The sequence below is a fragment of the Orcinus orca genome, chromosome X, assembly GCF_937001465.1.
Source record: "Orcinus orca chromosome X, mOrcOrc1.1, whole genome shotgun sequence".
In the NCBI taxonomy this organism is placed as follows: domain Eukaryota; kingdom Metazoa; phylum Chordata; class Mammalia; order Artiodactyla; family Delphinidae; genus Orcinus; species Orcinus orca.
In genome coordinates, this window is record NC_064580.1 from 109482177 (window position 1) to 109770534 (window position 288358).

Below are 288358 nucleotides of genomic sequence, written 5' to 3' on the forward strand. Positions count from 1 at the left end.
GGAGAGTTATAATTTTGTCTAAAGTCAATGAAGTAGTAAGTGATGGATGCAGGATTTGAACCCAAATAGTCTGAATCCATATTCCATGCTCTTATCCACCTGTCAGAGATTAGGGATATGTCAGGGATTGAGTGAAAGGTTCTGCTAGTGATAGAGATCTAAGCCTTATTTCTTTGCATCACCAAAAATGGTGGGACACGGCTGTGGACATCTGTGAAGTTGGACGCCATGGGTAAAGATGCTAAGAGCAGCTGTGAAAGATTCTAGAATTCAGCCTATGATCAGTGGCAAGGCTTGCTGAAAGGGGCAGGTCTATAGCTTTTCTGGCACAACAGCCAGACAGATTAACAAGGACCAGTGTAGGTCATCCTGATGTCATCCTGTCATAGAATGAACAATGGGGGTATCCACAGCAAAGAAAAGCTAGAGACTACATCCATCTCTTTTTTCCTGGGACCAAGTATGCATTGAAATCTAATACTATCTCATGGAAAGGGGAAAGAATCCTTGAAATTACTGATGTTGGGCTTTCTACCAGCCAGGTGTATGCAGTTTGGATTCAAATGCAATTTGCTTTAGAAAAACAAGGACATGTGCTATATCTTCCTCCTACGTTTCATGTGAGAAGATAATACTCATTACCCATACCTCACAAGAACAAGGAGAGGGCTTTGTATGCTCTGGGGAAAGTGGTACCACAGACAGTAGAGTGGTAATCCCTACTTACTATCACCCCCAAGTCATAACGCAATGCCCTTATGTCTGCAGTAGTGGAGGATGAGTATTGTAACTGCAAAACATCATGGAGATACAGGAAGGAAGACTTTCAGTTCTGGCAAAGAGAGAACACCCCTATTCCTTGCAGGCCCTCAACTCTTAGAACTAAAAAGCCCTCGAACATAGCACAGGAAACAAGTAAAGGAAGTCTCTGAAAGATGGAGAGAAGTTGGAAGGACTAAGGTTCTCAGAATTTGAGGAAAGACAGGGTGGTGAGTTCCCTGAGTTTCCTTATTGTGTCCCATATATTCCAGACAAGGAACTGCAGAAGCTCTAACAAGGAACCTTCAATAAGCTCAGAAAATAAGAGTTCCAAGAAAAGCCTGTCCCCTCTAGGCAAAGGATCTGGAGAAGGGAGGCCAAACAACAGAAAACCTTTCTCTCAATACTCACCCTGTTTCAGCCAAACGCCAAGAGAAAAACCACCCCACCTCTCCCCACCCTCACTGTTTCAGTGCGGCCAAGTGGGAAGCTGATCTTCCGTTCTCAGTATGGCAGAAGCAGGTGCTATACCTTGATTTCCCTGCAGCGGTAGTGTCAGTGTGGTCCTGGGATGAGCTGTGCCTCCACCCGCATCCACAAACTCGGAGACCTAATGAGATGATTCGATGAGAAGCTAATCACCACTCTGCTTCACCCACCCCCCTCCACTTCACCAGTTCTCAGCAGGGCTCAGTGAGGAGCTGAGCTTCCATCTCCCAACATCAGTAAGACTGAGCACTCCCCGCACCCCTGGAATCAGCAGGGAGTGGAACCTCCACACCCACCCAACAGCAAAGAGCAAGGGACTGGGAAACAGGGTAGTTCTGTTCCCCAAGAAACAGTGAAATAAGTACACCTATAGATTCAAGAAACTGTGAACCCAAACAGCATAAGTCCAAATAAGTCCACACCAAGGCACATGATAGTTAAACTTATGAAAACGGAAAACAAAGAAAAAATTTTCAAAGCAAGCAGAGAGGAGTGACACATGACTTGGAGGGGAAAACCAAATTGAACGACAGCAGACTTCTTATCTGAAATGAGGCCAGAGGAAGTGATGAAAGAAAAAATATGTTGACTGAAAATTCTATATCCAGTAACAAAACAAAACAAAACAAAACAAAACAAAAACAACTCAGGACTGAAGGGGAAATAAAGATATTCTCAGGTGAAGGAAAACTAAGAGAATTTGTTGGTAGAGAAAACCTACCCTGGAAGGATAGCTAAAGAAAATTTTCTAGGCAGATTGGTAATCATAAAAGAAGACCCGGAAGTTTAGAAAGAATATCAAAATGACTACAAATATGATAATATATAATAGGCTACCCCAATTCCAAGGAGTTTCTTAAATAAAATTTGATGTTTGAAGCAAAAATTACACTATCTGATGTGGAATTCAATGTATGTAGGGGGAATACTTAATGATATTTAAAAATAGGTAAGGTAGGATCCTAGAGGGGAAGATGGCAGAAGAGTAAGACGCGGAGATTACCTTCCTCCCCACAGATACACGAGAAATACATCCACACGTGGAACAACTCCTACAGAACACGCTGGCAGAAGACCTCAGACCTCCCAAAAGGCAAGAAGCTCCCCACTACCCGGGTAGGGCAAAAGACAAAAGAATAAACAGAGACAAAAGGATAGGGACGGCACCTGCACCAGTGGGAGGGAGCTGTGAAGGAGGAAAAGTTTCCACACACTAGGAAGCCCCTTCGCAGGCGGAGACTATGGGTGGCAGAGGGGGGAAGCTTCGGAGCCATGGAGGAGAACGCAGCAACAGGGGTGCGGAGGGCAAAGCGGAGAGATTCCCGCACAGGGGATCGGTGCCGACCGGCACTCACCAGCCCGAGAGGCTTGTCTGCTCACCCACCGGGGCAGGAGGAGCTGGGAGTTGAGGCTCGGGCTTCGGTTGGATCCCAGGGAGAGGACTGGGGTTGGCAGCATGAACACAGCCTGCAGGGGGTTAGTGCGCCACAGCTAGCCGGGAGGGAGTCCGCGCAAAAGTCTGGAGCTGCCGAAGAGGCAAGAGACTTTTTCTTCCCTCTTTGTTTCCTGGTGCGCGAGGAGAGGGGATTAAGAGCGCTGCTTAAAGGAGCTCCAGAGACGGGTGTGAGCCGTGGCTAACAAAGCATAGGAGCACTCAATACATAAGACAAATACTAAGAGCCATAAAATGGGAAATCGACAGTAACACAATCATAGTACGGGACTTTAACACCCCACTTTCACCAATGGACAGATCATCCAAAATGAAAATAAATAAGGAAACACAAGCTTTAAATGATGCATTAAACAAGATGGACTTAATTGATATTTATAGGACATTCCATCCACAAACAACAGAATACACATTTTTCTCAAGTGCTCATGGAACATTCTCCAGGACAGATCATATCTTGGGTCACAAATCAAGCCTTGGTAAATTTAAGAAAATTGAAATCATATCAAGCATCTGTTCTGACCACAAGGCTATGAGGCTAGATATCAATTACAGGAAAAGATCTGTTAAAAATACAAACACATGGAGGCTAAACAATACACTACTTAATAATGAAGTGATCACTGAAGAAATCAAAGAGGAAATAAAAAAATACCTAGAAACAAATGACAATGGAGACACGATGACCCAAAACCTATGGGATGCAGCAAAAGCAGTTCTAAGAGGGAAGTTTACAGCAATATAAGCCTACCTGAAGAAACAAGAAACATCTGAAATAAACAATCTAAACTTACCCCTAAAGCAATTGGAGAAAGAAGAACAGAAACTTCCCAAAGTTAGCAGAAAGAAAGAAATCATAAAAATCAGATCAGAAATAAATGAAAAAGAAATGAAGGAAACGATAGCAAAGATCAATGAAACTAAAAGCTGGTTCTTTGAGAAGATAAACAAAATTGATAAACCATTAGTCAGACGCATCAAGAAAAAAAGGGAGAACACTCAAATCAATAGAATTAGAAATGAAAAAGGAGAAGTAACAACTGACACTGCAGAAATACAAAAGATCATGAGCGATTACTACAAGCTACTCTATGCCAATAAAATGGACAACCTGGAAGAAATGGACAAGTTCTTAGAAATGCACAACCTGCCAAGACTGAATCAGGAAGAAATAGAAAATATGAACAGACCAATCACAAGCACTGCAATTGAAACTGTGATTAAAAATCTTCCAACAAAGAAAAGCCCAGGACCAGATGGCTTCACAGGCGAATTCTATCAAACATTTAGAGAAGAGCTAACACCTATCCTTCTCAAACTCTTCCAAAACATAGCAGAGGGAGGAACACTCCCAAACTCCTTCTACGAGGCCACCATCACCTTGATACCAAAACCAGACAAGGATGTCACAAAGAAAGAAAACTACAGGCCAATATCACTGATGAACATAGATGCAAAAATCCTCAACAAAATACTAGCAAACAGATTCCAACAGCACATTAAAAGGATCATACACCATGATCAAGTGGGGTTTATCCCAGGAATGCAAGGATTCTTCAATATATGCAAATCAATCAACGTGATACACCATATTAACAAATTGAAGGAGAAAAACCATATGATCATCTCAATAGAGGCAGAGAAAGCTTTCAACAAAATTCCACACCCGTTTATGATAAAAACCCTGCAGAAAGTAGGCATAGAGGGAACTTTTCTCAACATAATAAAGGCCATATATGACAAACCCATGGCCAACATCGTCCTCAATGGTGAAAAACTGAAAGCATTTCCACTAAAATCAGGAACAAGACAAGGTTGCCCACGCTCACCACTCTTATTCAACATAGTTTTGGTAGTTTTAGCCACAGCAATCAAAGAAAAGGAAATAAAAGGAATCCAAATCGGAAAAGAAGAAGTAAAGCTGTCACTGTTTGCAGATGACATGATACTATACGTAGAGAATCCTAAAGCTGCTACCAGAAAACTACTAGAGCTAATCAATGAATTTGGTAAAGTAGCAGGATACAAAATTAACGCACAGAAATCTCTGGCATTCCTATACACTAATGATGAAAAATCTGAAAGTGAAATCAAGAAAACACTCCCATTTACCACTGCAACAAAAAGAATAAAATATCTAGGAATAAACCTACCTAAGGAGAAAAAAGACCTGTATGCAGAAAATTATAAGACACTGATGAAAGAAATTAAAGATGATACAAATAGATGGAGAGATATACCATGTTCTTGGATTGGAAGAATCAACATTGTGAAAATGACTCTATTACCCGAAGCAATAAACAGATTCAGTGCAATCCCTATCAATCTACCACTGGTATTTTTCACAGAACCAGAACAAAAAATTTCACAATTTGTATGGAAACACAAAAGACCCCGAATAGCCAAAGCAATCCTGAGAATGAAAAACGGAGCTGGAGGAATCAGGCTCCCTAACTTCAGACTATAGTAGAAAGCTACAGTAATCAAGACAGTATGGTACTGGCACAAAAACAGAAATATAGATCAATGGAACAGGATAGAAAGCCCAGAGATAAACCCACGCACATATGGTCACCTTATCTTTGATAAAGGAGGCAGGAATGTACAGTGGAGAAAGGACAGACTCTTCAATAAGTTGTGCTGGGAAAACTGGACAGGTACATGTAAAAGTATGAGATTAGATCACTCCCTAACACCATACACAAAAATAAACTCAAAATGGATTAAAGACCTAAATGTAAGGCCAGAAACTCTCAAACTCGTAGAGGAAAACATAGGCAGAACACTCTATGACATAAATCACAGCAAGATCCTTTTTGACCCACCTCCTAGAGAAATGGAAATAAAAACAAAATGAACAAATGGGACCTAATGAAACTTCAAAGCTTTTGCACAGCAAAGGAAACCATAAACAAGAAGAAAAGACAACCCTCAGAATGGGAGAAAATATTTACAAATGAAGTAACTGACAAAGGATTAATCTCCAAAATTTATAAGCAGCTCATGCAGCTCAATAACAGAAAAACAAACAACCCAATCCAAAAATGGGCAGAAGACCTATATAGACATTTCTCCAAAGAAGATATACAGACTGCCAGCAAACACATGAAAGAATGCTCAACATCATTAATCATTAGAGAAATGCAAATCAAAACTACAATGAGATATCATCTCACACCAGTCAGAATGGCCATCATCAAAAAATCTAGAAACAAAAAATGCTGGAGAGGGTGTGGAGAAAAGGGAACACTCTTGCACTGCTGGTGGGAATGTGAATTGGTACAGCCACTATGGAGAACAATATGGAGGTTCCTTAAAAAACTACAAATAGAACTACCATATGACCCAGCAATCCCCCTACTGGGCATATACCCTGAGAAAACCATAATTCAAAAAGAGTCATGTAGCAAAATGTTCATTGCAGCTCTATTTACAATAGCCCGGAGATGGAAACAACCTAAGTGTCCATCATCGGATGAATGGATAAAGAAGAGGTGGCCCATATATACAATGGAATATTACTCAGCCATAAAAAGAAACGAAATTGAGCTATTTGTAATGAGGTGGATGGACCTAGAGTCTGTTATATAGAGTGAAGTAAGTCAGAAAGAGAAAGACAAATACCGTATGCTAACACATATATATGGAATTTAAGAAAAAAGAAAAAAAAGATGTCATGAAGAACCTAGGGGTAAGACAGGAATAAAGACACAGACCTACTAGAGAATGGACTTAAGGAAATGGGCAGGGGGAAGGGTAAGCTGTGACAAAGCGAGAGAGAGGCATGGACATATATACACTACCAAACGTAAGGTAGAAAGCTAGTGGGAAGCAGCCGCATAGCACAGGGAGATCAGCTCAGTGCTTTGTGACCGCCTGGAGGGGTGGGATAGGGAGGGTAGGAGGGAGGGAGATGCAAGAGGGAAGAGATATAGGAACATATGTATATGTATAAGTGATTCACTTTGTTATAAAGCAGAAACTAACACACCATTGTAAAGCAATTATACTCCAATAAAGACGTAAAAAAATAAAATAAAATAAAAGTAGGTAAGGTAAAGGGAACTTAAAGGAAGTGAGGTGTTTTATACTTCACTTAAGGTAGTAAAACATTGATAACAGTATACTATGATAAATGACATATGCATATTGTAATACCTAGAGTTAACTTCTAAGAAACTTTACAAACTGATATATTCAAAAATAGTATAAATAAATGAAGACGGAATCCTACAAAAAGAAAAACATTCAAATAACCCAAGGGAAGGTGGGAAAGAAGAAACAGGGGAACAAGAAAAAGAGGAAACAACAGAAAACAGGTAAGTGGCAGACTTAAGCCCAAACATATCAATAATTACCTTAAATATAAATGTTGTAAATACGTTAATCGAAAGACAAAGATTTGCAGAGTGGATTAAAAAGCAAACATGATCCGAAAACATATTTTCTACAAGTAACTCCCTTTAAATATGACATCGACAAATTGAAAGTAAAAGGATAGAAAAATAGTGCAAACATTAATCATAAAAAAATAGGAGAAGCCATATTAATATCAGAAAAAGTGAACTTCAGAGTGAAGAAAATTACTAAAGACAAAGAGAGTCATTACATAAAACTAGAAGGATCAATCCACAAAGAAGGCATTACAATCCTAAATTTGTAAGTGCCAAAGAAGAGAGACTGCATGATCAAGTTGGATTTATTCCAGGTGTGCAAGGCTGGTTCAACATTTGAAAATTAGTGTAAACCAACGTGTCAAAAGTATAATGAAAGAAATCATATAATCATATGAACTGACAGAAAAAGCAGTTGACAAAATCCAACCCCCATTCATCATAAAAACTCTCAGAAAACTCAGAATAGAGAACTTCCTCAACTTGGTAAAGAACATTTATAAAAGCCTACAGCAAACATCCTATTTAAAGGTGAGAAACTAGATGCTTTACCTCTAAGAAAAGGAACAAGGCAAGGGTTTCTGGTTTCACCACGTTAATCCAGTGTAGTATTAGAATTCCTACCCAGTTTAATAAGGATAGATAAAGAAATAAAAGGCCTAAAAATTGGAAATAAGTAAATAAGTGTGTTCCTATTTGCAGATGAAATGATTGTCTATGTAGAAAATCCCAAGGAATCTACAAGAAGAAATTCCTGGAACTAATAGTTTAATTAAGCAAGGTCATAGGATGCTCAGCAATCAGTTACATTTCTATATACCACAAACTAACATTACAGAAACCAAAATCAAGAACACAATACCATTTAAAATCATACAACTAAAATGAAATATTTACATATAAACTTACCAAAATTTTTACAGGATCTGTATGGTGAAAAGGACAAAATACTAATGCATGAAATCAGTTAAGATCTAGGTACATGATACATTCATATATTTGAAGACACAGCATAGTAAAGATGTCAATACTCTGGAAGTTGATCTGTAGTTTCAATGCAATTTCTATCAAAATATCAGCAAGGTATTTTTGGAGACATAAGCTTTTTCTAAAATTTGTATAGAAAGGCACAGTCCCTAGAATAGCTAAAACAATCTTGAATAAAGAGCAAAGAGGGAGGAATCAATCTATATATCTACAGCAATCAAGATAGTGTGGTATTAGCAGAGTGATACATACATTAGCAAACAGAACAGAATAAAGAACCCAGAAATAGACCCACCAAATATGCCTACCTGAGTTTTGAGACAGGTACAAAGACAATTTAATAGAGGAAAGATGACTTTTTCAACAAACGATGCTGGAGAAATTGGACATCTATAGGTAAGAAATGAACCTTGACCTAAATCTCACTCCTTATACAACAATTATCTTAAAATGGATCATGGACTTAAATTTAAAACGTAAAATTATAAAACTTTTAGAAAAAAATAGAAGAAAATCTTTGAGATCTAGGGCTAAGCAAAGAATCCTTAGAATTAACATCAAAAGCACAATTCATAAAAGGAAAAATCGATAAATTCAACTTCATCAAAATTACAGGGTTTTACTCTGTGAAAGCCTCTGTTAAGAGGAATAAAAGAAAAACTGCAGACTGGGAGAAAACATTTGAAAACTGTATACCCAACAAAGAACTAGAATCTTGAATGCATAAAGAACACTCAAAACTCAACAGTTAAATAAGAATCCAATTAGAAAATGGGCAAAAGACATGACTAGACATTTAATTGAAGAGGATACACATATGGCAAATGAATACTTAAAAAGATGTTCAATAATACTGCTGGGCTTCCCTGGTGGCGCAGTGGTTGAGAGTCCGCCTGCCGATGCAGGGGACACGGGTTCCTGCCCCGGTCCGGGAAATCCCACATGCCAAGGAGTGGCTGGACCCGTGAGCTATGGCCACTGAGCCCACGCATCCGGAGCCTGTGCTCCGCAACGGGAGAGGCCACAACAGTGAGAGGCCTGCGTACCACCAAAAAAAAAAAATTAAATAGGGGAGTGGGAGTTGGGAGGGAAGTGGCTGTGGCCGTAAAAGGGCAACAGTAGGTATCACTGTAGTGATGGAAAGGTTCTAAATCGTCACTGAATCAATGCCAATATCCTGGTCCCGATACTTTACTATAGTTTTTCATTGGAGGAAACTGGGTAAAGTGCACACTGAATCTCTCTGCAGTATTTCGTACCATTGCATGTGAATCTCCAATTGTCTCAAAATAAAAATTTAAAAAATCATGGAACATATAAAGACATTGAAAATCTGTCAAGATAGAAAATTTTAAAATGAGAGAAACCATAAGCACCCTTTTGTCAATAGGTCTAACACTAACACATTGGACTCCTTGCCTCTAATTGTGCAGCCTTGCCTCTTGACTTGACAGAAGCCACTGGAACACTTGAGGGTTAGGGCAGGGAAAAACATAGTGAGGTGCCAATTTCTCTCCTTGCCATCCCTCACTCCACTGTACACAACTGTCAGGCACCTAACTGAATCGAGCAGAAAAAGTACATTAGTATTGCAGCCACCCCATAAGTGTACCCAAGGAGGCTGCAACCTAATAACCTCAGTGAGGTCCTGGAATGAGGATTCATTAGGCAGAGAGTGGTCATACTTCTTTCTAACTGTGCAGGTTAGAGGATTGAGGTTAATATACAGTAAGTCCCCTACATATGAACAAGTTCCATTCTGAGAGTGCATTCATAAGTCCAATTTGTTCATAAGTCCCACAAAGTTAGCCTAGGTACCCAACTAACACTATCAGCTATATAGTACTGTACTGTAATAGGTTTATAATACTTTTCACACAAATAATACATAAAAAACAAACAAACATAAAAAAACAAAGAAAACATTTTAAATCTTTTTCAAGGTACAGTACCTTGAAAAGTACGGTAGTGCAATACAACAGCTGGCATCGAGTGAACAGGCAAGAAGAGTTACTGACTGGAGGAGGGAGAGGAGGTGGGAGATGGTAGAGCTGAAGGATCGTCAGCAGTAGGAGACGGAGGGCAAGCTGCAATGTCACTCATGCCTGACGCTGACGGAACGCACGTTCACATCTTTGAAAGTTCTCAACTTGAAGATTCGTATGTAGGGGACTTACTGTACTGGCCAGCTGCCTCTTTAGTAGGTCCAAATGAAGTGTTTAAAAGAGTGCCTTCACATTGTCACAGAACTCCCGAGAGTAGGCAGAAGACTCCACAGAGTTAAAACAAAAAATCCAAGAAGGCATTCTTGATTTTTGTCTGTTTACTTAAATATGATATACACAAAATACTATACCCATATATTTTATAGTTTCTTGAGAAGACACAAAAGAGATTTAATGAATTAATGCAATGCAATGCAGATGCATACTAGGATTCTAACATGAGGTAGAGGTGGGGTATGTTTGCTTGTGGTGGGGAGGGGGAGATGATCTGGGGGAAAGAGAGAGAAAGAGATAGGGATGAGGCAAGCAAAAAGGAAAGACGTATAAATGCCCCCCACACTCAGCGTATATGACATGATTACATGTTTACATTTATTTAAAATTTTGTATATGTATAAACATAATTTTTAAATTATGGACAAATTCAGTGTTTAATATTTTCTTCGGTACCTCAGTGGGTAGACTTGTACTCACTGCTTTGGAGATGTCGTCTAGTGGACTGTTATTTATTGAGCGCTTATTAATAAGACAGGTACTATGCTAAGTGCTTTACATCAATTATTTCATTTAATACCTACCACAACGACTGGAGCCCTGGATTATTTCTCCCATTGAACATATCAGGAGTGAAGGTATAGCAAATTTAAGACAACTCAGCAAATTCATACAGCTAGTAAGTGAAAGAGCCTGGATTGAAATGTATCTTGGCTTGCTTCGCAAGACCACGCATAGACTATAGTATGTATTCTGTATTGAACTTTTGTTTATAAAAACAAGTGATACAGTGAGGTTTTGTTTCATGTCTTTGAAGATTAAGAAATACCGCTTTTATTTTTAAGGTAGAACATAAGACTAAAATGTTAAATGTACAACTCAGCCAAAAAACTTGAATCAACTATTGAGAACTATTAGGATAAAGTTAAAACATATTGAATTCTTACCCACGTGTCTGGTTCCCCTTGCTGAGAGTTTTTTCGGACATGTCAAATCAGTCTCGGTCATTTCAAAAATCTAAAAGAGAATAATGCACAGTTTCAAATATGTAAGAAGCAAAAGGAAATATGTAATATTTCAGCATTATTTTCCTTATACAGCAGTCTCCCCTTATGCACAGGAGATACATTCCAAGAGTCCCCAGTGGATGCCTGAAACTACCGATAGTACCGAACTCTATATTACTATGTTTTCCTATACGTACATACCTATGATAAAGTTTAATTTATAAATTAGGCACAATAAGAGAATATCCGAATTGCCAGCATCACTACTCTTGCACTTTGGGGCCATTATTAAGTAAAATAAGGGTTACTTGAACACAAGCACTGGCAGTACTGTGACAGTTGATCTGATAACCTAGATGGCTACTAAGCAACAGATGGGATAACAGAAAAAGGGCAGGATATGGCTAGATAGCACAAGATTTCATTACACTACTCAGAATGGCATGCGATTTAAAATTTATGAATTATTTCTGGAATTTTCCATTTAATGTTTTTGGACCACAGTTGACCATGGGTAACTGAACCTGTGGAAAGCAAAACAGTGGATAAGTGGGGGACTACTGACTACTGTACTTTCCTTAATTCCTACCTCATAGAATTATACGACCATACACATCAGCAGAGGGACCATTCCTTTCATTCTTGGTTAATGTTCTATTAATTATCCTGAAGAGAGGAGTACGAAATGGTGTATGGGCCCTGCCTTCCCACAGCAACTTTAATGGCAACCTGCCTCACCCATAGCTCTTGTTCTAGAAGAAGCCTTTTGCTGAGCATGCTTTATATCACATGACCCTGTACTCCTGGTCTCAGCTGATTGGACCAATAGATGGTACAATGATGAGGATAAGTCGATCCATAGAAAGACGGGTATTACAGATCAGAGAATGAGCTGGGACAATGAGAGTCTCAGTTTCAATAATTTTATGTAATAAATACCAACTACCATGAACTTAATAAACATTTACTACAGTTAGTCTAGAATGGAATTTTGAAAACCCTTATTTGTGGGAAAAAGAGGCAGATGGAGTTGAATTAAGTAACACTGCAGTGTACTGCAATAAATGTACCCAAAGGAACTCAGACTATTGCTGATTGGGAAATGAACAATGAAACTCCTGGTCACTATACTTTTTCTAAAAGCTTGATACATTTATATCCAAATTCTTTATTATATTTTGGAGGAGCAGACTGGCATTTAGTGTATGTTTCAATTTAGTCACTTTTATTTTCTTGTGAATACATGTACATTTTCCCATCATCACTTGTCTAAATGTCCTCTAAGCATTGTTATTCCACTGAAAAATGAAAGGAGACCCAATCAGTAGTATTTTCTCACATTAACTTTGCAGTTAAGAGAATCTAATTACCTTCATAGCAAAAGGCTGTCCTGTGGAGAAATGAATTGAAAATAATAAACAGGAATCTATCTGGCTATGAATCTATCTATCTATCATCTATCTCTCTCTCTCCACGCATGCGCGTGCGCACACACACACGCACACACACACACACACACACACACACACACACACACACAAATTTCATATATATATAAATAGTGATCCAAAAAGGCGTTAGGAGAGAATGAATGCAAATCTGGAAAACATAATAAAGATATCAGGCACAATATACTCTGTGTCTTTCAATAGCAATGTTGCCTACATATGGAAACATGGAAAGTAGTAAGTTACAGGTTCTCCAAAGACAGAATCCTTACCCAATTTATTCATTAAAATTTTTTTCTCACCATGCCTAGCACAAATGCTTTTAACTTGTAAGACTAGGTTTTCAAAAAATGATATTTTAGAAGGAAAGTATGTTGTAGAATAAATGCTTAAATCATGGTTTTATCACTCTATTTAATGTCCAAAAAAGTTAACATTGATATATTTATTTCTTAGAGTTAAGGTACTAGGCTAAATTGTCAGGTAGACCTACCAAAGCAATTAGACAAAGAGGCATAGTTATCCAGATCTGAAAACATTTTCCATAATTCTTATGAAACAAAATGACTAACCAGACATGAATACAGTTTTCCAGCAAAAAAAAAAAAAAAAAAAAAAGGTTAGTTGGATTACGAGCATTATTTTCAACAATGACCAGAAGTAGGATACTGTGAGGCCCATCTGGAGGTATTATGAGTATAAAAATTATATTCATCGCTCAGAAATGGTCCTTGGGGTCCAGTGCAAGAAACTTTCTTGGAGTGTTAGAGCTCAATGGAGTGCTTTCTTAATGCATCTAACACATCACATGATCTAGTTGGGCCTGCTAAGCAGCAAATGTTAATTGAAAATCAGTAAGCTCAGAAGAGCAAGCTCTAATCTAGGCTTATCACTAGGTGTTGATCATACTTAAACAGCTGATCTATTACCACACTGGATGCTCCAACTATGCTGGACCCATCTTTAACAGCAACAGATTTTGAGTAATTGCCCTCTCCAAAAGGATCCACAGGGATATGGTCTTTTGACCAGAATTTTCCAGTTTGAGTAGCCTAATTCATAAATTTCAAGATTTTCAATCCTCTTTAAACTTTGAGTAAGAGAAACCCATAATAATAGGGAAGAATAACAATCATAATTATGGCTGCCATTTATTTATAGCGTGATATAAGCTATGTATATACAATCCTCACAACAATCCTGCAGGGTGAATATTTTTGTCCCTACTCTACAGATGAGGTGACAGACTTAGAAATAGTGTAAGACTACCAGTAAGGGTCAGAGATGAGCTGAAAATTCAGTTTTGTCTCAATCCCCTCAAATGCACTATCTCAGTCAGTTCAGGCTGTCATAACAAAATAGCAAAATACCATAGCCTGGGTGGCTTGAACAACAGAAATTTATTTCTCACATTCTGGAGTCTGCAAGTATGAGATTAGGGTACCAGCACTGTCAGGTTCTGGTGTAGGCTCTCTTTCTGACTCACAGGCAGTGGCTTTCTCTCTATGTTATCATGTGGTAGGAAGAGGAACCTCTCCTATCTCTTCCTCTCCTTATAAGGGCACTAATTCCATCATGGGGGCTCCACCCTCAGGATTTCATCTATACCTAATTACCTCCCAAAGGCTCCACCTCCCCACCTCCTAATACCATTATATTAGGAGATAGGTCTTCAAAATATAAATTTGGGGAGAACACAAACATTCAGTCCACTAAAAAAAGCATTCAATTTTTCTGTGCAAGAATTTCTAAAGTGTATTATGAACAATCATTTGTGAGATGCTTTGTAAACAAACTGTATACATGTGTCCTATAGTGAAACACATTGCTGTAGTGTATATCTACAGCAAGTAGATATACACTATATTCAATTTGGAGAAATTCACAATGCATGCTGTCTGAGTGAAGTCCCTGACAAGTCTTGCACAATAGAAATCTATTTTACTTTAATCAGTGTTTTCCAAACTTGTTTATTAAACACTTTTCCACAGAACACAGTTTGAGAAATATTAGTTTCTGTCCGTCATGGTCTGGCCGTCCAACATTCTTCCTGGGTAAGATTATGAACATAGATTTTGGGAATTTAAGTAAAACACATCATGTTACAAGGCTAGCAGGAGTGAACACAAAGAAGCAGAAAGCTTAATTGCATGACATTTGTGGTCCTGCCAGTAGATGAAAAAAAAGCAAAGACAAATGTCAGGGACAGTATGAAACTGTATTATGTATCATACCTAAATTTTATATGTTTAATATTCAATATCTTGCATAGATGAATAATAAAGGTGCTGGTGATAAGAAGTTATTATTATTATTATTATATGAGGCAAAGGCTAATTAATTGAAATACTGCTACCTCATTGTATTATTCAGGGTTCTCCCAAGAAACAGCCAATAGTGTGTGTGTGTGTGTGTGTGTGTGTGTGTGTGTAGAGAGAGAGGGACTTATTACCAAGGAATTGGCTCACATGATTTTGAAAGCTGAGAAGTCCCATGATCTACCATCTGCCATCTGTAAGCTGGAACCCCAGGAAAGCCAGTGGTGTAATTACAATCTGAGCCCAAAGGCCTGAGAATCTGGAGAACTGATGGTGTAAATCCCAGTCCAAGGGCAGGAAGAAGACTAATGTTCTAGCTCAAGTACACAGGCAGGAAAAGAGGTAATCTCCCATTCTTCCCCTATTTGTTCTATTTAGACACTCAAGAGATTGCACAACCCCACCCACACAGGGAAGAGCAATGCAAAACAGCCTACAAATTCAAATACTCATCTCTTCAGGAAACACCCTCACAAATACACCCAGACATAATGCCTAACCAAACTTCTGAGCTTACTATGATCCAGTTAAGTTGACACATAATATTAACCATCACACTCATCATAGGTGCCTTTTAAAAATCTAGAAAACTGATCACTGTACACAGTTGACATGACTCTATTCTTGTACTACAGCACATGAAAGTTTTTATGTTGGTGGCTAAAGAAATTTGTTGAGGGCACTCACTCTTTAAAACAAACTTGCATGTAAAAATCAATTGCAAGAGACTCATTTGACTAAAGCTTCTACACAAAGTTTCAGAGTAGAAGTGATGAATTTTAAAAAAAGACATACTAAAGCCTTCAAAGTGTGAAATAAATTTCCACAGCCCCGTTTTAAACTGTCATGACAGACCTAGAAACAATTAGGTGAATATAACTAATTAAAACCAAATTACTAAATCGATACTGTAATTTAGCCCAAACTAAAACTCACTCTAGCAGACCTGAAATACTTAGATTGGACAAGCTGAGTACTGGATCTCAATTAGATAATATTATGCTATTGGCCAGGAAACTTGCAGAAAAATCTTTATTTTTAGATGTGAGATTAATAATAAGGTACAACATAATGCTCTCAGAACATATCAAGTATACCAAAATTCAGAATTAATCCAGAACATTAGCTCTATTACTATGATTGTACAAAGGCTAGCTAGCCATATTCCATAGGTTGAGAAAGGAACACTATTAAGGTGGCACCTGTATTTAAGATATAGCTCCAAATTAATTTTAAATGACTTAATTCGTATGTTTATTTTTATTGTACTGTTTGATTTCTAGGGAAAATTACCCCTGGTGAAAGACTGCTGATAGAACTGGAGAGCTGGGCATATGAGATCCTCTATGGAATTTAGGAGATAGCATAAGATTGTGAGGTCCTTGGAGGCCTGCCAAAGGAAGGAACATAGCATATGGAGAAGTCATTTCTAGAATAAAGTTGGGTGAAATATGGAGAGAGGCTATATGCACATCATTCTTATTTCTGGGCCCAGTTGGTAAACTTCCAACACAGGCATGTTAATAAATGGTACAGTTCATGTGGCAAATTGACTTAGTCTATTTGGTTATATGAATATAGATACTGGAAAATATGGAAGAATTTGGTAGAATGATGTGGACTGTAGCAGTAATTCACCTGACCTTGATCAAGAGAGAAATATCAATTTTCAAAGAGCCATAATTTCATCAATAATTTTCTTTTCTTCTGTACATGGATAAAACATATAATTCATGAACCAGCTCATGTGCTGGTAAGTTGTGAGTGTTTGTAACTATACCTTGTATTTAGGAAAGAGGACAATCACCTAAATGGTGTGATTTCATCTGCCTGTCTCACCGACTCACCAATATTTGATGTTCTTTTAACAGGGAATAAAAACCTTGCATTCAACAATTAGAAAACGATCTTAAATTAACACAGAGATACAAATGACTTATAGTAGATCCTTTCTTAAAGTTTTTATTGTAGTTACTTTAAAAGCATGAAAGTGGTAGGGAAGACATATTAGGCTAAAATGAGTCTGACCTATCAAGGAGCCTGTTGATGTTGATAATGGGCTGATGTTGACAGTGATGCCTTTCAGGTTCAGCAAGATTCAGAAGCATCTTTTGAATAATTAAAGAATAATCAAATCATCATCAATGTAGTGAAACTTCAAATTTAGATGGAATCTGTCTAAAAATTAATGATTCAGAGGTGACATCAGCCAAATGGTGGACAAGGAAGCTCCAGGTCCTCCACTCCCCTTGGAAACATTAAAAACAAAATAAAAGAAAACAAAACAGAAACAAGCAAACAAAACTAGAGACTGGCTAAAGTAACTTTACAGGAACTCTGTAAAACAATTAAAGATCTATAGCAACCAGGTAAATGCCCAATCAAGAAAAAGTAGAAATCGAATGGTACGAAATGTCCTGACATTTTTACTCACCGTTACCCCACTCCTTCCCTGGTGCTGCAAGGTATTGATTTGGAAGCAGCAGCAGCCCAGTTTTCAATTCCCTCTTGAACCAAAGGGAACAGAGGGAGTTCCAACTTATCAGGGGTTTGCCTGACACATAAACAGAAAGTAACAAGTGTTGGCCAGGACGTGGAGAAACTGAAACGCTTGTTCATTGTTGGTGGGAATATAAAATGGTTCAGCCACTGTGGAAAAGATTATCACGGCTCCCCAAAAAGTGAAAAGTAGGATTATCACATGACACATCAATTCTACTCCTGGGTATATATCCAGAAGAATTGAAATCAGGGATTTGAACAGGTATTTGTATATCCATGTTCATTGCAGCCTTGTTCAAATAGATAAAAGGCGGAAACAACCCAAAAGTCCATCAATGGATAAAATATGGCATAAATATGCAATGCTACAACATAGGATGAACCTTGAGGACATTATGCTAAATGAAATAAGTCAGTCACAAAGGAACAAATACTGTATGATTCTATTTATATGAGGTATCTAAAGCAGTCAAATTCATAGAGACAGAAAGTAGAGTAATGGTTGCCAGGGGCTGGGAGGAAAGAAGAGAGTGGAGAGTTCTTATTTATTAAGTACAGAGTTCCAGTTTGAGAAGATTAAAAAAGTTCTGGAGGTGGATGATAACAATGGTTGCATAACAATGTGAATGTACTTAATGTCACTGAATTGTACACTGACAAATGGTTAAAATGCTAAATTTTACATGCATTTTACCACAATAAAAATACAAATTAAAAAATTAATGATTCACATATTAAACACATGGCAACTTTCTTTTAACCAAAATACTTGGTTAACTACAATTATCATAGAGAATAGCTTCTATGAACGTACCAGATAAAATAAAGTGTACTATGTTTTGTGTACGAAAATGAGGGTGATGATATTTCTTTTAGAAAGACTAGACAGGAATTTTTCCAGTGGTATTATATAGGATGTCTATTAACATTGGCTGAATGTTTATATGACCTTCTGAAAAGTACTAAAAAGCAGAACCTAGGAGCAAATATCCACAAAGGAAAATTTTTTTATTAAAGTGCAAATAAAATCAAAAGACCAATACTAAAGAAAATGTATAAACTACAACTTTGCGCAGCAGCATGGATGAATCTCACAAGTAATTATGTTTAGCAAAGTAAACCAGAAACAAAAGAATATGCATGAAACTATTTACATTAAGTTAGAAACCTGATGATTTGAGTAATTTTTCTTCATATAAATGCCATACTGCAATTAAAAGAAATATTTAGATTATCTATTTCAAAATCTCAGGGAAACATCCCAAATGTCCATCACTAGGAGGATGGATAAGCAAATTTTGACTTGTTCACACAATGGCATACTATCCCACAATGAAAAGGAAAAGCTACTGATGTACACAGCAATAAGCATGACTCTCATTGACATTATGCTGAAAGAAAGAAGCGGGGAACAAAAAGAACATATAATATGATTTGTTTATATAAAATTCTAGAAGAGGCAAAAGTAATCTCTAGTAAAAAAAAGAAAAGCTATTGCCTGCATTGTGTGTGGTAAGATTGACTTGGAAGAGACATGTGGGAACTTTCTGGGGTGAGGAAATGTTCTATGTCTTTGTAAGGATATGAGCTGTGTGGGTATATGTATTTGTCAAAACTCTGCATTGTACACTTTGGATTTGTACGTTTCACTGTAGGTAATTTTTACATAAAATACCAGATCTATAAACAAAATAAGTGAATGAATGAATGAATGAATGGATGAATGCAAGCTGCTCTAGTTAAAAAAAATGTATATCCTTTGACCCTAAAATTCCACACATAACAAAGTGTTCTGAGGAGATGAGTGAATAGATGTTCAGACATGTATCTGTCTAGATATTTATATATCTATCAGTCTATCATCTATATAGTTATCATATTGTACTTTTATGAAGTTTCTTATACATTATAAAAATTACAATAATCTTCAAGTCTTTTATTTGGGGATCATTTGAATAAAATATGATATGGCCATATAATAGAAAAGTAGGCAGTCATTCCAAATTAGATTGTAGATCTATGTTTACTGACAGGAAAAGATGTCCATGATTTTTTTTTTGAGTACAAAAAGTATTTAAAATAGTAATGTAGTATTACTAATTACATCTAAATATTATTTGTGTATAGGTAAGTAGGCAGATAGATACATAAATAGAACATATTCATGAGAGGATAGACACAAAACAGTTAACACTGTTTATTTCTAGGAGTTAGAATTCAAAGTAAATCTTACTTTAATATTTATACATTTTCTATATCAAAACATTTCATAATAAGACTATGTTATTTATATAAGCAAAGAAAATATAAAACTATTTTCATTCTGGAAAATAGAAAGCAAGTTACTTTAAAAAGTAATTTCTTTTGAAATTAATGTGAAGAAATACATAATTTCTTCTCCCAGGTAATTAAATACCATTAAGAAATGATTAATTATGTAAAAAACAGATTAACAACAATTTCTGTATTCTCTACCATTTATTTTCTGTCAGTAACAAGATTTTTTTTCCATTTCTGGCATTAATTAAAAATTCTTAAAATATACAAAGTAAGTGTATTCTAATTAACTTGTCTTTTCATGGTGTGTATATATGTCTGTGTATAATTTTAGTTTTAAATAGTATTCTCTTATATTCAGTGTTCATATACAGAACAAAAATGGTTGTCAAAGAGACAAGATAAGACATGTTTGTCTACCTTCCAGAAGTGAAGATTTCTAATTAATTTTGCTTTCACTTTACAGATGTCACTTGAGGTAAGCTATCAACTTTCGAATTGGCCGACTAGCTGATGAAATTCAACCAACATCTCCTATTCTTTTTGGCATTCTCACAGGTTGCTTGATGTTATAATAAGCAGGGAAAAAAAAAGTTTAAGCGTTGATTAAATCCTTATTAGTGGAAATGTGCAATGTGCATCCTCAAGAGCCTTTTGTTATAGTACAAGGAAGTTTATTCCAAAATTCCTTTACTCCATGTGCTTAAGGGTAATGAATAATAGGCATGAAGAATTGTGAATAGAGGTAGAGACATTGTATGGTATCATGGATAATGATTATTTTTAATAAATCTTATGCCTAACAGTTGTGAATTACCATAGACAATATGTAATAAATGAAAATGATGATCTTTAGCCTATTTGGAGAAATCTAACCTTACTCTTACATACATGCAAATTTACCCATAGATCTTAGTAGGCATTTAGACACATACGGCAGTACAAAACCCCACTTCATTTACAAACAATTTTAAGCATATTCTGTCACTTATAGAGTGTCTCTACAAATTGTCCACCATTTTTAAGGGATACTTATAAGAAGTAGCTATTATTTATAGTGACTGAGAAAATCAGTTTCTTTCATCCAGTGTTAAGCATCTTCATTGTCTAAAATAACAATGGATTCATTGTTTTTTAATTGTTTTTCAGATTAGAAAGTCATGGTTTGCTGTACTCTGGGAAACTGACTCAGATAGATATTTACATGCAGATCATTATTAGGAAGAACACCTGTGAGTGAATGAAGGAAAGAGGTTGGACAGAGGGAGTAGTTGAACTGTCATGCAATTGCACCAGAGGCAATAACCGACCTCACAGGGAGCTCTGGAGCTGGGATGATCCTAACATTATCCCAAAAGGAGGCAAGGCGGCCCAGCCTTGGTAACCCCTTCATCAACTAGTCATTGGATGCAGGTTACTTCCAGAAAAAAAAGAGTGTAACCTTGGGAAAAGCAGCTCCTTTAAGCTGACTACAATGCAGCTGGGTGAATAATGCTGCAGGCCTAAAGAGGGGGAGACTCTGGATGTTTTACCACAGAATCCACTACAACTAGTAACAATTGCACACAGTATTAGAAGATGTAAAGAAGAAAGTCAGAAGAACAAAAAAACCCCAAAGTTAGCAGAAGGAAAGAAATCATAAAGACCAGAGCAGAAATAAATGAAATAGAAACAAAGAAAACAATACCAAAGATCAATACAACTAAAAGCTGGTTCTTTGAGAAGATAAACAAAATTGATAAACCATTAGCCAGACTCATCAAGAAAAAGAGGGAGAGGACTCAACTCAATAAAATTAGAAATGAGAAAGGAGAAGTTACAACAGGCACCGCAGAAATACAACACATCCTAAGAGACTACTACAAGCAACTCTATGCCAAGAAAATGGACAACCTGGAAGAAATGGACAAATTCTTAGAAATGCACAACCTTCCCAGACTGAACCAGGAAGAAATAGAAAATATGAACAGACCAATCACAAGCACTGAAATTGAAACTGTGATTAAAAATCTTCCAACAAACAAAAGCCCAGGACCAGATGGCTTCACAGGCGAATTCTATCAAACATTTAGAGAAGAGCTAACACCTATCCTTCTCAAACTCTTCCAAAATATAGCAGAGGGAGGAACACTCCCAAACTCATTCTACGAGGACACAATCACACTGATACCCAAACCAGACAAAGATGTCAAAAAGACAGAAAAGTACAGGCCAATATCACTGATGAACACAGATGCAAAAATCCTCAACAAAATACTAGCAAACAGAATCCAACAGCACATTAAAAGGATCATTCACCATGATCAAGTGGAGTTTATCCGAGGAATGCAAGGATTCTTCAATATACGCAAATCAATCAATGTGATACACCACATTAGCAAATTGAAGGAGAAAAACCATATGGTGATCTCAATAGAGGCAGAGAAAGCTTTCGAAAAAATTCAACACCCATTTATAATAAAAACCCTCCAGAAAGTAGGCATAGAGGGAACTTTCCTCAACATAATAAAGGCCATATATGACAAACCCACAGCCGACATCGTTCTCAATGGTGAAAAACTGAAACCATTTCCACTAAGATCAGGAACAAGACAAGGTTGCCCACACTCACCACTCTTATTCAACATAGTTTTGGAAGTTTTAGACACAGCAATCAGAGAAGAAAAAGAAATTAAGGGAATACAAATCAGAAAAGAAGAAGTACAGCTGTCACTGTTTGCAGATGCCATGATACCATACATAGAGAATCCTAAAGATGCTACCAGAAAACTACTAGAGCTAATCAAGGAATGTGGTAAAGTAGCAGGATACAAAATTAATGCACAGAAATCTCTTGCATTCCTATACACTAATGATGAAAAATCTGAAAGTGAAATTAAGAAAACACTCCCATTTACCATTGCAACAAAAAGAATAAAATATCTAGGAATAAACGTACCTAAGGAGACAAAAGACCTGTATGCAGAAAATTATAAGACACTGATGAAAGAAATTAAAGATGATACAAATAGATGGAGAGATATACCATGTTCTTGGATTGGAAGAATCAACGTTGTGAAAATGACTATACTACCCAAAGCAATCTACAGACTCAATGCAATCCCTATCAAACTACCACTGGCATTTTTCACAGAACTAGAACAAAAAATTTCACAATTTGCATGGAAACACAAAAGATCCCAAATCGCCAAAGCAATCTTGAGAAAGAAATACGGAGCTGGAGGAATCAGGCTCCTGGACTTCAGACTATACTACAAAGCTACAGTAATCAAGACAGTATGATACTGGCACAGAAACAGAAATATAGATCAATGGAACAGGATAGAAAGCCCAGAGAATAACCCACACACATATGGTCACCTTATCTTTGATAAAGAAGGCAAGAATATACAGTGGAGAAAAGACAGCCTCTTCAATAAGTGGTGCTGGGAAAACTGGACAGCTACATGTAAAAGAATGAAATCAGAACACTCCCTAACACCCTATACAAAAATAAACTCAAAATGGATTAAAAACCTAAATGTAAGGCCAGACACTATCAAACTCGTAGAGGAAAACATAGGCAGAACACTCTATGACATAAATCACAGCAAGATCCTTTTTGACCCACCTCCTAGAGAAATGGAGATAAAAATAAAAATAAACAAATGGGACCTAATGAAAGTTAAAAGCTTTTGCACAGCAAAGGAAACCATAAAGAAGACAAAGACAGCCCTCAGAATGGGAGAAAATATTTGCAAATGAAGCAACTGACAAAGGATTAATCTCCAAAAGTTACAAGCAGCTCATGCAGCTCAATATCAAAAAAACAAACAACCCAATCCACAAATGGGCAGAAGACCTAAATAGACATCTCTCCACAGAAGATATACAGATTGCCAACAAACACATGAAAGAATGCTCAACATCATTAATCATTAGAGAAATGCAAATCAAAACTATAATGCGATATCATCTCACAGTGGTCAGAATGGCCATCATCAAAAAATCTAGAAACAATAAATGCTGGAGAGGGTGTGGAGAAAAGGGAACCCTCTTGCACTGTTGGTGGGAATGTAAATTGATACAGCCACTGTGGAGAACAGTATGGAGGTTCCTTAAAAAACTACAGATAGATCTACCATATGACCCAGCAATCCCACTCCTGGGCATATACCCTGAGAAAACCATAATTCAAAAAGCGTCATGTACCAAAATGTTCATTGCAGCTCTATTTACAATAGCCCAGAGATGGAAACAACCTAAGTGTCCATCAACAACTGAATGGATAAAGAAGACGTGGCACATATATACACTGGAATATTACTCAGCCATAAAAAGAAACGAAATTGAGCTATTTGTGATGAGGTGGATGGACCTAGATTCTGTTATACAGAGTGAAGTAAGTCAGAAAGAGAGAGACAAATACCGTATGCCAACACATATATATGGAATTTAAGGGAAAAAAATGTCATGAAGAACCTAGGGGTAAGACAGGAATAAAGCCACAGACCTACTAGAGAACAGACTTGAGGATATGGTGAGGGGGAAGGGTAAGGTGTGACAAAGCAAGAGAGAGGCATGGACATATATACACTACCAAATGTAAGGTAGATAGCTAGTGGGAAGCAGCCGCATAGCACAGGGAGATCAGCTCGGTGCTTTGTGACAGCCTGGAGGGGTGGGATAGGGAGGGTGGGAGGGAGGGAGATGCAAGATGGAAGAGATATGGGAACACATGTATATATATAACTGATTCATTTTGTTGTAAAGCAAAAAGTAACACACCATTGTAAAGCAATAAAAAAAAATGAAAAAGAAAAAAAATTAAGTGTTAGTGAGGATGTGGAGAAATTGGAATTCTCGTGCATTTCTGATGAGAATGTAAAATGGTGCAGCTGTTGTGGAAAACAGTTTGGCAGTTCTTTGAAAAGCTAAACATACAATTACCATATGATTCAGCAATTCCATTCTTTAGTATATACCAAAAGAATCTTAAGCAAGGAATCTGATACTTGTACACCAATGTTTATTGCAACATTATTCACAATAGCCACAAGTTGGAAACAACCCAGGAGTCCATCAACAGATGAAGAACAAAACTGAGTAGATGCATACAATGGATATTATTCAGCCATCAAAAGGAATGAAGTTCTGATACATGCAACAACATGGATGAACCTTGAAAACATGCTAAGCGAAATAAACCAGACACAAAAAGGCCAAATATTTTATGATTTCACTTATATGAAATATCTAGAATGGGCAAATTTATAGAGACAAGAAGTAGATTAGTGGTTATCAGCGGCTACAGAGGAGGATGAATGGAAAGTTATTGCTTAATAGTTACAGAGTTTCTGTTTGTGGTGATTGAATATTTGGAAATAGACAGTGTTGATGGTGAACCAACATTAATATAATTAATGACACTGAACTGTACACTAAAAGTGGCTAAAATGGCAAATTTGATGATATATAGATTTTTATGGATTATATTTATTTATATATATAATCCATAAAAATTTAATTAGAGTTATGGGGGAGAAGCACATTAGGTAAAAAATCTAAAGAAAATATGGACCCCAGTTAATTTTAATTACTTGTGACAAATGAACAATGCTAATGTTAGATGATAATAATAAGGGAAACTGGATGAAGTGTATATAGGACCTGTCTGAACTATCTTTGCAATTTTTCTGTAAATCTAAAATTGTTGAAAAATAATAAATTTATTTTTTAAAGAAAGATTAGTACAATGGGAGAGGCTGTGGAAAATCTAAATCAAAATAATTTTTTACTAGTATAGACACAAAAACACAGATACGTAAAACATAAAGTCCAGAAATAGACCCAATTCCAAATAATAGTGATGCATCTCATAATAAAAATGACCATTGATTAGGTGTCCTTCATATGTCAGACATTTTATTTATATAATTCTCAGTCCTCAACATGACCCTGTAAGTCAAGTATTACAAGGCCACAATTTACAGACAAGGAGGTTGTGGTTCACTGAGGTTAAATAACCTGGACAACATGGCAAAGCTTATAAGTAACAAAACATGAATTTGAAACCAAGTCTATACAATTGTAAAACTTGTGATCTTTAAGGATTTTTAAAATTACTAGTAGGTAACTAGATATTGTAAATATGCTTTGTAAATGCAACAAACAACATATACCCTATATGGATTAGACACAACCCAGCAAATTATAGAAAATCAAACAGAAATTAGATTAGAATATTAATCCTTTTTGTGGAAAACTATTTTATCTTTGAAGTGATAGACATTACAGAGGATAAAACTGCCATGTTTGAATATAAAAATTTTAAATTATAAAATAAAAAGTAAATAATATATAAATCAGCTAGAAATTTTGGAAAATATTTGCACTGCTTCCAACACGGTGTTTGCATTTATGATGTATCAAGAATGTATTCGGATTTATAGGAACAACATCAAGTTCTCAATAGAAAAAGAGACCAAAATATTGAATAGATATTTCCCATAATGGAAAATTAATGATTGAACGTGCTTGAAAATGTGAATTCTTACTAAGTGTAATCAAACTGGAGTCATCTTGGTATTTTATGAAAGCACAAACACATTCATAATAATAATAAACAGTATTGGTAAGGTGTTACTGTATTTCAACTGGAGTGGCATTACAAATTGGAATAAGCCTTTTAGAAAGAAATATAGCAATGTGAGCTGTGCACCACAAAATATACACATCCTTTGACTCAGTAATTCCACTGCTATGTATTCTTTTCAGAAAAACAGTAGAAAAAATGTTTGCATTAATACCTCCATTGAAATGTTTACCTAGAAAAGAAAACACAGGTCATAATTAATTATTTATCTTTAGTGAAATGACTTAATAAATTTTGGTAGATCAGCATGTCAAAAGACAAAGTACATTAAAATACTAATCATCAAGACTGTGAAAGTATGAAAATAATTATCATATAACACAGAAACTGATATGTAGACTACGAGTTAATTGACGTAAAATTGTGTCAGCATGGAAGACAATCTGCATGAGTGAAAACAGTGTGTTAGGATTTTGTGTTCTTCATTATTATTTTTCTATTTATCTTGAATGCCAAGTTTTATAGGACTAAAACGTTATGTTCCTTTAATTACTCCTACATCAGGTCAGAGGTTAAATTTACAGTTACAGTTGGAGGGTACCCAACTAAGGGTACCATTAGGGGCCAGGATACAATGGACTGAGAAAAGTTGAGACTTGGGACAAGGAATTGCTGAAAGAAGGTTAGAAGAAGAGCTTAACTACCAATGAAATGGAGAACCCCTGAAGTCAAACTTTGACTCCTGTGTCGTTTTTTTCAAAAATGGCCCTTGGCTTGTTCTCAGAAAAGAACTCTGAATGAGTAGAGAAACTATTAAGAATATAACTTGTTTATTGGTCCTGGAAAATCAAGTTGGAAAAATAAGAGCCATGAGGTTAGTTACAGCTTCTTGTCCTAGATCTAGATGTATATGGATTAATCATTTAAAATGTCAGGATCTGAGTGAAAAAGACTACCAAATCGCCGGTGGCTAATGTTTATGGTTTAATGTGATTTCTTGTTTTCTTTTGTTTGGTTCGACTGGGGTTTCACTTTTAAGTTCTCTTTGGTAGCCAGTCTACATTTTAAATGAAGTTCAAATGTATTGGTGCATGAACATTTCTCTGTAGCCTAATGAAAACATGTTACCAGAGTGCCTTGTTGTAGCACTGAAATTTATCTCAGGTAATAAGGAGCACAGAAATGCACCGCTCTTTCAGCCCCTGAGGCAAAGCAGGGAACCTGAGCGTCAGAAAAGCCCATTAGGAAATGCATGCTGTAGTATCATAACTTCAGCAATGCTTTGAAATTGTCAAGTTGTATCATGAGGGCGTGTGCTGATCAGAGGTAGCACTGGCAGGCCCAAAATATTAGCTGTGACAATCACGTACTAGTTCATATATCCTAATCAATCAGGCAGAGTTTTAATTAATCCTAATTGTTGAATTATGGTTCCTAGCAAGCAACAACACAGCAGCCAGGAATCCCCAAACAGTTTTACTTAATCAGTTCCTTGACGATCTTTCTTGAGATCTTTAGAGTAAACTAACATTCAACTCAAATAAGTATAAGAAGTTATACCCTGCAAAAAGTTAACACTTTGATGTCAGAAGTAAAAATTCTCAAATACCACTTGGTAAATAAATAGGTTATTTCTTTAAATGCCAAGGTCTTTCTTTGCATTTAAGTGTTCAACAGTATTTATCAATAGTGTGTCAAAGTTTTGGGGTGAAGAAAAGGAAGAGAAGGGTAATCTAAAAACCTAAAACTTAGGAGCTCTGTCTATCCCTGGATTATAAAAGTTGAGGGAAATCTTTGTTTTCAACCATAATAAAAATTATTTCAAGAATAGTAAATTTTCGGAGGACTTCCGGGAAGATGGCGGAAGAGTAAGACGCGGAGATCACTTTCCTCCCCACAGATACACCAGAAATACATCTACGCGTGGAACAACTCCTACGGAGCACCTACTGAACGCTGGCAGAAGACCTCAGACCTCCCAAAAGGCAAGGAACCCCCCACGTACCTGGTTAGGGCAAAAGAAAAAACTAAACAGAGACAAAAGGATAGGGACGGGTCCTGCACCAGCGGGAGAGAGCTGTGAAGGAGGAAAAGTGTCCACACACTAGGAAGCCCCTTCGCGGGTGGAGACTTCGGGAGGCGGAGTGGGGGAGCTTGGGAGCCGCGGAGGAGAGCACAGCAACAGGGGTGCGGAGGGCAAAGCGGACCGATTCCAGCGCAGAGGATCGGGCCGACCGGAACTCACCAGCCGAGAGGCTTTTCTGCTCGCCCGCCGGGGCGGGCGGGACTGGGAGCTGAGGCTCCGGCTTTTGTCGGAGCGGAGCGCCGGGAGAGGACTGAGGTTGGCGGCGTGAACACAGCCTGCAGGGCGTTAGTGCACCGCGGCTAGCCGGGAGAGAGTCCGGGGAAAAGTCTGGACCTGCCGAAGAGGCAAGAGACTTTTACGTCCCTCTTTGTTTCCTGGTACACGAGGAGAGGGGATTAAGAACGCTGCTTGAGAGAGCTCCAGGGACGGGCGCGAGCCGCGGCTAAAAGTGTGGAGCCCAGAGACAGACATGAGATGCTAAGGCCGCTGCTGCCGCCACCAGGAGGCCTGTGTGCGAACACAGGTCACTAGCCACACGCCCTTCCGGGGAGCCTGTGCAGCCCGCCACTGCCAGGGTCCCGGGATCCAGGGACAACTCGCCCGGGAGATCGCACGGCGCGCCTCAGGCTGCAACGTCACGCCGGCCTCTGCCGCTGCAGGCCCGCCCCACACTCCGTGACCCTCCCTACCCCCCGGCCTGAGTGAGCCAGAGCCTCCGAATCAGCGGCTCCTTTAACCCCGTCCTGTCTGAGCAAAGAACAGACGCCCTCCGGCGACCTACACGCACAGGCGGGGCCAAATCCAAAGCTGAGCCCCTGGGAGCTGTGAGAACAAAGAAGAGAAAGGGAAATCTCTCCCAGCAGCCTCAGGAGCAGCGGATTAAAGCTCCACAATCAACTTGATATACCCTGCATCTGTGGAATACCTGAATAGTCAACGAATCATCCCAAATTAAGGAGCCCTGTGGATGAAAGGCTCTTGGTGCTGCAGCCAGGAGTCAGTGCTGTGCCTCTGAGGTGGGAGAGCCAACTTCAGGACACTGGTCCACAAGAGGCCTCCCAGCTGCACATAATATCAAACAGCAAAAATCTCCGAGAGATCTCCATCTCAACGCCAGCACCCAGCTTCACTCAACGACCAGCAAGCTACAGTGCTGGACATCCTATGCCAAACAACTAGCAAGACAGGAACACAACCCCACCCATTAGCAGAGAGGCTGCCCAAAATCATAATAAGTCTACAGACACCCCAAAACACACCACCAGACGTGGACCTGCCCACCAGAAAGACAAGATCCAGCCTCATCCACCAGAACACAGGCACTAGTACCCTCCACCAGGAAGCCGACACAACCCACTGAACCAACCTTAGCCACTGGGGACAGACACAAAAAACAACAGGAACTACGAACCTTCAGCCTGCAAAAAAGGAGACCACAAACACAGTAAGATAAGCAAAATGAAAAGACAGAAAAACACACAGCAGATGAAGGAGCAAGATAAAAACCCACCAGACCTAACAAATGAAGAGGAAATAGGCAGTCTACCGGAAAAAGAATTCAGAATAATGATAGTAAGGTTGATCCGAAATCTTGGAGATAGAATGGACAATAGAATGGACAAAATGCAAGAATCAGTTAACAAGGACCTAGAAGAACTAAAGATGAAACAAGCAACGATGAACAACACAATAAATGAAATTAAAAGTACTCTAGATGGGATCAATAGCAGAATAACTGAGGCAGAAGAACGGATAAGTGACCTGGAAGATAAAATAGTGGAAATAACTACTGCAGAGCAGAATAAAGAAAAAAGAATGAAAAGAACTGAGGACAGTCTCAGAGACCTCTGGGACAACATTAAACGCACCAACATTCGAATTATAGGGGTTCCAGAAGAAGAAGAGAAAAAGAAAGGGACTGAGAAAATATTTGAAGAGATTATAGTTGAAAACTTCCCTAATATGGGAAAGGAAATAGTTAATCAAGTCCAGGAAGCACAGAGAGTCCCATACAGGATAAATCCAAGGAGAAATACGCCAAGACACATATTAATCAAACTGTCAAAAATTAAATACAAAGAAAACATATTAAAAGCAGCAAGGGAAAAACAACAAATAACACACAAGGGAATCCCCATAAGGTTAACAGCTGATCTTTCAGCAGAAACTCTGCAAGCCAGAAGGGAGTGGCAGGACATATTGAAAGTGTTGAAGGAGAAAAACCTGCAACCAAGATTACTCTACCCAGCAAGGATCTCATTCAGATTTGATGGAGAAATTAAAACCTTTACAGACAAGCAAAAGCTGAGAGAGTTCAGCACCACCAAACCAGCTCTACAACAACTGCTAAAGGAACTTCTCTAGGCAAGAAACACAAAAGAAGGAAAAGACCTACAATAACAAACCCCAAACAATTAAGAAAATGGGAATGGGAACACACATATCGAAAATTACCTTAAATGTAAATGGACTAAATGCTCCCACCAAAAGACACAGATTGGCTGAATGGATACAAAAACAAGACCCATATATTTGCTGTCTACAAGAGACCCACTTCAGACCTAGAGACACATACAGACTGAAAGTAAGGGGATGGAAAAAGGTATTTCATGCAAATGGAAACCAAAAGAAAGCTGGAGTAGCAATTCTCATATAAGTTTTATATATATATATATATATATATATATATATATATATATATATGTAGTTTGCTTGAGTGCAGTGTTTTTTGTTTTCTGTACTGAATTCATTAGCATGGGTCGGTATAAAATTTAGCATAGGTCAATATGTAATTTGTAAACTAATAAGGTCTTAAAAGTGAGGAATTAAGTCTTTTAAATTTAATTATTTATTGTAAAGAGCAGAATAGCATACATAAACAGGTGCCTAAGGAAAACTTGTATTCTAATATGGAACTCTCATGAACACCTTTTTTTTTTCTTCTAACGGTATGATAGTAGGCCATTTGATTATTTTTATGGCTTTAACTTTACAACAATGAAATATTCGTAAATTTAAAAAAAAAAAAAAGAATAGTAAATTTTCAAAAATGGACTTTCTCTCAATTATTTTGGAAAATTTCTTTTGATCAGAAGGAAACATTACATAGCCATTAGATTGTTAATTGTTTTAGCACCTTCATCAATACATTTAGAAAATGTATTGTGATTAGACAGATATTACTTTGAGTGTAATATTCTAGAGGAGAAGCCAACTCGTGAATTTTTCTGAGCTTAATTTTACAAACTTAAAATTCTGTATATTGTATAAACCAATCACTGACAAAATTATAACAAACGTGAACACTAAGGTGGACAATGAATCTGCCAAATTCTTTTCTTAGACAAATTATATTGAGAAGATCATTTCCCTAGGGGCCACTTTTGTGGAGTGGCTGTCTGAATCCAAGAGAAGTATGGGCCAAATTATTTACAAGTATCTTCAAATTATCTCAGAGCTTTGAGGAAAGATACAAGGTAAAATAAATAAAATAGTACATACAAATAAGAATATACAATGTTTGTAACACTTGGAAATATAGTAAAAAATTCAGTATTTGACAAGCATTTTGACTAAGTATCCTATTAGAACCTTTCCCCTTCAGCATTCATTATATAGTTCTTTCATTGACTGTTATCATTTCATAAATTACTATGTTAATTTAGAGCAATAAATCCTACCTTAAATAATATGGCTTCCCCAAACTGTTAAATATTTCTCCAGTGTATATTAGCATACATAATGTGCTACAAACTAAATGATGTATATATAGATAAGGGAAAAAAGAAACTCTTTCTCAGTCTCTATAAAACCAAGTATACACTCAGCCATGAAAAAGATGAAATCTTGCCATTTGCTTCAACATGGATGGAACGTGAGGGTATTATGCTGAGTGAAATAAGTCAAAGAAAGAAAGATAAATACCATATGATTTCACTCATATGGAAAAACAAACCAACAAACCAAACCAAACAAAATCAAACACATAGATACAGAGAACAGTAGTAGTTACCAGAGGGGAAGGGGGTGGGGAGGGCAAAATGGGTCAAGAGGGTCAACACTATGGTGACAGATGGAAACTGAAATTTTGGTGGTGAGCACACTGTAGTGTATACAGAAGTCAAAATATAGTACTGTATATATGAAACATATAATGTTATAAAAACCAATAAAAAAATTAAAAACCCAAGTATAATTTTAGTTGCTTCAAATCTTTTTCTAGTTTTTCAAATTAGGAATTATGGTATGTTTCCAAATATTGGGTTGGCCAAATATTGAGTTGGCTTCTCCTTCTCTAGAATATTACACTCAAAGTAATAATCTGTATTTTAAGTAAAAATAAAAGACATATTTTTCATTTTCACCAAGAACTTTATTGAACAACATATTCACCCTTTTGTTTCACTACCTTCTGCCATTTTTCAGGCAACTTCATAATTCCATCTTCCCAAAACTGTTTATCTTTTTGAGCAAAGAACTATTCCAGGTGCCTTTTACAGACTTCCAAGGAATTAAAATTTTTTCCATTAAGAGAATTTTGTAAAGACCGAAATAAATGGAAATCTGAAGGTGCAATGTCTGATGAATATGGCGGATGAATCAGAACTTCCCAGACAAGCTGTAACTGTTTTTGCCTGGTCATCAAATAAATATGCGGTCTTGCGTTATCCTGATGGAAGATTATGCGTTCTCTGTTGACTAATTCCAGACGCTTTTCATCGAGTGCTGCTTTCAGTTGGTCTAATTGGGAGCAGTACTTGTTGGAATTAATCGTTTGGTTTTCTGGAAGGAGCTCATAATAGAGGACTCCCCTCCAATCCCACCATATACACAACATCACCTTCTTTGGATGAAGACCGGCCTTTGGTGTGGTTGGTGGTGATTCATTTCACTTGCCCCACGATCTCTTCCATTCCACATTATTGTACAGTGTCCACTTCTTATCGCCTGTCACAATTTGTTTTAAAAACAAAACTTTTTCATTATGTTTAAGTAGAGAATCGCATGCGGAAATACAGTCAAGGTTTTTTTCTCTTAACTTATGTGGAACCCAAACATCAAAGCGATTCACATAATCAAGCTGGTGCAAATGATTTTCAACACTTGATTTGGATATTTTGAGTATGTCGGCTATCTCCCGCGTGGTATCACATTGATTGTTCTCAATGTCTCGATTTGATCGCTATCAACTTCAACTGGTCTACCCGACCATGGAGCATCGTCCAGCGAGAAATCTCCAGCACGAACCTTCACAAACTACTTTTGACATGTTCGATCAGTCACAGCACCTTCTCCATACACTGCACAAATCTTTTTTTTTGCATTTCAGTTGCGTTTTTACCTTTCTTGAAATAATAAAGCATAATATGCCGAAAATGTTGCTTTTTTTCTTTCATCCTCAATATTAAAATGGCCACACAAAAATTCACCAATTTTGATGTCTTTTTTTAAATGCATGCTGATATGACAGCTGTCACACACAATTTAACAAAATCGTTTTGAATGAAGTTAAAGACAACTAAGTGCTACTAGAGCCATCTTACAGAAAAAACCGAACGGACCTTTTGACCAACCCTGTATAATGCAAAATTATTTATTGAATTTAAGTCTAGGGAAGAGGAAAATTAGGAAGAAATTTGCCCATTTAACAAAATAGCAGTAACAAGGACAGCTATTATTTCCAAATGTTCGCTCTGGCTTTGCAAGCATTATATTGAGTATTTTACATACATAATCTAATCTAATTTTCAAAATAATTCCTTGAGATAAGTCTATTGCCCACATTTACAGAGGACCAAACTCATTTAGCAAATCCTCCTTGTTACATTTTAGATTATCCCCGTGTTCCACCCCCAGTCATTTCCAAAGACTACTTATACAGTCAGATCAGAAAGTTGAGGCACATCTATATTTTAAATAACGACTTAATGAAGTTATTTATGGGTTATAAAAGATAAGAAAGTATCCTTTAGAAATGAAAGTTTTACTTTTTACAATTCAGAGAAGTTAAGTTTGATTTATAACTTTTAAAAGCTATTAAGACACAGAGTACTATGAAGTCCTTCTTTTGGAGTTAGAAACACACCTTCTCCCTGTACTCTTCCGAAATTCTCATCTCCCAAATTAAGGGAAACATTTCAGTTCTGCCTGTTCACAAAAGAAAAGTTCTGTAATAATTCTGCTATGATCATACCTTTGAAGCAGGGCAAATGTTTGAGTACAACCACTAGGTATGGCGTTTTGATAATACAAAGATTATAAAGACAGAATTTTACAAAGCTGGCTTTCAAGTTTTGTTTTGTAATATTTGTACTTTTTTCATCATTATTTCTAATCATCCTATTTTAGTTTTGCATATCAGCATTCAAGACTTTTAGTGCTAGAGCTTATCATTATCCCAGCATGCAAAGTAAAATTCAGAAAAGAAAATCTTAACAAAACGGTGATCATTCAGATTCTAAAATGTATGACGTTATCCATTTATCCAACCTCAAAAAAATATGGCTTTCATTATTAGGTTACAATGGATCAAGATTTGTGTTCACACTAATGTTGCCCTCATTTCCATTTATATTAAACTGGTATTTGTTTTTTAAAGGAGGCACATGAATGAACAGAGCCTTCCCCAATCTCTGTTTGTTCAGCTTGTAACATGCACAATAGCAAATTCAATCTTGTTAAGAGGCTTATTCCTCCATTGTAGAACTTACTCGAATTGCAAGAAAGTTTGAATTTGCATGGGTCATGTATTTGTGTGGAGAATGAATTGAAGCACTTTAAGGACCTTATTTTTCTTTCTCAATAATAAATTGCTTATTACCGCTTAATTTCAAACATCTTTTGTCCATTGCATTGCTCAGCTGGGGGAAAAAAAATCTTCATTTCAATAATAGAAAAGTCAAGTTCATTTGAAAAAATAACACCTGAAATGTCAATGAAATCACACCTCTTAAATCTCATAGGGACAATTTCTCACTCAGGAGAGTTCCTTAAAGCAAATAATTTTTCTTCGATGAAGCCTAATTATTTTAAGTCAGGGAACAAGGCATTGGACACACAACCATAATGTTCCCTTTGTTAACAAACTGTTTTGATACACATATGAAGTTATTTTACCAAGGACCTTTTCTGTTAAAAGTTCATTACACTCAAAGTAAAGGAAGCTAACTCTCATCAGCCACATGAGAAGAATTCTAATTAAAATCTGGTCATATTGCAAGCATGTAGGTCACATTGTTAACCTATAATCAAATGTGGACAAGTGAGTGACTACTGTTTTTACTGCACTGCATTAGGTGATGGGGTTGGTAAGATACGGTAGCTGACATTGGGCACATAGGTGAGAAACCTGTGGAACACAATCACACACACACACACACACACACACACACACACACACACCAATATATCTCAGCAGAAAAATAGTACTAGAAAGGAGTCAAAAGATAATTCAATCCTGGCCATAGCACTTATCAACTGTGACCTTGGCAAATCACTTAAACATTCTGCTGAGCTTTCAGTTTCTGCCTTCACAAAAAAATGAGAAAATAATCAGAAATAATCTTTTCCATATTAAAGGAAACTAAAGACATATGCAACTAAATGTAATGTATAATCTTTGTGTGGTTCCTGGACATCAGGAGGACAATGGCAACAACGGAACAAGGTGAATGGTAATTTCCAGATTTTCATAATTGTACTATGGTTATAGAAGACAATCCTCTCTCTCTCTCTCCCTCTCTCTCTCTCTGTTTCTCTCTCTCTCTCTCTCTCTCTCTCTCTGAGAGGAGTAGGGAGTTATCACTGAAATATTTAAAGGTAAAGGGGCATAATATATTCAATTTACTCCAAAATGTTGCAGAGAGAAGGAGAGAAGAAAGAACCAATGGCTAAGCAAGTATGGTAAAGAATCAGCATTTGAGGAATTTGGGTGAAGGGCATAATGCAGTATTTTGTACTATTTAATTATTTTGTTCTTTTCTAATTTTTTAAGGTGGACTCTGAGGTTGTTGATTTGAAACTTTCTTTCTTTCTAATGTAAATATTTAGTGCTACACATTTCCCTTTAAGTACTCCTTTAATTGCAGCCTACAAAACTAGATATATTCTGTTTTCATTGTCATCCAGATAAAAATGATTTCTAATTATTTTATTATTTCTTCTTTGGCCCATGGGTATTTAAAAATGTTATTTAATTTCCAAACAACTGAAAACCTCCTGGAGAAAATAGCACTATTAGTAACTCTGCCAAACTTTTAAGGAAGAAATAATGCTAATTTTACACATACTCTTCTAGAAGAATGAAGAGGAAACATTTCCCAGCTCATGAAGTCACTATTACCTTGACACCAAAGAAGAAAGAAGAGCTTGGCTATTTGGATATCAAGTTACCTGTGTTTTATTCTAAAACGTTTTATCTGTTGATGGTGAGAAATGTGGGCTGTCATGAAATTTCATGAACTGAATATCAAAATCTTACATATAATTTAGAAACAAAAGCAAGAAAAATAAAACAGTATACTTTAATACAAAATCATCCTAATAAAAGAATAAAAAAGAGCAAAATAAGTAGAGGAAGGAAGTGAGGATGGACAGATGAAAAGAAGGAAGGGAGAAAATAAAAGAGAGAGAAATCTCATTAGGCTTAGTTGCTAGGCAATTAGGGATCTGTTATACTTAATGAATATAACAAAGTAATACTGAAAAATAAAAAGTGGAAAATTTTACCTTCTCCTCAACTTGATTTTTTAGAAGCAATGAGGAAAACATCCCTAGAAAGCCACTTGCATAACAAACTTAGAAAATGAAATTCTGTCATTCTGAAATGCCACCCTATAAATGCATGTGCTTGAGACTTAATTTAAGCATGAATTGCCTAACTTACTTCCTGTACTAACAACTTATCCAAATGGCAGGATAGGTTGAGCATAAAGTAACAGTAATATAAGTAAACTAGTTAATACAAGCTAGAAATCTTGCTTCCCCTTTTTTCTATATATTTTTAATAAGTCATGATTGTCTTTCCCTTCCTGAAGAGGGTACATATTTCTTTAGTGTGAAATCAGAAAAGTGAGAGTAAAAGGTCATATTTTAGAGGGAAAGTGATATTTCTTTGGAAAAAATAATGACTAGATGTATTTATTCTAAAGAAACTGGAGGTGGCTAATGTCTAAATTTCAGTAATGATGTAGGGGCTTAAGCAAAGACAGTTATTGTAGTCAAAATTGAAATTCTAGCTTGTTAATTCATTAGGACCTGTGAGAACATTTAAAATTTTTGAGCTCAAACAGATTTACAGAATCTCCAGGGTCACTGAGAAAGAAATTGTCTTTCTTTTTAAACTTAGGATGTTTATATACACTCATACAGAAATATCTAACTAACCTTCCATTTGAGTAGTTACAGTAAGATATAATATTTTCCAACCACCACACATAAGTCACGAAAGTTGGCAGAGCAGCAAAACTTTTAGATATGACTAAATGAAGACTCCTTAATACAGAAAGTATTTATGTTCTCAATGCATACAATTTATGAACATATACACTAAGTAAGGGTTCTTATTTTCTTACTTTAATACATATTCATATCATAAAGCAGCTGCCTTATGTTGGGCAGATTAAACAAAAAAAATACTGTTAGTAGATATATGTAAGCTCAATATATTTCAAAGTGTAAGCTCCTTGAGGACAGAATTTATATATTTCAATAGTATTAATTACCCCTTAGTCTCAAAGTCTAGGATGGCAGAGGCAGTCTGGAACAATCCAGAAAATATGTATTGAATAAATCATTTCATTTGCCTTTAGTCTGAAAGTATGTCTTATAGAAGTGTAGAAAATAAGACTTAATGACATCAAGTATACAGAAGACTATTTGTAAAGACTACATATAAAAAGCTAAGCATAAAAGTAGAAAATATTATTTTTGGAAATTTTCAAACTCAAAGCAGAAGAAATATTAATATTAGATGAAGATGAATTTAAAACAACAAATCACTCAATGGGAAAAACAGATTCATTTTATACAGGTTAAGCATACATAGAACAATGAAGATATGAGACGGGACTGGATAACATGAACACACTTTTTATTATGTGCCAGGTGTTGTGGTATGTCCTTAGCTCATTTAATCTTCACAAGCATTCTATAAAATAGGCAACATTTTAGATGTTAGGCAACGGAAGCAAAGCTAGGATAAGTACCTTCCCTAAAGTAAAAAAAACAAAAACAAAAGAAAACAAAGCTCCACAAAATACAAGCATCTGACTCCAGAGTTATACTTTCACCTTAGGCCACAAATTTGACAATTTCATTTAAGGAATGTTTATTTCTGGAAAATATAATTTATCAAAATGCTTCCCCTAACAAATCTAAGGATGACTTAATGTAAAGAAATCTCTCAGTGTGTCATGTTAGTAGGTCAAATTTGGTATGGTAGTATTAGAGACAATTAACAAGTAGTTGATAAATTCCATTCCATATCCAATACTGAAGAAAGAATACTTATAATATTCTATAACAGGTAATAGCTCTTAAGTCAATGGACAGCACCACACTTTCTATGAAACAATAAAGATAATTGTATTACATTAGGAACAAGAAAAGTTAGTTAATATTGGCTAGGAAATTCTGTCCAATATGATAAGATGCAAACTAAATAAATAAAAGGTAGAACTACTGGAAAGATAAAGTTAAAATACTTACAGGTAGATTATGTACATAGAAACTCTCTGAGAATAGAAGTAACAATCACTAAAGCGTGCAAGACATTCTAAAAACTTTACATAAATTATTTAACCTCATAATAAAACTATGAAATAGATACTATTATTATCATTCCCATTTTACAAATAAGGAAACTGGGGCACCACAAAGTTAGGTGACTCTCTTAGTGTCACACTAAAGTGGGGTTCTAGAATCTGTATTGTAAGCCCCTACACTGTACAACCTCTATTAACATAATGAAAGAGTTCAGTAATGGAGCAATAGTTTCTTGATATTGTAGCAAATACCAATTAGAAGATGGACTGGAAAACGATATTCTACATTAGAAGAAAAATTACAAAATATCAAGGAATGTAAGTTTAACAAGAAATGAAGAGGACCTATGTGAAGACAAATGTAAATAAACACATCTACCAAGTTTTATATGGGAAAACCCATACATACATGTGCAAAAATGACTATTTTTCCACAATTAAAGTTTAATTAAATTCTAATCAGAGGGCTTCCCTGGTGGCGCAGCGGTTGAGAGTCCGCCTGCCGATGCAGGGGACACGGGTTCATACCCCGGTCCAGGAAGATCCCACATGCCGCGGAGCAGCTAGGCCCGTGAGCCATGGCCGCTGAGCCTGCGCGTCCGGAGCCTGTGCTCCGCAACGAGAGAGGCCATAACAGTGAGAGGCCCGCGTACCGCAAAAAAAAAAAAATTCTAATCAGAATCCCTAGCCATTATGCACTTTTAAAAAATTATTTTAAACCATCAAGTTCAACTGAAGGAATAAAAACATAAGATTAACCAATTTATAAATGAAGGGTATCGGTGAAGGATTATTCATCAGATATCTTTTAAAATAATATAATTTCTATAAATAATTTTTAATAATTTATAGATTATTTCTATAAATAGAAATATTATATTTATATATATAGCTTAGAATAAAATATAAACCTTTAGTGTATAATAAAATTTCTAGGGCTTCCCTGGTGGCGCAGTGGTTGAGAGTCTGCCTGCTGATGCAGGGGACACGGGTTCGTGTCCCAGTCTGGGAAGATCCCACATGTTGCGGAGCAGCTGGGCCTGTGAGCCATGGCCGCTGAGCCTGCACGTCCGGAGCCTGTGCTCCGCAACGGGAGAGGCCACAACAGTGAGAGGCCCACATACCGCAAAAAAAAAAAAAAAATTTCTATCACAAAACAGCAGTAAAAGAAAGAATTACTCAGTATAAAATATTGGGACATCTAATTGGTTATTTGAAAAAGAGCGTAAAAAAAATTTTTATAGTCATTTACTTAGGGCTTTGTTATCTTTCACAACATTTACAAAATAGAAGCTGCATAATATCAAAAACACAGGAAGTTGACAACATAGACCACAATTAGCTTCCCAGTCTTACTTTAATGAGTGTAATCTTTAAACATCACAATTTATACTGTCAAGCACCAAATTAATCATCAAAGTTTATTTTTCACCTCACACCTTCCTAAGCTATAGAAATAACTGAAAAAATTATTACTACTAAATGTAAAAAGAAGAGAATGAATTAAGTTTATGAATGAGTCCAGCTATGAATAAGTGTTCACAAGACACTGAAAGGCTTTTAGGGGAAAGATGTATACCATAGGACTTTGATGGCTCTTTCCCTGTGTCTATTTTAAATATTGGTTTTATTGTAGGGTATTGAATGTAGAGTTACATAAAAATGAATATCTATAGAAAGTGGTAATATGACTGTAAGAAATTTGATTCTGAATCCTCCTCATTCATTATTTTTTGCATACCCTCTTGTTGACACATAAGTTAACTACAAATGATTATGCAGTAAGCTGGTATTAGGTAATAGGTACTTGAAAATTATTTTCGGAGCTTTTCTAATTCTGAGGAAAAGCTTATTAGAGGAATGTGTCTACCATTGTCTAATCAAAAGTTGACCCTTTATATTGAGACCTATAGGTCCCAGGATGAACTTCCAGAGATTGGCTAAAATAGTCTTATTCTCTAGAGATAGTAATGACAGCTAACTAGAGTATGGTGTTTACTCTATGCTAGGTTACCTAGTGTTGTAGGTTCTATGCACATGTTAACTCATCCTGTCAACAACCCTAAGAATAATTTAATATATTATTTTCTCATTTTATTGGTAACGAAATTGAGGTGCAGAGAAATTCAGTGACTTATCCAAGGTCTTATCACTAGTAAATGTGAGAGACAGTGTTATGAATTCAACAGACTGGCTCCAGAGTCCACATACTTGGCCACCATAATTTGCTACCTCTTGTTAAAATGAAAAGCTTCTAAGTACTTGACTGAAACATACTGGTCTCTTCCTCTCTCCCTCCCTTCCTTCCTCTTCTCTCTGAGCTGCTTCACTGTGAGTGACCTTGCTTTTTCCTCCCCTATCTAACATTGTGTGGATCCCCTTATGGCAAGGTAGAGAAGGTCATGAAAACTAGAAACACATTTAAGTATAGCTAGGTGAATAAACTAGGTTTACATAAAGCAATGACTTAGTAAGGGTCTAACAACATACCCTCTGACTTCCTATTTCAATGCCTTGAATAGTCATTGCTGCTTAATAATATATTCGGCTTGCATTTCAAACTGTTAGTCCTTATACATAATCCTTATCCACTTTTCAACAGCTTTATTTAGGTATAATTTATATATCATGAAATTTACCTATAATAAGGATATGATTCAATTATTTTTAATAAATTTATAAATTTTCAGAGTTGTGCAACCATCACCACAATCCAGTTTTGAATATTTCATCAAGTTCCCTTATTACCACTTAGAGTTAAAATCTGTGTTCATCTCCACCTTTAGGTAACTACTGATCTGCTTTTTATATCTATAAAATTTCCCTGTCTTGACATTTTTTCCTTCTAGTTTTGTTGAGATATAATTAACATACAGCACTGTGAAAGTTTAAGGTGTACAGCATAATGATTTGACTTACATACATCATGAAATGATTACCACAATAAGTTCAGTGAACATCCAAGACCTCATATAAATATGAAATTAAAGAAAAAGAAGAAACAAGTTTTTCCTTTTGATGAGAACTCAGACATCAGTGCGTTGACATTTAAAACAAATGGAGTCATTGAATGTGCTCTTTTGCATTGTGCTTCTTTTACTGTTACATGATGTTGTACAGGTCCATCCATGTTATAGCATGTGTCAGCATTTTACCTATTCACCAGATTAAGACTGTGTCCACTTGGGGGCTATTATAAATAATAATGCTATGAAAATGTGCATACATATTTTTTGCATATACACAGGTTTTAATTTACCTTGGGTAGATACCTAGGTATGGAATTAGGAGGTTATCAGTAAATTTATGTATAACTTTTTAAGGAACTATCAAACTATTTCCAAAAGTGGCTGCACCATTTTACCTTCCCACCAACAATACATGAGAGATCCAGTTTTTCCATATCCTTGCCAACTCTTGAGAGTGTCTATCTTTTTATTATAGCCATTCTAGGGAGTCTGAAATGGTATCTCACTCTGGTTGTATTTTGCTTTTTCTGATAGCTAGTGATGTCAAGCATTTTAAAATATGCTTATTAGCCATTAGTTTATCTTCATAGTAAAATGTCTATTCAAATCATTTGTCAATTTTTGAATTGTATTGTTTGTATTATTATTGAGTGTTAAGGGTTCTTTACGTATTCTGAATATTATCAGAATATATTATCAGATATATTATTTGAAAATTTTTATTATCAGACATATTATTTGAAAATTTTTTAACCCGTTTTTGACTATTATAGGTAAATGGTTTCTTTTGAAGGACAAACATTTTTCATTTTTGTGAAGTCTAATTTATAATTAAAAAAAATTTTTATGGACCATGATTTTGGTGTTGCATCTAAAACATTTTTGGCCAGACCAAAATTATGAATATTTTGCTTTATGTTACATAGTTTCAGCATTCACATTTAGATGTATTACTCATGTTGAGTTAACTTTTGTGTATAGTGTGAGGTAAGGGTCTAAGTTCACATTTTTATATGTGGTTTTTGTCCTGGCATTATTTGTTAAAAAGCTTATCCTTTTCCCATTTTATTGCTTCAGCACCTTAGTCCAGTATCCATTGTTCATAAATATAAGGATTTGCTTCTGGACTTTCAATTCTGTTGCATGTATGTAATTTCCACAGTACCATATTGTATGTATTATTATAGTTATGGAGGAAGTTTTGAAATAAAAAAGTGTAAATCTTCAAACTTTGCTCTTCTTCAAGGTTGTACCTGCTATTCTGGTTTCTTGCATTTCCACCTGAATTTTAAGATCAGCTTGTCAATTTCTATAAAAAAGCCTGCTAAGATTTTGAATTTTTGTTGCGTTTCTAGATCAACCTGGACAGAATTGCCCTTCAGATGACCTTGAATCTCTCAATCCATGAAACTGAAATGTTCATGTTAAATTTATTCCTAAGTATTTTATTCTCTTGAGGCTATTGCAAATGGAATTGTTTTCTTAACTAGATTTTATGACTGTTTGTTGCAGGTATATAGAAATGCAATTGATTTTGTAAAGGGATGTTGTATTCTCTGATTTTGTTGAAATTGTCTCTTAGTCCTAGTTTTGGGGGGTTTCCTTGGGACTTCCTACATACAGGATCATGTTATCATGTTATCTATGAATAAAGACAGTTTTATTGCTTATTTTCTAATCTGGATGCTTTTAATTTTTTTTCTTACATTATTTTACTGGCAGGATCTTCAATATAATGTAGAATAGAACTGGCAAAAGCATATATCCTGGTTTCTTTCTCAATTATAGTGGGAAAGCACTCTGTCTTTCACTATGAGGTATGATGCTAGCTGTGGGTTTTTCATAGATGTCATTTATCAGGTTGAGGAAGTATTCTCCTATTTCTAGTTGTTTGAGTGTTTTTATAATGAAAGTATTTTGGACTTTATTAAATGATTTTCTGTGTCTATTGAGATGGTAGTGTATTTTTCGTCCTTTATTCTATTAATATTGTATATTACATTCATTGATTTTGAGATGTTAAATCAACTTTGCCTTCTTCACCTGTTTTTTTTTTTTTTTTTTTTGGCTGCGTTGGGTCTTCATTGCTGCGCATGGGCTTTCTCTAGTTGCAGCGAGTGGTGGCTACTCTTCACTGCAGTGCACAGGCTTCTCATTGCGGTGGCTTCTCTTGTTGAGGAGTGCGGGCTCTAGGCGTGTGGGCTCAGTAGTCGTGGCTCACGGGCTTAGTTGCTCTGCAGCAAGTGGGATCTTCCCTGACCTGGGATCTAACCTGTGTCTCCTGCATTGGCAAGTGGATTCTTAACCACTGCGCCACTGGGGAAGTCCTTTTTTTTTCTTTTTTTTTTTTTTTGGCTAAACTTTACCTTCTCGGGATAAATTCCACCTGGTCACAGTGTGCAAACCTGTTTTTTATACGTTGCTGACTTTGGTTTGCTAAATTTTCTTAAGGATTTTTGTGTCTATAGAATGAGTTATAGAGTGTTTCTTTCTCTGTTTTCTGAAAGAGATTATAGAAAATTGGTTATTTTCCTTCTTTATTTGATAGAATTCACCAGTGAAGCCATCTTGTCCTGGACATTTTTTTCGGGGAAGATTTTTAATCACATATTTAATTTTTTTACTTGTTATTAGTCTGATCATATTCTCTATTTCTTCCTGAGTCAGTATTGGTAATTGATGTATTTCTAGGACTTTTTCCTTGTCATCTAATTGATATGATTTGTGTGCATAAAGTTGTTTTTTTAAATTTTTAAAAAATATTTCTCTCTCTCCTATCCTTCTGGGACTCACATTTTGCTACAATTGATGCTGTCCCCCAGGTCTTGGAGGCTCTATTTTTTTTGAATAATCTTTATCTCCATTCTTCATATTGGATAATATCTATTGATCTATCCTCAATTTCACTAAATTCTCCTTGAGAATTTCTATTTGTAGATTCATTGTTGCCATATTTTCCTTTAATTATTTAAATATGTTTTTAAAGATGTTTTAACATAGTTAACATATTGATAATTGCTGTCTTAAGATACTTGTCTGCTAAATCCAACATCCTGGTACACTCAGAGACAATTTTCTATTGATTGATTTTTTTTTCCTGAATCTGGGGTACATTTTTTTGTTTCTTTGAATGTCTCAAATTTTTTGCTGAGAAGTAGACATTTTAGATAGCATAAGAAATCTGGATCTTGATTTTCCCTCTAAAGATTTTTGTTGTTACCATTTACTTGTTTAATAACTTGCCTATGTTAAATCTATGAAATCTGTATTCCCTGCCATTTATTGATACTGTTGTTCAGCTCAATTTTTAAAATAAACATGTTTATTTATTTACTTATATTCTTGTCTTTATTTTAAATTCTGACTTCCTAGGAGACTTCCTGTATCTGAATAGCTTAGTGGTTAGATAATGATTCTACAGAGGTTATAATGACTACCTTGAAACAGCAAAATTCCATCTTCTGCCAATGACTCTGTGTATGGGCAGGTGAGCACATTCAAAGTTCAGACCATTTCTAAGCCCGCCTGGTCACTTAGATTCCACTGGCTCTTTTGGGTCTCCTATGGGCAGGCTCAAAGTTGACCAGGATTATGTGGGATTATCAAAGAAGTCTGATCTCTACTTCTCATGCATGCATCCTCAGCCAGGAATACACCTGCTCCACATACTACAGTAACCCCAGCATAGTAGAGCCAGTGATCCTGCTCTGTTCATCTGTCTCTGAAAATATCATTCCTACCCCTACTATCAGAGAAAAGAAAATGCTGGTCCTTATGGCTTGCCCTGTCCTGGCAGAACCCCTGCCTTAACTGAATACAGGTGTGGGCCAGAACACCACAGATTCCCACTGTTCTTACTCAATTTTCATCAGTTTTTCAACCATACATGCTTCTAAAATTGTAAACGACTGGTAGATTTACAAAGCATTGAAATGGTTATTCTGTCAATTTTCTCCAGCTCTGTAGTTGCTTTTTGTAGAGAAGATTTGCAATCTCTCATTAGATGGTAGCTATAAGTACCACCTTGAAATGCTTTTAAAAATTTCAATTAGTAGAGCAAGAGGAAAAAAAAAACACATTTGGCTTATTTTGTGATTAAATCTGTCTTATTGTTCTCCAGGAACTCTTGCTTTATTTTCAGATTTCCTGAAGACGCTAATTTTATTTTACTAGGTTTTTAAAGTAAAATTTAGTGCACTAAATTAGTGCTATGGTACTGTTCCCTGCAGAGGTTTCCAATCTGGGCCCCTGTCCTGTGAGCTGTGATTCTCTGTGTCTTCCTCTGTTTCTCCAGTTTGGGGGGCAACAGTTTGCCCTGTGACCTCAATTCTCAATTCTCTGATGGATCTAAGAAAATTTGTTGATGTTCAGTTTGTTCAGCTTCTTCTTTGTTGTGAAGACAGGAATGTCTTCTAAAATCGTTATCCACTGGACCAGAGGTTGGAAGTCCATCTATACATTTTTTATTTTCCTAACACAAGGATATAAAATCTATAATATGAAAAATAAATATTAAAATAATTTACTTATTTCTAAACTCTTTTTTTTTGAATTTTACTATGATACTGTTCACAGAGATCTACCAGTCAACATCTCCAAAGTTTCTTTAAGTACTAGAGAGAGAACATGTGCCTTGACGTGTGATAAGATTTTCTAAAAGGGGATATTGTTTTGTTGCTACCTCATGCCTACCACTTGCCATGTCATAATGTAAAATGTTACTACACCTCATCTATGATGTTCAGCCTATTTTCAAGAATAACATAATTCCTAGTTTTCTTTACTTCCACAGTATGTAATTTGGGGGAATATGTTATCTTTACTTTAGTTAAGACTATTTCTTCCTTTCTTTCATCATATACCAGTAACTGTGCTCTGTTACTGTTTATCCTAATACTAGTTTTTAATTTAGCATCTGCATAAACTTCCTTGTTATCATTTTTCTGTACTTTTTATAAGGACTAGTTTCTTTTCCTTCTCCTACTTTTAAAACCAAATGTATTCATTATAAGTACACGCAAGTAACTTACTCCTTTATTAGACCTTCTAGGTAGTCATGCCTCAGCATTTATATATTAAAATGCATATTATATTTTCAGAAATTAGTTTACTTTTATTTCTCCTTTGTATTACAATTGGGGCACTGCATTTTAAAAGTTATGTGTGAAAGTATGTTACATCATAAGTTCCATTTCAGGATAGTATAAGGGTCATTGTAAAATGTTAGTTCTAGGAGTTGTTGAGTCTGATAGGGTGGAGAATCAGTGTCATGGTGAATTAAATGACATCTTCCTTATTGTAGCCTAATTATCTTAATTTCCTTTACATGCAGTAAAAATGTTAGAAGTCTAATTCAACTGTAGTGCTACTAGGTAGGTAGTGCTACTAAATAAGAAAATTCTGTTCTTTTTAAAATTTACTTAATTTTATTTTTTCTTTTGTTATGTCTAACAAGATATTTAAACCAAATTCTATTATTTACCCAGGTGAATAACAGATGCTATTGGTTAGCTACCTTATAACCATTCCTCACTTTCTTCCTTGATAATAATAACCCAAATTTTAGTTCTAGTGACCACTGGCTTCAGCAAGGCTAACCCCTTCCCTCTCATCAAGACCCATAGGGGATGAAACAATTTCAATATAAATTTATATTTATATCAAATTTATATTTATATCAATACAGCAGAATGCAAAATCATAAGTGTTCAGCTCTGTGAATTTTCACAAACTTACTGCATTTGTGTAACTAACTGTTGACTACTCCCTCCCTGCACCTTTCTCTTCCTATAATGTCATGCACTCTTCTCTAACACCTTGGGCTATTTTCTACACTCCTTCTATTATTTCTTATCATCTCTACCCATTTCTTTAAATAAGGATATTTTATAGGGATTTCTCTTAACCCATTTGTCATTTTTACAAAATCTCACTATCTGATCTCACCCACGTATATGATTTTAGCTGTCACTTAAAAGGTGATGACACCTACGTTCTTTATCTCTATACCTAACCTCTTCCATGATCTTCAGACTCTTATAGTCCAATTATGTATTAACTATATCCAATTAAATTTTAAACTCACTATATATCTGAAATGGCATTGATTATTTTCACCTTAAGGCTACCCTTCCTTATGTATTCCGTACCTTGGTCACTGGCCCTTCTAGCTTCCCTGTGTTTCAAGAGAAAGAATCTGGAGTCATCCTTAGTACCAATCTGTCTTTACTCCTCAATGCATTCAATCAATTACAACTTTTTGTTGATTTTCCCTCTAAATATTTCTCAAATCTGCCCTCTCCTTCCCACCTTCACTACTGTATCATTAATTCACAATTTAATCATCTTTGTTATACTGCAAAAGCCTCCTAAGCAATCTTCCCTCTAATCTCAATTTCTTGGATTTATCTTCTACACTACTGCCAGAGTGTTCTTTTGTTTTTCAATTAATTTTTATTAGTGTGTATTTGCTTTACAATGTTGTGTTAATTTCTACTGTACAGCAAAGTGAATCAGCTATACATATACTTATATCCCCTCTTTTTTGGATTTCCTTCCCATTTAGGTCACCACAAAGCACTGAGTAGAGTTCCCTGAGCTATACAGTAGGTTCTCATTAGTTATCTATTTTATACATAGTATTGGGTTGGCCAAAAAGTTCGTTTGGGTTTTTCCATAAGATGTTAAGGAAAAATCCAAATGAACTTTTTGGCCAATCTAATATCAATGGTGTATATATGTCAATCCCACTCTCCCAATTCATCTCACCCCCCCCTCCCCTTTGGTGTCCATACATTTATTCTCTATGTCTTTGTCTCTATTTCTGTTTTGCAAATAAAATCATCTATACCATTTTTCTAGAGTCCACATATATGCGTTAATATACGATATTTGTTTTCCTCTTTCTGACTTACTTCACTCTGTATGACAGTCTTGTTCTTTATAACTTGAAAATCTGACAAAATAATTTCCTTCATTTAACAGTTTTAGTGGACTTCCATGTTCACATTCTCCAAGCTTCCCATTGAATAAGTAATAAAGGTATGGTAAGTGATGCAAAATATCAACAGATCTGAAATGCTGGTCAAAGTTCTGTCACACAATAGGAGTAGTTTCTAATTAAGGAAAGTTTAAATGAGGCGCTGAGGCAGAGAATGATGGAAATTTAACTGCCCTTAAAAAGGGAAAACATCCTCTATTTCACAGTAGCTTCTTTCTAGGGAGGTCATAGATAATGTATCCAACAGCAACCATACTCCATTCTCTAATTCTTATCTATCCTGAGCTCTAATGTATGTAATGTGACTTTAGTAAAGGAGCTAGGAGGTGGTACTTTGTATCTGAGAATGTTAAATAAACACAGGAGAAGGCTAAGCATGGAAGAGCTATAAGAGTAGTGCACCCTGGGCATTATAGTTTTTAGATTAATTATTTCCAACAATTTGACACCTATAGACTGATTTAGAGTATTTAAGTGTGCCAAGGCACTTTATTTGAATTTTTTTTCCTGGTATTTCATCCATTTTTTTTCCGCTACCACACTTACTCTATTCAAACCTTTATTTACGGGCTTGCCGCTTCAGGTGACAAGTGAAAATTAATTTGTTCAACACATATTTTTGAGTACTTTGTATGCACCAGTCATTGTTCTAGATTTTGCAAATATAGCCATCAAAAAAGAAAGGTGAAATGGGGGAAGATGGACAATTAATAAATTAATAGATAATTAATAGAAATTCAGGCAATGATAAGAGCTATGGAATAATGAGGTTAACGGGTAGAGAATGATAAAGGCATAGAGAAGATCTTGCTGAGGAGGTGACATTTAAGTGGACATATGAATAAAGTGAGGGAGTGAACATGCAAGTATCTGGGGAATGAGCATTGTAGAGGAAGGAAGAGCAAGTTTAAAGGCCCTGATTACTATTATATTACCACACTTGTTTTAAGAGCTCAGCTGATATTCACCCAGGGGTGTGTCTTTCCTAGTTCAACATCGGCCAAGATTTCACCCAATAACCTTTAGAAGGAGTTTAGCAGACAAAGGCTTGAACCCCCCTGTGAGTTGGGACAGTGAAATGAATTATTCGGTACTTAAGAATAACAGGCAATGGATTTAAGAGATTCCTCCTCTGTAAATCTACTTCTGGTTTGTATTTCTGGGTTGTTGTTTCTGGTTTGTAAAATTCTGTAAGAAATGCACCATATGTATGATGGGATGAAATTGGGTTAGTTTGACATGAAGCTGGAGCTGCCTAAGAGGTAGAAAAAAATTTTTAAATACCGGATGAGATAAGTAAATAATCAGGAAAATAGAGAAGAAAGATGATATTCCAGAAGGGAGAAGAAAAGATACATATGAAAGTAATTAACAAGTAGGTGACCTCAAAAAATAATATATCATTTATGGCATTGATAATTAAATACTGATAGGTTCAAGTAAGTTTTAAAATGATCAATGTTTACCATGAATATAAATAAAAACAGAATGCATACTTTTCAGATGATAAAGGAATAGAATACAAAGCAAATATTTTCTAGTAAAAAATAGATATGAGAGAAAGCATAAAATGGTAAAATAAGAACAAGCTTTTCAGTTCCAAGAATAAGTTTTAAATGAATCACCTTATTAAAAAGACTCTCAGATTGAATTGAGATAAATTCATCTATATGGTATTTATAAGATACATTTCTAAAGTAAACAGTATGAGAAAGTTAAAATTAGATGTTAGGCACAGATATATCAGCCATATATAATAATAAGAGATTCACAATATTATTATTTAAAAAATAGAATTCAAGGTAAAAAGATGAACCCAGACAATGAATATATTTTAAACTCTTAGACAAAGGATACAATCCACAATGAAGCTATAATAGTCATAAATTTTCATTCTCTAAATAACATACCATCAAAATATAAAAATACAACGCTCTTTGAAATACAACTCATCTGGGACCGCTTCAAAGGCGAAGTGAAATAAGAGAGAAGCATTCAACTTTCAAGGCAGATACTAATGCTTCAGGCAAAGCAGTAGTAAAAAGGATGCTTTCTTCCATTCTGTTTCACAAGTTACACAAAACCTAGAAAATCCTCAAGCAAAGGAAAAGCAAAGTTTCAAGGAACAAATGGCAGAGGACATATTCATTATTTCTTAGCCCATGAGAATACAGGTTTGGAAGCATCAACAGGAACACCTATTTAGAAAATTCCTGAGGGGGATTGCCCAGCTGAGAGAAATATCTTGAAGTAGGGGAAGACTCATCAAGGAGATAGAATACATAAACCAAGGTGGCACAGGACTAAAAATGCCCTGATAGGATTCTGGAGATGGAAAAATATAAAGAAAGGAAGAGATCTTTTATGGAGAAAGGAAGGCAAGAAATTTTGAGTATTAAAATATCCTTTATTTTACAAAATGGTAATATGCCCATTAGGATTATATTTCATCATTAGTAACAGAAACCCAGAAAATAATGGTTTAAAAAGTAGGAAGTATTTTTCTCTCATGAGAAGACCTGCGGTGGGAAATCCAAATCTGATAAGGTGGCTCCACAATGCCATAAGGAACCCAGGCTCCTTTTCATCTTCTCCTCATCCTCTGACTTCCTTAGCATATAACGTTTATTCTTATGTCTATTGCATGGTTACAAGATGGCTGGCTGCCCCACCCCCAGACTCATGTCCAAGTAAGGAAAAAAAAAAAAAGGCAGAAGAAAAACAAGGAAGAATCAGTGGCCCCTATAACAGGAATGCAGAAGTCTTCCAGAAATCCCAGGAGACTCCCCTTTATGTCTCATCGCTCAGAATTGTGTCTTATGACTCTTCCTAGGTACAAAGGAGACTGTTAAATGTAGTATTTTAGCTGAGTGTGTTGCTTCCCTGAGCAAAATTGAGATTCTATAGATGAGGAAGAAAAGGAAATGGGTATTGGGTAGGCATCTGCCATAGATGGTGATGATAACTGATAATTCTTCATGTGTTTATTTGTGGGGTTTTATTGTAACTTTACATAGTGAAGTAAAAAGTTGGGACCACATGTTAGTCAGTCACACTATTTTTTTATGTTACTATTTCTTGAAACCTGAAAGTTTTAGAATCACTGGGTTAATTAATTTTCTTAAACTCATTCACTCTGTAAATGACAGGGTCAAGATTTGAATCCGTATCTTTCGAACCCCAAAGCCCATTCTCTTTCCAAGAAATCAGTTGCCTCTCACAGATTACTGAAAACTCACTCAGTTACTCCTCTGGCTTGAAAACCTTAATGCCTCTCCAAGCAAGGTGCATACTCAGTTGCCAATATATGGCCCAAGTTTGTTTGGTGTGTTGGTTTCCCCCTGCAACTGCCCAAATGAAATTACATAGCACATCACACATTCCACATTCAGGAAAGCAAATTAGTACAAAGCCTCAATAAGATAAACAGTCTCTCCTCTGGCTGTTCAAATAAAATGACATCTGATAATAAGTTACTGTTTTGACTTTTATTATATGTGTAAATACAGAGCTGCACCATGTGTTTCATCAATCAAAAGGTTTCACTTTGATGACATTAGCATAGGCAGACACAGAATTCCTCTTCATGTGAGACACAAAGATAGATTTTCATTCTTTGATTCTCTTTAAAAACACATTTATTCTTTCTTTCTTGGAACTTGGTAATAAGTGAAATTTAGTTCAGGGAATCATGTCACTTTCTCTCTTGGTCACCATCTGACTGCCAGCACCTTTTCAATCTTTGTGGAAGTCAATTCCTCCCATTAGTAAAACAGGGAGAATCAGAGTTGGTAAAGAGAAGAAGAATAGAGCATAGCACCCAGAGTTCTCAAAAAGAAAAAAAAAAAAAAGACACGAATAACATATGTCTTTCTGAGGCAATTAAATCATTTTAAATTAATTGTTTCTTAAGCACACATTATTTACTTCAGAATTATTTCTTATATCCTACCTTAGAATATAAGCAGTTTTATATAGAGAGAGATACAGAGATATAGATGATATAGATGTAGATATGCCACAGAAAATGTGACTGCTAAACTGATTTGCATTTGAAGTGATTATTTAGTTCAGAAAAGGAAGAGAGGAAAGGGATGGATTAGTTTTGTCTGGATATATGCCCAGTAGTGGGATTGTGGGGTCATATGGTAGTTCTATTTTTCGTTTTTTAAAGAACACCCATACTGATCTCCATAGTGGCTGTATCAATTTACATTCCCACCAACAGTGCAAGAGGGTTCCCTTTTCTCCACACCCTCTCCAGCATTTATTATTTGTAGATTTTCTGATGATGCCCATTCTCACTGGTGTGAGGTGATACCTCATTGTGGTTTTGATTTGCATTTCTCTAATGATTAGTGATGTTGAGCAGCTTTTCATGTGCCTCTTGGCCATCTGTATGTCTTCTTTGGAGAAATGTCTATTTAGGTCTTCTGCCCATTTTTTGATTGGGTTGTTTGGTTTTTTTGATATTGAACTGCATGAGCTGTTTGTATATTTTGGAGATTAAGCCTTTGTCAGTTGCTTTGTTTGCAAATATTTTCTCCCATTCTGAGGGTTGTCTTTTCGTCTTGTTTATGGTTTCCTTTGCTGTGCAAAAGCTTTTAAGTTTAATTAGGTCCCTACAGAACTGCAGTAATCAAGACAGTATGGTACTGGCACCAAAACAGAAATATAGATCAATGGAATAGGATAGAAAGCCCAGAGATTACCCCATGCACCTATGGTCACCAAATCTATGACAAAGGAGGCCAGAATATACAATGGAGCAAAGACAGCCTCTTCAGTAAGTGGTGCTGGGAAAACTGGACAGCTACATGTAAACGAATGAAATTAGAACACTCCCTAACACTATATACAAAAATAAACTCAAAATGGATTAAAGACCTAAATGTAAGGCCAGACACTATAAAACTCTTAGAGGAAGACATAAGAACACTCATTGACATAAACTGCAGCAACATCTTTTTTGACCCACCTTAACCACAACTTATTATGTTAAAACAAAATGAAAGAAAAGAACAACACAACAAGGGCCTGCTGCTTGAAGGGTTATCAGGCAAATGAACCCATTAGCCATATTAGAGAGCAAAACCGTACACTCAAAATCTTCCCAGTATTCAATAATGAATACATCAAAATCCAATTCATATTAGGGGGTAATCTTCCAGGAGCACACAGCTTACCATTAAATACCCATTTGCTGGTGCGAAAACAAAAATAAACAAAAAAGACAAGCTCACCATGGCATTCTCTGGAATTGAAGATAGAGATGCCTCACCTTTGCATTCACCGCCAACACCCCAATCAGTCTTTTCATGGCTCTTCTCTCTCAGCCACCAAGATTGATCTCAGTCTAAGATACCCTATTGGCCAACTTATTTGGCCTGCAAGTACCTTTGGACTTAAATTTATCTTAATCTTTTTTCTCTTCTACCTGAATCAGTTGAATATACTTGAATTAGTAGTAAAATTCCTGAAAGGAGTCTCAGGATGTTCATAAAACCTGAGGCTACAGTGCTCTTTTCTACATTCTTCCATAATAATGTCCACCATCTTATTGCATATTAAGAGGTCTTTTCCCATAACTCCTGCTGGGTTGTCAAAAAAGTAATAAGCACTTCCTTGGAGTTCTCTACATTGTCAAAGATTTATTCTAAGACAATAAAACAATTTACCAAAAAAGAGTATACACGTTTACACTAATACCACCAGAGGGTATGTTGTTTCAAACATTCTGTGACCCTTCTTCATTTCTCAAATTGTGAAGAATTCCATTCCTGGCACACCCCCTTAATGTCATCAAGTTATAGTTTAAACTTCTCTGGAAACACTCCTCATCCTCTATATCTAATAGTTGTGTCAACCACAGGTCATACTGTCTTCCCCTGCTGTCTATCATAGACCATCAATCTAAGATACAGAAATAGCTACCAGCCTGTCTGTGCTTGCCTGGGTCTCTAAATCAATCTCAACATCTTGGAAAAAGATTTGACTTTTCTATCAAGGACTGATCTGAATTTCTTAAAACAAACAGACAAAAAAAAACCAAAATTATTTGTCAGAATATGAGTGATCACAAATGCTTATGGTCTGCCTTCTTCTGAAGAAAGGAATTGGCCTGAGAAATGTAGGTGATACTATAAAATCCCAGACTTCTACATGGAATATCTACTCTCAAATGGTACAGCTCAGAGCTCCAGTTCTACTGCCAATGTGAGGGTTCTTTTTTACCATATCCCCCTTACTATGAGAGGTAATACAAGCACCTTTATTGTTTTGGGTGGGTCCATTTTGTCTTCTGGCAGCATGCTGATAAGAGTTTGGTGGCCAGGGTGGGAGGTACTCCTGGCTCACTTCTAGGGTATCACTTGGTTCAGAATTAGCCAGGAAGTGTGCCAAAGTTCACAGATAGTACAAGAGCTACCACAAATTTAACCAATGTGATAAGTTCTTCTGTTTTGTCACATAAGGTGTCTAAGCTATCTTTATCTAACCTTGAAGCCAGGATTGGGAGGAGCTGTTGTCTAACAGGGATGTTGTTTGAAGATAGATACACTTATCACCCTCCAGTACACAATGATGCTGTTTCTGCTACCTGCCAGTGACTGCGGCAGAGAGGGAAGCAGGCCCCTTTGCTTCCTCTTCCAAATACACAGACCCTTGGTAAAAAGAAAGATTATATTCAAACTATACAGAGAAAAGGGGATGGAAATGTGGGTATTATAAATCTAGTGTAGCCACCTCTTCCCTTTGTATCAGGCGAAAATGCTTGAGACCTTACTGCCTGGATATTAGGGGTATCCCACATGGCCACCGTCTCCTTCCTCATGTTAGCCCTTTGTCTTTTTTCCTGTAGTCCCTGTCTTTTTAAAACATTTTTATTGGAGTATAGTTGATTTACAATGTTGTGTTAGTTTCTGCTGTACAGCGAAGTGAATCAGTTATACATATACCTATATCCACCTTTTAGACCCTTTTCCCATATAGGCCATTACAGAGTATGGAGTAGAGTTCCCTGTGCTATACAGTAGGTCCTTACTAGTTATCTATTTTATATATCCAGAGAAAACCATAATTCGAAAACGTGCATGCACCCCAATGCTCATTGCAGCACTATTTACAATAGCCAGGACAAGAAAGCAACCTAAATGCCCATCAACAGATGAATGGATAAAGATGTGGTACATATATACAATGGAATACTACTCAGCCATAAAAAAGAACTAAATAATGCCATTTGCAGCAACATGGATGGACCTAGAGATTGTCATACAGTACTCCCCATCTTGATGAATGTCTTCTTTGAAAAAGTCCCTTCTCCTGCCTTTTTTCCCCAGGATATGCTACTTCTTCCTCAAGAAACAAGTCCCAAGTTTCTTTATATGTCTTCTAGAATGCACACTTTCAGATATCTACTGTGAGTCAAAAGTATATTCTCCTCAACAAGGTTTCTGCTGCTAGCTAGATGAAAGGAGTAAACCATGGGAGTAAGAGAAGTTCTCACATTTCAGATTGCAATTTGCATCTCCCCAAGTACCTAAAAATTTAGACACATTTCACATTATGAGGATTAATTTCTTGCCAAAATCCCTCAACAGCTCTATATCAGAGGCACATAATCTGGTCAATATAACATTAAGCCTATAATGCTGGAGGAATACCTTCCTTCCTCACGACGCAGAGTTACATTACAAAGCCATATTCCATTAGCTTCACCCTGAAGGATGCTGAGTCCAAAATTCTCTTCCCTAATTTCTGGATCTCTTCTTTCCTCCTTAGAAGTTATTAAAAGTGTCCTGCCATCAATAGAAAGTTATAAACCCCTTGCCAAGTGTAACTTTATTTAACATTTCATCCAAAGCCTTCTATGATCTTCCATCACTCTGGTTTATATTCCCTGTGTTCCAGAAACTGGGATGGCTTTTATTTTCCCCAATACCATCTTTGCTTTCCTGTTTCTGCTACTTTGATCATGCCATTTTTGCTACGCAAACGACACTTTCTATCCCATTCTGTGTCCAAAAAATTTTACTTACTTTTCTGGTTCCACTTCTCACATTATTTTTCCATGAAGCATTCCTTGATCTGCCCGTAAGTACCAACTACCTCTAACTACTTAGCTTCAATAGCACTATGTACTTCCTTTATTCATCTTACATGATCTTTATTGTAGCAATTTCTTGATAAAAAATTTAAATTGTATTTATTTCAGTATTTAGCAGAGTAGGTACTTGGGGACATAACCAGTTCTCTATAAACATTTTCTGATTGAACAAATAAATACACCAATACTTTATAACAGAAAGGTAAATGGAACGACTCTTGAGAGTGTCCAGAGGTTGTTTGAAGTCCTAATGTTTACTTATTTGAAGGCACGTGAAGTGCGGTCAATATACGTACACACAGGCTCAAATGTGTGCATGCTTGTGCGTGCACACACACACACACACACACACACACACACACAGAGGAACCACCACTTTACCAACCTATGTCTAGCCTCTTTTCAAAAAGATGTTCTACCAGTATACTCCCAGATAGGCCTCACTCCACTGGGTTTATATCTTTTGCTATGACAATGCTGTATAGTATAACAGACCTGGGTTTTAGATTAAGAATGAACTGAGAGTGAATTCTGACTCAATTTCTAGCTGCATGAAATTGAGCAAGACATTTAACTTCTCTGAGCCTTATCTTCCACAATCGTAAAAATGGAGAAAGCGGTATTATTATGAAGCTTACATGAGATAGTATACATAAGACATCTGGCATGGTGGCTGTCAAATTATAAACATTCAATAAATGTAATTTCCCTTCCCACTTTGGAATCATGTTTTGGGTATTTTCATATATAAATACTTGAGATTGTTCCCTACCGATTTCCTATATGTTCATTTTCTCCTTCCCAACTAGACTGTGATCTCAATGTAAAAACATTGTTTATTTTCTTTTTTCTCTTTCTCTACATTAGATTTCATATTGTTACATACACAGTAGACACTTAAGAAATGTTTATTAAAGTTACACATTCAAGAACTCATCGGGTAAATATACTAAAAATAATCAAATGTATACTTTAAACGGGTGAACTTTATGATGTGTAGATTCTAACTCAAAAAAGTTCTTTAAGAATAAAAATAACTTGTCCTACACTGATATATGACCCTCTGATGAGAAAGGAGGCTGAGACAGATATCAAAATTTTGTGGTAGACATTTCTACTGTTTACTAATATCTGATTATTATCTACTTCCAGGTGTGTGGGGCGATTCCATTTCCCTTCTCTCTTGAAGTTAGGCAGAGCCATTTGACTCTCACTGGCTGATAAAATGTGAGAGGAAGTGACATATATCACTTCAGTCTGGAAATAGTTAATTGCTGGTTCTTATCTCTCCAGTGCTTCTTCCCCTTCTAAGGCAGTTGAGGAAGAAATGTCATGTAGATGTAGCAGTGCCAAAAGATTGAAGCAGTCAGGATTGTTAACTATGAAGGATGGCTGCCCCGGAGAGTCACACATAACTGCAACAGACTTGGAGGAAGCAAAAAAATCACCATTTGTCATGATAAAGTGTTTAGCAGAATTCTAAACTGGCTCTCAATAATCTTGCTCCCTAGTGTACATGCCCTGTTTAATCCTGTCCCTGGAGTGTGAGAGGACCTATGACTATGATGGGATAGTCACTACTTTGATTAGTTGCCTTATATGGCAAAGGTGATGGGATAGTTACATTTATTACATTACACAGACACCCCAATAGCAGTCTGGAGTGAAATTTTCCTACTGGCATTGAGGAAACAAGATACTATGTTGTTAGAGGGCCACATGCTAGGACCTGAAGGTAACCTCTAGGAGTTCAGAGTACTAACTGGCAGCCAGCAAGAAAATTGAGACCTCAGATTAACAATGCTAGGAACTGAATTCAGCCAACGATTTGAATGAGCCTGGAAAATGATTTCAAGTCTCAGATGGGATCACAGACACAGCTGACACCTTGATTTCAACCTGGTGAGACCCTGGTGAAACCAGCTACATTATACCAGAACTTCGGATCCATAGAAACAGTGAGATAATAAATGGGAATTGTTTAAATCTCCAAGTTTGGGGTAATTTGTTTGCAGGGATAGAAAACTAATATATAAGCCATTTAGATTTTGGTGCTGCTTGTTTCTTTTGCATCACCTACCCTATCTTGACTGACATAACATTCCAAGCAGATATTTTAAAGACTCTGCCCTTAAGAAGAACATGAAAGAAGAGCCTTTCTTATTGGCTAGACGTCCATTTGTAAATAAGGGTGGTCTGCTGAATTTTAAAGTCTAATGTTTAAGAATTTCCATGCTACTTGTTCACTTTGCATTTTACTGCATCATGACAATGGAACAATCATAAAAATAATCTAAATGGAATATTCTAAGTGGAATGATTTTCATCAGTAAAGCAAATGAGCATTCTTGAAATACTATGGTATATTGAATATTTTTGCATTTACATATTGAACCAAGTATCATTATGCTTTCTCTTTAAGCTAACAGGACTAGTACTATTATATTTTGACTCCTGGAGGAGTTGATCATAATTTTATGCAAAAGAAATTCTATAATAAAACTCTTCCTAGTAAGTAAACATATAATCTTGCATTCAATGACTCTGAAGTACAAATCATTGAATGCAAATGTTATTAAGATGAAAAATGTACTGACTTTATAATCTCTACAAAGAATGTACACTATAACATCATTAGGGCATGGCTTAATTATTATAAAAATTTAGATAAATTCGGGCTTCCCTGGTGGCTCAGTGGTTGAGAGTCCGCCTGCCAATGCAGGGGACACGGGTTCGTGTCCCAGTCCAGGAAGATCCCACATGCCGTGGAGCAGCTAGGCCCGTGAGCCATGGCCGCTGAGCCTGCGCGTCCGGAGCCTGTGCTCCGCAACAGGAGAGGCCACAACAGTGAGAGGCCCACGTACCACAAAAAAAAAAAAAAAAAAAAATTTAGATAAATTAGAGGAATAACTGCTCAGAATAACTGAAAAACCATCACAGCACTACATATGAAGTAAAACCTGCATTATAAAGTACTATTCTACCTCATAGCCAGGTTTTCATATTAAAGAATGGTCAACTGCATTCACTGTAAGATTAATGGGCTCCCTGAAATCTCCCCACTCCAATGATGTTCCTCACCCACCTGCACCCAGATGCCCATATCTACTATCAGAGAAGAATTTACTCACACCATACTCCTCGTCTTCTGCTACGGGGCAAAAATCTTTGGGAGGGATGTCACTTTAATTCTCATTATACATTTATATTTTTAGTACAAATGCTTTAGCATGTCCTTTCTAGGAAACATATTTTAATAAGAAAATAAATAAATATTCTTGAGTCCTACAGGAAAGTACCAATATGTTGAGAAGGTGAGGTGAGAGAAACACTGGACGGAAAGGAAGGATCAGAAAAGGGAAGTCGTGGTTTCCAGAAAAAAAAAAAAACTTCAATAATTTAAAATTTTTCCTATGTTTGGCACAATTCCACTGCATTTCAAAATGTACTTTTTAAGGTTAGGTTAGCAATGAAACAAAGAAATGAGTACTGGAAATATGTTTCAGGATTGTACAGAGCAAGGGTAGTTAACTGGTGTCCTTGGATGAATTTTCAGAGTAGGTAAACCTCCGGAAATTGTATGCAAATTTTTGCAGGTATGTGCATTTTGGGGGGAGAGAATCCATAGCTTTGAACAGATTCTTAAATAGGTTCATGACCCAAATGATGATAAGAACCACTGGCATACAGAATTAAAATGTTTCTTATATAAGCAGCTAAAGGTTGCAAGAGTAAAAAGTATCCCACAGCCCATGTGTGATGTTACCCACATCACTGAGGGCCCACTGCTTGTCTGTCACAAGCCAGCATCTTAACCTATTACTGGGTGCTATTTTCGACTTGCCATATTAACTGAAAACAAAGGCAAAGAGAAAAGGTAGCTGAGAAAGAGCTTCTTTTCCATTCTACAAAGAGTCTCAAACGGCAAAATAAATGTTTCTCTAATAAGGGGTCAACGACATGGATAAGTGCTGTCTTTCATGAGATGAATATAAGAAATCACCAAAAGAAAAAAGGGGAAATATTTACATATCAGTTACATAAGGAAGACAAAATAAAAACTTTCCTGAAAATTTGATTTTTTTAAAAACTGTTTGCATAAAAAGTCTTGATATGAAGCCATGGCATATCTCACCCAAAACTAATAAATGTCAGTTGAATTTTTTTAATCATGTTTTTAATACACCAGGAGAGCTCACTAAATGAAGGAAAATATACTTTTAATTAAATTAAATGCATGTGGAAAAATAATTCAAAACGTAATGAGGGGTTTAAAATTTGCACTTGGATTTGTTCATTTGCATGTAAAAGAAAATTTAAAGTAACAGTCACTGAAACAAGATAGAAATTTATTTCTTTCTCTTGTAAACCAAATCTGGAGGTTAGTAGTTCAGGGATGGTTAGGCTGTCTCTACATTTTCAAGTACCTAGGCCCTTTTCTATCTGGTTGCTCTGCCATGTGTGACTTCCATTACCACCTCATCTAGAGCTGTAGACACCATGTTTGCATTCTGTCGTAGAGGAGGAAGGAAATGCTGAAGAAAAGCACTTACCTCCACGTCCCATTTAAAGACTTGTGAAAAATCACATTATTGGTTAATGTATATACTAAATTCATATGTTGAAGTCCTAACCCCAGGACCTCAGAATGTGACCTTATTTGGAAATAGGGTATTTGCAGATGTATTAGTTAAGATGAGGTCCTTAACGTACCCCTAATTCAAAATGGCCAGTGTCCTCATATAAAGGGGAAATTTGGACAAGAGACTTACATGCACACAGGGAGAACGTGGTCCTCTATAAGCCAAGGAGAGAGATTTGGAACAGATACTTCTCCTGCTTTCCTCAAAAGGAACGAACCTAAAAAAAATAAATAAAAATAAATAAAATAAAATTTAAAAAAAGGAACGAACCCTGCTAACACTTTGACTTTGGGCTTCTAGCCTCTAGAACTGTGAGACAGAAAATTTCTATTGTTTGAGCTACTCAGTTTGTGGCACTTTGTAATGGCAGCCCTAACAAACTAGCAAATTACACAAAACCCTTCTGCTTACATCATATAGGTAAATGAAACCCAGTCCCATGGCCAAATCTAGCTTCAAGGAGGCTGAGAAATGGAGTCTTTAGTCCGGACTGCTATGTGTCCAGCTAAAATTGTGGGACAGTGTTACTGAAGAGAAGAATGGCTTTTGGGGAGACAAGAAAGCAGTGTTTGACACAAAGTGAAAAGGGAAAGTCTCAAGTCCCTGCCCTAGATCCTCTAGAGAGAATGCAAACACAGTGTAATTTTTTGTGTGTACACCTCCAGATATATATATATTTTTGCACAGTTGTTTGAAAGTGTCCCAAGTGATTCTAACATGTGCCCCCCACTCCTTATTTGAACACTATTGATCAAAATCATGTTTTACAGTGGAGTTAATAAAACCTATCTATGTACCTTCTAGGGTTAGTAAAACTCATTGATCATTTAGCACATAAGATATTTAGCACAGCCTCTGACATATGTCTTAAATTCATGTTATTGGCTGCTATAAAACAGGCAGGCTTATACACCTATATTTTCTTTATCATCTGACTTAAATGGTATTTCCTCTATAAAGTGTTCCTTTCCTCTTCCAGGCAGAATTAATCACTCTTTTCTGTTCCCATTGAACTTGTATACTACTTGTACATCTTCATAAGTCATGTGAAGTTGCTATTTTCTCAATCTCTCAGTATAGATTAGGGAAACTAACAGATCACTAGTAAGCATGAGGGAAATGGGATGTTAATCCAATCCATTCAACAAAAAATTATATGCCATTTAGACTAAATATTATGTATGGTAATTACTCACTGAGGTAGACAGAATTTGGGCCCCCATGATCTCCACTGCCTGGTGCTACTCCCCTGAATATGGTAAGTTACATGGGAAAAGGGACTTTGCAGACGTAATTATTACTAATCATCTGACTTTAACATAGGTAGATTATCCTGAGTCCATTATTATCAGTATGGGTCCAATATAATCACATTAGGTCTTAAAAACAGAAAAGAAAAGTAGAAGGGGAACTCAGAGAGATTCCAGGAATGAGAAAGACTCAACACATCATTGCTGGTTTGCAGATGGAACTTGAAAGCAAGATTCTTTTTCAGAGCTTGCAGATAAAAGCCCAGTCTGGTTGACTACCTTGACTTTGGCCTTGTAAGACCCTAAGGAGGCAACCCAGCTTAGCCACACTGTGCCTGTACTTCTGAACCACAGAAATTATGAGGAAGAAAAGGATGTTGTTTAAAGCTTTTAAATTTGTGGCAATTTGCCATGGCAGCAAAAGATAACTAGTACATCTATTTACTTGTATCCTGCACTAAATTAGGAGTTACTAAAATGTTGCTATTCATTTTTACCACCCCACCCCAAACCAAACCACAGCATATGGCATACATTACTAGCAGTCACTAGTAGTAGTCAATATATTAGTGGCTAGCATTTATTCAGCATTTTCTGTGCCAGATATTACACTTCTTACACATAAGAACACATTTTTAATCCTCACATTATGAAGTAGGTAAATTTCTATCCCCATTTTACAGAGAAGGAAACTGAGGTTTAAGTAACGAAGGCGAAGTCAAACAGCTAGTAAGTGGCAGTGCCAGAATTTTGAATCCAGGAAGTTTAGTTCCAGAATCTGTGCAACACTGAGAACCACTATGCTGCATGGTCTATTGAATAAACACTCAATAAAAGTATATTAAATCATTTGTTGAATTAGCTTCAAGGAAACTACTTCCGCCTTTAGGACGAAGGTCAGGTATTCAAAATAAAGGTCTGTTTAGGCAATTGTTTTGAGCAGTGTCTCAAATTTGCTCCAGGCTCCTTACCTAGATATTTGGATTGAGTAGGCTTGGGATGGGACTGGGAAGTCTGCATCTTTAAAGCCCCAGGTGCTTTTTATGATAAGGCCAGGCTGGGAAATACTTGGTTTATATCATCCAAGTACTGATTTGGTTTTAATATTCATCTAAACAAATTAACAAAGTAAAGAAGGCCGATGGTGAAGTTGAAGACTTTATTGCTCCTTGTAGGTTCCCCCTAAATAAGAGAAAAAGTCATGGAAGCTATGATTTTTGAAGTACTGCTGTTTATCAATAAAGACCATCATAACCAAAGTAATATTAAGTATCAATTCAGAAATACGTTGGTGACTTCCAAACATTCATATGATCTTAAAATGTAAGGCTTTCTAGTCTTTTGAGTTAAAAAAAGGTCATGATAATGGGATAAGTATCAGACTCAGGTTTCCTTACAGTTATTTAAATCGCTGTTGACAATTTACGTGACTTGTTATTAAAGTAAAGGGGCCTTTTAAACAGTGCTAAGGTATATTTATGTATATTGTACACTGAATATTTTATCACAAGCTTTCAATGAATTGTTTTATTGTACTGAATTTATCATAACAAGTTATTTATTACATGTTCTCTTATTCTTGTTGTTACCCTGCTCAGTGAAAAATAATTTATATTTTCATGACATTTACTTGTTGATAGTAGTTTTTATAACCTTGCATTTTGGTTCTACTATTCATTCTTATCCATGATGATTTGTGATTTAAAGATTTTACAACAGCCTTCTGAGTTTTATGCATAGTGAATTATAATACTGGCAAACTGTCTCCTTGTGTATGAGGTCAATAGTAGAATGAAAATATGTTATTATTACAATATTTTAGAATTAAATTATAAATGATGAAAAGTACAGACAAATCTTAATTCAGTAAGGAATACATGTATACCTATTCATTTGACGTAAATTATCTTTTCATTGTTTCATAGCCATGAGGACAGAAACCCAGTATTCAGATGACAAATTATGATGGATTATGCTCAGTATATTTTGTTCCTATTCATTTGGCTGTGTCTCATAAACCAAATAAAACTGTCTAAATTGAGAAAATCCAACTGGAATGCTCTATTTTGGGAGAACTTATATTAATAATTATAGCCTGAAAGATATACACTATACTGAAGTGTTCCCTCAGCCAACAAGGGAAGATTACATTATGCCCAGCCCATAGTCTGTACTAAATCTATTTTATTTGTATTCTAATTCTATGAATAATATATGTATGGTTTATAATAAATATATACTAGGCAGACGTTCGATTCCTCAAAACACTTCATTCCCTCACATTGTTGGATAACAATTTATCAAACTACACTCTTAGACATTCTCCCACTTTCTTCCTAAATTAAATCTTAATGTTAGCTGCAACTGCCAGATGTCCTTCACTCTGAAAAATGTAGCAGAGGAGTTGGAGATTTTTTGAAGTGCCTAGCCAAGCCCCAATGAACCTACTTCTTACTGCAAGGTGAGTGGGGAGGATTGGGGGAGAAGGCCAATTCAGTAGATAAAGGACTCTGGTTCCCCCTTCAGGCTTTCCCTGTATGCACTAAAATGTGCCATCAATTAGTGCTCTGTTTAAGGATCTACTCCTGTAGAGGAAGATCAACTGTATGGGCTTCAATTTTTGTGCTTTTTTTGTTGTTGTTTCTTGAGGCCTATCTGGAGTTACTTAGCTGCTGAGGGTGTTTGCTATCATCACATACTCCAATATAAAAGTTTAAAAATAAACAAATTAATTTTAAAAAGTTGTTGATTCTGCTATCTCTCTCTTCTCCCTTCTCATTGCTCAGTCTATCAACCTCTTCTAATACACCTCCTCATTAGCTGCAGCTTCATATATACTACAGTATCAGCTGTCATAAAGCAGCTAACAAAAATAATTATCAGCAAACATACTTTTAAGAATAATGCTAAGTCAATTGGCTGTTCCATGACGGCTTGAAAGAGGTGTTTTGGATCAAGTTCATGACGTTTTTCAGTGCTCAGTGGATTGTTTTGTTTATTCTGATTCCTGGGAAACACATAGCTGAAATGTGAAAACTCATAAATGGAAGTGTTAACTCATTAGATTTGGGCCATTAATATAATAAGTCAACAACAGAATCTTAATATTATAGGTTTCTTGCCATTCCAATGTCCCAGGTATAAAAAAGTTAATAATCACTGCTTCCACTGCTAATACCACAAAGCAAACTGCAATAATAAGCTATTGTTGCTTCCAGAGCATAAAATTAAACAATGCTGAGGAAGTAATCCACACATATATAAAACAGTATACTTATATTTTACACAATAATAGCAATTACCTAAGGCATGAATCAGCACCAAGGTATAGGTTTTTACTCTCTCTTCCTTGATATGGGTTCTTTGAGGATGAAAATGCACTTATTCAACTTTCCATCCTTTCATTTCCAGCCTCACACAGTGCATTTTCTCTAATATACTAGACATCAGTGAATATTTGTTAAATGACTATCTAGATTATCCATACCTTGTAATTTAGCTATGTAATCAGTTACTGAACTGTTCAGAAGATGATATTTTCTTTGAAGACAGGCCTTGTCTAATTCATCTTTATTTTTCTTAAGACCTCACACAGTTTGTTGAACATGCCTGCATCCAATAAAACATTCTTGAATTGAACTGAATGGCACTGAGAAAGGTATTAATGTGACCAAGGCAATTTGTCCCATCTTTGAGCCATGCAGTTTGGATTCACACACACTGTATTCATAGGCTGGTTCTCTAAACATTATTTATGTCAACGTCCTGGAAAAAGTGTGCTATTGATTTTAAAAGGAATGGGTGAGAAAATGTTCATGGTTTAAAGCAGTGTTTGTCAAACCGTGCTCAGGAAAACCTAGGGTTATGCAGAGTGTCCTTGAGAAGGAAAATTAAACCAGAAAGTAACCCTTCCTGGAAAGATCTGCTTTTATCTCTTGAACATAATACACTTATAAGATTTTATTTCTATAAAGTGTTCCTGAGAGTTAAAAAAAGTTGGAAACCACTGGTCTAGACCGACTTATCCCTATGATTGTTAAAATAACAAAATAACTGGAAATAAAACCCTCCGAAGAATAAACAGAATAGACTAGAGTTTGTCATTTAACACTAAGGTGCATAGCAACACAAAGGGGAAGACTTTTACTTGATTTTTTGGGGTTCCCTCACTATGAGAAGTATTTCATTCAGCTTTTACCAGACAGATGAGGAAAATGAAAGTGTAGATTTCTTTTTTCCTTCAGTTTATTGAGATATAATTGACACATAGCACTGTTTAAGTTTAAGGTGTACAGCATAATGATTTGACTCTATATATTGTAAAAAGATCATCACAGTAAGTCTAGTTAACATGCATCATTTCATATAGACACACAAAAAAAGCAAAAAATGTTTTTTTCCTTGTCAAGAGAGCTATTAGGATTTACTCTTTTAATTTTCAAATATACCATACAGCAGTGTTAACTATAGTCATCTTGTTGTACATTACATCCCTAGTACTTATTTATCTTATAACTGGAATTTTGACCCCCTTCATCCAAGTCCCTCTCCCCCACCTGTGAAAATATGAATTTCTTATGGATTTTTAGAACAGTCATAGAAAGTACATCCTATTATGTATTGATGCTTTAAGAGTTAGAACTATCATATCAAAAAGGATTTAACTCAATCAGATTGAGGTCATAATCAGTGCTCTTTCATTTTATTAAATGGTATTAAAATTAAAGACTATTTGACTCCATTAAACAAATATGTCTTTCTTTTCCCCTGAGAATCTCATTGGTTAAGGAGGTCAAAATGGTCAATTCTTCCCAAATATGAAAACTGACTTAGTGAAAAAATTAACCTTTTTCTCTCCTATATCTTTTCTCACTATCCATTTGGAACTAATAAGCAACACTTGAAAACTTTCTTTTCATGGATAGTCGTACACTGGGAAGAAATGAGCTGTCCTTGGTAAAACATCCCTTTATTGCAAAAGGTTTCAAACTGTGCTCTCATGAGCACTTGTGCTGCTATCTTACTGGCCAAGGTCACCATTGGCCACATGTGGCTACTGAGCACTTGAAATGTAGCAAGTCCAAAATGTATTTGAAGATTTAGTTCAAAATGTAAATATTAATCATTTTTATATATTGAAGCTAACATTTTTTATATAGTGGGTTAATTAAATATATCACTGCACCTCTTTCTTCTGACGTTTTTAACGTCGCTACTAGAAAATTTAAAATCGTTTATGTTTCTCACACTTGTGGCTCACGTTACATTTCCACAGGACAGCACTGCTCTAAAGGTTTCTCCAAAATAGAGGATAGATTGTTGAGAGGCAACAAAAAGGCAGATCTTTGAGTCCTACTTTCCTACGTCAACAAGAACAGCTCTGATTTAATTTGTTCCACATAGTTGCCTTCTGCTTAAGACTGTGTGTGGGGGAAAAGTTTGATAAAGAAAACAAAGAAAGCTTTCTTATTCACTACGTAAAGTTTTTCATATTAATGAATGAGAGAAACTGTCTCAAATGTTGTGAATCACCTATGGTCATCTCTCTCTCTCTCTTTTTTTTGTCTTTTCCCTCACCTCTGCCTGGGATCTGATTAAATGACCATATCTCATCTTGGTTTCACTGGGAGAGTTTGAAAACCTGTTGTCTCATTTAATTATTATCATTGCCCCCTTTTCACTCTCACAAGTGTTCCAATGTGGACTCTAAGTTATATGGTCACCTTGGCTCTGACCAACTTTTGACAGATGCAGCCTCAGAGTCTCTGGCATCCTGCCCTCACAGCATGCCTCTTGCCTCCTGCCCCAGGGTTTCCTGTTAACACTGCCATAAACACTGCCATGGGATCAGTGCCCTTGCCCATGTATGACCAACTTAGAAATACTGAGGAATTAAAGCCCCATGAGTAAACCTTTGACCAATGGGAGGAGCAAGGAAACAAATTATCCCTTCTGCTTTCTCCCCACTCCCTTCCCCTGCAGAGATAGTCTATACACAGTCTGTGTAACTTAGAGTGGCCCAGGTAATCAGTTCTAAGAATCCGACAATCACATTTAGCAGTGGTCAGCTCAATACCTTCTCATATTAGCTCTTCCTCTTTCCCTGATTTTCTCTCCTTGTCCCTCACTCCTCCTTCCTGACTTTGGACTCTCTAATAAAACGACAGCATGGAAGCTTTCTGCATCAGATCTGTTTTCTGTTGAACACGGCCCAAAATAGAGCCTCACCCTAGAAAGCTTAAATCTGTCAGGCTCTGCCAGGTTCCCTGTATCAACAGCCATCATGTATATCTCTTGGTCCTTGGTCAAAAACTCACAGATATGAACTAACCCTGAATTTAGGTCAAAAACTCACAGAAATGAACTAACCCTGAATTTAAGCAAAAAAGATTTAGGGAGCTCTATTTCAGTATGAATCAGTATCAAATGATCCTATGCTAATTCAAGCCTGGTTTTGATAACTGGGCTTCTGCCTTCCTTTATTTTCAACTTCATTTCTAGAAACCAGATTTGTTGCCATGCCCCTTTCATCTACACCTCAGATTCTCCATGTGGACAAATACTAATACCACATATAGTCTATCATCATTCTCTCTAGACACTATGTTCTGTATGTAGATCAGCTTTTAGGTCTTGCCCTTTTTCTTCTGCAATTTCAACAATTCCCATTCCTATCAATGCCATAAGAGGTAGAAAACAAACTGGGTCAAGACCATAATTGAGAAAACTCAAGAGATATTCAGGATCAAATGCCATTCTCTTGGATCCTAGCCCATTGTTTATTGTACTTGAACAGTGGGAAATAAAACCTGCTTAAAGGTGCAGGTACACATATACAGACACACAGAGAGAACTAATCTTTCCATAAATCACTGTAACATGAACCTATTGAAGATATCAAAACACAAAAAGTATACATCATAAGAAACTTAAAATAAATAAACCTCTAATAATATGTCATTTGACTTCCAGGCATACAGTGAAAAGGAAAAATAAAACTAAAATAGCCTCCATTATTAACAAGCATGTTCTTTCAGCCAGGAAGCACGAGAATTCCCAAGTTCTGTCTATGAAATACTTCTAGGCCAAGAGTTTATGCAACTTTAGTGTACATAAGGCATATTTGTGGATCATGGTAAAATGTAGCTCCCCAAATTCGATTCAACAAAGACCCAGATGCTGTAGGTCTTGGATAAGGCCTAGGAATATGCACAAACACTGAATATAGAAATACCAACTCTGAAACAAAATACCTATAAAAGTACAAGTAAGTTTTTGAGGAAACTAAGTTAACACCAAAAGTAAGACTGAAAGTTAACCTAATTTTATAGTCTAGAAGTACGTTTCACAAAAATGTAATCTGGAACTGAATTAAAAACACTGTCGATGGCCCATGTATGCTTTGACACTTAAATGAGAACAAAATTAAGAACAAATTTATTAAGCCAGTAATAAAGTAGGGAACACCTTAGGACTTCTCCTAGAGTCAATAAGAAGGAGAAAACTGGGCAGCATGTTTTTAACTACCAATATTAAGGAGATACTCATTCCTTGAAGAAGCACAAGAACTGTACTCCCCATACCTTCATCAATACATCTCCCAACTATACCTTTTTGGAGACTATGATTCCCAGAAAACAACTGGGAAAGACGTGTGATAGGATGGTCGCTGGTGAGTTCCGTATGTATAGGGTTGGCAATAGTGTGATAGGAAATTGCTCTTCTTATAAGAAAAACCTGTAGCTCAGGGCAGAGATGGAAAGAGCACAGATAGTATAGCAAGGTGGATAATAGGTGTATGTAGTAGGTTTAAGGTAGAATCTGATCATTTGCCTTTCTAACGAGTCCACAGGTGATGCTGATGCTGTTGGTCCAGAGTTCATACTTTGAATACTGGTAGTTTGGATTGCCAAAGTGTCAAGCCATTAGGGGTAGGAAATAATCACAAGTGAGTAGAATAGAACTGAACTAAGGGAAAGCTTGCTAGTCGCCAGAAATTAGAGGAGGCTATATACCATTCATTTACTTTCCAGCAACACAAGTGAGAAGTGATTTCACTCATCCTTATATGGGAAGCTTGCAGGACAAAGGGCAATCCATGTGTGTTGTCTGTTGGTAAACAATGAATTTGGGCAAACTTTCCTTACTTAAGAAAGGAAAAAGAGTAATTTAATTTGGAAACGATTAAACAATAGTTTAGCTCATGCAAAATAACATTTGGGAGTTGCAGAAGAGCAGACTTTTAAAGTAATTTCTTAAAGAAACCAGAAAAATATATTAGAATAATGTTTGGTATCATTAATGGGTTAATATGGTATATAATGATGAGATATAAGTCATTAGGGAGTATAAGAATGTGATATTTTTTAAAAAGGGTTGCAGAGACAGGTATATATAAAAAGAATGCCAGCCAAAGTAAGGAAGTTTTTCAAGAATATTAAAATTGCAACAGCAGAATTAAAAACTGCCATAGCAGGCAATAAATAACAGAGGTTCATTGTATTCTGTAGCTCATAAAATATTTTACTAGCAAAAGAACAGATATGAAGATCAGTGGAATACATTAGAAATAAACACACATAGTTAAGTACCTACAACTCATAAAGGCACCATTTCAAATAAGAAGGTAAAAGATTTATTAGTCAACAAATGGTCTTCATGAAATTGGTTCACAATTGGAAAAGTTAACTCATTTTCTCACACGGTACCCCAAAATAAATTCCCGAATGGAAAAAATATGTAAAAAATTAAACTACTGAAAGAGAAAGAAATATAGGTGAAAGATTTGATCTTGGTGTAATGAAGTTTTCCATGGATGGCAGGAAAGGAATGTTTCTTTAAAAAAGACAGGAAAAGAGCCATAGTTTTGAATATACTTAGATACTAAAATTAGAATTTCTGGGACTTCCCTGGTGGTCCAGTGGTTAAGACTCTGTGCTTCCAATGCAGGAGGCATGGGTTTGATCCCTGGTCAGGGAACTAAGATCCCACATGCTGTGCAGCCAAAAATATTAAAAGAAAAAAGAAAGAAACAATTGTAAGAACTATATACAATTAGAGAAAAAATTAAAAATAAATTAAAAATAAAATAAAATTTAAATTTCTATATGTCAATATACACAATAAAAATGAACAAGGATATAAATCAGGAGGTTAGATAAATGTTTTCAATATACTTTAATATCCATTATGTATAAAGTGTCCTTAAAAATCAATATAGGAAATGGATGAAGTCCCCGGTACTTGTTGGCCCCTGTGGAACCAGGATCCAGGTCTGCCCATACAGACTCAGGTCCCAGGCCCATCACCATAGACCAAAATGCCAGGCCCACCCCAGTGAACCTAGGCTGCCATCATGAATCTAGGCACCAGGTTGATTCCTGTGTACACAAACACCAGGCCTGCCCACCTGTTTACCCAGGGACCAGACCTGCGCACCCATGGACTCCAACCGCAAGCCTGCCCACTGACACCACCAGATGGCCCAGCCAGAATCTCTGGACAGGCTGACTGATGAAGACTTTGCCTGCCAAAGCTAGTCTTCAAAGACTGGAAGAGGTGCCTACTTCCTCAAATGCACAGGCATTAACACAAAGCCACAAGGATTATAAATAATCAAGGAAACATGACTCCACCTAAAGGAACTAATAAAACTCTAATGACTGACCATAAAAAAAAAAAAAAATGGAGCTCTGTGAACACTCTGACAAAGAATTCAGAATTATCCTCTTAAGGAAATTCAGCGATTTATAAGAAAAGACAAATAGATAACAAATGAAATTAGGAAAACAATGCATGAACAAAATAAGTTCAACAAAGAAATAGAAAACATTTTTTAAAAAATCAGAAATCCTGGAGTTAAAGAATATATTGATTGAACTGAAAATTTAATAAAGAGTTTCAACTGTAGATTTGACCAATCAGCAGAAAGAATTAGTGAACTTCAGGATAGGTCATTTATAATCATTCATTCAGAGAAGCATGAAGAAAAAAGAATTTAAAAAAAGAGTGAAGAAAGCCTAAGTGAATTATGAAACAATATTAAAAGAAACAATATATGCACTTTTGGAGTCCTGGAAGGGAAAAGGGGATAATGAGCTGAAAGCTTATTTAAAGAAATAATGGCTAAGAATTCCCCAAATCTGGGGTGAGATTTAGACATCCAGGTTAATGAAGCTAATAGATTACTACAAAATGTCAACCCCAAATAATATTTTTCAAAGGCACATTATAATAAAACTGTATAAAATCAAAGACAAAAAGAGAATTTTAAAAGAAACAGAGAAAAATAAAAAGGGAATCCTTATAAGGCTATTAGTGGATATTTCAGTGGACACCTTGCAAGCCTGGAAAGAGTGGGATGATATATTCAAAGTGCTAAAAAAAAAATGCCAATTAAGAATACTTTACCCAGAAAAGTTATCTTTCAGAAATGGAGAGATAAAGAATTTTGCAAACAAGCATAGCACAGGAAGATAGGCTCAGTGCTTTGTGATGACCTAGAGGAGTGGGATAGGGAGGATGAGAGGGAAGCTCAAGGGGAGTGGATATGGGGACAAGTGTATGCATGTGGCTGATTCACTTTGTTGTGCAACAGAAATTAACATGGTATTCTGAAGCAGTTATACTCCAATAAAGATCTATTAAAAAATAAGTTATACAAAAAAAAAGAATTTTGCAAACAAACAAAAGCTGAAGGAGATTGTAACCGCTACACCTGACTTACAAGGAATGCTGAAAAGAATTCCTGAAGCTGAAATAAAAGGGCACTAATTAGTAACATGAAAATGTATGAAAACATAAAATATACTGGTAAAGTTAAGTACATAGTCAAATTCAGAATACTCTAATACTGTAATATGGTAGAGTGTTAATCACCTAACTCTAGGATAAAGGGTGAAAGAAAAAATATTAAAAATACTATAGCTACAATAATTTGTTAAAGGATACACAATTTAAAAAGCTACAAATTGGGATACCAAAAACATAAAAGAGGGGAAAAGTAAAAAGATAAATTATCAATGTAAAATAGTTAGCTATATCATGTGATGTTTTGTGCAAGCCTCATGGTAACCACAAAGCAAAAACCTACGGTGGATACACAAAAGATGAAGAGAAGAGAATCAGGGACTTCCCTGGTAGCACAGTGGTTAAGAATCCGCCTGCCAATGCAGGGGAAATGGGTTCATGCCCTGGTCCAGGAAGATCCCACATGTCACGGAGCAACTAAGCCCATGTGCCACAACTACTGAGCCTGCACTCTAGAGCTCGTGAGCCACAACTACTGAGCCCATGTGCCACAACTACTGAAGCCTGCATGTCTAGAGCCCATGCTCTGAAACAAGTGAAGCCATTTCAATGAGAAGTTCACACACCACAATGAAGAGTAGCCCCCACTCACCACACGAGAGAGCCCGTGCACAGCAACAAAGACCCAACACAGCCAAAAATAAGTAAATAAATTTTAAAAAAATAAAGAGAAAAGAATCAAAACACACCACTATGTTAAATCAATTCAATGAGAAAGACAGCAAAAGTGAAAGAAAGAAACAAGGGAACTACAAACAAGCAGAAAACAATAAGTTGGTGTTCTTACCTATCAACAATCACTTTAAATGTAAATAGATTAAATTTTCCAATCCAAAGGCATAGAGTGGCTGAATGGATTAAAAAAAACAGGACCTAACTATGTGCTAGCTTCAAGAAACTCACTTCAGCTTTAAGGACACACATAGAGCCAAAGTGAAGGGATGTAACAAGATATTTCATGCAAAAGGAAAACAAAAGAGAGTGTGGGCACCTATACTTATATTAGATGAAATAGACTTTAAGTAAAAAACTATCGCAAGAGACAAAGAAGGCCATTATATAATGATAAAGGGGTCAATCCAGCCAGAGAATATAACAATTGTAAATGTATAAACACCCCACATATGAGCACCTCTAAACACTCTAAGCAGATACTAACAGGTATGAAGGGAGAAATAGACAACAGTATGATAGTAGTAGGGGATTTCAATATCCCACTTTCAACAATGGATAGATCATCCAGACAGAAAATCATTAAGGAAACACTGGATGTGGACCTAACAGACATATACAGAACATTTCACCCAACAGCAGCAAAATACATTCTTCTCAAGCATACATGCAACATTCTCTAAGATAGGTCATATATTAGATCACAAAACAGCCTTAGGAAATGTAAGAAGATAAAAATCACACCAAGTATCTTTTCAGACCACAATAGTATGAAACTAGAAATCAATAACAGAAGGAAAACTGAAAAATTCACAAATGAGTGGAAATTAAACAACACACTCCTGAGCAACCAATGGGACAAAGAAGAAATCAAAATTGAAATTTAAAAACATCTTAAAACAAATGAAAATGGAAAAACAATGTACTAAAACTTAAAAGGATGCAGCAAAAGCAGTTCTAAGAGGGAAGTGTATAGCAGTAAAAATCTACATTAAAAAAAAGAAAGATAACAAATAAACTACCTTTACACCTCAAGGAACCAGAAAATAAAGAATAAACAAAGCCCAAAGTTAGCAGAAGGAAGGAAAAAATAAATTTATAAATGAAAAAGGAAATATTGCAACTGAAACTACACATATGCAAAGTATCATAAGAGACTACTATGAACAATTACAAGCCAACAAATTGGATAGCCTAGAAGAAACACATTTCAGACCAAGACTGAATCATGAAGAAATATAAAATTTAAATAGACCAGTAATAAGTCAGGATATTGAAACAGTAATCAAAAACCTCCCAACAATGAAAAGCCCAGGATCAGATGATTTCACTGGTGAATTCTACCAAATATTTAAAGAAGAATTAATGCCACTCCTTCTCAAATATTTCCAGAAAATTGAAAAGGAGACAGCACTTCCAAACTCATTTTACAAGGCCAACATTACCATGATACCACAGCCAGATAAGGACACTACAAGAAAATAAAACTGCCGGTCAGTATCCCTGATGAATATAGATGCAAAATTCTCAACAAAATACTGGCAAACAGAATTCAAAATTATGTTAAAAGAGTAATACACCAAGATCATGTGGGATTTATCCCTGGGATACAAGGATGGCTCAACATACACAAATCAATAAATGTGATACACCACATTAAATAGAACAAAAAATAAAAATCATACGACCATCTCAATAGATGCAGAAAAAAAGCATTTGAAAAATTCAACATCCCTTCATAATAGAAACTCTTAACAAACTGGTCAGGCGGAGTGTTCCTCAACATAATAAAGGCCATATATATGAAAATCCCACAGCTAACCTCATACCAGATGGTGAAAAGCTGAAAGCTTTCATGTTAAAATCAGGAACAAGACAAGGGTGCCCACTCTTTCTTATTCAACATAGAACTGGAAATCCTTGCCAGAGCACCTAGGCAAGAAATGAAAATAAAAGCATCCAAATTGGAAAGGAAGGTGTAAACTTTCTGTTTGCCAATTTTGTGATTGTATGTATAGAAAACCCTAAAACCTCCACCAAAACTCTCTTAGAATTAATATATCTGTCTATCTCTGTCTATCTATCTATCTATCTATCTATCTATAGTATTTATTTCTGACTCCAAATCTAGTGCTCTTCCCACTGGCTATCATTATTTATAGATTAAAACTATTACAATACCAAAAAGAAGTAGAAGGGTGTTACCTAGAAAAAATGATATATAATGAAAATATAATATATTTTCATGACCAGTGTGGTTGATTCCCCAATATCTATTCCAACTCTAAAATATTACTCTAAGCCTGGTAGGGTAATCCCACTCTTCTTGCTAATTACTGATTTAAAAATCAACATTCAACCCAATTCTATCCAATAATATATGAGGAAGATTCTTTTGGAGGACTTCGATGAAAAGTCTTTACTCCTAAGAAACAGGCTCAAGAATCTACAGTCTTTTTCCTTTTGGATATTTCACTGTCTGGATGTGGCAACCCGAACTGCTATAGCCATCTTATTTCAAGCCAAGTTCAAGGACAATGCCAGAAAAATTGGTCCTTAAGGATATTATTATACCATGACTGGATTTTGTCTGCCCTACCTCTAATTTTTCATTTATGTGAAAAATGAAAATATTTTAAAAATAGCCTTATTTTTAAATCTCAATTTGAGCTGAGTTTTCTATTACTTGCTTCCTAAGTGAAACATCTATAATAAACTAACTGCCGATGTTATACTTAACATAGAAACAGGAAACACGAAGTGAGAGAGTGGCATGGACATATATACGCTACCAAATGTAAAATAGATAGCTAGTGGGAAGCAGCCACATAGCACATGGAGATCAGCTCGGTGCTTTGTGACCACCGAGAGGGGTGGTATAGGGAAGGTGGGAGGGAGACACAAGAGGGAGGAGATATGGGGATATATGTATATGTATAGCTGATTCACTTTGTTATAAAGCAGAAACTAACACACCATTGTAAAGCAACTATACTCCAATAAAGATGTTAAAAAAAGAAACAGGAAACAAATTCCCATTAAAACCAGCTTTCTTATGTATCAGCAATAGAGGTGCTTTGTATCACTCATTATTTGATATGATTCCAGACACTCTAGCTAAGAATTAATAGATATAACTTTTGGAAATGAAGTAACAAACATATCATTTTTTTACAGATAAAATAATTTTATGCCTTGAAAACCGAATAAGATAACTAAAAATATCCTGGAATTATGAATATTCTAAAACATGGCCAGAAAAAAATGATATATTTACCAAAAAATCATTATAATTCATGCATGCCAACAATAAGCATTTGGAAGCCATAATGGGGGTAAAGTTTCATTAATAATAGCAGCAATATTAAATTTATTGAAAAAAACCTTAACACGAAATGTGTGCAAATATATAAAAACAAACATCTATACAATGTTAAAGAAGGTTTTTAGTAGCCCATTTAAACTTCCAGTGTGATTATTTGCTCTCTCCTTTCCCCACACTTCCGTGGAGAAATAATGTACTATGTCAGGTGATGGATATGTTAATTAACTTGATTGTCACAATGTAGACGTATATCAAATCATCATGTTGTACACTTAAATATATATAATTTTATTTGTCAATTATACCTCAGTAAAGCTGTGTAAAAATAATTAATCAAGTGCAAGGACATTACTGGAGCACAATGCTGGCAATTAGAGCTTTTGGTATAATGAGTGAACAGTTTAAAAGCTCAGGCTTCTTTGTAGCCTACTCTATATTGCTTTCGTTACTTACCTTTTTGGTTCCTATTTTAGAATCATGCTCTATGAGCTGCCACAATGAATCAGGCCTGATTACTTCCATGTTTGGTGCCATTCACTTTCCCTGTACAGGCCAAACTGAAACCAGGGTGAATTCAAGGTGTTAAGAGGCATCTTCTAGGCCTCTTAGCACTGCTCTGTCTAGGAAAAGGAGTCTTCAACAGCTATCATGTGTTGCAACTCACTGCAGCCCTGGGATATATGTAGGGGGAAAGGTCCAAAGCATTAGAGCAATTTTAGTCAATATACTATACTAATATTGACATTTCTTCCTTCCTGAGCCTTGGGCCAATTTCTCTAGTTTGGCTGCAGCCATTATAGACAGCTAATAAAGGATTCATGTATAACAGTGACCTTGAACAAAACAGAAAATCTCAAATCTTGGCTATATACCAATGTAATATTTTGTGTTTGTGTATTTTTGATCACAGGAGCAAAACCACACCCTGAGGAGTGAGCAGCTCTTTTCCTTTAAAAAGGATAGGCTAATCCTGGAGGATGAAATGAAATAGGCCTTTCAACTTATTGACTGGACCTCCTCACCTCTCAGAACCTAGACCTCAAGGTAGCTGCCTCTGATCATGTGCAGTCATGGAAGATATAGATGTCATTCCCAAGCCCAGACTTTCTGATATGAGTGTCAATGGAAGCAGCAAAATCAGTGGCAGCACCAGCAGTATAAGGACATGGACAGTTTCTGGGGTAGCCAATATCTTGGGAAGCAGTTGTGGAGAAATCTAGCTTCAAGGAGTTACATCTGAGTTCTGACCATACTTGCAAGCTGTAAGAGATACCAGAGCTTATCTTAGACATGAAGATAAATATGCCCTCTCGATAAGGCTGATGTTAGCATCAGTAGTGGTCACTTGTAATGATATCTGTGTCCAGTAAAATAAAGATATTTGGGGTTCAGACAAGTAGAAGCTTCAGGGAAGAGCAAGATAAGAAGACAGGGCAGAAATACCTGAAAAACATATTCTGGAATACTCAGGCATAAACTCTTATTAGTAAATGGTTTGAGATGGTGGGATTGAGGGGGATGCTGTGGACTGAACTGTGTCCACCCCCCCGCCCCCAATTCATATGCTGAAACTCAGCTCCTAATGTGATTTTATTTGGAGACAGGGACTCTAAGGAAGTAATTAAGGTTAAATGAAGTAATAAGGGTGGGGTCCTGATATGGAAAGACCACTGGAAAGCGCTCTCCCTGCCACCTCCGCTCTCTCTCGCTCTCTCCCATGTAAGGACACAAAAAGAAGGCAGCATCAACAAGCCAAGAAGAGAACTTTCACCAGAAACCAAGTTAGCCAGCACCTTGTTCTTGGACTTCCCAGCCTCCAGAACTGTGAGAAACAAATTTCTGTTGTTTAAGCCACCCAGTCTGTGGTACTTTGTTATGTCACCCCAAGCAGACTAATATAGATTTTGGTACTGAGAAGTGGAGTGCTGGAGTGCTGTTGTAACAAATACTTAAAAATGTGGAAATGGTGTAGAAATTGAATAATGAGTGGAGAGTGGAGGAATTTTAAGGTGTGTGCTAGAAAAAGCCTAGATTGCCATGAAGGGACTGTTGATAGAAATATGGATATTAAAGGCAATTCTGGTGAGAGCTCAGAAAGAAAAGAGGAGAGATGTAGAGAAAGTCTTTCTCTTCTTAGAAAACATATAATCATGAAAATATTGTTGGGAGAAATATGGACATTAAATGTCATTCTGATGAAATCTCAGATGGAAATGAAGAATAAGTTATTAGAAACTGGAGGAAAGGCAATCCTTGTTATAAGCGACAAAGAACTTGGCCGAATTGTGTTCTAGTGTTTGGTGGAAGATAGAGATTTTGAGTGATGAAATTAGATATTTAACTGAGGAGATTCCTAAGCAAAGTGTTAAAGATGTGGCCTTGCTGCTTTTTTTACTACTTATAATAAAATGCAGGAGGAGATAAATAAATTGAAAGAGTTGTTAAGCAAAAAGGCACAGAACTTGAAGATTTGGAAAATTCTCAGCCTATCCGTATGGCAAAAATGAGAAAGCTTGTTCTGAGAAGAACAGTAAGGATGTGACTGAACAACCATTTGATAAGGATATTAGTATGGGTATGCACCAATTTAATCAGTCACCACAACAGAAGCCAGCAACAGAATGGGATTATACCAGCAGAAATACTGCCAGGTGGGTCTAAAAGAAAAAAGAGAAAATGAGACCAAATGAAGGAAGTCTGCTAACATGAGCTATCCTTCAAGAAAAGGGAGGAATCACCCCAAAGGCGATTCACAGATCAGCAGGGCTGCCACTCAGGCTGCCACTCACACCATAGGCCTACAGTCCAAGGCTTCAATTTCAGAGGGTGGGACCTTTGAAGAGAGACCCAAAGCAGCAAGGATGCCCTCTAAGCTGAATAGGCGGGGCCACCCTGAAAAGCCCCGTGGGTGGCATTGCCACTCCTGTGGGCTTGAAGGGCAGAGCAAAAAGACAAACAGGATTATTCTCAAACTTTAAAATTTAATAGAATTTGCCTTGCTAGGTTTTGAGCTTACTTGGGATCCATTGCCCCTTCCTTCTTTCCTCTTTCTCCCTTTTGGAATGGGAATGTCTATTTTATGCCTGTCTCACAATTGTATTTTGGAAGCACATAACTTGTTTGGTTTCTCAGGTTCACAGATGGAGAGGAATTTTGCCTTAATATGAATCATATCTTGAATCTTACCCATATTTGATTTAGATGATATTTAGGTGGGACTTTGTACTTCAGACTTTAGAGTTGATGCTGGAATGAGTTAAGACCTTTGGGGCTATTGGGGTGGAATGAATGTATTTTGCATATGAGAAGGACATGCACTTTGGAGGGTCAGGAGCGGGATGCTACAAACTGAATTACAGCTCCCTCAAAATTCTCATGTTGAAGTCTTAACCCCCTAATGTAACTGTATTTGGAGATAGCACCTATAAAAGGTTATTAAGGTTAAATGAGGTCATAAAGGTGGAGCCCTGATCCTGTAGGATTCGTGTCTTTATAAGTCTTATAAGACATGAGCTCTCTCTCTCTCTCTCCTTCTCTCTCTCATATGTGTGTGTATATATCTATATCTATATATAGATATAGATATATCCCCACCATGTGAGGACATAGTGAGAAGGAATTTCTCTACAAGCAATCAAACCAGCTAGTTCCATGATCTTGGACTTCCCAGCCTACAGAGCTGTGAGAAATAAATTTCTGTTGTTTAAGCCACCCAGCACATAGTATTTTGTTATGGCAGCCCAAGCTGACTAATACAGGGGGATGACAAGCACATAGAAGGGTTAGGGCTATCGCTTCCTTAGATTCGAGATACACAAAAATTCAAATTTCCACCACAATTAGTATTCAATGGATAAACACTAGGATTTGGAGTATCATGTTCTGCCTGGAAAAAACAAAACAAAACATACACTTCTACACTGGAGAATAATTCAATTTAGATTAAAGAGTTACTATTTAAAACCGAAAACACATCTTATAGGTGCTGTAACTTCTCACATGGAACCAGAAAATCTGATATCAGTGAACATAGGCCAGGGTGAATTCATTTGTGACTTCAAACTGTTAGTGAAGTTGCATTTTTGTAGACAAAGTCCCATATGGGGATCGAGGCTCCTGCGATGAGAAAACATTTTTGATCAGTGATTCTTGTTAGTTATATTCTGATTTCTGGCAGAATGTATATCATTTTGAATGGCTCCCTAAAGGCAAAAGCTTGTGAAGCATAAGCAGAGGGGCAGCACGGGGCTCATGAAAGCCTTGGGAGCTCTACAGGATAACAAAAATACAGAGAGGAGAGCAGAGGATTGGAAACTTGGGAAATTCAGGGCCATGAACTTTTGCCTTTTACAAATGTCAGGCACCCTGATCATAATATAGAAATGTAGGATATATGATGACTTTTAAAATTTTACTTTTGTTTTTCTAAATTCTATAGATGAGTATCTGGTGATATGATATCCTTATGTATATTGGGGTATACATTTGACCTTAGGAAAAAATGAGATTTGAGAGAGATTTATGCTTTTTAATACAGCGTTGGGAGTAGGAAATTAGAAGCCAATTCTGGCAACTACCTTTAAAGCATAAGCACTTAGAAGGGAATGAGTCAAAATATTGTCAGTAGTTTTCTATGGCTATTGGATAAAATTAGTAGTAGTGTAGTGGTGAAGAGTGTGGACTCAAGCTAGACTGCTTGGGTTTGAATCTTGACTTACACTTACAAGTGTGGCACCTTAGGAAAAAGATTTAAGTTCTCTGTACCTTTGCTGCTTCATTTGTAAAAAGGAAATAACGGTAATATCTTCTGCTTCTGGTTGTCACGAACATTAAACAAAATAATCCATGGAAAATATTATCAGAGTATCTGATCCATAATAAGTGCCCAGCCCCTGTTACACTGTTAGCTATTATTTTCTTTAAAAATTTCAGAATTTTCTACAATAAACCTATATTCCTTTATTTTTAGGAAAATATATTAAAAACATATAACACTATTAAATTATATATATGTATATATATATACTTTATTTTGTATATCTTGCAATTTTGGATTTGGATAAGTTTGAGATGAGAACATACTATTAGCCATTTACTTTGTAATCCAGTGAAATCAATCTGGATTCTAGACAAAGAATGTATATACAATCTACATTTTAATGTCCATAGCCCTTTCATTATATTTCTGACAGTGACCAACTGTGGGAGTCTATACATGTTATTTAATCTCTCTGTGTAAAATGAGGATAATAATACTGAACTTGTATGGTTATGGCGATGATTGGATTAGATAAACATGGAAGGTTCCTCCCTGCCTAGTGGATGGCATACAATAGGCAATCAATTAATATTAGTTACCATCACCCTAACTCACCTTTAACAAGTTAGACCAAGTAGTCTGACATGTACTACCTTCCAGTACAGTTGTGATTTAATATAGGAATCAGGTCCAGGCCACTAAATACATCTTCTTGCCAATGTTTTCATATAGACAATTCCCAGATATACTTAGGTTGTGTGGCCAAAACACAATTGTATCAAATTTTTTTTGCAATAACCATGGGACAATCTGTAAGATATACCTTCAATGTCAATTTTCTATATGGTGCACAAATGACTTGATTATCTCAGGAAGTTCCTCTAAGGGACATCCACTCTTTGCTGAACTTAAAATCATGTCCAGTCCAAAATTCCATTATGTGTGAGTTATCCTAAAGATGTGAGTTAGGGAGTTCTTTTACCACCAATGCTTCTATAGAGATGACATATGATCATCTGAGTTATGAAATGGCAGATGACTGTTCAAAACATAGCAATTTATTTTTGCCTAAAATACTGGGGTACTGCCACTATGGTGGCATAATTAACATTACAGGCTTACCCTGTGAAGAATCTCAAAAGAGACTTGAATTAATATAATTGTGAACACACAGCAATTAAGGACATTAGAATGTCTTGCAATTTATAATGATAGGAAGGACTCCTTTTGTCAATTTCTGTTTGTTTCTATTCTGTGCATGGAATTCCCCTTGAGTAGTTAGTAATCAGTGCTTCAATGCCATCTGGCACTTTGTGGATAGGCAGGCACATCTCCAAAATCATAAGGTGAAATATCAACTGTAAAAAAACAGAGGTTTATATTCTCTGTAATGTACTAGCACAGGCTTGAAGTCAATAACTGTTTGCTAGTCTCAAAAAGAACTTAAAACTGGAAATTCAATACCATAGAATGTCAGGCCTACTTCCACCATCCAAGCAGGGAATGCAACTCAGCAGAAGTTGCCTTTTGTGAAATAAAAGTTGATACATTGAACAATGCCAGCATCCCCTTGAGGCCTACCAATTGCTAAAGACAGCTTGACGACCTGTTTTGATTTTGGAGTAGGTATCTTGTGAATTCTATTAAGTGAACGTTAGCAGCATGGATGCAATAGACTAAATTATTCAAATCCTGAGTCTTTTTCTTCTCTAAACCTAAATTCTTGATATGCAGTGATTAAGGGCAGGAATCTTTGATGTCAGGGAGACCCTAGTTTTGATCCTTCCTCTTTCAATTTCTTGTGACATTTAATGAATTGCTTAATCTCTCTGAGCCTCAATTTTCTCATCTGTTAAATGGTAATAGTCCCCAGGTTTGTTACAAGGATTAAATGTATTCACATCATCATCTCTAATTTACTAGTCAAGCTATTTCAATATTCTGCACTCAGAACTTCACTAAAATAACAACTGTCAAGGTTATCAATGACTTCCACACTGCCCTGTCAGCAGCATTCAACCCAGCTGACCATGCCCTCCAGAAGCATTCTCCTCTCTTAACTTCTGGGACACCACATTTTCTTGACTATCTATTAAGCTCCTTGACACTTCTCAGGCTTCTGTGAGAGTTCAACCTTCTCTGTGTAATCTTGAACCTTGATGTGGTTCGAATACTTCTCTTTCATTTTCCTCTCTTTCCTCTCTTCTTTTTCCTCTTTAATTGCTTTCTAGGTACTTCAAATCTAGCGTTATGGCTTTAAATAGTATTAGTATTTTGATGATTTCAAATTTCTATCTAAAACCCAGACCTTTATCCTGAATCCAGACTTGTATACTACAGCTTCCTTGACATCACCACTTAGATATTTAATAGCCATCCAAAACTAATGTCAAAAAAAGGCCTCTTGATTTTCATCCAAAAACAACAGTAACAACTTTTTGCTCACTGTTACCCACAGTTTGCTAAATATACCACCATAAACCTCAGTTCCTCGAACTGAAAACCTAGAATTCATCATCAATACTGTTACCAAATGCAAGTTCGTGTGCCTGACACAGAGTGAGGCCAAATAACACTGAAACGTCATAGTTTGGAGTGCAGAAAGATTTATTCCAGGGCCATGCAAGGAGATGGGTGAGTCTTGCCCCAAAACCCTGAACTCCTCGAAGGGTTTCAGCAAAGCACTTTTAAAGGCAAAGTGAGGAAGGGGCGTGGTTAGTTGCTGCAAACTTCTTGGTGTAGGAATCCTTTGTTCTTATATCTATCCATGTAGGTCAGGTCATGATGTTCCTGTAAACCTCCAACAAGATAAATGTTATTGTGTGTTCTGCAACTTTTCATCTCTATATGAATGGACTCTTACAGGTCTGAGTCTTGAAAATAGGCTATCCTGTATATTTCAGGCCAGCGGTCCCCAAACTTTTTGGTACCAGGGACGAGTTTTGTGGAAGACAATTTTTCCCCAGACCGAGACTGGAAGGGAGGGTGGTTTCGGGATGATTCAAGTGCATTACATTTATTGTGCACTTTATTTCTATTATTATTACATTGTAATATATAATGAAATAATTATATAATTCACCATAATGCAGAATCAGTGGGAGCCCTGAGCTTGTTTTCACTTGCCACTCGCTGACAGGGTTTTGATATAAGTCTGCAAGCAATTGATTTATTATGGTCTCTGTGCAGTCAAACCTCTCTGCTGATGATAATCTGTATTTGCAGCCGCTCCCCAGCACTAGCATCACTGCCTCAGCTCTACCTCAAATCATCAGGCATTAGATTCTCATAAGGAGCACACAACCTAGGTCCCTCACATGCACAGTTCACAGTAGGTTCTTATGAAAATCTAATGGCGCTGCTGATCTGACAGGAGGTGGAGCTCAGGCGGTAAGGTGAGCAATGGGGAGTAGCTGTAAATACGGATGAAGCTTAGCTCGCTTGCCTGCCACTCACTTCCTGCTGTGCAGCCCGGTTCTTAACAGGCCACGGACCAGTACCAGTCCGTGGCCTGGGGGTTGGGGACCCGTTTCAGGCTATAGGCAACATTCTTTGCAAAAAGTATAGAGCCATCATGGCTAAGCACAGGCAACAGGGCACAAAGGTTAAAGTAAAAGAAACAGATCTAATATGGAATCAAATTTGTCCTTCTCTATTAAAATACCTTGCTTTCCTTTATTCTCCTCATCCCATGCAGTACCAAATCCTGTGGCTTTAGCTCCAAAACAAGTCTCCAATCAGTTCACTTCTCAATATCTCTAGTACTAATACCATCGTAATCCAATACAGCACTCCGAACGAATTCAACAGCCTCCTAATAGGTCTCCCTGATTCCATTCTTGACCGTCACCATCCATTCTCCCCACAAATTTTAAAATGCAAACCAGATCACATCTCCTCCCTACAAGGAATACTTCAATGGAGTCCCTTTGCTGTGAGGATCATTTCTTACTTCAGCTTACAGGATTACTAAATGATCAAGGTCCTGACTACTTCTCCATCATCTCATGTCATTCTTCCTCAGTGAGCTCTAACCAAACAGGCCTCCCTCTCTAACAACCTAAACTCCATTGTACCTTATGCCTGGAATGCTTTGACCCCAGATTTTTGTATGTTTTTTTTTTTTCATCTCAGTCCAAACGTCACTTCCTCAAGATCGTCTTTCTTAACTTCTCCCCTAGGTATACTACCTCATCACCCTGTTTACATCCTTTACAGCATCTAATAGAATCTATAATTATCTTGTTCCTTTACATGTTTATCCCTCTCCTCAAGTACAGTGTAAGCTCTATGAAAGCAAGGATGTTTCCTAGAAAAGATTCTGTGTCTTAAAAGTGCTCAATATGTATTTGTGGAATCAATGAAGAATACCTATAAACACTTAGAACAAAGTCTATGTTCAAAAAAAGGTAGCTATAGTTACTATAAAATGAAGAAAATGAAGATGAAAAGGAGGAGGGAAGAGGAAAAGGAGGATGGGGAGGGATAAAGAAAAATAGAGGGAGGGCATGGGAAGAAGAAGGTGAGGAATAACAAGTATTTCAGTAAATTTATATGTTGTTGATTCAATGATAAGGACACAATACATTGAATTCTAAAAGAATTATTTCCACTAATCTACGGAACATTACAGGGGGAAAATTAATTTTGAATTGACAGATAACATCAAATAACCCTCTCAATAGGAGGGATGTTTGGACTCATTTATAGCACCATTTCTCATATTGTTAACAGGGCACCAAATTTCTCAACCAAATATTGCACAATCAGTAAGATTTCCTGCAAGAGCCCATTTGGGTTCTTCAAACTCTCAATTTTTTTTCTTCTTTGGAGAAACTGGCATATCTCTTATTTACAAGTGAGTAGACAAACTTTGTTGGAATGATGCTAATTCTGCCTTATATTTCCATTCCCAAAGAATACATTGGAAATCTGTAACTAGATATTCTTATGAATTTATTAGACCATGATTCCAAGAGTTACAAACCATTTTCTACCCAAAATGTTTCTAATTTAAGACCTTATATCTCTAAATGCAAGCTGCTCTGAGCAGGACAACTCTGTATGTATATGTACAAGAATATTAATCTTCCAGAGCATTAATCTTGATTGGTACCATGGTTTATGTAGTGAATTATTCTGCAAATTTTTTGAATCTTACTTTCCTGTGTTATGCTAACATGTTGTCAAGGGCTCTCTGTCCTCATGTCCTTCTTTTATAATGGAAATTATGTTGCTTGAATTTAATGACATACATTTTCTTATACACCTAGGAAAGTTAAATCTGGTTTAATCACATAGAACCATCATTGAAGGGTCATTGCATGAACTGTGCAAAATTAATCTCATGCATTCTCTCTCTTTGTCTCTCTGTGTCTCTGTTTCTCTCTTTATCCTCCCTCCTCACTACCCTTTCCTCCTTCCCTTATTTCCTCCCTTTCTTTCTTCATATATTCAGGAATGAATATTTACTCTGTATGAGGTTTCATCCTCTAAACAATACTTCTGACTGTAGTGCTGAAGAAGATAGTACAGTCCTAAGCCATTAAGAGGAGCATCTTCACTTGTGTAACTTAACATCTCTGAACAATGAGTGATGATACTGGTGAGCTATGGTTTTAATGAGCAAATTTTCATCCATTATCTTAATTTATTTGCAGCAAGGATGGTGTGCAAGGCCTTATTATTACATATATTAGCATCCCGGAAAGTAGCTATGGCTAGGCTTTTTGGTTTCAAGATAAAGTTAAATTTCTGGTATATGAGCCCCACTAGGCAGATTGACTGATATCAAACTCTTCAACATGCCAAAAAGCAGTCATTTAAAATACCCTGTGACCTCAGTTTCCACGGTGGACTTCCTATCCAACTGTTTGCTAGGAGCATTGAAAGTAGACATACATTGTCTTCTGTTATACTATCTTCTTGTTAAAGAAATCTTATACATCTTAACATACATCAAAAGCAATAACTTAACTAACAATCTATCATTTTGATGACACACTACTCTCTGCTAAACCTAACCAAAACTACAGCAGCTGAAAACTACAGAGATCTAAAGAAAATGAAACACTAACCAGAACTCAAGGACAGCACAAGTAGAGACTTTTTAAAAAGCACAGTTCCAGAGACCTTCAAGATGGCAGAAGAGTAAGACATGGAGATCACCTTCCTCCCCACAAATACATCAGAAATACATCTACACGTGGAACAACTCCTACAGAACACCTACTGAAGGCTGGCAGAAGACCTCAGACCTCCCAAAGGCAAGAAACTCCCCACGTACCTGGGTAGGGCAAAAGAAAAAACAGAGACAAAAGAATTGGGATGGGACCTGCACCTCTGGGAGGGAGCTGTGAAGGACGAAAAGCTTCCACACACTAGGAAGCCCCTTCACTGGTGGGCATGGGGTTGGCAGAGGGGAAGCTTCGGAGCCACGGGGGAGAGCACAGCAATAGGCACACAGAGGGCAAAGCGGAGAGATTCCCGCACAGAGGATCGGTGCCGACCAGCACTAACCAGCCTGAGAGGCTTGTCTGCTCACCCTCCAGCCAGGACTGGTGGGGGCTGGGAGCTGAGGCTCCGGCCTCAGATGTCAGATCCCAGGGAGAGGACTGGGGTTGGCTGCATGAACACAGCCTGAAGGGGCTAGTGTGCCACAGCTAGCCGGGAGGGAGTCTGGGAAAAACTCTGGATCTGCCTAAGAGGCAAGAGACCATTGTTTTGGGGTGCGCGAGGAGAGGGGATTAAGAGCAACGCCTAAAGAAGCTCCAGAGATGGGAGTGAGCTACGGCTATCAGCTCAGACACCAGAGACAGGCATGAGACGCTAAGGCTGCTGCTGCTGCCACCAAGAAGCCTGTGTGCAAGCACAGGTCACTATCCACACCTCCCCTCCCGGGAGCCTGTGCAGCCCGCCACTGCCAGGGTCCCGTGATCCAGGGACAACTTCCCCGGAAGAATGCACGGTGTGCCTCAGGCTGTTGCAACATCGTGTTGGCCTCTGCCGCCGCAGGCTCGCCTCACATTCCATACCGCTCCCTTCCCCCCGCCACGCTCTCAGGTGACTTACACACAGAGGCGGGGCCAAATCCAAAGCTGAACCCCAGAAGCTGTGTGAACAAAAAAGAGAAAGCAAAATCTCTCCCAGCAGCCTCAGGAACAGCGGATTAAATCTCCACAGTCAACTTGATGTACCCTGCATCTCTGGAATACCTGAACAGACAATGAATCATCCCAAAATTGAGGTGGTGGACTTTGGGAGCAATGATATATATATTTTTCTACTTTTTCTCTTTTTGTGAGTGTATATTTGTATACTTCTTTGTGTGATTTTGTCTATATAGCTTTGCTTTTACCATTTGTCCTAGGGTTCTGTCTGTACTTTTTTGTTTGTTTGTTTTTTTAGTATAGATTTTAGTGCTTGTTACCACTGGTGGATTTGTTTACGGGTTTGGTTGCTCTCTTCTTTCTTTCTTTTTCTTTTCTTTTTTTATTACTTTTTAATTTTTTTAATTTTTAATAATTATTTTTTTAATTATTTTATATTATTCTCTTTTTCTTTCTTTTTTGTCTCCCTTTTCTTCCGAGCCTTGTGGATGACAGGGTCTTGGTGCTCCAGCCAGAAGTCAGGCCTGTGCCTCTGGGGTGAGAGAGCTGAGTTCAGAAAATTGGTCCGCCAGAGACCTCCCGGCTCCATGTAACATCAAACAGTGAAAACTCTCCCAGAGATCTCCATCTCAATGCTAAGACCCAGCTCCACTCAATGACTAGCAAGCTACAGCGATGGACACCCTATGCCAAACAACTAGCAGGAGAGGAACACAACTCGACCCATTAGCAGACAGGCTGCCTAAACTCATAATAAGGTCACAGACACCCCAAAACACACCACCAGATGCAGTCCTGCCCACCATAAGAAAAGATCCAGCCTCATCCACCAGAACACACGCACTAGTCCCCTCCACCAGGAGCCCTGCACAACCCACTGAACCAAACTTAGCCACTGGGGACAGACACCAAAAACAATGGGAACTAGAAACATGCAGCCAGTGAAAAGAAGACTCCAAACACAGTAAGTTAAGCAAAATGAGAAGACAGAGAAACACACAGCAGATGAAGGCACAAGGAAAAACCCCACCAGACCAAACAAATGAAGAGGAAACAGGCAATCTACGTGGAAAAGAATTCAGAATAATGATAGCAATGATGATCCAAAATTTTGGTAACAGAATGGAGAAAATACAAGAAATGTTTAACAAGGAAGCAGAAGAACTAAAGAGCAAACAAACAATGATGAACAACACAATAAATGAAATTAAAAATTCTCTAGAAGGAATCAATAGCAGAATAACTGAGCCAGAAGAACAGATAAGTGACCTGGAAGATAAAATAGTGGAAATAACTACTGAAGAGCAGAAGAAAGAAAAAAGAATGAAGAGAATGGAGGACAGTCTCAGAGACCTCTGGGCCAACATTAAATGCACCAACATTCAAATTATAGGGGTCCCAGAAAAAGAAGAGAAAAAGAAAGGGACTGTGAAAATATTTAAAGAGACTATAGGTGAAAACTTCCCTAATACAGGAAAGGAAATAGTTAATCAAGTCTAGGAAGCACAGAGAGTCCCATACAGGATAAATCCAAGGAGAAAGATGCCAAGACACATATTAATCAAACTATCAAAAATTAAATACAAAGAAAACATATTAAAAGCAGCAAGGGAAAAACAACAAATAAAACACAAGGGAACCCCCATAAGGTTAACAGCTCATCTTTCAGCAGAAATTCTGCAAGCCAGAAGGGAGTGGCAGGACATATTTAAAGTGATTCAGGAGAAAAACCTACAACCAAGATTACTCTATCCAGCAAGGATCTCATTCAAATTTGATGGAGAAATTAAAACTTTTACAGACAAGCAAAAGCTAAGAGAACTCAGCACCACCAAACCAGCATTACAACAACTGCTAAAGGAACTTCCCTAGAAAGGAAACACAAGATAAGGAAAAGACCTACAATAACAAACCCAAAACAATTAAGAAAATGGTAATAGGAACATACATATCGATAATTACCTTAAATGTAAATGGATTAAATGCTCCAACCAAAAGACATAGACTGGCTGAATGGATACAAAAAGAAGACCCGTATATATGCTGTCTACAAGAGATCCACTTCAGACCTAAGGACACATAAAGACTGAAAGTGAGGGGATGGAAAAAGATATTCCATGCAAATGGAAATCAAAAGAAAGCTGGAGTAGCAATTCTCATATCAGACAAAATAGACTTTAAAATACAGACTATTAAAGGGACAAAAAAGGACACTACATAATGATCAAGAGATCAATCCAAGAAGAAGATATAACAATTGTAAGTATTTATGCACCCAACATAGTAGCACCTCAATACATAAGGCAAATGCTAACAGCCATAAAAGGAGAAATCGACGGTAACACAGTCAGAGTAGGGGACTTTAACACCCCACTTTCACCAATGGAAAGGTCAACCAAAATGAAAATAAATAAGTCAACACAAGCTTTAAATGATACATTAAACAAGATGGACTTAATTGATATTTATAGGACATTCCATCCAAAAACATCAGAATACACTTTTTTCTCAAGTGCTCTTGGAACTTTCTACAGGATAGATCATATCTTGGGTCACAAATCAAGCCTTGGTAAATTCAAGAGAATTGAAATCGTATCAAGTATCTTTTCCGACCACAACACTATGAGACTAGATATCAACTACAGGAAAAATATCTGTAAAAAATACAAACACATGGAGACTAAACAATACACGACTTAATAACCAAGAGATCACTGAAGAAATCAAAAAATACCTAGAGACAAATGACAATGAAAACAGAACAACTGAAAACCTATGGGACGAAGCAAAAGTAGTTCTGAGGGAAGTTTATAGCAATACAAACCTACCTCAAGAAACAAGAAACATCTCAAATAAACAACCTATCCTTATGCCTAAAGCAATTAGAGGAAGAAGAACTAAAAAACCCCAAAGTTAGCAGAAGGAAAGAAATCATAAAGGTCAGATCAGAAATAAATGAACAAGAAATGAAGGAAATGATATAGCAAAGATCAATAAAATTAAAAGCTGGTTCTTTGAGAAGGTAAACAAATTTGATAAACCTTTACCCAGACTCATCAAGAAACAAAGGGAGAAGGCTCAGATCAATAGAATTAGAACTGAAAAAGGAGAAGTAACAACTGACACTGCAGAAACACACAGGATCATGAGAGATCACTAGAAGCAACTATATGCCAATAAAATGGACAACCTGGAAGAAATGGACAGATACTTAGAAAAGCAAAACCTTCGGAGACTGAAACAGGAAGAAATAGAAAATATAGACACACCAATCACAGCACTGAAATTGAGACTGTGACTAAAAATCTTCCAACAAAAGAAAGCCCAGGACCAGATGGCTTCACAGGCGAATTCTATCAAACATTGAGAGAAGAGCTAACACCTATCCTTCTCAAAATCTTCCAAAATATAGCACAAGGAGGAATACTCCCAAACTCATTCTACGAGGCCACCATCGCCCTGATAACAAAACCAGACAAAGATGTCACAAAGAAAGAAAACTACAGGCCAATATCACTGATGAACATAGACGTAAAAATCCTCAACAAAATACCAGCAAACAGAATCCAACAGCACATTAAAAGGATCACACAACATGATCAAGTGAGGTTTATCCCAGGAATGCAAGGATTCTTCAATATACGCAAATCAAAGTGATAAACCATAGTAACAAATTGAAGGAGAAAATCCATATGATCATCTGAATAGATGCATAAAAAGCTTTCGACAAAATTCAACACCAATTTATGATGAAAAGCCCCGAGAAAGTAGGCATAGAGGGAACTTTCCTCAACATAACAAAGGCCATATATGAAAAACCCACATCCAACATTGTCCTCAAAGGTGAAAAAGTGAAACCATTTCCACTAAGATCAGTCAAGACAAGGTTGTCCACTCTCAACACTACTATTCAACATAGTTTTGGAAGTTTTAGCCACAGCAATCAGAGAAGAAAAAGAAATAAACGGAATACAAATCAGAAAAGAAGAAGTAAAGCAGTCACTGTTTCCAGATGACATGATACTATATACAGAGGATCCTAAAGATGCTACCAGAAAACTACTAGAGCTAACCAATGAATTTGGTAAAGTAGCAGGATACAAAATGAATGCACAGAAATCTCTTGCATTCCTATACACTAATAATGAAACTCTGAAAGAGAAATTAAGGAAATACTCCCATTTACCATTACAACAAAAAGAATAAAATACCTAGGAATAAACCTACCTAAGGAGACAAAAGACCTGTATGCAGAAAACTGTAAGACACTGATGAAGGAAATTAAAGATGATCCAAGCAGTTGGAGAGATATACAACGTTCTTGGACTGTAAGAATCAGCATTGTGGAAATGATTATACTACCCAAAGCAATCTACAGATTCAATGCAATCCCTATCAAACTACCACTGGCATTTTTCACAGATCTAGAATAAAAAATTTCACAATTTGTATGGAAACACAAAAGACCCCAAATAGCCAAAGCAATCTTGAGAAAGAAAAATGGAGCTGGAGGAATCAGGCTCCCGGACTTCAGACTATACTACAGTCATCAAGACAGTACGGTACTGGCACAAGAAGAGAAATATAGATCAATGGTATAGGATAGGAAGCCCAGAGATAAACCCACGCACATATTGTCACCTTATTTTTGATAAAGGAGGCAAGCATATACAATAGAGAAAAGACAGCCTCTTCAATAAGTGGTGCTGGGTAAACTGGACAGCTACATGTTAAAGAATGAAATTAGAACACTCCCTAACACCATTCACAAAAATAAACTCAAAATGGATTAAAGACCTAAATATAAGCCCAGACACTATTAAACTCTTAGAGGAAAACATAGGCAAAACACTCTATGACATAAATCACAGCAAGATCCTTTTTGACCCCCCTCCTAGAGAAATGGAAATAAATACATAAATAAACAAATGGGACCTAATGAAACTTAAAAGCTTTTGCACAGCAAAGGAAACCATAAACAAGGCAAAAGGCAACCCTCAGAATGGGAGAAAATATTTGCAAATGAAGCAACTGACAAAGGATTAATCTCCAAAATTTACAAGCAGCTCATGCAGCTCCATAACAAAAAAACAAACAACCCAATCCAAAAATGGGCAGAAGACCTAAATAGACATCTCTCCAAAGAAGATATACAGATTGCCAACAAACACATTAAAGGATATTCATCATCACTAATCCTTAGAGAAATGCAACAAAACTACAATGAGGTATCACCTCACACCAGTCAGAATGGCCATCATCAAAAAATCTACCAACAATAAATGCCAGCGAGGGTGTGAAGAAAAGAGAACCCACTTGCACTGTTGGTGGGAATGTAAATTGATACAGCCACCATGGAGAACAGTATGGAGGTTCCTTAAAAAAGTAAAAATAGAACTACCATATGACCCAGCAATCCCACTACTGGACATATACCCTGAGAAAACCGTAATTCAAAAAGAGTCATATACCACAATGTTCATTGCAGCTCTATTTACAATAGCCAGGAGATGGAAGCAACCTAAGTGTCCATCGACAGATGAATGGATAAATAAGATGTGGCACATATACACAATGGAATATTACTGAGGCATAAAAAGAAACAAAATTGAGTTATTTCTAGTGAGGTGGATGGACCTAGAGACTGTCATACAGAGTGAAGTAATTCAGAAAGAGAAAAACAAATACCGTATGCTAACACATATATATGGAATCTAAAATAAAAATGGTTATGAAGAACCTAGGGGCAGGACAGGAATAAAGATGCTGACGTAGAGAGTGGACTTGAGGACATGGGGAAAGGGAAGGGTAAGCTGCGACAAAGTGAGAGAGTGGCATGGACATATATACACTACCAAATGTAAAAATAGATAGCAAGTGGGAAGCAGCCACGTAGCACAGGGAGATCAGCTCTGCTTTGTGTCCACCTAGAGGGGTGGTATAGGGAGGGCTGGAGGGAGATGCAAGAGGGAGGAGATATGGGGATATATGTATATGTACAGCTGATTCACTTTATTTATAAAGCAGAAAGTAACACACCATTGTAAAGCAATTATACTCCATTAAAGATGTTAAAAAAAAAGCAGTTTCCTTTGCTACACACAACAGACTTAGAAATACGAATTCTAAGTAAACATTCTCCATCTTCTTCCTCCTACAGTTTTTCAGTTTCATGAGCTTTTGCCTGGATGTTTCTAATTTGCTAGAAATATAACATTCTAGAGACCCAGTCTCTTTGGAAATGAGTCCCACCAGGGAGCCATCTAATTTTGCAGAACTGAAAACTTTAATCATTTTACTTCCAACTCTTCTTCAAGAGCTTTAAGCTGCATGAATATAGTAAAAGTGTTAACACCTGTTAGCCATAAAATGGGCAATGCAAAAGATAATCTGTTAACTTCAAGGTATGAATTAAAGTATTGTGCACATTATGTTTTTTGAATGAAACTTTCAAGCTGGAGACTATCATAGAGTTAGTAAATCTCTTAGGTAGGTTTTTTTCTTTAATTGTTTATATAAGGCCATGTTTCCCAGAAGTATTCTCTTGTGGAACACTTGTTCTGTGAGATGCTATGCAGAAAACAATGTCTACTGAAATTCTACTTAGAGGATCCTGCACTGAACATATATCTCTAGGAGATTCAGTGCTACTATATATTAAAGACAGGGCCACAAGCAGCAGTAATAAGACACTTAATCTTGCTGAATCCAGAGATCTACAAATGTATTTCCTTAACCTAATATTCCTCCCACCCACCCCATGTGACTACTATGAAGAACTTGCTATAGAAAATATCAATAAAACAATTTCTTTCCTGAACCAGATAGGAGGCCATTGTCCATTTCAAAGACTCAGTCCTTTCCATATTCCCCAACTAATTTATTCTTCAGATAATTTTTCTTAAGAACAGTGATATTATAGAAATGCTGTCTCCCTTCAATACTGAACACTTATGTCAATGCAATAAAACATAAAGTGATACTACAACAGTCAACAGCTGGTTCCCTCTTCCCAGTACACCAATTAATAGTCAATTCTTTCATTTACTCTGGAAATCCTTCTCTTGACTCAATTTCTATCCTCAAAACAAGGTTTTATCTCTCACTTTCCTTTCACTGCCAAAGTGCTAACTGGTTGCTAGTCCCATCAAATCTTCTCAAAGGATCCACTTGTATCTACTCAAACATGATATGTATTTTCACCTCTGTGCCTCTTCTATTCACTCCAGAAAGAAATGATCTTCTTCCATCTTTTCACTTGTTGAATTAACAAACTACTTATTTTTCAGTTTCATACATAACTGCTCTTGAATGTCTTTACTAGTCTCTACTTTCATAATGAATTCCTCATTTCCTTGCATTTTTCATAGAAAATTGCTTATGCAACTAATCCTGTTTAAACCTATATTTAATTTTACTTCATATTAAGATTGTTTTTTCCTATGTTTACAGACCGTAAACCTCTTGAGAGCAGAAGGCCATGAATTATTCTCCTCTGTATTATTTAGAACAGTGCCTTATACAAACTGGCATTAAATACACATTTGCTAATTGAGTCAGTAAATGTCAATAAATTTAAGTTTGAAGAGAGCTTTATTTACTTCCATGGAGAGAAACACATTTAAATTCTAGAATTTTGTAATAATAAAACACTGAATTTACTCAGAGCCTGAGTAAATTCTTTCTTTAGGTTGTACACCCTTCTTTCTTTTATTTTTTTAATTCTCACAACCCCAAGTGTTTATTCTAGAGTAGGAGAATATATTTCATTTTCAAACTTTCCATGAATGATCTTTCACTTGAATTATATTTTGAATTAAATAGCACTGAATATTTTTTGTCTGAGTTATGTGATTAGCTTCTGTGATTTCACCAGCTTAAGTTAATACAGGGACATATAGGAGATATAGGGGATAAATGCAAAATGAAAACTTGACCCATAATGATTAAACAGTAATAACCATATGCTCTTCATCACTCTGTCTCTTCTCTCCCCACCCCCAACTCTGGAGTTCAGAATGCTACATAATTAAATGTAATATCAAAAGAGAAAAATAATATCATAAAATACAAGTTCAAATACTCAGGAAAAGCCCCAGTAGGCATCATCTTCTTTACTTTGTCAAAAGTGCTAACAGCAAGAACAACATCAATAAGAGAAACCCAAAAAGATCAGCTGAAGGCAGTGCTGACAATAATGAAAAGAAAGAACACAACGTTCAGGGAGTGGTATTAAGGACCCTAGGTATTTATGGGTTTGGGGATGAAGAAAAATGATAAATGCAAAATTCTTAAAGGGATAAGGGATGTAAAGCCAAAGTTCTCCTAGGTCATTTTGTCCTTCTTCAACTGTCCCATGAAAAGAATTCAATTATGAACATAAAGAGCAATAAACCATAGTCATTCCTTCAACTCAAATCTGAAAAGAATCCAATCAAAAATTAACTGTATTAGATAGCATCATCCAACAGAGTGCAGACAGAAGAAGCAAGAAGAACTACAATCCTGCAGCCTGTGGAACAAAAACCACATTCACAGAAAGATAGACAAGATGAAAAGGCAGAGGGCTATATACAAGATGAAGGAACAAGATAAAACCCCAGAAAAACAACTAAATGAAGTAGAGATAGGCAACCTTCCAGAAAAAGAATTCAGAATAATGATAGTGAAGATGATCCAGGACCTCGGAAAAAGAATGGTGGCAAAGATCGAGAAGATGCAAGAAATGTTTAACAAAGACCTAGAAGAATTAAAGAACAAACAAACAGAGATGAGCAATACAATACTGAAATGAAAACTACACTAGAAGGAATCAAGAGCAGAATAACTGAGGCAGAAGAACGGATAAGTGACCTGGAAGACAGAATGGTGGAATTCACTGCTGCGGAACACACTAAAGAAAAAAGAATGGAAAGAAATGAATACAGCCTAAGACACCTCTGGGACAACATTAAACACAACAACATTCGCGTTATGGTGGTACAAGAAGGAGAAGAGAGAGAGAAAAGACCAGAGAAAACATTTGAAGAGATTACAGTTGAAAACTTCCCGAACATGGGAAAGGAAATAGCCACCCAAGTCCAGGAAGTGCAGCAAGTCCCATACAGGATAAACCCAAGGAGAAACATTCCGAGACACATAGTAATCAAATTGGCAAAAATTAAAGACAAAGAAAAATTATTGAAAGCAGCAAGGGAAAAATGACACGTAACATAAGAGGGAACTCCCATAAGGTTAACAGCTGATTTCTCAGCAGAAACTCTACAAGCCAAAAGGGAGTGGCATGATATACTTAAAGTGATGAAAGGGAAGAACCTACAACCAAGATTACTCTACCCTGCAAGGATCTCATTCAGATTCAATGGAGAAATCAAAAGCTTTACAGACAAGCAAAAGCTAAGAGAATTCAGCACCACCAAACCAGCTCTACAACAAATGTAAAGGAACTTCTCTAAGTGGGAAACACAAGACAAGAAAAGGACCTACAAAAACAAACCCAAAACTATTAAGAAAATGGTCATAGGAACATACATATCGATAATTACCGTAAACGTGAATGGATTAAATGCTCCAACCAAAAAACACAAGCATGCTGAACAGATTCAAAAACAAGACCCATAGGGCTTCCCTGGTGGCGCAGTGGTTGAGAGTCCGCCTGTCGATACAGAGGACGCGGGTTCGTGCCCCGGTCTGGAAAGATCCCACATGCCATGGAGCGGCTGGGCCCATGAGCCATGGCCGCTGAGCCTGCCCGTCCGGAGCCTGTGCTCCGCAACGGGAGAGGCCACAACAGTGAGAGGCCTGCGTACTGCCAAAAAAAAAAAAAAAAAACAAGACCCATATATATGCTGTCTACAAGAGACTCACTTCAGACCTAGGGACACATACAGACTGAAAGTGAGGGGATGGAAAAAGATATTCCATGCAAATGGAAATCAAAAGAAGGCTGGAGTAGCTATACTCATATCAGATAAAATAGACTTTAAAATAAAGAATGTTACAAGAGACAAGGAAGGACACTACATAATGATCAAGAGATCAATCCTAGAAGAATATATAGCAGTTATAAATATATATGCACCCAACATAGGAGTACCTCAATACATAAGGCAACTGCTAACAGCTATAAAAGAGGAAATCGACAGTAACACAATAATAGTGGGGGACTTTAACACCTCACGTACACCAATGGACAGATGATCCAAAGAGAAAATTAATAAGGAAAGAGAAGCTTTAAATGACACAATAGACCAGATAGATTTAATTGATATTTATAGGATATTCCATCCAAAAAGAGCAGATTACACTTTCTTCTCAAGTGCACACGGAACATTCTAGAGGATAGATCACATCTTGGGTCACAAATCAGGCCTCGGTAAACTTAAGAAAATTGAAATCATATCAAGCATCTTTTCTGACCACAATGATATAAGATTAGAAGTGAATTACAGGGAAAAAAACATAAAAAACACAAACACATGGAGGCTAAACAATATGTTATTAAATAAACAAGAGATCACTGAAAAATCAAAGAGGAAATAAAAAAATACCTGGAGACAAATGACAATGAAAACACGATGATCCAAAAGCTATGGGATGCAGCAAAAGTAGTTCTAAGAGGGAAGTTTATAGCTATACAAGCCTACTTCAAGAAACAAGAAAAATCTCACATAAACAATGTAACCTTACACCTAAAGGAACTAGAGAACGAAGAACAAACAAAACCCAAAGTAGGCAGAAGGAAAGAAATCATAAAGATCAGAGCAGAAATAAATGAAATAGAAACAAAGAAAACAATAGCAAAGATCAATAAATCTAAAAGCTGGTTCTTTGAGAAGATAAACAAAATTGATAAACCATTAGCCAGATTCATCAAGAAAAAGTGGGAGAGGACTCAGCTCAATAAAATTAGAAATCAGAAAGGAGAAGTTACAACAGACATCGCAGAAATACAACACATTCTAAGAGACTACTACAAGCAACTCTATGCCAAGAAAATGGACAACCTGGAAGAAATGGACAAATTCTTAGAAAGGAATAACCTTCCAAGAGTGAACCAGGAAGAAACAGAAAATATGAACAGGCCAATCACAAGCAATGAAATTGAAACTGTGATAAAAAATCTTCCAACAAACAAAAGTCCAGGAACAGATGGCTTCTCAGGTGAATTCTATCAAACATTTAGAGAAGAGCTAACACCTATCCTTCTCAAACTCTTCCAAAAAATTGCAGAGGAAGGAACACTCCCAAACTCATTCTATGAGGCCACCATCACCCTGATACCAAAACTAGATAAAGATACTACAAAAAAAGAAAAGTACAGACCAATATCACTGATAAATATAGATGCAAAAATCCTCAACAAAATACTAGCAAACAGAATCCAACAACACACTGAAAGGATCATACACCACAATCAAGTGGGATTTATCCCAGGGATGCAAGGTTTCTTTAATATAAGCAAACCGATCAATTGCGCAAACCATATTAACAAATTGAAGAATAAAAACCATATGATCATCTCAATAGATGCAGAAAAAGCTTTTGACAAAATTCAACACCCATTTATGATAAAAACTCTCCAGAAAGTGGGCACAGAGGGAACCTAACTCAACACAATAAAGGCCATATATGACAAACACACAGCAAACATCATTCTCAATGGTGAAAGACTGAAAGCATTTCCTCTAAGATCAGGAACAAGACAAGGATGTCCACTCTCACCACTATTATTCACCATAGTTTTGGAAGTTCTAGCCATGGCAATCAGAGAAGAAAAAAAATAAAAGGAATACAAATTGGAAAAGAAGAAGTAAAACTGCCACTGTTTGCAGATGACATGATACTATACATAGAGAACCGTAAAAATGCCACCAGAAAACTACTAGAGCTAATCAATGAATTTGGTAAAGTTGTAGGATACAAAATTAATGAACAGAAATCTCTTGCATTCCTATACACTAATGATGAAAAATCTGAGAGAGAAATTATGGAAACACTCCCATTTACCACTGCAACAAAAAGAATAAAATCCCTAGGAATCAACCTACCTAGGGAGACAAAAAACCTATATGCAGAAAACTATAAGACACTGATGAAGGAAATTAAAGATGATACCAACAGATGGAGAGATATACCATGTTCTTGGATTGGAAGAATCAATACTGTGAAAATGACTCTACTACCCAAAGCAATCTACAGATTCAATGCAATCCCTATCAAATTACCAATGGCATTTTTTACGGAACTAGAACAAATCATCTTAAAATTTGTATGGAGACACAAAAGACCCCGAATAGCCAAAGCAGTCTTGAGGAAAAACAATGGAGCTGGAGGAATCAGATTCCCTGACTTCAGACTATACTACAAAGCTACAATAATCAAGACAATATGGTACTGGCACAAAAACAGAAACACAGATCAATGGAACAAGTCAGAAAGCCTAGCGATAAACCCACGCACCTATGGTCAACTAATCTATGACAAAGGAGGCAAAGATATACAATGGAGAAAAGACAGCCTCTTCAATAAGTGGTGCTGGGAAAACTGGACAGCTACATGTAAAAGAATGAAATTAGAACACTCCCTAACACCATACACAAAAATAAACTCAAAATGGATTTGAGGGCTTCCCTGGTGGCGCAGTGGTTGAGAGTCCGCCTACCGATGCAGGGGACACGGGTTCGTGCCCCGGTCCAGGAAGATCCCACATGCCATGGAGCGGCTGGGCCCATGAGCCATGGCCGCTGAGCCTGCACATCCGGAGCCTGTGCTCCGCAATGGGAGAGGCCACAACAGTGAGAGGCCCGCGTACCGCAAAAAAAAATGGATTCGAGACCTAAATGTAAGACCAGACACTATCAAACTCTTAGAGCAAAACATAGGAAGAACACCCTTTGACATAAATCACAGCAAGATCTTTTTTGATCCATCTCCTAGAGTAATGGAAATAAAAACAAAAATAAACAAATGGGACCTAATGAAACTTCAAAGCTTTTGCACAGCAAAGGAAACCATAAACAAGACCAAAAGACAACCCTCAGAATGGGAGAAAATATTTACAAATAAATCAATGGACAAAGGATTAATCTCCAAAATATATAAACAGCTCATGCAGCTCAATATTAAAGAAACAAACAACCCAATCCAAAAATGGGCAGAAGACCTAAATCGACATTTCTCCAAAGAAGACATACAGATGGCCAAGAAGCACATGAAAAGCTGCTCAACATCACTAATTATTAGAGAAATGCAAATCAAAACTACCATGAGGTATCACCTCACACCAGGTAGAATGGGCAGCATCAGAAAATCTACCAACAATAAAGGCTGGAGAGGGTGTGGAGAAAAGCGAACCCTCTTGCACTGTTGGTGGGAATGTAAATTGATACAGCCACTATGGAGAACTGTATGGAGGTTCCTTAAAAAACTACAAATAGAATTACCATATGACCCAGCAATCCCACTACTGGGCATATACCCAGAGAAAACCATAATTCAAAAAGACACATGCACCCCAATGTTCATTGCAGCACTATTTACAATAGCCAGGTTGTGGAAGCAACCTAAATGCCCATCGGCAGACGAATGGATAAAGAAGATGTGGTACATATATACAAGGGAATATTACTCAGCCATAAAAAGGAATGAAATTGGGTCACTCGTAGAGATGTGGATGGATCTAGAGAATGTCATACACAGTGAAGTAAGTCAGAAAGAGAAAAACAAATATCCTATATTAACGCATGTGTGTGGAACCTAGAAACATGGTACAGATTAAACTGTTTGCAGGGCATAAGTTGAGACACAGATGTAGAGAACAAACATATGGACACCAAGGGGGACAAACCACCATGGGGTGGGGATGGTGGTGTGCTGAATTGGGCAATTGGGATTGACATGTATACACTGATGTGTATAAAATTCATGACTAATAAGAACCTGCAGTATAAAAAACAAACAAACATAAAAACAACTAATACTGAACTTTCTTTGGGTTAGTTGTATGGAAATATGTTAATATAAATGTTTCAGACATTACATGAAATTTCTAAAAATGTTATATGTTCTGGTATAATGCTATAAGTCATAATTCTAGTTATTACTTTAAAATGTATATCTCAGAAATAACTAAATTTCCTTGTCAATTGCATTATTATGCACTTTCATCAAATCTTTAACTGTGGTCATTTTTAAGTCTTTTGTCATTTATAGACAGTTCTGGGTGTACTCTGATGCTTCTGCAAAAATATTCCTATTATAAAAGGGTTTCATCTTCAAGGAATTCATGGAAAAGACTCTGACAAGTACAGGTTTCTGGTAACTGACTATACTGGTGAACTGAATGAATAAGCATTTTCAGAACTCTAATGGAAAAGTGATGAATTCATAAAAGTGTTAACAAAAGATCAAGATGAAAAAAAAAACTAATTACATGAGATTGAGTGAACTGATGAGGATGATTATAATTTTTGTGACTTTCTGTTTGAATAAAAAATAAAAATACCACAAGGACTCAGAGGCAAAAAATATACAAAAAAATTAACTGTAAAACATAAATTCAAATTTTGAATACACAATACCCAACGGACATTAGTAAAAATAAATGGCACACTTTCTACAGTCATCATACATTGAAGTGATATAAAACCAGACAGAATATTCTAGGAAAGATATCTAACAAAACTTACACTTTATACACTTTGATTCTCTACTCCTCAAATATTCTTCACAGAGAATCATTACAAGTCCCATGTGTGATAAGCTCATTTTCCCTTATAACTCTGTCCAAAACCCCCAAGCCACCAAAATACAACATGGTTCCCAAACTCTAGGAGCCTACGATTAAAATTTAAAAAACAAACCAAATCAAAACAACAATAACAACAACAAAACACTCTGCAAAATTCTGTTTTTTGAAGAAAGGACATTCCCCAAGACGAAACATTTTCCCACTCAGTATACAAACATTGGTCCCAAAGTGCCAGCATGCTGAAGCCCTGGGAAGGCTGCCCCGGCAGCAAAATAAAACCTCTCATCTCCCTGTGGGTCACAGAACATAAATAACACCAACACAGAACTAATAAGTGGACTCATTTACCCTTTGCTGTGGCTTTCAGGAAACCTTTCATCAAATTTATTGCCAGAGCTGCTGCACATTATTGTGCTCTTTATTAGGCATTCTTCTCCCTGAAGATTAATTCAGGACTTTATGAAGCTGCGTGTTCCAGAGTAATAGATGATTGCAAGTAAGTTAAGAGGTGTCACATTCACATCACTATAGACACATGAAATTGTGGTCAAATATCTGATGACATTCTTAACATAGTATATTGGCTTAAAGTTGACATGACAACTCTCTTTTTGGACCAGTGCCAAAATGGGAATATTTAGGGACATTCAGTTTCAAAGGAGATGGATAATGCAGAATAAAAAGAGTTGTAGTATGTTCCCTCAACTACATCTATAAGATGACTATACTGTACAAATTTTAGAAAAGTATTCTGTCAAATCACAGGGTCTTGTTTCTCATCTCCCTCATATCATCTTTGCCAAAAAACAGGACTGAACTGATAAAAGTATATGTTTTATACATTTTTCTATGACCTAACTTCTATGGAAATGAATTAACACTGGTTTAACTTATACATATAAAACCAGCTTTGAATTTACAATAACATGCTGACATAAATAAAACTTTGAATTTGTCTACATGACTTCAAATTGAATCCATCCTTCCATCCATCCATCCATTCAGTAACTATTAAGTGCCTACTCTCTGTTAGGTACTCTTCCAGGTACCAGGGGAAAAAAGCTAAGTTGAGTTGCTGGTTTAAGGTCTATGTAACAAACAAATTGAAGGTTGATTAAACTGACCATTTAAATATTATTCAAGTATCTTTGCAAACAGAGCTGTATCTAAATCACAAAGCATAATGTCAAATAGACATTTAGTAAATTCCAGTTAGCATATTCAGCATAGAGAAGCCATCTGTGTTATCTACACCTCAAAGTGGACTCTTGATAATGTTGCTTGGTCAAATTTACTGAAAACTCAAATTGCCTGTTTTTGTTTTATAATGCTTCGGATATCTGAACTCCATGTCAAAATGGTGTTTATACAGTTTTACTAAGATTAATATCTATAGGGCATGCTCTTCATCTGTAGTGCAAATAAAAACAGCATGTACTTCTCAAAGCACTTACCATGTGTCAGACACAGCTTTAAGTTCCTTGTATATTAATCAATGACTCTATGAGTTAGGTACTTTTCCCCTCATTTTACAGAGGAGGAAAAATGAGATAAAAGTTCACACAGCTAGTGAGAGTCAAAGGCAGGACTACATAGTAGGCAGAGGCAGAACTGTTAGACCTTATGTTATGAGAGAGAGAAAGAAGTGAGAAAATTTCCTATATTTTAGTTTGGTTTGGTAACTTTGAACTATAAACCTTAAATATCTCCTGAATTACCTACAGTCATGATTTCTTGAGAGCTTATTCAAGGTGCCCTGTATTTAAAAGGCATTCATTTGGAATGGAAGTAGAAATGTTTTTTAACCATTCTCCTGAAAAAGATTGCTTTACAATTGTCAGTGGTGGAGGGCATGGAGTTTTATTACATATGTCAGCTTTCCTAACTAAATGGATACAATGATGGCTCTGTAATTCTAAAATTCGAAGATTCATTCACTCACAATTAGAAAAATAGTACCTGGTAGTGAAAATTATGACCACATAGATAATACAAAATAAAAAGTATAATTAAGGGGTCTAGAAATGGACTGTCATTAATTAGTTTGAAATAAAGTCTTCATTATTTTTCTTGATTTGGCTTCACCAGTTATAGTGGGCGACACAAACTGGCTGGTTGTGGGGTTTTTTAGAATTATTATTTTAAAAGTTTCTTTCTGTAAGCCATTTTCCCCTACAAAAAAATGTTCCATTGTTTCTAGAGCAGTTTGTTCACTGCCCAACAGGAAATAAATAATAAGCCTGGACTCTCATGTTAAAAATAATGCAACTATATAGAACTAGGCTATTTCTACGTGGAAATATACTGGATCAATAACTGAAAAGCCTAAATAAGTCTACTCTTTTAATCTTTGTTTCCAGATTTACCTACAGGTTTCCCTCATATTATTCCCACTGTAGTGTGGAAAGTTTTTTAGGCTATACCATTCTAACTAGTTCTTTAAAAGCTTCTCTTGGACAGGGTTACTAGCAGAAGATGCTTGCTACGCTATGAATACAGTAGGGTCCCTTTTAGCTTTATATTAGTATTATTATTTAGTTAGTATTTTCAGCTATTTATGGATCAAAGTAGGAAAATTTGGAAAACTTTTTTAAAAGGCTTGCATATTTTAGATCCAACTACGTATTTGCATATTCTTAGGGTGTTGGATATTTCTCCAAGCCTGTAGTGACACAGCAAAAATCAAAAACAAGCAAACGAACAAAATCTTAGAAATCCTGGAAAAGAGGACATATTTTTATAAAGGCCTATGAGTTATTCTAGTTGATAAAAACATCCTTTGGGTATAACATTATAAAGGTCTGAAATGTGTGAAGCAGCAACAAGATTTTAGAGATTCATATGCAGAAATGGAGAATACAGAAATCAGTTGTTATACTAACTCTTAATTGCTATGGCAAATGAGTTAATCAAATCATGTCCACTAAATTGAAATAACCATTTGATAATAACTCGTCACTTTTGTCCTTCAAAAGGAAGAAGAAGACATATGCTGCTTGACTTGTGGAATGGCAAGATAAGGAGCTCAGCAGAAAGCAGTGATGAAACTGGATAAATTTATCAAAACCACATATTTCAGGACTCTGGAAATTGACCAAAGGCATATAACATATTAAGAAAAGTTTATTCAAGAAAAACAACTAAACCTTAATAAGGACAATGGGAGTATATAGCATTTTAACCTGGGGCTGCACCAATCTTCAAGTCCCAGATCCATTTTTGATAGCTCTACAAGTGCAAAGCAGACTATGAGGACTTGGCAGTCTCATGCTGGAAGGCAGCTCTCTTGATTTAGAGCAAAGAGAATAAAAATTCATGCCCCGAGGTATTGTCAAAGCCAGCTGTAATCTTGCTGACAAACAATCAGGGAAGGTTATTCATCCCTAGCTGAACATGAAGCTTTGTGTACCCAGAAAGAACTGACTTTACAAGGACTGACTGATTCACTGACTGAAATTAAAATGTGTACCCCCGTCAACACTCAGATACATTAGCAAAGTGTGGAAATCTTATTAACTTAAAAAGCTGAAACATAAAGTTTGAGCAATCACTGATTTGCCATTAAGTTATGCTGATCCAGAGGTAACCTCTATGAAAACAGTATTAAAAAATAAAAGCAACAAAATACTTTTTAAAAAATAGAGCAGAGACATCAATGACCACACAGTACATGGAATACAGACATACAGAATTAGCCTAAGCAAGATACCAAACAAATAGATCAAACAAAGAAAAACTAGTAACAACAACCAAAAGTCCATAGAAGGGATCCAAATCCATAGATACTAAGCTAAATTTTCTAAGATAATCAACTTCCAACAAAAATTTACATGACATGCAAAGAAATAGGAAAATATGACCCATACTCAGGGAGAAAAAAAAGCAGTCAAGAGCAACTGTCTCTAATGGTGTCCAGATGTTGAACTTAGTAGAAAAAGACTTCAAAGCATCTATTATAAATGTGTTCAAAGAAATAAAGAAAACTATGCTTTAAAAATTAAGGGAACATGTTTTGACAATGACTCAATAAAGAATATAAAGACAAAATTTATTTTAAAAAATACCAAATGGAAATTTTATATTTGAATAGTACAATAACTGAAATGAGAAATTCACTAGAATGGCTCAATAGCATATTTGCGCTGACAGTGTAAAGAATCACTGGAGTTGATGATAAATCAATAAAGAGTATCTAATCTAAGGAACAGAAAAAACAGAGACACGAACAGAGCCTCAGAGACCTGAGGACAACACAAACCATATCATCATATGCATAATGAAATTCTTAGAATGAGAAGAATGGCAGAAAGAATATTTGAAAAAATAACAACCAAAATATTTACAAATTTGAGGAGAAATATTAAACTACACATCCAAGAAACTCAACTGAATCAAAATATTTATAAACATAAAGAGACTCATGCCTAGAGACATGTAAGTAAGGGGTTGAAAGACAAAGACACAGGGACGTTGTAAAACAACTATACTCCAATAAAAATTGAAGAAAAAAAAAGACACAAGGACTTCCCTGGTGGTCCACTGGTTAAGACTCCATGCTTTGACTGCAGGGGTCATAGGTTTGATCCCTGGTCAGGGAAGTAAGATCCCACATGCCATGTGGCCAAAAAAAAAGAAAGAAAAACAAAAGACAAAGACACAGAGACGCTCTTAAAGTGGCAAGAGAAAAAAAAAAACTTATTACATACCAAAGTAAGATTAACAGCTTACTTCTAATCAGGAACAATGGAGGCCAGGAGCAGTGGGTTGGCATAGTCAATGTACAGGAAGAAAAATACTGCCTATATCCAGCAAAATTTTCTTTCAAAAATGAAGATGCAAAGAAGACATTCCTACATAAACACAGTTTGAGAGAATGTGTACCGACCAGATCTCCTTTGCAAAATATACTAAAGGAAGTCCTTCAAGATAAAAAGAAACAGCATGACACAAAGACATAAAGAGCACTGGTAAAGGTAAACATGTAAATATAAAAGAGTGCAAATGTATATTTTACTTTTTTCTTCTCATAATTATTTGTAATGACAATTGCATGAAGAAATAATTATAAAACTATACTATTGGCTTTATAACATATAAAGATATATATGACAATAACACAGAGGAGTGTGGTGAGAATAGAGCTACAATGGAGAAAATTATATACATTTACTGAAATTAGGTTGGCATCAATCTAAAGTAGATTGTAATAAGTAAAAAAGAATATTGTAAGCTACTATGTCCTAAACTGTGCCCCACCCCCCAAATTCATGTGTTAAAGCACTAACCACCAATTTGACTGTATTTGGAGATAGGGAAGGAATGATTTTAGGAACGATTGAGGTTAAATGAGATAATAAGAGTGGGGTCCTAACCCACTAGGATTGGTGGCCTTAAAAGAAGATGGGAGAGATATTTCTCTCTGTCTCCATGTGTACACACTGAGGAAAGACCATGTGAACACACAGTGAGAAAGTGGCTGTGTGCAAGCCAGGAAGAATGCTCTCCCCAGAACCCAAACATGCAGGCATCCTGATCTCAGACTTCCATACTCCAGAACTATGAGAAAATAGATTTCTATTGTTTAAGCTACTCAGCGGTATTTTGTTATAACAGCCTAAGCCAATTAAGACATACACCCTACAGTAACCTTAAGAAAAATAACTGAAAAAAATAGTAAAAGCAAACAAATAGCAAATTAAATTGGAATTAAAGTATCACAGCAAAAATAATCTATGCAACAAAATGGAAGTCAGTGAAAGAGAAAATGTAGAAACAAAAGGATGTGTAATATATAGAAAACAAACAGTAAAGTATAGACATAAATTCTCAACAAAATACTGTCAAGCTGAATCCACAAAACTTTAAAAAATATTACTTAGAATGACCAGTTATCTCTGGAATATGAGGTTGTTTTAGCCTCAAATAATTAATGTAATATACTTTATTAATAGAAAAAAAGGACAAAACCACATTATTTTCTCAATAAAGAGAAAAAAAGCATTTGACAAAATCTGACACTAATTCATAATAAAAACCCTCAACTACCTAGTAAAGAAAGGAAACTTGGTTAACCCAATAAAAGGCATCTATTAAAAACTTAAAACCAACATCATGCTTAATGGTGAAAGACTGGTTGCATGCTGTCTAAGGTTGAGAAAAAAACAAAGATGACAAAGATGTTTGCTTCTGCCACTTCTATTCAACATTATAATGGTGATTTTAGTCAGTCCAATAAGGAAAAAAAAAAGAGAGGAAAATAAAAAGCATGCAGATTAGAAAGAAAAAAACAAAAAAGACTTCATTGGGATGATTCTGTATATAAAAAACCCTAAAACAATACACTCTTATACACACACACACAATTAGAACTAAAACATACATTTAGAAAAGTTTCAGGATACAAGAACAATGTATAAAAATCAAATGTATTTCTATATACTAGCAATAGACTATCTGAAAATAAAAATAGGAAAATAATTTCATTCAAAATATCATGAAAAAGAAAAAATACTTAGAAATAAACTTAACAAAAGAGCTGATAGATTTATATGCTGAAAGTTACAAAACACTGCTGAGAGAAATTAAAGATGATCTCAATGAAAGGAGAGAAAATTCATGTTTCTTATTTAGAGGCTCACATTGTGAAAATGGGAATTCTACTCAAATCAATCTACAGATTAATAGTGATCCTTGTCAAATGAAGTTACAGAAATCTGCAGAGTAGGGAAATCAAAACTCTATCCATTCACAAACACAATGAATAAGCTGGAAAACTGTCAGAATCAAGTTACTCAGAACTCGGGAAGTCAATCAAAAACTTACAACAACCAGGGCAGTGCTTAATGAAGAAAAAAACCATGATGATTTCAAGTAAGAAAACTCTGTGACATTTTAACTTACCCTGTTAACATCCCCCCATTCTGCATTCTGCTTTGAAGATAACCACCTACATTCATATTGCAGAATACAGGTATCAGAGGAAGTCATAAAGGACTTATTCTCAAAGAATTCTGGTTCTGTGTTTTGATCTGTCTGGTGGCTCCCTAAGAGATGGACTAAAGGGCTTAAACTAATTTTTCCTGCCACAAAGCCCTCCCAAGGCTGAGGCAGCATTCTGGGCAGCATTAAAGTAAATTTATTAGCCACTGTTGCTAGGGGCAAAGGATAACAGTCAGAATAGGAAATAGACCAAAAAGCTTGGGAGGAAAGAGGATAGAAAAAGACATGCTTCCAGGAATAAGAGCTTTGAAAAACACCTGCATATCCCAGGGAATGTAGATGGCCATAGGCATGTCCAGTGACAGAGACATGCTCACAGAAGACCTGAGAAGACACTAAGCACTCAACTCTGACTTACCTTACCATGCAAGCAGGAAGTAATGGCTAAGGCAGAGTTGTAAACTGCCTGGCTAACTGCTTTGTTAAGCATTAAGGAATTCCCCAATACAGACCCAATCTGCAAACACTAGGAGAGTTCTATTTTAAACTTTCCTTTTCTTTTCCTTCTCTCTCTTTTCTTTTCTTTCCTTCTCTTCTCCTCTCTTCTTTTCTTCCTTCCTTTCCTTTCCTCTCCTTCCTTTCTTCTTTCTTTCTCTTTCTTTCTTTCTTTCTTTCTTTCCTTTCTTTCTATCTTCCTTCCTTCCTTCCTTCCTTTCTTTCTGTCTTTCTGTCTTTCTTTCTGTCTTCCAGGAGTATCAAGTAATCTGTCAAATCACTAGCTGGTACTAAACTAATGGGACAGATCCTTCAGTGGCTGCATTCAATAAAGACTACAGATTTTACAAAATTAATACAGAAAATTCACTAAACAAACAAACAAACAAGACACCCAACAATCACAGAACAGAATATAACAGCCCAGGAGAAAGGGGAGAATTTAATTTCTAGAGTTTCCACATTATAATATTCAAAATGACCACTTTTTTTTTTTTTTTTTTTTTGCGGAGCACAGGCTCCAGACGCACAGGCTCAGCGGCCATGGCTCACGGGCCCAGCCGCTCCGCGGCATGTGGGATCCTCCCAGACTGGGGCGCGAACCCACGTCCCCTGCATCAGCAGGCAGACTCTCAACCACTGTGCCACCAGGGAAGCCCCAAAATGACCACTTTTTAATGAAAATTTTTTGACACATGAAAAGAAAAAATAATTTGTGGTCCACTTACAGGCAAAAATATATTAATAGGAACAGTCCCTGAGGAAGTCCAGGTGTTGAAATTACTACACAAAGACATTAAATCAACTGTTTTAAATATATTCAAAGAGCTAAAGGAAGACACAAAGAATAAAAATAAAAAAGGAGGGCTTTTAATAAATTAAATAAATTAATTAATAATTAATTAATAAAATTAATTATTAATCTATATTAATGGACACACAAAGAATAAAATAATTTGTGATAATAACATAAAAAGGGAGGAATGGACCTATATATGAGCAAATTTTGTGTATATTAGTTGCTATTAATTCAAATTATAAATAGATATAAAATAATTTAAGTTAAAAATTAAGATATTAATTTTAACCTCAAAGTACCCAGTAAGGAAAAAAATTTTAATATACAGTAAAAGAAATGAGAAGGGAATTAAAACAGCACATTTGAAAAAAAACAGACACACAAGAAAGACAGTAATAGAGGAATTGGGGAACAAAAAAGCTGTGACATATAGAAAACAAATAGAAAAAGGGAAGAGTGGATACTTGTCAGTAATACCTTAAATATAAATTGATAAAATCCTCCAATTAAAAAGGAGAGATTGGTAGAAAAGAGAATGTACATTATTTGTCAGACTCTTTCATATCCATTATCTGATTTGATCCTGACATGTCCCCTGCAAATTTGGCATTATTATCCCTATTTGAGAACTGAGGAAACTGAGGTTGACAGGCTGAGCAACTGGTCAAGATAAAATAGATACTAGGATTTGAACCCAGGTCTGCCTGATCCCATCCACTATACTATTGAAATGTTTATTTGAAAAATGGAATTTATTGAGGCAGGAGAATGACATAAAATTCCTGATGCCCAATCTGCATCAGGATTTTCTAGGGAGTTTCTAGGCATTATAATTTTTTAGAGCATCAAAAGCGGTTCCAATGTGCATCCAGCGTCGAGAATGACTGCCAAAAGAGGAGTTGAGAGAATATAGGTCTGAGAATCAGGATGCTATGCTTTAGTTTGCTCTCACTGTCACTAATTTTCCCTGTGACATCTGGCAACTCACCCAGCCATGTTGCCATGGAGCTTACATATTAAAGGGGGCAGGCAGAAAATAAAAGTTAAATATGTAATCGATATAGTATGGCAGAAAGTTACAAGTGTATGCAGAAAAATAGAGCACGGTTAGGGGACTCAAGGTGTAGAATCAAGTCAGAGCAGGACAAGGGGAATAGGGATTTCATCTAAATAGGAAGGTTACAGAGATCTCACAGAAAAGGTAAATATATATAAAAATGTTAGAAATGTATGAAGCATTATATGAGAATATAAGATAGTTTTATATGACAGTTGTAGATTCTTGATCCAAGAAGGAAAACAAAAGCTACATGCTTATTCTCATTGAAACAGCTATTGAAGAAGATGATATTTAGGTTATAACTTCACAATGTCAATCAATTTGACTTTTTAAAACCACTCTGTTGACCAATTTCCCCCAGTTGTTTGAACCTGGCATGATTAATGCTAACATAATGCTATATAGTGCCTTCCAAATCCAAGCAATTAGTTTGGTCTATCCAGTCCCCAATTAAGTGAAGACAAAAATTGGAAAAAATGATTATCTGAACATGCTTTAAAATGGTAAGTTCACTATCCCACTATGGCTATGCTATGACAATATATTCTGCTAATATTTTATAATACACTCAGTGCTATTTTCTGGCCTTATAGCTTCTGACCATGTCCATATGCCATTGCACTCAAATAACATTGAGAGATAATAAAAATGTGTTAGCTACAGTGCTGTCAACGGATTTTACTATTCATTATTCTCCTTTGTGTGCTACTCCAAGTTTCTGTACTATTTTTTTTTTGCGGTATGCGGGCCTCTCAGTGTTGTGGCCTCTCCCGTTGCGGAGCACAGGCTCCGGACGCGCAGGCTCAGCGGCCATGACTCACGGGCCCAGCCGCTCCGCGGCATGCGGGATCTTCCCGGACCGGGGCACGAACCCGCGTCCCCTGCATCGGCAGGCGGACTCTCAACCACTGCGCCACCAGGGAAGCCCCAAGTTTCTGTATTTTAATAGAGTCCATCAATTTCTGTACACCTTATGCATAATTATAATCATATTTGTGAGGTTTCTGAATTGATAGTACAACATTAACTGCCATGTGCTTAAAAAGCAAAAGAGTGTCTTTTTTTATTTGCCTTGTTGTTTTCAGAATTCTAGCTTTTGTCCATTTGCCTCCTTCAAGTAAACCTTATGTTACTTATGTTAGCCATCTGGGTTCCCTGGTGTTCCCAGTCTACTCAGTGACCTTCAGTGAGATCAAAAAGTCGTGTTTATGCAGTTAATACTGGACACGGGTTTAGCTACAGGCTGATATTCTGAGTGGCCTTTAAGGCTGGCTGTCTGGCTTCAGAAGTGAAGTAATCCTAATGTGGGAGAACCATCTGTTTCCCCTGAGCTTTTTTCATATTGTTTTTCTTACCTGAAATTTCTTCCCTCATTCTTCTTGCTCATAGTGCTCTAGCCACTTGCTATTCCTCAAACATCTCAAATATGCTCCAGGCTTAAAACATTTACAGTTGCTGTTCCCTAGGCTTAGGAAACCCTTCCCGAGCTACCCACATGGCTAACTCTCCACTTCATTTAACCTCATCAGAGAGGCATTCGTGCACATTCGATGGAAAATACTTCTATCCCCATCCTTTCACTCTGTCTCTTAACCAGGGCAGCTGGCTTGGTCATAGTCTACTGAGCTGTAATATTAAGAATTATATGCTGAATTATCTAATAGGCAGATATACATGCTAAGGGCACCAGAAAAACAGGGTCACCAAAACGCTTTTTTAAATAATTTGGTATCATTAAGGTAGTCACCATGGGACTTCCTTAAACTCATTTTTAATTATATATTGGGGATGGGAATGGGGAACAATTTTCTTTTTAGTTCTTTGGATCCCTAAAAGTCTTACTCTTACCCTAGAACTATGTCACCATTCTTTGACAAACTATATTCCATGCTAAGAGCAAGTAGCTAACATATGTCATAAATCTTATTTAGCCACTTCAGAATGAGCATATGCTGGTTGCTTTACCTTATAAGAGGAGCGCCCTCCCTCAAGATGAAAAAAAATTAAAATACACTTTTCCCCCTGACTTCCTTATTTTAAAGATACCATGTTCAGAATCTTGTTTTATTTTTTTTAAATTATGGTGGTAACCACAAATGCCAATCAGACTCTAGTTAATCTTATTCTAGATTGATTTTGAAGGTGACTTCTCAGGATAGAGCATATACTAACCCTGAGCCGAAAGAGAAGCTAAGTAGCCTCTATCACTGTCTCTCTTAACTGTGCTTGTGTGCCCTATGATTCCAGAGGTTGCTGTTTAATAGTGAAAAGAAGAGAAATTGTGCAATTTAATGTTCTACGGACAACATGGCTAGAGCAGACACATAATCGTAGACTCTGTGAGGTACCTGATGCTTATGTAATTTTTCCCATTCTAAGGCACTGTCAATCCCACAGAATTTAGTCTCTTACATTTCCCCCTTTTCATCACCATTCTTTGGAAGTATGTCACATATCACATTCTCCATCCTTTGAAACGTATGGTCTGGAACTATTCAATAGTTGCAATGCGATGATTCTGGGCTGCTGAGCACAACTGATTGGCACATTAAACTGCTAGGAGACTCTTATCTGGGGTAGACAGAATTCTTTCCAACGTACTCCTAAGGGACCCTCCAGTAATGAAAAATAGTAATTCGAAGTCCTTCCTACCTGTCTGTTGCCAGGCAGTTCTAAATGAAGTCTAAATGAAAAACTATTGTTTTTCTTTTCCCACAACCTATATTAAAGCAAATCAAGGGTAAGCCAGTAGAGGTTGGAGAATTTGCCTAGACACCCTGATGTTAGCAATTTAAGAATTATTTCAAACTCTATTCATCCCCATATACAATACAATAGAGCAATTTCATGGATGCAGTCAAGTTATATTTTCTTAAACTTCTATCACTAACCTAGCTCATCAGTTTAAAAGAAAATCACACAAACCCATATACACATACACATGTATGTGTAGTGATTATTTTTTAAATAAAAATTTAGCATTATAAACCTGAAACGTATTATTAAATCTAATGGAACTGTTCATGTTTCCCCACCCATACTCTATCCAGCCAAATCTGAACACATTTTGGAGATGAGGACGTTCTAGCTAATTAAAATAAAATGAGATCCGATCCAAGATTCTGAGTGTAAAGACAGATATTTCTTCAAATAAAATTTGAAGAATTTACATTTGAAAATTGAATCTTGTCATTAAAACATTGTAAACATCATATAGTCTTTAAAATTGATGAGTTTTTAGAATGAATAAATCTGCAGTTGAATGGTAAGCATTTCAATGGCAGTATTTCCAGAGATGAAAGAAAATGATGTTGGACTGGCTTGTGTACAAGAATTGTACATTAGTGTGCTCTAATTGCCTATGGCATTCTTTTATTACTTCTGACTAATTGTTACATAGAGTTGCTTTATACATCTAAAATCCTCCTAAATTCTATCTGTAGAGGTAGCTCCATGCTGCACTGACAAGTGATTGATGGATTTGTTGTAAAACACCTGAAATTTATAAGGCATTATTATTTGGAAACACCTATGAAGATATAGTACAATTATTTTTTTAATGTTTTATTATTTGACTAACTCAAATATTATTTCCTCCAGTTTCTCCTCTACCATTCTAGCTTAACTAATAATAATTTCCTGCATTAAACCAAATGGCTCTCCAGGGATGACTGTGTTGCTTTAAAAGTTCTTTAATGGAGGACAAAAGCTGAGATCTTTTTGATTACAAGTATTTCTTTACTTTACATAGTTCCTTCTCCTAGTTGAAGATTATATCAAGTAATTGTTTTGTTAAAATTTATAGTACCTTATTTGGGTTTGCATTCTGTAAGGAACCCATTTGCCAAAACAACAATCCCTTAAAGATTCGACTGTGACTCAGTTTAATACTACTTTTCTATTTTGCAGGCTTAAGACAAGAATTTCAGATTAATGAGCTATCTTTAAGTTAAAGCTCTAAACAGCCTCACATTCATAAGTCTGAAACTGTAGAGAAATCAACAGCCTTTAAGCTTTCTATTAGTAGTATATGACATGTACTCATAGCAGACCAACGACTCAAGATGGACAGCCTGAACAGCAAGAAGAAAAGGTATGAATGGAATACTAGAAGACGTTTTTATAAATTTCGAGAATAAAATCCCATGTTAATTTTATTTTCTATTACAAGTTTTTCATTCAAATGCAACATTCTATATTGATGGCAAGAGAAGTCTTTAAAAATGTATAATAGTTTGTGCTTTCTGGCATTTGGCAATTAACTCTGTTTCCAAACTGCACGCGGGAAAAAAGCAATCATTTTTAATCTTTGAATAGTTGCATTTCAGTTGTAAGGACTAGGTTTATTTTCCAACCAACAGTATGATGGCAATACTATATTTAATAAGATTATTTAATCCATTATATTAAAATGTCTTGCTATTCATAGTCTTAAATCACTGGCACATACTGAGCACTATAATGTAAGTTCCTTTATATTCTTAACTGGGTTCTAGTAAGTATACTTAAATTTTAATCTGTGAATGAATAAAGTGACATGGACATTTAAAAGGCCTCTCTCGGGCTTCCCTGGTGGCGCAGTGGTTGAGAGTCCGCCTGCCGATGCAGGGGACACGGGTTCGTGCCCCGGTCCGGGAAGATCCCACATGCCGCGGAGCGGCTGGGCCCGTGAGCCATGGCTGCTGAGCCTGCTCATCTGGAGCCTGTGCTCCGCAACGGGAGAGGCCACAACAGTGAGAGGCCCGCGTACAGCAAAAAAAAAAAAAAAAAAAAACAATAAAAGGCCTCTCTCACATTTCATTTATAAACAAAATAAAACTTTTTCAAAGTTCAAGGGCAAATAGTAATGGAGAAGCAATAAAAGTAGAGTGTGTTCTTATGTTTTTAATACTTCTTTGCTTATTTATCTGTTTTCTTTTGAGTGAGTATGTTTGTATGGAGGGGGACTGACAAAGGAGCATGTGGTGCCATGATTATATCAATAAGGAAAATTAACCTTGGGCGGGTAAGTAACTCACTTATGACCACACAACCATTATGTGATAGAGCTGAGACTCAAAACCAGGTCTGTTTATTTCCAAAGCCCATGCTCTTCCTTTGGTATAACATTGATTTGCCTTAAACTATGTGCTAACAATCTCAGACATGATGTGTTTAAATACAACTCCATAAAAAGAACACTTGCTTTAATAGGAAGCATATTTAGCAAGTGTTAGTTCCATCTCCCAACAACAGTAACATTAGTATCTGACATCTGTATTAGTTAAAACCATAGCCAAGGATTAAACATATCTTCTAGGTATTTATAACCTCCCCTTAGAGGGCTTAGAGCCAAGCAAGATCCTGGTGAGACTTAGGCCAATAAAAACTGAATCAATGAAATGAATTGAAAGAGCTTTCATAAGAGAAAGACAGATCCAACTCAGTTCTTACACTATTCAGAAGATCCTCAGAAAAACTCTAAGTATGGTCATTGGTATAGAATGTTGAATTTAAGAGAATGATGGGCTATGTCAAATAAATAGCAAAAGTTTAAATCCTTGTCCTGAAAGGAAACATTTGTTGACAGACCCCCCTACTGCAGTCAATAGAACAACCTTTGTTCTGTGCCATGATATGCAGAGTGCTCCAGTTAGGTACAATTAAGGTGAAACTCGTTTACCTTACAGCCTCTGTTTCTTCATTATCTGCAATATATTTAAGTAACAGGGCTAAGGCTAAAACAATTCAACTATATAGCAATCAGTATTTACGATGAATGGAAAAAAGAAAACTTTCAAACTGAAGATAGTATATTAGAAGACATTATCTGGGGTCCAAGATACAACTCTAATTTCCTTAAAAGGAAAATTATAGCAATTAAGTTACAGCACATATATTTGTATATCAGCTACAACATAGTTAAAATGATTTATTCAGTTCACCAGGACTGATCTTCTTAATAATCCATATGAATCTCTGTCATCATGCATTACTCTGTAACAATTGTTAAAACCCACAGAGGAGGACTTCCCTGGTGGTGCAGTGGATAAGAATCCGCCTGCCAGTGCAGAGGACACAGGTTTGAGCCCTGGTCCGGGAAGATCCCACATGCCGCGGAGCAACTAAGCCCATGCGCCACAACTACTGAGCCTGTGCTCTAGAGCCCGCGAGCCACAACTACTGAGCCCATGTGCCACAACTACTGAAGCCCACGTGCCTAGAGCCTATGTTCCATAACAGGAGAAGCCACCGCAATGAGAAGCTCCTGCACCGCAACAAAGACCCAACGCAGCCAAAAATAAATAAATAAATAAATAAATTTATTTTTAAAAAAAGAAACCCACAGAGGCAAATCAGTATGGACAAAGGAGTGGGAAGCTTAACTTTTATAAGCAATGTGCTTAGATTATTTTGAGGGGCATACCTAGACAGAAGTCAAAAGTCTAGTCCAAGTTAGGCCATACTAAGATCCAGGCCTGGTTTTCCAGCTAGGTCAATCTTCTTATCCTTGTTCCCATGAATTTTCTCATCACACATCAATACAGTTTAAAAGATGGTACAGATTCTATTAGTAGTGTACCCAAAATCCTTTGCAAGTAAAATACTGTGTCATTTCATGACCCTCTAATATATCAGACATAGCCTCGTGCTTTTAGCAAATCTCCAGACTTTAGATGCCATGTGAGAAAAAGTCCAGTGAACCCACTAGTGTAATCTCTTTTCTACAGCATATTTACAATAGTCACAATTTGACTACCTTAATACCCAGTGATCATCAAACTGTGTTTTATGTAATCCCAGCCCTCTGTGGAGGAGCCTTGGGATTGGCTTGAGTAGAAAAGGTGGTAAAGAGAGGAGGCAGGACTCCACATCCCTCCGTTGCTCCTGCTTCAACCAGACACTTCTCCTTTTTTGTTTGTTTTAAAAACTGGAGTTCAAAGTAACCCTTTTTTTTTTTTTTAAGGTCAGCCGCAAAAATTGTTAGACAATTGCTCTTATAGCCTATGTGTATCTCTTCCATTACTAGTGTCAATCACAACCACTACTTTCTGATATTAAGTTGATCCTATTTGTGGGTTTAACAGAGAAGGCTCAGGCAAGTAATTTCCATAATTTACTAGATGTTAAGAAATTATATAATTATGCAATGGCTCTTCTCTAACCAAAAAAAAATTATCATAGTACATAATCACACAATTCTTTGTGGATAAGCTTAGCTGGACTCTGTAGAACCATTAGTACACTTTAACATATTAGATTTACAAGACAGTTTTAACAAAGATCCAAGATTTAACTGAGCTAAGCAGAGCAAAGCAGCAATAATAAAAATCTCCATTTATAATATCTCAAGAGTTCCTTTTTGGGAGTAGCTGTGATGACTAATTTTATAAAACAGCTTGACCAGGCCATAGGGTGTTCAGATATTGGTAAAACATTATGCTGGATGTGTCTGTGAGGGTGTTTTTGGATGAGGCTAACATTTGAATGAGTAGACCGAGCAAAGCAGATTGCTTTCCCTAATGCAAAAAGGCTGAACATGCTTCAATCTTGGATAAAAGGTAGCTATTCCTTCCTGACCACTTGATCTGGGACATGGATCTTTTCCTGCCTGAGGACTAGAATTGAAACATCAGCCCTTCGTGGGTCTTGAGCCTGTCAGCTTTCAGACTGGAACTCACACCATCAGTTCACCTGGTTCTTAGGCTTTTGGAATCAAACTGGAACTAAACTATCAGCTGTCCTGGTTCTCAAGCCTTTGGACTCAGACTGGAACTACAGCATCGGCTCTCCTATGTCTCCAGTTGCCAACTACTCTAGAGAACCTTGCTTAATACAGTTCCTTTTACATAATTAAATTTTAGCTAAACTTCATCTAAGTAGGTCAGTGAAGTTCTAGCTCATGCAAAAGAGTAACAAGCCTTAACGCTTCCAAAGTAAAACATGAAGTCACATCATCGTTCATCTCTTTTTTTTTAAGTAGTGCGTTATTGTATATAATGAATGAAAAACAGTTGGATAGGGTTTATTTAGTTCCACAGATCATGGATGTACAGCAAATAGAACTTAATCATAAATTCAGCAGATTCTTTAGAGTTATTTGAGGAAAAATATTCAGTAAATCATGTTCACTTACAAGAAAAAGTCTTCAAAAATCATACTTTGTGTTTTTCCCTACTTCTAAGTTAAATTTTGATCATCCACTTGTAAATATTATGAATTTTATTTCAGTGTGAAAAATATCCCATTCCTTCATTAATCCAATATATATTTATTGAGCAGCTTCTATATGTCCAACATTGTACTACATTGGGTACATACTGGTTAATAAAAAAGATACGATCTCTGCTTTTATGGGCCTTACAGTTTGGTGGGGGTGAAAGGCAATAAGTAAACACACAAAGCAAGAAAAGAATTTTTACTAACTGTGGAGAGAAGAGAGTAAATCACTATTTAAGAATTCTATTTATACTTGTCCTCACTCTTCATGTAAAAATGCACTTAGCTCAAAGACATTCACATAAAGGAAAAAAAATATTTTCTAATCATCTTATTTCCAACAATAGTGCAGGCCCCTGAATGAATACTTGGTTTTAGTGACTTTTCCTTTCTGTCCCATACAGTTTCCCCAAAACCTCCTCTTGGCAACTTTTGTTCACATACACTTTGCATGAAAATTACATTTTTGGCCCTATGTTATCTTAAGGGAGATAGATCACCTCTACCTACCACCTTTGAGAACTATGCCAGCAGCAGGCAGATTCCTCATAGGTTATAGCGAATAAACTGTAAGAAGAAAGGCTGTAAGAGGAAACCTACTCTAAAGGATGGCACGAATCTTTGTGGACCAAGTATTCTGCTGTTCACATAGTAGGGGACAAGAAGATGAACCAGAAAGAGATCTTGTCTTCAAATGCCCCTATTATCTAGCAGGGGTAATAAAACAAAAAACAAAACAAACAAAACAAAAACTACATGAACATATTATGCATAAAAAGAGGAGAACATTCCAGAAGAATTTTTCCTATCTGATGTTTTAGATGCCAAAATAGCAGAAACAAGGTAAAGGTGAACATCTCACTGCCCTCCCAACACCTTATAGTAGACACATATACATAAATAAAATAGTACTTCCTGTCCTTTCCTCTTCATTTTTGTTCCTTTCCACAATACCTAAAACTGACCTTCTTATACTTGATAAGGCAATCCTATATTAACATAAAAATGTATTTTATTCATTTATTTAATTGCTATGTGCTAGGCTCGGCTCTGAGCTGGAGTTGGGGATACAGGGGTTTTGTGAGTACCTACGCAGTAACTTTCAAGGATATTTTAGAAGTTCACTGTCTAGTGCTGTGCTGTTCAGTATGGTAGCCACTATATATGTGTGGCTACTAAGCAATCAAAATGTGGCTAGTCTGAATTGAGATGTGCTATAGGTATAAAAATACGTAACAGATTTTGAAGACTTAGTAAAAAAAAAGAAATGTTAAATATCTCATTACTAATTTTATATACTGATAACATGTTGAAATAATAATTTGGACATAATTTAATAAAATATATTAACATAACATCATTTCACCTGTATTTTTTTTTTTTTTTTTTTACTTTTTAAGTGTCTGCTGGAAAATTTTAAATTACATATGTGGCTTGAGTTATATTTCTATGGGACAGTACTGGTCTAATGGGAAGAACTGATAAATAATTATAATTAAGAGTGCCAAGTACTGGAATGGGGTGTATAGAAAAATTTCTCAACAGTAATTAAGACATCAAATATCTTACTCCATATTGCACTCATCTTTATTTTCTTTTTACTGCTACACAGTCATTTATGAAAGAAGACATTAGTACAAAATCCTTGAAAGTTACTAGTGCTTTGCAGAGAGTCCCATGAAAAAAGGAGGGAATCTTCATTAAAGATATTTATTTTGCAATTATCCTAAGTTAAACCGTCTATTTCTGGTAGTTTTGCTTGAGGATCCAGTGTTTTCACTTATAATTTTCATTTTTCATTTTTTGAACAATAAGTATAGTAATCATAGCTAAATTTGCTGTGCATTTGCTAGAATTATTACCAGACACTACAAAAATACTGCACTGTTGTTCATCCTCTCTCTTCCTCCCTCTCCTATCTGTTATTTAACATCTCACTCCAAACACGACTATACTTTTAAAATTTTAAGCATGCTAAAATACCACACCCCATTTAGTTTTCTCTCTCCCTCAACTTAGTCACATATCTTGTGCCCAACCTTGTTGGCTCCATTTAATCACTTCCCTATTACTCCTCAACTCATGTTGACATTTACCTCCATCATGCTATTAAAAATGTTCTCAAAATCATCAATGATTTTCAGGTCCCTAAATTCAATTGAAGCTTTCTGTTCTTATTTTACCCAACCTCCAGCATTACTGAGTACTATAAATCACTCCCTCATTCTGGGATCATTGATTATTTTTTATTTGTTTATTTTTGCATCATGAAAACTCACTCTCCCAATTTCCCTCCTACCTCTCTGGCTATGACAACTCTGTCTCCTTTGTAGGCTCATCTAATTTATTCCCTCCTATTAAAAGCTGGAGTTTTCATTCTCAGCCAATTTTTCTTTTATTCTATATGTTCTCCTTAGTGAATATAATTTATGCCCATGGCTTCCATTATCAACTGCATGCAAATGAGTTGCCAATTTCGATTTCTGGCACCAAGGACCAGATTTCCATATCCAACTGCCAACTTGGTCTCTCCACTCTGATATATCAAAAGGACTTCAATTTGAATATGTGCAAAACCAGACTCATAATCTACCACCTACCCTAAGCTGGTTCCCTTCTGGTTTCTCCTAGAAATCTCCAATTGGGTAGATCAGAAAACTGAAATCAATCTTCATAATTCTCTTCCTCAATACCTAATTTCTGTAAATTCTAACTCCCAAATATAGCTTAAATTCATGTATGCCTTTCAATCTCTACCACCGTCATCAAAATAGATCCTTTTAAATGTTTGTTGACTAGATGTAGAAATGAATGAATGTATTAATAATAAAAACAACAAGGTATGAAAGCAGAAAGTGACTTTGGGGGAGATTCAGTAGTATTCTGAATTGTCTGGTTTGTTTCAGTGAGTGCAATAATAAAACAGAAAACTATAAAGTAAGTTTGGTTTCAGGTCATGGTGAACTTTAAGTGCTATGTTTTTGACTTTGAATTTAATTTTGTTAAGTACTAAGAGGCCTTGGTTGCTTTTTTTCTTTATGTTTTGTTTTTATCAGAGGATGCACTGTACTTTAAAAAGAGTATTCATGACATGGTTTGTAACATTGATGGAAAGGAGAGAGATTAATTATCAGATTGAAGTTTAGATGCTATTGAAAAATTATAAGGAAGAGGTAGTGAGTGCCAGAATTAGGGGTTGCAATGCAAATGCAAATAGGAAATAGATCCAAGAGACACTGTACTGGTAGATTTTTCTTTATAGGACTTGTTTATATAGAGGGATAGGAGAGGGAGGAGGAATTAAAGATAATTCTGAGATTTAAACATGGATGATAGCAATAACAAAGAGAAACATTAAATCTGTATATCCTATTGCCTAATAGACATCTCCATCTGGATATACCACATACATCAGAAAATAAACATATGAAAAAATGACCGTGTCATTCCCCCCAAATATTCCTCTCTTATATCTCCTATATTGGCAAAAGCCATCACCAGCTACCTAGAAACTTCTGGGCCATCTTTGACTCTTCCTTTTACCTGGACCATAATGTCCAGTTACTCACCATGTCTGAGTTTACCTTCTGAACCTTGCTCAGATATTTTTTTCTCTTCTTGGTAATTTCTCACATTGACTATTGCAGGAGCCTCTAATCTGTATCCTTGTTTCTCCTATCTCTTTCCAAGCACTTTATGTATGGAAAATGATATAGGGCAGTGGAAAGGACTGGGGGTTGGAAGTACACGGAGCTATGTTCATATATCAACCCTGTTACCTTCAATAAATTACATAACCTCTTTGAACTCGTTTCATTAATTATAAATGGGAGTTAGCTAATTTGGGAGAGTGGAAACACATACATGTAATACATTTTGACATAATTAGTGCTGAAAGTTAGTGGTTGTTATGTTTATTACTCTCATTCCACATTAGTCTCATTAACACTAACTAGCTAGGTGACACTAGCCAAACAACATAACCTGCCTAGGTTTTAGCTTCCTCATTTGTGACATTGGGAAATTAATATTTACCTTGAAGTGTTGTTGAAAGGAGAAAAGTAGAGACACAGATTTCAAAAACATAATGCATGAGAAATAGTGAATGCTCAATAAATGTTAGTTCATTTTCTCCATTTTCAACTTTAATTATTCTAACCTCTCAAATGTCTTCCTTACTATCACAAGGTAAGCATTTTAAACAATCTAAAGGGTTAAAAATGAAAGTTAAAAATACCTCTCCCTCGGGGCTTCCCTGGTGGCGCAGTGGTTGAGAGTCCGCCTGCCGATGCAGGGGATGCGGGTTCGTGCCCCGGTCCGGGAGGATCCCACATGCCGCGGAGCGGCTGGGCCCGTGAGCCATGGCCGCTGGGCCTGCACGTCCGGAGCCTGTGCTCCGCAACGGGAGAGGCCACGGCAGTGAGAGGCCCGCGTACTGCAAAAAAAAAAAAAAAAAAAAAAATACCTCTCCCTCTTTCCCAAATCTCACTTCTAAATCTCAGATATAGTTTATGAATGTACATCCCAGAGTTATGCATTTGCATCCATATTAAGTAAACAGGATAATACTAAAGCGGTAGTTCTGCACATTGACTTTTTCATTTAATAATGTATTTTGGTGATCTTTCATATCAGCACAGATAGATTTAACTTATTTTTAAAAGAAAATATAGAAATAACTAATTTTTTAAAACAACATTACTGCATCCATTGTATGGATGTACCATGATCATTTAAATTCCCCTCTTTCACTTCTTAAGGGGCATGTAGTTTGCTTCATTATTCAGCTAATATAAGCAAAGGCATAATGAAAATAAATACTTAGTTTCTTCAAACTTTTGCAAGTATATTGGCAGGATAGATTCCTAAGGTGGAATTAGCAAAATCAAATAGTATATGAATTTAAAATTCTTTGCCAATTAAAAAAATTGAGTTATCTTCTACTTAGATATTTGTAGAAACTCTTTTCATATGACAGAAATTAGGTTCTTTTTCCCTCTTAACTGATTTAAATGAAAGAATGAATAAACAAGTTTCTACTATTTTGCTTTTTTACTTTGTTTAGGGTATTTTAGCAAGCAAAATTCACCAGTGTTTATCTATAAATGTTTGTTGAACAAATGAGTTGATGAACTCTTGATTGAGCTGAATTAACACTAAACTAAAGCCTCATGAGCTCTCCTAGACAAGGATTATTTCCCTTCCCTAAACTAAAAGCCTATATAATACTAAACCCTATGGGAAATCTTTCCAAGTTTCTCAAAGGCTCCATTTCACAGACTTGGAGTATATTTAAAACAAAATGAAGTTTCCTTGTTCAAATTTTGTATAGAAGTATTTATCATTAGCTGACATGAAGTTGAAACCGATTATTTATTGGGAATCCTTTCCCTCTTTGACCTCATTCAGACTTGATGGAGACAATCTGTGAAATCTCTTCTTTTATTATGACTAAACACTAAAATTCCTCTGGTGGTTCTGTGTGATTTATGTATGGCTATAAGCATAAGTCATGTAAGACAATAAAGTCTACACCACTTATAAGAATGACTCATATGCTGCCATACTGTATGTGAGATTTATCAAGAGAGTACCACTATTTTGTCACCTTGTTCCTAAATGCATAAATGAGTTTTAGATAACACTTATCAGAGATGAAAACAGATAGGCTAACATTAGTTGAGCCTACCGCTTTATAGGTGAACACAGGAATGAAAAGACCTCAACAAAAAGTGTCATAATCATAGGGACATTTTTATCCAAGCAGACAATTAGATCTGCAAAAAAGGTGATAAACTCACTAGCATTTTGATTTGTGGAGGAAAAAAAAAAACGACACACATATTATTCAATAATATGAGTGATTAAGATTAGTGCCTGGCTGGGTTTGGAGGTGGGAGATTATTACAAAATTAAATTCCTTTCTTCAAGAATATATGTTATTTGTGAAATATAATGGTATGTAGTTTGTGTTATTTTTATCCCTAATATGTAAAATCCTTTATACTAGGAGATATGACTTAAAACTGAGTTTAATCACAAGAACAAGAAAGCTCAGATATGACAATATTTAGGGGCTTGCTGCAGGGAAAATGGGTAATGAAATGAACAGATAATTGTACCATTAATTAAGTTTGCTGAACCCCAACCTTCTTGGAGTTAGAGGGTCCAGTTATTGTTTGACTCTGTGAAAGTCCTCTTCACTCATTCCTAGAATGAATAAGGATTTGAAAATGTTTTTAAAACCTCATAACACACCTTAACCCTGTAGATGTTTTCAGACATTGCAAAAACAGGGTTAGGACTCCCTACTTTATCCACTGAGCCCTCAGCAGGACAGTCTTTGCACTTTTAGGCCCTGTAGCTCTATTATTTCTCCAAATATGGGGTCAAGGGGACAATAAAATTTACTTCCCTGGAAATGTTAGTTCTCTGGAGTTAGTGTGTAACAACTTCTAGAACCTCATTTGTCACACTGGCAGCTGACAGATTTCTTTTGAGTTGATAGGGGCTCCTATTACAAACCTCACTAAACAATCCCATCCCTATTTCCCTATAACTATAGCAGAATTGAGCATTTACCAGAGAGAAGTTTGGCACCAAAGGTAAAGGATTACAACATTGGGCTTCCCTGAAAAGCCCACCTTTTGAGTGCACATCTCACTGCATTTTCAGGTTGTATCTCACATTGGTTTTCAGTGCAGTGATGCTATCAGGTGTGGGATATAGAGAGATGAGAGATGGCACTTGTCTAAGAATCACTGTAGATCAGGGAAGAATAAGGATTTTTTTGTATCAAGGATCAGGCTTTGGGAAAGAGGAAGCAGAGAATCCTGCAGAGGTACAACCCTGTGGGCCTACTGGATCAGGCTTTCAATGAGGAGGGAAAAGTTTCCTATCATCTCCCCCAAGAAAAGGAATTCAATTACAGACACATTTTGTAATGAAATCAAATCTATTTGGGGAGAAGAAAAAAAAGAAATAGGAGAGAAGTTATTTCTCATATTCTGGCTGAAATCTTTGACTGGAAAAAAAAATCACATTAAATATAAAATCTATGTAAAAACAATATCAGGGAAGTCAAACTGCCAAAAGCAAAAACTACACAGTTAAAATAAAAACTGCAGGCAATTTTAAAAATATAAGCTGAACCTTCTTCTTATGATATAGCGTCTAAAAGAGAATTCTGAATTTACATATATATCTTATCTATATCTATGTTTTCAATAGGATCCCCAATCTTCACCACATTATATATCACACTGAATTATACATCGCATTGTAAAGTAAAACTCAAGCAGCATTCCATACAGGTGAGTATCTAGACACTTCACACTCTGACTTTTCAAATTAAGAATAAATAAAAAATATTCCATCCCAAGGAGAATTGGGCCTCTCATTTTGGGAGATTTCACAGGGTGAGAGGAAGTGAATAGCTGTATATCCACTTTCAAGCCATTCTGAAGATAACCTCAGGAGTTCAAATATCAGAAATTAAATAAATTAATAAGTGACATACTGATGCATTTTCAAAGGAGACAGTCAGGAAGGTGACAAATGCTATAATGACAAGACGCCAATGCCTGACAACTGGCTTCACTTTTGGAACAAAGGAGAGAGTAAGATCAAGGCAGAAATATGAAAATCAAATAGAAACAGGGAGCATTTTTTAAAGGTCCCAAATTCTACATAAAGCTAGGAACAAGTCACGTGGGTCTTGTTTGAGATTCGTCCATTATGGATCAGTGGAACAGCACAGGTGGCTAGCTTAAGGGGGAAATTCTCAGCATTGGAGTAGCTTCTTTGGGATACATCTTGCTACAGCAAAAATGAAAAGATGAAAAGATTGGGCTCTAATTAATCATCAACACCTTAGTATGAACAGCTTTATGGTCATCAGCGCTTTTGTATGAACATGTTTTATGACATTCAATGGCCAGTCAATTACAAATGCTCTGAATGAGATACAAGACAGAAATAGGTTTATACTTTCTAAACTCTCTTCCTGGATGGTCACATCCAATGCCAAGATTTAAAATAGTGCCTATATGCCAATGACTTTCCAAATCTCTATCTCTAGCTCTGACATTGCTCCTAAGCTCCAGATCTATGTTACAATTGTCTTTTCCTTATTTGAAAACTCTACTTGGATCTTAAACTTAATATGTCCACCTTCCACCCAGTTACTCAGGCTAAATAATGCAGGAAACATCCTTGATTCCTTTATGTTTCGAAACTCTGTTTCTTCTAGTTCATCATAAAATGCTGCTAGATCTTCTTGAAAAATACATCTCAAATCCACCTAGATATCTGAAACCCCACTGTCACCAACCTAAACTAAGCCACTGTCACATTTTACCCATGCCTTTGCAATCACGTCCTAATATATTTCCCTGCTCTCACTATTGACTTTCTACAGTACATTTTCCACTCAGCAGCCAGAGTGGCTTTTTTTAAGTGAAATAGATCCTTTCATGCCTATGCTTAAAAAAATCTTCCAGTGTCTGCCCATTATACCAAAAATAAACTCCAAACTCTAAACCATGACCTGCGAGGCCCTTGTTTGATCTATCCAAGTTCTCTGTGTTTTTATTCCTCGAATATGTAAATATCCTTTCCAACTCAGGAAAGAGTTGGAAATACATGCTTTGTATTCTCTCTACCTATAAAACATGTAAATTTTTGCAAGGATAGTTCCTTGTCTGTAAGATCACAAGTAACTGACACCTAATCAGAGAGTTCATTCCTGGCCAATTTAAATCGTCTCCTAGGCACTCTTTATCCCACGCCCACTCTTTATAGCATGTGTTACTGATTTTTTAAAATTTCTTCATTGTTTTATTTGTTTTAATTCTTGCCCCAAGATGAGAACGTAAGCTGCGTGAGAGCAAGGACCTTGTTTGCCTCATTCACTGCTTTATCTCCAGAACCTAGAACAGTGCCTTGCACAATGTAGATATCCAATGATTGAGTGAAATTACGATAGCATATGCTCTCCTTTACCTCCTAATTTAATATTATGCCATCCATATCATTCTCTATCATGTTCACGTCTTTTTTTTTCTTCATAACACATCACTTTATAGCATTTATCATTGGTTGGAAATATCACATTCATTTATTGGTTTCCTTTTTTTTTATTGTCTATTTCCTTTGGCTAAAATGGAAAAACCATGAGAGCAAGGGTCTTATCTGTCTTATTTATCATTGAATATTCAGTACCTATACCTAGAACAGTGATTGACATACAGTAAGAGCACAACAAATGTCTAGTGGTTAAATGAATGAGTTCTGATGAAAAGTTGCAGAAAGAAAAGGTACGTATTTTGGCTCCCACTCTTCAATAGCTGTGTTCCTGCAGTTGAGGACCCAGTAAGGAATAGGTATTTGGACAGTGTAATAAAAACAGTTGAAATTTATAGAGAACATTATTGACTGAAGAAAAACGCACAGCCTAAAAGTTGTGAGTTAAGTTATATTCAGGGATCTTACTGAGGATTTTAGCCTGAAAGTCACCCTCTCAGAGAGCTCTGAGGAACTCTGAAGAGGTAAGGGAAGAGTCAGGATATATAGGAGTATTTGGCTGGAAAAAAACATGTAGTCAAATGTCGAAAGATTACTTCTAATCACAAAACACAGACATTTCATGCTAATGATTTTAGTTCTTTTCTATATATGGAAAGATGCAAGAATCTGGGCTCACTGAAATGACTCCTTAGATATGCATCTTAACTCTCTAGGACCAGTATCCATAGCACAGAATGCTTCCTGCTTTTCTCCATTCTGAATGGAGAAAATGGAATGGCAGGCAACATTCTCTGTCCACAATATAATTATAGCAGTCACTGTTATAAGTGTTTTACATATACTAACTCAATGTCACAATAATCCTGTGAGGGACGGTTTTGCTATCAACTCCATTTTAAGGTTCAGGAAAGTGAGGCAAAAAATTGATAGAATAAAATGTGCAAGACTGGTTTCCTATTATTATTACTATTATTATTGAATTAAGCTCTCTCCCTAATTAATAGGCCAGAATTTAAACATAGGCTATCTATCTGGAGGACTCACCCTCTAAGTGACATGCTACAATGCTTTTAACAGGGGACTTGGAACAGCCAAGTTTTAAATAAAAGTTTATTGAGAAATGGATGGATTCACTCCTATGGGCTGCCTAGGCGTGGCTGAGCTCCAGACCCTTGAGAGAGGGAGAAAGGTGGTCTTTATCATCTCTAGGTGGCCTTTAGACCCAAGAGCTCTAGGGAAAGATTTTTTTCTGAATCAGCTTATTTCACCCTTGACCTCAGGATGCCCTTGATTCAGATCATCAGTGAAAAACAATTTGAGATACCATCAGTGGAAACATTTGAAAGTCATTGTTTTCCCCTATTCTGAGAAATTGTCAATGTATCCTCTATCACTTATCTAAAAAAAAAAAAAAAAAAGCAAAAAGCCTCTTTCTCTTAGCACCACCTACTTCAGCTTCCTTCCTGTGTGACTTTAGAGAGAATTCTTTCTTGAGGCAAGAAACCTCTGTGTCATTAGCACAAAGTAATCCTTAGTATAATGGGCTTTAATTGCCTTAATTATTTTATATCTGAATTACCGTACACTGCAGGACATTTAGAACCATAATAATAAAATATCTTATTATAGTGGTTTATTGAAGTACTACACTGAATGTTAACTTCTGGGAATCACTCTGAGGTCTAACAGTGCCTGTAAATCATTCTAATCTCACAGCAGAGGTTGAAGGTGCAATAGGATCTTGAGTAGGAAACGAAACATATAAACTTTTCAAATTAATTCGTATGAAAGCCTGGGGCTTTATTCTTACTCTCATCCTGCTTGAGTTATGACAAAGTTTAAATAGCCAATCCAGTCATCAGCCACATGGTAAACTACCTTTAAAATTAAAAATAAATTAATATTTTTATATTTCTAGCATTAAACTAATTATATTTTTATCCTAAGGTATCCCAGCAGCTAGTAAAAGTAAATATCAGCTCCATTATTATTCATCATCAGACGTTAGGTGGACTATTGATCTGAAGGCTACAGATATTAGAGAAAGATTGATTTTTCTAATCCAAGGCTAGAATCCATCTCCCTATAGCCTATTAGCCTATGTCTCAGTTAAGTGCTCATTAAGCAATGAGGATTGTCAGGTTTGGTGAGGGTAGTGAAAGAAAAATGGCAGATATATTATGGATGTTACATCAGTAATCATTATGACATTACATAATGACATTACATCATTATAAAGTTAGATATATTAGATGGGGGAGATAGTTTTTAGTCACATTCCAATATTGCCCACAATTGCCTCTATTGAATGCCATAACATTTTGTATCTATTTATTCAGACACACACAGTACATACAATAGCCTCACTGAAAGGGGAAACAGTCCATGTAAATAGACAAACTGGCCTCAGCAAATGGGACGTACAGAATAAGGACTTCCTTTGGAGCTTGGTCCCTGAGTATGTGACAGTTGGTTATAACCTTTCAGAAACCTGCTCCTGGCCTGTGTCACCTTCACAATGGCTGAAATACCATTGAAGGAAGTAGCATCTATGTCAATCCAAGTTTGATCAAGCAGCACAGAAAAGCTGCTATAGTCTGCTATCTCTTTTAAAAACACCATGGACAGTAATTCAGGGAGGCTGAACATAGAAATCTCATTTCAGGCCACATATGTCTTTAAATAGCAGAAGGCTATAAAAGAATCTATGAATAAAAGGTGAACTCAATTTTGCAAACCTGAATTACCTCACAAGTGTTAGACTATGCTTTCATTTGATTGCTCTCTCAGTGTGGTTTTTCTAAGCACCCTGAGCCTCTGTCTTGAGCCAAATTATCACTAGGCCACATTTTTGTTATACCTTACCTTCTGTCCATCCAACCCATGTGATTCATCTCTTTAAGGTCAGTGCAATGTCACCTCAATAAGGAGCTAATACAATTTGGATATATAACAAGGATACAACATTCAGGAAACACTTGTGAGAGATTTACAGTGCCTTACACTTCCCCTGCCACCCACCCCCAAGCCAACCTGATCTTCGTTGTATTTACCTAAAAAACGTATTGTGGATTATTTTGCACTTTAACTCTAATAATAACACTAATTTTCTCTTGCACTTAACATGAAAAGCTGACCCTAAAGCTCTCAGATAATGACATAAGAATCCTCAGTTTGAATGAGCTCATAAAAATGAAGATGAGCAAATAGAAAGTAACGATTATATTGTGAGTACCCATTGTACATTCATCACTCTATTACAAATATTTCATATATTTTTCCCATTTAATGCACATGAAAAGGTTGCCATTTGGTTGTTGTAACCCTTCTTGTTTTAAAGAAGAAGAAACATGCTCAGAAATGGAAATTATTGCCCCAAATCACACAACTATAAAAAATATTAGCTAAGATTTGAGCAAAAGTCTGAGTCTAAACCAACAGTACTTTCTATTTTACCACCTAGCTTGTCTCACTACCTGCCTCAAACTAGCTTCTCTGGTGCCTCTAGAAATCACAAACCACTAACAGATCAAAATTCCACAAAAACAAATTTAGATCAGATGTGAAAATAGCTTAACCTTGTATCTATGGTGACCATCTGTCCTGGATAGAAAAGTTTGCATTTAAACAGAGGTCCATTACACAGTAACTATTGCAAAAGTACATTATTTTAACAATCAAACTATACTTCCCAGATCATCTCCTAATCTGGAAGTATCCCAGAATGCTAACACCAATTCAACTGAGTTTTCTTATTCAGAAGTTAAGATAACTACTCCTATACCCCTTGTTCCACCTTAAAAAACAAAACAAAAAACAGTAAAGCACAGGACTCATTTATACAAGAAGAAGAAAATAGTGTATGTCAAGAGGCTTCTTGTTAGGATTAAAATTTTATTCTTTATGCTGCTAGCTTGAAAAAAAAATTTTTGTAATTGGGTGAGTGCACAGCTCAAGAGAAGAGATGAGTAGCCTTTGAGGTACTTACATATTTTATTCTGTTAGAACTATTGTGATAGAATTTAATCTGAGTAATAATGAGGCAGCAGATAAACTTCTCCATTAGAAAATGTGTTACTTCCTTAAATAAGGCTACTTGTTCTAAATTAGTTTTTACATTCTGATTTTGAAGTCACAAATCCTTAGAACACAGTAGCCTTTTATGAAAAAACTATTTCTTTTGCTGGTAAGGATGTTCACCCAACTTGCCTCTTCGGGGTTTTCTTTTTGAGTGGCATAATCCTCCACACTTGACAATGAAGCCTAAGATTCTGTGATTCAGGAGTAATTCCACTGGGAAATTCTTATTTGCATGCAATATTCCTGAGATGAGTAATGCATTAACCCACTGCTTGTACTAATAAACTTTATACAATTTATAGAGTTAATTTTTAATCTGGCAATTCCCAGATTCCATGGCTTGTTGTAGTCAGGGGGAGGGGAGGGCAAGATTTGTAGGAGTAGAAGATTCTGATGGGAGACTATAGCTAGGAAGGATACAGATCTGGGAAAGATGCTTAATTGAGAAGAACAAAATTGAGGGTTGGGACGAGTGAGAAGATGGATAGTGAAAAATAAGGTAGGAAGGTCAAAAATAGCCTATCTACATGCCAGTTGTCAAAGTAAGACCTTGGGAATAGGCATCACAGCGTCCAACTGTACCTCAGAAGGAAGAAGAGCTGCCTTTCCAGCTGGAAATGAGTCCATCCAAGTTGCTTTATAACTTCAGGAAATGAAAATACATAATAGTAAGTCTGAATAAAAAATGTATGCCTCAAAATGAAGATGAAAAACAGCTGTGATCTCTTTCACAACAATCATTAGACTTCACAGACAGATGGGAACAGAGATGGAATGATGGACAATCAAATGTGCTCTTAGTTCTAGCAGATTCTAAATATTGGCTGACTTTTGAAGCTTGTATGAAAATCAACCTGATAGAAACACTACATGTATTCAATGAATGTTAAAATATATTTGGCAAAAGTATTTAACTTTATTCTCAAGCTTTTCCTTATTTTCCTTAGATACAGCAATTCTGTTTTCTTCAAGCCATGAAAAAAGTGAATCATTAGAATGGGAAAGACATGGAAATATGATTTTAGAGTAAAAAAGTCTTTCTTTTTTCTTTTCTCTTCAGCCAGCTACCAGTGGGAAACTTCAAATTTGATGCTTATAGAGAGCTGATCTTCAATTTAATGACTAACTGGACTGCATTTTATTCATTTGCTTTGAAAAAGATAAATATCTGTGGTATCCGGGAAAAATGCAAGAAATCTACTTATGTTGTCTTATTAGTTTGAGTGACTTTCTTTTACAAGCTTGAAGGGTCATTCAGATTGCATCCTAACACCATCATCCCCAATCTACCACCTATTACTGGCACACATGTGTTCTTGTCACATTGTGGTATCTTTGAAAATAATACTTTAAACTGCCTTCTGCGTCTGGAAGCTAATAAGTATGAACATGATTCAGGAAAGCACTGTGTTACTGAAGATGAGAATCACCACATGTAAGGCTCTGCTAGTCAAAACCCCAGGTATGGGAGCAAAGCAGTTGCAGCATAATAATAATAATTGATTTAAGTCAGAGAGAATCATTTGTCTTCAGTCATGCTTATGAATAATTCTGATTTACTTTTTATGCCTCAGAAAAGGGCGCCTTCCTACTTCATGTCCTGTGGTGTGGTGACATATAACACTATAGGGTACATTTTCTAGAAGCTGTTTTATTATGTATGGAGGCATAAGAAGGAGAGGGGATTACTGTGTGCCATGGATTAAACATCGACTATTTGAATGCACAGGACGGTGCCTTTAGAACATGGTGATACCTTTTTATTCCACATGCCACATGCCTCCAAATTCAGAAACATATATAGTCATTTGTAAGCAATATGCTTCCTTTGGCCAAATAGGTACCCCCTTATTCATGTAGGCTTGGTCGGACCAGGTACCTGCCAATGAAATGTTCCAAATACATCTCTGTCACTTCATTTGCCGTGCTGAATCAGCACTCTCTGGGCACAGAGTTTTCTTGGAAGTTTCTTCAAAATATTATACACTGGAGCTTCCCTGGTGGCGCAGTGGTTGAGAGTCCGCCTGCCAATGCAGGGGACACGGGTTCGTGCCCCGGTCCGGGAAGATCCCACATGCCGTGGAGCGGCTGGGCCCGTGAGCCATGGCCACTGAGCCTGCGCGTCTGGAGCCAACGGGAGAGGCTGCAACAGTGAGAGGCACGCGTACCGCAAAACAAAACAAAACAAAAATATTATACACTGGAGGGGATACTTTCACAAAGGCTGATTCAGCAAGTGGAGCAAGAGGGGAAGTGAGAGATTCATAGGGTTCTTTCAATGCTGAGCCCTGCTGACGGTAAGAGGATGATTATGCAAGTTAGCCGATGTGGGCTGAACTTCCAGAGAATGAACCTCAGTCTCTTCATTTCGTTTGAAATTAATGCTCTCTGTAGCCTAGTCTGTACTCTGCTACTCATAGCACAGGCCCTCTATCACACTTGCATTTGGATGACACTTTTCAAAACGTTTTCTCATTTGCCATTTCATTTGTTCTTCTTCATACAACAGTTAGGTATGCAAGTCACGTATGATTAGCTAAATTTGAGAGATAAAATAAGGCAGAGTGAGATTAAATAACTTGTCTAAGATCGCATAGTTAATTATTGGTAGAGTTGAGCCTTGATGACTATAATCCAGGTTGCTTGACTTCCATTTGATGAACTTTTCAACGTATATACTGTCTATATGTTTGGACACGTAAATTCAATATGGAGTTAGAGATGATAGAGCTAGAGCTAGGGCTAGAGTGATAGATGAATGGAGAGAGAGAGACAGAGAGAGAGAAAGAGAGAGAGAAAAGGACATTTACTATATGCCAGGGATTGTGCAAGGTTATTTAGTTACATTTATGAATCAATCTGTCTCTGTCCTCAAGGCAGAGTGAGAAAAGACAGTTTAAACTCAAATTACAACTTAAATCTCGTGACTTCTGCTGACTAACATATGAAGAAAACACAGTCTCTGATTTGTATATTTGAATGTAGGCATTAATTTCACCCGTGATGCCAAATTATTTCTAGAGCTACTGAAAGTATTTCATTATCTCGCTCTAACTCCTGTTAAATTTTTTAAACTTAAGATCCCAAACACTGACAAGAACTTACTTAAATGTAGAGAGCTATATTTCTACAGTTACTGGGCTCTTGGGTTTACAATACGGAATACTCATTTAACACTTCTCATACATAGTACAGTCCAGAATAGTAGGTCCAATGAGAATTGATTAATTCTGCCTTTCCACAAGCAAGTAAACAACCCTCCACTCCTAACTTGTTTTTCATTTCACAAATGAACCTTTTCAATCTGTGCACATTGAGTTTCCTTAAAGCATAGCATATACCTGCATCTTACTAGCATATTCTTAACACGATCTAATTAGGGAAAACTGAAATCCATTCCTTCATTCACCAAACGATTATTGAGCACCAACTATGAGCCAGGAACTATGCTATGTACTCCAGTCCTTGCCCTCGTGCACTTATACTATAAGAGGGAGAAGACAGACATTAATAAAATAACTGTAGAAACATACATTTGCAGCTGTCCCAAGTGCTGTGAAGGAAAGCTACACGTTTTATTTGAGTTTATAATAGGTGTATTTGACATAGCCACGGTAGTCAGGGAAGATTTCCCTGAAGAGGCATCTGTTGAGCCAAGAGCTGAGGAATAAGGAGTTAAATAAGCAAAGAGTTTAGAGTAGACATTCCAGGCAGGAGGAAAGCATGTATGATGATAACACAGGAGGACACTTTGCAGACTGGATTAATAGCCCTTAGCATGGGTTGAGAAATGAACAGAATAGCAAATTCAGCAAGGCAAAATTAGACTCTATTTGAGTAAAGATCAGAGGATTTTATGTAGATGCTCCCAATCTTCTTTTGGACGTTCACCCTATAACAACCTCCTTTCCTGAAGGTCTATCCTTCCAATTACCCATTTTAATCTTTTATCCCATTGTTTCAAGAAATGTCTTCAATTCAATTTCATGAATGGGAGTAGAAAATGGGGGTTTATCCATGTTACCTCGATCTATTCAGCCACTGGGCATTGTCTTTGCTGGCGGTGGAAGGTGTATTTTTTCTCTAATCAGGACAGAAGTCAAAGGGGGAATCAGATTCTTTGAAACTGGTGAAATGTTTCACCTTATTCTAGAAAATCTTTACATTCCATTCCAGGTATCAGGACCTAGTCATCATACCACAAAACTAGACCTAAACTAAACACAGCTTTATAAGTCAGCAAAGCAATTTAAAAGATCAGTTTGATGTTTGACAGAGAGTGAATATGTATAGCTATGTTTTGTGATAACATGCTGAGGTAGCACTTTACTCAGCTTTGAGCCTATGCAGCAGTCCCAGAAGATGAGTAAAGTCAAATGAAAAAATGATAAGAAGCTAACAATGGAAGGCATGCTGAGGATCTGACAATAATTGGGTGATGCATTCTCCACGGAATGCATAAGGATGTAGTGCAAAGACCAATGCCAGAAAGCCTTGCTTGCCCCTATCAGCCCAGCTAGCCTTTCCAGATGGCCTTGCCTGCTTCTTTTGATTCACATGCTACAGCCTTCTCACATCATTTACACTTCACTTATTAAGCCTCACTTATCATTTATCACTCCAGTATCTTCTTTCCCCAAGGAGATTGTAAAGTCCTTGAGGACAGAAACTATGTTTTCCTTCTACTCTTTTTGTTGTCTCAGGTACTTTCCCTAATTCTATCTATAGACAACGAAGGTACTAAATACTGTATGTGCTAGTTCAGGAAATGTATATTGTATTGGAGACCATCCAACTTATTTGGCCAAGGTTAAATGGCTAGGAAATGGTGAAGGCTGTATTTGTACCTTGGTCTAGCTGGTTCCAGTTAGTTCTGAAGTCAGACAAACCCAGACTGGAATCCTTGCTCCACTGTGGATTTATTTGTACGAATGTGGGGAAAAGATAAACTCATTAACTAAGTGCACACTATAAGCCAAGCACCATGTTAAATTCCTATTCTCATTTCTGTTTCTCATTCCCATTGGTCTTTTCACTACATCCTTATGTATTCAGTAGAGACTGATAGCCACTTATTTTCAGATCTTCAGTGTGGCTTTTATTTTTAGTCTCTTATTATTTTTCATGTAATTTCTCCTTACTAATCGATCATAGCTGTGAACTCTCTTGCTCACACTGTTTCCTGTAGGTGTCCTGGTGAATTAGGAAAGTGCTATTATTATTCCCATACCACAGAAACAAGACACACAAAGGGTAAGTAATCTGTCCAAGGTCACACAGTTAAAAAGCAGCAGAACTGAGATACAACCCCAACAAGTTTAACTCTAAGCTCATCAGTGTAGCTGATGTTGCCTCCTTAATTGTAATCAACATAATTGAACGTGTGCTAGATCGGATACTCCTGGCCTCCTGGAATGGTATGGAACGTTTTACTCTCTGCATAGGCATATTTCCCCTAAAGTCAAAGTCTCAAAGTTGACCATGACTCCATAAAAGTAAAAAAACAGTTCTTAGGATGGGATGCAGAGGAGGATGGGGATATAAAGTAGTGTGGCACGTGTTCCCTGTGCTCCAAGAGCTCATGATTCACTTGAGGAGGTAAGATGGTCAAAGAGGTAAATATGGTATAAGATTCAAGACAAGATATGTTCGCTTCTACACAAGTGACTTAGAGGAGGGAGAGAGAATTCTGGCTAAGGCAGTAAGGAAAAACATCACAGAAGAAAGTGGATTTGAGTTGTGTCTTGAAATATAGGCAAGATTCTGAGAGGTAAAAAAGGGTAAAACAAACCGTGCAGGCTGCAGAGATATAGGGGGATTCAGTGTGAGCAAAGACAATGTCACTTTCCAATGTTGATACAGTGTGTGAAACATGTATAATTTCTCCTTACTGTTCCAGCATAGCTGTGAACTCTCCTGCTCACACTGTTTCCTGTAGAAGTCCTAGTGACTTAGAAAGGTTTGGCAGAAAGTTTTGCAGAGCACCTGTTTTAAGCTAGCGGTTTTCACAACCTTGCATTCAAGCATCCCAAAGCCAAAGTGAAATTAAATTAATTTGACCCTTAAAAATTACATTTGTAATAAGGAGAACTAAAGACCATAAAATGAAGATAGCACAACAAAACAGAAATCAAATTAAGAGGCTGTCCTGAAGACCTTTAAGGTGAGGAGGAGCTTTTATGCATTGCGTGTTGTTAAATCATTCAGTTCATTTCACAGTGACTTGCTTTGGATGCAGTCTAGGATGAAATGTACCTCATTGCTCCCGTGCATAATTAATATCATTCTGTAGTCTTCATCAGATAGGTCACCTCTGAATATAAAGCAATTGTATTTTTCCTGATTTTCCTTTCGCAGTGGATCCTCAAAACATGCATGAGGAACCATAGAGGAGTGTCTGAAGAACTACTGTAAGTGCTGTCCTTTAATGAACTTGACCTTACTATCTACCGCCTATTCATTCATTGATTCATGCATTCATTCCTTCATCCACCCATTACATCAATCAATATCTAATCATCCTTTTATTTGGTTACCTGAGTGCTAATTACCATCAGGCACTGTGTTAGGCATTCAGTATATGATGATGAGTAAGACGGGTTCTATCTTAAGTTTCTCACAGTCAAGTGGGAAAAACTGGTGTATAAGCAGATAAAGTAGAGTATAACAGGCTACAAAAGTAGGATTTTCATTTTTAAAGGGCACAAGAGGTCTCATTTTAAAAACCTTTGTATTAAAAAAGAAAAAAAAATGAATGCAATGAAATAAATCCAGGCAGTACAAAAGGAATTATAATAGAGAGTGGTACTATGACCCCAAACAGTCCCCCTACCCAAAGGTGAACACTATTCGCAGTTTCTTATATTTTTTCCAAAATAATTTTTGCATGTATGCAAATGCACACACACACACATACACACACACACACACACACATTGTGTTCATTCCTCTTCATCTGGCTTTTTTCACTTGGAATGACTTGTGGTTTTTCTTCTCCTCACTCTCTGTGATAACTAGGTGGTATTTTATTGTGTGGATATAGTCTCTTCCCATGTACATTTTGCTCGTTTTCAGGTAGTTGCTACTTCAAAACAAATAATACTCTAATAAAAAGCTTTGTGTTTATCATTGTGCAATACATTCCTGGTGGTGGAAGTTTTGTATAACAGGTTAAGTGACTATTATGTTTGGACACACATTTCCCAATTGCTTTTCAAAAATATGGTTTGCTTTAATTTTATTGTAGTACTAGGAATGTCTGGAGGTGGGAGCAACTAATTTTTCCTGGAAACTAGGAAAGATTTTTAAAATGAAGGGAATTTGAGTAGGGTATTAAGGAATGAGTTCACCAGGTGAAGCATATGCACAGGGACACTCTAGGTAAAGAGCATGAAGTTGAAGACACTTGAAAGAACACAGTGTGCTCAGAGAAAGTTGACAAGTTCCCTGTAGCTGTAGAGCATGGTGATGAGAAAGTAAGGGCAAGAAATGAGATTGAAAGGGCAGGTTGGAACCAGAAAATGAATGACTTTGCTAAAAAGTTTAGAATTTTTCCTGCAAATGAAAGGAAGCTTTGGACATTTTTGAGCAGAAAGAGACATGATCAAATATTTTTTGAAACTTTATTCAGGCAGCAATGTTTAAAATGGCTGCAAAAAGGGGACAAGGGTACTAGATAGAAAGGCATTACAATAATTGGGTAAGGAAATATCTTTGTTAATAGAGACTTATTCACAAAAGTTACCCTAATGTAAAATTTCCTACTCTATCCTGGGACCCCTAAAGGCTGCACTCTAAGATAGTGGGTGGATAGTACTCTACCACCTTAATACGTTGGTCTTGAAGTACTAGTGACCCCAGATGTCAGGCAGGAGGAAAGTAATTCCTTTCTGGAGATAGATGTCATTCGAAGTATAAAATGATTTCTAAAAGTATTTTTCAAATAAAACGCATGGAAAATAATCAATGATGAGGCATATGACAATCATTGCAATTATCGGATTTAGACTGTAAAACAACTATGCTTACTATAGTCATAGAAATAAAATCCGTACTTTTAAAAACATAGCAATGAACTGGACACTATAAAACAGATAATACAGATTTGAAAATTAACCAAACAGAAATTACAGAACTGAAAAATGTAATAATGAAAATTAAAAATTTATTGAATGAAGTTAACAGAAAAATAGACACAGTTAAAGGGAGAATGATCTAGATTCTAGAATGTAGGTTAGAAGAATTTACGAAAAGAAGTACAAACATATGAAAAAAGGAAAGGCTTAATAAGTTTCAAAGGGTTAAATAAAAAAATATATGTTAAAAAATAATAGAATGGACAGCTTGTCTGTCACTCAACTTAAGAAATATAATATCACCAGTGTCACTGTAACCCTTTGTGTGTCCCCTCTTTGCTTTAATGTCTCTCCCCACAAGAAGTAAACACCATCCTAAGTTTCGTGCCAATTATTCCATTGCCTTTCTTTATTATTTTATCACATTTATATGCTTACATAAATATAACCATTGAGGTTTGCCCATGTTTTGAATTTTCTATATGTGAAATCATATTGTTTGTATTATTTTGGTTTATTTTTGTCTCTCGGCATTATGTTATGTTTTTGAAATTCATGCATGTTGATGAATGCATCTGTTGTCACTGTTGTATAATATTTTCTTGTGTATGAAAATACCACAATTTATATATCTCTTTTACCATTGACAGAACTTTGTGGGGTTTATTTTTTCCATAAGTGTTGCTACTATCATTCGGCTACATGACTCCTAATAGAAATGTATAAGAGTTTCTCCAGGGAGGAAATATTTTAAGGAGTGGAACCCCTAGGTTGTAGGATATGCCCATATAGGTAATGCCAAATTATTTTCAAGAGTGGGTAATAATTTACATTGCCACTGTGTATGAGAATTCCAATTTCTCAACATCATTGCTAATGTTACCTACGGTCAGATATTAAAATTTAGCTCAATCAGGTTGATGTGGAAAAAATTATTGCACTGTAGTTTTAGTCTGAATTTCTCTGATTAAAAATTAAACATATTTTCAGGTTTATGGACATTGTGTTTCCTCTTCTGCCTGTTTTGTCTTTCAACATTTTTTTTTTAAAAAACCAGACTGTCTTCTTTCAGAATCAGAGAAGTTCTTTACATATTTTGAATTCTAATTGATTGTCCATTAGAAATGCTGTGTTCCAATAAAATTTTATTTGTGGGAGAATCTGATTTATTTCATCTTAAGAGGTTGAGGAGTAGTCAAGCATAGGGATTTTTCACATCTCCAAGGGAATTTTCATATGCATGCAGAGTTGAGAAACACTACTAGATCTATTTTTTTTCTTAAATTGATCTATTGAAGACTGAATTCTCTATCCTTAATGGCTTTTAATAAAGTATTTATCAATTTCTATGCAAAGGCTGTGCATATCTTTTGTTATATTTGTTCCTGGGTTTTAATAGCATTATTAAAAATGAAAATGGTGTCTTTTTAAATGTTTTTTTATATTTGTTGTTAATGTATAGAAATGCAGTTGAATTTTTGTACAGTGGTCTTATATCTGGTTCCTTGAAAGAACATTTTATATATTTTTTAATGCCAGAGCATTTTGAAATTTAATATACTTTCTTTTTAGAGTGGTTTTTGATATACAGAAAAACTGAGTGGAAAGTACAGAGAGTTCCCATATTGCCCTCCCCCCAATTACATACACACAGTTTCCCCTATTTTTAACATCTTGCGTTAGTGTGGTACACTTATTACAATTGATGAGCCAACACTGATGCATTACTATTAACAAAGTGCCATAGTTTACATTCGGATTCGCTGTGTGTTGTACATTACACGAGTTTTGGCGAATGTATAATGACGTGTATACACCATTACAGAATCATGCAGAAGAGTTTCACTGCCCTAAAATTCCCTGAACCCAATGTATTCTTCCCGCCTTCCCCTGAAGCCCTAGTAACAACTGATATTTTTACTATGTCCAGTTTTGTCTTTTCCATAATGTCATACAGTTGGAATCACATGGTAAACAGCCTTTTCAAATTGGCTTCTTCCACTTAGCAATATGTATTTAAATTTCCTTCATGTCTTTTTGTGGCTTGATAGCTCATTTCTCATTAGTGCTGAATAGTATTCCATTGCCTGGATGTACCACAGATTATTTATCCATTCACCTACTAAAGGACATCTTGGTTGCTTCTAAGATTTAGCAATTATGAATAAAGCTTCTATAAACATCCATGTACAGGTTTTTGTGTGTACATAAGTTTTCAACTCCTTTGGGTAAATACAAAGGAGTATGATTGCTACATCCTATGGTAAGAGTATGTTTAGTTTTGTGAGAAATTGCCAAACTGTCTCCCAAAGTGGCTGTACCATTTTTCATTCCTACCATCAATAAATGGAAGTTCTTGATGCTCAGTATCCTTACCAGCAATTGGTGTTTTTGTACTTTTGGATTATAACCATTCTAATAGGCGTGCAGTGGTATCTCATTGTTTAATCTGCATTTCCCTAATGATGTAGGATAACATCTTTTCATATACCTATTTGTCATCTGTATTTCTTCTTTGGTGAGGTGTCTATTAAGGTATTTGGCTCATTTTTAAATTGGGTTGTTAGTTTCATTGTTGAATTTTGAGATTTTATATTTTGGATAAAAGTCCTTTATCATATGTGTCTTTTTCAAATGTTTTCTCCTAGTCTGCAGCTTGTCTTTTAATTCTCGTGACGTTGTCTGTAGCAGAGCAGAAGTTTTTAATTTTGATGAATCCAAATTATCAATTATTTTTCTTTCACGGATCGTGCTTTTGTACTGTATCTAAAAAGTCATTGATAAACCCAAGGTCACCTATATTCTCTCCTACATCATCTTCTGGAGTTTTATAGTTCTGTATTTTACAGATAGGCCTATGATTCATTTTGAGTTAATTTTTATGAAAGGTATAAGGTTTGTCTTCAGATTCATTTCCTTCTATCTGTCTCTCTTTCTTTCTCTCTGTTTTTTTTTTTCTTGCATATGGATGTCCAGTTGTTCTGGCACCAACTGTTGAACATTTTTCTTTACATTTTAATAATTTTAATTTTTCTGATTATTATTGTGAATCTTTTAAGTTTTCTATATAAACATTCATAGTATCTGGCAATAATGAGACTTTGTTTCTTCTCTTTTAACTTTATATGTTCTTTCTATATCTTTTCCAAATGCACTGGCTAGGGCCTCCAGTACTATGTTAAATTGATGTGGTGATAAGATGCATGCTACTTTATTCCTAGTTTTAAAAGGAATGCTTTTAACACTTCACTGTAGATTATGATGTTTGTTGCAGATCTTTCAAACATTTCATTCATATATAATTCATGTAACATAAAATTAACCCTTTTAAAGTATATATTTCAGTGCCTTTTAGTATATTCAGAGAGTACAACCATCGTCACTATCTAACTCAAGAATATTTTCATCACTCAAACATAAACCCCTTATTCACTACACATTCTCCCCAACCCCCATCCCTGGAAATCACTAATCTATTTTCTGTCTATATAGATTTGACTACTCTGTACATTTCATATAAATAGAATCATAAAATATGGGGCATTTTGTTTCTGGCTTCTTTCACTTAATGTTTTAAAGCTTATCCATGTTGTAGCAAGTATCAGTAATTTATTAGCTTTTATTGCTGAATACTACTTCATTATATAGATACACCACTATTTTAAAGTCAAATCATCAGTTGATGGACATTTGGGGTGTTTCTACTTTTGGGCTTTTTTGAATAATGTTGCTATGAATGATTATTGTACAGGTTTTTGCGTGTACATATGTTTTCAGTTCTCTCAGATGTATACCCAGGTCATATGGCAACTCTATATTTAACTTTTTGAGGAACTTGCAAACTATCTTCCAAACCAGCTGTGCTGTAGATCTTACAAATAGCTTTTATTAAAGTTAGAGAAGTTCCTTTCCATTTCTAGTTTGCTAAATTATGTTAAAATTATGAATGGATGTTGAATTCTACCATTTTTTCTGTCTTTATTGAGTTAATTGTATGTTTTTTTCCTCCATAATTCATAAATGTAGCAAATTACATTAGTAGATTTTCTAATGTTGAGTCAAACTAGCATTCTTGGAATAAATCCACCTAGGTTATAATGGTTTGACTAATTTATACATGTCTGGAATTCAGGCGTTAATAACTTAGTGGGAATTTTTGCATTAATGTTAATGAATGGGGGACCAATACATTTTCTTTTCTCATTTTATCCTTTTCCTGTGTTGGCATAATTATACTGCTTTTTTATAAAATTGGTTTGGACTTTTCCCTCCTCTTTTTCTGTTCCTTTAAAGGTTGGAATATCCTATTTTTTCTCCCAGTTTTATTGAGAAATAATTGACATACATCACTGTATATGTTTAAGGTATACGGCATGATGGTTTAATTTACATACATTGTGAAATCGTTACCACAATAGGTTGAGCTAATATCCATCTTCTCACATCATATAATTTTTTTACAAAGAAAGAAGAAAAGAAAAAAGGGAAACAAACCTTTCTCTTTCTGATGTGGACTCTTAGGATTTACTCTCTTAACATTTATCTTAAAAGTGGAATTGTACCTTTTGACCACCTGCCTCCAATCCCCCCTCCCCTGCCCATTTCTTGAATGTTTGTAGAACATACTCATAAAACTGCCTCAGTTTAGTGGTTCTTGTGTGGCGACTTTTAAATACTGATTCCATTCCATTAATAATTGTGTAAGATCAATAAGATATTTTTTTCTTGCATCAGTTTCAGTAGTTTTATTTCACCCATGTTTTCAAAATTATTAGGGTAAAGTTATTCATAATATTCTCTAGGCATCTTTTAATATCTCCTGCATTACATCTTCTCCTATTTTCTTTTTTTTTTTTCTCTTTTGCGGTACGCGGGCCTCTTAGTGCCGCAGCCCCTCCCGCTGCGGAGCACAGGCTCCAGACGCGCAGGCTCAGCGGCCATGGCCTACGGGCCTAGCCGCTCCGCGGCATGTGGGATCCTCCCGGACCGGGGCACGAACCCGTGTCCCCTGCATCAGCAGGCGGACTCCCAACCACTGCGCCACCAAGGAAGCCCTCTTTTCCTATTTTCTAATGACATAAACCTGGTCCAGGAATTCTGGTTTCCAGCATATATCCAGGCAAAACCGTAACCAGGAGTGTAGATATGTTTGAAATTTAGGAAGAAGTGAGATACCAGGAAGTCTGAAATGACCTCACTCTCTTCTGATTCTTCCAGAAAATCACGGTTCTTTAAAAAAAAATAAGTGATAGGGAAATACATGATTTGAAAAGTTACAATCTCTTACAATCTTTTTTCCGGGTGTAATCACTGTTAACACTTTGGAATATAGTTTTCCCAGATATTATTTATTTCTATAGGAATGAGAACACAGTAAATATGCTCTTTGAAAACTTTTCTTTTTTTTTTTTTTTTTACTTAATATACCTTGGCTATATTTTCATGGTCTAAATCCTGGAATTTAAGCATATGATAGGTTGCATATTAGAAGGCCAATCTAGTTTCATTTCCATCATAACTCTTCTCTCTTGTATATTCCAGCTCACTGTTACCTCTCCCTTCTTTGACCTCCTTTGTCTTATTATTTAATCTCTGATATACCATCTTCCATTTTATTTAATACATTGGTCTCTTACTGTTTCATACGAACCAGTACTGTTTCCTTAGTAAGACTAATTTTTTTCTTGTATCCCACCATCACAGTAAGAATGCAGTGGACGCTCATCTACTTGTTAACTTAATTTGATCTTAAAAGTCTGGGCTTCTTGAATTCAGCAGGCAAAGGCATACAAATGATGTTCATACGAAAGTTCTCCTTAACTAACCAGGAAATTTTTTTTCACTCCATTCTTGAAGAAAGAGACCCTGCTGTGCTCACATTCTGCACAGCCGCCAGCACATTGCCAAATCTCAATAAATGTTAAACAAGAAAAGCTGAGATATATTAAACATCTCTCTGCAGTTCGTTCCATCTGCAGATGTCAGTATTTATTCTAACCAAAGCTTTCTCTGGCCTACAGCTGATTTTCAAAAAGGGATTCATCTGTTCATCTGTCCTTTCATTTTAAGCCAAATGTGTTCACAGGAAGGGGTGGGGCCGGTGGCATAAATAGTTCAATATTCCTAATCATGTTTTTTGTTCATTAACAAATAGAAATAGTCTTACACTAAATTTTTTTAAAAAGCTTTTCAACAGTTGATGAGCTTTCCCAATACATTCTCATTCACTTGTGCTACTAAACTTTAAGATATATGTATAGCGTACTTAATATACTTAGCATAGAAGATACATCTTTTAACATCTTCTGGCAGCGTTCTCCTTTCTGTACCTAAGAGAATGGCCTCAGGTATGAAGTATCCTGTTCTAAAAAGTCCCTCAACATTGCTTCCTTGCTTGTGCTACACTAAACTCTATGTGTTTTATTAATATCCTTGTGATTCCCTTATCTTTCAGATAGCTGTATAATAGAACCTCTCTGCTACTGCTGAGAGGCAAGTATTTCCTGCCACAAGAATTTGGTTCTGAATGTGCAGTCTTCTCAACAAGAATGCCAAATGCATCTATGGTTCCCTCCCTGGTTATGTATACTACAGGCTTCTAACAGGATAGTGTCCAGATAGTTCTTGCTGAGGTGTAGACTAAAGGTCTTATAAGAAAAGGATTTGCAACTTGACATGGGCAGGAGCCTTCATGGCCAGTTGTGTGTGTGCCTCTATTTCTAGAGGAGAGCTTTGAAATCTTTCATACAGAACGTGTTTGGAATAAATGCCAATGCATGGTGATTCTTAAGTTCCTCTGGCCTAGGTAAGATGTAAATTACTGTAGTGAGATTTCAAACTGAGTCTTAGTATCCAAAACCCTCTAGGTCAGAGTCCCTCCAGCAAGCACCTCCAATCTTACTCTACAACTGTGAAGCATGTTAAAAACAGAACATGTCATGCTCTATATGGCGCCTGCTTCTTACATGTTCTACAACCACATCAGATGAGCCAGCAGTATTTTCTCTGGTAGTCTTGTTGGGAAATGTGGAGAGAAAATGCACTTATGGATGGCATTAGAGGGATATAGATCCTTTTAGTTTAAACAAAACATACAGCACATTAAAAGTGGTAGAAGTGGAGTCACTTCAATATTTTTTAAAATTTTTCTAAGATTTACATTTATTCTTTAAAAAAACACAAACTAAGTGACGATACTTGCTCTACAAAAGTGGAGAATAAAGATGGTGACTTCTGGTTAAACATGGCAGATTAAATATTTTAAAATAATGAAAATTAAATAAAAATCATAATACTGAAGAAAAAAGAAAAAAAACAATAGAGGAGAAATGCAAATAACCCAGAGGAATAGTAACAGATATAATAGAACTTAGGAAGCTAAAAGCTAAGTCTCTGAGAGGAGGGAAGGAATGTGATGGAGGATAGCAATGAAACAAGTACATTTGTGTTCAGAACCTAAGAATGGTCAGAAGTTACAATCACCAGGCAGTTCTGAAGGTTTGGATGCGGTCATGGTTCAAAAAAAAAAAAAAAAAAGACAAGCAGAGTGTTTGGTAATCTGTATAAAGAGCACACTAAGACTTCCAGATCTATTCCCTATTCCGACATAAAACAGGGAAGATTGAAACGAGGGGATCCTAGACCTGTGGATCACGGCACAGCCAAGAATGAGGATGCCACAACTGAAACTAGGATATTATCTGGGAATCTACATCCTGAGTGATGGGATGCTCTCAGCCCTTTCTCTCTCTCAACTTCTAGAGCACTGGCAACCAAGACTAAACTACCAGGAAAGGGATTGGTGGGTGGATTTCTGCCTGGGCTGGTTGACTGACCCAGGAAAGATAACACACATGCACACATTGCAATCAGCTTTTCAGTGCCTCACTCCTAAATATGAAAACTCCTAAAATGAAAACTTCTAAAATGAAAAATAGACCAAAACAAACAAAAAAGGGAGTTTAGAGGAAACAGTACAGGGAGCAAAACAGGATGCCATCATCATCATCACCATGAACAGAACAATGAAAAAACTCCACAGAATGGATGGAAGAAGTTGTTGAAACTGCACAGAAAGCAAGTAAAATGTCAGACTTTGGAAAGAACAGAAAATATGGAAAAATAGATCAGTTCTGGAGGTCCTACTTCATAATTGAATTTCCACAAAAGCCTGAAAAGTAATCACAGGGGAGGAAATTATTAATAAAACAATAAAATGGAATTTCCCATAACAGAAGGACATGAGCTTCCAGAATGAAGGTGCCAACCAAATATAATAAATGAAAGAAAACTTACACAAAGTCACATTACTGTGAAATTTCAGAGAGCTGAGGTGATGAGAAGATCCTAAAAGCTTCCCTAGAGGAAATAAAACAAACAAACAGAAAAACAAAGTAACACACAAAAGATGAAACAAGAGTAAGTTTTCTCAACAGGAACAGCTGGATGGTAGATGATACTGGAGAAGTGTTTTCGAAATCCAAAAGACAAATAATTTTCAACCTAAAAATTGTATCTCACTAAAGCATCAAACAAGTGAAAAGTAATGCTTGAGATGATGCTTAAGAGAATTCGTCATATCCCAAACTAAGTCAAGAGATAATATCTAAAACTAAAAATTAAAAAATGCAAGTATTAGCATGTTATTTAGAAATAGCAAGATAAATATCAAAAGAAACATCTAAAAGAGTTGAAAGCTAGTAGCTTGGGGAATGGTACTTGAGGGTGGAGATGGGGTGGAGAGGTAGACTGCTTTTTTTCTTTCTTTCACTTTTTAAGGAATGGTCATGTATTATTTATAAAAAATAAAAACTACATAAAAAAGAAATATTATGACTTCAAAGGGGAGTTTATTTTTGAGCCTCAACATCAAGTCGTCCCAGTCTTAAGGTAACTACATGATTGATATGAAGAACCTAGCCAGCTTTTATTGATATAAACCTTTCCAGAATAATCCAGCAGGTTTTTAATGCTTTACTCACTAAAGTGAGATTTTATGCTAGTTGAATACCAGTGATATAGAAAGGTCCTAAATAATTTTGAGTTGCAAAAGTAAGCACTGGACTTTTAGCTTCAGAAATGTCCTTTTGAGAAATCTTCCTATTGTGCCTCCCATAAAAACTCTCTGCTCTTGGTTAGCCTAAGTAGATGTGTGGCACCTCTATCACTGAAAATTTCTTACTAACCTTCCTAAGAAAGACACTATTCTAATAAAAAATACTAACTATAATCCAGCTCTGATTAAAACTTTATACAGAGAGGGGAGTTAGGATCTCCTATGTGTGATAATGTGAGAATTCTTCATGTATAGCCTGTGGGAAGGGATGGTATAAAAAACAGCCTGGAGTGAGGAAACTGGCATCCTTTTGAGATTAATGTGGCGCTCCTGTATCCATTCTAACAAAACTGTTTTGTAGAGTTTCAGCAGCAAATGTAGTGGACATAGTACAGTTTGGTCACTAACAAACTCTATAATCTTGGATAAGTGACTTAAGCTCCATTTCATCTGTATAATGGAGGATGGAATATTATCTACATCACAGAGTTAGTGTAAGGATTACATAAGATAATATATGTAAGGTGTTCAATGCACTACATGACACAGAGTTCACGCAATGTTGTTTCTTAGTTCCTTCTTAAAATCCCTCCAACTTGAGATTTATCCTTATGAGTGACTTATTTTCTATAAGTTATTTAGCCTGTAGTCACTACAAGGATGCTATTTCCTAAATCCTTACTTCTCTCCTTTAAAAGTTTAGGAAAATGCTGGGGATACTATTTTGCATTTAAATAGCCCCTTTCCTAGAGAGTACACAGGAGGAAAATACAGTGATTGAAATCTTGAAGTTTTTAACATTACCAAACATCATATAGGAAAATACTTTAAAACATATAGCAACAGATAATCAGCACATCTTGACACATATTCATTACTGATAGGAACCTACCATAAAACTTTTTATATGGTAAAAAATGGATTGCATTTATATGGGCTGCAGCTTCTTACTTAAGTTTGGTCTGTATTTCAAAGTGAGTCTTAATATCTGAAACTCTCCAAGTGAGAGTCCCTCCATCACGTCCTTCCAATCTTACTCTACAACTGTGATGCATTTTAAAATCATTGTGTCTAGAGTTGTTACGCCTTTTTTAAACACTTTGAAGAAAAATGCAGCTATAATGTAAAATCCTTGCATTTGTAAAACCTTCCTTTCATCCACCTGCAATATTGCATTCTTTCCCCACACAGACAGAGTGTCTTGTATGCTTTCTTACTTCTACTTTATGACCTTCTCTGATACTTTTATGTCTTCTCCCTTCTCTTGGACTTGTATTTGGCAAGGTCCCTGATGATCCAATTCAATATTTATTTATTGTTCATGTACTTGATAGTGGGACTCATATTAGATGAAAAGAAAAGAGCTGCCTTTAAAGGACCTACACAAAAAAGAAGAGATGGCTTAGGTCCACTACTGTTGGTTGAATCCTTAAAAAGTCTTATCTAGAAGTATGTAAGAGAGATCTGGAAGATAACAATATAGCTCAGTGCCTAGCCTATAGTATGTGCTCAATAAATTTGCTATTAGTCCTTCCCAGAATAATTAATTACATATTCTTTATTTACTGTTATCTATTATTTATATTTAGTGTTTTTTTTCTTATTTGGATTACTGTTTGTTTTCAGTACCCTTTAAGTTTGTTAGGACCACAATCCCTGATTCCAATGCTACTCTGCAGAACACTACATATAGTACACTTCCGACAGTAAGTCCTCAGTCAGTGCTGCTGTAGGTTATTGTGAAGGAATTTTTGAGTATCTCTCTGCCCATGGTATAATTACATCCTGGTTCTCTTCCTGTATTTCCAGTTCATTCAACCTCACCTCTGGCAGTATGTTTTTTTGTTGTTGTTGTTGTTTTTTCCATCTGAGTGCTGCCAGAGCCAGCAAAGTGACCATATATGTGGAATATTTGAGGGTCTCAGAAAGGTGTCTATCTTATATACCATCTCTGTTATTTTCCTATTATTTTTCAGTTCACATAGCAACATCATGCCCATTGATTACTACAAAATAGATTCTCCTTTGACAAATAAGAAAATTTAGGTTCAGAAACTTAAATGGTTTGTCCAAGGCCATTTAGTTAATAAATGTTGGAGCTGGAATTAAAGCTCCAAACCCAAGCAGGTTTCTTGCTCTAAGTATACTATAATTTTTTAAATACATCTATCACTCAAAAAAAGAGATAATTTATTTCCTATGTTTCCTTCTGAAATGAAAATTATAGAGATGATAACTGCATACAAGGCCGATTACTACCAAATCTTTAATATAAAAGACTTGAGCCTCTGTTTTTCTGTAAAATTTCCAGCTTGCTCAGGATGCTACATCCTTGATTCATGTTAGGGATTTAAATATGGACCAGAGCCTTGAGCACAAAAGTGTTATGAATTCATATATGAAGGCACAGCACCCCTGTCCTACAGCACACTTCCTGATGCTAATGTCAGTGTAGAGACTAGGGAAGCTAGATTGCTACATGAGGCCTCCTCCTTCGTGACCGAGAGGAGCTTTTCCTTTTCTTATCTATACTTTTTCTGGCTGTAATGTCATTTACCCCCAACCTCTCCCAATTCCATTCTTTCTCTCATTTCTCAGCCCAGCTTTGTTTGGTCAACTGCATTAAATTTCTCATTTGTTCTCCAAAGGGAAAACAAGTCAGGAAGGGGAACAGAGAGGGAGAGAATGACTAGATCTCAACGACTGAAATCTTTATACTCCATTTTCCATTTCAAACCCAGAAAGGGTGATAGACAAGCCTTAGCTTGTCTATTAAGGGTACAGCATAGCAAAAAGATGATCCCAAGAAATACCTAATTTAGGTAAAACTCACACCAGGCTAATCTGAGTCTTGGGAAAGTCAGAAGATTTCGTTTCATCAGCTGGCCTCTAGTTCTCTCTAGGACACTAGAATAATTCACATTAATGTTGATAGCCCCATTCTTTCAACCTGCACGACAGAGAAGAATATTGTTCAGCTACCTGTTCTATAGAGATGTGTGAAAATTGGTCAGCAGTTCTCTTGGTTTGCCCTACACAAACCACTGAGGCATTTTTTTTTCTTGTAAAGAGCTTAAGAGCTCCTAGTACTTTGAAAATTACAAAATGAAATACTTCATAGTAGATTTTCGCTGGAAGCAGAATATCAGTAAAGACAGCAAAGTGGCAGGCTCTCAGACAATGCATATTAGTACAGCCCAAAGCTATCTAAAGAAGAGTTTCTGGGTGAAATGAGGTTTGGTAGTGTGTGGGATACAATTTGAAAGTGCTAGTAGTGAGGAAGGGAAGGGGGGGAATGGGTGGTAATTGAGAAAAGAATTTGTAGCGTTCTGATGGTTAAGTGGCAGACTTTATTTTAGTACAGCATATCTAAGAAAGGCTTTATGATCATAATCGGACCCTAAAATACCTCATGAAAAAATTGTGTCATTGCCTTGAAGCACCTATTTTAATTTAAGTGGTTCAAAGATTAGCCGTAGCTCATTAGAAATTCTGTTGGTAGGGGAGGCAGGTCCCTGGACTTGCATTTGGAAATAGTTCATTGAACAGATTTCCAAGGATCCTACTGCACAGCCAGAGCTGTCTAATAATATCAGTAGCAGTTTATAGGAAAATGGAATGGGCTATGGAAATTAGAATGTGTAACAGCTAGGGTAGCAATAAGCAAGGAGGTTAAATTGCCCTTTGCACAGAATTACAGAACGAACCACACCTAATTTCTGTGGTGTGTAAATAAAAGGGACAAAAAAATGAAACCGTATACCATCCACCTTAGGCTTAGATTCTTGTCAAACTCTTAATATATTTTTTTCAGTACCTTTCTAAAATGCCCTCCGGAGGGGGTGGGATCACGGTGGTGGAATAGGAAGACTCTGAGCTCATGTTCTCCCTCAGACAAACCAAAACTACAACAAAGAGAGCGATGCTCACTGAAATTGACGCGGGGGACTAGCAGAACAGCTCTTCCACAACCAAGCTGCAAAGAAAGGTACACACAAAGTTTGGTAGGAAGGGAGGAAAAGCCATCTGGTTGGAACCTGTACTCTAGCGGGGGACACAGAAGAGGAGGGGGATATCACAAGCTCAGGGATAGTCCCTAAGGAGTGAGGGGTTCGAGCCCCAACTTAGCACCCCAACCCTGAGGCCAGACACCAAAAAAACAAGACCCATTAGCTGGCCTGAAACCAGTGGGGCTTACCGGAGAGCATAAGAAACCAAGACTCTGCTCTTGAAAAGTGCACGCAGGCTCGTTTGTTCCCAGTCCCAGCACAGAGGCAGCAGATTGAAAACCACCTGGTGCCCTGGCCAGCTTGCCAGGATCACCCCAGCATGCATGCCAGCCCACACCAGGCCCCTGCTCCAGTAATCATTCCTCTTAAGGTGGATCCAGCTCAGGTCCCGGCCATGCCTCTAGCCAGAAGAGAGATCACCACTGGCTCTGTACACACACACACACACACACACACACACACACACACACACCGGCGAAGAAGTGAAGCCCGTGTGGGCCCCACTGCCACCCTGTGCAAGGGTACACCAAGGAAGGAACTGAGCCAGATCAGGCTAGAGCCCTGCCTCTAGCCAGGGCAAAGACCTCAGAAGTGCAGCTCCATCTCTTGGGCCTCAACCCCACCTCTGAACAAGGCAGAGATCCAGAGCCAGCTCACGTGTGGATCCAACCCCTCAGGTTGTGGCCATGCCCCCAACCAAGACAGAAACGAGCATCATGCCAGGGAGAAGCTCAACTCCCTCAGGCTCCTGCTTCAGCCCCTCAGGCCTCAAGGCCTTCCAGCCTCTTCTCCCAGTCTCTGCTGTGAGGACCACTGCCAGGCTGACTTTTGGCAGAGGTGGACCTCTACTGGCCGCACGCAGAATCTAAGTGCTGCGTGCTGGCTCCGCCCCTATTACAACCCTATGGTCCTGTTAAAAAATAAATGGAAGAGCAAGCTATCATTCAATCAACAGCCAGGAAAAACAACAAATCTTATTAAAATAAGACAAACAACAAAAAGTGTACGTTTGTAAGGAACCACAATAAAATGACTTTTTAATGGCAAAATTAGCTCATCAAAAGAAATAGAATAGTGATCCTGTACTATTCGTGCTAGTCAGAAAGAGAAAAACAATACCGTATGTTAACACATATATATGGAATCTAAAAAAAAAAAAAAGGTTCTGATGAACCTAGGGGCAGGACAGGAATAAAGACGTAGACGTAGAGAATGGACTTGAGGACACGGGGAGGGGGGAGGGTAAGCTGGGATGAAGTGAGAGAGTGGCATGGACATATATATACTACCAAATGTAAAATAGCTAGTGGGAAGCAGCCGCATAGCACAGGGAGATCAGCTCGGTGCTTTGTGACCACCTAGAGGGGTGGGATAGGGAGGGTGGGATGGAGACACAAGAGGGAGGGGATATGGGGATATATGTATACGTATAGGTGATTCACTTTGTTATAAAGCAGAAACTAACACAACATTGTAAAGCAATTATTCTCCAGTAAAGAAGTTAAAAGAAAAAAAAGAAGAAAAAAATAATACGGGATTTCTATTTTTAGTAATCTGTTCCATGCACTAAGAGACACAGTTTGTTGTATTGTGGTCAGTCGATAACTGGTAATCACAGTTAATAGGACGAGATTCAGCAATTCAGTAAAGCAAGACGAGGATTAGAATGTCATTCACACAGAGGAAGAGGATGCACTTAAACAGAAGAAATAGTGCATTTGCTGACCCTGGCACTATGGTCCTGAACAGAGAAGACTTCTAAAGGCAAACATTGTAAAATATTCAACTGCATACACTAATGGTCTTAGGGTAGATGCTCTTATTGAATCAAGTAGGGTTTGAAAACAGAAAACAGCATGAACTTGTCCTTTGTTCTTCCATTATTGTAAATATTAATTGATTTTAGTCTTCAACTGTAAAACAAATGAGTCATGTAGCATCTGCAACAAGAGGGAGATTACATATGAAGTCTGTATTGAAAGAAGCCTGGTGTGCCTGTTTTTGTCACGATCTCACTTTGGGCCACAAGTTCTTTGAGTCTAGAGGTTATGTGTTACTCATTTTTGTGTCACCCTAGAGTCTCTTATGGAGTATCTAACATAGTCTCATAAACTGTTGGCATTAAGCTGTCATGTTAATCAATAAAGAAGCACTTGCATTTTCAGGATTCAAAGCTAGTAAAAAAAAAAAGGGTATTTACATACGATTCTGGGTTTTAGTCAATATATAAGAATTGTTTGTAGTTAATATGTTAGGTGTCCAAAAGCGCATTGACATACCCAAGAATCTTCGGGAAGTTTCTTGACTATTTTAAACATACTCCAGTAAATCTAGTTAATTACCTTAGAAATTAACATAGTTAATTTACTTAGAAAATTTTTTTTCTACATGGGTAGTTAAAAAGGTAATCTAGTTAACCTATGTGTGAGTTATTAATAACTTATAATAGAGGTGTTTGAATTTGTGCGATTCTATAAATATGCAGCACTGAATCTCACATGTTGAAGAGAGGTTGATTATGGTTGGAAAAGGCAGTCTCATGTGCACAGCGTTTTGACCCCTTGGCCTGGAACACTGCCTAACCAACAGATAAAGAGCCCACAAAGCCTCTGCTGGGCTTATCTCCTTGTGTGGGAACACCTAATTGTTCCCTTGTTCTGCTTAAGTGAGTACAGTACAGTCCAGTGGACTTCAGGCACACTCTCAGCTTTCAGTACTTCAGACTCCTTTGGGAGGGAGAGAGGTCCTTCTGCTGAGGAATGAGGTTGCCAGTAGATCCATTGCTTTTCACTGGCTGCCTGGGCCACGTGCTACGCATTGGGACCAATGTCCACTGTTGAGCTGAGCTTGCTCTGTCTCTTCTCTAGGTGAATAAAAGCTTAGTCCATCCAGTGCTTGACTGTGCTGTGTTTTCCTTGGCAACTCTGATACCAAGATGCAGTGGGCAGAAACATTTGGGCTTCTATAACCTGGTGGCTGGCGTTGTAATGACCTTTGCTAATCCTTCATGTAATCAAAATCCTTCCTTGGCATTGGTGACCAATGCATGGTGTTCTTCTCAACAACTATAATAGTGATGATGAGATGATACCGGGGCAAATGATAATGGAAACTATAAGGGTTTCAGAAGTCAAATATCACAGTCTGTGTATAAAACTTCTTTCTATGCCAAAAGAAATATCAATTTGTTAAGGATCCATGTAAGTGTGAACTAAAAAACAGAATAAATAGTTAAAAGCTTTAGTTAAAATGTGTTTAACGGGGCTTCCCTGGTGGCACAGTGGTTAAGAATCCTCCTGCCAATGCAGGGGACACCGGTTCAATCCCTGGTCCAGGAAGATCCCACATGCCGCGGAGCAACTAAGCCGGTGCGCCACAACTGCTGAGCCTGCACTCTAGAGCCTGTGAGCCACAACTACTGAGCCCAAGTGCTGCAACTACTGAAGCCTGCGTGCCTAGAGCCCATGCTCCACAACAAGAGAAGCCACCACAATGAGAAGTCCGTGCACTGCAATGAAGAGTGGTCCCCACTCCCCGCAACTAGAGGAGGCCCATGTGCAGCAACGAAGACCCAACACAGCCAAAAATAATAAATAAATAAATAATTTTTTTAAAAATGTGTTTAATAATTGATTGTGAAATGTGAGAATAACAAGTTGAAAATATTCATATTTTCCTGTAATCCACAGTACAGAAGGAAACTACAGAATTAGCTGTCATACTTAATGCTTGAAATTTTAAATTTGGAGAGCGAGCCATGAGACATCATTTTTACCTCCCTTCTTAAATGATGACAAAGTCCTCTCCATCAAATTGACTGCCTTGCATATCTCCTTCAGCTTCAATATTGATGTTCTCAGAAGCCCCCAAATTTGGAAGGGCTCGAAGAGTCAATCTGTCCTTGCCAAACCCAAGCACCTAATTAGGATTTTTGAACATGCATTAAATATTTCTTCTCCAGAAAAACTACCATGAAGACTAGTCATTTTAAGATCCAATTGCATAGCATGCTCAACTTCTATTTCCTATTTCTCATTATATAGGTGCGTTAGAAAATTCTTGGTTGAGGAAGTTTAGACTTATATGCAAGGCTCTCCTTATCCCATCCTTTTCCTTTGTATCTTTTCGACCTTAAACCAGTAAAACTACCAATGGTGGATATAATTAGTTTAACTTTTGGTGAAAACTGATATGGAAAAGGTTCATTTATGACATCCAAGGAATGAAAATTACACAAGTGCTTGCAATAATAATGGAATTTTTGGAAGGCTTTAGTACCATTGCAGCCACTCCAGAGGTACAAATTTTTCAAATATCTTCCATGGCTATCCCCACATTTACATAAATGTCCTTTAATTTCTTTCCTCTCCATGTAGAGTATTGCTAAGAGTTGGTGAGATCAGAAGAGGAGGGAAAGTAGGAATAAATAGTCAGCGTTATAAGCATAAGGGCATTCTAGCCTGGCTAAATTTGATGTATTGGTATGATATACATTTGCAAAAACCACACATTTTGCTAGGAATCTTTAAAGAACCTCAGTGTGGAAAAGTCAGTGTCTGAGACTGCTACTGTGCATTTTAGGATGACATGGGTTGATGGGGGACAAAAAAAAAAACCTCATAAGCAAATACTCATTTTAAGGCCACCTGAATTGCCAACACATTTTGTCTTACAAATGTGAAGCTATACTTCCAAGAAACAAAACCAAAAAAAAATACTGAAATCCATTAGAAAGTGCTTGTGAAACAGTCAGGCTTTGAGGACTCACTTGCTTTTGATGATTTGAAAAGCAGAGGAAGAGTGTGAAACTAATTTCCACCTGGATGGGGTTTGTTTTCCTTGCTCATTTAATATTAGAGCCAGCAGTAATAAATGGTTTAGTGTGACCCTAAAACTCTTTCTTCATTTAGACCAGACTGATCGGCAAGTCTGTGAACAAATAAGTCATTTCCCATAGAAGGGCTATGATACATGCACTTTCTATTGCCAGATTTGAAACCCCTTCATATTTTAGTTGAACTGCAATCCTTGGCATGCTGACTACACAAGCATATCCTATGACCATAGGTTAGTGACAGTGGTTAGTAAAAATAATTACTCATTATAATTAATAACAACATGACAAAGCTTTCAGGCTGCTTAGTTTGGCATATAATGCTAAGTTTGAAAGTCATCTTACTTTTTTTCAGCCCTTCACATCAGAAGGGACTATTTGCTGCCCTTGTTTTCCAACACTGGATATAAGGCAGAGAGATAAAAACAACTTGCCAAAGGTCAAACAGAACATCAGGAAAAGTACTAGGTATTAAACTTCAGGCTTACTAATAATGAGGCACTTGGTTTCACTGCCTGACATTCTCACGTGTGAGACTCTGACTTGTCTCCTACAGGATGCACTACTATTGCCACTTCATTTCCTATAATTGCTCATTAGACTGGCACTAACATGAAGCAACACCAAACAGTGGCTTTATCTTAAATGAGAAATTTGAATAAAATCAAGCTCACCTGTGATTCAAACATACAGAATAATCAGTAGAGCTTCACAATACTTTTAACCATTCCTCTTTTAGTTTACCTTGAAAAGTCAAATTTCAGGTTTCTCTTGAAAAATTACTTTTCACATTGCTCGTAACAAATCACATCTTATATTAGCACAGGATCAATTTTGTTGCTAACTGGTTATAACAAGACAATAGAGTTAGATGGCCAAACACAAAGGATGCTCATAAAAACTTAGCTGGCCATACCTCAACCTCAAATTTACAGTCCCAAGATGTGTTATTACTATAGTTATGAATATAGCCGCATACAAGGAGATATTCACATTTATATGGTATGTACTGATTGAAAATAGACATCCTGTCAAAAATCCATCCATAGAACCCTGCCTTAGAGACAGTTTTAATTATGCTGCCAGATCACTGAATATATAAATCCTCCTCTTCTACTTAGAAGAATTTTGATGGAAAAAAACATTTGAGACAACTGTATCAGCAGCTGGATATACTTGAAATGCATGCTGTAGGAAAGTAGGCAGTGTTATATTAAATTATCACTTTTCAAGCTATCTCTATATTGGGCTACTAAATTGATAATTTTTTATTAAATTATAAAATTAAGTTACATAGCAGAGGGAGATATTCCTCAAATTGGTTTTACAGATGTTTTAATTGAATATCTTTTGGAGTGGGATGTAAGAAATTGAACTGACTGGTCATTTCAATACATTAAAATAATCTGTGTAGATGGTATGAATGTTAAGATAATAGAGCATTAAACACTTATTGGAATCACAACAGTTTGAAATTTTGAGTGTTATAATTAGTACTCTTTCTGGCATTATTATGCACATTCCTAATACATAGAACTAAATGCACTGGTAGGCTGAGTTTCTCAGTTTTGCATTCCTACTGCCTTTTTAATCTAGATGCTTATCAGTAGAATAAGTCATGTGCCAACTCAGAGTCAGAAACCAGAACTGAGACCTTGGTATTGTGTTTTTCTAGCAAAATGTTTTCATCTGCTTTGACTAATCTTATGTTAAATACTCTAACTTTAAATAGCTCACAGGGCAGCACTTGTAGCTCTTACCTTGATATAACTGATTCCATTCTTTTTTTTTTTTTTTTTTTCAGTATGCGGGCCTCTCACTGTTGTAGCCTCTCCCGTTTCGGAGCACAGGCTCCGGACGCGCAGGCTCAGCGGCCATGGCTCACGGGCCCAGTCGCTCCGCGGCATGTGGGATCTTCCCGGACCGGGGCACGAACCTGTGTCCCCTGCATCGGCAGGTGGACTCTCAACCACTGCGCCACCAGGGAAGCCCTGATTCCATTCTTAATTAAAATTTATGACAGCTTAGATCTGAAAAGCAATCTATTGTTCCCCTATCAGACTTAGAAAAGACTTATATGTCCAAGTGCATACTTCCTGGCCCATTCCAAATTGATGTCTACTTCTACAGGAAACCAATACACTGGTTGATTGAGACTGTTCCACACATTGAGAAAAATTTAAAGAAACTTATCCAATTTAATAATTTAAGGCTAGAATAGTAAAAAAAAAAATTTTTTTAATGGGTTCCATAAGATTTTTTGTAGCTGTATCATGCATGAAAGCAGAATACTATCACATTCATTTCACATTATTTGAATCAATGTAACACTCACCTTTTTTAAAAAGACTAGTTTTTTTTAGGGCAGTTTTATGTTTAGAACAAAATTGAGAGGAAAGTACAGAGAATTCTCACATACGCCCTACCTTCATGCATGAACAGCTCCCTTCATTATCAACATTACTCACCAAAATAGTACATTTTTTACTAAGGATGCTACATCCTAATCACCCAATGTCCATAGTTTACCTTAGGGTTCACTCTTGGTGTTGTGCATTCTATGGGTTTTGATAAAAGTATTATGACATATCCATTATAATAATATCACACAGAGTATTTTCACTGCCCTAAGGATCCTCTGTCCTCCACCCATTCATCCCTCACAACCCACTAACCCCTGGCAACAATGGATCGTTTTACTGTCTCAATAGTTTTGCCTTTTCCAGAATGTCACCTTGTTGGAATCACACACTATGTAGCATTTTCAGATTGGCATCTTTCACTTAGTAATATGCAATTTAACTTTCCTCCATGTCTCCATGTCTTTTCATGGTTTGATAGTTCATTGCTTTTTAGCGCTGAATGAAATTCCATTGTCTGAGTGTACCTCAGTTTATTTATCCATTCACCTACTGAAGGACATCTTGGTTGCTTCCAAGCTTTGGCAATGATGAAAAGCTGCTATAAACGTCCATGTGCAGGGTTTTTTGTGGACATAAGTTTTCATCTCCGTTGGGTAAATACCAAGGAGTGTGATTTCTAGATCTTATGGTAAGAGTATGTTTAGTTTTGTAAGAAACTGTCTTCCAAAGTGGCCGTATGATTTTGCACTCCCAGGAGGAATGTAGGAATGTTCCTGTTGCTCCACTTCTTTGCCAGCATTTGGTGTTCTGGACTTCGACCATTCTAATAGATGTGTAGTGATACCTCATTGTTTTAATTTGTGTTTTCCTAATAACAAATGATGTGGAACATCTTTTCATGTGCTTATTTGCCATCTGTGTATCTTCTTCCATGAGGTGTCTGTTAAAGGCTTATGACCATTTTTTAATCACGTTGTTTGTTTTCTTATTTTTGAGTTTTAAGTGTTCTTTGTATATCATGGATAGCAGTCCTTTATCAGATGTGTCTTTTACAAATATTTTCTCCTAGTCTATGGTTGTCTTTTAATTCTCTTGATATTGTCTTTCACAGATCAGAAGTTCTTAATTGTAATGAAGCCCAGCTAGCTCATCAATCATTTATTTCATGGACCATGCCTTTGGTGGTGTACCTAAAAAGGTAACACCATACCTACGGTCATCTAGGTTTTCTCCTATGTTATATCTCCCAAGAGTTTTATAGTTTTGTATTGTACATTTAGGTCTATGATCCATTTTGAGGTAATTTTGTGAACTGTTTAAGGCCTGTATCTAGATTTTATTTTTTTGCATGTATATGTCTAGTTGTTTCAGCACCATTTGTTGAGGAGACTATCACTCCATTGTAAGGTAACATTCACCTTTTTTGGTAATTTAGATTTTGCTTTAGTGATGACAGTAGAAATTGGTACTCTATTCTGTCACTTCAGGTAATAACTGCATTACTATTTTCTTTTCATTACAAATCAATAATGCAATTAACATAACAAGCTCCCCAGAGCTATCTAATTATTGCTTTTATAAAGTAAAGAATTGCCACATAAAATGTAAAATAGCTCGAAACAAAATCACAAAACAAATTCCAGAAAACCACTCCCTAGAAAAAGAAAATAGTGTACCTTTTATACAACTGGTTTTCTTTAAGATTTTGTAAGAAGTAAGGATAGACTAGCACCAACCAAATCAAGGAACTCACTCTATTCACTTAAAGAATCAACATAATCCAGTTTGGGTTCCCAAAAGAAAACATGCTGCCCTTCAGATATGTTGATACCATTTTAGACCATTAATTCCTTTATTTTGTTTAACTCATGGAAAAGCAACTTTAGTACAAGAATAAGAAACTAAGAAGTCTGCCTATACATCTATACCAGTTACTATGTTAATCAAATGACACTTATAACCCACTTAATCTGATGTATATTTAATGGCATTCATGAATTCTTTTCAGGATAAATAGGCATAAATTGTAAGTAGTTAGCATATATAATGCTAATTGATTAGTATTATGTTTACATAGCCACATCTTTCTCTTTCTCTCTCACACACACAGATAAACACACACACACACACACGTTTCTTGTATCACTTTTAGATCTTTTGTTTTTCAAACAACTGTACAGCATTTGAATTTCATAGGCTGTGAATTAAAGACAGTAAGGGGGCACTGACTGGGATGCATATTAAGACAAGTCACATAGTTAAATAACCGTGGGAGATGCAAGCATCAGGAAGAAAAGTAAGGTACATTTAGGTGGATAGTTAGTGTTCAAAGGTCTTGGCACATAGGTAGACAATGAGATATGACAGCCAGAAATGAGATACCAAGATCTGAGTTGATAACAAAATCCACAATTAATGCATGGTAGCAACTGGAGGTGGATAGGGCCAACAGGGGTAGTCTCAAGTATGGAGAAGCACTCTGTTCTTAGTCAGCTCAGAAAGTGACTCTAATTGTAACAATTAAAGGGCTTCTGGTCCAGGTAATACTGGGATAACTACTTAATAAGTACTACTTTAAGCCTCATCAGAATTTATGCCTCATACCAAAAAGAAACCAGAGCATAAAAGTAAATCAGGGCATTTCTTGGTCCACACTTCCAGTGGTTTTTCATCACTGGAAACTTTCCATCACTGGAAACAAACCTAAAATTGATCATAGCTTACAAGACTTACCTTGACTTGCCCCACCCCTACCCTGTCTTTTTGATATTCCTTGGAACACGCCAAACTTGCTCTCATATCTGGGCTTTTACACTTTCTGTACTCTCTGCCTACAACCAAGGCTCATTCCATTAAATCATTAAGGCTTCTGCTCAAATGTCACTTTCTTGAGATGTATTTTCTGAGAATCTTATCTAAAACAGCAACCCACCACTGGCAAACCTCTTAACGCTATCAATTTTTCTTTATATGTGACATCGTTGAATATATTTATTTGTTTATTTTATACCTCCTCTATTAGAATACCAGTTCCATGAAGGCAGAACTTTCTGTCTATTGTGTCACTCTTGTATCACTAGCAAGAGAGCTGGAATTACTGCTATGAAGCTAATGAAACTTAAACTTCAGGGACTCTCATTTGCATAGGCCCTTTTCAAGGCACTGCATGTAATTTTGTATTTATAATTTTGTAGTCTTCTTTGCAAAGTGGGCCTATCAAAATCGTGTAAGCTTTTTTTTTTTTTGCGGTACGCGGGCCTCTCACTGTTGTGGCCTCTCCCGTTGCGGAGCACAGGCTCCAGACGCGCAGGCTCAGCGGCCATGACTCACAGGCACAGCCGCTCCGCGGCATGTGGGATCTTCCCGGACCGGGGCACGAACCGTGTCCCCTGCATTGGCAGGCGGACTCTCAACCACTGCACCATCAGGGAAGCCCCGTGTAAGCTTTTAGACCTCACTAAACCCCTGCTTACCATCTAGTGTCTGACACTTCATAAGCCCTTAATAAATATTATTTTAGTGAAAGGGTAAAAATGAATGAATAAGCATCTTACAACAAAAAGGTTTCTTAGCTTTCCCCTTCATAGCAAGTTTTAATAAGGGTTGAACTTGGTTGAAAAGTAAAAGATGTTAGGTAGCCATTGAGGATATGGGAACAGGGCTGTTCTGAAGAATATGGAAGAGATACTAGAAGAGGATGCTATTGGGATATTAAATTAGAGCAGAGATTTACATTATGATATATTGCCTTAATAAATGGTACTCCAATTATAATTCCACTTCTTGTGACACAGCTTTCTTTCTCTTATATTTCCTAGAGCTACTCTTTCTAGTATATCCAGGGAGTATCCATACTTTTAAGAAAATCACTGAAGCATGACTCCCTCCTCATTACTGCACTGGGTTGCTTCTTACTTTTCCCTGCATCGTTTTTATAATCTTCAAGGCTTTTAAGAAAGTTTATAGATTCAATCAGGATTGTGTCATAAAGTGGCCTTTGCCCAGTGGAAAAATAGTTGCATACTGCATGCATACCTTATAAATACAGATAAGTGTATAATATACACAAATATACCATAGATGATATACGTGAGAGAGAAAAAGAGATTTAGGATTTATTTTCACTTGTTAATTGTAGCTGCTCTATAGGATCTTTCAGCTCTTCCTGAGTCATTAATAAGGAATTCATAAAAATGAGCCATTAATAAAAGAGCTTGGTTAAATAATACATTACATTTAAATAATGGTCAAAACTAGTTACAATGAAAACTATCTATGAATTGATCACTCGCAATTTATAGAAGCCCATCTGCCTTGGTTTTTAATCTACTCAAATTGTTTTTTGGCCAGTAGCGCTGCCTGAGGCAAATTTATATCAACCTGACAAAAAGCAATAGAAAGTCTTGCTTCAGAGGTTCTCACTGCTTAAAGCTTCGATACTTCTTTAAAAGCTCCAAGGTGTTATAATTAAAAATGTATCAACTGCTTAACTTGTCAACCAAAGGCAGTTATTGTAAAGCATTATTTCCCCTCAAACAGCTAGACTCTCATTGCTCATGTGCGATGGCATTTATAGAAAAAATATAATTAAAGTGTAAATTTAAATTTTGGGAAGGAAACCTCATCAAAGCATCTCCAAAACTTCTGGAAACTGTTCACTTTCTCAGAAGCTGTACGTACTAACTTTCAATTAACATTTACAGATAAACATGTGCAAACACAATTAACAGGCAAATTTTTGATGGTGACTTGAGAGGAAGGGTGAAAAGACTCTCTCCACAAATGTTGTGTTGACTTGAGTAATGGAATGGCAATTGAAATTGTAGTTAAAAATATTTCTTTGAACCTGAGGGCGGGGGGCGGGGGATGCTGGCAGAGTAATACGCAGAGATCACCTTCCTCCCCACAGATACATCAGAAATACATCTACAGGTGGAACAACTCCTACAGAACACCTACTGAACGCTGGCATAAGACCTCAGACCTCCCAAAAGGCAAGAAAGTCCCCACGTACCTGGGTAGGGCAAAAGAAAAAAGAATAAACAGAGGCAAAAGAATAGGGACGGTACCTGCAGCAGTGGGAGGGAGCTGTGAAGGAGGAAAGGTTCCCACACACCAGGAAGCCCCTTCGCGGGCGGAGACTGCGGGTGGCGGAGTGGGGGAGCTTCGGCGCCGCAGAGGAGAGCACAGCAACAGGGGTGCAGAGGGCAAAGCGGAGAGATTCCCGCACAGAGGATCAGTGCCGACCGGCACTCACCAGCCCGAGAGGCTTGTTTACTCACCCGACAGGCAGAGTGGGGCTGGGAGCTGAGGCTCGGGCTTCGGTCGGAGCACAGGGAGAGGACTGGCAGCGTGAACACAGCCTGCAGGGGGTTAGTGCGCCACAGCTAGCTGGGAGGGAGTCCGGGGAAAACTCTGGACCTGCCTTTAAGAGGCAGGAGATTTTTCTTCCCTCTTTGTTTCCTGGTGCGCGAGGAGAGGGGATTAAGAGCGCTGCTTAAAGGAGCTCCAGAGACAGGCGACAGCCGCGGCTAAAAGCGCGGACCCCAGAGACGGGCATGAGACGCTAAGGCTGCTGCTGCCGCCACCAAGAAGCCTGTGTGCGAGCACAGGTCACCATCCACACCCCACTTCGCGGGAGCCTGTGCAGCCCGCCACTGCCAGAGTCCCGGGACCCAGGGACAACTCTCCCGGAAGAACCTACGGCGCGCCTCACGCTGGTGCAACGTCACTCCGGCCTCTGCCGCCGCAGGCCCGCCCCGCACTCAATGCCCCTCCCTCCCCCCAGGCCCTGAATCAGCGGCTCCTTTAACCCCGTCCTGTCTGAGCGAAGAACAGACACCCTCCAGCGACCTACACGCAGAGGCGGGGACAAATCCAAAGCTGAAACCCGGGAGCTGTGCGAACAAAGAAGAGAAAGGGAAATCTCTCCCAGCAGCCTCAGGAGCAGCGGATTAAAGCTCCACATTCAACTTGATGTACCCTGCATCTGTGGAATACATGAATAGACAATGAATCATCCCAAATTGAGGAGGTGGACTTTTGGAGCAAGATTTATGATTTTTTCCGCTTTTCCTCTTTTTGTGAGTGTGTATGTGTATGCTTCTGTGTGAGGTTTTGTCTGTATAGCTTTGCTTTCACCACTTGTCCTACAGTTCTATCCGTCCATTTTTGGGTTTTTTTAACTTAAAAATTTTTTTCTTAATAATTATTTTAATAACTTTATTTTATTTTACCTTAATTTATTTTACTTTCTTTTATCCTCTTTCTTTCTTTCTTTTTTTCTTTCTACTTTTTCTTACTTTTATTCTGAGCCATGTGGATGAAAGGCTCTTGGTGCTCCAGCCAGGAGTCAGTACTGTGCCTCTGAGGTGGGAGAGCCAACTTCAGGACACTGGTCCACAAGAGACCTCCCAGCTCCACGTAATATCAAACGGCGAAAATCTACCAGAGACCTCCATCTCAACACCAACACCCAGCTTCACTCAACGACCAGCAAGCTACAGTGCTGACACCCTTTGCCAAACAACTAGCAAGACAGGAGCACAACCCCACCCATTAGCAGAGGGGCTGCCTAAAATCATAATAAGGCCACAGACACCCCAAAACACACCACCACACATGGACCTGCCCACCAGAAAGACAAGATACAGCCTCATCCACCAGAACACAGGCACTAGTCCCCTCCACCAGGAAGCCAACACAAGCCACTGAACCAACTTTAGCCACTGGGGACAGACACCAAAAACAACGGGAACTACGAACCTGCAGCCTGCAAAAAGGAGAACCCAAACACAGTGAGATAAGCAAAATGAGATGACAGAAAACCACACGGCAGATGAAGGAGCAAGATAAAAACCCACCAGACCTAATAAATGAAGAGGAAATAGGCAGTCTACCTGAAAAATAATTCAGAATAATGATAGTAAAGATGATCCAAAATCTTGGAAATAGAATAGAGAAAATGCAAGAAACATTTAACAAGGACCTAGAAGAACTAAAGAGGAAACAAACAATGATGAACAACACAATAAATGAAATTAAAAATACTCTAGAAGGGATCAATAGCAGAATAACTGAGGCAGAAGAACGGACAAGTGACCTGGAAGATAAAGTAGTGGAAATAACTACTGCAGAGCAGAATATAGAAAAAAGAATGAAAAGAACTGAGGACAGTCTCAGAGACCTCTGGGACAACATTAAATGCACCAACATTCGAATTATAGGGGTTCCAGAAGAAGAAGAAGAAACAAAAGGGACTGAGAAACTATTTGAAGAGATTATAGTTGAAAACTTCCCTAATATGGGAAAGGAAATAGTTAATCAAGTCTAGGAAGCACAGAGAGTCCCATACAGGATAAATCCAAGGAGAAATATGCCAAGACACATATTAATCAAACTGTCAAAAATTAAATACAAAGAAAACATATTAAAAGCAGCAAGGGAAAAACAACAAATAACACACAAGGGAATCCCCATAAAGTTAACAGCTGATCTTTCAGCAGAAACTCTGCAAGCCAGAAGGGGCTGGCAGGACATATTTAAAGTGATGAAGGAGAAAAGCCAGCAACCAAGATTACTCCACCCAGCAAGGATCTCATTCAGATTTGATGGAGAAATTAAAACCTTTACAGACAAGCAAAAGCTGAGAGAGTTCAGCACCACCAAACCAGCTTTATAACAAATGCTAAAGGATCTTCTCTAGGCAAGAAACACAAGAGAAGGAAAAGCCCTACAATAACAAACCCAAAACAATTAAGAAAATGGGAATAGGAACATACATATTGATAATTACCTTAAATGTAAATGGATTAAATGCTCCCACCAAAAGACACAGACTGGCTGAATGGATACAAAAACAAGACCCGTATATATGCTGTCTACAAGAGACCCACATCAGACCTAGGGACACATACAGACTGAAAGTGAGGGGATGGAAAAAGGTATTCCATGCAAATGGACACCAAAAGAAAGCTGGAGTAGCAATTCTCATATGAGACAAAATAGACTTTAAAATAAAGACTATTAGAAGAGACAAAGAAGGACACTACATAACAATCAAGGGATCAATCCAAGAAGAAGATATAACAATTGTAAATATTTATGCACCCAACGTAGGAGCACCTCAATACATAAGGCAAATACTAACAGCCATAAAAGGGGAAATCGACAGTAACACATTCATAGTAGGGGACTTTAACACCCCACTTTCACCAATGGACAGATCATCCAAAATGAAAATAAATAAGGCAACACAAGCTTTAAATGATACATTAAACAAGATGGACTTAATTGATATTTAGAGGACACTCCATCCAAAAACAACAGAATACACATTTTTCTCAAGTGCTCATGGAACATTCTCCAGGATAGATCATATCTTGGGTCACAAATCAAGCCTTGGTAAATTTAAGAAAATTGAAATTGCATCAAGTATCTTTTCCAACCACAACGCTATGAGATGAGATATCAATTACAGGAAAAGATCTGTAAAAAATACAAACACATGGAGGCTAAACAATACACTACTTAATAACGAAGTCATCACTGAAGAAATCAAAGAGGAAATCAAAAAGTACCTACAAACAAATGACAGTGGAGACACGACGATCCAAAACCTATGGGATGCAGCAAAATCAGTTTTAAGAGGAAACTTTACAGCAATACAAGCCTACATGAAGAAACAAGAAACATATGAAATAAACAATCTAAACTTACACCTAAAACAATTGGTGAATGAAGAACAAAAACATGCCAAAGTTAGCAGAAGGAAAGAAATCATAAAGATCAAATCAGAAATAAATGAAAAAGAAATGAAGGAAAAAATTGAAAACATCAATAAAACTAAATGCTGATTCTTTGAGAAGATAAACAAAATTGATAAACCATTAGCCAGACTCATCAGGAAAAAAAGGGAGAAGACTCAAATCATAGAATTAGAAATGAAACAGGAGAAGTAACAACGGACACTACAAAAATACAAAAGATCATGAGAGGTTACTACAAGCAACTCTATGCCAATAAAATGGACAACCTGGAAGAAATGAACAAATTCTTAGAAATGCACAACCTCCCCAGACTGAATCAGGAAGAAATAGAAAAGATGAACAGACCAATCACAAGCACTGAAATTGAAACTGGGATTAAAAATCTTCCAACAAACAAAAGCCCAGGACCAGTTGGCTTCACAGGCAAATTCTTTCAAACATTTAGAGAAGAGCTAACACCTATCCTTCTCAAACTCTTCCAAAATATAGCAGATGGAGGAACACTCCCAAACTCATTCTACGAGGCTACCATCACCCTGATACCAAAACCAGACAAGGATGTCACAAAGAAAGAAAACTACAGGCCAATATCACTGATGAACATAGATGCAAAAATCCTCAGCAAAATACTAGCAAACAGAATCCAACAGCACATTAAAAGGATCAAAAACCATGATCAAGTGGGTTTTATTCCAGGAATGCAAGGATTCTTCAATATATGCAAATCAATCAATGTGATACAACATATTAACAAAATGAAGGAGAAAAACCATATGGTCACCACAATTGATGCAGAGAAAGCTTTCGACAAAATTCAACACCCATTTATGATAAAAACCCTGCAGAAAGTAGGCATAGAGGGAACTTTCCTCAATATAATAAAGGCCATATATGAGAAACCCACAGCCAACATTGTGGTCAATGGTGAAAACCTGAAAGCATTTCCACTAAGATCAGGAACAAGAAAAGGTTGCCCACTCTCACCAGTCTTATTCAACATAATTTTGGAAGTTTTAGCCATAGCAGTCAGAGACGAAAAAGAAATAAAAGGAATTCAAATCGGAAAAGAAGAAGTAAAGCTGTCACTGTTTGCAGATGACATGATACTATACATAGAGAATCCTAAAGATGCTACCAGAAAACTACTAGAGCTAACCAATGAATTTGGTAAAGTAGCAGGATACAAAATTAATGCACAAAAATCTCTGGCATTCCTATACACTAATGATGAATAATCTGAAGGTGAAATGAAGAAAACACTCCCATTTACCATTGCATCAAAAAGAATAAAATATCTAGGTATAAACCTACCTAAGGAAACAAAAGACCTGTATGCAGAAAATTATAAGACACTGATGAAAGAAATTAAAGATGATACAAATAGATGGAGAGATATACCATGTTCTTGGATTGGAAGCATCAACATTGTGAAAATGACTCTACTACCCAAAGCAATCTACAGACTCAATGCAATCCCTATCAATCTACCACTGGCATTTTTCACAGAACTAGAACAAAAAATTTCACAATTTGTATGGAAACACAGAAGACCCCGAATAGCTAAAGCAATCTTGAGAATGAAAAACATAGCTGGAGGAATCAGGCTCCCTGACTTCAGACTATACTCCAAAGCTACAGTAATGAAGACAGTATGGTACTGGCACAAAAACAGAAATATAGATCAATGGAACAGGATAGAAAGCCCAGAGGTAAACCCACACACATATGGTCACCTTTTCTTTGATAAAGGAGGTAGGAAGGTACAGTGGAGAAAGGACAGCCTCTTCAATAAGTTGTGCTGGGAAAACTGGACAGGTACATGTAAAAGTATGAGATTAGATCACTCCCTAACACCATACACAAAAATAAGCTCAAAATGGATTAAAGACCTAAATGTAAGGCCAGAAACTATCAAACTCTTAGAGGAAATCATAGGCCAAACACTCTATGACATAAATCACAGCAAGATCCTTTTTGACCCACCTCCTAGAGAAATGGAAATAAAAACAAAAATAAACAAATGGGACCTAATGAAACTTCAAAGCTTTTGCACAGCAAAGGAAACCATAAACAAGACCAAAAGACAACCCTCAGAATGGGAGAAAATATTTGCAAATGAAGCAACTGACAAAGGATTAATCTCCAAAATTTACAAGCAGCTCATGTAACTCAATAAAAAAAAAACAAACAACCCAATCCGAAAATGGGCAGAAGACCTAAATAGACATTTCTCCAAAGAAGATATACAGATTGCCAACAAACACATGAAAGAATGCTCAACATCATTAATCATTAGAGAAATGCAAGTCAAAAGTACAATGAGATATCATCTCACACCAGTCAGAATGGCCATCATCAAAACATCTAGAAACAGTAAATGCTGGAGAGGGTGTGGAGAAAAGGGAACAGTCTTGCACTGATGGTGGGAATGTGAATTGGTACAGCCACTATGGAGAGCAGTATGGAGGTTCCTTAAAAAACTACAAATAGAACTACCATATGACCCAGCAATCCCACTACTGGGCATATACCCTGAGAAAACCATAATTCAAAAAGAGTCATATACCACAATGTTCATTGCAGCTCTATTTACAATAGCCCAGAGATGGAAACAACCTAAGTGTCCATCACTGGATGAATGGATAAAGAAAATGTGGCACATATATACAATGGAATATTACTCAGCCATAAAAGGAAACGAAATTGAGGTATTTGTAATGAAGTGGATGGACCTAGAGTCTGTCATACAGAGTGAAGTAAGTCAGAAAGAGAAAGACAAATACCATATGCTGACACATATATATGGAATTTGAGTGAAAAAAAATGTCATGAAGAACCTAGGGGTAAGACAGGAATAAAGACACAGACCTACTAGAGAATGGACTTGAGGATATGGGGAGGGGGAAGGGTAAGCTGTGACAAAGTGAGAGAGTGGCATGGACATATATACACTACCAAACGTAAAATAGATAGCTAATGGGAAGCAGCTGCATAGCACAGGGAGATCAGTTCGGTGCTTTGTGACCACCTAGAGGGTTGGGATAGGGAGGGTGGGAGGGAGGGAGATGCAAAAGGGAAGAGTTATAGGAACATATGTATATGTATAACTGATTCACTTTGTTATAAAGCAGAAACTAACACACCATTGTAAAGCAATTATACTCCAATAAAGATGTAAAAAAAAGACATTTAAAAAGTGTTACGAAGTCACATTTAAACATCTTTTCATGGTTTTGTCTATTGCTCAGGAAAGTTTTCCTTACTACAAAATTGACATTTTTTTCTGAATATATATCCAATTGCTTCAAAATTTATTGACTGATCTACATTTTCCTCAATGATCTTAAAGTTAACCTTTATATCATAAACTAAATATATAGACCTTTATCATAGATTAAATATATGTAATAAAAAAAAGATATTTCTTTTTAGTGATTTCATTCTTATTTTATCTTTCTGTTGCCCCCTCTTTTTCCTCAAGAAATACAGAATGCAATTACTAGCATAATGATTAAAGAAATAATTAGGCACTGCAGGCTCACATCACAATAATTTAAGACAATTTCAAGCTTTTACTACCATGTCAAATTAGCAAATTCTCTCTGTTACAAAAAAGTTTGTGAAGCAAAACTACTCTATCTTCGTCTGATTCCACCACCACACACACAAAAAACCCCACATTGATGGCAAAAGGAACATTCTCTTATCTTGTATATAAAGGAATAAAATCACTTCTCCATAAATTAAAATGCGAGAATCAGTTCTACTCTGTTGTTTTTGTGCAAACAAGCTGCTTTTCATGGAAAGCTTTTATTTTAATTAAATAACAGACTCAAGCCGCTGCAAATAATTGTGTTGTTAATCTCACTACATTACTTTGAACCGAAAGTGAGGAAAAACTGGTCAATGTTAATCAATTGCCTTGGAGGAACACAGAGCTCTTTTGACAGAGTTGCATAATGGATGAAGCACAAAATGAGATAATTGGGAGATGTTTGTCCTAGAGGGTGCTAAGTTCGTAATTACAATTAAAAAGTTCTCTCATATCATAATATTGTGCTTTGTAAAAACACACACTCTGTCTTTATTTGAATGCATCAATATATATTTTTCCAAACCAATAATGTTCTGTTCATCTGTAACCTAGCCTGAGGTTGGAAAACTAACGAAGAATGTAAATAATCCTGACTACTCATATTTTTTTCTAACATGAGTGCTATTGCATGCTCATTCATAGATAGCTCCTTGACCAGAGAAGTGAAGCCTTTCTTGAATACATGATCCTAGAGTGACTGGAAAAAGTAAATATTTGATCGAAAATTTTAACTCTGCATTGTTTCAGGATCATGTTTTATAAACTCTAAAATCTCCAAGTGAAGTCTGGTATATTAGGATGTTAGAAAATTCATGGGCAGATAAAGATTATTTCAGAGATGCTTTATATCAAATGGTGATAGTTGAACATCTTGTTTCTTTCAAGAAAATCAAAGCATTTTGTTGGGAGCTCTTTGGGACCTGTCATATAGTCAAGGCATAATCCCTTAACACATAAAAAAGAGTTACTAATATATTGCATTATGATATTTTTTCACAGTTTATAAAACCCTTCTGTTGGTTCGAGATTTCAAGAGCTCCTTGGGTGAAATCTGAAACTGGCCCCCATACACGGAGGGCTAAGAGAAATGGAAGAAAGAGGCAGCCCACCTCAGCTTGGTAGGTGGAAGTTTTAATAAGCAAGGGAAATTAGATACAGACTTATCTTGGGTTACCGCAAGACAAGTAGATCTCCACACCAGCCCTCCAGAATCTTGAGTTTAAATAGAGGACTTAATGGGGTTTAGTCACATACATAGTCCAAATGGTCTCAGTAACACTTCACTCTCTCAAGGATACGTCCTTGAAATGACTCCTACTGAAGAAACTGTGGGCAGAATGTACATTCCAAGGACAGGGGAGGGGGTGAAGAACATCTGACTGCCTGGGTCCAGCTGTCAGGTCAAGGGATAATTGTGTCCACTGATGATCTCCTCCATCAACTTTCTTATTTGCAACAATCTTGTGAAGTAGGTAAAGCTGGTTCCATCATCTCTGTCCATTGTATAGTTGAGAAAATTAGGACTTAGTCAGTAGTTACCAGAAAGAGAATTTGAATTTGGGCCTTCAACCTCCAGGTCTAATGCTTATTTTCCTATACAATATTAAGAAATACTAATTTAAAGAGCCAAAGAAGAAGGTGGAAAGGGGTTAAAACCATGAAACTGGTGCCCATTCTCTTTTGCAGGCCAGTCATGGGTCTATTTACTAGCCTTTTTTATTTCACAAGTTTCAAAGGACTGATGATGCATGTCCTAATGCCCAGGTGAATGATTGGTCTGTACAGATTATACAAAAAGTCCATTTTCATTTAAATATTTATAATTCACATCTCTCTGCCAAGACATGTCCTCCTGTTGGTCAATAAACCTTTAACAATTACCTTGAGAAGGTTTTACTGTGGCCATACAATTATTATTAGTGAAAAAGAAATATCCCAAGAATCAATGCTCAGACAGGAATAGGGACCCTTAAAAATTTCATAATACATCAATGCTGAAGCTTTCATTTCTGTTTCAAAGCTTAAGTGCCATTTAAATCTTATTACTTTCAGGCTAACTATGTAGAATGTTTAAAAAAAACACATTTAATGCATCCAGGCAGAGTTTCAAGATGCTTATTTAATATTAGGGTTGAAAGGAAACTTAGACAGCATCTACTCCAACCCCTTCTTTTTATAAACAAAGAAGATAAGTTTCAGAGGTGCTATGACTTGCCCAAGTTCTCACAGTCAGTGGTATAGTTGGAAATACAATCCTGCTTTCTTGTGTCCCACTTAAATCTCTTTCCATCACATCTCCTAAATCTCTCCTCACTCTACTGCAAAATGTAGGTTTGAATAAAATATATATTAATTATTTTTAATATTAGTATAACAGTAGTTGCATAAAAATCAGTATTCAGGGTTTCCCTGGTGGCGCAGTGGTTGGGAGTCTGCCTGCCATTGCAGGGGACACGGGTTTGAGCCCTGGTCAGGGAGAAGCCCACATGCCGCGGAGCAGCTGGGCCCGTGCGCCGCAACTACTGAGCCTGCGCTCTGGAGCCCACAAGCCACAACTACTGAAGCCCGCATTTAGAGCCCATGCTCCAACAAGGGAAGACACTGCAAGGAGAAGCCCTGGCACCGCAGCAAAGGGTGGCCCCCGCTCGCCGCAACTGGAGAAAACCTGTGCGCAGTGGCAGAGACCAATGCAGCCAAAAATAAATTAATTAATTAATTAAAAAAGAAAAAAAAATCAGTACTCAAATAAAATGACTTTATCTTATGTTTAATAATATGAATTCTCTATGTTTTCCACTAGTAAAAATAACATTATTTTATTACAAATTACAGTATTATGTTTTCTAATTCTGTATCAGTGTTAGGTTAATGTATTTGATATAAAAGCCTCAGGGCTTTCAGAACATGTCAATATGGAGCTATTTCCCAATAATTACATGAATAAAAATCTTGTGTACATATGACCTACAAGTTTAACATTTATGACTATTCTTATTTTAAGACTATTATTTTTTTTAAGATGAGATGTTCTGCACTGAATGAAGACTGGTACCCATCTTCTGACTGGGTAGAACATTTTTATGTTTTCTTAGTGCAGTCACACTGTATGATATGAATCAAAGATAATTAACTTATCTTTCGTCTCGTAAAAGTATTATATGTAGTAGAACACAACACAGTGAAAAGAAAAAAAAATATTGACACTTATACTTTGCATTTGTTCATAGGCTACAAAACAGAGACATCAGGGCTTCAGACATTTAACATGAGATAAGATGTCTAGACAATATCACAAATATTCCCCAAGTTCTTGCTCCTATTCTCCTTTTATAGATTTTTCTCATTGCAATCCAAGAGTTTTGTAACTAATCTCACTGCCTCTCATTTCTCCCCTTTTAATTCTGAATTCAGCTGTCAGATTAATTGTCTAAAGCCCAGTTTTTAGGATACTACTTTTAATTTCTGCTCAATACCTAAATTCAAATGCCTCCATAATTTGTCCCTACTTGTCCTTCTCCAGTTTTCTCCTGCTTGAACGTCATAAAGCCTAGTGCATTTCCAGCACTGTCCAGGGGAGGGTGCCTCTATCCACAAATAAGGAGTATGGGGCTTCCTGGCTATCCCTGAAGTGGCCTCAGGCTATCTCAGATAGCTAAGGGGAACCATTAAGAGCATTCAAAGAATATCTCTAGTTCTTAATATTTTTAAGACAAATACAGGTCATTGGGTGACAGCACTACGAATCTCTCAAAGTAAATACCCACGATACTCACCTTAAACTTAAACCCCAGTGATCTCCCCTCTGCCTTCTTCCTTGCATATACTACCCAATCCCTAAAGTATTTCTCTTCTTTGTCTTCCTCAACAATTCTGAGTATATTACTTAACTTCTCTGTACCTCAGCTTTCTCGTCTATAAAACGGGGATGACAATAACAACATCTAATCCATAGAATTGATATGAGGATTGAACATAAATCACATGGAACAATGCCTGACATATAGTAAGTTTTTGATAAACATTAACTATTATTCATTTTGCCATCATCACTAACATTATTATTATTACTATGATTATTATTTCCCAGAAACTCCTAATTGAGCATAATATAGAACAGAGAGATAGATTTTATTTTTAATTTACCCATTACATTTAAGTTCAGGTTTCTATTTTTAATTCTAAAATGCCATATGTTGAATTCTCAATATGTAATTAAGAAAATAATAAAAACAACATTAAACTAATTACTCCTTATGCCTGTTTTTCTCTCGTAATCAATAGCTTTAAATGGGGAGGATGGGAGTGGAGAAGATCTTCATTCCTGCTCAAGTGGGTAAGGTGAACTTTTTAAAAAAGAAGAGGGAAGGAAAGGGGGAGTAAAAAGAGGAGGAGAACCCTTTACAACATTAGCTGCAAAGAGGCACCCCATTCAAAGAGTTTCAACTAGCCAGAGTTTGTGAAAGCAGAAACATTTTTTCCTTCAATTTTTGTAGAGAGCTAAGGTGTGTTAATTGTTGAAATGGTGCCTGCTCTTTTGAATAGCTCTCAAATTCTGGAATAATGTGATGCAGTTAAGAAATAAATGTTGAGTGCTTACTCTCTGACAGAGATTACATAAAACAGGATCTCAAAAAAGCTCAGTGAATACATAATGTTTGGATGGGGTCTTCATAAGCAGCTGATGATTAAGAACAACAAAAAAATGAGGGCTGTTCATATCATTAAATGTCCTACTTTGGTTAAAATGTATTCTTATGTAAGCAATTCTTTGTTCAAATCCTTGACATTTATTGCTATACTCATGTGTACTTGTTATACAATTATTTTGTCTCTCCAGATAGATTACAAGGTCTTTGAGGGCAAGGACTCTACCTGTTGTAAATGTTCTGGAACTTTTCAACCACTCTGTTTCCTATGGATTTTAAATGTCCAGGAATTCACTGAAAATAAGAGTTTATTATTTGGTTGCACACGTACCCCAAAGCATCTCAGCATAAAGGTAGAACAGAGTGAGTGTTTCTTCTGAGATTCTTGTGTTCAGTTTCCTCAAGTAACTATAATGAACCTTCCGGGAGCTACTTTTTCAACTGATTGGGATTTTCAACAACTACCTCTCAACCGGTAGTTTTTAGCCCTCACTGAATCCATGTTTTCCACTTCAGTCTCCTCCTTGTTTCCTAACCCCCACAAAGATGGAAAGCACTATAAACAGCTTACTCTCTCTTCATTTGTTTCTCATTACATGTGTTACACAGAGATTTGTGCTTCGTTTTGTGTTTAATGAGGGTGTTTGCAAAATCATCATGGTTTTATGTCCTCTATTACAAATTATAAACATGTGATTAGAATATTTCAATTTTCTACCAAAGGAAACCTCAAGATGCCATGATTTCTGTTACACACCTCACTTAGCTGGCAGTAACAGAAGTGGGGTTGGAAGTTGGGAGTAATGTTTTTACGCCTACGAGTCATAAAATTTCAGAGCTGGAGAAAAAAAACACAGAACTCAGAAGTCTGTACTGTAAAGCCACTGGTAATAATTTCAGTGTGCCTTACTTAGAAAGAAAATTTCTTCTGCCCTTTTAGGGGAGGAAAGTGTTTTTCACCTAGTTTAAATTTAATGACTTCCTATTACAGCTATTGAATTTTAAATGACAAATTTTGCCCTTCAGTTTTCACACTGGATAAAGGGATTTGGCACTTAGCATATCTATAACTCAACCAAATTTTAGTGAGAAATGTTTGATATTTCAGATAACATAATGAGCTCATGGATGTTTCAACTAAACAGTGCCATTTTCTCATTTGGATATGGATTTTATTACCAATTTAAAACTCTGAACACCTCTCCCCTTCTTCCTTTTCCCTCCTGTCCTTTCCCCTCACTCCAGCAGCCTTTTAGTGAAGGTGCACATCTGCTGCCATAAACACACAAATTAGCACATCAATGTTTCTGACAGAAAAAAAAAAGTGCAATAAGAGAATGTTTTGAAAGAAGCCAGTTTGTCAGTAAATTATAAGCTTCATTACCGTAAAACTCTAACAAAATAGAACCCACATCTCATTAACTGAAAGCACAATATGACTGCAGCAATATTCATCTCCCCAAAGAGTGCTTATCCATAGGAAAAAAAAGATAAAAGTTTTGCTTAGAGCTGCCACTAATGACAGCATTAACTTTATTTATTAAAGAATGTCTAAGCATCCCCATCTTTTTTTTTCTGATTAAGCACAGTGGTGGGTTATGCAGTACAAGAGTTATATGATAGCTAACTTGATTCCACTTTAACATCATTCTAATTATGCTCTACTAAGGATGGAGACCAGTTTTGTTTTGTTTTTTTTCCAGGCACTGCTTCTAACTGTGTATTTCTGGTAAAATTTTTCCACATTACATTTAAAGCCAAAATTCCATATACCATTTAGTTCCCTGATGAGTTCATTTCTGTAAAGGTAGAAGGAAAGAAATTCACTTCACCACTTTATCCAAAATAGAAACTTATTGTCAAACTTAGAGTGCTCAATAGGTTTTGGAAGTGCTTGGGTACCCCTAAACCAACTTCTACAGAAGTTATCTTGTCATGATTTAGAAACATTTCTTAATAATGGTACTATTGTGTGTGTGATTCTGTATATTTAAGAATAGTTTTTAAATTCTAAGAAAGCAAAGCTATGTTTAGTAAAATTTTTGCTAAAGAGTACCAGTTTCGGAGGAGACCTAATCCTAAATTAGATAGCTCAGATTGCTAAAGAGTACAACTTTTGAAAGGCAAACAATCTCAAATTAAGAAAGTAATTAGGCTAACAGAAGGGAACACAGAGTAATTAGGAGTAAAGACAATGCTAGCATAACTTGAGTAAAAATGTTTGTTTAGTCAACTATTTAATTATGGGCCAAGTTTTTGAAAATAATAGGGTAAGAGTTTAAGTGGCATGATGTCTTGTACTTGCTTGAAAAAAGCAGAGGGACAATGAACAAGACTGGGAAAAATGTTGAAAATTGTGTAGGCTGGGTGATGAGTTCATGGGAGTTCTCTGTACTATTCTCTTTATCTGTGTGAATGTTTGAAATTTTTCATAATTTAAATTTTAAATAGGGAAAAAGGATTTGAAACTCACATTAGGTAAGAAGGTCTAACCTTCCTTTTATCTGTTTTATATTATGCAAGGGAAACAGGAAAGGCTGAAGGAGAGGCAGCTTTATAGAGGGAAAGGCCTATTGTGTTTCATATCAGAGCAGGAGTTGATCCTGAATGTGCCAGCTATTAGCTTTATGGCCTTGTGCAAATCTCTGAGCTTATTTCATTTATGAAATGGGGATGATTATTCATACATCACAGGGTTGTTATGAGGATTAAATAGAACAAGATTTGTGAAAGTAGGGCGTGCACATAAGTCCTGCATAAATGCTCTCTTCTTTTACCTGGAAGTAAGATTGGTGGGTCTAGCAAAACTTTTTTTAAAAAATTAAAAACGCCCACTTTAATTAGAATTTCAGCAAAAGAATAATTTTTAATATAAGTATGTCCCCTGCAATACTGGGTGCAGAAGGAGACCAATTTATCTGAAAATCAAATAAAACTTGGTACCCTGTATTTGATCTGGCAACCATATCCAAGAGGGATACTTTAGTAAGTGAAATAGTCTTGCAAAGCTTTGCCATAACAAGCATAATGCACTTCCAGATAAGAGTGTTAGCTATAGCATTAGGGTTAGCATCTAATTGAAGATTTGGCATTGAAAGAACAAGAAGAGACTAATGAGAGAGAATTTCACCAGAGCGATAACAGACCCAGAAATATGAGCAATTCCAAATCTCCAAGGGCTAAATATTGCTTGAGGTTATCCATGAGTAAAGGGCAGGCAAAAAAAAAAGAAGGAGCATTCAGAAACCTGGGCTCCCAAAGAGATTACAAAATAAGAGGTTTCTGACTTCAGAAAAGAGACAGATGTATTTAAATGAAATTTATTCTGTCTCTTTCTGTCTCTGTTTGTGTCTCTGGCTGGCTGTCTCTCACACATACATAGTTTTAACTTCTCTGTTCCTTCTATTGTTCAACTGCTCATTGCTTTTTTTAATGTTACTAGATTTTCTATAACAATTCTATAAGGAACATGTCTATGAATGTTCTTAATATTCCTTTGGACGTCTAACAATGATTAAAAAAAAAAAGCTCAGTCTTAAAACTATAAAATGGTGTGACAAACGCTCAGTAAGCAATGTCCAAAGAAAGACTGGAGCTTAAAGTTTTGTTTACCAAATAATGGAGTATCATCTCAAGTGAAACTAATACAAATATTTCTCCACTCTCTGTGTAGTATTACTGTTTCTCATGGGGGCATAGTTAAATAACAATCCTTATCTACAGCAAATCAAAGCTGTGAAGGTATTAATTTTAAGTTGGAATTTCAAAAAAGGAAACAAACAAACCCGCAGCTGTCTTAAAGCAAGAAATTCACTTGAAGTTCTATACACATTCATGAACTGATATAGAAATAAAATACACACTATTTTCAGCTGATATACAAATTTTAAATGGCCATTCGCTCAGTGAATCTCTATTATCAAGTACTGCTGTGTGGAATTTTAGCTTGCCGGTATCCAAACATAAATTTGCTATTGTTCTCCATTTGTTTCATGTGATATTTAGATGTTACTACCTGCATGTTGCCTTTATGTTTCATATATATGCTTTGTTCCCCTAAATGCATGCATTTTCCTTCTTTTATAACACTCCAGAAGCACCTAGTGGAATGTTTTACAGAAAATGCACAGTGACCAAAAACCGACTTAGAAATATCAAAAAACGTTATATTCCTTCTCTTAAGTAGTCAGATAACATCTAGCATATAAATGTCAATTTTTAAAACCAGACCCAGACTACAGTGAGGCCAATGCGGTGTACAGGGTGTATGTTCAAGGAGACACTCATTCTCGGTGAAAGTTTGACACTTTTGTGACCCTGAGAGCAAGAACCTCCTTAAATTTTGTGCCCAAGCTGCCTCATTTGCCTCACCCTTGTCCAAGGTCTGTCTTTAAAAGTGTCAGCATGTCTATAATAGTATTTGTATGTTTAAAATGACATTTTTGAAACAAAGAAAAAATGATTTCTTATGAAAACTTTAAGAAGAATGTATCAAAGAACTTTGCCTGAATAAGTCTCAGTGTTTCTCTGGCAGGTCTCACAGTCATTCCCAAACATCTGCTCACCTTTGCCATCGGCTTTCAGCTTCCTGACATAGGACTATTTCCTAATTGCCACCTGCTTGTGCAGCTCGTGTGCTTTAAGCCTTGTCATCCTTTCCCAATTCTTGCTGTTCCTCCGGGACCAAGAGTAAGATAGAAGAGATTCTTTGTATTCTTAAGACATTACATTTAAATATATTTTTGGCATTTTTCCCTTTCTCAGATTTTCTCTTCATAGTCAAGGTGTTTCACATCCCAAATGAAAATATTGGACAATATCTATTCATAAATGCTAAAGTGAAGATAATAATAATGCAATTATAATTAACATGATGATATTAAACCCATGATACTACTTGACAAAATCACTGACCCACATGTGCTTAGGAAGATGTTGGATTTGCTTTTGTAGTAGAAGGTTACAACATGCTTCCTTCTCCACATTCCTTTTATGCAATGGAGAAGTACTCAGTAAAATAATACAAAACTAATTGTTGCAAACTAAGACTGAAGCTGTGATCTTGCTATTGTTACCCTGAGTGGGGAAAATGTGAGCTATCATGATGGCATCATGTAATGTTTTTAGTTTTCTCTTCTTTTTACTTTTGGCCCTTCCTTTATTTATGGCACTGTAAGATGATCCAGTCTGATCTTGAACATTTCTTGTCCCAGTCTCCACTCAATTATATCTTCAAGGGGCCCTGGTTCCCTCATTGGAGAATGATGTTAGAAAACAAGATCTGGATAGTATGTGTGCTCATTGCTACTAGGGTGCTGTTGCTTCTTGACCTCCTCCCGAGGCAGGAGGTAGATGTTCCCCAGGCTGAGCTGCTGGAATCTGTCCCCTGTGGACAGATTCTCCAAGATAAAGATAATGGCAGGAGCAAGGAAGAGCTGAGTCCTACTTGGATAGAAGATAAAGAGACCACATATTTCTCATTTTTGAGATCAGGGAGACCTCCCAGACAACACATGCACAAGAAAGCTCCTTGGGGGTCAAAAGTGAGGGGGTGCCACCCCATAATGTGTGTTGTTGACCTTCCTATAGGCCTCTGCATTGGAATCCATCTTGGCTAAAATATGTGCACACATGTCGGGAGGGACCTAGGACAGGTAAGGTGTGGAAAAAGAAACCAGATAACTGGCCAAAGGTAAACAAAGACCCAGAAGAACTGCCCTATATAAATGATTTAACCGCCTCATTATTGCGCTCCTCCTCATTAGGGAGGATGCCCACACCCTTTCTCTCCAGGTGTGTATCTCTGCCTTGCTTCTGTCTTAAATAAACAAACAGTTTCTCTCTGTGCTCTCCCACTTGTTGTGCTATGTCTCTAACAATAAACTTTGTACCTGTTTTTACAGTTTTTGCCTCCTTGAGAAATTCATTTTTCACTGGGGGCAAGAGCCAGGGAAACTTTGCTGCTAGCCTCTAGGCCCTGGTGGTCTAGAGGCTAAGGTTCCTGGTTTTCACCCAGGCTTCCTAGGTTCAATTCCTGGGCAGGGAACTAAGATCTTGCTTCAAGCCACTGCTCGCTGCTGTCTCCTTGAGATCATTAAGTTAACAAAGCAAAGGGCTGTAGGTTTGCATAATAAACAATGTGTATACAAATGTATAAAAATATTTCTATATGCAGTCATCTGCATCTATATAGTAAGCTAAACATGAGTTCATACTGACGTGTCCAACTCTAATCCATCACCACATACATCATTCGGGCTTCCTTCCCTTGCTTAACTATGAACTTCCACTCCAATAGTGACAATCCTGGCTCTCCCTATTCGTTCTCTATTTAATGGTTCATTTCCTGTGTACACATATAAAAATATCATAGTTGTTAACCCATACCCCCACAGGAAAGAATTTTATCAACTAGAGCTTAGTGTTTCTGTACAGCTTCTTTTGCCTTTAGTGTACAGACACCACTCATTTCCGAATTTGCTTAGTTCTGCAACTATTCCCCCACCTCCTTCAGTGAGGTTGTTTTATATATTTGTAATATAGTTAGCTGGTTTTGTCACATTCTGCCTTCCACCCTGGGATTTCCCTGAGCTCACAAAGGATGTTTTTTAATTTGCATACATTAAGGTTACTTCCTGTGCTTAGAAGTTCAATGGGTTTTGACAAAAAAAGTGTCATGTATTCACACTTACAGTATCATATCCAATAGTTCTATTCTCAATAATTCCCTGTGCTTCACCTATTCAATCCTTCTCACCTCCCTGCAGTCCTCTGGTAACCACTGATTTTTACTACCTCTATATGTCATATAATGGGAATCATAAAGTATGTAACCAGCCATTTTCAAGGACACAATCTTGAGAGAGCAGTGTGTTAAGACTATCTGAACTGAATTTGTGGGTGAACCCCGTTAAGTCGTCTATAGAAACAAGATTCTGGCAGGAGGTATGAAGATATACTCGCCTTTCCCTGTCTAAAATAAGCCTCAAGAAGAGACAGATGGATTTAGAATCTCATTAAAGGTTTTGGAGCTAACAAGTGGCAGAGCTGAAATTTGAATCCAAGGAATTTCACAAAATGAGCTTGGCTTTCTTAACTGCTAAGCTATACTCTACACATTCTTAATTTCCTAGTGTACTCCCCATGTGAAGGACTGCGGCCCATGTACGATTGTTTGGGCAACTTCTACTCACTATCTTCAAGATCATTGGTTCCTTCCTTGACTGTGCTAAAAATGTCAAAGCTGTGTGGCTGGCAGGGTCTTGGTGCTCCAGCCGGGGGTCACGTCTGAGCCTCTGAGGTGGGAGAGCTGATTTCAACACATTGGTACACCAAATATCTCCTGGCCCCTCATAATATCAATCAGCGAGAGCTCTCCCAGAGATCTCCGTCTCAACGCTAAGACCAAGCTCCACTCAACGACCAGCAAGCTCCAGTACTGGACACCCCATGCCAAACAACTAGAAAGACAGGAACACAATCCCACACATTAGTAGAGAGGCTGCCTGAAATCATAAGTTCACAGACACCCCAGAACACACAAAAGGATGCAGTCCTGACCACCAGAAAGACTAGATCCAGCTTCATTCACCAAAACACAGGCACCAGTACCATCCACCAGGAAACACACACAAGCCACTGAACCAACTTTACCCACTGGGGTCAGACACCAAAAACAATGGGAATTCCAAACATGCAGCCTGTGAAAAGGAGACAGCAAACACAGTAAGTTAAGCAAAATGAGAAGACAAAGAAATGCACAGCAGATGAAGGAGCAAGGTAAAAACCCACCAGACCTAACAAATGAAGAGGAAACAGGCAATCTACCTGAAAAAGAATTCAGAGTAATTATAGTAAAGATGATCCAAAATCTTAGAAACAGGATGAAGAAAATACAAGAAACGTTTAACAATAACCTAGAAGAATTAAAGAGCAAACAGACAATGATGAACAACACAATAAATGAAATTAAAAATTCTCCAGAAGGAATCAATAGCAGAATAACTGAGCCAGAAGAATGGATAAGTGACTTAGAAGATAAAACAGTGGAAATAACTACTGCAGAGCAGAATAAAGAAAAAAGAATGGAAGAATTGAAGACAGTCTCAGAGACCTCTGGGACAACATTAAACACACCAACATTCGAAATATAGGGATCCCAGAAAAAGAAGAGAAAAAGAAAGGGACTGAGAAAACATTTGAAGAGATTGTAGTTGAAAACTTCCCTAATAAAGGAAAGGAAAATGTCAATCAAGTCCAGGAAGCACAGAGAGTCCTATGCAGGAGAAATCCAAGGAGAAACACGCCAAGACACATATTAGTCAAACTATCAAAAATTAAATATAAACAAAAAATCTTAAAAGCAGCAAGGTAAAAGCAACAAATAACATACAAGGGAATCCCCATAAGGTTAACAGCTGATCTTTCAGCAGAAACTCTGTAAGCCAGAAGGGTGTGGAAGGACATATTTAAAGTGATGAAAGGAAAAAACCTACAACCAAGCTTACTCTACCCAGCAAGGATCTAATTCAGATTCAACAGAGAAATTAAAACCTTTACAGACAAGCAAAAGCTAAGAGAATTCAGCACCACCAATCCAGCTTTACAACAAATGCTAAAGGAACTTCTCTAGACAGGAAACACAAGAGAAGGAAAAGACCTACAATAACAAACCCAAAACAATTAAGAGAATGGTAATAGGAATGTACATATCAATAATTACCTTAAAGGTAAATAAATTAAATGCTCCAACCAAAACACATAGACTGGCTGAATGGATAAGAAAACAAGACCCATGTATATGGTGTCTACAAGAGACCCACTTCAGACCTAGGGACACATACAGACTGAAAGTGAGGGGATGGAAAAAGATATTCCATGCAAATGGAAATCAAAAGAAAGCTGGAGTAGCAATTCTCATATCAGACAAAATAGACTTTAAAACAAAGACTGTTACAAGAGATCAAGAAGGACACTACGTAATAACGAAGGGATCAATCCAAGAAGAAGATATAACAATTGTAAGTATTTGTGCACCCAACATAGGAGCACCTCAATACATAAGGCAAATGTTAACAGCCATAAAAGGGGAAATTGACAGGAACACAATCATAGTAGGGGATTTTAACACTTTCACCAATGGACAGATCATCCAAAATGAAAATAAATAAGGAAATTCAAGCTTTAAATGATACATTAAAAACATGGACTTAATTGATATTTATAGGACATTCCATCCAAAAACAACAGAATACACTTTCTTCTCAAGTGCTCTTGGAACATTCTCCAAGATAGAATATATCGTGGGTCACAAATCAAGCCTTGGTAAATTTAGGAAAACTGAAATCATATCAATCATCTTTTCTGACCACAACTCTATGAGACTAAATTTCAATTACAGAAAAAATAAACTGTAAAATATTAAAACATATGGAGGCTAAACAATACACTACTAAATAACCAAGAGATCACTGAAGAAATCAAAGAGGAACTCAAGAAACACCTAGAGACAAATGACAATGAAAACACAATGACCCAAAACCTATGGGATGCAGTAAAAGCAGTTCTAAGAGGGAAGTTTATAGTGATACAATGCTACCTCAAGAAACAAGAAAAATCTCATATAAACGACCAAAAATTACACCTAAAGCAATTAGAGAAAGAAGAACAACAACAACAAAAAAAACGCCAAACTTAACAGAAGGAAAGAAATCATAAAGATCAGATCAGAAATAAATGAAAAAGAAATGAAGGAAACGATAGCAAAGATCAATAAAACTAAAAGCTGGTTCTTTGAGAAGATAAAAAAAATTGATAAACCATTAGCCAGACTCATCAAGAAAGAAAGGGAAAAGACTCAAATCAATAGAATTAGAAATGAAAAAGGAGAAGTAACAACTGACACTGCAGAAATACAAAGGGTCATGAGAGATTACTATAAGCAACTATATGCCAATAAAATGGACAACTTGGAAGAAATGGACAAATTCTTAGAAAAGTACAGCCTTCTGAGACTGAACCAGGAAGAAATAGAAAATATAAACAGACAAATCACAAGCCCTGAAATTGAAACTGTGATTTAAAATCTTCCAACAAACAAAAGCCCAAGACCAGATAGCTTCACAGGCGAATTCTATCAAACATTTAGAGAAGAGCAAACACCTATCCTTCTCAAACTCTTCCAAAATATAGCAGAGGGAGGAACACTCCCAAACTCATTGTACAAGTCCACCATCTCCGTGATACTAAAACCAGACAAAAATGTCACCAAAAAAGAAAACTACAGGCCAATATCACTGATGAACATAGATGCAAAAATCCTCAACAAAATTCTAGCAAACAGAATCTACAGCACATCAAAAGAATCATACACCATGATCAAGTGTGGCTTATCCCGGGAATGCAAGGATTTTTCAATATATGTAAATCAATCGATGTGATAAGCTATATTAACAAATTGAAGGATAAAAAGCATATCACCATCTCAATAGATGCAGATAAAGCTTAAAACAAAATTTAACACCGATTTATGATAAAAACCCTCCAGAAAGTAGGCATAGAGGGAACTTACCACAACATAATAAAGGCCATATATGACAAACCCACAGCCAACATTGTCCTCAATGGTGAAAAACTGATACCATTTCCACTACGATCAGGAACAAGACAAGGTTACCCACTCTCACCACTATTATTCAAAATAGTTTTGGAAGTTTTAGCCACAGCAATCAGAGAAGAAAAAGAAATAAAAGGAATCCAAATTGGAAAAGAAGTAAAGCAGTCACTGTTTGCAGATGACATGATACTATACATATAAAATCCTAAAAGTGCTACCAGAAAACTACTAGAGCTAATCAATGAATTTGGTAAAGTAGCAGGATACAAAATTAATTCACAGAAATCTCTGGCATTCCTATACACGAATGATGAAAAAACTGAAAGAGAAATTAAGGAAACACTCCCATTTATCACTGCAACAAAAAGAATAAAATATCTAGGAATAAACCTACCTAAGGAGACAAAAGCCCTGTATGGAGAAAACTATAAGACACTGATGAAAGAAATTAAAGATGATTACAAACAGATGGAGAGATATACCATGTTCTTGGATTGGAAGAATCAACATTGTGAAAATAACTCTAGTACCCAAAGCAATCTATAGATTCAATGCAATCCCTATCAAACTATCACTGGTATTTTTCACAGAACTAGAACAAAAAATTTCACAATTTGTATGGAAACACAAAAGATCCCAAATAGCCAAAGCAGTCTTGAGAAAGAAAAACGGAGCTGGAGGAATCAGGCTCTCTGACTCCAGACTATACTATAAGCTACAGTCATCAAAACAGTATGGCACCTGCACAAAAACAGAAATATAAATCAATGGAACAGGATAGAAATCCCAGAGATAAACCCATGCACATATGGTCCCCTTATCTTTGATAAAGGAGGCAAGAATATACAAAGGAGAAAAGACAGCCTCTTCAATAAGTGGTGCTGCGTTAACTGGACAGCTCCATGTAAATGAATGAAATTAGAACACTCCCTAACACCATACACAAAAATAAACTCAAAATGGATTAAAGACCTAAATATAAGCCCAGACACTATAAAACTCTTAGAAGAAAACATAGGCAGGACACTCTTACATAAATCACAACAAGATATTTTTTGACCCACCTCCTAGAGAAAGGGAGATAAAAACAAAAATAAGCAAATGGGACCTAATGAAACTTAAAAGAGGAAACCATAAAGAAGACGAAAAGATATCCCTCAGAATGGGAGAAAATATTTGCAAATGTAGCAACTGACAAAGGATTAACCTCCAAAATATACAAGCAGCTCATGCCGCTCAATATCAGAGAAAACAAACAACCCAATCCAAAAATGGACAGAAGACCTAAATAAACATTTCTGCAAAGAAGATATACAGATTGCCATCAAACACATGAAAGGATGCTCAACATCACTAATCATTAGAGAAATGCAAATGAAAACTACAATGAGGTATCATCTCACAGCGATCAGAATGGCCATAGTCAAAAAGTCTGCAAGTAATAAATGGTGCAGAGGGTATGGAGAAAAGGGAACCCTCTTGCACTGTTGGTGGGAATTTAAATTGATACAGCCACCATGGAGAACAGTATGGAGGTTCCTTAAAAAGCTAAAAGAACTACCATATGACCCAGCAATCCCACTACTGGGCATATATCCTGAGAAAACCATAATTCAAAAAGAGTCATGTACTGCCATGTTCATTGCAGCTCTATTTACAGTAGCCAGGACATGGAAGCAACCTAAGTGTCCATTGACAGATGAATGGATAAAGAAGATGTGGCACATATATACAATAGAATATTACTTGGCCATAAAAAGAAACAAAATTGAGTTATTTGTAGTGAGGTGGATGGACCTAGAGTCTGTCATACAGAGTGAAGTAAGTTAGAAAGAGAAAAACAAACACTGCATACTAACACATATGTATAGAATCTAAAAAAAAGAAAAAAAATGGTTCTGATGAACTTAGGGGCAGGACAGGAATAAAGATGTAGACGTAGAGAATGGACTTGAGGACAAAAGATGGGGAAGGGCAAGCTGGGACGAAGTGAGAGAGTGGCATGGATATATATACACTACCAAATGTAAAGTAGATAGCTAGTGGAAAGCAGCCGCATAGTACAGGGAGATCAGCTCGGTGCTTTGTGACCACCTAGAAGGGTGGGATAGAGAGGATGGAAGAGAGATGCAAGATGGAGGAGATATGGGAATATATGTATATGTATAGCTGATTCACTTTGTTATACAGCAGAGACTAACACACCATTGTAAAGCAATTATACTCCAATAAAGATGTTAAAAAAAAAAAAAGCCTTGCACCTACCACTGAAATTAAATATATAAATGTTAAAAAAAGTAAATAAAGTGTGTAACCTTCTTTGACTGGTTTTTTTTAACTTAGAAATGTGCATTTAGAACTGTTTCATGTTTTTTTATACTCTATTCCAAGTTTTAGGGTTAAGAGATCAGTTTCTTACCATTAAGTAGCTGTAGGGTTTTTGTTGATTTTTTAAAAATCAAATTAAGGAAGTTCCTCTCTATTCTGAGTATGCTGAAACTTTTTTCAGAATGGATGTTGGATTTTGTCAAATGCTTTTTCTGCATCAATTGTATGATTATGATTCTTCTTAAATATATTGTTGTGTTGAATTACATTGAGTGATGTTCAAATGTTGAAATGAACTGAAAAAATTCCAGTAAATTCTATTGGAAATGGTGTAAAATTATTTGTATACATTGCTGGATTCGATTTCCTGATAGTTTGTTGAAGATTTTTGCATCTGTGCTCATGATAGATAGCAGTCTATACATTTCTTTATTTAACATCTTTATCTGGTTTTAGTATAGGGTAATATCTGCTTCATATATCAAGTGAGTTAGGAAATGTTTCCTCTCCTTCTGTCATCTGGAAGACATTGTGGAGAATTGTTATTATTCCTTCCATAACATTTGATATAATTTCTCTGAGATGAGGGCTTTGCTTTTTTGTAATTTTTTCATTTTTAATTCAACTTATTTATAGACCTATGCCTGTTCAGATTTTCTATTTTTTCCTTGTGAGTATTGGTAGTTTGTGTCTTTCAAGGAGTAGGTTAATTTCATCAAATTGTAAAACTTGTGAGCATAGAGCTGTATATAGCACTTTTATTATCATTTTAAGGTAATAGTAATGACTTTATTTTTTTTTATATCATTGTTTTGTGACTACTATTTTTTCTGGGTTATTAGGCTAGAGGTTTATCAATTAAATCGATCTTTTAAAAGAACGAGCATTTATTTTCATGGATTTCCTCTATTGTTTTCCTGCTTTCAATGTCTTTGAAATTATACTCTAATTTTTATTATTTCTTTCCTTTGGTTGTTTTAATCTTCAACTTTTCTTATTTCTCTTGCCTCCTATGGTATAAGCTAAGTTTATTGATCTTAGGTCTTTCTTCTTTTCTAATATACGCATTCAATGCTATAAATTTATCTCTAAGTACTGCTTTTGCTGCATCCTATAAGCTTTGATAAGTTACATTTTCATTTAGTTCAAATTATTTTTTATTATTGAAGTATAGTTGATTTACAATGTTGTGTTAGTTTCAGGTACACTAGTTCAAATTATTTTTAATTTCTCTTGAGACATTACTTGACACATTTCATTTATTAATTAAATTGATTGAAATATTGAATTAATGTGTTGTTTAATTTCAAAATATTTGGCAGTATTCTTTTTCTCTCTGTTTTATCAATTTCTCATTTAATTCCATTATACTCTGAGGACTTTGTGTGATTTACATTCTCTTAAATTTGTTAAAGTGAGTACTATGACCCAGAATGTAATCTATCTTGGCAAATGTTCCTTGTGAGCTTAAAAAGAATGTTTATTATGCTGTTGTTAGTTGGCGTATTCTATAAATATCAATAAGATCAAGTTGATTGATAGTGCTATTCAGGTCAACTATATGCTTACTGATGTTCTGCTTGCTTGATTTATCAGTTACTGAAAGAGTACTGTTGAAGTTCCTAGCTATAATAATGGATTTGTCTATTTTTTATTATAGTTCTATGAGTTTTTGCTTTATATATTTTGATGCTCTGTTGTTAGATGTGAACACATTAAGGCTTGCTACTTTTTGGCAAGTTGACACTTCATCATCATGTAATTCCACCTTTATCCCTAATAATTTTCCTTTTTCTTAGTCTGCTTTGTTTGAAATTAATATAAGAAGCCTAGTGTTTTTCGTTTATTGTTACCATTATACATGATGTGAGCCATACTTCCTTTTCATCCAAAAGCAGTTTCAAGTCTATACTAAAATAAACACACACACATATATAAATACACAGACTTTGTACAACAATCTTCATAACATATTTATTAATAATAGCCCCCAAATGGAAGCAACACCAAGGTCCATCAACAGGAGAATTGATTAACAACACATGCTACTTTTATACAATGGGATACTATTCAGCAGTAAAAAGGAATGGACTAACAAAATGAGCACTAGCTTGGATAAGACTCAAAAGCAAAGAAGTTAGGCATAAATGAACTCATACTAAATGATTACATTTAAATAATATTTTTGAGCTGGCAAATCAGTTTATGGTGATAAAAATTAGAAAACCACTCACTCTCGGTGCAGGGAGAATAAACTGGAAAGGGACATGAAAGAAACTTCTGGAATGATGGAAATGTTCTTCTGCATTTTGTTTTAGATGGTGATTACATGGATTTATACAGCTGTCTAAACAACAGATGGAACACTGAAGATGCATTTTATTGTATGTAGGTTAGATCTCAATAAAAAGTCCAGGTCCAGAAACTGGACAGGTACATGTAAAAGTATGAAATTAGATCACTCCCTAACACCATACACAAAAATAAGCTCAAAATGGATTAAAGACCTAAATGTAAGGCCAGAAACTATCAAACTCTTAGAGGAAAACAGAGGCAGAACACTCTATGACATAAATCACAGCAAGATCCTTTTTGACCCACCTCCTAGAGAAATGGAAATAAAAACAAAAATAAACAAATGGGACCTAATGAAACTTCAAAGCTTTTGCACAGCAAAGGAAACCATAAACAAGACCAAAAGACAACCCTCAGAATGGAAGAAAATATTTGCAAATGAAGCAACTGACAAAGGATTAATCTCCAAAATTTACAAGCAGCTCATGCAGCTCAATAACAAAAAACAAACAACCCAATCCAAAAATGGGCAGAAGATCTAAATAGACACTTCTCCAAAGAAGATATACAGACTGCCAACAAACACATGAAAGAATGCTCAACATCATTAATCATTAGAGAAATGCAAGTCAAAACTACAATGAGATATCATCTCACACCAGTCAGAATGGCCATCATGAAAAAATCTAGAAACAATAAATGCTGGAGAGGGTGTGGAGAAAAGGGAACACTCTTGCACTGCTGCTGGGAATGTGAATTGGTACAGCCACTATGGAGAACGGTATGGAGTTTCCTTAAAATACTGCAAATAGAACTACCATATGACCCAGCAATCCCACTACTGGGCATATACCCTGAGAAAACCATAATTCAAAAAGAGCCATGTACCAAAATGTTCATTGCAGCTCTATTTACAATAGCCTGGAGATGGAATCAACCTAAGTGCCCATCATCAGATGAATGGATAAAGAAGATGTGGCACATATATACAATGGAATATTACTGAGCCATAAAAAGAAACGAAATTGAGGTATTTGTAATGAAGTGGATGGACCTAGAGTCTGTCATACAGAGTGAAGTAAGTCAGAAAGAGAAAGACAAATACCGTATGCTAACACATATATATGGAATTTAAGAAAAAAAATGTCATGAAGAACCTAGGGGTAAGACAGGGATAAAGACACAAACCTACTAGAGAACGGACTTGAGGATATGGGGAGGGGGAAGGGTGAGCTGTGACAAAGCAAGAGAGAGGCATGGACATATATACACCACCAAACGTAAGGTAGATAGCTAGTGGGAAGCAGCCGCATAGCACAGGGAGATAAGCTCGGTGCTTTGTGACCGCCTGGAGGGGTGGGATAGGGAGGGTGGGAGGGAGGGAAACACAAGAGGGAAGAGTTATGGGAACATATGTATAACTGATTCACTTTGTTATAAAGCAGAAACTAACACATCATTGTAAAGCAATTATACCCCAACAAAGATGTTAAGAAAAAAAAAAAGTTCAGGTCCTGTAAATATATTTGTGCATTTCCTAAATGTGTAAGGTAAATAGTGAAATAGGCATGCTGTAAGACAAAATAAGAAAGAAAGAGAAAAAGAAAGGAAGGCAGGCAGGAAGGAAGGAAGGAAGGAAAGAAGGAAGAAAGGAAGAAAGGAAGAAAGAGAAAGAGTTAAACTGTTTCTTATGTAAGATAATAGCCAAAGAATCAGGTAAGCAATTTGTCAAGGAGCAGATAGACATATTTTTGGTGAGATGACTAGTAAAATAACACTTTAATTATGTGTGGACAAACGAATTGTTCATCTGTGAGAAAAATATTAATCTGTTGCCTGAGTCCATTCAGAGAGGGCTGTACTCACTGAGTTCGAAAGAGTTAACTTACTGGCATGAACCAAGTCCTACCCATCAGAATGTACTATTTAGCAGTTCTATTGGCAAAAGATTATTCACTAGGTACTATATTTAGTTTAAGTGTGTTCATGAAAACTTTCATATGAGGAGTTTATGAGGAAGATGAAAGACTATGTTCATACACTAGGACTGTGATAATAATTAGATGTTTGTTTTTTCTCTCTTGATAATAGAGGGGCATATATTATATCTTTTTATTTCAGTCCATTCAGGCTGCTATAACAAAATACCAGAGATTGTGTGGCTTATAAACAGCAAACATTTATTTCTCACAGTTTTGGAGGCTGGAAGTCCAAAATCAAGGTGCCATGTATGATGGAGTTCTGAAGAAGCTGCTCTTCTAAGATGCAGACTGCCAAGTTTTCACTACGTCTTCATATGGTGTAAGGGATGAGCTAGTTCTCTGGGGCCTCTTTTATAAGGGCATGAATCTCACTCATGATGACCTAATCACCTCCCAAAGACTCTACCTTCTGATACCATTACCTTGGGCATTAGGTTTTCAACATATGAATTGGGGAGGGACATAAACATTCAGATCGTAGCACTTTCCCATTTTGGAGACAGAACTAAATTCCATATCTATCAATAGGCTATATTAAATAAGATTTTAAAGGACTAGGTAACAGGCCTAAAACAAACATGGTTTGAACAGTAGTATACGTAATTCCATCTAAAAATGAACAATATTAATTCTGAATTCTGCTTCTAGAATCATAAAACCAGAAAGATGACTATATTAAATTCCTTAATTTTACAGATAGGGGAATTCAAGTTTAAAGAGATCAAATGGCTCATCTCAATTTACACAGATGAGTTAGTGGCATAGCTGGGACTAGAACATACTCCCCCTTCTTCAAGTACATTTTTTCTAATCAATTGTTGGCATAACTCAAATTAATATACTGCCCTTTTCACATACTGCACTTTACAAAATACACCCAATGATGACTTAATGTTGAGAAGTCGATTGTGGTTGATTAGAGAGAAGAAAGGGTAGCTCAACTTTGTTGAGGAGAAAACAAGTGTAGAAGAAGTTAAAAAGCTTCATTAGAATAAAATAATAAGAAATTAAGCATAGTGAAATCTTTTCAAATATACCAGTTTAGATTCAACCCCATTCTCATCACTATATCTGAATGATCATTACTTCTCAGTCTAGAAAGTGATTTATATCCCCAGTGAGAAACATTCAAAAAAGAAAAAAATGTCGTTTTATAAGAAAACAAATTCTTCAACTCCACTTTGTACCCTGTCAGACATCCTTATTTTAGTAGATAATTTTCTCTGATTTTTAAAAATACATATTCTCTAACTCATAGAATTCATTACTTTAGGATTGGGGACATATAGATGTGGCAGTTGTATTACTTCTTCATGTGCCCAAATGCTCTAAAATATTCTAAGGTGTTCTCCTCATGATATCCACCTACAGTTATTGATAGTAGTCGCTCCCAAATTTTCAATAATGAAAACAAGTGCTACTCTCAAAGCTATATTATTAATCTGGGAACTTTCCTCCTAAATGCTGTAACAAGTGTATTGAATAATCACTATTTACCAGGCATGGTGCTAGGTATTTTACATGCATTATTTTATTTAATTCTTACAACAACCCCATAAGGTTGGCAATATTATTATCCTTATTTTACAGATGAAGAAGCTGAAGTTCAGAGAAAATAAATAACCTATCTAAGAGCACACAGGTAATTCCTGAGCCATTACTCCTAACCACTATGTCGAGACATGCTAAGTGAAAATTTCAGTAGCTTCCTACCTAGATAAGTTAGAACATTTCTACTTTTATCCTTAGCTGGCTAGAATATTGATTACCACTGCTATTTCCCATGACTCTAGTTTAGTTAGATGTGTTCTTATTTTCTACTTGCCTCTTTAAAGAGGGAAGAATTGATAAGTAACATTAAAAAGGGCTTTGCAAACACCAAATTTTATCTAAAATCACATCTAGAATTCACAAGTAGTAAAATTGAACTTTATAGTATTAAGTGGAGTTCCATCATAAACAAAATGTCAATAGTTCAGAAATTGGAAAAAAATAGGTGGTTATAAACTACTTTCTCTAAAGTACTTGTCATCAATTTTGACCTTCTGGCAGTTGTCAGTTCTCCCTTTGTGATTCAGTGGCTTTTACAGAGTCATTTTAAGTTTCAGAACAAAATAAAACATATATACCATGGAATAAACATTTGTGGAGCTTGGCCTTTGACCAGACATTTATTTTTTGTCTCCTCCAAAATTTTCAGAAGAATTAGACATTTGACATTTTCTCTTTAAGTAGAGGCTGCTTTTCACTGTGCTTCGTACCATTTTCTCTTACTACCTTCTAGATCCTATCTGATCTTACACATACCAGAGAGCAAAAGATGGTTACATATTTAGAACAGAAGGGTTAGAAAACTTTACACTGAATATCACCTTCCATATTCTTCCTTTTCTTCATTTCCTTCTCTTGCACTTGCACATAATGTAGTATGAGCTATCTAAGAAGTCAGTGGCACAATTTTCAAAATAATCTTCAGTAGATGTATGTGCGGGAGTGAGCAATTTCAGAGATTTTGGTTAAAAATATGTTTTCAGCAAACATGACAATAGATTTGTGTTCTCTGACTTGCAAACATGGAAGATCTTTATCAGCACACTTTGCAATTCTCAAGAATGCAGTTATAGCCCTAGTAATAGTATACCACACATTATTTCACATTCCCCAAAGAAGAATTCTTAAGATGCTTATTGTTTAGTCCAATAATAATCGTGGCATAATCTCCTTTAGTATGTTTAATTTTCTAGACACTAGAGGTTTAATTTTTGTTTCACATTACTAGTTCTGTGTTCTAAACTTTAGAAAAAATATGTATATAAAATATATACCTAACAACAAACCAACCAATGGTGAGGTATTTAATCTAAGATATGTACCCTTTAAATATTTGACAGATATGTTGAATATATTTATGCTTATATTAATGCACATATTAAGCTCACAGGGATGACATATAATGGCACACTTGCTTAATAAGTTCTCTTTATTCATTTAAGTTTTGAAGACTCTATAGCATCAATTTTCCTTTTATTGCAATCTCCTATTATGGTGGTATATTCCACTATGCTGTCAGGTAATTGCCATGCAATGAATTTATATTTAAACCACATTACATTCCCCAAAATCTTTAAGTTAATTTTGTACTGTAAGATTTTTTTATAAGAGAAACTTGAGTAACATCATCTATGAATTCTCCTAAGCCACAGGACAAAAAAGACTTTGCAGATGTATCACATCTTAGCTTGGGTTTGGAAAGTAGTTCAGACTATAAAATGTAGCTTCTGTTAGCAAATAATAGAGTGTATGATATAATGAATACTGAGAACTTTATATTGGCGATTCCAAATCTGTTTCCTGTGAGTGACCCAAAGTACAAGACTAAACAAATATAATTAGGTTTTGCTGCATAAAGTTATTATTTGTTTAAATGTTGTAATCCACTTACTAAATATATCTGAAATTTAATTTGGTGACAAGAAGTAAATATTGAAAAGCACTGTGAGCTCTCATCAAATCTGTCTGGTATGTACCCCCACTTTGATAATTTTTATATTTGCATAATCAAAACTTCTTTCCCCTACTGTTTCCTCAAGTCCAGAAAAATCACAGTGAAGACTTCTCGGAAATAAAAGTAGGAGACATCAGAAAATCAAAATTGTTGTTATTTTAATCTTATGAAAATCAAACAATTGTGCGATATGGTGCATAGTAGACGCACACACAGAAATGGTATTCTTTCAACTGGGGAGCCAAGACCCTTGGGAAAGTCTTTCAGGAACCTACACAATAGAGCTAAAAGGACCCAAATATAGGAATGGAGGACATTTTTGTCTCCAGTACAAAAATAAAGTCTGATGAATTTAGCAAAAACAGGAACTACTGCTTTATATTTACTACAGATATAATACAAAGGGTCATCGTGAGGAGAATTTAAAGTGAATTGCAGGGGAGAACTTCAAGATGGCAGAGGAGTAAGATGCGGAGATCATCTTCCTCTCCACAGATACATCAGAAATACATCTACATGTGGAACAACTCCTACAGAACACCTACTGAATGCTGGCAGAAGACCTCAGACTTCCCAAAAGGCAAGAAACTCCCCACATACCTGGGTAGAGCAAAAGAAAAAACAGAGACAAAAGAATAGGGACAGGACCTGCACCAGTGGGAGGGAGCTGTGAGGGAGGAAAGGTTTCCACACACTAGGAAGCCCCTTCGCGGGCGGAGACTGTGGGTGGCAGAGGGGAGAAGCTTCGGAGCCGAGGAGGAGAGCGCAGCCACGGGGTGCAGAGGGCAAAGCGGAGAGATTCCCACACAAAGGATCAGTGCTGACCGGCACTCACCAGCCTGAGAGGCTTCTCTGCTCACCCGCCAGGGTGGGCAGGGGCTGGGAGCTGAGGCTCGGGCTTCGGTCAGATCCCAGGGAGAGGACTGGTGTTGGCTGCGTGAACACAGCCTGAAGGGAGCCAGTGCACCAGAGATAGCTGGAGGGAGTCCGGGAAAAAGACTAGACCTGCCTGAGAGGCAAGACACCATTGTTTCAGGGTTCACGGAGGAGAAGGGATTCAGAGCACCACCTAAACAATTCCAGAGATGGACGTGAGCCATAGCTATCAGCACGGACACAAGAGATAGGCATGAAATGCTAAGCTTGCTGCTGCAGCCACCAAGAAGCCTGTGTGCAAGCATAGGTCACTATCCACACCTCCCCTCCCAGGAGCCTGTGCAGCCTGCCACTGCCAGGGTCCCGTGATCCAGGGACAACTCCCTGGGAGAACACACGGCACACCTCAGGCTGTTGCAATGTCACAACGGTCTCTGACAATGCAGGTTAGTCCCACATTCCTTACCCTCTCTCCGCCTGGATTGAGTGAGCTAGAGCCCCTAATCAGCTGCTCCTTTAACCCGGTCCTGTCTGAGCAATGAACAGATGCCCTCAGGCGACCTACATGCAGAGGCAGGGCCAAATCCAAAGGTGAACCCCAGGAGCTGTGCGAACAAAGAACAGAAAGGGAAATTTCTCCCAGCAGCCTCAGGAGCAGTGGATTAAATCTCCACAATGAACTTTATGTACCCTGCATCTGTGGAACACCTGCATAGACAAGGAATCATCCAAAAATTGAAGTGGTGGACTTTGGGAGCAACGATATGTATATATTTTTCCTTTTTCTCTTTTTGTGAGTGTGTATGTGTATGCTTCTTTTTGTGATTTTGTCTGTATGGCTTTGCTTTTACCATTTGTCTTAGGATTCTGTCTTTCCTTTTTTTTTTTTGTATAGTTTTTAGCACTTGTTATCATTGGTGGATTTGTTTTTTAGTTTGGTTGTACTCTTCTTACTTTCTTTTTTTTTATTACTTTTTAATTTTCAATAATTATTTTTTAATTTTATTATAATTATTTTATTTTACTTTACTTTTTTCTTTCTTTCTTTCTTTCTTTCCTTCTCCCTTTTCCTCTGAGCTTGTGGCTGACAGGACCTTGGTGCTCCGGCCGAGTGTCAGGACTGTGCCTCTGAGGTGGTAGAGCTGAGTTCAGGACACTGGTCCACCAGAGACCTTCTGGCTCCATGTAATATTAAATGGCAAAAGCTCTCCCAGAGATCTCCATCTCAATGCTATGACACAGCTCCACTCAACAACCAGCAAGTTACAGTGCTGGACACCCTATGGGTAACAACTAGCAAGACAGGAACACAACCTCACCCATTAGCAGAGAGGCGGCCTAAAATCATAATAAGGTCAGAGATACCCCAAAACACACCACCGGGCATGGACCTGCCCACCATAAAGACAAGATCCAGCCTCATCCACCAGGACACAGGCACTAGTCCCCTCCACCAAGAAGCCTACACAGCCTACTGAATCAACCTTAGCCACTGGGGGCAGACACCAAAAACAACAGGAACTACGAAACTGCGGCCTACAAAAAGGAAACCCAAACACAGTAAGTTAAGCAAAATGAGAAGATGGAGAAATACACAGCAGATGAAGATGCAAGGTAAAAATTCACCAGACCAAATAAATGAACTGGAAATAGGCAGTATACCTGAAAAAGAATTCAGAATAATAATGGTAAAGATGATCCAAAATCTTGGAAATAGGATGGAGAAAATACAAGAAACATTTAACAAGGACCTAGAAGAACTAAAGAGCAAACAAACAATGATGAAAAACACAATATATAAAATTAAAAATTCTCTAGAAGGAATCAATAGCAGAGTAAATGAGGCAGAAGAATGGATAAGTGACCTGGAAGATAAAATAGTGGAAGTAACTACTGTAAAGCAGAACAAAGAAAAAAGAATGAAAAGAATTGAGGACAGTCTCAGAGATTTCTGGGACAATATTAAACACACCAACATTCGGATTATAGGGGTCTCAGAAGAAGGAGAGAAAAAGAAAGGGACTGAGAAAATATTTGAAGAGATTATAGTTGAAAACTTACCTCATATGGGAAAGGAAATAGTTAATCAACTCCAGGAAGTGCAGAGAGTCCCATACAGGATAAATCCAAGGAGAAATATGCCAAGACACATATTAATCAAACTATCAAAAATTAAATACAAAGAAAAAATATTAAAAGCAGCAAGGGAAAAACACCAAATAACATACAAGGGAATCCCCATAAGGTTAACAGCTGATCTTTCAGCAGAAACTCTGCAAGACAGAAGGGACTGGCAGGACATATTTAAAGTGATGAAGGAAAAAAACCTACAACCAAGATTACTCTACCCATCAAGGATCTCATTCAGATTCAATGGAGAAATTAAAACCTTTACAGACAAGCAAAAGCTAAGAGAATTCAGCACCACCAAACCAGTTTTACAACAAATGCTAAAGGAACTTCTCTAGGCAGGAAACACAAGAGAAGGAAAAGACGTACAATAACAAATCTAAAACAATTAAGAAAATGATAATAAGAATTTACATATCGATAATTACCTTAAACATGAATGGATTAAATGCTTCAATAAAAAGACCCAGGCTTGCTGAATGGATACAAAAACAAGACCCATATGCTGCCTACCAGAGACCCACATTAAACCTAGGGACACATACAGACTGAAAGTGAGGGGATGGAGAAAGATATTCCATGCAAATGGAAATCAAAAGAATGCTGGTGTAGCAATTCTCATATCACTCAAAAAAGACGTTAAAAGAAAGACTATTACAAGAGACAAAGAAGGACACTACATAACGATAAAGGGATCAATCCTAGAAGAAGATATAACAATTGTAAATAATTATGCACCCAACATAGGAGCACCTCAATGCATAAGGCAAATGCTAACAGCCATAAAAGGGGAAATCGACAGTAACACAATCAGAGTAGGAGACTTTAACACCCCACTTTCACCAATGGACAGATGATCCCAAATGAAAATAAATAAGGAAACACGGGCTTTAAATGATACATTAAAAAAGATGGACTTAATTGATATTTGTAAGACAATCCATCCAAAAACAACAGAATACACTTTCTTCTCAAGTTCTCATGGAACATTCTACAGGATAGATCATACATTGGGTCACAAATCAAGCCTTGGTAAATTTAAGAAAATTGAAATCGTATCAAGTATCTTTTCTGACCACAACTCTATGAGACTAAATACCAATTGCAGGAAAAAAATCTGTGAAAAATGCAAACACATGGAGGCTAAACAATACACTACTTAATAACCAAGAGATCACTGAAGAAATCAGAGGAAATCGAAAATTACCTAGAAAAAAATGACAATGAAAACACGATAACCCAAAACCTATGGGATGCAGCAAAAGAAGTTCAAAGAGGGAAATTTACAGCAATACAAGCCTACATGAAGAAACAAGAAACATCTGAAATAAACAATCTAAACTTACACCTAAAGCAATTGGAGAAAGAAGAACAAAAACACGCCAAAGTTAGCAGAAGGAAAGAAATCATAAATATCAGATCAGAAATAAGTGAAAAAGAAATGAAGGAAAAAATTGCAAACATCAATAAAACTAAAAGCTGGTTCTTTGAGAAGATAAATAAAATTGATAAGCCATTAGCCAGACACATCAAGAAGAAAAGGGAGAAGACTCAAATCAGTAGAATTAGAAAGGTAAAAGGAGAAGTAACAACTGACATTGCAGAAATACAAAGGATCATGAGAGATCACTACAAGCAACTCTATGCCAATAAAATGGAAAACCTGGAAGAAATGGACACATTTTTAGAAAAGCACCACCTTCCGAGACCAAACCATGAAGAAATAGAAAATATAAACAGACCGATCACAAGCACTTAAATTGAGACTGTGATTAAAAATCTTCCAACAAACCAAAGCCCCGGACCAGCTGGCTTCACAGGTGAATTCTATCAAACATTTAGAGAAGAGCTAACGCCTATCCTTCTACAACTCTTCCAAAATATAGCAGAGGGAGGAACACTCCCAAACTCATTCTACGAGGCCACCATCACCCTGATACCAAAACCAGACAAGGATGTCACAAAGAAAGAAAACTACAGGCCAATATCACTGATGAACAAAGATGCAAAAATCCTCAACTAATTACTAGCAAACTGAATCCAGCAGCACATTAAAAGGATCATACACCATGTTCAATTGGAGTTTATCCCAGGAATGCAAGTATTCTTCAGTATAAACAGATCAATCAATGTGATACACCATATTAAAAAATTGAAGGTTAAAAACTGTATGAGCATTGCAATAGATGCAGAAAAAGTTTTAAACAAAATTCAAAACCCATTTATGATAAAAAAAAAAAAACCTCTAGAAATTAGGCATAGAGGGAACTTTCCTCAACATAATAAAGACCATATATGACAAACCCACAGCCAACATCATTCTGAATGGTGAAAAACTGAAACAATTTCCTCTAAGATCTGGAATAAGACAAGGTTGCCCACTCTCACCACTATTATTTAACATAGTTTTGGAACTTTTAGCCACATCAATCAGAGAAGAAAAAGGAAGTAAATGAAAACAAATCAGAAAAGAAGAAGTAAAACTGTCACTGTTTGCAAGATGACATGATACTATACATAGAGAATCCTAAAGATGCTACCAGAAAACTACTAGAGCTAATCAATGAATTTGGTAAAGTAGCAGGATACAAAATTACTGCACAGAAATCTCTTGCATCCCTATAAACTAGTGATGAAAAAGCTGAAAGAGAAATTAAGGAAACACTCCCATTTACCATTGCGACAAAAAGAATAAAATACCTAGGAATAAACATACCTGAGGAGACAAAAGACCTGTATGCAGAAAACTATAAGACACTGATGAAAGAAATTAAAGATGATACAAGCAGATGGAGAGATATACCATGTTCTTGGATTGGAAGAATCAACACTGTGAAAATGACTATACTACCCAAAGCAACCTACAGATTGAATGCAATCCCTATCAAAGTACCAATGGCATTTTTCACAGAACTAGAACAAAAAAATTCACAATTTGTATGGAAACACAAGAGACCCTGTGTAGGCACAGCAATGTTGAGAAAGAAAAACAGAGCTGGAGGAATCAGGCTCCTGGACTTCAGACTATACTACAAAGCTGCAGTTATCAAGACAGTATGGTACTGGCACAAAAACCAAAATATAGAGCAATGGAACAGGATAGAAAGCCCAGAGATAAACCCATGCACATATGGTCACTTTATTTTTGATAAAGAATATACAATACAATGGAGAAAAGGCAACCTCTTCAATAAGTGGTGCTGGGAAATCTGGACAGCTCCTTGTAAAAGAATTTAATTAGAGCACTTCCTAACACCATACACAAAATAAACTCAAAATGGATTAAAGACATAAATATAAGCCCAGACACTATTAAACTCTTAGAGGAAAACATAGGCAGAACACTCTATGACATAAAGCACAGCCAGATCCTTTTTGACCCACCTCCTAGAGAAATGGAAATAAAAACAAAAATAAACAAATGGGACCTAATGAAACTTAAAAACATTTACACAGCAAAGGAAACCTAAACAAGATCAAAAGACAACCCTCAGAATGGGAGAAAATACTTGCAAGTGAACCAACTGACAAAGGATTAATCTCCAAAATTTACAAGTAGCTCATGCAGCTCAATATCCAAAAAACAAACAACCCAATCCAAAAATGGGCAGAAGACCTAAATAGAGATTTCTCCAAAGAAGATATACAGTTTGTCAACAAACACATGAAAGAATGCTTAACATCAGTAATCATTAGAGAAATGCAAATCAAAACTACAATGAGATATCACCTCACACCATTCAGAATGGCTATCATCAAAACATCTACAAACAGTAAATGCAGGAGAGGGTGTGGAGAAAAGGGAACCCTCTTGCATTGTTGGTGGGAAGGTAAATTGATACAGTCACTATGGAGAACAGTATGGAGGTTCCTTAAAAAAGTAAAAATATAACTACCATATGACCCTGCAATCCCACTCCTAGGCATATACCCTGAGAAAACCATAATTCAAAAAGGGTCATGTATCACAATGTTCATTGCAGCTCTATTTACGATAGCCAGGATATAGAAGCAACCTAAGTGTCCATTGACAGATGAATGGATGGAGAAGAAGTGGCACATATATACAATGGAATATTACTCAGCCATAAAAAGAAACGAAATTGAGTTATTTGTAGTGAGGTGGATGGACCTAGAGACTCATACAGAGTGAAGTAAGTCAGAAAGAGAAAAACAAACACCGTGTGCTAACACATATATATGGAATCTAAAAAAAATATGGTTATGAAGAACCTAGGGGCAGGACAGGAATAAAGCTGCAGACGTAGATAATGGACTTGAGGACATGGAGAGGGGGAAGGGTAAGCTGAGACAAAGTTAGAGAGTGATATGGACGGATATATACTACCAAACGTAAAATAGATAGCTAGTAGGAAGCAGCGCATAGCACAGGGAGATCAGCTCGGTGCTTTGTGACCACCTAGAGGTGTGGAAAAGGGAGGGTGGGAGGGAGGGAGACACAAGAGGGAAGAGATATGGGGATATATGTATATGTATAACTGATTCACTTTGTTATAAAGCAGAAACTAACACACCATTGTAAAGCAATTATACTCCAATAAAGATGTTAAAAAAATAAATAAATAAAGTGAATTGCAAGCCATTGTTAGCACTGAAGAGAGAAAAGACATTGGCTACTTTCGTAGCAGCTGAAAAGCTCCCAGTGGTCCTACATAGCTCTGAGCACAAGCCATGCAGCAACTGGACATTCCGTATGTAATGTCAGCTGAAGCTCCCTAGAGAGCATTTGAGTCTCAGTACGGAACCTTCAGTCCAAAATAATCCGACCAGTTAAAAATACATAAAACAGAGCCCCAAAAAAAGAAAAAAAAGAGAGAGAGAAGAAAGAAAAGAAAACAACCAAACAAAAAATTACCCAGAGTCATATAAAAATGAGGTGGCTATACAGAGTAAAAACAGAGGGAAAATATGATTTTGAAACCAGGCTTTGGTAACAATTTTCTATATTGCTTTAGCCAATAGCCAAAGGTGAATAAAAGGTCTATGACTGTTATCTAAGTTAATTCCACTGGAAAAACAATTCCTTCTTAATTTCTGTGACCCTGAGGCAGGGGTTTCAGCTTGTTTTAGCCTCTAATGGTCTGGATATTGCTTTAGATCTCTGAGACATTTTTTGTTTTGTTTTAAAGTGTTATTGTTTAGTAAAATCATGTTATTTGTAAAATGAAATCAAGCAATATAGGAAGATAAGTTATGAAAATAAAAATCCCTTGAAATTCTAACTGTAGTAGCTTTTAGGAATGGATTTCACGTGACAGCATGTTTTATTTTCCTATTCAAATCTCCTTCATCCTTCAAAGTAGGGCTGTGGTTCTACCTCTTCTGAGAAACCCTCTGTGATTAGATTGCTTACCTCTCACCTGTCTTTGCTTTTGATTAAGCTCTAAAAAATAATGGAAACATTCTTCAGTTAGACATTCATTAGATATAATTTATTTTTATTTTCCCTAAAAGAATGTAAGCTGCTCAAGTCAGAACATATTTTTACCTCATTTACAATATCTTATGTAGTAGTGATAATGCAGGAGACATTCAATAAGTCAATAATTTTTTACTTGTTTTGTACTACTCTTTTCTGTCACCGGGTTGACGTGCCTCGTAACAAAATAGCTTCAACCGAAGAGGTCAGCGGAAGACCCAGGCCAGCAATCTCGGTCCCTCGATAGTAAGCAAAGAATTGCAAACCATCCCCTTTAAGTGTAAGCACAAAGCAAAAATTTATTGAAACAAAGATACACTCTCAGAGAGGGAGAGAGAGAGAGAGAGAGAGAGAGAGAGAGAGAGAGAGGTATCAGGCTGTTTCTGTGAATCAAAAGCCACATTCTTATACAGGCTTAAGGGCACTTTTTTTTTTTGAATAAAAAAATATAATTTTTTATTTAAATTGTATCTTCGAAGGACAATGTGGTAGCTGCTAGCTGCAGGTGGCTATTTAAATAAAATAAAAATTTTAGTTCCTCAGTCATATTAGCCACATTTCAAGTGGATAATCATCTCATATGGCTAATGGTTAAGATATTGTCAGTACAAATATAGGACATTTCTCTCATTTCAGAAAATTCTATTATACAGTACGGTTCTAGAGAGTGCTACCTGCATCTTTATTAGGGTCTACCTTAAATTATTATTGTTATTATTATTTTACATCTTTATTGGAGTATAATTGCTTTACAACGGTGTGTTAGTTTCTGCTTTATAACAAAGTGAATCAGTTATACATATACATATGTTCCCATATCTCTTCCCTCTTGCGTCTCCCTCCCTCCCACCCTCCCTATCCCACCCCTCTAGGTGGTCACAAAGCACCGAGCTGATCTCCCTGTGCTATGCAGCTGCTTCCCACTAGCTATCTATTTTACGTTTAGTAGTGTATATATGTCCATGCCACTCTCTCGCTTTGTCACAGCTTACCCTTCCCCCTCCCCATATCCTCAAGTCCATTCTCTAGTAGATCTGTGTCTTTATTCCCGTCTTACCCCTCAGTTCTTCATGACATTTTTTTTCTTAGATTCCATATATATGAGTTAGCATATGGTATTTGTCTTTCTCTTTCTGACCTACTTCACTCTGTATGACAGACTCTAGGTCCATCTACCTCACTACAAATAACTCAATTTCATTTCTTTTTATGGCTGAGTAGTATTCCATTGTATATATATGCCACATCTTCTTTATCCATTCATCCAATGATGGACATTAGGTTGCTTCCATCTCCTGGCTATTGTAAATAGAGCTGCAATGAACATTTTGGTACATGGCTCTTTTTGAATTATGGTTTTCTCAGGGTATATGCTCAGTAGTGGGATTGCTGGGTTCATATGGTAGTTCTATTTGTAGTTTTTTAAGGAACCTCCATACTGTTCTCCATAGTGGCTGTACCAATTCACATTCCCAGCAGCAGTGCAAGAGTGTTCCCTTTTCTCCACACCCTCTCCAGCATTTGTTTCTCAATTTTTGATAATGGCCATTCTGACTGTTGTGAGGTGATATCTCATTGTAGTTTTGATTTTCATTTCTCTAATGATTAATGATGTTGAGCATTCTTTCATGTGTTCGTTGGCAAACTGTATATCTTCTTTCCAGAAATATCTATTTAGGTCTTCTGCCCATTTTTGGATTGGGTTTTTTGTTGTTGTTGTTATTGAGCTGCATGAGCTGCTTGTAAATTTTGGAGATTAATCCTTTGTCAGTTGCTTCATTTGCAAATATTTTCTCACCATAAACAAGACCCAAAGAAACCCTCCGAAAGGGCACTTATTTGTGTGTGTGTGTGTGTGTGTGTGTGTGCACGTGTGTGTACAAGTTTTTATTTGAACACCTACATACAGTTCTTTGGGTATACTTGTAAGAGTTGAAAATGCTGGGCCATATGGTAATTTTATTTTAAGCTTATTTAGGAACCATCAAACTGTTTTTCACAGTGGCCACACCATTTTACATTCCCAGCAACAATTTCTAAGGGTTCCAATTTCTCGACATTCACCAACACTCTTTTTGGAGTGACAGGGGATCATTATTTGATTGACACTCCTGAGCTTTGGAACAAGTTTACTGTGGCACATGCTTTCACCCTTGACTCGCTAACAAATGCCCACTGAGGGGGCTGTGGGGAAAAACCACATGTAGATTTTATTTTTTTATATTTTATTTATTTTTTTATACAGCAGGTTTTTATTAGTTATCTATTTTATACATATAAGTGTATATGTGTCAATTCCAATCTCCCAAATCATCACACACACACACCCTGTCACTTTCACCCCTTTGTGTCCATATGTTTGTTCTCTACATCTGTGTCTCTATTTCTGCCCTGCAAACTGGTTCATCTGTACCATTTTTCTAGATTCCACATATATGCGTTAATATACGATATTTGTTCTTCTCTTTCTGACTTACTTCACTCTGTATGGCAGTCTCTAGATCCATCCATGTCTCAACAAATGACCCAATTTCATTCCTTTTTATGGCTGAGTAATATTACATTGTATATATGTACCACAACTTCTTTATCCATTCGTCTGTCAATGGGCATTTAGGTTGCTTCCATGACCTGGCTATTGTAAATAGTGCTGTATTACACTATATAACACAACATGTATTACTTGACCATAGGTGTGTGGGTTTACCTCTGGGCTTTCTATCCTGTTCCATTGATCTATATTTCTGTTTTTGTGCCAGTACCATATCGTGTTGAATACTGTAGCTTTGTAGTATAGTCTGAAGTCAGGGAGTCTGATTCCTCCATCTCCGTGTTTTTCCCTCAAGACTGCTTTGGCTATTCGGGGTCATTTGTGTCTCCATACAAATTTTAATGTTTTTTGTTGTAGTTCTGTAAAAAATGCCATTGGTAATTTGATAGGGATTGCATTGAATCTGTAGATCGCTTTGGGTAATAGAGTCATTTTCACAATAATGATTCTTCAAATCCAAGAACATGGTATATCTCTCCATCTGTTTGTATAATCTTTAATTTCTTTCAGCAGTGTCTTATAGTTTTCTGCATACAGGTCTTTTGTCTCCCTAGGTAGGTTTATTCCTAGGTATTTTATTCTTTTTGTTGCAATGGTAAATGGGAGTGTTTCCTTACTTTCACTTTCAGATTTTTCATCATTAGTGTATAGGAATGCAAGAGATTTCTGTGCATTAATTTTGTATCCTGCAACTTTACCAAGTTCATTGATTAGCTCTAGTAGTTTTCTGGTGACTACTTTAGGATTCTGTATATAAAGTATCCTGTCATATGCAAACAGTGACAGGTTTACTTCTTCTTTTCCAATTTGTATTCCTTTTATTTCTTTTTCTTCTCTGATTGCCATGGCTAGGACTTCCAAAACTATGTGGAATAATAGTGGGGAGAATGGACATCCTTGTCTTGTTCCTGGTCTTAGAGGAAATGCTTTCATTTTTTCACCATTCAGAATGATGTTTGCCGTGGGTTTGTCATATATGGCCTTTATTATGTTGAGGTAAGTTCCCTCTATGGTGACTTTCTGGAGAATTTTTATCATAAATGGGTGTTGAATTTTGTCAAAATCTTTTTCGGCATCTATTGATATAATCATACGGTTTTTCTGCTTCAATTTATTAATATGGAATATCACATTGATTGATTTGCGTATATTGAAGAATCCTGGCATCTCTGGGATAAATCCCACTTGATTATGGTGTATGATCCTTTTAATGTGTTGTTGGATTCTGTTTGCTAGTATTTTGTTGAGGATTTTTGTATCTATATACATCAGTGGTATTGTTCTGTAATTTTCTTTTTTTGTAGTATCTTTGGTTTTGGTATCAGGGTGATGGTGGCCTCATAGAATGAGTCTGGGAGTGTTCCTTCCTCTGCAATTTTTTGGAAGCGTTTGAGAAAGATGGGTGGTAGCTCTTCTCTAAATGTTTGATAGACTTCACCTGTGTAGCCAGCTGGTCCTGGACTTTTGTTTGTTGGAAGATTTTTAATCACAGTTTCATTACTTGTGATTGGCCTGTTCATATTTTTTATTTCTTCCTGGTTCTGTCTTAGAAGGTTATACCTTTCTAAGAATTTGTCCATTTCTTCCAGGTTTTCCATTTTATTGGCATAGTGTTGCTTGTAGTAGTCTCTTTGGATGCTTTGTATTTCTGCGTGTCTGTTGTAACTTCTCCTTTTTCATTTCTAATTTTATTGATTTGAGTCCTCTCCCTCTGTTTCTTGATGAGTCTGACAAATGGTTTATCAATTTCGTATATCTTCTCAAAGAACCAGCTTTTAGTTTTATTGATCTTTGTTATTGTTTTCTTTGTTTCTATTTCATTTATTTCTGCTCTGATCTTTATGATTTCTTTCCTTCTGCTAACTTTGGGTTTTGTTTGTTCTTCTTTCTCTAGTTCCTTTATGTGTAAGGTTAGACAGTTTATCTGAGATTCTTCTTGTTTCTTGAGGTAGGCTTGTATTGCTATAAACTTCCCTCTTAGAACTGCTTTTTCTGCACCCCCTGGGTTTTGGATCATCGTGTTTTCATTGTAATTTGTCTCTAGGTATTTTTTGATTTCCTGTTTGATTTCTTCAGTGATCTCTTGGTTATTTAGTAGCATATTGTTTAGCCTCCATGTGTTTGTGTTTTTTATGGGTTTTTTTTTTCCTGTAATTGATTTCTAATCTCATAGCGTTGTGGTCAGTAAAGAGGTTTGATATGATTTCAGTTTTTTTAAATTTACTGAGGCTTGATTTGCGACCTAAGATGTGATCTATCCTGGAGAATGTTCCATGCACACTTGAGAACAAAGTGTAATCAGCTGTTTTTGGAGCAAATGTTCTATAAATATCAATTAAATCTATCTGGTCTATTGTGTCATTTAACACTTGTGTTTCCTTATTAATTTTCTGTTTGGATCATCTGTTGATTGGTGTAAGTGAGGTGATAAAGTCTCCCACTATTATAGTTTTGCCCTTGATTTCCTCTTTTATAGCTGTTAGCAGTTGCCTTATGTATTGAGGTGCTCCTATGTTGGGTGCATATATATTTATAATTGTTTTATCTTCTTCTTGGATTGATCCCTTGATCATTATACAGCATCCTTCCTTGTCTCTTGTAACATTCTTTATTTTAAAGTCTATTTTATCTGATATGACTATTGCTACTCCAGCTTTCTTTTGATTTCTATTTGCAAGGAATATCTTTTTCCATCCCCTCACTTTCAGTCTGTATGTGTCCCTAGGTCTGAAGTGGGTCTCCTGTAGACAGCATATATATGTGTCTTGTTTTTGTATCCATTCAGCAAGCCTGTGTCTTTTTGTTGAAGCATTTAATCCATTTACATTTAAGGTAATTATCCATATGTATGCTCCTATTACCATTTTCTTAATTGTTATGGGTTTGTTTTTATAGGTCCTTTTCTTCTCTTGTGTTTCCCACTTAGTGTAGTTCCTTTAGCATTTGTTGTAGAGCTGGTTTTGTGGTCTGGAATTCTCTTAGCTTTTGCTTGTCTGTAAAGCTTTTGATTGCCCCATCAAATCTGAAAGTGATCCTTGATGGGTAGAGTAATCTTTGTTGTAGGTTCTTCCCTATCATCACTTTAAATATGTCATGCCACTCCCTTCTTGTTTGTAGAGTTTCTGCTGAGAAATCATCAGTTAACCTTATGGGAGTTCCCTTGTATGTTATTTGTCATTTTTCCCTTGCTGCTTTCAGTAATTTTTCTTTTCTTAAATTTTTTGCCAGTTTGATTACTATGTGTCTTGGCATGTTTCTCCTTGGGTTTATCCTATATGGAACTCTCTGCACTTCCTGGACTTGGGTGGCTATTTCCTTTCCCATGTTAGGGAAGTTTTCGACTATAATCTGTTCAAATATTTTCTCAGGTCTTTTCTCTCTCCCTTCTCCTTCTGGGACCCCTATAATGAGAATGTTGTTGTGTTTAATGCTGTCCCAGTGGTCTCTTAGGCTGTCTTCATTTCTTTTCATTCTTTTTTCTTTATTCTGTTCCGCAGCTCTGAATTCCACCATTCTGTCTTCCAGGTCACTTATCCTTTCTTCTGCCTCAGTTATTCTGCTATTGATTCCTTCTAGTGTATTTTTCGTGTCAGTTATTGTATTGTTCATCTCTCTTTATTTGTTCTTTAATTCTTCTAGGTGTTTGTTCTTTAATTCTTCTAGGTCTTTTTTAAACATTTCTTGCATCTTCTCTTCTTTGCCTCCATTCTTTTTCTGAGGTCCTGGATCATCTTCACTATCATTATTCTGAATTCTTTTTCTGGAAGGTTGCCTATGTCCACTTCATTTAGTTGTTTTTCTAGGGTTTTATCTTGTTCCTTCATCTGGTACATAATCGTCTGCCTTTTCATTTTGTCTATCTTTCTGTGAATGTGGTTTTCATTCTACAGGCTGAAGAATTGTAGTTCTCCTTGCTTCTGCTGTCTGCCCTCTGCTGGAAGAGGCTATCTAAGAGGCTTGTGCAAGTTTCCTTATGGGAGGGACTGGTGGTAGGTAGAGCTGGCTGTTGCTGTGGTGGGAAAAGCTCAGTAAAACTTTAATCCACTTGTCTGTTGATAGGTTGGGCTGTGTTCCCTCCCTGTTGGTTGTTTGGTCTGAGGCCACCCAGCACTGGAGCCTACCCGGCTCTTTGGTTGGCCTAATTGCAGACCCTGGGAGGGCCCACGCCAAGGAGGACCTCCCAGAACTTCTGCTGCCAGTGTCCTCATCCCCATGGTGAGCCACAGCCACCCCCCTCCTCTGCAGGAGACCCTCCAACACCAGGCAGTAGGTCTGGTTCAGTCTCCTGTGGGGTCACTGCTCCTTCCTCTGTGTCCCAATACACACACTACTTTGTGTGTATCCTCCAAGAGTGGAGTGTCTGTTTTCTCCAGTCCTGTCAAAGTCCTGCAATCAAATCCCACTAGCCTTCAAAGACTGATTCTCTAGGAATTCCTCCTCCTGTTGCCGGACCCCCAGGTTGGGAACCCTGACATGGGGCTCAGAACTTTCACTCCAGTGGGTGGACTTCTGTCATATAAGTGTTCTCCAGTTTGTGAGTCACCCACCCAGCAGTTATGGGATTTGATTTTATTGTGATTGCGCCCCTCCTACCATCTCTTTGTGGCTTCTCCTTTGTCTTTGGATATAGGGTATCATTTTTGGTGAGTTCCAGTGTCTTCCTGTAGATGATTGTTCAGCAGTTAGTTGTGATTCCGGTGCTCTCGCAAGAGGGAGTGAGAACACATCCTTCTCCATGTAGATTTTATTATAATTGTCATATAATGAGTTTGTGTTTACTATAGGTTATACGCCTCTCTATTCTGGGCATGTGCATCCCGGGGAGGTTCCCTCGTGTTACTGTGCCCCTCTTTATCAGGATATGCTGCCCACTACACGACCATAGTTTCTCCTGTTCTGGGTGGGGTCAGGGGAGAGTCCCCAGATGGTTGGGTGTAACTTGACTTCTCTTTCTTGCCTTTCTCACCACTGTCACCTCCTTGCTGCTAATGTCTGACTAACTACCTAACATTTCTACCTTAAGAATTTATAAGAGGAGGCAAAAAAATAGGAATCTGAATATTTTAATCAGGTTTGAGATTTCCTTGAGATTTGGTAGCAACTTCATCAGTTTACATTAACTGATGCACATTTTAAAACTATGTTTGGTTAAATAGGACAGAAGTCCTAAAACTTTTTGGTCTAGGACCACTTCACACTCTTAAAAATTATTCAGGACTCCAAAGAGTTTTTGTTTGGGTGGGTTATATCTATCAATAATTACCATATTAGAAATTAAAACTGAAAAAGTTTTAAAACACAGGATATAGAACCACAGGTTTCATTAATCTCAAAGCAATGATATCACATATCAAGCAGCCTCTGGAAAACTCCACTGTACACTAGTGAGAGAATGAGAGTGAAAAAAGCAAATAATGCCTTCATACAATGACGAAAATATTTTGACCTTGTGGACTTTTGGAAAGGGCCTTGGGGACCCGAGTTTTCCCCAGACCACACTCAGAATTGCTGCTCCAGATGAACTAAACTCAACACATCTGTTTGAAACTAATCATGGTATTTGGAGGTTTATGAAACAAAAGGAACTGAAGGCATGGGGTATGGTCAAAAAGGTTTTATATTCTAGTGCTACTGTAGTCAGTTGGTTAGACCTAGAGAATAAGAGTATCCACTTGAAGGCTGGATTCTTCCTCAGAAAGCTAGGCTTCAAGGTTAAAAGACCATCTAGTCGGTATTTCTCTATTGTGATCCAAACAACCCCACATCAGAATCATTAAGGATTTAAACTGCATATAACTGTATTTCACTACAGATCAGCTAAATCAGAATCTTAGAGGTGGAGCCTGCGAACCTGCTATTTTAATAAAATCCCCAGATCCTCCACTTTCAGCTTTTAGAGAAATGAATTGATAAATGTGCTTATTTAGGGGAAGAGTTCATCAGAAGAAAAGATCAGACTCTGGAGGGCCAGGCAATGGGAAAGTGTCTCTTCTAAGATTACTAGAAGATAATGGAGGAATCTCACTCAGGCATTAAAGTTTCAACAGCTCTATAGTACTATCTGAAACAAAGTGATGAGCTCTTCCAGAGGCACTGGGTCATTCTGCATACGGCCAAACCAGAGCAAGTGGAGATATGGGCTATTGCATATTTCAGGTGACCTATGAACTTATTTATATCTGTGGTTCCTATTTTTTCTCTAAAGTAGCAAATCATTCAGAGAATCTATAAATCAAATCTGCACTATCAGGAAACCAAGCAACCTTCTTGTTTTTGTTTTTTTTTAAAGGCTTTTCATTCTAATCATCACAGGGGTTTTCAGTGATTCCTGCTGTGCAACACAAGATTCTGAAATCCAATTAAATATATAGTCAAATACAAAAAGGCAGACTCTTTATTCTAACACAGCTACCACATTAAAAACAACAATGGGTGAGATTTATGTAGCACCAATTGAAACGTTTAAAGCATTTTACACCATGGGTTTTTTTTTAATACTGTGGTTAATCCTCCCCACTTCAATGATTCAGGAAATGAAGAACGGCCTTACAGGTAGGCGAAATAGGTGGCTACCTATGATAGGTGGCTACAGTGATATTTAAAATGTGTTGTGTCCCCAAATCTTCTTGCCCCTGAAATATAACCCATGGTTTTATTAACCTAACATATGTACAGTGATTTACAGATTGCAAAGTGATTTCATATAATTATCATATTTAATTTCCTCAACAGCCCTGAAATAGGTAAGAGGCATCATCATCCCCATTTTACATATAAGAAAACTGAGTCAACTATGCACAAGGAAAGGGATTATATTTTAATCACCTAGTTTGTAACAGTCACTTTTCACACACGCTTTAATATAATTCTCTCTATAATCCTACTTCACAAATGAGGAGAATGAGGTTCAGAGAAGTTAAGCAACCTGCCCAAGGTCACAAAGTCTGTAACTAGTAAAGCTGAGATTTGAACCCAGGTCTGTGTTCCTCTGATTCCAGAACCAAAGCCCTTCAAAAGTTGGCACATATGATTCATTTTTAATAAAGCTTGATAAAATGTTTTCAGCATGAATTTACACTTTCTTAATTATAAGCAAGAAGAAACTAATCTAAAATAGTTTTTGTTTTTTAAACATAGTGCTCAAGAAATTAAGTATGCCTTCAATTCCCTTGCGTGTGTGTGTGTGTGTGTGTGTGTGTGTGTGTGTGTGTCTAATTGTTATAAACTTATGGTCTAATGGGTTACTGTAAAACAACTTTTTTCATTAACTTTCCTCATTTTACTTATTAGTCCATGTTTATATCTTAATTTATAATATATATCAATGTGAACATAAAATACATTAATTTTATTTTTTAATTAATGTGTTTTCCTAATTCAGAAAGGTATTCTCCAGAGTTATCATTAATAGCTCACTTGGACAACTCAACTATCCCCACCCCCACTTCACCCAACACACACACACAATTAACTCTATGTTCTCCCACTTGCTCCAATACTGGAAGATGGATGAGCTAACCATGATTATAAGCTCAGTCCCACCTTAGTGACATAGAAATAGTCTGAGCAACCCTATACCTGCAGTTCAAAAACTCAAAATCAATTTAATTTTAATACTGGTCATACTGAGCACATATTAAAATTAATTCATTAGTAATGATCACTCAGTGCTGTCCTATGACTAAGTTCTTTTCTCGTCACCAACCCTATTCGCTCCATGAGAGGACTTTTAGTCCTCATCCTCTTGCTGGACTGCCACCAAATGCCTAATCTTCAGTCACTTGCTACTCCTGCATGGGCAAGCTTTCTGAGATGCAATGCAGTTTGTATGATTTCTTCACTGCGGAACTATATTAGGATGAGTGTCAGTGAGTACATGCATTAAATAAGCTAAACTCGGATCTGGTACACATCTGGATTACATCTGGATCAGATGTTTTGATCTGAGCCACCTATGTGATTCACCTAGAACTATAGTCAGGAGGCCACGTGGTTGAATGAAAGAAATACGGGCTCTGGTGTCAGATTGTCTGTGTCTCAATATTGTCTGCTGTTTACTAGTTGTGGGACCTTGGAAAAAACTACTTAAACTTCTCCCTGTCTTTATCTTCATCTATAAAATAGATATAATAATAGTAACAGCCTTAAAAGTTTGCTGTGAATATTAAATGAGACGAAATGTATTAAATATCTGGCATAGAGTAAGTAGTAAAAAAAAAAAATCTCAGTTTCCTTTTCCTTCTTCATTTTTCTCATCTGGCTTGCCCAGCTGTTACTTAATTTCTAGTTCTGACTCTCAGGAGATCAAGAAAAATTAGAGTGATCTGTTGAAAGAATTTCTGATAGCTTCTGATTTCTATAAGAAAATAATCTGTTTTGGAGTCATTGCCATAAATTACCTGTTTAAAACAATTTTTTTAAAGTCTGGAGCAAAGAACTTGAGAAAAGCAATAATAGTCTATTGATCTTCATACACGTAGGTCCAACAGTGAGGCATGTGTTGTTAGTTGCTTTTGCCAGTACGGGTAGTGAAATAACCACACTCTCACCTGTTCACCCTTGTCACTTACCACATAGTTTGCAGGACAGCTGGTGGCAGAGAGGACAGGAGTACTGCCTATAGTTGTGCAACTGAATATTTCTGTCTGGCCCATTCTGGGGTAGTACCATGCCTTAATTAATCTCATGCTTCTTAATACACTGAATTAAATAACAACACACCCTTAAAAATATCTGGTCTATCTTCTAGAGGTACTTTTAGACATCCTAAACTGAGAGCTTTCCACAGGCATAGCTACATTACATTTTGAAAGCGAGTTAATGGATGAGATCTTTTGACAACTGTCTCCCCAGAGATCAGCATGACAATCTCTTCATCACCTTCTTATTAGCCTGATGGAAAGAGAGAAAATCATCCTTATGTCTCTATCTCCTGGATTCTTTTTCCAGCAAAAAAGAAAGGACGTATTTTAAATGATACTTTGCCTGCACTTACGCATCTGCAAAATTTCTTTGAAAAACAACCAACAACATCATTTTGGCAGTACAACCACATTTTTAATGACCTTGTAATTGCTGGGCAAATGTAAATATATCTCTTTGAATGGTTCTCACTTAGCATTTCAATAAAGTCCTCAAAACCTTTTGAGAGACATGAGAGTGATATCTGGAGCTGTGTCATGAAATTAGAGGCCATAGGTAATGAAAGGCATTTATAGCTTAGCTACTTTCACAGCTAAGCTACTTTTTGACAAATCCTCAACTTCCATTACCCATTTTTTCCTCCCCAAAACAGTTATTCAAAGAAACAACAACAAAAACTATACACTTTATTACTTCATTTTCAGAGCTCAGTGGATAATTGAAGCAGCTAACAGCTTTGTGTCAAAAAGTAGGTTTTGAGATGATTCTAGTTTTATCTTTAACTATAAAATTGGAGTGCCCTCAAATATTCCCTGCTGGGTACAACTTTACTAGTTACCTGGCTGATCTGACTGTCTCTAGAGGGTCCAATTGGCTCTTTAACATTCTATTTCTGCCAAATATGAGCCCAGTTTGGATTAAAAATCTGAACGACAAAATTCCAAATTTTCCCCTTCATTCCTACCTCCATACCTGTTCTTTTTCTTCTTCTTTTTTTAAATTTATTTTTGGCTGCGTTGGGTCTTAATTGCAGCATGCAGGATCTTTGGTTTCGGCACATGGGCTTCTCTAGTTGTGGAGCGCGGGCTCCAGAGCGCATGGGCTCTGTAGTTGCGGCACGTGGGCTTAGTTGACCCACAACATCTGGGATCTTAGTTCCCCAACCAGGGATTGAACCACATCCCCTGCATTGGAAGGTGGATTCTCAACCACTAGACCACCAGGGAAGTCCCCTCCATACCTGTTCTTGACATGGAATATTGCACCCACCCTTCAAAACACAACTCAAGCCCCAACTCCACATGAAATATTTCACAACTACTTTTGCCTAAAATTATAGCTTCTTCTTCTGAATTTCCATTGTGGAAAATGACAGCTAATAGTCTGTGTCTATTCTTTCTTACTGCATTCTTCTTTTATAGATGTTTTTCTCTCCCCCAGAAAGTTTGAATATTCCTTGAAGTCACTACCAGTTGCATATTTAACTTTTGTGGTATAATCCACACTAAACCAAATAGTGAATGCATGCAGTAGGTATTCAACAAACATTCATTGCACAAAAGCAAACAACTTGCAAGGCAAAAATCTGAGCTAGAATCCATAAATTTAGAATACCTATTATGGTTTTGGAAAATTCTAAGGTGCCATTGGCTTTGTCACTATGCCCAGCTATTTGCTGTCTATATTACATTTCACTCTCACGTAATCCAATTAAGGTGATACTTTACTAAATAGGCATTTCTAGCTAAAAACAACCAATTATTGCAATAGTTCGATAGTCATAAAAGGATTTCCTGGGGAATCCTTGCCATTATTCAGAAAAAAATGCAAGCTCTCAAATATAAACTCTGTAAATACGACTTACCAACTATTAGCAGGTATTAACCCAAGTTTCATTATTCCCTCTGATATGGCAAGTGTTAAAAGGGCTTTAAGGCTCTACCACAATTATATTGCTAATAATAACTTTTCTTTTACATAAGGACAAGTAAATAATAAACTAAAGAAAAATGGAAACTGAAGCTTGAGAATCAAGATATTTCTTAACAGTGAGCCATGCTAGGCAAGGGAACAGATTCCTCTGGGAGAAGTTTTGGAAACATGCCGCTTTCATCTTTCAATGAGATAAAGAAAACTCGACAGTGTATAGACAGGGACAAGGCACCCTGGCAGGAAGATGTGGACTTAGAGACCCAAAAGGTCATTTCTATTATGAGTCTGTTGCTTCACAGCAGTGACCATTTCTTTGCATTAGTATCTTGTACCTACCCCCTGCACACACGCATGCCCACACACACACAGCTATATATATAGCTGTTGAAATGTTGAAATGTAACAGCATATTCTGATATTGGGAATAAAGAAAGTTATTTTAAGGTCTTTGAAGTCTAGTCTGAACAACACAAATCTTAGGTGAATTTAAGGAAGTGGGCCAAGTTTTTGGCTTTATCCTAGAGCAAGATTAATAATCTTAGATCAGGGGATGGCCGTCCTAATTTCAGAGCCATTAATCTGTAGATCGTTGGCAGAAAATAAAAGCTGAGGAAGTATACTTGCTTAAGGTAGGGAGGGGGAAGAAATTTAAGCTGGAAGAACAGAAAGTGCCTTATGCAAAAAGTTACAAGGCAAAATCTGAGCTAATATTTGTAAATTGATGTTATCTGCTATGCCTTTTATTTCCCCTCTCACTTGCAGGGAAGTTTCCAGAGCTCTATTCTGGGAAATATGTGTATATACAGACACACACACACACACACACACACACACACACACACACACACACACACACATACACCATACTGAGCCAATAAACTAGAAGGTAGGATGAAGGGAAGAATTGCAAATTGGGCTAAAAAGTAAAAGCCAATATGATTCTTAGAGGGATTTTTTTTATAGTGCTATTCTTGTTTCATCTTCACAAGTGAGAGTCAGATTGCAAAGCAATTTAACCCCCCAAACTCTGTTCTCCACCAAGTTAATAGTATGCACCCCCTAAACTGGAAGTTTAAATTACAAGATTAGGCATGGTACTCTGCTCAATGTTTGTAATTCCACCCTGGAAGAGGAGATTTGATAACTACCTTTTCTAAATAAAACTTCAGAAATAACTCTTAACAAAAGACCATGCCACCATGATTCTTCTAAATTTGTCTCGATGATTTGTCTTTCTAACTGGACTGCAACAGGGTTAATGTAGCGAATGCCTTTAAGTTCATCTGCTACTGTGCAAAAAGGAATCATACATTTAGCTTCAGAGGAGCGTCACAGATTTATCCCCTCCTCCTCCCAGCTCCTTTTCTCCCTCCCTTCCCTAGCAACTGGTAACCTCGTAAAGAGGACTCCAAATCTAGAAAGAAGCAGTTGGTCCCTGGCTTCATTCGACCTGCCAAGCTGCTCTAAAGCAGAAGCACCAGTCATTTCTCCAGACTGAGTTGGCTTGGCGTGGGCGTTCAGCTGGTTTTCTCCATCACCTCAAGAAGGCTTTGCTGATCAAATTTCTCCATGGCTTGTACTGAAAATGTGTAAGTACAAAACTGTGTACAACTGTTTAAGTTGAAGGCAAAAGACAATTTGAATTGTTTTCCTGTGTGAGTGCGACACGGACAACGGGGAGGAGTGGGTTGCGAAGGATGCAGAAGGGGATCACAGACAAAAGCGTGAAGGACGTAAATTCAGGTACTAAGAATACTGGAGTTTTAAATGTAATTTTGAAGTTGCAAATCCTTAGTCTAAATTGTGGGGTTTAAATATGAGGAAATTCTTACTCTAGGGTGTGGTATGGGTTGAATGAAAGAAAATTTTAACAAAAGTTGGTGTACATGTTGAATGATGCTTCATGAAAGAGAAACAAACTGGAGTGTTTGTTAGCATAACTAACCTTTCTTCGACTTCTGTGGAGAAAAAAAAAAAATGCTTTCCCTCATAAGACTTTCCAGAGCACTCCTACCAGAATCTAAATGATGGGTTTCGTGGATCATATATCCTACTGGGACTGAAAGAGCTGGTGTTTCCTCTGTTTATCTAGCATGCCTGCGCACTGCAGCTTTTAAGGAAGCTATCTGAGTCTTCTAGGCTGCCTTGTTGCCTTGAGGAGGTGGGAATATGGGGAACGGGGTGGAGCCACAGGTCAACCATAAAGGGAAACCACAAAGCCCGATGCTAAAGAGGCTGCCTGGTGAAGGGCAAGTGAATCGAAGAAGTGTTTGCTGACTACACCTGGGAGGAGATTGGGCTCTCCCTTTTCCCACCGTGTATTCCAGAGAATTCGATCAATCACATATTTCAGATATTTTCTGGTCACCGCATTTTCTTTTTTTTTTTTGCGGTACGCGGGCCTCTCACTTGTGGCCTCTCCCTTTGCGGAGCACAGGCTCCGGACGCGCAGGCTCAGCGGCCACGGCTCACGGGCCCAGCCGCTCCTCAGCATGTGGGATCCCGGGGCACGAAGCCATGTCCCCTGCATCGGCAGGCGGACTCTCAACCACTGCGCCACCAGGGAAGCCTGGCATTTTCATTTTTATTAACCTATTCATTTCTGTTTTGGCAAGCCTTGGAGGGCACGCCCCTTCACCCACAGCAGTAGCTGCCGATGAACATGGGACCCCAGAGCTGCGCCCCGGCGTGCCCCTCCAGTGTCCGAGCTCCATGCAGAAGGATGATGTGGAATCCTGGGGCCTCCCTCGCGTCCCCCTGAGACCTCCCTTCAATGTACTGGCCGATCTGGCAAGAGAGCAACTGGAGCGTCCCTCAGAGAGAACAGGATCCTGCATTCCTGTCGACGATTCGAGAGCTCTCAACCCCCACTATGAGCCACCACCTGCTGTTGCGGAAGAGTCCCTAGCAACAGCAGAAGTAAATAGCTCTGAGGGGCTGGCAGGCAGGAGGCAGAGGGGACAGGATTCTATTAATGTGTCCCGGGAATTCTCTGGCGGCCCTCCCGCACTGATGGTGGGGGGCACGAGGGTCAGCAATGGGGGCACTGAGAGAGGTGGCAGTAATGCAAAGTTATATGTGGCTTTGCCAAGGGGTCAAGGATTCTTTCCATCCGGGGGCTCTCAAGTAAGAGGCCCGCCACCTATCCCCACCCTTAGATCAGGGATAATGATGGAGGTGCCTCCAGGAAGCACGAGAGTGACCTGCAAGGAAAGGTTGGCTCATGTTTCCTTCCCACTGGGAGGCCCGCGGCACCCCGTGGAGAACTGGCCAAGGCCTATGCCCTTGTCGTCCAGCACTCCAGGTTTACCTTCTTGCACTACTGCTCATTGCTTCATTCCTCCTCGACCTCCAAGTTTCAATCCATTTCTCGCTATGCCTATGGCTTTTGCTCCTCCTCCGATATTTGGTCCTCCACTGCCTTCCTATTTTGCCAATTTCCCTTCCTGGGGAATGCTGGCTCCTGCATCCTCAAACAGAGAGAACAACTGATGGCAAAAAAAAAGGAAGGAGGGGAAAAAAAAACGGTTGGGAAAAGAGGTGAAAGTTACTCATTTATGTTTTTATATTTGAAACCCCCTACCCTCTTGCAGCCTGTTTAGCACTAATGTGCCTTACATACTTGGAAATTCAATAAAGGCTCTAAACTTTGAAATATTGTGAATTATTTTTTAAAATGTCACTTTTGGAGCTGAAGCCTTGGATTTTGTTTTCTACTTTTAAGAAAATGAAAGCAGTAATGTGCCAGTGTTTTGTAAGTAGCTTAGTTGAATCCCTACCAATGGCTTGCAGCTGTGATTGTGGGGAGGTGGGATTGGGTTCTTGTTAGACTTGGCGAGTCCGGGGTGGGGAATTCCTACCTACCTAAGGCTATGGGGGTTGCTCAGTGCAGGATGGGTGAGTGAAGATAAGGTCCAGGAGGTAGATCCAAGTCCAGATAATAGAGTAAAATGCCCAAACACTAAAAGCAGTCAGATGAGACTGAGGTGAGAGTAACAGAGCCAACATTTGACAGCCAGGTAGAGGCAGAACCAGGCTGAAAAGTTAGGAAAGAAAAGGAGCAGGGGAGATGGGAGAGTTCTACACCATTGCTTCAAACGTGAACTAGTGTTTGTCTCTCAGCATTTCACTGTTGCTAAATACATGGTATAGATAAGGCTGGCTTAATAGAAGTCTGGGGACAAGATGGAACCGGGCTGAATCCTTCACCCATTCTCGAAATAAAGGGTACTATATACTCAGAACTTTTAAAGGCAAATGAAAACATTTCACTCCTGTGGAATTATTTTCTCTGACACTGCTATGTTTGTACCCTTCATAAGTGCTACAGCACCCCATTATCATGATGGCTCTGAGAGATTATCAAAAGCCCAGATGGGAGCTTTTTCAAATTCTAGTGACAAAGATATGGGCACAGCATGCAGGGTGGAAGGATGGCCATTCTGACCACTATACAACTTCATTCACACAGTGGTCCTAAAACACACCGACACTGTCTATGAAGAACCACTAAATTAGAAATATCTTTAGAGGATGATTCTTCCAATGAGCATTTTTCATGCGCAGAGCTGATGACGTAGGTGATATAAGCAGTCAGTTAATGGTTGACAAAACCTACAGATCCAAAAGGCACCTAGCCTATAAGCAAAACCATTTATGTGTTTTTAGCACCAATCGTGGGTTCTTCACTACTCGGGGAAAAAAAGACACATGGATCCATGAAGTTTCTTTTCCTCCATTTGATTCCGAATAGATTGTTCTAAATTTACAGGTGGTAGTGCAAGGAGCACTGGATAAAAGGAGCATCTGGATAGAGCTTGCTAAGATTCCCCTTACTCTGTCCTGAAGCTGGCGCAATTCCATCAGTTCACCGTGGTGGCTTGAGCAGAAGCAGGCAGCAAATCATTTGACAGCTGCTCACTATGAGGTAGCTTAGTCCCAGAGTACCAAACACTTATTGAATTTTCAGCCTTAATGAACAGAGGAGTTGGGCATGCTTATAGTCATCAAAAATATCTTTTGAGCCAGATGTTAAAAGATATTTTGACAAGAAATCAAGTTGTTGTGTCAACGGCAGTGCTGCATCTCTGGAGAGTTGCCAAAAGGTGTGGTAAGTGACAGCAGAATAGGATATGTTTTCCTTCTCAAAGGAAGTAGCTCCGATAAACACTCAGAAAGACTTTACTCACAATTACAGCGAAATCCATGACAAATTTACTGTAACAAGAAAGTGCCACCAACACAAGCTGCTCTTTTTAAACCCTCTGTTCTCTTTCCTAATACCCTCTGCATGTTATTTTCTATGCCATTTCTAAACACTGAGCACCTACAGCACACAACAAAAAATAACTATTAGCAAATTGAGGCATTGAAGTTTCCTTTATACCTCTATGGTGTAGGATAAATACATTTTCTTTAGTTTATGCAGAGCTCTGTGCCTATATAACAGGTTTCAGTAAACACAAGTATCAAATAAGCCTGGGATCCTGTTGTTAAATGCAAGTGAAATGCAAATATTTTTGTTTATTCACAGCTTCCGTATAGAAATACTGTATTACCTTATTATCATAGGAGCCAGCATCCTCAATGACAGCAAAACACCCATTTTAAACACATGATTTGGGGCTTCTCTGGTGGCACAGTGGTTAAGAATACGCTCGCCAACGCAGGGGACACAGGTTCGTGCCCTGGTCCGGGAAGACACCACATGCCACGGAGCAACTAAACCCGTGTGCCACAACTACTGAGCCTGAGCTTTAGAGCCCACGAGCACAACAACTGAGCCTGTGTGCTGCAACTACTGAAGCCCACGTGCCTAGACCCCGTGCTCCACAACAAGAGAAGCCACTGCAATGAGAAGCCCATGCACCACAAGGAAGAGTAGCCCCCGCTCGCCGCAACTAGAGAAAGCCCACGTGTACCAACGAAGACCCAACACAGCCAAAATAAATAAAGAAATAAAAGAAGTAAAGAAGTAGAAAAAAATGTTTAAAAAACACATGATTTGCCTTAAAATAGCTAATTTTAAATTATTCTGGTGCAATATGAGCTAATATTAATCCTACACCAAAATATCTTATTCATTTTGGAAAGTGCACATAATTCAATATATTCAACATTCTTGAACATATATGTTTTCCCATTCTTTTCTGTGGCTTAAATAGCTCCTAACCGCAAGAGGGAAAGAAAAACATCAACAAAGTAGCCCTTTCTCCTGATAGTAATGGGAATGGGTTAAGTATTTCCTGTTCTAAGTTATAATCATTGTCACAAGATGATTCATGTTGTACTGTTTATTATTTATAGTTCTCATTATATTCTTTGTCACAAGACTGTAGCATTAGAATTTTAATATCCTATATATTCTCTAGAAGATAATAATAAACTGTACAACTTTGACCTTTTCTATGTCCCTAAGTATGATTCATTAGCCATTTCTATTTTCCACCGTTTACAACTTCTGTAGCCTGATTGGAAGAGGTACACATGTAGCCAATCAAACTGTAGAATACTGAAAATGTTAAAGTTCGAATTATAAAATTTTTAAAGTCTTTCATAAACCAGAGTGACATCAAAATTACACGTTATTCTTCTGAGAATTATTATAACAAACATAAAATAGGACCAAAAATTTATTTTCACTGGAGTCTTAAGGTTGAGATCATGGTGCTATCTTCATCTACCATGGAACAAGTGGTTTATTGCATGGCTGTTACTAAATAACTAAGTAATAAAAAATATATATACACACATACATATATGTATGGAGAAAGATATCCTTCCATAACTATTACATTGTACTGTAACAATGGCATTGAATTATCAAGTGCTATTGACAGATGTTGATTTTTAAAGGACCTAATACAGAACTACGTGAAATGACTCTATTTCAAGATCAATGGGCCAAAACCAGAGATAAAAGTAATTTTACACAGATCAAGAACACTGTGTCATGTCATAGGTTAATTCCATAGCTATCACAAAACGTTGCATGTCTTCTTTATAATGAGCTGGATTGAGTGATATTCCCACAGAAAGAGCAAGTGATGAGACTAAATTAAGTGAAAGAACCCATCTGTTTCTCTGTGATGATGTTCATTTTTTCTTAAAATGATGGAAATGTATAGCATTTATCAAATCAAGTCTAGATTTGAGAAGTCAGAAAAATTGTGATTCATCACGCAGTCATTTTCTTAAGTGCTTGAGAAGGTGCTACTCTTGCCAAAGACTAATTAAATATATATGCTTTCTCACCCACCATTGGGAACTTACTGCCATTCAGAAAATCTTTCTCAGCATCCCAATTTCTCAAAGAAACTATCTGTGGAACTTGTTTTCATGAAGTGACTCTACCATTGCTTTTTTGAGAATGGACTAGTATCCTGCAATACTCTATGGAGGTAAACTGACCACATTTTTCCCAACTCTGAAAATCTCTTTCCCTAAGTAAAATAAGATTGTAAAGCACACAACTCCATCATTCCTATCATAAAGGGCTTTGTCTATCTAATAGTGTTTAATTATATAATTTATTGAGAAATATACATTTATAACTGACTTCATCTAACATCCTGATTGTAAAAGCTTTGACTCAGAGGCAAAGCAACACAGGGAATATGGAGGTTGATGGATGGTGCTTGCGCATGTGAGAAAGAGAAAAACAGATGGAGAAAGACAGAGGATTAAAAATAGAGAGGGGCAGGGCCACTGTCAGTTGAGAAGAGATGAGATGAAGTGCTGTAGAAGAGGAAGCAGCTTCATAGTGGAAGTACTGTTGGAAAAGTAATACATTTGGATGTGGGAGAATATAATCCAGAGAAGACAGAAAGGGGCAGTTTGAAAAGAAGGAAGTTACAGGGATTAAGTGTTTCATGAAAGAAAGGGCTCTGTGTAGGAGTCACACATTTGAGAGGGTGGGGATGAGCTGATTAGAGAAACACTATCCAGCCTTCCAAAAAATGAATCTATCTCCACTGCTTCATTCCTTCCTATAAATATCATCTCTCTTCAGATAGCAGCCAATCTCATATTGCCTATGTGAAACTGGAGGCCTTTTCTGGTTTAGGTTCCATCAATCCCCCAAACTGGCCTTGACAAGCAGACTCATCATCATCAAGGTTACTTTATTAGTGAAGAGGGTGTGCAATGAATTAGGCTCACAAAAAAGCATTCCCTCTTCAAGTTCTCAAATATATCAGACCCTAAACTTGCTTTTCTTTTTAAATTTAAACTCCAATCTTTTTCCCCCTAGTGAGGTACACTGATTATTTTCTAATTTTGCCTTTTCACCCCTCCTATTAAACCATAATTTTCTGAGGTGGAGTTGCTGGCTTTATTAATCACACTTCATCCAGAACCCAAGCAATCTATTATTTTTCCCAGGGGGCATATTTATACCTCTTTTAGGTATAAAATCCTTACACATTGTGTTAATGCTCACTGGTGCTCAATAGCTATTAGCAATATACAGTAAATGTACTGAAGATACTATTTAATGCCCTAACTAAAAAGTTGATTATCCATAAATAGAATAATTTAAAAACATCTTGTATTAGTAATTCACATCAGTAATTACTTAATTACTAATTAAGTAATTAATTAGTAATTAAGTAAGTAATTCACTTACTTAATTAGTAAGTCACAACTGGAGGAAAATAATCAAATATAAATAATGTTTCATAGTTAAAAAATATCTATGAGATAGTCTTACAAAGACTATCAGTAAAATCACAGATGATCCCAAATTTAACAGAATGATATGGCTTTAAAAACGATCATCTCTTCAGAATTTACATAAACATTATTGCTTCAGTGCTAGGCATTTTCACAAACCAATTGTAACGTATGTACATCTCAAATTGTCCAACTTTATGATTAATTAACACTGCTAACATCACCAGTCAAATGAATCCATGTACATATCACTTCAAAACAGTGTAAAAGCTCATTTCTCCTTTAGGCATTTGACATGAAGTGAAGTTATATAAGAAAAATACCAATTCCAATGTCTAAATGTTACCCTCTCTATTTAACTTGATGCTGTTATCCTTTTAGCATAGCCAGCAGTGGAGCCTACAAAGGTCAGTCAACCCTTAATTGGGAAACCAGTAAGAGGCCTTAGGTCTTGGGTCTTAGGCTCATTTAGTCAAAACAAACAAACAAAAAATCAAACATAACAGAGTGTAAGACACAGAATCCATGGGCTTGAAGATTAAAGTTATTCAACGTGCATTTATTGAATGCATAGTATATGAGTAGCTCTACATTGGGTGCTATAGAAAATAAAAACCAAGCAGACACCTGTGGAAGTGACTGATTACTAAGAAAACACTTGTTTTCCTTCAGTGAGAGAAAACATACACTTAGAGTAGAATGAGTTCTCATGTGCTCATGTGTATTTAGAATTTCCATGTCTTCTGTTGGTCTGATAGGTTCTCAGTTTACAGATGGAGAAACTGAGATTCAAGAGATTTAGTGATTTGACCAAGAACAAAATGTGACTTTGTGGCAGAGTCAGAATCCTCTTGTTATTCCATACTTCAAAATGTGTTTCAGGCTTCCCTGGTGGCACAGTGGTTGAGGGTCCGCCTGCCAATGCAGGGGAAACAGGTTTGTGCCCTGGTACGGGAAGATCCCACATGCCGCGGAGCAGCTGGGCCCGTGAGCCATGGTCGCTGAGCCTGCGCGTCTGGAGTCTGTGCTCCGCAGCGGGAGAGGCCACAACAGTGAGAGGCCCGCGTACCGCAAAAAAAAAAAAAAAAAAAGTGTCTCAAATGTATTAAAGATATAAATGAAAATAAGAAAATAAAAATTGCCATAAATTCTAGAAGAAAATACAAGTGAAATAAATGAATATTTATGTAATCATGATCTTTCTTCTCATGACAATAAAGTCAGAAATCATAACAGAACACACTATAATATTGAAATGATCTGTGTCAAAATTATCATGAACAGAATTTAAAAGCAAATGAAAAGCTTGGGGAAATTTTGCAGGATATCTAGAAAAAGGTTTAAATGTTGTTAACAAATACAAAATTTGTGAGCCAATAGAAAAAGTGTATACCCTCATATAAAATGAGTAAGTGACATTAACAGGTAGTTTACAAAAGAAAAAAGAAAAATGGCTAATAAACATGTAAAATAGTTTATAAGTATAAATTAAAATAAATACATTTTTATCTGTCATAGTTGTCAAAGTTCTTTTCACATAATTATATCCATTGTTGGGGAGGGTTTGGGCATATGGGTGCTCTTACACACTAGTTATGGGAGTATAAGTAGGAGAACATTTAGTGAGAGCATGTTACAATATTAAACAAATTCCTTAAAATTGTACTGTTCTTTGATCCAAGAATCCCACGTATTGGACTTTAGTCTAAGGAAATAATCATGGATATTGGATAAATTTTTAGCTACAACCAGGCTCATCTCATCATTATAACAGCAAAAACTTAGAAATAAACTAAACTTTTCAAAATAGACAACTGTCCAATTAAATTGTGGTCCCTTCAGATGACAGAATATAATGCCACCATCAGAACAATAACAGAACTATAATTTTTAAAATGAAAGCTTATATGCATTTAAAGTGAAAAAAATTTCAAAAGTATGTGCCAGTACAATCAGTTTTCTTCTCTTTGCTTATCTATATTTTTGATTTTTTTTTTTTTTTTTTTTTTTTTTGCGGTACGTGGGCCTCTCACTGCTGTGGCCTCTCCCGTTGCGGAGCACAGGCTCCGGACGCGCAGGCTCAGCGGCCATGGCTCACGGGCCCAGCCGCTCCGCGGCACGTGGGATCTTCCCGGACCGGGGCACGAACCCGTGTCCCCTGCATCGGCAGGCAGACTCCCAACCACTGCGGCACCAGGGAAGCCCCATATATTTTTGAATTTTTATAATAAACATTTTTACTCTTGTGAAATTTAGGAGTTGTGATAAAAAGGAGATCATATATGATTTCTAAGGTCTCTTTCAGCTCTACACTTCAACAAAACAATTATATAATATAATAGAAAACAGAATGGTATATTCTGCAATCATAATTTTAAATAAATGAGTACTCAGAGGAAGTGAGAAAAAAATCAAGTGTGATGGGAGCAGTTATAGAGGTTTATGTCAAAGAGTTTAAGACAAACTCTGGAACACTGTACCTTTGCAACATATGGTTTCTTGATCCTTTGTGAAATGAGGCCCTACTTTAGTGGTGTTAGCCAAGATCTGATACTTGGCTGTGCGCTTGTTTTCACGAGACATTGAGCGTCAGTGAGTTGCGGGGCGGGGGGGGGTCTATGCAAAGAGGGGCCAGGAATCAGGAGGCTGAGCAAAAAATGGGATCTGGAGTATATAGCAGGTTTAGGCAGGCAGGGGGTCAAATCCGGACAGGTCTGCTGAAGCAGCATGGTGCATGTACGTATAAGTTCAGTTTAACAACCCTTTCATTTTGCCATTCTTTCTAATTTCAAAGTTCTTGATTTCCCATTGAAGTACAATGATCCTAGTTTTAATTCCAGCAGCCTGGACCAGCACGTGTTAACTGTAGCCAGAAAAATGTCAGAAGCATGTAGGTGAGTCATGCTTCTGATCTAGGCAGGAACAAAGATCCTCAGATTATCACAGTATTTGGCTCAGTGTTTTGCCCTTCTACACTGTTTCCTGTTGAACGTGAGCAATTTAAAAATAGGGAGTTAAGACAAGCATGGATGACTTAAGCATTTTAAAACTGCATGTAACCTAACCATGACTGCGGAGTACTGAGCATAAATTGTTTTCTATGATTTATGATAATCACACTTTAAAATGTTCAGAGCAGGCCTACCAAGAATATGGTTGTACAGTTTGTATCCTGCACAAGGGTGTCTAGCCAAAGTGGTAAAAGTAGGGATTGAAATTCAGTTTGTACTCTGCTTGCTAAGCAGTACACCTGAGGAGAGGCAACTTTTTCCAATTTGTCCACCCAGAGTGGATACCTTTTTCTAATTTATTCATAGAAGCAGCAGCTACTAGCTGTGGTTCAGGTTAATAACCAATGGGTCCAAATACATTCATATTCAATAAGATTGGAAAATCATTAAAAAGCATGAGCCCAGTTTACAGAAACCACAACGTCGATGTTGATAGAATTTAAAAATAATTGTCATTCAACATGCCCAGCAAATGGTCAAAGACCAGCAGTCTATCAACTATAAATTACCTGCTAAAAAGCTACCATTAGACATGGAAAGTGGATTCATATGAAAAAATAAATTAAAAATATAATTGACAAAAGGCAGTTGCTTTAATGGTATCTCTACAAAGAAAAAGTCCCATGAAGTATCTCTCTTGCACCTGCATAAAAAATATTCTTAATGGGAATAATGTAGAAATATAGCTAGAATCCTAAAACCCAAACACCAGGCTAACATTTCAAACGTACTTTGGAAAATTACTGCTATGACTGACACTATTAAAATATTAAAAGTAATAACGCTGAAATTCACAACAACCTTACAATATAAGCCTGCAAATATAGACTAAATATAGTTCAGTATGAAATCTACCCTTTAAAGCATATGTTGAGTATAAGGTGTGAATATATTAATGAGTCACTTTACACGAGCAAAATAATTTTGCTCCCTGAATACATTTAACATGTTATATTTTTTTCTGTATTTAGTTTCTTTTTATTTTTTTTTAAGGGTGAGGTAGCACTGAGGTCCTTTAATGGAAATTCATCATGCCTCTCAGCTGTATTCATGTTTCTAGTGAAGAAGCTTATTTAACAGTTTCTTAGAAGATGTCTCTTGGGTTTAGCTGTAGTCAGGAAATGGTGTATAATTAGCACTTTTATGTGGCATTAACAAACAATCTTGTTAGTTCATTACTTTTTAATATTTGCATCAGTCTTCTGAAAGCAGATTAAGAGCAACTATAATTTCCGTATGCAAGTCGTTAACTACAAAGCTCAGAAAATGTTCACTTTAATCAAAACCATACCACAACTTCAATTTCTTTTCTCCCCACATTTCTTTTCAGTCTATTCAGACCTTCAACCCCAGGGATTTAGAAAGATTTTATTTTAAATGAATGAAATACGCATTTTAGTTCAGTCTATCATGCTCATTAATAAAATAGAACAAAAATTAATAAATATTTTGTTTGGTCACTGACCCACATGACAAATATTATCTGTGATTTGTAATATTTTCAATGGATGGATGTTATGGGTAAAACCTTTTAAAGTTAGAATTGGTTAACTTAGAAGTCCTGGCTTTGAGGAAGCCCTGGTAAGAGATGATGATTACAACTATGGGAAATAGCTGCATAAGTAATACTTAGATATTGTATTTATAAAATTTCTTAATCTTTCCTAGACAAAGCTATACCAATGTTACTTGAGTTACATTTTCTGCACACATGTGCTACATATTACAGACATTTTCAATCTGTTTTAGGTACATTAAATGAATCTGACCGTACTCATGGGTTCATTCCAAGACCACCAGGGCTAAAGCGTTGTGAAAAGAGGAAGAATAGCACAAAGTGAGGTAGGAAAGGTAAGCAAGTCCAGACTATGCAGAGAATTATAGCCATGAAGAGCTTGGATTTTATTCTAAGTGCAATTGCAACAGCACAGATGGAGGAACAGCCCTAACATACTTGACTATTTAGAACTACTGTGCAGAGTGAAGTCACGTGATGGTATCAACTCCCTTCCACGTCCCCATATACAACCTTCAGTAAATTCACTGTACAGTACTGCACTAAAGGCTGCTCTCTGTACCTAGATATTACACCATCACTAAGTGGAAAGTATTCAATTATTTTTATTTGAAATGTAACATCAAATATGTATATTCCTAAAATTAGACACACCATTATTGTTCTTTGTACTCCTAAAAACATTAAGAGTAAACTTTTATCTGATAACTTAAATTATTTTCCCTCTGAAAAAGGACACTAAAAACATGAGACTTATGCCTTTGAATTGTGGCTATATACAGAAACCCAGTGAGACTCTCGGGATCCAGGATCAAACACGTCTAGCGTCTAGACAGACATTCACCCATCCTTCACAAGATTGTTTGGCTACCAACACAGTCTTGACTTCTGTTGAATTTGTTGTAAACAGAAGCACCTGTGTCACTTAATTTCAAGGTGCTAGAAAGCTAAACTTTACTTGCTCTACTTTATGTACTTGATTCTTCAAACTTAGACACAAGAATTACCTAACATGTCTCTCATTAAATTCTCTTTTGCTGATTTAAGCCCATTATTACAATCTCTGTTATTTGAAAAATATTTACTTCAAAGTAGTAACATATTCTTTTATCCTTACATCAAGTTATGACATGTAGTTTTAAAATACGAAAATCATTGATAACAGGAAATGTCGAATTGGTTCAATGCAAAGTCCTGAGAGGCATTCCACCGGAGACCTTCCTCAATTAATCAGTATTATGAGTATCTGGCCATTTAACCAGCCACGAATGCATTCAACTGCACAGTAAGGTATTTTCCTATTTTTCCCAGAGCATGCAATGAAAGGTTTTGTTCAAAGACTTTTAGTCATCAAGACATACCATGAATATGGCATTTCCCCTTTAAATAGATCACATTTAAATTTTCACTCAGGATAATGATTAATATAATCTAGAAAGGAAACAAGAACCTTCATTTTTATATAATTATCTCCTTAAACTATGTACATTCCTGAATATTTTAGGGGAGAGGAAAGCACATCCATCGAAAGTGAAATATTAATAGATAAGGTGTCATCTGAGCAGAAAATGGGCATACGTATATTACACACTTAGAAATAAACTAGTTCAAATATGTTATTTTGTGTTCAAGGAATGTAATGCTCACATAGATCAAGACCTCAGGCTTCCTAACTCAATTACGGACTTTGTCATCTCAGGATGATTTCAAGAAGAGAAACAATAGGATTCTGTGGGCAACAATGCAGACACAATCACATAACCACTACCCACCTAGAAGTTAAAGAAGATAGAACGTTACAAGAGAAAATGATTGCCTTCAAAAGGTTTACAATCCAGTGGTATTATTACATAATGGAAAGCAATGATAATGCTGTGTCTAGAAGTAGGGCCAGTACTTATATTGTTAATTGGGTTTGTTTTTTTAAATTAATTAATTAATTTATTTTTGGCTGTGTTGGGTCTTCGTTGCTGCGTGCGGGCTTTCTTTAGTTGCGGCGGGGGGGGGGGCTACTCTTCGTTGTGGTGTGCAGGCTTCTCATTGCAGTGGCTTCTCTTATTGTTGAGCACAGGTTGTAGGCACGTGGGCTTCAGTAGTTGTGGTTCACGGGCTCAGTAGTTGTGGCTCATGGGCTCTAGAGCACAGGCTCAGTAGTTGTGGTGCACGGGCTTAGTTGCTCCGCGGCATGTGGGATCTTCCCGGACCGGGGCTCGAACCCGTGTCCCCTGCATTGACAGGGGGGATTCTTAACCACTGCGCCACCAGGGAAGTCCCAATTTGGGGGTTTTAGGATAAATTTTTATGTTGCAAGAAGGTGCAGGTTTTAAAAAGTAGCACAATTGAATCTGCATAGCAATAAGTCAACTTATGCTTGAGTTTAGGCAACTACATGGTATGTAAACAAGCTAGATTCAGGAGGCTAATGCCTCTTGTTCTAGTCTACCCTATGACTGTATAGTAGAACATTCTAAAGAAAATCTTATACAGATTTCAGAGAGGGTAAGAGAGCGCCAGGACAAAGAAGAAGTGCACCTTCTTTGACCTTCCTTCACCTCATGTTCTTTTACTAGCCTTTATTTTCTTCTGTAGCTTTTATTAAATACATAATTAAAAATACAATGCCTTCTCCCCTGTCCATGCTTCACCTGTTAATGCTTCCTTAGATATTCATACTTCGCACTCTGTCAATGAATGAAGGAGACTGATAATGTACTCCCTGCTCAAGAGACAAGCTGAAAAGTTGAAATGATGTCTTTCCACTTTCACTTAAAAACATCTTTGGTAACAAATGAAACAAATATTTCCCAGCGTAATTTTCTCTATGGAAACAGAAAGATTCACGAGTTAAATGTGCCTACAGTAAATGACTCTGTCCACTGCCCCCACTCAGCTTATGGGTATTTTCTTTCCTCTGACTTTGTTTCCTCACTTCTTGCAATTTAAACTTTTCTAGTTTTTCTTTGAGCAACATATTCATTATTTATGCTTACCCAGAATAACGGCTTTCCTGAATGTACAGAAGTTTTGTTGTAATTTTCTAGAAGTGCTACCAGCTTCCACATTGTGTGCAGGGCTGCACCAGAGCTCATGACCATTGCTACCCAGAGATTGTGAGCTTCCTATTTTTTATCAGTAGCTGATCAACTCACCCCAGAACTTCTGAGATCTTGTATGCTTTATAGTTTGGAGACTGCATCATCCATGTGAGTTCTGATATTATTGGAATTCAGTTTTCCTAGTGTCAATAATGAACTACCAAGCAAAGATCCACTAGCTCAGAGGTCCCCAACCCTCGGGCCACGGACCTCTACTGGTCCGTGTCCTGTCAGGAACTGGGCCGCACAGCAGGAGGTGAGCGGCCGTGGGCGAGCAAGTGAAGCTTCATCTGTATTCACAGCCGCTCCCCATCGCTCATGTTACCGCCTGAGCTCCGCCTCCTGCCAGGACTATGGTGAGTTGTATAATTATTTCATTATATATTACAACGTAATAATAATAGAAATAAAGTGCACAATAAATGTAATGCGCTTGAATCATCCCGAAACCATACCCCACCCCGGTCCGAGGAAAAGTTGTCTTCCACAAAACCAGTCCCTGGTGCCAAAAAGGTTGGGGACCGCTGCACTAGCTTAAGGAAAAGAGGATTTATGAGAGATAGGTGGACAATGCAGATGAGATTATTTGCTTTTTTCTCTTCAATGGTATTTTAGAATTGAGAATTCATTGCAATTAGAATTATTAGTGCTATTTAGAAAGCTTCCTGTTTTTATCATATTAGTGGGAAGGACTCCTTACTATTATTAAAATAAACTATTAAATTGCTGAGTCAGTAATTTTGATAGACAAAAATGGCAATTTCATATGGCTGAACCAAGTAGGTTTTTGGAAAAGTTTTATATCTTCCTTTCTAAGTTGAGATATAATTCATATACCAGAAAATGTACCCTTTTAACCTATATGAGTTGGTGATTGTTTAAACTGAACTTGAAATTTTTTTTCAATTTTTCTTACAATTTTTAAAAGTTACTTTCCGTTTACAGTTATTATAAAATATTGGCTATATTCCCCATCTTTGAGCCTATTTTATGCCCAATAATTTGTACCTCCCAACACAACCCCCACTCCTATGTTGCCCTTCCCTGCCTCTCCCCCCGGTAACCACTAGTTTGTTCTCTATATCTGTGAGTCTGCTTCTTTTTTGTTATATTTACTAGTTTGTTGTATTTATTAGATTCCACATATAAGTGATATTGTACAGTATTTGTCTTTGTCTGTCTTTTCTGTCTTTGAGGGTATGCCCTCCAAGTCCAACCATGTTGCTGCAAATGGCCAAATTTCATTCTTTTTTATGGCTGAGTAGTACTGCATTGTGTATGTGTGTGTGTGTGTGTATATATATATATATATATATATATATATATATATACACCACGTCTTCTTTATCCATTCATCTGTTGATGGACACTTAGGTTGCTTCCATATCTTGGCAGTCATAAATAATACTGCTATGAACACTGGGGAGCATGTATATTTTCAAATTAGTGTTTTTGTTTTTTTCAGCTATATATCCAAGGGTAGAATTGCTAGGTCACGTTCTAGTTCTATGTTTAGTTTTTTGAGAAACCTCCATACTGTTTTCCACAGTGGTGGCACCAATTTATATTCCAGCCAACGGTGTACTTTGTACTTTGTACTTTAAGGTTCCCTTTTCTCCACATCCTCACCAACATTTCTTATTTGTGTTCTTTTTGATGACAGCCATTCTGACAGGTGTGAGGGGATATCTCACTGTGGTTTTGATTTGCATTTCCCTAATGATTAGCAATGTTGAGCATCTTTTCATGTGCCCGTTGGCCACCTGCATTGCCTCTTTGGAAAAATATCTATTCAGTTCTTCTGCCCATTTTTTATTCATCTTTTTTTTTGATGTTGAGCTGTATGAGCTGTTTATATATATTGATTATTAATGCCTTATCTGTCATATCATTTGCAAATATTTTCTCCCATTCAGTAGGGTGTCTTTTCGTTTTGTCAATGGTTTCCTTTGTTGTGCAAAAGCTTTTAAGTTTAATTAGGCCCCATTTGTTTATTTTTGCTTTTATTTGCTTTAGGAGACAGAGGCAAAAAAATATTGCTGCAATTTATGTGAAAGAGCGTTCTGCCTATGTTTTCCTCTAGGAATTTTATAGTATCCAGTCTTACATTTACTTCTTTAATCCATTTTGAGTTTAATTTTGCATATGGTGTTAGAGAATGTTCTAATTTCATTCTTTTACATGTAGCTGTCCAGTTTTCCCAGCACCACTTATTAAAGAGACTGTCTTTTCTCCATTTTTAATTCACGATTGTGTAATCATTAGCACTATCTAATTCCATAGCATTTACATTGTTCCCAAAAGAAACCTCATACCCATTAGCAGTCGCCCTCTACTTTCATTCGTTCTTACATCCATGTATGAAAAGTTCTTGAGCACAAAATAGGAGAGGGAGTAAGAAGCAGATATAATTTGGACACACGGAAGCATATGCTAAATGCTATAAGAAAATCAGACATAATGATAAGAGTTAACAGGATGACAAGCCAATTCTAATATATGTAGTAGAGAAGAATTCATGGAAATGACATGTTTGAATAGGACATTGAAATATTGGTAGAATTTCTCCAGATGGTGATAAGGACGTGTTAAAGAAAAAGTACATGGGATATACTTTCCAACAGTTCCGAGTTCAAATTCCAACATTTACTAGTTGTGGCAATTTGCACAATGTATTTTCTCAGGGTCTAAATATAGGAATATAACTACACTGAAGGGTTGTAAAGATTACATGAAAAGTTTAGTGTAATTCTTGGCACATACACCTGTATCTATAATGCTAATTAACAATTGTTAATATTGATACTATTGGAAGAAAAACGACAAAAACTACTATATATCAAAATAGGGTGAAAGCACCACCATCTAACCCTCTGAGTCATGGCTTCTTTTCTCTAGCTCTGTACTTTACAGTCTGGTAAATGTTTAACAATTGGGTCTGGATTTGGGGAGAGGGAGAAAGCCTTGATATGTAGCATTTGGTGATTCCTGTGGTGTAAATACTTCTACTATAGCCTATTTCAAGCTACTGTTTAACAACTGGTTCAGATATTCCTTGTAATTTAAAAAACTGGCTCTTGTGAGCCAAGCCACTGTGAACAGCTCCAGCACACCACTGTTCATAGTGCACAAAAACACTAATAGCTTCATTGCCAATTAATTGGAAAACTGGTCTTTTAATTATTTATATTACACCAAAATCCTTGATGAATTATTACACAGGTTTTTAACAGCACTTTAGGAGTATTTTGGGAAGATGATTAGTGTTACTAGATGAGCTGGGAACACATTATTACTTTTCTCATTAAAAACAATGAAATATAGCATTCCACTTTTTAAAAATTTACTTTTCCTGTATTTTCAGAAGAGATCCGATTAAGATAATGAGAGACTCCTGCAGTGTCAACACCAGCATAATTAACCTTAGTCATAGAGTATCATCTCTGGATGGATCCTAGGATCATCTAGTGTAGTGTTTTCAAACTATGCTGGGTGTCATACAATACATACTGTAAAGTATATTTCTTACCGTGGGTCTCAATCAAAGCAATTCGAAGCTGATCTAAATCAAAACAGAAGATTAATGTTTGGAGAGAGGAGATGAGTAGTCCAAGGTCTCACAGCCAAGTTAGTGGCAGAGCTGATATTAAAACTCAGACTGGTTATTTGTTCATAGCTCTTTCCCATACACCATAACTTGACATCTTATGTTTCAAATCACCCTTTGAAATATGTAAACAGAAAGCTATAAGTTCAGCCTATTCAATTAAAATAACAATGCATTAAAGTATTTGTTCTTTATTCTCTTTTTAAAAAGCTGCTCTGTATTCTTGGATTTTGCTTTAGTGTATTTGAATTCATGTTTGTATACTTACCATGATGGAATTCTTTATTGATCTATTTTGATATTGGGCTACATTTAGGATACAGAGTATTCTAAATCTGTATTGAGCCATTCATTTGGTTACTCTTGAATGGACTCCTTTCCGTTTTCTGCACTTCTTTTCTCTAGAAGCTGGAAGATTGTACTGCTTTCACGACCGTAGTTCCTAGCTCTTGAGTACAACTAGTTCCATGAAAGGGATACCCACAGAAATGTGCTTGAATCCTAGACTAAAAGCTAGTTTATTTTAAAGGGACAGATGCACCATTTATTTCTCTATTTTACACTGTACAAAATTTTATCACATTAAAATGTAAGGAGGGACTTCCCTGGTGGCGCAGTGGTTAAGAATCCGCCTGCCAATGCAGGGGATATGGGTTCTAGCCCTGCTCCAGTAAGATCCTAGAGGCCGCAGAGCAACTAAGCCCGTGTGCCATAACTACTGAGCCTGCGCTCTAGAGTCCGCGAGCCACAACTACTGAAGCCCATGCGCCTAGAGCCTGTGCTCTGCAACAAGAGAAGCCACTGCAATGAGAAGCCCGCACACCGCAATGAAGAGTAGCCCCTGCTCGCCGCAACTAGAGAAAGCCCGCATGCAGCAATGAAAACCCAACACAGCCAAAAATAAATAAAATAAATAAATTTATTAAAAAAAAATAATGTAAGTAAAGGGACTTCCCTGGTGGTCCAGTGGTTAAGACTTTGCCTTCCAGTGCAGGGGGTGTGGGTTCAATCCCTGGTCAGGGAGCTAGGATCCCACATGCCTCATGGCCAAAAACCAAAACATAAAAAACAGAAGCAAAATTGTAACAAATTCAGTAAAGACTTTAAAAATGGTCCACATCAAAAAAATCTTTAAAAAAATAAATAAAATGTAAGGAAAATAATTTCACTGTATTTCCTGTTTCTTTGCTATGAATCTTAACAGTAGTGTGTTCCTCTGTTTTTGTTTCTATTTTTCTCTTTCCATGCATTTTGTTCTGTCTCGCTTTCTCTTTGTTTTTAAACTACACACACACACAATTTTTTTATATGCACTCTGAGCTGAAGAATTTGGTGTGAGTTTTTAATATGCAGATTAATTTCCTCTCTAAGTTCATAAAGATTTGGGCTGCCAGAGGTCTTTTTCACACTAGTTTTGTATATATCTGAAATACTATGGGAGAACTAAATCATTCTGACACCTTTTTCCAGAGTGGTTACAACAGATTGCAAAGACAGAATTTGAAAGTGGGATTAAAAATAGGAGCAAATGAGGTAAATGCCTATCCTGGAGTGCTAGACACTTGCTATGGCTGAGCACAAACGTTTATGGGCTTTCTAACTGAGATGGTTTTCCACTTTGTATTGTTCATAGACTATGACCAGGGCTGATATTGAACTAGTTTGCACCAGTACAGCCATAGATGTTGTTTATAGCTGGTCTCCCCTCTGATTGGTTGAGGGCCCATATCAGAATTGTTAAATATTTTGACTCTCACTTCTGGTATCGACCAACCGTTCAGGGCATTCAAATACTGTTCTTTGTCCTAAGGACAGTTAACGATGTCTTCCACATAAAGATGATGCTCAGTAGTATACAATGCCGACAACAATATAAACAGCAACAAAGACAATGGCTAACAATTGGCTAGTACTTACCATCTGCACGGCACTGGTCTAGGCACTTTACCTGTAACAACTCACTTAATTCTTACAAAACCTTTATGGGAAAAATTCTATTTTACAGATGAGAAAACTGAATCAGGGCGATGTTAAATAAGTTAACTAATGACACATAACTAATGAGTATTAAAGCCAGATTCTTACACGGTCAGTCTAGTTCCAGAGTCATGGAACATACCTTCACCTAAGGTATAGTGAAGTTGTGATTACTTAATAAAACGGTCATATTTATTTCATAGAAATATTTCTTATAAACTACCTTTATTTAAGCCAGTAACATTATGTCAAAGTACACTCCACAACAAATGCATCTTTTATGAAAGGAATATGTTATCTATGGTATAATGTAGACTGTGTATCCTGGTGCTGGTGTGCTTGATTCAGTAGTGAATAGAGACTGTCCCACCTCAGGGTCACCACTCATACTGCATTTTGTGAGAATAACTCCTCTTGGAGGTGTGCAATGTGTTTGATCATTTTTGTAGGTATGTGTGGACTACATGTGCCACAAATATTCTGTCCTGAACCTAGAATAGCTAGTTCAGAAGTTGTCGGTTGCTATCTCTTATAAGTTTAATTTGCATGTATCTCACTGGATTATGAATATAGTTAATGTAGCTTGTGGTGTTCTGTTCTCCCCAAGAAGACTCCTCGGGTGACCCAGACAAGAAAGGTGTCATGAATGCTGGGAGCAATAGGTTTTAGTTCTGCTTTGACTCCACAGTGTTTGAGAGTTCAGGTTTTGGAATCAGACTGATCTGGGTTCAAATCCTGGCTCCACAACTCAGTAGCTGTGTGACCTTGGGCAAGTCACTGAACTTCAATTTCATCATCTATAAATGGGGATAATAAAGATGATAATAAAGTGAGATAATGTACTTAAAGTCCTTAGCATAGTTCCAGGTATACAGTAGGTACCCAGTAAGAACTAGAAAATTATGCTCTGAATTCTTCTGGAACTTTATTTTCTCACTCAGTGTTCTATTTTTGTCAGCTAATCATGTTCACAAGGAAGCTCTAGTTCATTCCTTTTCATAATTTTAAATAGGACAGGATTCTATAGCATAACTATGCATTAATTTATTCATTTGTAGTTTTCATAGTATTTTGTTACAGTAAGAAATACTGCAGTGTAAATTCTTGTGCATGGGTACTTGGGCAGCAAATTACTTCTTAATGAGTCTTTAAGCATTAAGTATTATTTTAATTGTTTAAAATTTGTAGTATAGCAAATCCAACAGACATTGCCCAGACATACTGTAGATCTGATGAGCTAATATTTGTAGATAGTTGGTTTCAAAACACAGACAGCTTTGTTCAGATAAAGTGATAAATTAGTAAATAATTTTCATCTATAAAAGGAGATACAAAAGCAATTTATCATAATCATAAGGAGAAAATCTATTAAATAATAAAAAAGTATTTGATGGAAATCTTGATTTTTTTTTTTTAAAAATTGAGATGATTACTCAACATTTGCCATACAAATGTCCTAAAACCCCCTATTATGAGTCTCCCTCTGCGTGTATACAAATTGTCGAATTCCCCCCACCCCCAAACCGTGGCTTTCTGGTTGTTTAGTTTTGTCTTCATACAAACAGCTTTTGAGTAAAACATGTGTTACCAAGGTGCCAGTGTCTATGACAGCTGCAATGGGGATGTAATTTCCTATAGCCATTTTTCTCTCTGGGGTGCAGTTTATGCTATAATATTCACTGCAGTGCTCCGGCTCCTGTTCTGGTTGCAGAAATAATGCCGCTGATCCTCCAGTCATAGCTGGCCCTTTCCCCCTTTTCTCTCTCAGCCCAAATCTTCCACACCTGCCTCATCAGCCCCATCTGTTGGAAAATACTGGACTCATTGAATAAAGTCTCTATTGAGAGAAATTGTGTGGTGCTGAATCTGTAACATCTCTCTTGTTTCCTCAACTTGCTTCCCTTCATGAAGCTATCCAGAAATGTCTTCCTTGTGTCTCTCTGTTCACAAAAAAATCAACTTTGTCACAGCTAGACAAACCTTTCCATATTTAATCAATTCTTGAAATCGAACTGAAGGGAAAAACACCCTCATAGCCCTAAAGAACTCTCTGTGACTTTTATTTCATTCTTTCTTCTATTTCCTTAAACCAAAGCAGTTAAAAAAAAATAAAGTTGCCTAGGAAAAATAATCCTCTTTAATTACAGAATACCATTATGAATTATACCATCACACCCTTCACCATATATCAAAAAAACTGCCACACTTTTAAAAACTTTAGTGCCATTTCAGTCACTACTGCAAAGATTGACTTACAAAACTGGTATTTGCCTAAGTAATCATGATTTTCAGAATTCTAAAATTCCCATTTTATACCATAAAGTCCCCATTTGAAAGGTTTTAATGTTTTCATTTATTTCTATTTTTTTGTTATAGCCTGTATATATTACACACCATCAGAAATAATTTTTCATCTCCCATAACCCTATCCAATCTACAACATATTTAAATACATCTTTCTAATTCTTTAGTAATTTAAGAACAGATATAAACTCATTATAACAATTATTTTTGATAGTTTGCTCCAGGACCTACTTGCTCAGAGATGGACAAAAAGAACTGTCAGTCATCTTCAGGGGAGGACAGATGTTGATTGACACAAACATATGTCAAGCACTGTGCTTAAGATATTCTTTTTTTTTCTCAACACTGATTCTCAACTATGGATGTATGATAGAATCATCTACATAGCTTTTGAAAAGTACTGAGGCAGAGAGCTTGGTTACATTACTTATTGTCTAGCTTCCCTTGGTTCCTCTCGATTTATTTTCAGTGTTTTTAATTTTTTTTAACTTTTATAGTGAGATATAACATGAGAAGAGTACATAACATAACTGTACAGTATAGTGATTGATTGTAAAGCAAGCACCTGTATAAAAGCAACCCAAATCAATAAATAAGACATTGACTGTAGCAAAAAAACCAAAAATAAAACAAAATAAAAAATTTAAAAATTGACAGCACCCCGGAAGCTGCCAATGTATCCTTTCTCAGATTCCTTTAACTACCCCATACCCTACAGAAATAAGATTATTCTGGCTTTTATGATAAGCATTTACTTGCTTTAGTCTATAGTGTTATCATTGTACACGAGTCCTTAACAATATAGTCTAATTTTGTGTTCTTGAAATTTAAAAACATTATACAAGAAGCTACATATCAGTTTGCATTCTTTTTCTTCTGTTCAATATTTATTTGTAAGAATTATCCACATGTAGCAACATATAGCTATACTTCACTCAAGGTTGTTGATTTATAAAACTCCATTGCATAAAATATTACAATGTATGTATTCATTCAACTGTTGATGAACATTTGGTTGTTTTCACTCCAGGACCATTTCAAACAATGCTGCTCCTATGAACATTATAATCCATGTCTCTTGGTGTACATCTGTAAGCATTTCTCTAAGGCGTATATCCAAGAGTGAAATGCTGGTCAAAGGCACCACACTGGCCTCATTTTGTCAGCTCCATCTTAGGCCCGTAGTCCTAGCCACTCCCCTTTCTGTGAGAGTGAGCGTTAGCCTAGTCACAAGGAATATGCCCAATCCAGATAAGTTCCCTATCAACTTTTACCTTTGCCTTCATCTGATATGAAAACTGGAAGCATGCCTTTTGTTGATGTAGATGATTAATGGTCCTCGAGTAATAATGGTCATGAGACCCCCAGAGGGAGGAAAAATGCTTGTTTCCCATTGGTGCAAATGTGCTTCTCCCTTAGTAGTCAGATTCTATCTTTAGCCTTGGCCCCTTTAAATTCCCCTCTGCCCCTTCTGGTGGTGCGGAGTGCAGCTACTTTTCCCTCTGGATCGTGGTCAGCCTGATCCTGCTTATATGTAATTTACCCACAGTAAACTTCATAATTGCACTTATGGAGTTGCCTGCTTCATTTTTTAGTCTACAAGTTCCTTCTCAGAAGAATATTATTCAATATCCCTGCCGCCCAACAACATTTGTTCATTCAACCTTATTAGATAATGCCGAATTATTTTCCAAAATGGTGGCACTAATTTACACTCTCACCAACAATGTATAAGAAATTCCTTTTGCTCCACATCTGTACTAACTTTTGATGTTTCCAGGACTTTAAAAGTATTTTGCCAATTTAGTGAGCGTGGTTTGACCTGCATTCCCATGATTTACTAATAATTTTGAGAACCTTTTCATATCTTTATTGCCCATTTGGATTTTGTCTTTTGTGAAGTGTTTATTAGGTATTTTGCTCATTTTTCTTTGGCCACACCACGGGGCTTATGGGATCTTAGTTCCCAGACCAGGGATCGAACCTGGACAGTGAGAGTGTGGAGTCCTAACCATTGGACTGCCAGGGAATTCCCTGCTCATTTTTCTATTGGATTGCTTGCCTTTTTTTAAAAATAAAAAATTGATTTGTAGGAGTTTTTATATATTCTGGATATAAGCCCTTTGTCAGTTATATGTTTTATAAATATCTTTTCATTCTTCATTATTTTTTTCATTCTCTTTAAGGTAAGTTTTGAATTAAATTATACGTCACAGTTAATGTAGATAAATTTGGTGATTTTCTTTTTGTTATGCTGAGTGCTTTTGTATAATGTATGAGAAAAATTTCCTTACTCTGAAGTACTTAATATATCCTCCAATAATGACTTCTGAATGCTTTATAATTTTGCTTTTCACATTTAGGTTGAAAATCAATTGGAATTTTTTTGTTGGGTATGCTCATCATTTATTTTCTTCTGACATATACATTTAAGACAACACATTTTCTTCTATGTATAGCTTTAACTATATCCCAGAATTTGATATTTAATGTTTTAAATATTATTTAGGTTAAATTATTCTTTAATTTCATTATGATGTTCTGGCACACAGATTGTTTACAGTTGTATTTTTAACTTTCCAAATATGTGGAGAATAGTCTATGTTCCTTTTTTGTTAATGATTTCTAGTGTATCTGTGTTGTGGTTAGAAAACTTAGTTTGCATTATGTCAGTCGTTTAAAATGTGTTGAAACTTGAAATGTATTGAAACTTGCTTCATTGCTCAGCAGGTGGCCAAGTTTTATAAATATTTCTTTCTGTTCTTGAAAATAATGTGTATTCTGCACTTTTGGAGTGTTGTGACCTATATATGTAAACAACTTAAGAGCATGTTAAACATATTGTTCAAATAGTACTAATTTTTGTCTACTTAATCTCTCACTTATTCAATCAGTTAATGAGAAACAATAGTTAAAATTATACCATACAGTGATAAATTTCATTCCTCGTTGTGTTTCTGTCAACTTTTGTTTTTCGTATTTTGAAGCTAGATGATTCAATTCATAGAAATATAAAATTATTTCATCTTTTTGGTGACCTGAATCTTTAAAAAATCATTTTGAAATATCCATATTCATTAAGTTTGCTTTAAAGTCAAATCTGTCTGACATTATTATAGCACTAGCTTTCTTTTGTTTTTATCTTTTTCTATCATTTTCAAATTTTTGCTCACCTTATGTTTTTTACAGTAGCGTTTAATTTTAAAAATTCATCTGACAATCATCATGTTTTATCTAAATCAGTTGTCCTTTTATGTTTAATGTAATTACTGATCTATTTGGGTTTATATCTACAAGTTTATTATATATTATAGTATATACTTCCTATTTTTCTCAGCCATTTTATGTGTCTTTTACTCTTCTTTTGTTACTTTCCTACTATTTATGCCATTGTATCATCCCCTCCCCTTGAATGTGGACAGAAATTGAGACTTAGTTCTAACCAATAGAAAATGACCAAAGTGAAGGTATTGCACAGATTTAATTAAGTTCCCTAATCAGTTGACCTTGAGTCATCAAAGAAGATTGACGATGGTGGGCCTGACCTAATCAGGTGAAACCTTTAACAAAGGATCCCATCTTTCCTGGAAATTAGAGACTCAAAGTACCAGAGAGACTCCCCATTGCTGGATCTAAAGAAGCAAATTTACATGAATTCTACATCTGGAAGGAAACAACTTTTGCCAATAAACCAAGGGATTTTGGAAGTGGGTCCTTCCCTAATTGAGCCTACAAATGAGAATGCAGCTCAGCTAACATTTTGATGCCAGCCTTGTGAAACTCTGAAAAGGGACACCCATCTAAGCCATGCACAGAATTCTGACCTACAGAAACTATGTGATAATAAATAGGTTTTGTTTTAAGCCACAATATTTATGGTAATTTGTTATGTGGCAATACAAAATTAATACATGGGGTCTGACCTTTTTGAGGTCTTAGCTTTCTCTCAAGTCCTTTTAGGCCATTTACAATGTAGTTCAACTCACCTAAAACTGTTTCTTCCAGATCTGCAAGTATTCCTATGGAAAAGCAACACTTAGTGCTTTACTTATGCTTATGCCTCTGGAATCTCCTATTCTGGCTGTTTTCTCAGTAACTCCTCACTACTTGTTAGCTCTAAGATGTTTTTAAGAACATATATATTTCAGCCTCAGTGAGTAGGTTGGTATAACTTATGTAGATTATCATTACTGGAAAATGGAGACTGATTCCTGCCTATATTCTGAGTCAGAGTTTCTGGCTTTCCAATGAATTTGGTTAGCTACTCAACACCTTTCATAAATCAATTTTTTCTGCTTATGTTGTCCAGAGTCAGTTTTTGTTGCTTGTAAACGTGAATCTTGATTAATTCCAGATGTGATAAGCTAAATATGAAGTTAGCTACATTCAATGGATAACTAGGGAGAAAAATGCACATATACTTGGAAAATATTGAAAGGAAATAAATAAAAAATATAAGGATAGTAATTGTAATTTGGATGGTGGAATGGTAGGCAATTGCTTTATTCTTTCTGTTACTGCAAATATTTTAATAATGAGCATGTCTTTATTTTATGACATAAAACACTATTAAACTACACAGACATCTAGAAAAGTCTTAGTAGTAGAGTTTTATTAACACCATTGGTTTTTAATGTTGTTTAGATGCTATATGTGCATTATTGAGAAGTGGTATTATATTATACGTTAGAATAGTTAGTTGAAACCCAGGCCTCAAATCCCCATTATCTGTCCTTGTTGGAGATGCCTTTCCATAGTCTTCAACTGCTCATACCCCCTCAACCTTATCCTTGATTATTAAAAGCTGTCTTTAGGAAACTCATTTTACCAAGCAATATATTTTTTTAATCGTTAACTACCCTCTTAATTACATCAAAGTAGAGAAGAGGCTAAAAGTGGAAAGTTATGACAAAAAGTTCAGTAATAATCGAATTGTTTGGTATGATAAATAGAACCCCTCATGCAATTTACCTCTACATAAAGCTGGCCTTCAAAATTATCAAATTTAATTTGCTGTGGTGTGGTGGGAAGTTGCATGATATGAGTGAATATCCCTGGGCCATCATGCAAATGTAAATTTTCTTTGCCTAAAATCATTGATGGGGCTACAGAAGATACAAAAGAATTAGGTGAATCCTTATTGATTCCATATCATCCCTCTGGAAATGTTTTATGGGTAAATCTCTATAACCAGTATATTTGAAAATTTGTCCATTTCTACAAAACATGAAGAATTAGTTGGGAGGGATGTTTAAATGAGGGTTCTGTTATTTGGGTTCTAATTATTTTAGTTGTTCCTGCATTACGATATTTATTTTCCAGATTTATGATCCCAAACCCAAATTACTGTTTATTTAGTTAAGAATGTGTATTTCAGCTGGAACAGGAATATTTTGCAATGAATCTAAATGCAGAGGGTACTTTTTTCCTCCAGTTTTCATTGCAACAGCTGTGGTTTCTACCCATTTATTTTCTACATATTTTGTACTTTACTCAACAAATTATCCTTCTATAACAACGTGAGATAGTTTAAAATATATATTCTTTTCAGGCTTGCTATCATTATTCTATATCATATGGAGTAGTTCAAAAAGGTAAACAAAATATAAGAAAAGAGCTCCACATGGAGTCACACAGTGTGGTGAAAGATGCTGCATGCTGAGGAAAATGTTGAGAGTGGATGAATTCTATACATTAGACAGAATAATGCACAAGCAGAGAGTAGTTATAAGTGCAAATATATTTTGAGAGATCCTATGGAAGGGGAAGTATTGGTAGGCATCATTAGAGAGTCTTTTAAATAAATTAGCAGACATAATCATTACTTCTCCAAGTGCTAGCCTTTATAGAAAGAATAGAACATATACCATTAAATACACAACTGAAAATTTATGGTAAGCAAGTCTTTTTCCATCTTTGCTGCTAAGTAGAAGTTAGCACAACTAGTAATTTTACTTTACCTCAAATAGATAATCCTTTACATAAGTGGCGGTGAAAGAGGAAATCGCCTATGCATGGGCCACGTCTGTCTTTCCCATCACTGTATCTCCAGTACTGAGCATGGTTCCTTGCACACAGTAGGAGATAAATATATGTTCACTGAATGAAAAGATGACTTATTGGGTCTATCTGATACTTCTCATTGGATTCTGTGTCAAATACTAAAAAGTGGGTATCATTTTTCACACTTGCTTGCAGTAAAAAAGGTACTAAGTCAGACTGTAATACCAGTAGTGGGATCTAGGGAAAATTAAATATGATAATAGGCACTTATGCTGTACAATTGGATTCTGGGTAATGGTTTCATTTCTTTTAAAGTGCTTTGATGAAAGTTAACTGGGAACTAGCTATAGACTGGGATTTGCCAAATCTAGGTTAGTTTTCATAGACAAATCCTATTTATGTCACTGGTCCACAGAACTGAATTAAAAGGAATAAGGAATAAGGCATAAAAGAAAAATAAAACAAAAAAGCCTCTTTTTCTCAATAATGATTATGAATATGACATTTGCTGCTGGAAAACACAGAGTTGTAATAGCCTTGGATAATCCTAATGTTTGGATACCTGGCAGAAAAGATCTATAGAAAGCTTACTTTTTCAGCAAGGTTGTAAACTACACCAATAATACTTATAAACTAGGCCTACTAACATATATTAGCATAACATTTGCACTCCAATGAACCTGAGACAATTGTTCCTTGTGAAAATAATTTGTGAAATCAAGAAAACTTATTGGCTCTGTTTCTAGAGGTAGAGGAGGTGGGGAAGGGAGAGGGAAAACTTGCCTGATCTGCTGTCACTGCAACTCAACCTACCTGATATCCTGCAACAATAATTCATTTGACTTAGGGCTGGAGAACATCACTGAGATGAAATCAAAGAATAGATTAAATTTAATTGCAATGTATGCCACAACTGTTCTGTGTAACTAAGGAAATAAAATTCAGCATCATATAAAAGCCACTCCAATCCCTTTAGACTAGTAATAAATTAAAAAGTACTTAAGGAAAGCAATGCTCAAATTTCATGTTATCCTCACAGTGCCAAACCAGACATTGCCATGTTAGCCAAATTTGTGTATAATAGAAGTCTTAAAAGTGTCATTATAAAAGGATAGATTACATTTTTTTCTATCACCTCTAATTAGTTTCGTGGTTATTCAGAGCCAATTTAATCTCCTTGATCCTCCTTAGGCAACAGGTAAACAGAATGATTTCAAAGTGAATTAAAATTAGAATCCTTTTCTCTCTTGACTTAGCACAATATTTCACAAAATTACATTTGGAGTTACCCTCAAAGATGAATTTCTGTGTGTCAATTAATAGTGGGATTAAAACTGAAAAATTCAACCAAACTTAAGTTACAGTGAATTGAACAGAGAGGAGACAGGAAATATTACAAGCCCCACTTTACAAATTCATTCATTCATTCATTCATTCATTCATCAAGTATTTACAAAGTACCTACTATGAGCCAGATGCTGGGAATATACTGCTGATCTCACAGAGCTTGCATATTTTATACAAGTAAATATATAAATAAACCAATAATATAACTTCAGGTAGTGGCAAGTATAATGAAGGAACTAAAATGGGGTGATGTGATAATGACTGGCAATCACTTTCTCAGGTTGAGGTGGTGCCTAATTGACATTGAGTGGTGAGCGAAGGACTTTCTGAGGTGGTGATCCATTAGTTATGATCTTAATAATGAGGAGCCAGTGTGACGGAAGAACATTCCTGACAGAGAAAACAGACAATGCATTGGTACAGAGGTGGGATGATTGTGAGCTTAGTTGCTTGAAGAAAATAGCAGTTATGGTTGGAATTTCTGGCCTGAGGAGCAGAGAGTGGTCTCAGATGTACTGGAGAGGTAAGCAAGGCTAAATCATATAGTGCCTACAGATCGTAAGCAGTTCCATTTTATTCTATGTGCATTTGGGGTTAGTCAAGGGCGTCACATGACCTGATTACATTTACCCTGAGTTTCATGTGACAATGTGAGTAGGAAAGGGAGGCCAGACCAAATGGAGGTAGGTATTACGAGGGAACTGTAGGAATTCAGGTGAAAGATGACAAGGTCTTAAACTACATTAATTTCAGTGAAGGACACTAGAGTCTACCTTATGCCATAAGATAGAAACTGTGCTGTATCTACTCAACTGAGATTAACCTTGTTTTCCTTTCATAAGTAAATTTTATGATTTTACAGTGGAAATGATAGTTTGTGACATCTGAAGAAAATCACGTTTTTACCTCATTTTCATTAATTATTTTCAATAGGAGAAGTAGGCTAAGATGGAAATAATTTTACTGTGAGGACTAAATAGGTGGGGACTTCCCTGGCAGTCCAGTGGCTAAGACTCCACGCTCCCAATGCAGGGGGCACAGGTTCGATCCTTTGTTGGGGAACTAAGATCTCACATGCCGCACTGTGCGGGCAAAAAAAAAAAAAAAAAGTAGGTGAATTCCTGGGGAAAACTCCCCATTATCCTTAACTTTTCCATTATCTACCTCATTTTTGGTTGTCACAAGATGGGGGTCAAACGGATGTTGCTACAAGTACCTACTGGATAGAAGCCAGTGATGTTGATAAACATCCCACAATGCACAAGGCAGCCCTCACCACAAGGGAAAGAAGTATCCAGCCCAAAATGTCAATAGTGCTGAGATTGAGAAACTCTGCTTCTCAAGAGCTGGCTTTTTTTTTTTCCAATACCACTTATATTATTGAGCCTGGAGAGTGAGGTAAATGTTATACTTACTCTTCAGTGCTACTTTCAGATCATTCTTCTCCTTTTTATATCCCTAAAATATCCCAGTTTTGAATCTCTTGTTATAGTCAGCTACAGATAGCTAGATCACCTGCCACTCTACCCACCCCCCTCCCCCCGCCACCTTCTCATACATTGTCTTAAAGAGTTTAGTTCCTGGATCCTTGCTGTCTAACACTACTCCTGTAATTGTCCTGGGCAATTTCAGTATATGTGTAAAGGATCATTCCAATACCAGAATCTTTACGCTCCTTAAAATCGTCTCCTTCCATGATCTTGATGTTGATGCTACCTCAGCCACTCACTCTCATGGTCATATCCTAGACTCTATCATTACCAGGAATTGCTACCCCTTTTTTTTTTAATTTTATATTGGAGTATAGTTCTCTTTCCCTTTTCTTATTTCATCATACTCACCTGGTGAAAAATAAACTTCAATAATTAGTTTTCCACCTACTCTGTGACACCACTCATGCAACTGAATACAGCTGGAGGAAAACTCACAACTGGTCTTATATTAGATTCATAATTGCTAACTTTATTATTTTTATTTATTTATTTTTTTTTTTCGGTACGCGGGCCTCTCACTGTTGTGGCCTCTCCCGCTGCGGAGCACAGGCTCCGCATGCGCAGGCTCAGCGGCCATGGCTCACGGGCCCAGCCGCTCCGCGGCAAGTGGGATCCTCCCGGACCGGGGCACAAACCCGTGTCGCCTGTATCGGCAGGCAGACTCCCAACCACCGCGCCACCAGGGAAGGCCATAATTGCTAACTTTAAATGGGACTTGCACGATCCCCAGCAACCATATCTTTCATTTCCCTGAGGTATTCGCCCTCTTCTAAACTACAGTCTCATATTCAAATGGATACTAGTAGCTCCATTTGGATGTCTAATGAGCATATCAAACTTACACAATCAAAACTAAGGTTTTCATCTCCCTTCACCCTTTAAGACCTGCTCCTATTGCAACATCCCCATTTCAACTAATGGCAATTAAATCCTTCCAGTTTGTTGAGGAGGAAAAAATTTTCCTCTACCCTTCTAGGTTCTTCTGGCTGGTCTAAGAATTAAATTGACATGAGACAGGTTAACAGCAGAATATCAGACAGAGGTACTTCCAAGTAGATCTTAAATCATTTTTATCTATGTCAAACTCTTTACTCTCCCCCATCCACCAGCTCCTATGTGAGAGGTGCCAAAAAGTCAGAAAAATTGAAATGATACCTTCTCTTTGTATGTATAAACTACAAATTATGTAACACTTCTAATAGCACTTTTTTTTTTTTTTTTTTGCGTTACGCGGGCCTACTCACTGTTGTGGCCTCTTCCGTTGTGGAGCACAGGCTCCAGACGCGCAGGCTCAGCGGCCATGGCTCACGGGCCCAGCAACTCCGCGGCATGTGGGATCTTCGCGGACGGGGCACGCACCCGTATCCGCTGCGTCAGCAGGCGGACTCTTAACCACTGCGCCACCAGGAAAGCACTTAGTGTAATTTCTTAATTTCATCAGTATTGAAACCATCATTTGCAAGATGGTCAAGCTGTGATTTTTCTCTATTACCACCTGGGAATCAACAGCTCAAACAATAGCCACTGGATGCTTAATGACTCCTTAAACTATGTTTCTCACTCCATGGAAGCCTCAGTGATTTCACCTGGGTGAGGAAAGCCTATTTCTTTGTCTGGTGATTATCATCTTCGCTGACTTCTTTCTGGGTGTCTCTAGCTCAATCCCGATGGCTGCCAGAGCGCTATCCATTTCACCTTCATCTGGGGACCTTTTCCTTTCCAGATATTTTCCCTGTCGTATCACACTTTCCACAGTACATTTGCATTTTCTGCTGTTGCTGCTTTGGTTATCATTTAGCATAGTATTAAAGCCTGGAGTTCAGCTTGAGAACTCCAAGTTGAGAATTGTGGGGATATTTTTAAGATTCCTTCAAATTTGAAGTTCTATTATTCTTTCATACTTTGAAAATAGAGGATTAAAAGACTGGGAAACTAGGGAAAAAGACAGAAGACCTTTCAGCAATTTTAATTACTTAACTCTTCCTGAGTAGCTACAATATATCAGGCATTATTCTAGGTAGTTGGCAATATCTGGGCTGAAGAACTCACATTAATGCTTTGCTGTAAATAAATAATAGAGTTCCTCAACAAAGAAATAAATAAAGGAAGGGCATGGGATCACTTTTGCTAGAAATCATTAAAGTTACAGTACTCATTTGTCTTAACTAGTTTAGGGACAGTCTCACCTGAAGGCAAAAGGGGATCGACCAGACAAGCTCTCAGTACATCCTATAGCTCCAAATCCATAATCTTCCAATAAAGTAGACATTGATCTGAATGCTTGATCCTTGTGGGTTAGAGCAGTGGAAGAAACAACATTGCCATGACAATTTAGAGAAAAGAAATTTGTTTTGATAAGTTTACTCTCCTTTCATTTAATTTTTCACTCCAGACACTTTTTTATTCCTTTTATTGAGTTTGTTTATATAGCAAGCCCATGGTATTGAGCTCCTTTCCCCTGAAACTTTTCTAAAGGGATACTAAGATGACTGAGAAGTTCAATTATGTTTAAATTAATTTTTGCAAGTTGCCTGCGTATTCCAGAGTTCCCCAAACACCTCTTTTTTAAAAGAATTATTTGATTATTTAAGCCAGGAGACAGAAAACAAATTGAATAAGAAAAAGAAAACTTACATTCTAAAATAGAAATCAGACCTCCCTCATAAGGTCCCAAGTGGTTATTAGTATCAACTCTTTAAGAAACAAACAGCATTTGGTATGAATCTCATATCATGCTTCTTAGCCTGTGGCAGAAGTAATATTCACTTTAGATGGGTATCTACTAAGGATCACATTGATTCTATTTTTAATCTTTCATCATATGATTTTAATCTTTGTACAATATCATGACATATTGTTATATCCAAAAGAACTTATTATAAATTACAATTCCTACTAGACATCTATAATTGCCCAAAAATGTATTTTTGTTTGTTTACCATTAGTATTTCTATTACTCTTCATTTGTATTAATTATCTCAAGACAGAAAGAGAACATATTTCAATAATCTAAACCCAAACAATAAGTGTACATTGCATCCGACTTTGATTTCTTTTCCTGCTTTGGTATTGATCTGTCCCTCATGCTCTCTTTCCACCCAGATTCATCAGTTCCTATTTCATTTGTTTTTAGCAAAAGAATGACACATATGAAATTTCTATTTTAAAACCACTGCTGGAATCTTACCTGACTTCATATTTCTAGGCAAAATTTTTCCTCTTTTAGACCAGTTACAACCTAATGTTGTATGTCCCTCTATTCAAAGATATTAATTATTTCCCAATATCTTCTAAAAATAATAACTCAAACGATAGCATTGTGGGTTTGCAACCTCTGGAGTTCCCCAGGTGAAATCTGAAACTGGCCCCTGTACTCAGAGGGCAAGAAAGGACCAAAGAAATAGGCAGACCACCCCAGATATGTAGGTGGCAGGTTTAATAAGCAAGGGAACTTACATAAGATGCTTGTTTTTGGTGGTCCGCAAGTAGACCTCTGTACCTGCCAGTCAGAATCTTAACAGTTTACGTAGATGCCTTAACTGGATACAGTCACATATTTAATCCAAATGGTCTCAACAACACCTTGTTCTCTCAAGGCTGCATCCTTGAAACAGCTCCTACTGTGTCAGAATGGTTGATGGATTGTACATTCCAAGGATAGAGGGGGTGAGGAGCCTCTGATTGCCCAGAGGCAATGGTCACAGCCTCTCTATGATCTCCTCCAACAAGCATCAAAGCACAGACACATACCCACAAAACAATTTTTTTGTGTGTTTTGTGTTACTGTGTTTCCTCTATTCATTAATAGAGTATATGCTTCATTTGATTATATTTTCAATCCTTTTGTTAATAAAATCAATTATAAGGGTGAAAATTGGTTGCAAATGTAAAGAGAGATTTATATCACGGATTAAACAAAATAAACATTAAAACAAAAAATATGGTATAGAGGGCTGGTACAATAAAGCAAAAATCAAACAAGTAGCGCTTAAGTTGAAAATAAATAAATTTGGAAGTGGAATAAGGTTTAGAGAACAGAAGTATGGCAAGTTTATATTTGGGTGTCTATATATAGCCCTGTGGTTGCAGACTTATTGGCTTCTTAGTAAAAGGAAAAATCCATTTAGATCTTCTCTGACCATACATTGATATAATCTCTGTTCACTGTAATGTTTTTTTAGTAATTATAAAGTTGCAGCTTCTGTGCTAGATAACAGAGACATGAAGATTAATTAACAGGTTAAAAATTAAAAGGAGGAAGCAGAGTTAATACATTACCACCAGCATCTTCATAATCATCATACAATCTACCATATTGCTTTTACAATGTGCATTTTTCATTCATTTTCACATCTATTCATCACAACTTTATGAGGCAGTTATATTTATTATGCCTGTATTACAGATGAAGATGTTGAGGCTTAGAGAACACAGTGAAACTCTCAAGGTAAAAAACAGACTAAAACTAAGTCTGTCTGGATCCATGTTGCAATTTGACATAGTACAGTGCCTGGTATATAGAAAACATGTTCTAAGCATTAACAATTTTTACCATACTTATTATTACTATTATTGTTTTATTATTTGAGCATGAGATTTTTTTTAAAACCTTTATAAGAATAAATAATGCACATACAGATTTCTGCAAAAGATACCTGGGTAGAATGTTGTCTTCTGACTTTTTCCTATTTACCTATAAATTATTAAGGAGATGTATTGGATTAAAAGCTAAAATAAAACTTGAAATACCTGGTAGCCTGCATAGGCACTAAAAAATTGGTTGAAAAGTAACAAATATGTCAGTCCACTACCCACCTTGGCAAGTTTTGAACATTATCTGTATAGTCAATATTATTATATCATTTGAAATAATAATGTATTTTGATACTTCGTCGCTATCATTTACACTTGACAAGGTGAAAAGATAAAGGCTGGCCTAATCAGAATGCCAGTTTATTAAATACTGAAGGCTTATTTTCACATTTGTTGTTAATAAAAACAAAGACACATTGAAATATAACACAAAGTACATGGTAAACTGAAGTCTACTAAAATGTTGGGAGAACTCTAGATTGCTTTAGGTAGAATGATAGGGAAAGTTATAAAAAAATGTCAAGATAAGATAGAAAGTTATCTGTATAAGAAAAGTGGTATATGTAGGGGAAGAGGACACTGAAAAATAATCCATATTTAGAATATACTTCATCATTTTGAAATTATTACCATTATAATATTTTAATCTGGAGAATTTAAAATACATTCTATTTTTTCAACTGTTACTATATATTTCTTCATTGCTAACATATTTCTGAGTTTCATGCCATCTTATTTAGAAATTTGGGAAGGAAATTTAATTCTTTTTGTCTCTAAGAGAGCTCTTAACCAAGTTTTGGAGGCCACTTTTTCATTAATGATAAACTCTCTTCCATCAAGGTATGGAATAAGAAATCATTGGCAGTGACAACACTCCATTGAGTAATTTGAAACTGTTGCTTTCCAGTTGGGCTGATGTGATTAATTAACCCATCAGCAAGCTCAGCTGTCTGATGAACAGTAGCTGTGTAGCAGTGAATCTCAAGGAGAACTTGAACTTTTCAAGGATCTTGAACTGAAATTTCTTTTCAGACAAGTGGCCTAATTGAATTTCAGTGAACTGGAAATCAAAGCTTTCTAGACTTTTTAATTTCCATAAGTACAATTCCCTTTCTTTTAATATTTTTCCTCTTAAGTATTACAAGTGTGTAATCAGATAATATATCTTAAAATTTTGGGAGCTCCAAATTTCCCAGAATAAAATTATTTGCTTTATTTCAAATCAACTTTACTGATGAGGCTCACATATATTCTATTAGTATTCCTCTTATTTGCAGTTTACTGTATTAAAAATAATAGTGACAATATTTTTTAAAAGGTGTGCAACAGGGACTTCCCTGGTGAGCCAGTGGTTAAGACTCAGCGCTCCCAGTGCAGGGGGCCAGGGTTCCATCCCTGGTCAGGGAACTAGATCCCACATGCCACAACTAAAAAAAGATCCCTCATGCTTCAGATAAAAGATCCTGCATGCTGCAACTAAAGGTCACGCATGTGGCAGCTAAGATCCCATGTGCCGCAACTAAAACTTGACACAGCCAAATAAATAAATAAGTAAATAAATACTTTTTAAAAAAAAAAAAGTTGTGCAACATCGCTTTGTGTCCTTGTTATTAAACAAGTCTGAAAACCAATGCATAGGAAGCATCTGGTGACTTACAATGGAGATATGTTGACACCACCCCCCAGAGATTTTGATTCAGCCAGACTGAAGTAGAGCCCCATAGCTAGATTTGTCAGTGTAAGGAACCTTAGTGATGGGTTAGGTTTCTTTGAGCAATGGCATATTCCAATTTAAATCATATTTTCATGTGTTTCTGTTTATACTTTTATTTTGAATTTACTGAAAGTTTTTTACTGAAACTTCAATAATCTATCTTATTCAGAGGGTGCATCTGATTTATCAATTATAATAGAAATAACACTGACATCGCAATGATTCTAAGGAAGTTACTAAATTGGCAATGTGATGCTTCATCTATTTATAAAGCAAATACATATTAAAACGTCTCATACTGTCTGTTGAAATTCAGCGTAAACACAAGAACAAAACTGAATACCACATTGGATGAATCAAATGTTCTATCTAATATAATCTCTCTCTTATAGTATATCTAAGAGTCATTTAATGGGAGAACATAGTTGCTGTTATCCACAGTATCAACCACATTGGAAGAGCAGGTCCAATAGAGAGACCATAATTCCTCTTAGTAATATAGACTTCATTTAAAAAGTTTTACTTCTGTGGCAGAAACTCTAGGCCAGCTAACCCCAAAACACATTTCCCAAACCTTTATACCCTACTTACCTCCAGTCTATATGAGGTAAAAGGTAAATACTTTTTAATCCAAGTCTCATTTGTATCTAAGGGTCAGGTGAAGAGTTCTGGCTAAATAAACATGTAGATGGGTTGGGATATAAATGGGATGCCTGGAACTTTGGCAACTGTTTTGCAACCTTGTGGGAAAGAAAAATAGAATCACAGAAATTCCAGCCTGACTGTATTTAGTCAGTGAATCAGCTCCTGTAGCAAAAAATATGAAATATTATTTGAGAAAAGTAGACTCCCATATGACACGGTGTTATTTGGATCTTCTCTTGCAACCGAAATTGTTTCTACCTAATATAATGTCCAACATCCCTAATTTAGCCCATTCAGTCATGATAAAGTCAGTCATCTTGACCATTTAAAAAGAAATAAGCTTCTACATGTTCTATTTCTAAAAAAGTGAAATACATAGTCAATACTACAATCTTTCAATATTTAAAGTGCTGATCTCTATGGCATATTTTCCACCAATGATTGTTAACCGTTAAGTTTAGGACACAATGTTTTCATAATACTTAGAATGATGTTAATATATACAGTTCATTGTACAGGTCTTTGTATTAGTTTATCTGTGTAATGAGATTCCCATCATTACACATAAAGGCCATCTTTATTCATAATGCATGTTTTGCCTGGGATGTTCAAGCATCTAAAGGTGATTCCAAAGTTGCCCAATGTGTGCGTGTGTTTGTTTTTAATCATCAGCCCTGATACACCAAGGTAAGTGATATAATCATTCATTTTTGCTGCAAATGCTTAGCTTATTGATTCTTTGGCATTGGTCAGAGAGTGATGCGAAAACAGTTCTTGTACACTTCCATTAAAAATCTAAACTAAGGAATAAAAAGATGGCTATCATAATAACTCATAATAACTCATGATAGCCATGGGCAGTGACGTATTTCTTTTCTTAAATTACTTGTGCTCTAATTTCATTCAATCTCCTTCTTTTTGTTCAGTCCTCAGAACAAGTAACTATCTGATCAGCAGCATTTATATTCTTTATGCTAGTTACTGGAACTGCAACCACTGGATATTAATGTAGAGAACTGAATAAAAATAAAAAGAGTGAGTATGATTTATTTTTTTTTTGGTATCGTAAAAATTCATTTCTGTGACTATATCATTTTTCAACACTTTGTTTTCATATCATGGAATTTCTTTCCAAGTATATAAAACTTACATGAGCTAAATAATACTAAGAGGTCCCTTAGCATTTGTCAAACACCAGATAATGATCATTTGTAAATGACGTACTTTTTGCATGAAGATAAGTAGTAATGCTGAATTATTGCGTTCAGTGATTCAGCAAAAATGCTGAAGTCACTTTATTCTCCAAAGTAGGTAAAGGATGCCTACTAAAGAATAAATAGTACTATTAACTGCTTAAAGGAGGGAATTAACAATGATTGATAATTGTGGTGCTAGGTACTTTCTCACACACAGAATACTGAAAAGGGTAGGCACTATTACAATGACCATTTTAGAGTGGCTTGGAAAGACTAAGGTGTACACTCAATGTCACATAGCTAGTAAGTGGAGAAGCTTGGTTTTAGACCCAATTTGATGTCAGAGTCAGTGTTGTTTTCACAAACCCTTGGAGGTTTTCTTTTTCATTTGTTTTCAGAGTTTATTTTTTTAACACCTAGACTATTCCAAACTTCAAAATTATTTGGTCCAAATTAGTATTAAACTAGCACAGTTGCTTATAATTAATAGATGGTCAAAAATAAATACTTGCTAAAAAGAAAGGAATTTATTAAAATATGTAACTAGTTCTATAGAAGTATGCATGTAGTAGTCATACCTAGTTTAGAAACTACAAAATTTACTGAGCACCTCCAGTGTAATGTGTGTATGTTGTCCATCTGCGGGTAATTTCAGAGAGGAGTTTAACCTTTTGTGTTCAATTTCCCCAACTGTAAAATGTTAGTAATCATTGGATTTACTGTTGATTTCTTGCTTTCTTCTGGGCAGGTCAAACTCTTTGGAATGATGAAAAGAGTAAGAAAGTAATCCAAGCAACAGGCTGTCTAAATAACACATTACCAAGGATATAGGAGAGTGAGCATCTCCCATTTATCAGTCCTTGGTTTCATTCCTGGAGCTATGTCAGTGAGGCAATGGGAATGTATAACCATCAGACTTTAAAAATACACTGTTTTGACCAGAGTTGTGATTTTGGGGGCAGCCATAAGTCTTCAGTTTCCTAGATGTTTTCTACAGTGTGGTATAGGAAAAAGGATGAGTGAGTCAGGAAATAATTCCTGGATTTTGAAATAAGTTTTTAATAAAGAGTAGCTTTGAGCTAGACAAAGAAGGAGAAAAACACATTCTAGGTAAGAGGAATATGATATGTAGAAGTCTATAGAAATAAACAAGCATAATAACATTTTTAAGGAAGTACAAGTAAATATGGGTGGATGGGGCAAAATTATATATGGCAGGACTTTAGGGAGATAGGTAGGGGTCAGATCATTAAGAGTCTTGGTGTCAAAATAAGGAGTTCATTCTTTATATTTAAGGTGATTGGAGCAAAGCCATATTGGAAGCAATGGGACCATTTAAGAGACAATAATGGGAATCTAGATAAAAAATGAGACACATCAGAAAAACCCCTTTACTTACGTTTATCTGTTTGATTGTGTCTAGAGAAAATAGGGGCAAGAAGGAAAGAAAGAGGAAATTAGACTCTGCCAAGGAAATGGGGTTGGTGGAGAGGGAAATACTATTTATTATTATTTGATTAGTTACAGAAGATGTTTTATATTTCTAAAAGAAGTGTATTTTTAAAAGTCATTAAGTTAGGAGCTTGTTTTAATTCTTTCTGCTTAAAAAATATGTACATCATCTCACTTTAAAGTTGCAGCTACTTTCTATTGTCCACATATACAAAATATCGACTGACATCACCTATTCCAGTTTTTGTTGCTAGTGCTTTTGTTGTCATATCCAAAGAATTGTTGCCAAAATCAGCATTAATGAATTTTTCCCTGTTTTTTTCTAGGAGTTTTACAGTTTCAGGTGTTATGTTTAAGTCTTTAATCCATTGTGAGTTAATATTTTGTGAGTGGTATAAGATAGGGGTCCGATTTTATTCTTCTGCATGTGGTTATCCAGTTTCCCCAATTCCATTTATTGAAAAGTCTATCCTTTCCCCATTGATTATTCTTGGCTCCCTTCTCAAATGTTAGCTGACAATATATGTGAGGGTTTATTTTGGGGCTCTCTATTCTGTTAATTGGTCTATGTGTCTATTTTTATGCCAGTACCATGCTCTCCTGATTACTATAGCTTTTTAGTAGCTTGAAATCAGGAAGTGTGTTGCCCCCAGCTTTGTTCTTCTTTCTCGGGATTGCTTTAGCCATTCAGGATCATATGTGGTTCCATACAAGTTGTAGCATTATTTTTTTCTATTTCTGTGAAAAATGCCATTGGAAATTTGACAGGGATTGCATTGAATATATAGATGGCGTTAGGTAGTATGGACATTTTAACAATATTAATTCTTCCAATACATGAACCTGGAACATCTTTCCATTTCTTGTCTCCTCTTTAACTTCTTTCATCAAAGTTTTGTGGGTTTCAGTACATAGATCTTTCACCTCTTTGGTTAAATTTATTCTTAAATATTTTATTGTGTTTGATGCTATTGTGAATGGGATTGTTTTCTTTATTTCTTTTTCAGATATTTCATTGTTAGTGTATAGAAACTTAAGTGATTTTTGCATACTTAATTGGTATCTTGCAACTTCACCGAATCCACTGATTTGTTTTAACAGTTTTTTGGTGGAGTCTTTAGGGTTTTCTATATATAATATCGTGTCATCAGCAAACAAAAACAATTTTAATTCTTCCTTTCAGATATGAATGCTTCTTGTTTCTTTGTCTTGCCTGACTGCTCTGGCTAAAACTTCCAGTACAATGTTGAATAGGAGTGGTGAGAGTGGGCACTTTTACTCTTCCAAACTTTCCTCATTGAGTATGATGTTTTATCTCTTCCAAACTTTCACCATTGTGGGCTTGTCATATATGGTCTTTATTATACTGAGGTATGTTTCTTCTGTGCCCAATGTGTTGAGTGCCTTTTTCGTGAGAAGATGTTGTATTCTGTCAAATGCTTTTTTGGCATCTACTGAGACGATCATATGACTTTTGTCTTTGATTCTACTAATGTGGTGTATTATGTTTATTGATTCATATACTGTGAAACATTACAGGGAAAAACTCCACTTGATAATGGTGTATGATCATTTTGGTGTGCTGTTAAATTTGGTCTCCTAATATTTTGCTGAGAATTTTTGCATCAATATTCATCAGGAATATTGGTCTGTGTTGTTTATTTTCTTGTAGTGTCCTGTTCTGACTTTTGTATCAAGGTAATTTGGGCCTCCTAAAATGAGTTTGGAAGCGTTTCCTCCTCTTCAATCTTTGGGAAGAGTTTGATATGAATTAGCATTAATTTAACTGCTTGATAGAATGAAACAGTGAAACTATCTGGTCCTAGAATTTCGCTTTTGGGAACTTTTTGTTTATTGCTTCAGTCTCAAAGATTTCATTTTAAATTTACAGAGCAGTTATTGGAATTTCTGTTATAAATAGGAGATACCAGAGGAGGATTTTTTTAAAATATTTTTATTGGAGTGTAATTGCTTTACAATGGTGTGTTAGTTTCTGCTTTATAACAAAGTGAATCAGTTATACATATACATATATCCCCATATCGCTTCCCTCTTGCGTCCCCTCCCTCCCACACTACCTATCCCACCCTTCTAGCTGGTCACAAAGCACCGAGCTGATCTCCCTGTGTTATATGACAGCTTCTCATTAGCTATCTATTTTACATTTGGTAGTGTATATATGTCCATATATACACTGCCACTCTCTCACTTTGTCCCAGCTTACCCTTCCCCCTCCCCGTATCTTCAAGTCCATTCTCTAGTAGGTCTGCCTCTTTATTCCCATCTTGCCCCTACGTTCTCCATGAGAATTTTTTTTTTTTTTTAGATTCCATATATATGTGTTAGCATACAGTATTTGTTTTTCTCTTCCTGACTTACGTCACTCTGTTTGACAGACTCTAGGTCCACCACATCACTACAAATAACTCAATTTCATTTCTTTTAATGGCTGAGTAACATTCCACTGTATATATGTGCCACATCTTCTTTATCCATTCATCTATTGATGGACACTTAGGTTGCTTCCATGTCCTGGCTATTGTAAATAGAGATGCAATGAACATTGTGGTACATGATTCTTTTTGAATTATGGTTTTCTCAGGGTATATGCCCAGTAGTGGGATTGCTGGGTCATATGGTAGTTCTATTTGTAGTTATTTAAGGAACCTCCATACTGTTCTCCATAGTGGCTGTATCAATTTACATTGCCACCAACAATGCAAGAGGGTTCCCTTTTCTCCACACCTCCTCCAGCATTTATTGTTTGTAGATTTTTTGATGATGGCCATTCTGACTGGTGTGAGATGACATTTCTTTGGAGTTTTGATTTTCATTTCTCTAATGATTAATGATGTTGAGCATTCTTTCATGTGTTTGTTGGCAATCTGTATATCTTCTTTGGAGAAATGTCTATTTAGATCTTCTGCCCATTTTTGAATTGCGTTGTTTGTTTTTTCATATTCAGCTGCATGAGCTACTTGTAAATTTTGGAGATTAATCTTTTGTCAGTTGCTTCATTTGCAGATATTTTCTCCCATTCTAAGGGTTGCCTTTTCATCTTGTTTACGGTTTCCTTTGCTGTGCAAAAACTTTTAAGCTTCATTAGGTCCCATTTGTTTATTTTTGTTTTTATTTCCATTTCTTTAGGACGTGGGTCAAAAAGGATCTTGCTGTGATTTATGTCATAGAGTGTTCTGCCTGTTTTTCTCTAAGAGTTTGATAGTTTCTGGCCTTACATTTAGGTCTTTAATCCATTTTGAGTTTATTTTTGTGTATGGTGTTAGGGAGTGTTCTAATTTCATTCTTCTACATGTAGCTGTCCAGTTTTCCCAGCACCACTTATTGAAGAGGCTGTCTTTTCTCCATTGTATAGTCTTGCCTCCTTCATCAAAGATAAGGTGACCATATGTGTGTGGGTTTATCACTGGGCTTTCTATCCTGTTCCATTGATCTGTATTTCTGTTTATGTGCCAGTGCCATACTGTCTTGATTACTGTAGCTTTGTAGTATAGTCTGAAGTCAGGGAGCCTGATTCCTCCAGCTCCGTTTTTCTTTCTCAAGATTGCTTTCGCTATTCAGGGTCTTTTGTGTTTCCATACAAATTGTGGAATTTTTTGTTCTAGTTCTGTGAAAAATGCCAGTGGTAGTTTGATAGGGATTTCATTGAATCTGTAGATTGCTTTGGGTAGTAGAGTCATTTTCACAATGTTGATTCTTCCAATCCAAGATCATGGTATATCTATTTGTATCATCTTTAGTTTCTTTCATCAGTGTCTCTTAATTTTCTGCATAGAGGTCTTTTGTCTCCTTAGGTAGGTTTATTCCTAGGTATTTTATTCGTTTTGTTGCAGTGGTAAATGGGAGTGTTTTCTTAATTTCACTTTCAGATTTTTCATCATTAGTGTATAGGAATGCAAGAGATTTCTGTGCATTAATTTTGTATCCTGCTACTTTACCAAATTCATTGATTAGCTCTAGTAGTTCACTGTTAGCATCTTTAGGATTCTCTATGTATACTATCATGTCATCTGCAAACAGTGACACCTTTACTTCTTCTTTTCATATTTCGATTCCTTTTATTTCTCTAATTCCTATGGCTAAAACTTCCAAAACTCTGTTGAATAATAGTGGTGAGAGTGGGCAAACTTGTCTTGTTCCTGACCTTAGTGGAAATGGTTTCAGTTTTTCACCATTGAGGATGGTGTTGGCGGTGGGTGTGTCATATATGGCCTTTATTATGTTGAGGAAAGTTCCCTCTATGCCTGCTTTCTGCAGGGTTTTTATCATAAATCGGTGTTGAATTTTGTCAAAAGCTTTTTCTGCATCGATTGAGATGATCATATGGTTTTTCTCCTTCAATTTGTTAATATGGTGTATCACATTGATTGATTTGCCTATATTAAAGAATCCTTGCATTCCTGGGATAAACCCCACTTAATCACGGTGTATGATCCTTTTAATGTGCTGTTGGATTCTGTTTGCTTGTATTTTGTTGAGGATTTTTGCATCTATGTTCATCAGTGATATTGGCCTGTAGTTTTCTTTCTTTGTGACATCTTTTTCTGTTTTGGGAATCAGGGTGATGGTGGCCTCGTAGAATGAGTTTGGGAGTGTTCCTCCCTCTGCTATATTTTGGAAGAGGTGGAGAAGGAGAGGTGTTAGCTCTTCTCTAAATGTTTGATAGAATTCGCCTGTGAAGCCATCTGGTCCTGGGCTTTTGTTTGTTGGAAGATTTTTAATCCCAGTTTCAATTTCAGGGCTTGTGATTGGTCTGTTCATATTTTATATTTCTTCCTGGTTCAGTCTTGGAAGTTTGTGCATTTCTAAGAATTTGTCCATTTCTTCCAGGTTGTCCATTTTATTGGCATATTGTTACTTGTAGTAATTTCTCATGATCCTTTCTATTTCTGCAGTGTCAGTTGTTACTTCCCCTTTTTCATTTCTAATTCTATTGATTTGAGTCTTCTCCCTTTTCTTCTTGATGACTCTGCATTAAGGTTTATCAATTTTGTTTATGTTCTCAAAGAACCAGCTTTTAGTTTTATTGATCACTGCTATTGTTTCCTTCATTTCTTTTTCATTTATTTCTGATCTGGTCTTTATGATTTCTTTCATTCTGCTAACTTTGGGGGTTTTTTATTCTTCTTTCTCTAATGGCTTTAGTTGTAAACATAGGTTGTATATTTGAGATGTTTCTTGTTTCTTAAGGTAAGGTTGTATTGCTATAAACTTCCCTCTTAGAACTGATTTTCCTGCATCCCATAGGTTTTGGGTCGTCGTGATTTCATTGTCATTTTTTTCTAGGTATTTTTTGATCTCCTCTCTGATTTCTTCAGTGATCTCTTGGTTATTAAGTAGTGTATTGTTTAGCATCCATGTGTTTCTATTTTTTTACACATTTTTTCTTGTAATTGACATCTAGTCTCATAGCGTTGTGTTCAGAAAAGATACTTGATAGGATTTCAATTTTCTTAAATTTACCAAGGCTTGACTTGTGACCCAAGATATGATCTATTCTGGAGAATGTTCCATGAGCACTTGAGAAGAAATTGTACCCTGTTGTTTTTGGATGGAATATGCTATAAATATCAATTAAGTCCATCTTGTATAATGTGTCATTTAAAGCTTGTGTTTCCTTATTTATTTTCATTTTGAATAGTCTGTCCATTGGTGAAAGTGGGGTATTAAAGTCCAAGACTATGATTGTGTTACTGTCGATTTCCCCTTTTATGGTTGTTAGTGTTTACCTTATTTATTGAGGTGCTCCTACGTTGGGTGCATAAATATTTACAATTGTTATATCTTCTTCTTGGATTGATCCCTTGATCATTATGTAGTGTCCTTTTTTTCTCTTATAATAGTCTTTTCTTAAAGTCTATTTTGTCTGATATGAGAATTGCTACTCCAGCTTTCTTTTGATTTCCATTTGCATGGAATATCTTTTTCCATCCCCTCACTTTCAGTCTGTATGTGTCCCTAGGTCTGAAGTGGGTCTCTTGTAGGCAGCATATATATGGGTCTCGTTTTTGTATCCATTCAGCCAGTCTGTGCCTTTTGGTTGGAGCATTTAATCCATTTACATTTAAGGTAATTATTGGTATGTATGTTCCTATTACCATTTTCTTAATTGTTTTGCGTTTGTTATTGTAGGTCTTTTCCTTCTCTTATATTTCCTCCCTAGAGAAGTTCCTTTAGCATTTGTTGTAGAGCTGGTTTTGTTGTGCTGAATTCTCTTAGCTTTTGCTTGTCTGCAAAGGTTTTAATTTCTCCATCAAATCTGAATGAGATCCTTTCTGGATAGTGTAATCTTGGTTGTAGGTTTTTCCCTTTCATCACTTTAAATATTTCCTGCTACTCCCTTCTGGCTTGCAGAGTTTCTGCTGAAAGATCAGCTGTTAACCTTATGGGGATTCCCTTGCATGTTATTTGTTGTTTTTCCCTTCCTGGTTTTAATATTTTTCTTTTTATTTACTTTTTGATAGTTTGATTAATATGTGTCTTGGCGTGTTTCTCCTTGGATTCATCCTTTATGAGATTCTCTGTGCTTCCTGGGCTTGATTAACTATTTCCTTTCCCATATTAGGGAAGTTTTGAACTATAATCTCTTCAAATATTTTCTCAGTCCCTTTCATTTTCTCTTCTTCTTCTGGGACCCCTATAATTTGAATATTGGTCCATTTAATATTGTCCCAGTGGTCTCTGTGACTGTCCTCAATTCTTTTCATTCATTTTTCTTTATTCTTCTCTGCAGTAGTTATTTCCATTATTTTATCATCCAGGTCACTTATCCATTTTTCTGCCTCACTTATTCTGCTATTGATCCCTTCTAGAGAATTTTTAATTTCATTTATTGTGTTGTTCATCATTGTTTATTTGCTCTTTAGTTCCTCTAGTTCCTTGTTAAACATTTCTTGTATTTTCTCTGTTCTATTTCCAAGATTTTGGATCATCTTTACTATCATTATTCTGAATTATTTTTCAGGTAGACTGCCTATTTCCTCTTCATTTGTTAGGTCTGGTGGGTTTTTACCTTGCTCCTTCATCTGCTGTGTATTTCTGTGTCTTCTTATTTTGCTTAACTTACTTTGTTTGGGGAGTCTCCTTTTTGTAGGTTGCAGGTTGATAGCTGCCGTTGTTTTTGGTGTCTGTCCATAGTGCCTAAGGTTGGTTCAGTGGGGTGTGTAGGCTTCTTTATGGAGGGAACTAGTGCCTGTGTTCTGGTGGATAAAGCTGGATCTTGTCTTTATGGTGGGCAAGTCCACGTCTGCTTGTGTTTTGGGGTGTCTGTGACCTTATTATGATTTTAAGCAGCCTGTCTGCTAATGGGTGCACTTATGTTCCTCTCTTACTAGTTGCTTGGCATAGGGTGTCCATCACTGTAGCATGCTATTTGTTGAGTAGAGCTGGGTCTTGTCATTGAGATGGAGATCTCTGGGAGATTTTTGCCGTTTGATATTACATGGAGCTGGGATGTCTCTGCTGGACCAATGTCCTGAACTTGGCTCTCCCACCTCAGAGGCACAGCTGTGACCCCTGGCTGGAGCACCAAGAGCCTGTCATCCACATGGCTCAGAATAAAAGGGAGAAAGAAAGAAGGAAAGAAAGAAAAAGATAAAATGAAATAAAATAAAATAAAATAATTAAAATAAAAAACAAAAACTAATTATTAAAATAAATTTTTAAAGTAATTTTTAAAAAAAGAAAGAAGAAAACAACTAAACCAAAAAAACGAATCCACCAATAATAACAAACGCTGAAAACTATACTAAAATACAACAACAACAACAAAAAACGGACAGACAGGACCCTAGGACAAATGGTAAATGCAAAGCTATACAGACCAAATCACACACAGAAGCGCAGGCATACACACTAACAAAAAGAGAAAAAGGGAAAAAAATATATATATCGTTTCTCCCAAGGTCCACCTCCTCAATTTGGGAAGATTCGTTGTCTATTCGTTATTCCACAGATGCAGGGTGCATCAAGTTTACTGTGGAGATTTAATCTGCTGCTCCTGAGGCTGCTGGTAGAGATTTCCCTTTCTCTTCTTTGTTCGCACAGCTTCCGGAATTCAGCTTTGGGTTTGGCCCGGCCTCTGCTTTAGGTCGCCTGAGGGCGTCTGTTCTTCACTCAGATAGGACTGGGTTAAAAAAGCAGCTGCTTCGGGGGCTCTGGCTCCCTCAGGCCGGGGTGAGGGAGGGGTATGTAGTGTAGGGCGAGCCTGTGGCTTCACAAGCTGGCGTGTCGTTGCACCACCCTGAGGCGTGCTGTCCTTTCTCCCGGGGAAGTTGTCACTGGATCCCCGCACCCCGGCAGTGGTGCGCTGCACAGGCTCCCGGGAGGGGTGATGTGGATAGTTACCTGTTCTTGTACACAGGCTTCTGGGTGCCTGCAGGAGCAGCCTTAAGCGTCTCATGGTTGTCTCTGGTGTCCGACCTGATAGCTTTGGCTCATGCCCATCTCTGGAACTTCTTTAGTTCACGCTCTTAATCCCCTCTCCTTGCGCACCAGGAAACAAAGAGGCAAGAAGAAGTCTCTTGCCTCTTTGGCAGTTCCAGACCTTGTCCCGGACTCCCTCCCGGCTAGCTGTGGCACACTAGCCCCCTTCAGGCTGTGTTCACACAGCCAACCCCAGTCCTCTCCCTGGGGTCTGACCTGTGAAGCTGGAGCCTCAGCTCCCAGCCCCCATGCATCCCGGCAGGTGAGCAGACAAGCCTCTCGGGCTGGTGAGTGCCGCTCGGCACAGATCCTCTGTGCAGGAATCTCTCTGCTTTGCCCTCTGCACCCCTGTTGCTGTGTGCTCCTCTGTGGCTTTGAAGCTCCCCCCTCCGCCACCTGCAGTCTCCACCCGCGAAGTGGCTTCCTAGTGTGTGGAAACCTTTCCTCCTTCACAGCTCCCTCCCACTGGTACAGGTCCCATCCCTATTCTTTTGTCTCTGTTTTTTCTTTTGCCCTACCCGGGTACGTGGGGAGTTTCCTGCTTTGGGGGAGTTCTGAGGTCTTCTGCTAGCGTTCAGTAGGTGTTCTGTAGTAGTTGTTCCACATGTAGGTGTATTTCTGATGTATTTGTGGGGAGGAAGGTGATCCCCACGTCTTACTCTTCCGCCATCTTGAAGCTCCTCCCCAGAGGAGATTTTTAAATTACATTTGTTTGGTTTGAATAAAATCAGGTTGTTGCAATGCATATCTTTACTTCTTTCCACTTTTTCCATTTTTCTAGGAAAAATCTTCTTAAAAGAAAGAATATCCACTAAAACACAGTAACTCTGAGATTTCCAAATGGAACAATTTGCAAATAGAATCTATTTCATTCCAATCGGAGCCCAGATGTTTTAAAATAAGCAATGGATATACACTGAATAAACATGATTCATTTAACAAGTCCACAGAATATTGTCTCTTTTCACATGCATAAAATTAACAAGATTCTTATTTAAATGCAGTTTCCAAAAAGCTACAGTCAGATAAAATATACTTAAATCCATGTGCTTTGACAGCCCCTCTTTATATGAATTACATTAATCATTTAAAACAAAGGGACCCAGACCTCCAGAGAGGCAACTATTAAAAAATGCACTCTTCTATACAATTTATAATGAATACTTGCTCCTATTATTAAGGAAGATAAATTAACCAGTATGGGAGAATTAAAAATAAGATAATAATACATTGCACTCAACATTTTACCCAGACTTGTATCAGTAATATTCTTTCCCAGTGTTAAATATGAATGCAATTTGCATAGTTATTGTATTTTAAAGTAGTAAAGTAAAAGTGAGAAAAAACTTTTTTGATATTGTTAAGAAGAGAAACAGCAGACTTCCCTGGTGGTGCAGTGGTTAAGAATCAGCCTGCCAATGCAGGGGACATGGGTTCGAGCCCTGGTCCAGGAAAATTCCACATGCCGCGGAGCAACTAAACCCGAGCACCATAACTACTGAGCCTGCGCTCTAGAGCCCACGAGCCACAACTACTGAGCCTGCATGCAACAACTACTGAAGCCTGTGTGCCTAGAGCCCATACTCCGCAACAAGAGAAGCCACTGCAATGAGAAGCCCATGCACTGCAAGAAACAGTAGCCGTCACTCGCCTCAACTAGAGAAAGCCTGTTTGCAGCAGCAAAGACCCAATGCAGCCAAAAAGAAACAAAGAAACAAACAAATAAATAAGTAAATAAATGTATATTAAAAAAAGAACAGAAACACCATTTTGTTGTATTTTTCCTTATTTGTTTTTAACATAAAAATTGATGAAACTATGTCTCTATGAACAATTGGTTCAATAATTTTGACCGAATTAGCCAAGCACCTTTTCCAGCTCAATGTAGCTGTCAGAAAAACTAGTTTACTAAACTTTCTATGTTTCTCCTGAACTGATCTTTTTGTAATTGAATATGCCATTAAATTCAGCAAAAAATGGTGAAACTATTTGTACATGTCATTTAGAGAATAAAATGCCATGCACACAACTGCTCAAGTGAATGGTGTGGGTGTGTATTTTCATGAAGGATAAAACCTAAAAAGAGGACAGATATTACCCAGAAGTAGCCATTGCCTTACAATCAGAATGAACCTCAAACTATAATGCAGTGGGGGAAATAAGAAGGTAAGATATACAGCACATAATAAAGTCCTAGATTTTCATTTGTGTCTTGACCCACATTTTGTGTGAATAATCATAAACTAGGCATTAACATTGGAAAATTTTTCCACAGATAATCCTGCAATAAAGCTAGATATTGGATTGACAGTTATTATACAATTATTGAAGTGTACTTGAGAAGCTCAGTGATCATTTGTTATTTTTCATTTTTTGTCTATTACTCAACCACTTAACCATCTTAACTGTTCAGTGACCTTTCATCTCATTTATAAACATGCAGGAAAAGACAAATGAACAAACATTCAGAGCTGGCTGGCCTTTTTTAGATTTCTGAGTCCTCAAACTCTCATTTATTTTTCTTCTAAAAGTGTATAAATCATAATAAAGCAGGTCATACAATGAAGAGTTAATTTTGGCAGTGACATATATTTATGTCTTCACTAAAGAAAAGTCTAGGTTCAAGATGGCAGAGTAGAAGGACGTGCGCTCACTCCCTCTTGCGAGAGCACCAGAATCACAACTAATTGCTGAACAATCATTGACAGGAAGACATTAGAACTCACCAAAAAAGGTAACCCACATCCAAAGACAAAGGAGAAGCCTCAATGAGATGGTAGATGGGACGCAATCACAATAAAATCAAATCCCATAACTGCTGAGTGGGTGACTCACAAACTGGAGAACACTTATACCACAGAAGTCAACCAACTGGAGTGAAGGTTCTGAGCCCTGTGTCAGGTTTCCCAACCTGGGTGTCTGGCAACGGGAGGAGGAATTCCTAGAGAATCAGACTTTGAAGCCTAGCGGGATTTGATTGCCAGACATTGACAGGACTGGGGAAAAAAGATACTCCACTCTTGGAAGGCAAACACAAAATAGTGTGCACACTGGGACCCAGGGGAAGGAGCAGTGACCCCACAGGAGACTGAACCAGACCTACCTGCTAGTGTTGGGGGGGTCTCCTGCAGAGGTGGGGGTGGGGGCTGTGGCTCACCATGGGGACAAGGACACTGGCAGCAGAAGTTCTGGAAGGTGCTCCTTGGCATGGGCACTCCCAGAGTCCACAATTAGGCCCAACAAAGAGCTGGTAGGTTCCAGTGCTGAGTGGCCTCAGGCCAAACAACTAACAGCGAAGGAATCAAGACGCACCCATCAGCAGACAGCAGATTAAAGTTTTACTGAGCTCTGCCCACCACAGCAACAGCCAGCTCTACCCACCACCAGTCCCTCCCATCAGGAAACTTGCAAAAGCCTCTTAGATAGCCTCATCCAGCAGAGGACAGACAGCAGAAGCAAGAAGAACTACAATTCTTCAGCCTGTGGAACTAAAACCATATTCACAGAAAGACAGACAAAATGAAAAGGCAGAGGACTATACACCAGATGAAGGAACAAGATAAAACCCTTGAAAAACAACTAAATGAAGTGGACATAGGCAACCTTCCAGTAAAAGTATTCAGAATAATGATAGTGAAGATGATCCAGGACCTCAGAAAAAGAATGGTGGCAAAGATAGAAAAGGTGCAAGAAATGTTTAACAGAGACCTAGAAGAATTAAAGAACAAACACCTAGAAGAATTAAAGAACAAACAAACAGAGATAAACAATACAATAACTGACATGAAAAATACACTAGAAGGAATCAATAGCAGAATAACTGAGGCAGAAGAAAGGATAAGTGACCTGGAAGCCAGATGGGTGGAATTCATGGCTGTGGAACAGAATAAAGTAAAAAGAATGAAAAGAAATGAAGACAGCCTAAGAGACCTCTGGGATAGCGTTAAACACAACAACATTCTCATTATAGGGGTCCCAGAAGGAGAAGAGAGAGAGAAAGGACCCAAGAAGAGATTATAGTCAAAAATGTTCCTAACATGGGAAAGGAAATCGCCACCCAAGTCCAAGAAGTGCAGAGAGTCCCATAAAGGATAAACCCAAGCAGAAACATGCCTAGACACATAGTAATCAAACTGGCAAAAATTTAAAGACAAAGAAAAATTATTGAAAGCAGCAAGGGGAAAAATGACAAATAACATACAAGGGAACTCCCATAAGGTTAACAGCTGATTTCTCAGCAGAAACTCTACAAGCCAGAAGGGAGTGGCATGACATATTTAAAGAGATGATAGGGAAGAACCTATAGCAAAGATTACCCTACTCAGCAAGGATCTCATTCAGATTCCATGGAGAAATCAAAAGCTTTACAGACAAGCAAAAGCTAAGAGAATTCAGCACCACCAAACCAGCTCTACAACAAATGCTAAAGGAACTTCTCTAAGTGGGAAGCACAAGAGAAGAAAAGGACCTACAAAAACAAACCCATAACAAATAAGAAAATGGTAATAGGGGCATACAAATCAATAATTACCTTAAACGTGAATGGATTAAATGCTCCAACCCGAAGACAGAGGCTCACTGAATGGATACAAAAACAAGACCCATATATACGCTGTATACAGGAGACCCACATCAGACCTAGGGACACATACAGACTGAAAGTGAAGGCATGGAAAAAGATATTCCATGCAAATGGAAATCAAAAGAAAGCTGGAGTTGCAATACTCATATCAGATAAAATAGACTTCAAAATAAAGAATGTTACAAGAGACAAGGAAGGACACTACATAATGATCAAGGGATCAATCCAAGAAGAAGATATAACAATTATAAATATATATGCACCCAACATAGGAACGCCTCAATACATAAGGCAACTGCTAACAGGTATAAAAGAGGAAAATGACAGTAACACAATAATAGTGGGGAACTTTAATACCTCACTTACTCCAATGGAAAGATCATTCAGAGAGAAAATTAATAAAGTAACAGAAGCTTTAAATGAAAAAATAGACAAAAGAGATTTAACTGATATTCACAGGACATTCCATCCAAAAACAGCAGATTACATTATCTTAACAAGTGCCCATGGAACATTCTCCAGGATAGAGCACATCTCGGGTCACAAATCAAGCCTCGGTAAATTTAAGAAAACTGAAATCATATCAAGCATCTTTTCTGACCCAAATGCTGTGAGATTACAAATCAATTACAGGGAAAAAAACGTAAAAAACACAGACACATGGAGGCTAAGCAATCGTTACTAAATAACCAAGAGATCACGGAAGAAATCAAAGAGGAAATCAAAAAATACCTAGAAGCAAATGACAGTGAAAACACGATGACCCAAATCCTATGGGATGCAGCAAATGCAGTTCTAAGAGGGAAGTTTATAGCAATACAATCCTACCTTAAGAAACAAGAAACATCTCAAATACACAACCTATGTTTACAACTAAAGCAATTAGAGAAAGAAGAACAACAACACCCAAAAGTTAGCAGAAGGAAAGAAATAATAAAGATCAGATCAGAAATAAAAAAGAAATGAAGGAAACGATAGCAAAGATCAATAAAACTAAAAGCCGGTTCTTTGAGAAGATAAAAAAAATTGATAAACCATTAGCCAGACTTATCAAGAGAAAAAGGGAGAAGACTCAAATCAATAGAATTAGAAATGAAAAAGGGGAAGTAACAACTGACACTGCAGAAATAGAAAGGATCATGAGAGATTACTACAAGCAACAATATGCCAATAAAATGGACAACCTGGAAGAAATGGACAAATTCTTAGAAATGCGAAACCTTCCAAGGCTGAACCAGGAAGAAATAGAACATATGAACAGACCAATCACAAGCACTGAAATTGAAACTGTGATTAAAAATCTTCCAACAAACAAAAGCCCAGGACCAGATGGCTTCACAGGCGAATTCTATCAAACATTTAGAGAAGAGCTAACACCTATCCTTCTCAAACTCTTCCAAAATATAGCAGAGGGAGGAACACTCCCAAACTCATTCTAAGAGACAACCATCACACTGATCCCAAAAGCAGAAAAAGATGTCACAAAGAAAGAAAACTATAGGCCAATATCACTGATGAATATAGATGCAAAAATCCTCAACAAAATACAAGCAAACAGAATCCAACAGCACATTAAAAGGATCATACACCATGATCAAGTGGGGTTTATCCCAGGAATGCAAGGATTCTTTAATATACACAAATCAATCAACATGATAAACCATATTAACAAATTGAAGGAGAAAAACCGTATGATCATCTCAATAGATGCAGAGAAAGCTTTTGACAAATTTCAACACTCATTTATGATAGAAACCCTCCAGAAAGTAGGCATAGAGGGAACTTTCCTCAGCATAATAAAGGCCATATATGACAAACTCACAGCCAATATCTTCCTCAATGGAGAAAAACTGAAACCATTTCCACTAAAGTCAGGAACAAGACAAGTTTGCCCACTCTCACCACTATTATTCAACAGAGTTTTGGAAGTTTTAGCCATAGCAATCAGAAGAAAAAGAAATAAAGGAATCCAAGTTGGAAATGAAGAAGTAAAGCTAACTGTTTGCAGATGACATAATACTATACATAGAGAATCCTAAAGATGCTACCAGAAAACTACTAGAGCTAATCAATGAATTTGGTAAAGTAGTAGGATACAATATTAATGCACAGAAATCTCTTGCATTCCTATACATTAATGATGAAAAATCTGAAAGTGAAATTACGAAAACACTCCCATTTACCATTGCAACAAAAAGAATAAAACATCTAGGAATAAACCCACCTAAGGAGAAAAAAGACCTGTATGCAGAAAATTATAAGACACTGATGAAAGAAATTAAAGATGATACAAATAGATGGAGAGATATACCATGTTCTTGGATTGGAAGAATCAACATTGTGAAAATTACTATACTACCCAAAGCAATCTACATTTTCAATGCAATCCGTATCAAACTACCAATGGCATTTTTCACAGAACTAGAACAAAAAATTTCACAACTTTTTGTAGGGAAACACAAAAGACCCCAAATAGCCAAAGCAATCTTGAGAAAGAAAAACGGAGCTGGAGGAATCAGGCTCCCTGACTTCAGACTATACTACAAAGCTACAGTAATCAGGAGAGTATGGTACTGGCACAAAAACAGAAATATAGATCAATGGAACAGGATAGAAATCCCAGAGATAAACCCACACACATATTGTCACCTTATCTTTGATAAAGGAGGCAAGAATATACAATAGAGAAAAGAGAGCCTCTTCAATAACTGGTGCTGGGAAAACTGGACAGCTACATGTAAAAGAATGAAATTAGAACACTCTCTAACACCATACACAAAAATAAACTCAAAATGGATTAACGACCTAAACGTAAGGCCAGACACTATCAAACTCTTAGAGGAAAACCTAGACAGAACACTCCATGACATAAATCACAGCAAGATCCCTTTTGACCCACCTCCTAGAGAAATGGAAATAAAAACAAAAATAAATAAATGGGATCTAATGAAAGTTCAAAGCTTTTGCACAGCAAAGTATACCATAAAGAAGACGAAAAGACATCCCTCAGAATGGGAGAAAATATTTGCAAATGAAGAAACTGACAAAGGTTTAACCTCCAAAATTTATAAGCAGCTCATGCAGCTCAATATCAAAAAACAATCAACCCAATACAAAAATGGGCAGAAGACCTAAACAGACATTTCTCCAAAGAAGATATACAGATTGCCAACAAACACATAAAAGAATGCTCAACATCATTAATCATTAGAGAAATGCAAATCAAAACTACAATGAGATATCATCTCACACCAGTCAGAATGGCCATCAACAAAATATCTACAAAGAATCAATGCTGGAGACGGTGTGGAGAAAAGGGAACCCTCTTGCATTGTTGGTGGCAATGTAAATTGATACAGCCACTATGGAGAACAGTATGGAGGTTCCTTAAAAAAGTAAAAACAGAACTACCATACAACCCAGCAATCCCACTACTGGGCATATACCCTGAGAAAACCATAATTCAAAAAGAGTCACGTACCTCAATGCTCATTGCAGCTCTATTTACTATAGCCGAGACATGGAAGCAACCTAAGTGTCCATCAACAGATGAATGGATAAAGAAGATGTGGCACATATATACAATGGAATATTACTTGCCATAAAAAGAAACGAAATTGAGTTATTTTTATTGATGTGGACAGACCTACAGTCTGTCATACAGAGTGAAGTAAGTCAGAAAGAGAAAAAAAAATACTGTATGCTAACACATATATATGGAATCTAAAAAAAAAAAATGGTTATGAAGAACCTAGGGGCAAGACTGGAATAAAGACACAGACCTGTTAGAGAATGGACTTGAGGATACAGGGAGGGGGAAGGACAAGCTGGGACAAAGTGAGAGAGTGGCATGGACATATATACACTACCAAACATAAAATAGATAGCTAGTGGGAAGCAGCCATATAACACAGGGAGATCAGCTTTGTGCTTTGTGACCACCTAGAGGGGTGGGATAGGGAGGGTGGGAGGGAGGGAGGCACAAGAGCGAAGAGATATGGGGACAAATGTATATGTATAACTGATTCACTTTGTTATAAAGCAGAAACTAACACACCATTGTAAAGCAATTATACTCCAATAAAGATGTTTAAAAAAAAAAAAGAGTCAGCCTACCCCACACTTCCAATCATTGTTTTTTTGTGTTATATATTTATGGTAAAAATGCTTTATTTGTCCCTTGCAGTGCTAAACCTATTGCTGGACAAATCAAAGATATTGAAAAAATACTGGTTGGATTATGTCGTGAATATAGCAAATCCGTGTAAAATTCATGAAATATTTAACAATTTGAGCTAGGAAAATGAAGGTAAAAAGGACACATCAGGAAGTCAGTTTCATATGCGTATAAATGTGATTCACACACACAAACACACACACACACAGTGTAGGACATATTTTAGGTTGTATTTTATGAAAGTGTCTCAAAATCTGCTTGAGAAAGTAGAAAAGAAGACAAGGAAATGGTAGAACATGTGGGTTACTAGGCCCTCGGTCTCTGTTCATTCAGAAAGATAGAGGTTAGAGGGAGGTTACACTACTACATAACTTTAGAAATTTGAAAAAAAACTTACTTATAATATAGGTATTAGATATATGACCAATTGTTACATTCTGAAGTGAAAAATAATTTTACCTGAATCACTTTCACAATTATAAAATCACAGTACATTTTGTTTACCCTTAGGGACAAGATATTTCAAGACACTCTGTTAGAGTTAGTTGTATAACCAAAAATATGAAAATAAAAAACTAGTTTCATAATGCATTGGAGTTAATAGGGTCCTTTCATTCGATAAATCATTTACCAAGTTTTCCACATCCTAGTAGAGTGACACTAATACCCAGGAAGGACAAACAGAAGAAGGCATCTATCGGTGATGCTTTCTGGACATTTAGAAACACGGAATCTATTCTCTCAAAGGAATGGTACCTTGCCAGGTACAATAGACTCCTTAGAGCAATGATTAAGTAGGTGATTTACCAATGGATCACAGCAAATAGAAATGTTTCTTCTTTTTAAGAACAGTAATTTTTGTCTATCTAAAACTAAATTCATTTATTCATTCTGACGTACACTTACAAAATGTGTGTGTGTGTGTGTGTTTGTGTGTGTGTAATTTTCCACACTCTTTGTTAATTTATCAAGGTACCTTAATGAAGAGTCAAGTTTTCCATGGTAAAAATATACTCTATCTTGGTATGACATAATGACATAAATAACTTATCCTTGCCATAGATAGCCATTTGAAATGCTTCTCAGTAACTAAATATAGTCTCCCTTAGATGTGAATTTGGATAACAACATGAAAACTGTGTGCTCAACTATTTTCATCTTCATCATTTACTAATAATAGCTTGAACAATTAGGCTGATATTTTATACAAAGAATCCATCTTATAAAGTTATTGGAATCTTTCATTTAGAGATAACAAGTACATTCAGCCCCTGGTGTGTTTTTCCAAGAGCTGGGACTGTTGTGTTTTTTTGACTCTTTGCAGCTACGGCATTTATATTCATTACAAAGCAGATGGAAATCATTTACTTACAAAAAAAGCCTAAAACTTTAAATGGCAACCCTTACCTTCTAAGTTATTATTATTATTATTATTGCTTTAGGAGAAACAGCATCCTGGGACAAGACTACAAATGACAGACTCTCTCTGTTTCCACTTAATATGATTAAATAAGAACACAGTTTGTCCTTACCTACTCCCAGTAGCCTTATTGGAGCTAATACAACAGATGTTTTGTCACCCAGCTAGTCACATGATTGCTTTTCACTCTAGTGAACATATTTTGGAAACAAGTTAATGAGGCTATCTGCAGCAAACACACTTGGTCCCCTCTGGCTGATATTTCTTTGCTGATGTCATTTATCCTTCATTGTTAATTAAATGAAAATAAGCAGCAATTGCCTTCCCAGTATTGTACATTCAGAAATAAATCTGGGTAATGTGGTGGATAAATTTGTTTTTGTTGGAATGTTCAAGTTCAAGTGATGAACTTTGTCTGTGCTAATTGTTTAAATGAGGGCACAGACATTTATGAAGACCCAAGGTCATTATAAGAAGCACCAGTGTAACAAGTATATGTTCTTAATGGAACCCTCTCTCCATTTATATGATGCAAGCATTTTGGTTAATCCTGGAATTTATGAACCAACATATCCCTGTTGAAATGCTAATGATACAATGTGATTGACATCATCTACATAACAAGTGACTAGACATGCTTATCTCCAGCATGTGGTAACTGATGTCCAATGGCTAGCCTTATGTTTACATATATAAGTAAAAAGAAACCCCAGCTCTGAGTGCTGCCAATCACTTGCTCGGAGCTAATGCTTTTTCTTAATTGACATCTAACTTAAAAATATTGATAAAAATGCAAGGGGGTATTTCTTGCAGAGTAAGGTGTCCAGGGAGTTCATAATTTTAGGATGAATTTTGTGCTTAGAAGTTATTTCTATTATGAAGTTGGTTGAAATGCTTTTTTAATTTTTGTCTTGGTATCTACAAAGTTTTGCCTTTCAGATACCACTATTCTATTCCATCCTCTCAACCACTACCTCTTCTGGGAAGGGTCCATAGGGAAGGGTAAACAGTCCAAATTAGGTAAAACCATTAGATGCAGAAGTCTTAAGGCTATGCTTCCTAAGTTTTGTATTTAATGAACCAACACAAACTTAAAAAAATAATTGAGAATGACAGTATTCCTAAAGTATTTTGTTGGTATTTTCCAAGTAAGGCCATTAAAACAACACAACAGGGGAGTTCCCTGGTGGTCCAGTGGTTAGGCCTCTGTGCTTTCACTGCCGCCATGGCCCAGATTCAGTCTCTGGTCAGGGAAGTAACACCCCACAAGTGGTACGGCACAGCAAAAACAAAGCAAAACAAAACAAAAACAAAACACACACACACAACAAGTAAACTAATAATACTTTTGCAGTGGCTGGGCCAATGAACTCCATTGCTTCCCTCAGAACCATCCAAAACAAGTACATCTAAGGAAAAATTGTTTACTGTGTAAGTGGCTCCTTTCCAATGATTCATGGCCCAAAGCTTTTCTTAGATAGAATTTCTAGAAATATCACTAACCATATCCTATCACATCTCTTAAGAAAATAAATAATATTTTATTACTAATAATGTAGGAAGTATAGAGTCTTTGGACATATTTTCTACAGTTTAAACCCAGCACATTCAAATCTGAACTCTGCTACACCAATGAACTTATTCTATCCACGAATGGGTCTCTTGAGCTGGAAATCTGGAAGTCACCCAGGACCCTTCTTCCTCCTCAGTCTCCAATATTTAACTGGTCACTAAATCCAACCAGTTCTCTCTCCTTGTATCTCTTGAATCTGTGCACTCTAGTACCTTTTCTAAGGCTCTCATCATTTCTCTCTGTCTTGCACTGTTAGAGTTGACAGATAAAATACAGGATACTAAGTTAAATTTGAATTTCAGATAAGCAATATCTCTTTTTAAGTATAAGTATGTCCCCAAATATCACATGGGACATACTTATAATAAAGAAAAATCCATTGTTTACCTGAAATTCAATTTACCAGGGTATCCTATATTTTCATTTGCTTAAGCTGGCAACCCTTGACTAAGTGCAAAAGATTCTGTCTCTAGCCAGTATCCTCTCCAGTCTTCCCTCACCTATAAGCCCTATGATTATCTTCCTAAAATGTAAATTGGATTATAGCAATGCCTTACTGAAAAGGAAACCTCATTTCCTGTAAGATTACTTCTAAATTCCCTAGCTTGGCATCTAAGGCCACTCGAAATCAAGTTTGAATATATCCTTGGAGACATATCATCTACCAGAGGTCCCCAGACCACATGTATATTATACCACACTGGACTTCTCCTTGTTACTTGAACTCATATACAGTTTATACATGTGACTTCCTTTGTGTGAAATGACCATTTTCCGCTTCGTTACCTAGAAAAATCTTATATAACTTAAAAGAAAATTCAAGGATGAATTAATTGTTTGCATGTTAATTCCTTTGAATTCCAGAATTTTCAATTCCAGTGCTCTCAAGTAGCTGCTTCAGTAACTGTTTCTAATGGCACTTTGCTGTGACAATTGCCACACTGTACTGTGGTGATCTGTTTACACGTCTGTCTCCCCTTCACTTAACCATGAGCTATAACAAACAAGCGAACACCATGTTTTATTCATCTCTGCCTCCCTAATACCTATCAGAGTGCCTGACATACGTTAGATACTCAACAAATGTTTGATGAACCCACAAATACCTCCTATATCTGAATTCTTTTATGTCTGAAGTAGAAACCCACTTTCTACTTTCCTTCCTCTTGTATTCCTAAGTGGTGTACATGCGTCCTCTTTGAAATTCTGGTTTTATGTACCACAATCATACCATGTAACATCGACTAAAGGCTTCAACTCCCAAGCGTGTTCAACATTGAATTTTGCATATGCAATGATAAGTAGAAATCCACTGAAATGTCTAATTAAAAGCAAAGGTCTTGGGCTTCCCTGGTGGCGCAGTGGTTGAGAGTCCGCCTGCCGATGCAGGGGACACGGGTTCGTGTCCCGGTCCGCGAAAATCCCACATGCCGCGAAGCGGCTGTGCCCGTGAGCCATGGCCGTTGAGCCTGCGCTTCCGGAGCCTGTGCTCCGCAACGGGAGAGGCCACAGCAGTGAGAGGCCCGCGTACCGCAAAAAAAAAAAAAAAAAAAAAGCAAAGGTCTTTTCTGCAGATTCTTTGCAAATGATTTGCCTCCATAGGCATCTATCTAAAAATTGAGTTAAATGCAATACGTTCATGTCATTTTTTTTTTAAGTGTGGAGAAATTCAGAGGTCTAGGGAAATTGTTATCCAGGTTCTGGCACTTTTCGTAGCACTTCTCAAGAAGTGAGAATGTTCGGTTGGTCATTAAGATCTTATTTTCCCTCCTCAGATAATATTGAAGAGGGAAAACTAGGAGTTAGGAGCAATAGTGTCAAAGCATAGAAGTTCTACCAGACCAGATCTGTTTCTTTTGTCCCCAACCTTCTGCCAAGACTGCCAGCCTCAGGTAAGTAGATGCAACAAGACACCCAGACAAGGATAGGTACCGTGGAACAGCCTGAAAGCAACACATGTAGTAAAGTTCTAGTCACATTTGGAAGCTATAAGGCACCATCTTAGACCTAGAAGTAAAACACAGAGTGAAGACCTCTGGTGAGGTCCCAGGAAAATGAAACGGCCTACTTACTTGTTAATGGCCATGCGAGAAGCAACTAGTCATTTAGAGACTGAACAGCCCAGAAATTGTCAGCCTCCATAAAAGTCTATTAATTTGATAATTGATATATGTATCTATATACATTTTCTATTAATTAAAAATATTTCTATAACTTTATATTTTACCACTGATATTGGGGAAATGAAAAGTGTCACAGCCTTGCTTGTTTCAGGTAACCCATTACCTGTTCTCATGGGCAGGCATGAGGAAAAGCCAATCGAAAATAATATCGCATGAATCTAGTCGCCTAGGGAATTAATGGAAGAGTGTGCTGATGTGACTGTTACCTGTCTCTTGTAACTTTTTGATGGATATTGAGTCAGCTATCTTCAGTGTCTCAATTTACCAGCCTTTTTGCAGTGGGATCAAGCACATTAAATTATCAACACTTTTCTCCTGATTGATTTAGTAATCTATGAATGTTATGAAAGATTTATACAATGGTTGCCATCAGGTCTTACATCTTGCGATACACATGAAGGTGGATTATATAAAATCTCAAGAAGTCTCAAAAGACAGATTC

General features: G+C 36.8%; 1 protein-coding gene and 1 long non-coding RNA gene across 2 annotated transcripts; both read left to right on the forward strand.

Moving 5' to 3' along the window:
- Positions 1-38738: 38738 nt before the first annotated feature.
- Positions 38739-232762, forward strand: LOC125963038 (uncharacterized). Its single transcript, XR_007474790.1, has 2 exons — positions 38739-39796; positions 232523-232762. It is a non-coding gene; the product is annotated as an uncharacterized LOC125963038 (long non-coding RNA).
- Positions 224354-226568, forward strand: PRR32 (proline rich 32). Its single transcript, XM_004280521.4, has 2 exons — positions 224354-224502; positions 225529-226568. The coding sequence occupies exons 1-2, from the start codon at positions 224483-224485 to the stop codon at positions 226403-226405; spliced, it is 897 nt and encodes a 298-aa protein (XP_004280569.1). The 5' UTR covers positions 224354-224482; the 3' UTR covers positions 226406-226568.
- Positions 232763-288358: the final 55596 nt, after the last annotated feature.

What these genes read in the sequence shown, in the direction of transcription:
- PRR32 (XM_004280521.4), top strand. Translation starts at nt 224,483, where the DNA reads ATGGCTTGTACTGAAAATGT. An exon ending in ATGGCTTGTACTGAAAATGT is followed by an intron (nt 224,503 to 225,528) that starts GTAAGTACAAAA and finishes TGTTTTGGCAAG; the next exon opens with CCTTGGAGGGCACGCCCCTT.